At 60.1% G+C, this 271,428-nt stretch overlaps 20 protein-coding genes across 44 annotated transcripts; 12 read left to right on the plus strand and 8 right to left on the minus strand.

Moving 5' to 3' along the window:
* The first annotated feature begins 4,073 nt into the window (after nt 1–4,073).
* LOC146765388 (sodium/potassium-transporting ATPase subunit alpha-2) lies at nt 4,074–31,525 on the plus strand. Of its 2 annotated transcripts, none has more exons than XM_085560662.1 (23): nt 4,074–4,187; nt 7,678–7,782; nt 9,094–9,153; nt 10,023–10,226; nt 10,796–10,909; nt 10,984–11,118; nt 12,430–12,547; nt 13,465–13,733; nt 14,712–14,910; nt 16,548–16,657; nt 16,750–16,884; nt 18,952–19,141; nt 20,090–20,265; nt 20,989–21,125; nt 22,059–22,209; nt 23,367–23,535; nt 24,255–24,409; nt 24,905–25,028; nt 26,153–26,298; nt 28,080–28,210; nt 29,622–29,723; nt 30,567–30,658; nt 31,315–31,525. In XM_085560662.1, the coding sequence occupies exons 1-23, from the start codon at nt 4,176–4,178 to the stop codon at nt 31,341–31,343; spliced, it is 3,063 nt and encodes a 1,020-aa protein (XP_085416788.1). In that variant the 5' UTR covers nt 4,074–4,175; the 3' UTR covers nt 31,344–31,525. The 2 variants fall into 2 exon arrangements, with proteins under 2 accessions (XP_085416788.1, XP_085416789.1); XM_085560663.1 differs by lacking the exon at nt 4,074–4,187 and adding an exon at nt 7,521–7,586.
* Nucleotides 31,526–35,297: 3,772 nt separating this feature from the next.
* On the plus strand, nt 35,298–45,298 carry PEA15 (proliferation and apoptosis adaptor protein 15). The gene is made up of 4 exons (XM_085560675.1): nt 35,298–35,387; nt 40,512–40,685; nt 41,379–41,534; nt 43,421–45,298. The coding sequence occupies exons 2-4, from the start codon at nt 40,514–40,516 to the stop codon at nt 43,483–43,485; spliced, it is 393 nt and encodes a 130-aa protein (XP_085416801.1). The 5' UTR covers nt 35,298–35,387; nt 40,512–40,513; the 3' UTR covers nt 43,486–45,298.
* A 432-nt stretch (nt 45,299–45,730) lies between these two features.
* DCAF8 (DDB1 and CUL4 associated factor 8) lies at nt 45,731–71,749 on the minus strand. Its single transcript, XM_085560674.1, has 15 exons — nt 71,629–71,749; nt 70,619–70,651; nt 68,497–68,566; nt 66,653–67,008; nt 63,409–63,714; nt 62,185–62,325; nt 61,078–61,172; nt 58,184–58,294; nt 57,136–57,208; nt 56,817–56,874; nt 55,613–55,720; nt 53,721–53,851; nt 51,600–51,719; nt 48,519–48,635; nt 45,731–46,855 (listed from the first exon to the last, which is right to left on the minus strand). Exons 3-15 carry the CDS (start codon nt 68,543–68,545, stop codon nt 46,745–46,747), a joined length of 1,776 nt encoding a protein of 591 aa, XP_085416800.1. The 5' UTR covers nt 68,546–68,566; nt 70,619–70,651; nt 71,629–71,749; the 3' UTR covers nt 45,731–46,744.
* A 2,817-nt stretch (nt 71,750–74,566) lies between these two features.
* Nucleotides 74,567–80,245, minus strand: PEX19 (peroxisomal biogenesis factor 19). Of its 3 annotated transcripts, none has more exons than XM_085560678.1 (8): nt 80,166–80,245; nt 79,112–79,197; nt 78,881–79,025; nt 77,655–77,740; nt 77,401–77,559; nt 76,081–76,257; nt 75,362–75,406; nt 74,567–74,818 (listed from the first exon to the last, which is right to left on the minus strand). In XM_085560678.1, the coding sequence occupies exons 1-8, from the start codon at nt 80,224–80,226 to the stop codon at nt 74,762–74,764; spliced, it is 816 nt and encodes a 271-aa protein (XP_085416804.1). In that variant the 5' UTR covers nt 80,227–80,245; the 3' UTR covers nt 74,567–74,761. The 3 variants fall into 3 exon arrangements, with proteins under 3 accessions (XP_085416804.1, XP_085416802.1, XP_085416803.1); XM_085560676.1 differs by having other exon boundaries at nt 78,881–79,046; XM_085560677.1 differs by lacking the exon at nt 74,567–74,818 and adding an exon at nt 74,862–74,954 and having other exon boundaries at nt 78,881–79,046.
* A 3,471-nt stretch (nt 80,246–83,716) lies between these two features.
* Nucleotides 83,717–88,388, minus strand: LOC146765392 (Fc receptor-like protein 2). Its single transcript, XM_085560679.1, has 8 exons — nt 88,278–88,388; nt 86,940–86,960; nt 86,621–86,851; nt 86,123–86,380; nt 85,744–86,022; nt 84,750–85,019; nt 84,358–84,660; nt 83,717–83,863 (listed from the first exon to the last, which is right to left on the minus strand). Exons 1-8 carry the CDS (start codon nt 88,306–88,308, stop codon nt 83,769–83,771), a joined length of 1,488 nt encoding a protein of 495 aa, XP_085416805.1. The 5' UTR covers nt 88,309–88,388; the 3' UTR covers nt 83,717–83,768.
* A 13,327-nt stretch (nt 88,389–101,715) lies between these two features.
* Nucleotides 101,716–111,503, plus strand: VSIG8 (V-set and immunoglobulin domain containing 8). The gene is made up of 7 exons (XM_085560680.1): nt 101,716–101,780; nt 103,512–103,690; nt 106,240–106,438; nt 107,765–107,929; nt 109,003–109,125; nt 109,915–110,068; nt 110,879–111,503. Exons 1-7 carry the CDS (start codon nt 101,732–101,734, stop codon nt 111,048–111,050), a joined length of 1,041 nt encoding a protein of 346 aa, XP_085416806.1. The 5' UTR covers nt 101,716–101,731; the 3' UTR covers nt 111,051–111,503.
* Nucleotides 111,504–115,039: 3,536 nt separating this feature from the next.
* CFAP126 (cilia and flagella associated protein 126) lies at nt 115,040–118,807 on the plus strand. Its single transcript, XM_085560681.1, has 5 exons — nt 115,040–115,085; nt 115,364–115,426; nt 116,219–116,296; nt 116,385–116,555; nt 118,303–118,807. Exons 1-5 carry the CDS (start codon nt 115,074–115,076, stop codon nt 118,585–118,587), a joined length of 609 nt encoding a protein of 202 aa, XP_085416807.1. The 5' UTR covers nt 115,040–115,073; the 3' UTR covers nt 118,588–118,807.
* A 450-nt stretch (nt 118,808–119,257) lies between these two features.
* On the minus strand, nt 119,258–125,505 carry SDHC (succinate dehydrogenase complex subunit C). Of its 2 annotated transcripts, XM_085560683.1 has the most exons (7): nt 125,463–125,505; nt 124,495–124,551; nt 123,643–123,744; nt 122,905–122,966; nt 121,627–121,790; nt 120,226–120,369; nt 119,258–120,161 (listed from the first exon to the last, which is right to left on the minus strand). In XM_085560683.1, exons 1-6 carry the CDS (start codon nt 125,480–125,482, stop codon nt 120,265–120,267), a joined length of 510 nt encoding a protein of 169 aa, XP_085416809.1. In that variant the 5' UTR covers nt 125,483–125,505; the 3' UTR covers nt 119,258–120,161; nt 120,226–120,264. The 2 variants fall into 2 exon arrangements, with proteins under 2 accessions (XP_085416809.1, XP_085416808.1); XM_085560682.1 differs by having other exon boundaries at nt 119,258–120,369.
* A 2,579-nt stretch (nt 125,506–128,084) lies between these two features.
* Nucleotides 128,085–133,995, plus strand: MPZ (myelin protein zero). The gene is made up of 6 exons (XM_085560689.1): nt 128,085–128,224; nt 129,710–129,876; nt 130,451–130,664; nt 132,007–132,142; nt 132,962–133,022; nt 133,116–133,995. Exons 1-6 carry the CDS (start codon nt 128,167–128,169, stop codon nt 133,203–133,205), a joined length of 726 nt encoding a protein of 241 aa, XP_085416815.1. The 5' UTR covers nt 128,085–128,166; the 3' UTR covers nt 133,206–133,995.
* A 1,233-nt stretch (nt 133,996–135,228) lies between these two features.
* PCP4L1 (Purkinje cell protein 4 like 1) lies at nt 135,229–137,097 on the minus strand. Of its 4 annotated transcripts, none has more exons than XM_085560692.1 (3): nt 137,053–137,097; nt 136,580–136,634; nt 135,229–135,907 (listed from the first exon to the last, which is right to left on the minus strand). In XM_085560692.1, the coding sequence occupies exons 1-3, from the start codon at nt 137,059–137,061 to the stop codon at nt 135,759–135,761; spliced, it is 213 nt and encodes a 70-aa protein (XP_085416818.1). In that variant the 5' UTR covers nt 137,062–137,097; the 3' UTR covers nt 135,229–135,758. The 4 variants fall into 4 exon arrangements, with proteins under 4 accessions (XP_085416818.1, XP_085416819.1, XP_085416817.1 ...); XM_085560693.1 differs by having other exon boundaries at nt 136,561–136,634; nt 137,053–137,089; XM_085560691.1 differs by having other exon boundaries at nt 135,229–135,994; nt 136,561–136,634; nt 137,053–137,089.
* A 65-nt stretch (nt 137,098–137,162) lies between these two features.
* NR1I3 (nuclear receptor subfamily 1 group I member 3) lies at nt 137,163–142,429 on the plus strand. Of its 2 annotated transcripts, none has more exons than XM_085560684.1 (9): nt 137,163–138,394; nt 138,574–138,712; nt 139,121–139,251; nt 139,622–139,857; nt 140,528–140,724; nt 140,832–140,977; nt 141,832–141,948; nt 142,029–142,134; nt 142,219–142,429. In XM_085560684.1, the coding sequence occupies exons 1-9, from the start codon at nt 138,268–138,270 to the stop codon at nt 142,346–142,348; spliced, it is 1,329 nt and encodes a 442-aa protein (XP_085416810.1). In that variant the 5' UTR covers nt 137,163–138,267; the 3' UTR covers nt 142,349–142,429. The 2 variants fall into 2 exon arrangements, with proteins under 2 accessions (XP_085416810.1, XP_085416811.1); XM_085560685.1 differs by having other exon boundaries at nt 138,383–138,394; nt 138,656–138,712.
* TOMM40L (translocase of outer mitochondrial membrane 40 like) lies at nt 142,399–149,485 on the minus strand. 3 transcript variants are annotated; one of them, XM_085560686.1, is made up of 9 exons: nt 149,075–149,238; nt 147,950–148,017; nt 147,776–147,868; nt 146,910–147,011; nt 146,445–146,550; nt 145,540–145,662; nt 144,885–144,961; nt 143,756–143,858; nt 142,399–143,677 (listed from the first exon to the last, which is right to left on the minus strand). In XM_085560686.1, the coding sequence occupies exons 1-9, from the start codon at nt 149,151–149,153 to the stop codon at nt 143,538–143,540; spliced, it is 891 nt and encodes a 296-aa protein (XP_085416812.1). In that variant the 5' UTR covers nt 149,154–149,238; the 3' UTR covers nt 142,399–143,537. The 3 variants fall into 3 exon arrangements, with proteins under 3 accessions (XP_085416812.1, XP_085416813.1, XP_085416814.1); XM_085560687.1 differs by having other exon boundaries at nt 147,950–148,093; nt 149,075–149,192; XM_085560688.1 differs by lacking the exons at nt 142,399–143,677; nt 143,756–143,858; nt 144,885–144,961; nt 145,540–145,662 and adding an exon at nt 145,769–145,967 and having other exon boundaries at nt 149,075–149,485.
* A 626-nt stretch (nt 149,486–150,111) lies between these two features.
* On the plus strand, nt 150,112–151,992 carry LOC146765400 (uncharacterized). Its single transcript, XM_085560714.1, has 3 exons — nt 150,112–150,144; nt 150,884–151,100; nt 151,705–151,992. Exons 2-3 carry the CDS (start codon nt 150,886–150,888, stop codon nt 151,829–151,831), a joined length of 342 nt encoding a protein of 113 aa, XP_085416840.1. The 5' UTR covers nt 150,112–150,144; nt 150,884–150,885; the 3' UTR covers nt 151,832–151,992.
* Nucleotides 151,993–152,554: 562 nt separating this feature from the next.
* Nucleotides 152,555–155,100, plus strand: UFC1 (ubiquitin-fold modifier conjugating enzyme 1). The gene is made up of 6 exons (XM_085560712.1): nt 152,555–152,693; nt 152,945–153,012; nt 153,418–153,481; nt 153,571–153,647; nt 154,242–154,332; nt 154,879–155,100. Exons 1-6 carry the CDS (start codon nt 152,571–152,573, stop codon nt 154,948–154,950), a joined length of 495 nt encoding a protein of 164 aa, XP_085416838.1. The 5' UTR covers nt 152,555–152,570; the 3' UTR covers nt 154,951–155,100.
* Nucleotides 155,101–155,269: 169 nt separating this feature from the next.
* Nucleotides 155,270–161,402, plus strand: USP21 (ubiquitin specific peptidase 21). Its single transcript, XM_085560703.1, has 14 exons — nt 155,270–155,365; nt 155,969–156,024; nt 156,130–156,863; nt 158,298–158,357; nt 158,939–159,062; nt 159,150–159,261; nt 159,335–159,472; nt 159,547–159,611; nt 159,701–159,804; nt 160,333–160,419; nt 160,532–160,610; nt 160,711–160,818; nt 160,917–161,031; nt 161,119–161,402. Exons 3-14 carry the CDS (start codon nt 156,138–156,140, stop codon nt 161,207–161,209), a joined length of 1,809 nt encoding a protein of 602 aa, XP_085416829.1. The 5' UTR covers nt 155,270–155,365; nt 155,969–156,024; nt 156,130–156,137; the 3' UTR covers nt 161,210–161,402.
* Nucleotides 161,403–161,678: 276 nt separating this feature from the next.
* Nucleotides 161,679–171,299, plus strand: PPOX (protoporphyrinogen oxidase). Of its 9 annotated transcripts, none has more exons than XM_085560700.1 (12): nt 161,679–161,859; nt 162,282–162,416; nt 162,778–162,893; nt 163,961–164,093; nt 166,309–166,465; nt 166,914–167,104; nt 168,117–168,177; nt 168,253–168,371; nt 169,425–169,550; nt 169,913–170,062; nt 170,374–170,639; nt 170,903–171,299. In XM_085560700.1, the coding sequence occupies exons 1-12, from the start codon at nt 161,773–161,775 to the stop codon at nt 171,273–171,275; spliced, it is 1,914 nt and encodes a 637-aa protein (XP_085416826.1). In that variant the 5' UTR covers nt 161,679–161,772; the 3' UTR covers nt 171,276–171,299. The 9 variants fall into 9 exon arrangements, 8 of the variants coding, with proteins under 8 accessions (XP_085416826.1, XP_085416827.1, XP_085416821.1 ...); XM_085560701.1 differs by having other exon boundaries at nt 170,374–170,416; nt 171,056–171,299; XR_014950088.1 differs by lacking the exon at nt 163,961–164,093 and having other exon boundaries at nt 165,124–166,465; nt 170,374–170,416; nt 171,056–171,299.
* On the minus strand, nt 171,250–176,330 carry B4GALT3 (beta-1,4-galactosyltransferase 3). 7 transcript variants are annotated; one of them, XM_085560705.1, is made up of 7 exons: nt 176,138–176,330; nt 175,373–175,757; nt 173,768–174,003; nt 172,718–172,929; nt 172,525–172,647; nt 171,863–172,025; nt 171,250–171,775 (listed from the first exon to the last, which is right to left on the minus strand). In XM_085560705.1, exons 2-7 carry the CDS (start codon nt 175,644–175,646, stop codon nt 171,272–171,274), a joined length of 1,512 nt encoding a protein of 503 aa, XP_085416831.1. In that variant the 5' UTR covers nt 175,647–175,757; nt 176,138–176,330; the 3' UTR covers nt 171,250–171,271. The 7 variants fall into 7 exon arrangements, with proteins under 7 accessions (XP_085416831.1, XP_085416835.1, XP_085416833.1 ...); XM_085560709.1 differs by having other exon boundaries at nt 171,863–171,967; nt 176,138–176,309; XM_085560707.1 differs by having other exon boundaries at nt 172,718–172,908; nt 176,138–176,292.
* Nucleotides 176,331–177,186: 856 nt separating this feature from the next.
* NDUFS2 (NADH:ubiquinone oxidoreductase core subunit S2) lies at nt 177,187–184,416 on the plus strand. The gene is made up of 14 exons (XM_085560711.1): nt 177,187–177,288; nt 177,364–177,467; nt 178,177–178,367; nt 179,246–179,366; nt 179,449–179,561; nt 179,648–179,722; nt 180,367–180,444; nt 180,753–180,838; nt 180,913–181,032; nt 181,896–182,025; nt 182,649–182,744; nt 183,021–183,104; nt 183,557–183,614; nt 184,286–184,416. Exons 1-14 carry the CDS (start codon nt 177,191–177,193, stop codon nt 184,321–184,323), a joined length of 1,392 nt encoding a protein of 463 aa, XP_085416837.1. The 5' UTR covers nt 177,187–177,190; the 3' UTR covers nt 184,324–184,416.
* A 137-nt stretch (nt 184,417–184,553) lies between these two features.
* Nucleotides 184,554–188,429, plus strand: FCER1G (Fc epsilon receptor Ig). Its single transcript, XM_085560713.1, has 5 exons — nt 184,554–185,174; nt 186,768–186,859; nt 186,990–187,025; nt 187,157–187,180; nt 188,021–188,429. Exons 1-5 carry the CDS (start codon nt 185,090–185,092, stop codon nt 188,075–188,077), a joined length of 294 nt encoding a protein of 97 aa, XP_085416839.1. The 5' UTR covers nt 184,554–185,089; the 3' UTR covers nt 188,078–188,429.
* Nucleotides 188,430–188,487: 58 nt separating this feature from the next.
* On the minus strand, nt 188,488–201,242 carry LOC146765407 (uncharacterized). Its single transcript, XM_085560435.1, is given in 11 exon segments — nt 188,488–190,031; nt 190,554–190,840; nt 191,841–192,740; nt 193,380–193,509; nt 193,996–194,174; nt 194,772–195,274; nt 195,277–195,461; nt 195,704–195,831; nt 196,125–196,256; nt 196,936–197,074; nt 199,756–201,242. Coding segments are annotated over 11 exon segments (3,726 nt in total). The 5' UTR covers nt 199,905–201,242; the 3' UTR covers nt 188,488–189,037.
* Between the last annotated feature and the right edge of the window lie 70,186 nt (nt 201,243–271,428).

Raw genomic sequence — 271,428 nt, forward strand, 5'->3', positions numbered from 1 at the left:
GGACCCCCAGGGTGGGGTTGGGGATCCCTAAAGGACATGGGGACCCCAGGGTGGGGTTGGGGGTCCCCTCAAGGACATGGGGACCCCCAGGGTGGGGTTGGAGGTCCCTCAAGGACCCCCAGGGTGGGTGTGGGGATCCCTCAAGGACATGGGGACCCCAGGGTGGTCGCTGAGGTGGGCGAGGACGCGGAGCCCCCCCCATTGCCCCCCTCCCCTCCCCCAATGTCCCCACGGGATGCCCCCAAAGCGTGGGGGGAGGGGAGGGGGGGGCGCGGGGCCGAGCGGGGCCGAAAGGAGCCGAAAGGAGCCGAAAGGAGCCGAAAGGAGCCGAATGAGGCTGAGCGGGGCCGAACGGATCCGAAAGGAGCCGAAAGGAGCCGAAAGGAGCCGAAAGGAGCCGAAGAAATCCGGGCGGAGCCGAGCCGAGGCTGCCGGACCGAGCGGTTCCGAAAGGAGCCGAGCGGGGCCGAGCGGGGCCGAGCGGTTCCGAAAGGAGCTGAGCGGGGCCGAGCGGTTCCGAGCGGTTCCGAGCGGGGCCGAAAGGAGCCGAGCGGTTCCGAAAGGAGCCGAGCGGGGCCGAGCGCCACCAAAGCCCCGCCCACCCCCGACCCCGCCCCTCCCCCGTCGCGCGTGGGGGTGGGGGAGGGGCTGTGACCCCCCCCCCTCCCCAAAATCTGCGCCCCCCTCCCCCCCCCCCCGTGGGACACGCGTGTTGTCCCCCCCGGGTCCCCCCGTGCCGCATTCCTGCCGCCCACGGCAGCAGCTGCGCGGGGCTGGGGGCACTGGGGGCACTGGGAGGGACTGGGGGGGACTGGGGGGGACTGGAAATGCACTGGGATGGACTGGGATGGACTGGGGGGGAGTGGGGGGGACTGGGGGGGACTGGGAATGGACTGGGGGGGACTGGGATGGACTGGGGGGGGACTGGGAGGGACTGGGGGGGACTGGGATGGACTGGGAGGAACTGGGAGGGACTGGGGGGGAACTGGGATGGACTGGGAATGGACTGGGATGGAACTAGGAGGGACTGGGAGGAACTGGGAGGGACTGGGATGGACTGGGAGGGACTGGGAGGGACTGGGATGGACTGGGGGGACTGGGGTTACTGGGAGGAACTGGGAGGGACTGGGAGGAACTGGGAGGGACTGGGGTTACTGGGAGGAACTGGGGTTACTGGGAGGACTGGGGGCAGGGCCGCGGGCCGGGCCGGGGGGGGCGCGGGGCGGTCCCGGCCCCCCGTGGGGACGGTCCCGGCACGGGGCCCCGGTCCCGCGTCAGCGCTGTTTGTACAGCTGGGGACACGGGTGGGGACACGGGGACACGGGGACACGGGTGGGACACGGGGACACGGGTGGGGACACGGGTGGGGACACGGGGGGACACGGGGGGACACGGGTGGGGACACGGGTGGGGACACGGGTGGGGACACGGGGGGACACGGGGGGACACGGGGGGACACGGGTGGGGACACGGGGACACGGGGGGACACGGGGGGGACACGGGTGGGACACGGGTGGGACACGGGGGGACACGGGGGGGACACGGGGGGACACGGGTGGGGACAGGGGGGGACACGGGTGGGACACGGGGGGACACGGGTGGGACACGGGTGGGACACGGGGGGACACGGAGCAGGGGAATCAGCCAGGGCTACGGGGGACTGGGAGGCACTGGGATGGACTGGGGAAACTGGGATGGACTGGGATGGACCCCGGGGAACTGGAATGGACTGGGAGCACTGGGAAGAATAGCACAGGGGGAACTGGGGGGCGTTGGGACAGACTGGGAGGAACTGGGAAGTGCTGGGATGGACTGGGAGGACTGGGATGGACTGGGATGGACTGGGAGAACTGGGATGGACTGGGAGAACTGGGATGGACTGGGATGGATTGGGAGGTGCTGGGGACAATGGGCAGACTGGGCAGTACTGGGACAAACTGGGAGGCCACTAGGGCAGACTGGGAGGAACTGGGGTGCAGGTTGGGACTGGGGGGACTGGGTTGGACTGGGGTTACTGGTGTGGACTGGGGTTACTGGTTTGGACTGGTGTTACTGGTTTGGACTGGAGTTACTGGTTTGGACTGGGGTTACTGGTCTGCACTGGGATTACTGGTGTGGACTGGGGGAACTGGTTTGGACTGGGGTTACTGGTGTGGACTGGGGTTACTGGTCTGCACCGAGGGTGCAGGGCTGGACGGGGAGTGCCAGGGTCTGTACTGGGAAGATACTGGGAGGACACTGGGCGGCACTGGAGGGCGTGGCCGGCACAGGGAGCAGAGCCGCGGGCTGGGGGAGCTGATAACTGGTGTAGACTGGTGTTACTGGTGTACTGGTGTTACTGGTTCAGACTGGTGTTACTGGTGTACTGGTGTTACTGGTGTACTGGTGTCACTGGTGTACTGGTGTTACTGGTGTACTGGTGTACTGGTGTACTGGTGTTACTGGTGTACTGGTGTCACTGGTGTCACTGGTGTTACTGGTGTACTGGTGTTACTGGTGTACTGGTGTTACTGGTGTCACTGGTGCCACTGGTGTTACTGGTTCAGACTGGTGGTTACTGGTTGTTACTGGTGTCACTGGTGTCACTGGGGGGTTACTGGTGTCACTGGTATCACTGGTGTTACTGGTGTCACTGGTGTTACTGGTTCAGACTGGTGTCACTGGTGTTACTGGTGTCACTGGTGTACTGGTGTACTGGTGTTACTGGTTGTTACTGGTTCAGACTGGTGTTACTGGTGTCACTGGTGCCACTGGTGTACTGGTGTCACTGGTGCCACTGGTGTACTGGTGTACTGGTGTTACTGGTGTACTGGTGTACTGGTGTCACTGGTGCCACTGGTGTACTGGTGTACTGGTGTCACTGGTGTACTGGTGTACTGGTGTTACTGGTTGTTACTGGTTCAGACTGGTGGTTACTGGTTGTTACTGGTGTCACCGGTCCCCCCCCGCTCTGGAGCTGCCCTTGGCGGTTGCCATGGAGACCAAGCCGGGAAGGGGGGGGGTACTGGGAGGACTGGGGACACTGGGGGGGGTGGGAACAGCCGGACACAGGAACAGCCGGAGAGCAGGAACAGCCAGACACTGGGAACAGCCGGACACGGGAACAGCCGGAGTTTGGGGACAAGGGGACACCGGGAACAGCCGGAATTTGGGAACAGCTGGAATTTGGGAACAGCCGGACACCAGGGACTGCCGTGTCTCCTGAACAGCCTCCATGGGCACAACCAGACCCAGGGAACAGCCGGAGCCTGGGAACAGCCGGAGTCCGGGAACAGTCGGAGTCTGGGGACAAGGGGACACCAGGAACAGTCAGATCCTGGTACATCTGGATCCTGGCACAGCCGGATCCTGGCAACAGCTGGATCTAGCCACAGTCGGTCCCTGGGAACAGCCGGATTTCGGGAACATTTGGATTCCTGGGAACAGTCAGAGCCGGGGCACAGCTGGATGCTGGGCACAGCTGGATGCTGGGAACAGCCCAACCCCGGGCACAGTCAGACCCTGGGCACAGCTGGATCCCGGGAACAGTCAGAGCCTGGGAACAGCCGTGTCCGTGGGTACAGCCGCTCCTGGGGCGCCGTGGATCCCCTGGGAACAGCCGGACCCTGGGCACAGCCGATCCCCAGGAACAGTCAGAGCCTGGGCACAGCCCCGGGAACAGCCGGACCCTGGGGACAGCCGGACTCCCGGCACAGCCCCGGGAACAGCCGGACCCTGGGGACAGCCGGACTCCCGGCACAGCCCCCCCGGCTCACCCCCCTCGGTGTCCCCCCGACTCTCTCCGCCATTCCCGGGCTAATTTTAGCCCCCGGCCGCATTCCCGGGCACCTCCCGGTGCCAGGCGGGGTCACACCGGGAGCACCGGGCACCCACGGGCCAGGGGACCCCCCAAAAACCAACCACCACCCCCCAACAAAACAACCACCGCCCCCCAAAACACCCCCGCGCCGTCACCCCCTGCTCCCAGAGCCCGGGGCTGCCGCGGGGGGGTCCCGCTGGATTTGGGGGGGTCAGGAGGGGTCGCCCCCTCCCCCCGCGCCCCCCCGGGACCCCCGAGGGGCGGCGGGGGCGGGGAGGGGGCGGGGGCCGGCCCGGGCGGGGCCCGCCGGGTTTTTCTCGGCCGCCGCCGCCCCCCCCAAAAAGTGTCCCGGGCCGGCGACGGCGACGGCAGCGCCATGGGCAGAGGGGTGAGTAGGGGCGGCCCGGGGCGCCCACGCGGGGCACGGAGCCACGCGGGGCGCGGAGCCACGCGGGGCACCCCAGAAATAAAATAAATGAATAAATAACCCCCCCCACCCCGCTTTCCCCCGAACCCCCGCACCGTGACCACTCACCCCCCCGCACCAGCCGGGCACCCCCACGCGCGGAGCTCGCCCCACGCGGGGCACCCCAAACCCACCCTGGGCTCCCCAAGCGCACTCGCAGCGCCCCAAAACCACGCGGGAACCCCCCCCAGATTGCCCCCCCCACACACACATCGGAAAGCCCCCACGGGACCCCTCCCCACGCGTGACGCCCCCCGCGACGCCCAGAGCACTCTGCGGACACCCCGCAACTCAACCGGGCACCCCCCACGCGGGACCCCCCCGTCCAAAATCACAGAGCCGACCCTCCCCACGCGAGACAGCCCCCCCGCGACTTCCACCCGCGCAGGTGGCACCGCCCCACGCGGGACCCCCGCCCCAAATTCCACCCCGGACCCCCGCGCTGTGCCCGCCAAAACCCCCCGCGGGCCGCGGAACACGCGTGGGGCTCAGGGGGTTCTGTTTCGGGGTTGGGGGGTCCCAAAGTGGCTGGGAGTCGGCAGAGCCCCCCCGTGTCCCCTCCCCGCGTGGCGCGGTGCCCGCGGCTGCCCCGAGCCCCGCTGCCGGTGCCGTGGCAACGCCCGCGGGGGGGCCCCGAGCGCCGCTGGCCCCACGCCCGACCCCCCCCCAAACCCGGGCACCCACCCAAAAAACCGGGGGGACCCCCCCGCGGGGGGGGTTCTCCTCCCCCTCCCCCCCAAACCCCCCCGCGGTGTCCCCAAATTGGGGGAGGGGCGGGGGGGACACGCGCGCGACACCCGACACCCCCCCCCGCCCCTCCCCCAAATTCCGGGGGGGTCCCTCAGGTGGGTCCCCCCCCCCAGTGCCACAGTTGGGGTGCCCCGAATTGGGGGGGTGGGGGCGCCACCCTGTGCCCCCCCCGTGGGTTTGGGGGTGCCCCCCTGTGTCCTCCCCCGTCGGTTTTTTGGGTGGGGTGCCCCCCTGTGCCCCCCCCCCGTGGGTTTTGGGTTTGGGGGTGCCCCCCTCGTGTCCCCCCGTGGGTTTTGGGGTGCCCCCCTCGTGTCCCCCCGTGGGTTTTGGGGTGCCCCCCTGTGTCCTCCCCCGTCGGTTTTTTGGGTGGGGTGCCCCCCTGTGCCCCCCCCCCGTGGGTTTTGGGTTTGGGGGTGCCCCCCTCGTGTCCCCCCCGTGAGTTTTTTGGGTTTGGGGGTGTCCCCCCGTGGGTTTTGGGTTTGGGGGTGCCCCCCTGTGTCCCCCCGGTGGGTTTTTGGGTTTGGGGGTGCCCCCCTGTGTCCCCCCGGTGGGTTTTTGGGTTTGGGGGTGTCCCCCTGTGTCCCCCCGGTGGGTTTTTGGGTTTGGGGGTGTCCCCCTGTGTCCCCCCGGTGGGTTTTTGGGTTTGGGGGTGCCCCCCCGTGGGTTTTTGGGTTTGGGGGTGCCCCCCTGCGCCCCCCCCGTAACCCGAGCCCCCCCGCCCCCCCTCCCGGTGTTGGTTTTGGCTCCCGGAGCTTTTCCATGACACCGGCCCCGCCCCCCCCGCGGGGAGCCCCGGGGACAGAGGGACAGAGGGACAGAGGGACAGGGGGACAGAGGGACAGGGGGACAGGGACAGAGGGACAGGGGGACAGGGGGACAGGGGGACAGGGACAGAGGGACAGGGGGACAGGGGGACAGGGGGACAGGGACAGAGGGACAGGGGGACAGCGGGACAGGGGGACAGGGGGACAGAGGGACAGGGGGACAGGGACAGAGGGACAGGGGGACAGAGGGACAGAGGGACAGGGGGACAGAGGGACAGAGGGACAGGGGGACAGGGGGACAGGGGGACAGGGACAGAGGGACAGGGGGACAGGGGGACAGGGGGACAGGGACAGAGGGACAGGGGGACAGGGGGACAGGGGGACAGGGGGACAGAGGGACAGGGGGACAGGGACAGAGGGACAGGGGGACAGAGGGACAGAGGGACAGGGGGACAGAGGGACAGAGGGACAGAGGGACAGAGGGACAGGGGGACAGAGGGACAGAGGGACAGGGACAGAGGGACAGGGGGACAGGGACAGAGGGACAGGGGGACAGAGGGACAGAGGGACAGAGGGACAGGGGGACAGAGGGACAGAGGGACAGGGACAGGGGGACAGGGGGGACAGAGGGACAGAGGGACAGGGACAGGGGGACAGGGGGGACAGAGGGACAGAGGGACAGAGGGACAGGGGGACAGGGACAGGGACAGGGGGACAGGGGGGACAGGGACAGGGGGACAGGGACAGGGGGACAGGGGGACAGGGGGACAGAGGGACAGAGGGACAGAGGGGGACAGGGGGACAGGGGGACAGTGCCACCCCCCACCCCCCCCGAGGAGTGGGAGGGGCCTGACCACCCCCCACCCAGAGCGTCACGGGGGGTTTTCCTCTGCCCGGCTGGTGGGACCACCCCCCCCAAAAATGGGTGTGGGGACACCCCTGCGGTGACAGGGACACCCCCGCAGTGAGGGTGACACCCCTGCAGTGAGGGTGACACCCCTGTGGTGAGGGTGACACCCCTGTGGTGACAGGGACACCCCCACGGTGAGGGTGACACCCCTGTGGTGACAGTGATACCCCCATGGTGAGGGTGACACCCCCACGGTGACGGTGACATGCCGTCGGTGATGACAACACCCCCCTGGTGACGGTGACACCCCCGTGGCCTCACTGACCACCCCGTGGTCACGGTGCCACCGTGGTGACCACAGTGACCTCTCAGTGACCACAGTGACCCCTTGGTGACCACAGTGACCCCTCAATGACCACAGTGACCCCTTGGTGACCACAATGACCCCTCAATGACCACAGTGACCCCTCAATGGCCACAGTGACCCTCAATGACCACTGTGACCCCTCGGTGACCACAATGACCCTCAATGGCCACAGTGACCCCTGGGTGACCACAGTGACCCCTCAATGACCACAGTGATCCCTCACTGACCACAGTGACCCCTTGGTGACCACAATGACCCTCAATGGCCACAGTGACCCCTGGGTGACCACAGTGACCCCTCAATGACCTCAGTGACCCCTCAATGGCCACAGTGACCCCTTGGTGACCACAATGACCCCTCAATGACCACAATGACCCCTCAATGGCCACAGTGACCCTCACTGACCACAGTGACCCCTCACTGACCACAACCCCCCCCAGTGACCCCGCTGACCCCCCCGCGCCGCGCCCCCACCCCCGCCGTGCCCCCCCGGTGCCCGCCCGGTGCCCGGTGCCCGCCGCCCCCCCCCGCGCCCGACGATGCCGGTGGCCACGGTGACGCCGGTGCTGGCCGTGACCTCCGCGCCCACGGTAATGGCCCGGGGGGGGCGGGGGTGGCACCGGGCCGGGGGGTCCCCGTGCCCACGCGGGGGTCCCCGTGCCCACGCGGGGGTCCCCGCAGGCCGGCCGCGAGTACTCGCCCGCGGCCACCACGTCCGAGAACGGCGGCGGGAAGAGGAAGCAGAAGGAGAAGGAGCTGGACGAGCTCAAGAAGGAGGTGAACCTGGTGAGTGGGGACAGCGGGGACAGCGGGGACAGCGGGGACAGCGGGGAGGAACGGGGACAGTGGGGAGAGCGGGGAGAAACGGGGAGAAACGGGGAGAAATGGGGAGAAATGGGGAGAAACGGGGACACTGGGGACAGCGGGGACAGCGGGGAGGAACGGGGAGAAACGGGGAGAAACGGGGACACTGGGGACAGCGGGGACAGCGGGGAGAAACGGGGACAGCGGGGAGAGCGGGGAGGAACGGGGACAGCGGGGACAGCGGGGACACTGGGGACAGCGGGGACAGCGGGGAGAAACGGGGACAGTGGGGAGAGCGGGGACAGCGGGGAGGAACGGGGAGAAACGGGGAGAAACGGGGACACTGCTGACAGCGGGGACAGCGGGGAGAAACGGGGAGGAACAGGGAGAAACGGGGAGAAACGGGGAGAAACGGGGACACTGGGGACAGTGGGGACAGCGGGGAGGAACGGGGAGAAACGGGGAGAAATGGGGAGAAATGGGGAGAAACGGGGACACTGGGGACAGCGGGGACAGCGAGGACAGCGGGGAGGAACGGGGACAGATGGGGAGAAACAGGGAGAAACAGGGACAGACAGGGACAAATGGGGAGAAACGGGGAGAAACAGGGACAGACGGGGACACGGAGGGGACAGGGGGACACGGAGGGGACAGGGGGACAGAGGACAGAGAGGGGACAGCAAGGGGACAGTGAGGAGACATGGGGACAGAGGGACAGGGACAGAGAGGGGACATGGGACAGAGGGGACAGGGGACAGGAGGACACAGGGACAAGGGACATGAGGGACACTGAGACCATGGGGACATGGGGGACACCGGGGGCACAGGGGACAATGACAGGGACAGGGGACATGGGGAACGTGGGGGACACGGGGGACACGGGGGACAATGGGACAATGGGGACATGGGGGACACAGGGATGGTGGCCCTGTCATTGCATGCCTGGGGACACAGGTGACGTGGGTGATGTGTGGGACATGGGCGACACTGGGACCATGGGGACATGGGTGACATGGGACGCCAGGGACAGCTGGCTGTGCCATCCCATCCAGAGGGACGTGGGTGACATGGGGACATGCCACCCTGCTGGGGTGACTGGGGTGACGGGGACAGCTGTCCCATGTCACCCAGCTGAGGTGACACACGCGGGTGACGTGGGCCGTGTGGAACTCGGGGGACAGCTGGCGTGCCACCCCAGCCAGAGGGACAGGGGTGACATGGGGCCATGGGCACAGTGGCCACACCGCCCTGGCTGGGGTGACACGGGTGACAGGGGTGGCATTTGTCCCTCAGGATGACCACAAACTGTCCCTGGATGAGCTGGGCAGGAAGTACCAGGTGGACCTGTCCCGGGTGAGATGTCCCTTTGTCCCTGTGTCCCACTGTCCCTGTGTCCCATGTCCTGGTGTCCCCGTGTCCCCATGTCCCCATGTCCCCATGTCCCCATGTCCCCATGTCCCCGGTGTCCCAGTGTCACCGTTTCTCGGTGTCCCCATGTCCCGGTGTCCCTGTGTCCCCATATCCCCGTGTCACGGTGTCCCCGGTGTCCTCGTGTCCCAGTGTCACCGTGTCCCGTGTCACGGTGTCCCAGTGTCCTGGTGTCACAGTGTCCCCATATCCCCATGTCCCAGTGTCCCCATGTCCCCGGTATCCCCGGGGTCTTGGTGTCCCTGGTGTCCCCATGTCCCCATGTCCCTGTGTCACAGTGTCCCGGCGTCACCGTGTCCCCATGTCCCTGTGTCCCGGTGTCACCGTGTCCCGTGTCCCCATGTCCCGGTGTTGCAGTGTCCCTATGTCCCGGTGTCCCTCTATCCCCGTGTCACGGTGTCTCCATGTCCCCATGTCCCCATGTCCCTGTGTCCCGGTGTCCCGTGTCCCCATGTCCCGGTGTCACCGTGTCCCGTGTCCCCATGTCCCCGGTGTCGCAGTGTCCCCATGTCCCGGTGTCGCAGTGTCTCCATGTCCCGGTGTCACCGTGTCCGTGTCCCTGTGTCCCAGTGTCCCCTGTGTCCCCATGTCCCCGGTATCCCTGGGGTCCCAGTGTCCCCAGTGTTGTGTCCCATGTCCCCATGTCCCCGGTGTCACAGTGTCCCCGTGTCCCATGTCCCCATGTCCTGGTGTCCCCATGTCCCGGTGTCACCGTGTCACCGTATCCCATGTCCCCATGTCCCCGGTGTCCCATGTCCCCCCGTCCCGGTGTCACCGTGTCCGTGTCCCGGCAGGGCCTGACCAACGCTCGCGCCGCCGAGATCCTGGTGCAGGACGGTCCCAACGCGCTGACGCCGCCGCCCACGACGCCCGAGTGGGTGAAGTTCTGCCGGCAGCTCTTCGGCGGCTTCTCCATCCTGCTCTGGATCGGCGCCATCCTCTGCTTCCTGGCCTACGGCATCCAGGCCGCCATGGAGGACGAGCCCTCCAACGACAACGTGAGGGGACGCGGGGACACCGGGGGCACGGGGCACACGGGGGGGACGGGGGGTATGGGGACACGGGGGACACTGGGGACACTGGGGGCACGGGGGACACGGGGGACACTGGGGGGACCGGGGCCATGGGGACACTGGGGACACTGGGGACACTGGGGACATGGGGACACGGGGGACACGGGGGACACAGGGGGGACCGGGGGTATGGGGACACCGGGGACATTGGGGACACCGGGGGTATGGGGACACTGGGGACATGGGTGACATTGGGGACACTGGGGACACTGGGGACACCGGGGACACTGGGGACACGGGGGGGACCAGGGGTATGGGGACACGGGGGACACTGGGGACATTGGGGACACGGGGGACATGGGGAGGACCGGGGGTATGGGGACACTGGGGACACGGGGGACATGGGGACACGGGGGACATGGGGGACACTGGGGACACGGGTGACATGGGGACACGGGGGACATGGGGGGCACCAGGGGTGTCCCCTCCTTGTCACCCCACCCCGGGGGTCCCACGGTGCCCCCCGGGTGCTGAGGTGCCCCCCCCGGTGCCAGCTGTACCTGGGGGTGGTCCTGGCCGCCGTGGTCATCGTCACCGGCTGCTTCTCCTACTACCAAGAGGCCAAGAGCTCCAAGATCATGGACTCCTTCAAGAACATGGTGCCCCAGGTGGGCAGCGGGGGCACGGCCGGGGGGGTCCCGGGGGGGGTGGGCGCCCCCTGAGGTGCCCGGTGCCCCCCCAGCAAGCGCTGGTGATCCGCGAGGGCGAGAAGATCCAGATCAACGCCGAGAACGTCGTGGTCGGGGACCTGGTGGAGGTGAAGGGCGGGGACAGGGTGCCCGCGGACATGAGGATCATCTCCTCCCACGGCTGCAAGGTGGGCACGGGGGCACGGGGGGCACGGGGGGCACTGGGGGGGCATTGGGGACACTGGGGACACTGGGGACATTGGGGAGACTGGGTGGGGACAGGGTGCCCATGGACATGAGGATCGTCTCCTCCCACGGCTGCAGGGTGGGCACGGGGGCACGGGGGGCACTGGGGGCACTGGGGGGGCATTGGGGACATTGGGGACATTGGGGACACTGGGCGGGGACAGGGTGCCCGCAGACATGAGGATCATCTCCTCCCACGGCTGCAAGGTGGGCACGGGGGCACGGGGGGCACTGGGGGCACTGGGGGGGCATTGGGGACATTGGGGACATTGGGGGGGCATTGGGGACATTGGGGGGGCATTGGGGACATTGGGGACATTGGGGACACTGGGTGGGGACAGGGTGCCCGCGGACATGAGGATCGTCTCCTCCCACGGCTGCAAGGTGGGCACGGGGGCACGGGGGGCACGGGGGGGGCATTGGGGACATTGGAGACATTGGGGGGGCATTGGGGACATTGGGGACACTGGGGACACTGGGCGGGGACAGGGTGCCCGCGGACATGAGGATCATCTCCTCCCACGGCTGCAAGGTGGGCACGGGGGCACTGGGGGCACTGGGGGGGCATTGGGGACATTGGGGACATTGGGGGGGCATTGGGGACATTGGGGACACTGGGGACACTGGGCGGGGACAGGGTGCCCGCGGACATGAGGATCGTCTCCTCCCACGGCTGCAGGGTGGGCAGGGGGCACATCCAAACCCACCCAGCCCCCCCAGTATCCCCCACACCCCCAAACCCCCAATTCCCCTTACCCCAGTCCCCCCAAATCCCCCCCATAACCCAAATCCCCCACAACCCCAAAGCCCCTAAACTCCCCAACCCCCTGTACCTCAAACCCCCAAACCCCAATTCCAAACCCCAAACCCCAAACCCCAATTCCCAAAGACCCAAACCCCAATTCCCGTCCCCCAAACCCCAAATTCCCCCCACAACCCCAAACCCCCAAACCCCCAGCCCATCCCCCAAACCCCAATTCCCAAACCCCCAAACCCCAAACCCCAATTCCCAAAGACCCAAACCCCAATTCCCGAACCCCAAACCCCCCCAAACCCCAAACCCCAAACCTGAAACCCCAAACCTCAATTCCCGAACTCCAAACCCCAATTCCCAAATCCCAAAGCCCCCAAACCCCAATTCCCGAACCCCCAAACCTCAAACCCCAATTCCCAAAGACCCAAACCCCAATTCCCGAACCTCAAACCCCAATTCCCGAACCCCAAACCCCAATTCCCGAGCCCCGAACCCGCAGGTGGACAACTCCTCTCTGACGGGTGAGTCGGAGCCGCAGACGCGCTCGCCGGAGTTCACGCACGAGAACCCGCTGGAGACGCGCAACATCTGCTTCTTCTCCACCAACTGCGTCGAGGGTGGGCCCCTGTCACCCGTGTCACCCGTGCCACCCCTGTCACCTGTCACCCATGTCACCCGTGTGACCCGTCACCCGTGTCACCCGTGTCACCCCTGTCACCTGTCACCCGTGTCATCCCTGTCACCTGTCACCTGTGTCACCTGGGTCACCTGTCACCCATGTCACCCGTGTCACCTGTCACCCGTGTCACCCCTGTCACCTGTCACCCGTGTCACCCGTGTGACCCGTCACCCGTGTCACCCGTGTCACCCCTGTCACCTGTCACCCGTGTCACCCCTGTCACCTGTGTCACCTGGGTCACCTGTCACCTGTCACCCATGTCACCCGTGTCACCTGTCACCTTTGTCCTACCTTCATCCTACCTTCGTGTCACCTGCGTGTCACCTGAGTGTCACCTTCATCCCACATTTGTGTCACCTCCATGTCACCTTCATCCCACCTCCGTGTCACCTTTGTGTCACCTTCATCCCATCTTTGTGTCACCTTCATCCCACCCCTATCCCACCTCCATGTCACCTCCATGTCACCTTCACCCCACCTTCATCCCACCTCCCTGTCACCTTCATCCTGCCTCCGTGTCACCTCCCTGTCACGTTCATCCCACCTTCATCCCACCTTCATCCCACCCCCATGTCACCTTCATCCCACCTTCGTGTCATTTCTGTGTCACCTTCATCCCAGTTTTGTGTCACCTTTGTCCCACCTTCATGTCACCTCCGTGTCACCTTCATCCCACCTCCCTGTCACCTTCATCTCACCTCCATGTCACCTCTATGTCACCCTCATCCCACCTTCATCCCACCTTCGTGTCACTTCTGTGTCACCTTCATCCCAGTTTTGTGTCACCTTCATCCCACCTTCCTGTCACCTTCATCCCAGCCCCGTGTCACCCCCGTGCCACCTCCGTGCCCGCAGGGACGGCGCGGGGCATCGTCATCTCCACGGGCGACCGCACGGTGATGGGCCGCATCGCCTCGCTGGCCTCGGGGCTGGAGGTGGGCCGGACGCCCATCGCCATGGAGATCGAGCACTTCATCCGCCTCATCACCGGCGTCGCCGTCTTCCTCGGCCTCTCCTTCTTCATCCTCTCCCTCATCCTCGGCTACACCTGGCTCGAGGCCGTCATCTTCCTCATCGGCATCATCGTGGCCAACGTGCCCGAGGGGCTGCTGGCCACCGTCACCGTGAGTGGCTGGGGGCAAACTGGGAGGGACTGGGAGGGACTGGGGCAGAGATATTGGGGATTGGGATGCACTGGGAGGGACTGGGAGCGACTGGGGCAGAGATATTGGGGATTGGGATGGACTGGGAGGGACTGGGAGCGACTGGGGCAGAGATATTGGGGATTGGGATGGACTGGGAGGGACTGGGAGCGACTGGGGCAGAGATATTGGGGATTGGGATGGACTGGGAGGGACTGGGAGGGACTGGGAGCAAACTGGGATGGACTGGGATGGATTGGGAGCAAACTGGGAGGGACTGGGAGGGACTGGGGCAGAGATACTGGGGATTGGGATGGACTGGGAGGGACTGGGAGCAAACTGGGAGGGACTGGGAGGGACTGGGGCAGAGATATTGGGGATTGGGATGGACTGGGAGGGACTGGGAGCAAACTGGGATGGACTGGGATGGACTGGGAGCAAACTGGGAGGGACTGGGGCAGAGATATTGGGAATTGGGATGGACTGGGAGGGACTGGGAGCAAACTGGGAGGGACTGGGACAGAGATATGGGGGTGTAAAGGGGCACTGGGAGTGACTGGGATGGACTGGGAGCACTGGGAGGGCTCCACCATCATCTTCCTCATTGGCATCATCATGGCCAACATGCCCAAAGGGCTGCTGGCCACCATCACGGTGAGGGGCTGGGAGCAAACTGGGAGCACTGGGGGCACTGGGAGCACTGCGGGCACTGGGAGCACTGGGAGGACACTGGGAGCACTGGGAGGGCACTGGGAGAACTGGAGTTGGAGCTTCCATCATCCTCTTCCTCATGGGCATCACCGTGGCCAACGTGCCCGAGGGGCTGCTGGCCACCGCCACGCTGGGAAGGGGCACTGGAGGGGGGATGTGGGGCACTGGGATCATTCTGGGGAGCTGGGGAGGGTCTCCAGAGCCCATGGGGGGGGTCCCACCCCCGTGACACCCCGGGGTGCCCCCCAGGTGTGCCTGACGCTGACGGCCAAGCGCATGGCCAGGAAGAACTGCCTGGTGAAGAACCTGGAGGCCGTGGAGACGCTGGGCTCCACCTCCACCATCTGCTCCGACAAGACCGGGACCCTCACCCAGAACCGCATGACCGTGGCCCACATGTGGTTCGACAACCAGATCCACGAGGCCGACACCACCGAGGACCAGTCGGGTGTGTGGGGGGCACCCCAAAACCCACAGCGCCCCCAGCACCCCGATCCCCTGGCACCCCAATGCCCAGGGACCTCGGGACCCAAACCCCAATCCCCTGGAACACTGATCCCCCAGCACCCCAATCCCCCAGCACCCCAATCCCCTGGCACCCCAATGCCCTGGGACCTCGGGACCCAATGCCCTGGCACCTCAATCCCTTGGAACCCCAATGCCCAGGGACCTCAGTACCCAGACTCCAATCCCCTGGAACACTGATCCCCCAAAACCCTGATCCCCTGGCACCCCAATCCTCTGGCACCCCAATCCCCTGGCACCCCAATCCCCTGGCACCCCAATGCCCTGGGACCTTGGGACCCAAACCCCAATCCCCTGGCACCCCAATCCCGTGGAACACAAATCCCCTGGCACCCAAATCCCCTGGGACCTCGGTACCCAAATCCCCTGGAACCCCAATCCCCCAAAACTTGAATGCCCTGGCACCTTGGTACCCAAACCACCTGACACCTCAATCCCTTGGCACCCCAATGCCCTGGGACCTCGGTACCCAAACCCCAATCCTCTGGAACACTGATCCCCCAAAATCCTGATCCCCTGGCACCCCAATGCCCTGGGACCTCGGCACCCAAACCCCTTGGCACCCCAATGCCCTGGAACGCTGATCCCCAAAAAGCCGGATCCCCTGGCACCCCCATCCCCTAAAACCCCAAATCCCTGGAACCTCAATTCCGCAGAACCTCGATCCCCCAAAACCCTGATGCCCTGGCACCTTGGTACCCAAATCCCCTGGCACCATGATCCCCCAAAACCCCGATCCCCTGGCACCCCAATCCCCTGGAACCAGGCTGGTCAGTGGGTGGCACCAGTGGTGGCACTGGTGACACTGGGCTGGTCAGTGGGTGACACCAGGCTGGTCAGTGGGTGGCACCAGTGGTGGCACTGGTGACAGCAGCCTGGTCAGTGGGTGACACCAGTGGTGGCACTGGTGACACTGGGGTGGTCAGTGGGTGACACTGGTGACACCAGCCGTGCCCTCACAGTGCCCCGTGTCCCCAGGTGCCACCTTTGACAAGCGCTCGCCCACTTGGGCGGCTCTGGGGACACCAGTGGGTGGCACTGGTGACACTGGGCTGGTCAGTGGGTGGCACCACGCTGGTCAATGGGTGGCACTGGTGACACCAGGCTGGTCAGTGGGTGACACTGGTGACACCGGCCGTGCCCTCACGGTGCCCCGTGTCCCCAGGTGCCACCTTCGACAAGCGCTCGCCCACCTGGGCAGCCCTGGGGACACCAATGGGTGGCACTGGTGACACCGCGCTGGTCAGTGGGTGACACTGGTGACACCAGGCTGGTCAGTGGGTGGCACCAGTGGTGGCACTGATGACACTGGGCTGGTCAGTGGGTGGAACTGGTGACACCAGCCTGGTCAGTGGGTGACACTGGTGACACCAGCCGTGCCCTGACGGTGCCCCGTGTCCCCAGGTGCCACCTTCGACAAGCGCTCGCCCACCTGGGCAGCCCTGGGGACACCAATGGGTGGCACTGGTGACACTGGGCTGGTCAGTGGGTGACACCGCGCGGGTCAGTGGGTGACACTGGTGACACCAGCTGTGCCCTGACGGTGCCCCGTGTCCCCAGGTGCCACCTTCGACAAGCGCTCGCCCACCTGGGCAGCCCTGGCGCGCATCGCCGGGCTCTGCAACCGCGCCGTCTTCAAGCCGGGCCAGGAGAACGTCTCCATCTCCAAGGTCGGGGGTCCGGGGGCGGCGGGGGCGGGCGCGGCGGCACCCCGGGGTGCAGCGGCACCCAGGGGCGCGGTGCCAGCGCTGTGCCCCCGCAGCGGGACACGGCGGGCGACGCGTCCGAGTCGGCGCTGCTGAAGTGCATCGAGCTGTCGTGCGGCCCCGTGCGCCGGATGCGCGAGCGCAACCCCAAAGTCACCGAGATCCCCTTCAACTCCACCAACAAGTACCAGGTGCTGCCCGGGCGCTGCCGCGGCGCTGGGGGCACTGGGAGGGGGAGCTAGGGGGACTGGGGGCACTGGGATGGGCACTGGGGGCACTGGGATGGGCACTGGGAGCACTGGGATTGGGAACTGGGGGCACTGGGGGCACTGGGATGGACACTGGGGGCACTGGGGGCACTGGGAGGGGGAGCTGGGGGCACTGGGATGGGGCACTGGGATGGGGAACTGGGGGCACTGGGGGCGCTGGGATGGGGCACTGGGGGCACTGGGATGGGCACTGGGGGCACTGGGGGCACTGGGGGCACTGGGGGCACTGGGATGGGCACTGGGAGCACTGGGATGGGCACTGGGAGCACTGGGATTGGCACTGGGGGCACTGGGAGGGGGAGCTGGGGGCACTGGGGGCAACGGGATGGGGAACTGGGGGCACTGGGATGGGCACTGGGAGCACTGGGATTGGGAACTGGGGGCACTGGGGGCACTGGGATGGGCACTGGGGGCACTGGGGGCACTGGGGGCACTGGGATGGGCACTGGGGGCACTGGGAGCACTGGGATGGGCACTGGGGGCACTGGGATTGGGAACTGGGGGCACTGGGATGGGGCACTGTGGCACTGGGGACACTGGGACGGAGAACTGGGGGCACTGGGATGGGGAACTGGGGGCACTGGGGGCACTGGGATGGGGAACTGGGCACTGGGATTGGGAACTGGGGGCACTGGGATGGGGCACTGGGGGCACTGGGGGCACTGGGACAGAGAACTGGGGGCACTGGGATGGGCACTGGGGGCACTGGGGGCACTGGGGGCACTGGGATGGGCACTGGGAGCACTGGGATTGGGAACTGGGGGCACTGGGGGCACTGGGGGCACTGGGGGCACTGGGATGGGCACTGGGAGCACTGGGATTGGGAACTGGGGGCACTGGGGGCACTGGGGGCACTGAGGGCACTGGGAGGGGGAGCTGGGGGCACTGGGGGCACAGGGATGGGGCACTGGGGGCGCTGGGATGGGGAACTGGGGGCACTGGGATGGGGAACTGGGGGCACTGGGGGCGCTGGGATGGGGCACTGGGGGCACTGGGGGCGCTGGGGGCACTGGGGGCACTGGGATGGGGCACTGGGGGCACTGGGGGCGCTGGGATGGGGCACTGGGGGCGCTGGGATGGGGAACTGGGGGCACTGGGATGGGGAACTGGGGGCACTGGGGGCGCTGGGATGGGGCACTGGGGGCGCTGGGATGGGGCACTGGGGGCACTGGGATGGGGAGCTGGGGGCGCTGGGATGGGGAACTGGGGGCACTGGGGGCGCTGGGATGGGGAACTGGGGGCACTGGGGGCGCTGGGGGCACTGGGGGCACTGGGATGGGGCACTGGGGGCACTGGGGGCGCTGGGATGGGGCACTGGGGGCGCTGGGATGGGGAACTGGGGGCACTGGGATGGGGAACTGGGGGCACTGGGGGCACAGGGATGGGGCACTGTGGCACTGGGGGCACTGGGACGGAGAACTGGGGGCACTGGGATGGGGAACTGGGGGCACTGGGATGGGGAACTGGGGGCACTGGGGGCACTGGGATGGGGCACTGGGGGCACTGGGATGGGCACTGGGAGCACTGGGATTGGGAACTGGGGGCACTGGGGGCACTGGGATGGGGCACTTGGGGGCACTGGGGGCACTGGGATGGGACACTGGGGGCACTGGGGGCAACGGGATGGGGAACTGGGGGCACTGGGATGGGCACTGGGGGTACTGGGGGTACTGGGATGGGCACTGGGGGCACTGGGGGCACTGGGATGGGCACTGGGGGCACTGGGATGGGCACTGGGGGCACTGGGGGTACTGGGATGGGCACTGGGATTGGGAACTGGCTCTGGGTGGCCCTGGGGTGGCACTGGTGACCCTGGGGTAGCACTGGGTTGGCTCTGGGTGACCCCGGGGTGACCCTGAGATGGTACTGGGTGACCCTGGGGTGGCACCGGTGACCCTGGGTTGGCTCTGGGTGACCCTGGGGTGACCCCGGTGACCCCGGGGTGACCCCGCCGGGTGACCCCTGTGCCCTGCCCATGCCCGTGTCCAGCTGTCCATCCACGAGCGCGAGGAGGACCCCCAGGGTTACCTGCTGGTGATGAAGGGCGCGCCCGAGCGCATCCTGGACCGCTGCTCCCGCATCCTCCTGCAGGGCCAGGAGCAGCCCCTGGACCAGGAGATGCGCGAGGCCTTCCAGAACGCCTACCTGGAGCTGGGGGGGCTCGGCGAGAGGGTCCTGGGTACGCCCGGGGGGGCCTGGGGGGAGTTTTGGGGTCCTAGAGGGGTCCTGAGGGGGATTTGGGGGTCTCCAAGGGGGTCCTGAGGGGGATTTGGGGGTCTCAGAAGAGATCTGGGGAAGAAAAGTCTGGGTAAGAACATGGAGGAACCTTCCAGAATCCCCACCTGGAGCTGGGGGGGCTCGGGGCTCGGGTCCTGGGTACATCTGGGGGGTCCTGGGAGATTTGGGGGGTCCTAGAGGGGTCCCAGGGGGTCCTGGGGGGATTTGGGGGGTCCTAGAGGGGTCCCAGGGGGGGCCTGGGGGGATTTGGGGGTTCCCGGGAGAGCAGCACCTGGATGAACATGGAGGAGGAACCTTCCACAACATCTACCTGGAGCTGGGGGGGCTTGGGGAGAGGGTCCTGGGTACACCTGGGGGGGCCTGGAGAATTTTTGGGGCCTCAAGGGGGTCCTGAGGAGGTTCTGAGGGGTCCTGGGTACACCCGGGGGGTCCTGGTGGTCCCCGGGGTGCTGCACCCCCAACCTCTCAGTGTCCCCAGGGTTCTGTCACCTTACAGAAGTTCCTGGGGGTGTTTTTGGTGTTCCTCATGGGTTCCTCGGGGTGGTTTTGGTGGTTTTGGGGTCTCAGCATCCCCTCGGTGTCCCCAGGGTTCTGTCACCTTACAGAAGTTCTTGGGGGTGTTTTTGGTGTTCCTCATGGGTTCCTCGGGGTGTTTTTGGTGTTTTTGGGGTCTCACCATCCCCTCGGTGTCCCCAGGGTTCTGCCACCTGTACCTGCCCCCGGACAAGTTCCCGGTGGTGTTTTGGGGGTCTCTCATGGGTTCCTGGGGGTGTTTCTGGTGTTTTTGGGGTCTCTCATGGGTTTCCGGGGGTGTTTTTGGGGTTCCTCATGGGTTCCTTGGGGTGTTTTTGGTGTTTTTGGTGTCTCACCATCCCCTCGGTGTCCCCAGGGTTCTGCCACCTGTACCTGCCCCCGGACAAGTTCCCCCGCGGGTTCCGTTTCGACGCGGACGAGGTGAACTTCCCCACCAGTGACCTTTGCTTCGTGGGGCTCATGTCCATGATCGACCCCCCCCGCGCCGCCGTGCCCGACGCCGTCGGCAAGTGCCGGAGCGCCGGCATCAAGGTGGGACCCCAAAACCCACCGGGACCCCAAAACCCCCGCCTGGGACCCCAAAACCCACCGGGACCCCAAAACCCCCACTCAGGAACCCAAAATCCACCGGGACCCCAAAACCCCCACTCAGGAACCCAAAATCCCCACCTGAATCCCCAAGTCCCCACCTGGACACCAAAACCCCAACCCAGGACCCCAAAACCCGCCCAGGACACCAAAATCCCACCCAGGACACCAAAATCCCACCCAGCACCCCAAAACCTCACCTGGGATCCCAAAACTCCCACCTGGATCCCAGAATCCCCACCTGGATCCCAAAATCCCACCTGGGACCCAAAATCCCCACCTGGGACCCCAAAACTCCCTCTGAGCCCACCCAGAACCCCATTTCCCCTTGTCCCCCCCCCATTCTGGGGTGCCCCAGGTGTCCCCCCAGGTGTCCCCAGGTGTCCCCAGCTGCCCCCAGGTGTCTCCAAGTATCCCCAGGTGTGCCCCAGGTATCCCCAGGTGTGCCCAGGTGTGCCCCAGGTGTGCCCAGGTGTCTCCAAGTGTCCCCCAGGTGTGCCCCAGGTGTCCCCAGGTGTGCCCAGGTGTGCCCCAGGTATCCCCAGGTGTCCCCAGGTGTATGCCCAGGTGTGCCCAGGTGTCCCCAGGTGTCCCCAGGTGTGCCCAGGTGTGCCCAGGTGTCCCCAGGTGTGCCCAGGTGTGCCCAGGCCTGACGGTGCCCCCCAGGTGATCATGGTGACCGGGGACCACCCCATCACGGCCAAGGCCATTGCCAAGGGCGTGGGGATCATCTCCGAGGGCAACGAGACCGTGGAGGACATCGCGGCGCGCCTCAACATCCCCGTCAGCCAGGTGAACCCCAGGTGAGATTTGGGGAACCCCAGGTGAGCTCTAGGTCAGCCAGGTGAACACCAGGGGAGATTTGGGGTACCCCAGGTGAGATTTGGGGAACCCCAGGTGAGCTCTAGGTCAGCCAGGTGAACCCCAGAGGAACCCCAGGGGAACCGCAGGTGAGACAGGTGAACACCAGGTGAGCTCCAGGTGAGCCCCAGAGGAACCCCAGGGGAACCGCAGGGGAACCTCAGGTGAGCTCCAGGTGAGCCCCAGGTGAGCCAGGGAAACCCCAAGTGAGCCAGGTAGGGGAAGTTGAGGGGATTTGGGGGTCCCAGGGGGTTTTCCCAGGAATTTTGGGGTGCTGACCCCACCGTGACCCCCAGGGAGGCCAAGGTGTGTTTGGTTCACGGATCACACCTGAAGGACACGAGCTGGGGTGGGGATTTTGGGGTGATCCTGGGGGTGATCCCAGGGATTTTGGGATCCTGGGGGGGGTTTTCCTGGAAATTTTGGGGTGCCGATTTTGGGTTGCCGATTTTGGGGTGCCGATTTTGGGGTGCTGATTCTGGGGTGCCGATTTTGGGTTGCCGATTCTGGGGTGCCGATTTTGGGGTGCCGATTTTGGGTTGCCGATTTTGGGGTGCCGATTTTGGGGTGCCATTTTTGGGTTGCCGATTTTGGGTTGCCGATTTTGGGTTGCCGATTTTGGGGTGCCATTTTTGGGTTGCCGATTTTGGGTTGCCGATTTTGGGGTGCCATTTTTGGGGTGCTGATTCTGGGGTGCCGATTCTGGGGTGCCGATTTTGGGGTGCCGATTTTGGGGTGCTGATTCTGGGGTGCCGATTTTGGGGTGCCATTTTTGGGGTGCCGATTTTGGGGTGCCATTTTTGGGGTGCTGATTCTGGGGTGCCGATTCTGGGGTGCCGATTTTGGGGTGCTGATTTTGGGGCGCTGACCCCCAGGGAGGCCAAGGCGTGCGTGGTGCACGGCTCGGACCTGAAGGACATGAGCTCGGAGCAGCTGGACGAGATCCTGCGCAACCACACCGAGATCGTCTTCGCCCGCACGTCCCCCCAGCAGAAGCTGATCATCGTCGAGGGCTGCCAGAGACAGGTGACACCACGCTGGCACCCGTGTCACCGTGTCACTGTGTCACCGTGTCACCGTGTCACCCGTGTCACCCGTCCCCTTATCCCCTCATCCCAGTGTCCCCAAAGCCCTCAATACCTCCAATGTCCTCAATATCCCCAAAGCCACCAATGTGTCCAATATCCCCAATGTCCCCAGTGTCCCCAAAGCCACCAATGTCCCCAGTCACCCAATGTCCCCAGTATCCCGTTCCCCATATTCCCAGTGTCCCCAATGTTCCCAAGTGTCCCAAATGTTCCCAATACCTCCAAAGTCCCCAGTGTCCCCAAAGCCACCAATCTTCCCAATATCCTCAATGTCCTCAGCGTCCCCAGTGTCCCCAGTGTCCCCAAAGCCACCAATGTCCCCAATCGCCCCATGTCCCCAGTATCCCGTGTTCCCCATATTCCCAGTGTCCCCAATGTTCCCAAAGCCACCAATGTCCCCAGTGCCACCAATGTCCCCAATATCCTGTGTTCCCCATATTCCCAGTGTCCCCAATGTCCCAAATGACCCCAATGTCCCCAATACTCCCAATGTCCCCAGCGTCCTCAAAGCCACCAATGTTCCCGGTATCCCAAATATCCTCAGTGTCCCCAGTGTCCCCAGTGCCCCAAATATCCTGTGTTCCCCATATTCCCAATGTCCCCAGTGTCCCCAGTGTCCCCATTGTCCCCAGTGTCCCCAAAGCCCCCAGAGCCCCAGTGTCCCCAGTGTCCCCAGTGTCCCCAGTGTCCCCAATGTCCCCAATGTCTCCAATGCCCCCAGTGTCCCCAGTGTCCCCAGTGTCCCCAAAGCACCCAGAGCCCCAGTGTCCCCAGTGTCCCCAGTGTCCCCAGTGTCCCCAGTGTCCCCAAAGCCCCCAAAGCCCCAGTGTCCCCAGTGTCCCCATGTCCCCCAATGTCCCCAATGTCTCCAATGCCCCCAGTGTCCCCAGTGTCCCCAAAGCCCCCAAAGCCCCAGTGTCCCCAGTGTCCCCAAAGCTCCCAAAGCCCCCAAAGCCCCCAGTGTCCCCAGTGTCCCCAATGTCCCCAAAGCCCCCAATGTCCCCAATGTCTCCAATGCCCCCAGTGTCCCCAGTGTCCCCAAAGCCCCCAAAGCCCCAGTGTCCCCAGTGTCCCCAATGTCCCCAACGTCCCCAGGGCGCCATCGTGGCGGTGACGGGTGACGGCGTCAACGACTCGCCGGCGCTGAAGAAGGCCGACATCGGGATCGCCATGGGCATCGCCGGCTCCGACGTGTCCAAGCAGGCGGCCGACATGATCCTGCTGGACGACAACTTCGCCTCCATCGTCACCGGCGTCGAGGAAGGTCGGGGACAGGCGCAGGGGCTTGGGGACATGGGGGACGTGGGGGGTGTTGGGGGGACTGGGGGCATTGGGAGGCATTAGGGACATCGGGGATATTGGGGACATCGGGGACACTTGGGGCATTGGGGGCACTGGGGACATGGGGACACTGGGGATATTTGGGATATTTGGAGCATTGGGGATGTTGGGGACATTGGGGACATTGGGGACATTGGGGACATTGGAGCACTGGGGACATTTGGGACATTGGGGACATTGTGGGTATTTTGGATTTTGGGGTACTGGGGACATAGGGGATGTTGGGGACTTCAAGGTCATTGGGGACATTGGGCACTTTGTGGATATTTGGGACATTGGGGATGTTTGGGACAACTTTGGGGACATTGGGGACATTGAGGATGTTTGGGACATTGGGGATGTTTGGGATTATTGGGGTATTGGGAATGTTGGGGACATTGCAGACATTGGGGTATTGGGGACACTGGGGACATTTGTGGGTGTTTGGGATGTTGGGGTTTTGGGGACATGGAGGACATTTGGGACATTGGAGGGATTGGGAACTGGGGACATTGGGGACATTTTTGGGTGTTTGGGTTATTGGGATACTGGGGACATTTGGGGGCATTGGGAGCCTGGGGACATTGGGGACACTGGGGACACTGGGGACATTTGGGGACACCCTGGGGACATTGGGGACACTGGGGACATGTCCCCTGGCAGGCCGCCTGATCTTCGACAACCTGAAGAAGTCGATCGCCTACACCCTGACCAGCAACATCCCCGAGATCACCCCGTTCCTGCTCTTCATCATCGCCAACATCCCGCTGCCGCTGGGCACCGTCACCATCCTCTGCATCGACCTGGGCACCGACATGGTGAGGGACCCAAAAACCCCAAAATCCATCCAGCAAATCCCAAATCCACCAAAATCCACCCCAAAATCCATCCCAAACCCAAATCCACCAAAATCCACCCCAAAATCCATCCCAAACCCAAATCTCGCTGCTGCTGGGTACCATCACCATCCTCTGCATTGACCTGGGCACTGACATGGTGATGGGCACCCCAAAAACCCCAAAATCCATCCCAAATCCAATCCAAATCCATCCCAAATCCAATCCAAATCCATCCCAAAAATCCCAAATCCATCCCAAATCCACCCAGGGACCCCAGATCCTCCTGGTGATCCCAAATCCACCCCAGAGACCTCAGATCCTCCTGGCCCTGGGCACTGCCACCATCCCAGGATGTGACACCGGGTGACGCCGGGTGACACCGGGTGACACCGGGTGACACCGGGTGACGCCGGGTGACACCGGGTGACACCGGGTGACGCCGGGTGACGCCGGGTGACACCGCTGTCCCCCCAGGTCCCCGCCATCTCCCTGGCCTACGAGGCGGCCGAGAGCGACATCATGAAACGGCAGCCGAGGAACCCGCGCAGCGACAAACTGGTCAACGAGCGGCTCATCAGCATGGCCTACGGCCAGATCGGTCAGTGGGCACTCGGGGTCACTCAGGGGTCACTCAGGGGTCACTCAGGGGTCACTCAGGGGTCACTCAGGGTCACTCATCAGCATGGCCTACGGCCAGATCGGTCAGTGGGCACTCGAGGTCACTCAGGGGTCACTCAGGGGTCACTCAGGGGTCATTCGGGGTCACTCATCAGCATGGCCTACGGCCAGATCGGTCAGTGGGCACTCGGGGTCACTCAGGGGTCACTCAGGAGTCACTCAGGGGTCACTCAGGGTCACTCATCAGCATGGCCTACAGCCAGATCGGTCAGTGGGCACTCGGGGTCACTCAGGGGTCACTCAGGGGTCACTCAGGGGTCACTCAGGGTCACTCAGGGTCACTCAGGGGTCACTCATGAGCATATCGGTCAGTCAGGGGTCCCAACATGATCCCGATCCCATGGCTCTGATCCCAATCCTGATCCCAATCCCAATCCCAATCTTGATCCCAATCCTGATCTCCTGTCTCTGATCCTGATCCCAATCCTGATCCCATGGTTCTGATCCCAATCCTGATCCTGATCCTGATCCTGATCCCAATCCCAATCCCGATCCCAATCCCATGGCTCTGATCCTGATCCTGATTCCAATCCCAATCTTGATCCCAATCCCAATCCCATGGCTCTGATCCCGATCCCGATCCCATGGCTCTGATCCCGATGCCGATCCCATGGATCTCATCCCAATCCCATGGCTCTGATCCCGATCCCAATCCCGATCCCATGGATCCGATCCCGATCCCATGGATCCGATCCCGATCCCATGGCTCTGATCCCGATCCCATGGATCCGATCCCGATCCCATGGATCTGATCCCGATCCCATGGCTCTGATCCCGATCCCATGGCTCTGATCCCGATCCCATGGATCCGATCCCGATCCCATGGATCCGATCCCGATCCCATGGATCCGATCCCGATCCCATGGCTCTGATCCCGATCCCGATCCCATGGCTCTGATCCCGATCCCATGGATCCGATCCCGATCCCATGGATCCGATCCCGATCCCATGGATCCGATCCCGATCCCATGGCTCTGATCCCGATCCCGATCCCATGGATCCGATCCCGATCCCATGGCTCTGATCCCGATGCCGACCCCGCAGGGATGATCCAGGCTCTGGGCGGGTTCTTCACCTACTTCGTGATCCTGGCGGAGAACGGCTTCCTGCCGGGAACGCTGCTGGGGATCCGCCTGGCCTGGGACGACCGCTCCAAGAACGACCTGGAGGACTCCTACGGACAGGAGTGGGTGAGGGACCTACACTGACCCTACACTGACCCTACACACCGGTTACACACAGGTTACACACAGGTTACACACCGGTTACACACCGGTTACACACCCATAACACCCCTGGGACAATCGCTCCAAGAACGACCTGGAGGACTCCTACGGACAGGAGTGGGTGAGGGACCCTAAAACCGACCCTACACTGACCCTACACACGGGTTACACACGGGTTACACACGGGTTACACACGGGTTACACACGGGTTACACACCCATAACACCCCTGGGACAATCGCTCCAAGAACGACCTGGAGGACTCCTACGGACAGGAGTGGGTGAGGGACCTACACTGACCCTACACACCAGTTACACACCAGTTACACACCAGTTACACACCAGTTACACACCAGTTACACGCCAGTTACCCACCAATTCCACAGCTGCTTCCATCCCATTTCCACACCCATTCCCACCCCGTTTCCACCTTTATTTCCGCCCCGTTTCCGCCCCGTTTCTCCCGGTTTCCCATTCAATCCCGTTTCCGTTTCCCCACTCGTTCGCTCCCACTTTCCTCCTGCTTTCCCCCGTTGTTCTCCCCCGATTTCCCGGTTTCTCACTCCAGCTTCCCCTCCGGATTCCCGAATTGTTCCCCCCTAGTTCCCACCCCGGTTTCCTGTTGTTCCCCCCCGGTTTCCTGGTTGTTCACTCCGGTTGCCCCCCGGTTTTCCCGGTTCCCACCGGTTTCCCTTTTCTCACTCCAGTTCCCTCCTGGTTTTCCCCATTGTTCCCCCCCAATTTCCCATTTCTCAACCCGGTTCCCAGTTTCTCACTCCAATTTCCCATTTCTCACCCCAATTTCCCATTTCTCACCCCAATTTCCGGTTTCCCACCCCAATTTCCCGTTTCCCACCCCAATTTCCCGTTTCCCTCCCCAATTTCCCATTTCTCACTCCAATTTCCCGTTCCCCTCCCCAATTTCCCGTTTCTCACCCCGGTTTCCCATTTCTCACCCCAATTTCCCACCCCAATTTCCCATTTCCCACCCCAATTTCCCGTTCCCCTCCCCAATTTCCCATTTCCCACCCCAATTTCCCATTCCCCTCCCCAATTTCCCGTTCCCCTCCCCAATTTCCCATTTCCCACCCCAATTTCCCATTTCTCACCCCAATTTCCCATTCCCCTCCCCAATTTCCCGTTTCCCACCCCAATTTCCCATTTCTCACCCCAATTTCCCATTCCCCTCCCCAATTTCCCGTTCCCCTCCCCAATTTCCCGTTTCCCACCCCAATTTCCCGTTCCTCTCCCCAATTTCCCGTTCCCCTCCCCAATTTCCCATTTCTCACCCCAATTTCCCATTTCCCACCCCAATTTCCCATTCCCCTCCCCAATTTCCCGTTCCCCTCCCCAATTTCCCGTTCCCCACCCCAATTTCCCATTTCCCACCCCAATTTCCCATTTCCCACCCCAATTTCCCGTTCCCCTCCCCAATTTCCCGTTTCTCACCCCGGTTTCCCATTCCCCTCCCCAATTTCCCGTTCCCCTCCCCAATTTCCTGTTTCCCACCCCAATTTCCCGTTCCCCTCCCCAATTTCCCGTTTCCCACCCCAATTTCCTGTTCCCCTCCCCAATTTCCCATTTCCCACTCCGGTTTCCTATTTCTCACCCCAATTTCCCGTTCCTCACCCCAATTTCCCGTTCCCCTCCCCAATTTCCCATTTCTCACCCCAATTTCCCGTTCCCCTCCCCAATTTCCCGTTCCTCACCCCAATTTCCCGTTTCCCTCCCCGGTTCCGTGCCCAGACCTACGAGCAGCGCAAGGTGGTGGAGTTCACGTGCCACACGGCGTTCTTCGCCAGCATCGTCGTGGTGCAGTGGGCGGATCTCATCATCTGCAAGACGCGCCGCAACTCCGTCTTCCAGCAGGGCATGAAGTGCGACACGGCACCCCAAAACCGCCCCAAAATCCCACCCCAAACCGCCCCAAAATCGCCCCAAAATCCCACCCAAAACCGCCCCAAAATCCCACCCCAAAATCCCACCCCAAACGGCCCCAAAACCGCCCCAAAATCCCACCCCAAACCGCCCCAAAACCGCCCCAAAATCCCACCCAAAACCGCCCCAAAATCACCCCAAAATCCCACCCAAAACTACCCCAAAATCCCACCCAAACCCGCCCCAAAATCACCCCAAAATCCCACCCAAAACCGCCCCAAAATCCCACCCAAAACCGCCCCAAAATCACCCCAAAATCCCACCCAAAACCGCCCCAAAATCACCCCAAAATCACCCCAAAATCCCACCCAAAACTACCCCAAAATCCCACCCAAACCCGCCCCAAAATCACCCCAAAATCCCACCCAAAACCGCCCCAAAATCCCACCCCAAACCGCCCCAAAATCACCCCAAAATCCCACCCAAAACCGCCCCAAAATCCCACCCAAAACCGCCCCAAAATCACCCCAAAATCCCACCCAAAACCGCCCCAAAATCACCCCAAAATCTCACCCCAGACGGCCCCAAAATCACCCCAAAATCCCACCCAAAACCATCCTAAAATCCCACCCAAAACCACCCAAAATCACCCCAAAACAACACCAAAACCCATCCAAAAATGTGCCACAACTCCATCTTCCAGCAGGGCCTGAAGTGCGACATGGCACCCCAAAACCACCCCAAAATCACCCCAAAATCCCACCCAAAATCGCCCCGAAATCACCCCAAAATCCCACCCCAAACCGCCCCAAAATCACCCCAAAATCCCACCCAAAACCACCCCAAAATCACCCCAAAAATACCCCCAAATCACCCCAACAATGTGCCACAACTCCATCTTCCAGCAGGACATGAAGTACGACGCAGCACCCCTAAAATGCCCTGAAATCACCCCAAAATCCCACCCCAAAAACACTCCCAAAATCCCACCCAAAAATACCCCAAAATCACCCCAAAAATGTGCCACAACTCCATCTTCCAGCAGGGCATGAAGTGTGACACAGCACCCCAAAACCACCCCAAAAATACCCCAAAATCACCCCAAAACCACCCCAAAATCCCACCCAAAAATGTGCCACAACTCCGTCTTCCAGCAGGGCATAAAGTTCGACAAAACACCCGCAAAACACCCCAAAACCACCCCAAAAATCACCCCAAAATCCTAAAACCTCTCCCACCCCAAAAAAAAACCCCAAAAAATCCCAAATCCCCAAAACCCAACAAACCCTCTCCAAACCCCCTTCCCCCTTCCAAACCCCAAAAAAATCCCCAAACCTCTCCAACCTCCCCCAGAAAACCCCAAGTCTCCCGAAACACCCTAAAAAACCCCAAAATTTCCCAATTTTTTAGGAACAAAATCCTGATTTTCGGGCTGCTGGAGGAGACGGCGCTGGCGGCGTTCCTGTCCTACTGCCCGGGCATGGGGGTGGCGCTGCGCATGTACCCCCTCAAGTGAGGGTCACCCCAAATCCCGGCCCCAAAAATCCCCCCGGGCCCCTCCAAATCCCCCCCAAAATCTTAAAACTGCTCCAAACCCCGAAAAAATCCCGATTTCCCCAAAAATCTCCCCATGCTCCTTCCAAATCACCCCCCAAAAATCTTAAAAATGCTCCAAACCCTAAAAAAATCCGAATTTCCCCAAAAATACCCCCATGCTCCTTCCAAATACCCCCAAAATCCTAGAATTACTCCAAACCCCGAAAAATTCCCAATTTCCCCCAAAATCTCCCCATGCTCCTTCCAAATCTCCCCAAACCTCTCCAAATACCCCAAAAAACCCCAAATACACCAAAAATATCTCCATGCCCCTTCCAAATCTCCCCAAAAATCCTAAAATTGCTCCAAACCCTGAAAAAATCCCGATTTCCCCAAAAATCTCCCCATGCTCCTTCCAAATCTCCCCAAAAATCCTAAAACTGCTCCAAAAACCCCAAATACACCAAAACCCCCCCATGCCCCCTCCAAATCTCCCCAAAAAATCCTAAAACTGTTCCAAACCCTAAAAAAAATCCAATTTCCCCCAAAATCCCCCCACGCTCCTTCCAAATCCCCCCAAAATCCCCAAACCTCTCCAAATACCCCCCAAAAAAATCCCAAATCCCCCCAAATTTCCCCAATTCCCCTCTAAAACCCCATCCAAAAACCCCCAAAACGGCTCCAAACCCGCCAAAAAAAAATTCCAAATCCCCTAAAAATCCCCAATTCCCCTCCAAAAAAAAATCCCCAAACCGCTCAAACTGCCCCAAAAATCCCCAATCCCCCCAAAAATCTCCAATTTTGGGGTTTTTGGGGCAGGGTGACCTGGTGGTTCTGCGCCTTCCCCTATTCCCTGCTGATCTTCGCCTACGACGAGGTGAGGAAACTGATCCTGAGGCGCTACCCCGGAGGTGAGCACCCCAAAAACGGGGGGGACACCCCAAAAACGGGGAGGGAAAACCCAAAAATGGGGGGGGGAACCCAAAAATGGGGGGGGAAAACCCAAAAATGGGGGGGAAGCCCAAAAAAGTGGAGAAAAACAAAAAAAAATGGGGGGGGGAAGCCAAAAAAAATGGGGAGAACGGCAAAAAAAATGGGGGGGAAACCCTAAAAAATTATGGAAGAAGCTGAAAAAATGGGGGGAACACCCCAAAAATGGGGAGAACCCGAAAAAATGGGAGAGAACCCCAGAAAATCGAAAATCCTGGGAGAAATTTCCAAAAAAAACTGGAATCCCAAAAAATGGGAACCCTAAAAGAATGGATTGGGGGATTTTGGGGTTTGGGGTTTTGGGGATTTGGGGTTTTTGGGATTTGGGATTTTGGGGTTTTGGGATTTTGGGATTTGGGGATTTGGGGATTTTGGGATTTGGGGATTTGGGGTTTGGAGATTTGGGGTTTTGGGGATTTGGAGATTTTGGGGGATTTCGGGTTTTGGGGTTTGGAGATTTGGGGTTTTGGGTTTTTGGGGATTTGGGGATTTTGGGATTTGGGGATTTTGGGGATTTTGGGATTTGGGGATTTTGGCAATTTGGGGTCTCCTTGACACCCCCTCCCCTTTTTTGCAGGATGGGTGGAGAAGGAAACCTATTACTGATCCTAATATCGATCCTATTATCGATCCTGTTATCGATCCTGTTATCGATCCCCTCCCCCCACTTTTAGGACCCCCGGAGCGCCCCCCCCGCACCCCAAAACTAACCCGGGGGGGGTCGGGCCCCCAGAATTTGGGGGGCACTCGGACCCCCCCCCGCAGAGCAATAAACCAGTTTAACCCCCCCGTGTACTGGGATGGACTGGGAGGGGAGGGGGTTGAGGGGAGACCCCCAAATTCCCCCATATCCCCCCAGATTTCCACAAGTTCCCACAAAATTCCACAAATTCCCACAAATTCCCACCAAAATCACCCGAATCCCCCCAAATTTCCTCAAATCCCCACAAATTTCCCCAAATTCCCCCAAATTCCCTCAAATTTCCCCAAATTTCCCCAAATCCCCACAAATCCCCAGAAATTCCCACAAGTTCCCACACATCTGCCCCAATTCCCCACAAACTTCCCCAAATTCACCCAAATTCTCAGAAATTCCCCCCAAATTTCCCCAAATTCCCCAAATCCCCACAAATTTCCCCAAATTCCCATAAATTCCCCCAAATTTCCCCAAATTCCCCAAATTTCCCCAAATTCCCATAAATTCCCCCAAATTCCCCAAAATCCCCCCCAAATCCCCCCAAAATCCCCCCCAAATTCCCCCCAAATTCCCCCCAAATTCCCCCCAAATTCCGCCCCCCTCCGTGAACCGCCCAGTGTCCCTCCAACGTTGCCATGGAGGTGGTTATTATGGGATGTGGTTGCCATGGAGATGGTTCCTATGGGGAGATGGTTACTATGGGATGTGGTTGTCATGGGCAATGGTTGCCATGGGTGATGTGGTTGCCATGGCGATCTCCTGGCCATGGTGACCCTGTTCCCATGGTGACCCTGTTCCCATGGTGATCCCATTGCCAAGGAGATCCTGTTGCCATGGTGATCCCGTTGCCACGGGCAATGGTTGCCACGGTGATGTGGTTGCCATGGCGATCCCGTTGCCACGGTGACCCCGTTGCCATGGTGACCCTGTTCCCATGGTGACCCTGTTCCCATGGTGACCATGTTGCCAAGGAGATCCTGTTGCCATGGTGATCCCATTGCCACAGGCAATGGTTGCCATGGTGATGTGGTTGCCATGGTGATCCCGTTGCCACAGGCAGTGGTTGCCATGGGTGATGTGGTTGCCAAGGAGATCCCGTTACCAAGGGGATGTGGTTGCCATGGTGATCCCGTCGCCATGGTGACCCCGTTGCCATGGCGATCCCGTTGCCATGGCGATCCCGTCGCCATGGCGATCCCGTTGCCATGGGAACGGTCGATTTCCCCCCTCCCCTCCCCCCTTCCCCCCGGGGGTGCCCCTCCGCTCCGGGGGGTCCCGGGGTGGGGGAGGGGCGCGGCCGAGCCCCCCCGTGCCGGGCAGGGCGAGAGCCGCGGGTGCTGCTGGGAAATTCCCGGTTTTAATCCCCCCCGGATCATCCCCCCCCCCCGCGGCCTCAATCCCGAGGGACACCGGGGACACCGGGGACCCCCCGGGACCCCCCGGGACCCCCCCGGACCCCCCGGGACCCCCGGGACCCCCCGGGACCCCCCGGGACCCCCCGGGACCCCCCGGACCCCCCGGGACCCCCCGGGACCCCCCGGAACCCCCCGGGACCCCCCCGGGACCCCCCGGGACCCCCCGGGACCCCCGAGCGGCGGCACCGGGGGGGCTCAGCCCCGTCACCCCCTCCCCAGTCCCGGCTGCTCCGGACCCCCAAATTCGGCAGCACGGGGGGGGGGGGAAGCGGTTTTTTGGGGGGGGGTGAAATTTGGGGGCGCCCCTGACCCCCCCAAAACCCCCCCAGGGGAATTCAGAGCTCAGAGCACGGCCGGGGGGGGGGGGGGCTCGGCATCCCCCCCCGGGGACCCCCAAAACTCGGGGACAATCAGGGGACACCCCACGTCATCGTGACCCCCCCCGTGCCACCCCCGTGTCACCCCACAGTGTCCCCAAGTGCCACCCCCGTGTCCCCCCACAGTGTCCCCAAATCCCACCCCCGTGTCACCCCACAGTGTCCCCAAATCCCACCTCCGTGTCACCCCACAGTGTCCCCAAGTGCCACCCCCGTGTCACCCCCACAGTGTCCCCAAGTGCCACCCCTGTGTCCCCCAATGTCCCCCCCGTGTCCCCCCCGTGTCCCCACATGGAGATCGATGATGAAGATGATGACGATGACGACGATGACGATGATGACAACGGTGACAATCCTGGCTGACAATGACGACAATGACGATGATGACAATGATGACAATAATGAGGAAGATGATGGTGGCAGCAATGGTGACAATGGTGACAATGGTGACAACGGTGACAATGGTGACAATGACTGACGATGACAGTTATGGTGACGATGATGAAGATGGCAGCAATGACAACGATGATGACGATGATGATGATGACGATGACAATGATGATGATGATGATAAAACAACGATAACAATGATGACAATGATGATGATGATGAAGATGATGATGACGATGATGATGATGACAATGACAATGATGATGAAATGACAATAACAATGATGACAAGGATGACAATGATGATGATGATGACGACGACGATGATGACAATGATGACGATGATGATGATGAAGATGATGACGATGACAATGACCAGGCCATAAAACCCCCAGAGGACCAGGGAGTGTCTCCAGGGGAACGGGGATCCCTGTGCGAGATCCCAGTTGGGGATCCCAGTTGGGGATCCCTGTGTGAGATCCCAGTTGGGGATCCCGGTTTGGGATCCCAGTACAGAATCCCATTGCCAGATCCCAGAGTGGATCTGGACTGGATCCACTCTGGACATATCCCAGTATGGGATCCCTGCTCTAGGTCCCAGTTAGGGATCCCAGTGCCAGATCCCAGTTTGGGATCCCAGTGCCAGATCCCAGTTTGGGATCCCAATATGAGATCCCAGTTTGGGATCCCAGCACCAAATCCCAGTTTGGGATCCCAGTGCCAGATCCCAGTTTGGGATCCCAGCACCAAATCCCAGTTTGGGATCCCAGTGCCAGATCCCAGTTTGGGATCCCAGTTTGGAATACCATTACGAGATCCCAGTTCCAGATCCCAATACCAGATCCCAGTTTGGAATACCATTACCTGATCCTAGTTTGGGATCCCAGTTTGAGATCCCAGTACCAGATCCCAGTTTGGATCCTGGTACCAAATCCCAGTTTGGGATCCCAGTTTGGAATAACATTACCTGATCCTAGTTTGGGATCCCAGTTTGAGATCCCAGTACCAGATCCCAGTTTTGGATCCCAGTTCCAGATCCCAGTTTGGGATCCCAGTTTGGGATCCCAGTTTGGAATACCATTACCTGATCCCAGTTTTGGATCCCAGTTTTGGATCCCAGTACCAGATCCCAGTTTGGATCCCGGTACCAAATCCCAGTTCCAGATCCCAGTTTGGAGTACCATTACCTGATCCCAGTTCCAGATCCCAGTTTGAGATCCCATTACCAGATCCCAGTTTGGATCCCAGTTCCAGATCCCAGTTTGGATCCCGGTACCAAATCCCAGTTTGGATCCCAGTTCCAGATCCCAGTTTGGGATCCCAGTTTGGAATACCATTACGAGATCCCAGTTCCAGATCCCAGTTTGGGATCCCAATACCAGATCCCAGTTTGGAATACCATTACGAGATCCCAGTTCCAGATCCCAGTTTGGGATCCCAGTTTGGGATCCCCGCCCCCCCCAGGGCCGGCTGTGCTGACGCCCCCCCGTGTCCCGTGTCCCCCCCAGGCCGGGCGGTGACACCGGGGGGTCCCGGGGGGTCCCGGGGGGTCCCGGGGGTCCCGGGGGGTCCCGGGGGGTCCCGGGGGTCCCGGGGGGTCCCGGGGGGTCCCGGGGGTCCCGGGGGGGGGGAGGGGGCGGCTCCTCCCGGCCGGCCCCGCCCCCCGGCCCCGCCCCCGCCGCCCCCACCCCGTTAAGCCCCGCCCCCCCCGCTCGGAGCGGCGGCACCGAGAGCCCGAGCGGCGGCACCGGCACCGGCAGCGCCCGCGGCCGGTAAGTGCGGGCGGTGGGGGGGTCCGGCCCCGCCGAGCGACCCCCGGCCCCGCCGAGCGACCCCCGGCCCCGCCGAGCGACCCCGGCACCGGATGGACCCCGCGGCCGCCGCCTCCATCCGCTCCCGGGGCCGCTCCCGGCGCCGCTCCCGGGGCCGCTCCCGGGGCCGCTCCCGGGGCCCCGCACCGCCGTGACCTCCCCCCGCTCCGCGTGGCCCCCCCACGCCCACCGGAGCATCCCCCCGCTCCGCTGATGCCCCCCGGGCGGGCAGGAAGGGGTTAACGGCGCCGGGGGTCCCGGACAGGCTCCCCCCGGTGCGCCCCCCCCCGCCGTTTCACTTCCCCTTTCGCTGCCGGGGGGGCTCGAACCCGTGACACGCGCGGGGGGGACGCGCGGTGGCTCCCGGTGCCCACGCGGGACGCGGGACCCGCCATCGCCCCGAGTCCCCGGCCGCGGCCCCGTCCCGCTCCCCACGCGGGACGCGCCGCCCTCCCCCCCGTCTCTGCCGCGGGACCCCCACCCCACGCGTGTCCCCCCCCGTGGGTGTCCCGTCCCGTCCCCGCGGTGCCGCCCGGTGCTCCCAGTGCTCCCAGTGCTCCCAGTGCCGCCGCATCCCCCGGGACTGGGGTGACCCCCCCACCCCAAAACACGCCCGGGGACATCTCGGGGCGGGGGGATGGGGGGGTCCCACGCGTGGCCGGGGCGCGTGAGGCGGTCACGCGCCGCCGGCGGGGGCCAAACTGGGGCCAAACTGGTCCCAAACTGGGCCGCGGGCGGCGCCGCTTCCGCATCCCCGCGCGGGACCGGGCGGGGGCCCGGGGAACGGACCGGGGGGGCCGGGACTCATCGCCCCCACCCCACCCGTGCCCCGTCCCACGGAGCTGCCCCGCGTGGGGAAGCTGAGCCACGATGGGCGAAGGGGGGGTTTGGAAGGATCGCGCCCAGCTGCGCCCCAGATGTGCCCCAGATGTGCCCCAGATGTGCCCGGGGATGCTGCGGCCGCCGGGGCAGGGCGGGACCCCCGCGACACGCGTGGGACCCCCGCGACACGGCGGGGCAGGGGGGCGGCGGTGGCCGTGGGGCAGGGCGGGGTCCGGGGGGGACACGCAGGGGCCGGAGTCGTGTCCGTGGGGCTGGACAGTGGGTCAGGGCCGTGTCCGTGGGTCAGGGCCGTGTCCGTGGGTCAAGGCCGTGTCCGTGGGTCAGGGCCGTGTCCGTGGGGCCGGACAGTGGGTCAGGGCCGTGTCCGTGGGTCAGGGCCGTGTCCGTGGGTCAGGGCCGTGTTCGTGGGGCCGGGCCGTGTCCGTGGGTCAGGGCCGTGTCCGTGGGGCCGGACAGTGGGTCAGGGCCGTGTCCGTGGGGCCGGACAGTGGGTCAGGGCCGTGTCCGTGGGGCCGGGGCCGTGTCCGTGGGTCAGGGCCGTGTCCGTGGGTCATGGCTGTGTCCGTGGGGCCGGACAGTGGGGTCGGAGCCGTGTCCGTGGGTCAGGGCCGTGTCCGTGGGTCAGGGCCGTGTCCGTGGGGCTGGACAGTGGGTCAGGGCCGTGTCCGTGGGTCAGGGCCGTGTCCGTGGGGCCGGACAGTGGGTCAGGGCCGTGTCCGTGGGGCCGGGGCCGTGTCCGTGGGTCAGGGCCGTGTCCGTGGGGCCGGACAGTGGGTCAGGGCCGTGTCCGTGGGGCCGGACAGTGGGTCAGGGCCGTGTCCGTGGGGCCGGGGCCGTGTCCGTGGGGCTGGACAGTGGGGTCAGGGCCGTGTCCGTGGGGCTGGACAGTGGGGTCGGAGCCGTGTCCGTGGGTCATGGCTGTGTCCGTGGGTCAGGGCTGTGTCCGTGGGGCTGGACAGTGGGGTCAGGGCCGTGTCCGTGGGTCAGGGCCGTGTCCGTGGGTCAGGGCCGTGTCCGTGGGTCAGGGCTGTGTCCGTGGGTCAGGGCCGTGTCCGTGGGGCCGGGGCCGTGTCCGTGGGGCCGGGCCGTGTCCGTGGGGCCGGGGCCGTGACTCGCATGCCGGGGGGTCCCGGGGGGGCCGGAGCGGCCGCGCCGCTCCCCGAGCCACAAAGGGCCCCTTGTCCCCACGCTGCGTGGGGGGGCTCGTGGGGGACCCTCCCCCCGCGTCCCGCTCTCCCCACCCACCCCAAAAACACGCGGGGGGGGGGGGGGCACAGCGATGGCATCGGCGCCCCCCCAGCCCCCCCACGGGGGACACAAAGGCCGGACGGGACCGTCCCACCCGTGTCCCGCGCCCCCCAACCCCCCCGCGGGGCCACGCCCCTCGTGAATATTCATGAGGCGCTTTGCATGAGAACCGTGAATGGGGCGGGGGGTCCCACGGAGCGCCCGCGACCCCCGCCCCGCGCCCACGCCGCGCCTTTTCCCGCGGATTCCCCGCGGGATCGGGGCACGGGGGGAGGGGCGGGGGTCCCGGTGCCCTCCCCCCCCGGCGGAAGGCGCCGTGTCCGGCCGGGCTGAGTCACGGGAGCCTTAAAGGGGCCGCGCTCGGACACGGGGGGAGGGGCTGCGGGGGGGGAGGGTGTTTTGGGGGGGGGGAGGGGTTGTTGTCGGAGAGGAGCGTGGGGGGGACGCGTCCGTGCGTGGGGGGAGCGTCTGTTCCTGGGGGGAGGGGGAGGGGAGGGGGAGGGGGGGTTGTTTACCAAGTGCGGTCACGAGTGGGGGGTGGGAGGGGTGGGGGGGTTGTTGGTGGTTAGTCACGGCTGGGGGTGGTCGTGTGTGCCCCCCCCACCTCCACGCGTGTCCGTGGGGTCGCCGAGCCCCCCCCCCCCTCCAAGCCCTCCCCCCCCACCCGGGGGTTTTGGGGAGGGGGAGGGGCAGGCGGGTGATGCGTTGCCGTGGCAACCGCATCCCCGCGTGGGCGGCGGCGTCGCCATGGCAACGGGAGCGGCGGGGGGGGGGCACAGGGACCCCCCCCCCAAAAACACACAGAGGGATGAGACCCCCCAAAAGTCCGGCTGGGGGGGCCGGGGGAATGGGGGGCACAGGGAATTTGGGGTGAATTTGGGAATGGGGGGTCAGTGGAATGGGGGCACAGGGAATTTGGGGTGAATTTGGGAAGGGGGGGTCAGTGGAATGGGGGCACAGGGAATTTGGGGTGAATTTGGGAAGGGGGGGTCAGTGGAATGGGATCAGCGGGAATTTGGGGTGAATTTGGGAATGGGGGGTCAGTGGAATGGGATCAGTGGGAATTTGGGGGGGTTAGTGTGAATTTGGGGTGAATTTGGGAAGGGGGGGTCAGTGGAATGGGATCAGCGGGAATTTGGAGAGACTGTGCAAGGGAGGGGTCAATGGGAATTTGGGGTGAATTTGGAAAGGGGGGGTCAGTGGAATGGGATCAGCGGGAATTTGGGGTGTGGAAAGGGGGGGTCAGTGGGAATTTGGGGGGGTGAGTGCAAATTTGGGGTGAGTGTGCAAAGGGGGGTCATTGGGAATGGGGGGGTCACAGAATTTGGGGTGAGCTTGGTGCGAAGGGGGGGTGACAGTGCCACCGGTGTCCCCGTGTCACGAGGGGGGTGACAGTGCCACCGGTGTCCCCGTGTCACGGGGGGGTGACAGTGCCACCGGTGTCCCCGTGTCACGGGGGGGGTCAGGGGGGTCCGTGCCAGCCCCCCCGCACCGGGGAGGGGACGCGGAGCCGCCGCCGGTCCCCGCTCGGTCCCGGCCACATCCCGGGAGCGTCACACGAGTGACGGCCGAGGGCTGGCACCGGCACCGGGGACCGGGGACAGCGGGACCGGGGCTGGGCTGGCACCGGGATCGGCACCGGGGACACGGGGACAGTGGCACCGGGGACCGGGGACAGCGGGACGGGACCGGGGACAGCGGGACCGGAGCTGGGCTGGCACCGGGATCGGCACCGGGGACCGGGGACAGCAGGACCAGGCTGGGGACAGCGGGACCGGAGCTGGGCTGGCACCGGCACCGGGGACCGGGGACAGCGGGACGGCACCGGGGACCGGGGACAGCGGGACCGGGGACACGGGGACAGCGGGACCGGGGCTGGGCTGGCACTGGGACCGGGCTGGGGACACGGGGACAGCGGGGACTGGCACTGGGGACAGTTGTGACACCAAGGACTGAGGCTGGAGACAGTCGTGACTCGAGCAGCTGAGCCTGGGGACACTTGTGACACCAATGGATGAGGCTGGGGACACTGGTGACACTGGGACCGGGGCTGGGGACACTGGTGACACCAGGGACCGGGGCTGGGGACACGGGTGACACCAGGGATCGAGGCTGGGGACACCGGTGACACGCGTGGCTCTGTCCCATGTCACTCATGTCACCCGTGGCAGTGTCCGCTGTCCCTCATGGCACCCCTGCCCCAGTCCCGTGTCCCCTGTGTGAAGGTGTCCCTGATGTCCCATGTGTCCCCTGTCCCCAGCTGTGGCCATGTCCCTCATGTCACTGTCCCCAGCCATGTCCCCCATGTCCCTCATGTCCTTCGTGTCACCCTTGTCCCCAGCACAGCCACGTCCTCCTCCAAGTCCCATGTCCCCCCTGTCCCCAGCCATGGCCATGTCCCCAGTGTCCCCTGATGTCCCCGTGTCCCCAGCCATGGCCATGTCCCCAGTGTCCCCTGATGTCCCCGTGTCCCCAGCCATGGCCGAGTACCGCAGTCTGCTGGAGGAGCTGGCCCAGCACAGCCATGTCCCTGCTGTCCCCTGATGTCCCCCATGTCCCTGATGTCCCTGGTGTCCCCAATGTCCCTGATGTCCCCAGTGTCCCCTGATGTCCCCAGCCATGGCCATGTCCCCAATGTCCCCTGATGTCCCCGTGTCCCCATGTCCCCAGCCATGACCACGTCCCTGATGTTCCCTGGTGTCCCCAATGTCCCTGATGTCCCCAGCCATTTCCATGTCCCTGCTGTCCCCTGATGTCCCCCATGTCCCCTGATGTCCCCGTGTCCCCAGCCATGGCCATGTCCCCAGTGTTCCCTCATGTCCCCGTGTCCCCGTGTCCCCAGCCATGACCACGTCCCTGATGTCCCTGGTGTCCCCTGTGTCCCTGCTGTCCCCTGATGTCCCCGTGTCCCCAGCCATGGCCATGTCCCCAGTGTCCCCCCTGTCCCCAGCCATGGCCATGTCCCCAGTGTCCCTGATGTCCCCGTGTCCCCAGCCATGGCCGAGTACCGCAGTCTGCTGGAGGAGCTGGCCCAGAACATCACGGCCGAGGACCTGGAGCAGCTCAAGTCCGCGTGCCGCGAGGACATCCCCAGCGGGGAGGGCGACGCCATCGCCACCGGCCACCACTGGTTCTCCTTCCTGGAGCGCCACAGCAAGCTGGACCGAGGTGGGAGCCGGGGACAGCCCGTGCCACCGGCACTGTCCCCTCCCTGTGCCACCCGGGGCTGCTCCGGCCCTGGGCTGGCCCCGTCCCTGTCCCCTGAGCCTGTCCTTGTCCCCTGAGCCTGTCCTTGTCCCCATCCCCTATCCCCTGAGCCTGTCCCCATCCCTGTCCCCATCACCTGAGCCCAGTCCCTGTCCCTGTCCCTGTCCCCTGAGCCTGTCCCCATCCCTGTCCCCTGAGCCTGTCCCTGTCCCTGTCCCCTGAGCCTGTCCCCTGAGCCTGTCCCCTGAGCCTGTCCCCATCCCTGTCCTTGTCCCTGTCCCCTGAGCCTGTCCCTGTCCCTGTCCCTGTCCCCATCCCTGTCCCCATTCCTGTCCCCTGAGCCTGTCCCTGTCCCTGTCCCCATCACCTGAGCCCAGTCCCTGTCCCCGTCCCTGTCCCCTGAGCCTGTCCCCATCCCTGTCCCTGTCCCTGTCCCCATTCCTGTCCCCTGAGCCTGTCCTTGTCCCTGTCCCCGTCCCTGTCCCTGTCTCCATCCCTGTCCCTCTCCTGTCCCCATCCCTGTCCCCTCCGGGCCCCCGCGGCCGCAGCGCGGGTGGCCCGAGCCCAGCACGTGTCCCATGTGTGTCCCGTGTGTGTCCCGTGTGTGTCCCGTGTGTGTCCCCGTGCTGTCCCCGCGCTGTCCCCGTGTCACAGACAACCTGTCCTACATCGAGCACATCTTCGAGATCTCGCGCCGGCCCGACCTGCTCACCAAGGTGGTGCAGTACCGCACGCAGGTGCTCAAGATCTCCGAGGAGGACGAGGTGGACACCAAGCTCACGCGCATCCCCAGCGCCAAGAAGTACAAGGGTGAGAGGGGACCCGGGGACAGGGACAGCTGGGACAGGGACAGCAGGGACAGCAGGGACAGGGACAGGGACAGGGACAGCAGGGACAGGGACAGGGACAGCTGGGACAGGGACAGCTGGGACAGGGACAGAGACAGCAGGGACAGGGACAGGGACAGCAGGGACAGGGACAGGGACAGCTGGGACAGGGACAGGGACAGGGACAGGGACAGGGACACCAGGGACAGGGACAGGGACACCAGGGACAGGGACAGCTGGGACAGCAGGGACAGGGACAGGGACACCTGGGACAGGGACAGGGACAGCTGGGACAGGGACAGGGACACCAGGGACAGGGACAGCGGGGACAGCAGGGACAGGGACAGGGACAGGGACAGCTGGGACAGGGACAGCTGGGACACCCGGGACAGGGACAGCTGGGACAGCAGGGACAGGGACAGGGACAGCAGGGACAGGGACAGGGACAGGGACATGCCGCGCTCCCGCCCCGGTTCCCTTTGTCTCAGCCCCGGCTAGCTGTTCTCTGGGGCGAGAGTAGGCGATGGAGGCACCCTCCGCCGCTCCCAGCTGGGGTTTGGAGAGTGCCTTTGTGGGTTCCGGGCAGCGCTAGCAAGCCTCGCGGTGGTAAATGAAGAGCGGATCCTGCTGGGGGCTAAGTCCGAGTTTATTGTAGCCCAACGGGGCCAAATGTCCTAGAACGGTGCCAGCCAACAGGAACAAGCACAAGGTGCTTGCACTGGCTTATAAACTGTAAGGGAGGGGTATCCAACGACCAATGGGGATAGGGATAGGGGGTGGCTCCGGGATGGGGGGATATGGTGGGGTCCAATGGGGGAAGGATATGAGGGGAGTCCCAGGTCCTCGCCCAATCACCCGGTGCCCTGAGTAGAAGCTTCTGGATGGATGGGAAGGGGCACCGAGTGATAGACAAGGCACCCGGGGGGGGTAAAATGCCTCTTCCAGGGTGATGGATAGATACTGGGAAGGCGGGAAGGGAGGACAAGGCGGGAAAACTGGGGATAAACCAAGTTGCACACGGGGGTACAAAGGAATAAACCAATACATAATACAGGGATAATAAAACATATACATAACGCAACTCCACATCGACAGGGACACCAGGGACAGGGACAGCAGGGACACCCGGGACAGGGACAGCTGGGACAGGGACAGGGACAGCTGGGACAGGGACAGCAGGGACAGCTGGGATGGGGACCAGGGACAGCTGGGACAGGGCCAGGGACAGGGACAGGGACAGGGACAGGGACAGGGCCAGGGCCAGCCGGGATGGGGACAGGGACACCGGGGCTGTCATTGTCCCCAGGCAGGGACAGCGACCCCTCCCCGATCTGCCCAGGGCTGGCACAGGGACCCCCCGGGAAAAGTTGGGGACCCCCAGAAAGGGTTGGGGACCCTCAGGAAGGGTTGGGGACCCTCAGGAAGGGTTGGGGAGCCCCAGAAAGGGTTGGGGACCCCCGGGAAAAGTTGGGGACCCTCAGGAAGGGTTGGGGACCCCCCCGGGCAGGGCTGGGGACCCCCGGGCAGATTTGGGGACACCCTGGGTGGGGTGGGGACCCTCAGGCAGATTTGGGGACCCCCGGGCAGATTTGGGGACCCCTGGGTGGGCTGGGCACACCCGAGCAGATTTGGGGACCCCCGGGCAGATTTGGGGACCCCCGGGTGGGCTGGGCACACCCGAGCAGATTTGGGGACCCCCGGGCAGATTTGGGGACCCCCGGGTGGGCTGGGCACACCCGAGCAGATTTGGGGACCCCCAGGAAGGGTTGGGGACCCCCGGGCAGATTTGGGGACCCCCGGGCAGATTTGGGGACCCCCGGGTGGGTGGGGAGCACCCCCAGCCCCCCTGACCCCCCGTGTCCCCCCCAGACATCATCCGGCAGCCCTCGGAGGAGGAGATCATCAAACTGGCCCCCCCCCCGAAAAAGGCCTGAGGAGGAGCCCCCAGAGCCCCCCCAAATCCCCCTCCCCAAATTCCAGCCCTGGGGGGGGGGGGGGGCACCGAGAGCGTCTGAACCCCCCCCCAAAATCGGGGAAATTGGGGGGGGAGGGGGGGGGAATTCCCATGGGACCCCCACCCTAAAAAGGCCTCGATTTTGGGGGGGGGGATGGGGAGGGGTGGGGACCCCCCCCAAATGTGGGGGAGTTGAGGGGGGGCACAAAAAATGGGACCAAACCCCCCCCCAGCCTAATTTGGGGGGTTAAAAGTGTTGGGGACCCCCCCCCACCTTGAATTTTGGGGTCACAGGAACCCCCACCCCAATTCGGGGGGGTCCGAATTATTTAGAAAACCCCCCCGATTAAATTTTGGGGTCACAGGGAGACCCCCACCCCAATTTGGGGGTCTCAGACCCCCCCCCACCCTAAATTTTGGGGTCACAGGGACTCCCCACCGCAATTTGGGGGTGTCAGAATTATTTAGAAAACCCCCCCGATTAAATTTTGGGGTCACAGGGAGACCCCCACCCCAATTTGGGGGTCTCAGCCCCCCCCAACCTTAAATTTTGGGGTCCCCAATTTGAGGGGGGGTCCGTGACAGGGACGGAGACCCCCCCCACACACCCCAAATTTGGGGGGGGTCAGAATTCCTGAGACCCCCCTCACCCCAATTTTGGGGGGTCAGAGGCATCGGGACCCCCGACCCCAATTTTGGGGGGGTCACGAGCACCCCCAAATTTTGGGGGGGGCAGAGGAGGGCAGGGGGAGGTCGGGAGGGCGCCGAGGTCGGAGCGGATTTTGGGGAGGGGTCTGGGACCCCCCCGGGAGGGGCAGGAGGGGACGAGGAGGTGACAAAAAGAGGGGGGACAGCGAGAGGTGACCCCCCAAAATTGGGGGAAAAAACCCAAAATTCCCATTTTTGTGGAAACCCCCAAAATTGGGGGAAAAAACCCCAAAATTCCCATTTTTGGGTGGGCAGGAAGTGGTGACCCCCCAAAATTTGGGGAAAAAACCCCAAAATTCCCATTTTTGGGGGGCACAAAGTGGTGACTCTCCCCAAAATTGGGGAAAAAACCCCAAAATTCCCATTTTTGGGTGGGCAGGAAGTGGTGACACCCCAAAATTGGGGAAAAACTCAAAATTCCCATTTTTGGGGGGCACAAAGTGGTGAGCCCCCCAAAATTTGGGGAAAAAACCCAAAATTCCCATTTTTGGGGGGCACAAAGTGGTGAGCCCCCCAAAATTTGGGGAAAAAACCCAAAATTCCCATTTTTGGGGGGCACGAAGTGGTGATCCACCCCAAAATCCCTTTTTTGGGGGGACAGAAAGTGGTGACCTCTGAAAAGGGAGGAAAAAAAACCCCAAAAATTCCCATTTTTGGGGAGGCAGGAAGTGGTGACCCCCCAAAATTGGGGGAAAACCTCCCAAATTGAGGAAAAAAACCCCAAAATGGAGGAAAAAAAACCCCAAAATTCCCATTTTTGGGGGGGCATAAAGCAGTGACCCCCCCAAAATTGATAAAAAATCCCAAAATGGAGGAAAAAAACCCCCAAAATTCCCATTTTTGGGCGATAGGCAGCAAAAACGACCCCAAAAACTGGGGCAAAACCCCCCAAAATCCCAATTTTTAATGAATTTTTTTTGGGGGGGTTCTCCCAGTACCAAACTGGGCTGGGGGGGGGGAGGGGATTTTTTGGGGTTCAGGTTTAGTTACTAACCCAAGGGGATGGGGGGAGGGGCAGCAGAGTTAATTAAATGTTAATTAATTAATTAATATATTTTATTTAATAAAAGCTAAAACCCGCAGCAGCCGCCGGCTCGTGTGTCCCCAAAACCCCCCAAAATTTATTTTTGTGCCCCCAAAATTTATTTTTGTGCCCCCAAAATTTCTCCCTGTGCCCCCCCCTCCAAAATTTATCCCTTCCCCTCCCCCTTCCTTTATTTATTGTCCCCAAATCTCTGTGAAAAACGCTGGATTTGGTTAAAAATTGATATTTTTGACCCCCCCCAACGTCGGGATGGGTTTTGGGGGTCCCCCCACCCCAAATTCCCTCCCCCACCCCAAATCCCCTCCCCAAATCCCCTCCCCCAGACCGTGCTGACTGTGTATCGATAAAGATGGAAAAAAGCTGCTCTGTGCCAGGGTTTTTGGGGGAAAATCCGGGGAAAACGGGCAAAAAAAAAAAAAATAAAAAGGGGAAGGTTTGGGGGGGGTGGGAGAGAAATTTTGGGGAGTCTGGGGCTCGTTGAGTCATTTTATTGCATTTATATATAATATATATCCCAACTTTTACAGCTCTGCCAGGGAGAACTCCCGGGCCCTTTTGGTTTTTAATACAATATAAAATTAGGCCTCTAAACAGGGAAATTTTGGGGGTTTTCCCCCAAAAAAACCCCCCTGAACCCCTCCCCCGTGAAAAGAAATGGGAAATTAAAGGGGTTTTTGGGGGTTTTGGGGGGTAAAAAGGGGCCAAACCAAGTGCAAATCACGGCTATGTACAGAGGGAGGAAAGCCCCCTGGAAATGGGGGAAAAATGGGGGAAAATGGGAAAAAATGGGGAAAAAAAAGGGTGAAAGTGGGGGGAAATTGGGGGAAATAAGAGGGGGGAAAAAACGGGGGGAAATGGGGGAAAGTGGGGGGAAAAGGGAGAAAATAAAGAGAAAAAAATGGGGGGAAGAGAGGGGGAAAATGGGGAAAAAAGGGGGGAAAATGGAAAAAAGGGGGGAAGAAAAATGGGGAAAAAAGAAAAAGGGGGAAAACGGAGGAAAAAAAGGAGAAAAAAAAGGGGGGAAGGGGAAAAAGTGGGAAAATTGAAGGGAAAAGTGGGGAAAGTGTGGGAAAATTGAGGACAAAATGAGGAAAAAAGGGAAAAATGAGGAAAAAAGGGGGAAAATGAGGAAAAAGGGGTGGGACCCCCCCTTCCCCAAAAAGGGGGTGCTTAAGGGTGGGGGAGGGGTCCCAAAAACACGGGGAGGGGGAGGCAGTAAAGAACCCCCCCCAAATATTCCCCAAATTGAGGGGAAAAAAGGGGGAGGAGACCCCCAAAATGGGGAAAAAAGAGGGAAAAATGGGAAAAAAAGGGGAAAAAATGGGAAAAAAAGGGAAAAAAATGGGAAAAAAGGGGGAGGGGACCCCAAAAAAGGGGGAAACCCGGGAATTTGGGGGGGCTGAACAGGGTCAATACAAAGCTCCGAGTGTTAGTGGGGTGGGCCCCCCGTTTGGGGTTTTTTGGGGGGTTTTGGGGTTTTTGGGGCTCACGAGGGCATGCACTGCACCCGGTCCGGCCCCTCCTCCTCATCGTCCGACGTGTCCGAGGAACTCCCGGAGTCGTCCGAGGGGGACTCGGCCCCGGGGTCCCGGCGGCGCTGGGAGAGGAGCGGGTTTGGGGTGAGAAACGGGGATTTGGGGTGAAAAATGGGGATTTGGGGTCAGGAGAGGGGATTTGGGGTGAAAAATGGGGATTTGGGGTCAGGAGAAACGGGGATTTGGGGTGAGGAGAGAGGGTTTGGGGTGAGAAACGGGGATTTGGGGTGAGAAACGGGGGTTTGGGGTGAGAAACGGGGATTTGGGGTCAGGAGAGGGGTTTGGGGTGAGAAACAGGGATTTGGGGTCAGGAGAGGGGTTTGGGGTGAGAAACGGGGATTTGGGGTCAGGAGAAACGGGGGTTTGGGGTGAGGAACGGGGGTTTGGGGTGAAAAATGGGGATTTGGGGTGAAAAATGGGGATTTGGGGTGAAAAACGGGGATTTGGGGTGAGGAACGGGGATTTGGGGTGAAAAACGGGGATTTGGGGTGAGGAACGGGGATTTGGGGTGAGAAATGGGGATTTGGGGTGAGAAACGGGGATTTGGGGTGAAAAACGGGGATTTGGGGTCAGGAGAAACGGGGGTTTGGGGTCAGGAGAAACGGGGGTTTGGGGTCAGGAGAGGGGGTTTGGGGTGAGAAACGGGGATTTGGGGTGAGAAACGGGGATTTGGGGTCAGGAGAGGGGATTTGGGGTCAGGAGAGGGGATTTGGGGTCAGGAGAGGGGATTTGGGGTGAGAAACGGGGATTTGGGGTGAGGAACGGGGTGAGGAAAAGCAGGAAAAGCAAGAAAAAAGCAGGGAAAACCAGGAAAAAAGCAGGAAAAAGGCAGGAGAAAAAACAGGAAAAATGCGGAAAAAAGCAGGAAAAAGTCACAGCAAAGCAGGACAAAAGCAGGAAAAAAGCAAGAAAAAAGCAGGAAAACGTGGGAAAAATCCAGGAAAAAGGCAGGGGATTTTGGGGAAATCAGGGAAAAGGCAGGGAATTTTGGGGAAATGGAGGAAAAGGCAGGGATTGGGAAATCAGGGAAAAGGCGGGATTGGGATCAGGGAAAAGGCGGGATTGGGATCAGGGAAAAGGCAGGGGATTTTGGGGAAATCAGGGAAAAGGCGGGATTTGGGATTCAGGGAAAAGGCGGGATTGGGATCAGGGAAAAGGCGGGATTTTTGGGATCAGGGAAAAGGCGGATTTGGGGATCAGGGAAAAGGCAGGATTTGGATCAAGGAAAAGGCGGGATTGGGATTCAGAGAAAAGGCGGGATTTGGGATTCAGGGAAAAGGCAGGATTGGGATCAGGGAAAAGGCGGATTTTGGGATCAGGGAAAAGGCGGATTTTGGGATCAGGGAAAAGGCGGATTTTGGGATCAGGGAAAAGGCGGATTTTGGGATCAGGGAAAAGGCAGATTTTGGGATCAGGGAAAAGGCGGATTTTGGGATCAGGGAAAAGGCGGGATTGGGGATCAGGGAAAAGGCGGGATTGGGGATCAGGGAAAAGGCCGGATTTTGGGATCAGGGAAAAGGCCGGATTTTGGGATCAGGGAAAAGGCGGGATTGGGATTCAGGGAAAAGGCAGGATTTGGGATTCAAGGAAAAGGCGGGATTGGGATCAGGGAAAAGGCGGGATTTTGGATCAAGGAAAAGGCCGGATTTTGGGGATCAGGGAAAAGGCCGGATTTTGGGATCAGGGAAAAGGCGGATTTGGGATCAGGGCTGGCAGCGGCCGTACCCGGTGGTGGCGGCGCTGGCGCAGGTGGTGCATGAGGAACCAGAGCATGTGGCTGTCGAACATGTCCGTGTGGTGCAGGCTGTCCTCGTCCCGCTCCGCCTTGTTCTTCTTCATCACCTGCCAGCAGGAAACCGGGAACACTGACCGAAGCCTTCCAGAGAAACCGGGAAAAGCCCAGGGAAAACCGGGAACACTGACCGAAACCTTCCAGAGAAACCGGGAAAAGCCCAGGGAAACCGGGAACACTGACCGAAGCCTTCCAGAGAAACCGGGAAAAGCCCAGGGAAACCAGGAAAAACCGGGAGAATCCCAGGGGAAAACCGGGAACACTGACCGAAGCCTTCCAGAGAAACCGGGAAAAGCCCAGGGAAACCGGGAAAAACCAGGAGAATCCCAGGGGAAAACCGGGAAAATCCCAGGGGAAACCGGGAACACTGACCGAAGCCTTCCAGAGAAACCGGGAAAAGCCCAGGGAAACCGGGAACACTGACCGAAGCCTTCCAGAGAAACCGGGAAAAGCCCAGGGAAACCAGGAAAAACCGGGAGAATCCCAGGGGAAAACCGGGAACACTGACCGAAGCCTTCCAGAGAAACCGGGAAAAGCCCAGGGAAACCGGGAAAAACCAGGAGAATCCCAGGGGAAAACCGGGAAAATCCCAGGGGAAACCGGGAACACTGACCGAAGCCTTCCAGAGAAACCGGGAAAAGCCCAGGGAAACCGGGAAAAACCAGGAGAATCCCAGGGGAAAACCGGGAAAATCCCAGGGGAAACCGGGAACACTGACCGAAGCCTTCCAGAGAAACCGGGAAAAGCCCAGGGAAACCGGGAAAAACCGGGAGAATCCCAGGGGAAAACCGGGAACACTGACCGAAGCCTTCCAGAGAAACCGGGAAAAGCCCAGGGAAAACCGGGAAAAACCGGGAGAATCCCAGGGGAAAACCAGGAAAAACCGGGAAAAGCCCAGGGAAACCGGGAACACTGACCGAAGCCTTCCAGAGAAACCGGGAAAATCCCAGGGGAAAACCGGGAACACTGACCGAAGCCTTCCAGAGAAACCGGGAAAAGCCCAGGGAAAACCGGGAAAAACCGGGAGAATCCCAGGGAAAACCGGGAACACTGACCGAAGCCTTCCAGAGAAACCGGGAAAAGCCCAGGGAAACCGGGAAAAGCCCAGGGAAACCGGGAACACTGACCGAAGCCTTCCAGAGAAACCGGGAAAAGCCCGGGAAAAACCGGGAGAATCCCAGGGGAAACCCGGGAAAAACCGGGAGAATCCCAGGGGAAAACCGGGAAAATCCCAGGGAAAAATCCCAGGGGAAAATCCCAGGGAAAAATCCCAGGGGAAAACCAGGAAAATCCCAGGCAAAAATGGGGAAAATTCCAGGGAAAAACCGGGGAAAACTGCCAGAAGCGTTCCAGAGAAATGGGGAAAAGTCCCAGGGAAAAAGTCCAGGGAAAAACCAGGAAAATCCCAGGCAAAAATCCCAGGGTAAAACCGGGAAAATCCCAGGCAAAAATGGGGAAAATTCCAGGGAAAAACGGGGAAAACTGCAGGGAAGCGTTCCAGAGAAACAGGGAAAAGTCCCAGGGAAAAAGTCCAGGGAAAAACCAGGAAAATCCCAGGCAAAAATGGGGAAAATTCCAGGGAAAAACCAGGAAAAACTGCCAGAAGCGTTCCAGAGAAATGGGGAAAAGTCCCAGGGAAAAAGTCCAGGGAAATGTTCCGGGAAAACCAGGAAATGTTCTGGGGAGAAACAGGGAAACATCCCAGGGAAACATTCCAGGGGAAAAATTCCAGGGGAAACCGGGAATATGGGGCCACGTCCCAGGGAAAAACCGGGAAACATTCCAGGGAAAAATTCCAGGGAAAAACCAGGAAACATCCCAGGGAAAAACTGGAAAACGTTCCAGGGAAAAACCAGGAAACATCCCAGGGAAAAATCGGGAAAATCCCAGGGAAAAATTCCAGGGAAAAACCGGGAAAATTCCAAGGAAATATCCCAGGAAAAAACTTGGAAACATCCCAGGGAAAAACCAGGAAACATCCCAGGGAAAAATCGGGAAAATCCCACGGAAAAATTCCAGAGAAAAACTGGGAGAATTCCAAGGAAAAATTCCAGGGTAAAACCGGGAAAATCCCAGGGAAAAATTCCAGGGAAAATCCCAGGGAAAAACCCAGGGAAAAACGGGGAAAATCCCAGGGAAAACTGGGAAACATTCCAGGGAAAAACCAGGAAACATCCCAGGGAAAAACTGGGAAATGTTCCAGGGAAAAACCGGGAAAATCCCAGGGAAAAACGGGGGAAAATCCCAGGGTAAAACTGGAATAATCCCAGCGAAAAGTTCCAGGGAGAAAGGGGGAAATGTTCCAGGGAAAAACGGGGGAAAATCCCAGGGTAAAACTGGAATAATCCCAGCGAAAAATTCCAGGGAGAAAGGGGGAAATGTTCCAGGGAAAAACCGGGAAAAATCCCAGGGAAAAACGGGGGAAAATCCCAGGGAAAAACTGGAATAATCCCAGCGAAAAATTCCAGGGAGAAAGGGGGAAATGTTCCAGGGAAAAACGGGGGAAAATCCCAGGGTAAAACTGGAATAATCCCAGCGAAAAATTCCAGGGAGAAAGGGGGAAATGTTCCAGGGAAAAACCGGGAAAAATCCCAGGGAAAAACGGGAAAAAATCCCAGGGTAAAACTGGAATAATCCCAGCGAAAAATTCCAGGGAGAAAGGGGGAAATGTTCCAGGGAAAAACGGGGGAAAATCCCAGGGAAAAACGGGGGAAAATCCCAGGGTAAAACTGGAATAATCCCAGCGAAAAATTCCAGGGAGAAAGGGGGAAATGTTCCAGGGAAAAACGGGGAAAAATCCCAGGGTAAAACTGGAATAATCCCAGCGAAAAATTCCAGGGAGAAAGGGGGAAATGTTCCAGGGAAAAACGGGGAAAAATCCCAGGGTAAAACTGGAATAATCCCAGCGAAAAATTCCAGGGAGAAAGGGGGAAATGTTCCAGGGAAAAACGGGGAAATCCCGGGGAAATCCCGGGAAATCCGGGAAATCCGGGAAATGCGGGAAGCGGGCGCACCTCCTTGAGGCCGCGCAGCTCCGTGGGCGCCTCGGCCGTGGGCGCCCAGATCTTGACGTCGTGGTCCAGCCCGCTGGTGGCCAGCAGCGGCAGGTGAGGGTGCGGCTCCAGGCAGTTCACCTGCGGAAACGGGAAATCTGGGAATGGGGAAGGATGGGAAACGGGGGAACGGGAATGGGGAAACGGGAATGGGGAAACGGGGGAAACGGGAATGGGGAAAGGATGGGAAATGGGGGAACGGGAATGGGGAAAGGATGGGAAACGGGGGAACGGGAATGGGGAAAAGGATGGGAAACGGGGGAACCCGGGAATGGGGAAAACGGGGGAAACGGGAAACCCGGGAATGGGGAAAGGACGGGAAACGGGGGGAACGGGAATGGGGAAACAGGGGGAAACGGGGGGGACGGGAATGGGGAAAACGGGGGGAAACGGGAAACCCGGGAATGGGGAAAAGGATGGGAAATGGGGGGAATGGGGGAAACCCGGGAATGGGGAAAACGGGGGGAAACGGGGGAAATCCGGGAATGGGGAAAGGATGGGAAATGGGGGGAATGGGGGAAACGGGAAATGGGGAATGGACGGGAAATGGGGGGAATGGGGGGAAACGGGGAAATGGGAAAAGACGGGAAATGGGGAGAAACGGGGGAAAACGGGAAATGGGGAAAGGACGGGAAAAGGGCAGGGACGGGGGGAACGGGAAATGGGGAAAAAGGACGGGAAATGGGGGGGAACGGGAAATGGGGAAATGGGGAAAGGACGGGAAATGGGGAGAAACGGGGAAATGGGGAAAAAGGACAGAAAATGGGGAGGGACGGGGGAAACGGGGAAATGGGGAAATGGGAAAAGGATGGGAAATGGGGGGAATGGGGGGAACGGGAAATGGGGAAATCCAGGAAATGGGGAGACAGGACGGAAAATGGGCAGGGACAGGGGAAACGGGGGGAAACGGGGGGGGAATGGGGAATAAATGGGGGGAAATGGCGGGAAAATCAGGAAAAATTACAAAAAATGGGGAGAAACGGGGGGGAAATGGGGAGGGATGGGGGAAACGGGGGGAAACAGGGGAAAATCCGGGGGAATGGGGAAAAAGGACGGAGAATGGGGATAGATGGGGGGAAACGGGGGGAAAATGGGGGGAAAATGGGGGAAAAATGGGGAATAAATGGGGAAGAATGGGGGGAAATGGGGGAAAATGAGGAAGAATGGGGGAAATGGGGGGTAAATGAGGGGGAAATGGGGGGAAAATGGGGGATATGGGGGGAAATGGGGAGAAAATGGGGGGAAAATCGGGAAAAATTACAAAAAATGGGGAGAGATGGGGAGAAACAGGGAAATGGGGAAAATGGGGAGAAAATGGGTAAAAATGGGGGGGAAATGGGGGAAAAATGGGGGAGAAAATGGGGGGGAAATGGGGAGAAAATGGGGAAGAATGGGGATAAATGGGGGGAAATTGGGGGAAATTGGGGAAAAATGGGAATTGTGGGGTTGGGAATGGGGGAGATGGTCCTGCAGGTTGTTATCCTGGGGGAAATGGGGAAAAAATGGGAGAAATGGGGAACAAATGGGGAGAAATGGGGGGAAAATGGGGGAGAAATGGGGGGGAAATGGGAATTGTGGGGTTGGGAATGGGATTGGGAATGGGATTGGGAGAGCTGATCCTGCAGGCAGTTCAGCTGGGGAAAACGGGGAAAAAATGGGAAAAAATGGGAATTGTGGGGTTTGAAATGGGGTTGGGAGTGGGGGAGATGCCCTGCAGGCAGTTCAGCTGGGGAAAACGGGGAAAAATGGGAAAAAATGGGGGGGAAATGGGAATTGTGGGGTGGGAAATGGGAATTGTGGGGTGGGGAGTGGGATTGGGAATGGGGGAGCTGATCCTGCAGGCAGCTCAGATGGGAAAAATGGGGAAAAAATTGGGAAAAATGGGAACTGTGGGGGAAAATGGGAATTGTGGGGTGGGGAGTGGGATTGGGAATGGGCGAGCTGATCCTGCAGGCAGCTCAGATGGGAAAAATGGGGGGAAATGTGGGGAGAAAAGGGGAAAAAGGGGGGAAAAAGGGGGAAGAAGGGTGGGGAAAGCGGAAAAGGGAAAAAGGGGGAAAAAAGGGGAATTTTGGGGCTCACCACGCCGCCCTTGTCGCCCTCCATGAACTGCACGATCTGGCAGGAGGATTTCTCCCAGAGGAAAATGTGGCCGCAGTCGCTGCCGCTCACCACGAACTCGCTCTTGGGGCCGTAGAAATTCACCCCTTTCACTGGGAAAAACGGGGAAAAACCAGGGGAATGGGGAAAATCAGGGGAAATGGGGGAAAAACAGAGGGAAATGGGAGAATTCAGGGGGAAATGGGGGAAAATCAGGGGAAATGGGGGAAAATCAGGGGAAATGGGGAAAAATCAGGGGAAAAAAAGGGGAAATGGGGGAAAATCAGGGGAAATGGGGGAAAAACAGAGGGAAATGGGAGAATTCAGGGGAAAATGGGGAAAAAGCAGGGGGAAATGGGGAAAATCAGGGGAAAAAACAGAGGGAAATGGGAGAATTCAGGGGAAAATGGGGAAAAAGCAGGGGGAAATGGGGAAAATCAGGGGAAATGGGGGAAAATCAGGGGAAAAAACAGAGGGAAATGGGAGAATTCAGGGGAAAATGGGGAAAAAACAGGGGGAAATGGGGGAAAAACAGGGGAAAATGTGGGAAAAATCGGGAAAAAACGGGGAAATTGAGAAAATCAGGGGAAATAGGGGGAAAAACAGAGGGAAATGGGAGAATTCAGGGGAAAATGGGGAAAAACGGGAAATGGGGAAAATCAGGGGAAAAACAGAGGGAAATGGGAGAATTCAGGGGAAAATGGGGAAAAAACAGGGGGAAATGGGGGAAAATCAGGGGAAATGGGGGAAAATCAGGGGAAATGGGGGAAAAAACGGAAATGGGAGAATTCAGGGGAAAATGGGGAAAAAACAGGGGGAAATGGGGGAAAATCAGGGAAAATGGGGGGAAATTGGGGGAAAATGTGGGAAAAATCAGGGGAAAAAACAGGGGAAAATGGGGGAAAATCAGGGGAAAAGGGGAAAAAGGAGAGGTTGGGGCTGTCTCCAGTGGAATTCCTGGTTGGGAAGCCAAGGAAATGTTTCCCAAAAGGATTTTTAGGGATCTCCAGGGGGGATTTTTTGGGGGGTTTAGGGGGGGTCTGAGGGAAATGCTGGAGGTGTCAAAAATTTGGGTAATTGTGGGCTTTGTCTGGGGTTTTCTGGGGGTTTCTGGGCTGGTTTTGGGGTGATTTGGGGCTGTTTTAGGGCTGGTTTTGGGGTGATTTGGGGCTGTTCCTGGGCTGGTTTTGGGAGTGTTTTTGGGGCGATTTGAGGCTGTTTTAGGGCTGGTTTTGGGAGTGTTTTTGGGGTGATTTGGGGCTGTTTTAGGGCTGGTTTTGGGGTGATTTGGGGCTGTTTTAGGGCTGGTTTTGGGGCTGGTTTTTGGAGTGGATTTGGGGCTGATTTTGGGGTGATTTGGGGCTGGTTTTGGGGTGATTTGGGGCTATTACTGGGCTGGATTTGTGACCGTTTTTGGGGTGATTTGAGGCTGTTCTAGGGCTGGTTTTGGGGCTGGTTTTTGGGGTGGATTTGGGGTGATTTGGAGCAGTTCCTGGGCTGGTTTTGGGAGTGTTTTTGGGGTGATTTGGGGATGTTTTAGGGCTGGTTTTGGGGCTGGTTTTGGGGTGATTTGGGACAGATTTTGGGGCAGTTTTTTGGGATGGATTTGGGCTGGATTTTGGGGTGATTTGGGCTAGATTTGGGCTGGATTTTGGGGTGATTTGGGCTGGATTTGGGCTGGATTTTGGGGTGATTTGGGACAGATTTTGGGGCAGTTTTTGGGATGGATTTGGGCTGGATTTTGGGGCAGTTTTTGGGATGGATTTGGGCTGGATTTTGGGGTGATTTGGGACGGATTTGGGCTGGATTTTGGGGTGATTTGGGCTGGATTTGGGCTGGATTTTGGGGTGATTTGGGACGGATTTGGGTGTTACCCGTGGCGTTGTTGCGGTGCCCCTTGTAGCGCCGGCTGTACTGCGCGCCGTCGCTGTGCGCCGAGTCGAACAGGTAGATGTCCTCGTCGTTGTACGAGGCCAGCAGCTCTGCAGCGGGAAAAACGGGGAAAAAACATGGGAAAATGGGAAAAAACACGGGAAAACGGGAAAAAACACGGGAAAACGGGGAAAAACACGGGAAAACGGGGAAAAAACACGGGAAAATGGGAAAAAAACACGGGAAAATGGGAAAAAACATGGGAAAATGGGAAAAAAACACGGGAAAACAGGAAAAAAACACGGGAAAACGGGAAAAAAACACGGGAAAACGGGAAAAAACATGGGAAAACGGGAAAAAAAACGGGAAAACAGGAAAAAACATGGGAAAAGGGGGAAAAAACATGGGAAAACGGGAAAAAAACGGGAAAATGGGGAAAAAACACGGGAAAACGGGGAAAAACACAGGAAAACGGGGAAAAAAACACGGGAAAACAGGGAAAAAACACGGGAAAACGGGGAAAAACACGGGAAAACGGGAAAAAACACGGGAAAACGGGAAAAAACAGGAAAATGGGAAAAACACGGGAAAACAGGAAAAAACATGGGAAAACAGGAAAAAACACAGGAAAATGGGAATAAAGGGGGGAAAATGAGAATAAACGGGAATAAATGGGGGGAAAATGAGAAAAACATGGAAATGGGAATAAATAGGGGGAAATGGGAATAAATGGGGAAGGAAATGTTAATAAATGGGGGGAAACGGGAATAAACACAGGGAAATTGGGAAAAAACATAAGGAAATGGGGGAAATGGGGAATAAATGGGGGGAAATCAAGGAAAAGCACCAAGGAAATGGGAAAAACAATGTGAAGATGGGGAAAAACAGCAGGAAAATGGGGAAAAACCAGGAGGAAAATGGGAAAAACCAGGAGGAAAATGTGGAAAAACCAGGAGGAAAATGGGAAAAACCAGGAGGGTCTGGAGCTCAACAGGGTTTTTTTGTGGGGGAAATTATTTTTATTTTGGAAAACATGGAATTTGGTGAGGGGAGGTCAGTTTTTTTGGGTGGAGGAGGTGTTTGTTTGAGGATAAACAGGTGGTTTTTTGGGAAAACGGGTATTTTTTGGGAAAACCTGATTTTTTTTTGGTGGGAAATGAGGGGGTTTGAGGGAGTGGGACCCCCCAGGACTCCCCAAATCCTCACCTGAGCCGTCGTGGCTGTAGACCAGGCAGGTGATGTTGGCTTTGGACTCGCAGTTCACCTGGAAAAGTGGGAAGAAACCTCGGATCCAGCCCCTTTTCCTGGGAATTCTGAGTGTTACAAGTCCCAGAGGAGGATTTAGGGAGGCAGAAAATGGGGTTTGAGGGGAAAAAACCCAAAAAAATAAAGATTTCTGGGAGTTTTTTCCGGCTTTTCCTGAAGGGTTTTCCAGGAAAAGGAGCGGCCGCTTCCCATGGGATTGATCCGGGGTGATCCCAGTGCTCCCAGTTCCCTCCCAGTTCCCTCCCAGTATCCCCAGTACCAAGTGGTGAGGGCAGAACTTCTTCAGGACTCCGTTGTTCTCATTTTCATCGATTTTCCTCTGGTCATAAATCCTGCAGGAAACAGGAAAAAAAAACCCAAAAAAGTAAAAAAAGAAGGTTGGATTTGCTCCAGGGAGGCCTTTTGAACCCCAAAATTCCTGTTCCGGAATCCCAGGGCTCAAAATTCCATCCTAAAATTGCCTGGGATTTTATGTGCCAGGATAGGGGCAGATTTTGGGCGGGAATGATGTTCCCACACAGCCAAAATTCCATCCTAAAATTCCCTGGGGATTTGGGGCAGGAATGATGTTCACACAGCCAAAATTCCATCCTAAAATTCCCTGGGGATTTGGGGCAGGAATGACATTCCCACACCCAAAATTCCCTCAGGATTTGGGGCAGGAATGACGTTCCCACAGCCAAAATTCCATCCTAAAATTCCCTGGGGATTTGGGGCAGAAAAAACATTCCCATGCACCAAATTCCATCCTAAAACTCCCTGGAATTCTGTTCTGGATACACCTGGATTTGGGAGCTCCCAGTGCTCCCAGTTTGGCTTCACCACAAAAACTGGTTCCAGTCCTGGATTTGGGAAGGCAAAACTGGGAATTTAGGAAGGGAAAAGAGGCGAATTTGGGAATTCCTGGATTTGGGAAGGGGAATCCCTGGATTTGGGCTCTCCCAGTGCTCCGTTTGGCCTCACCTCCCAGACTGGTCCCGGCCCCTGATTTGGGACAGGAAACCATGGATTTGGGAAGGGAAAAAGTTGGGATTTGTGAAAGGGAAGTTGGGCAGGGGAAATCATGGATTTGGGATAGGAAAATGCTGGATTTGGGAAGGGGAATCCCTGGATTTGGGCTCTCCCAGTGCTCCGTTTGGCCTCACCTCCCAGACTGGTCCCAGCCCCTGATTTGGGACAGGAAACCATGGATTTGGGAAGGGAATAAATTGGGATTTGTGAAAGGGAAGTTGGGCAGGGGAAATCATGGATTTGGGATGGGAAATCCCAGGATTTTGGCTCTCCCAGTGCTCCCAGTTTGGCCTCACCTCACGAACTGGTCGCGGCCGCCCACAGCGAACTGGGAGGTGTTGGCAGGGTTGACAAAGATGGTGTAGAGCCCGACCTTCTTCTCCTTCTCCTTCGTCACCACCAATTTCCTGGGAAAAACCCTCGGGATCAGCCCCAGTCCCAGCCCAAATTCCGGGAGCGGGAATTCCCAGGGGAGAAAAATCCCAAAACTCAGCAGGATTTGGGCACCGAGGGTGGGGGAATGCTCCCGAGGTGGGGAATTTCCCCCAGGAAAAATCTGCAGGGTTTGGGGTGGACTGGGGGAATTCCCAAAGGGAAAATGGGATTTGGGGGTGTTTTCCCCTAAAAACAGCTGGGATCTGTGGGAATTTGGGCCAGTCCAGGAATAAAATATTCAGGGTTGGCTCTGCCAGGGTGAGAATTCCAAAGGGATCTGGCCCAAAGGATAGGAATTCCCAAGGGAAATGTGATTTCCCAAAAAAAACCCTGATTTTTCCTCAAACTCCACCAGTATACCCCAAATCCTGCCTGTTTCCACCATCAAATTCCTATTTTCCCCAAAAAAAATCCCCATTTTCCTGTCACAATCTTCATTCTCCTGTCCACCACTCCCCATTATTCCCTCCAAAATCCCCATTATTCCCGCCGAGATCCAGATTTTTCCTCCAAAATCCCCATTTCTTCCCAAAAAAAACCCCCATTTTTCAAAACAAATCCCGATTTTCCCCAAAAAAATCTCTGAAGACAGCTGGGATTTGAGGGAATCTGGGCCATTCCAGGAGGGAAAATTCAGGACTGGCTCTGCCAGGGTGAGAATTCCAAAGGGATGCAGCCCAGGGAGGGGGTTGGGATCAGCTCCAGCCGCGGATTCCGGCGGGATCAGGGATTAAAGGGCTCGTCCTGGTTATGAAACCCCGGGATTTGGGCTGGATCAGCCTCCGGAATGACAGCTCAGAGGCTTGGAAAAATACAGAGACAGAAAAACTGTTTTACCCAAAAAAATCCCTGCTTTTCCCACCAAAAAACACAATTTTCCCTTTAAAAATAATCAGGTTCTGCCCAAAATTCCCTGGTTTTCCTCAAAAAACGGTGTTTTTCCCCAAAAAAACAACCTGCTTTCCCCCTCAAAAAATGTTTTCTCACAAAATTATTCTGGTTAAAGGAAAAAAAAAACAAAAAAACTATCTTCCCCTGAAAAATCCCAATTTTCCAAAAAAGCTCTATTTTTTCCTCAAAAATATTCATTTTCCTACAAAATACATCAAATTTTCCTGCAAAGATATCAAATTTCAAAAAACACCCAAGCTGTTTTCCCCACAAAAATAACCTGACTTCCTGAAAAATCCCTGATTTCCCAAAAAAAACCACTTGATTTTTTCCCAAAACCCACCTCTTCCCATTTCCTGCCCAGGATCCTCCATTTCCTGCCCAGAACTCCCACTTTTCCCCTCAGAATTCCCACTTTTCCCCTCAGAATTCCCAATTTTCTGGTCACTCACGAGGCACAGCTGCCGCAGATTGAGGGAATCCCCATTTCCCACCCCAAATCTCCTTTTTTCCCCTCAGAATTCCCACTTTTCCCATCAGAATTCCCATTTTCTCCTTAGAATTCCCAAATTTCCCCTCAGAATTCCCATTTCCCCCTCAGAATTCCCATTTCCCACTTTTCCCCTCAGAATTCCCATTTTCCCCTCAGAATTCTCACTTTTCCCCTCAGAATTCCCATTTTCCCCTCAGAATTCCCACTTTTCCTCTCAGAATTCCCATTTCCCCCTCAGAATTCCCATTTCCCACTTTTCCCCTCAGAATCCCCATTTTCCCCTCAGAATTCCCACTTTTCCTCTCAGAATTCCCATTTTCCCCTCAGAATTCCCATTTTCCCCTCAGAATTCCCGTTTTCCCCACTCACGAGGCGGGCCGGTCCGGCCGCAGGTCGATGGAATCCCCATTTCCCACCCCAAATCTCCTTTTTTCCCCTCAGAATCCCCATTTCCCACCCCAAATTCCCACATTTCCCCTCAGAATTCCCATTTTCCCCTCAGAATTCCCACATTTCCCCACAGAATTCCCATTTTCCCCTCAGAATTCCCGTTTTCCCCTCAGAATTCCCATTTCCCACTTTTCCCCTCAGAATCCTCATTTTCCCCTCAGAATCCCCATTTTCCCCTCAGAATTCCCACTTTTCCCCTCAGAATTCCCATTTTCCCCACTCACGAGGCGGGCCGGTCCTGCCGCAGGTCGATGGAATCCCCATTTCCCACCCCAAATCTCCTTTTTTCCCCTCAGAATCCCCATTTCCCACCCCAAATTCCCACATTTCCCCTCAGAATTCCATTTTCCCCTCAGAATTCCCACTATTCCCCTCAGAATTCCCATTTTCCCCTCAGAATTCCCACTTTTCCCCTCAGAATTCCCATTTTCCCCTCAGAATTCCCACTTTTCCTCACAGAATTCCCATTTTCTCCTTAGAATTCCCAAATTTCCCCTCAGAATTCCCATTTTCCCCTCAGAATCCCCATTTCCCACCCAGAATTCCCACTTTCCCCTCAGAATCCCCATTTCCCACCCAGAATTCCCACTTTCCCCCTCAGAATTCCCATTTCCCCCTCAGAATTCCCACATTTCCCCTCAGAATTCCCACATTTCCCCTCAGAATTCCCACATTTCCCCACAGAATTCCCATTTCCCACCCCAAATTCCCACATTTCCCCTCAGAATTCCCATTTTCCCCACAGAATTCCCATTTTTCCCTCAGAATTCCCGTTTTCCCCACTCACGAGGCGGGCCGGTCCTGCCGCAGGTCGATGGAATCCCCATTTCCCACCCCAAATCTCTTTTTTTCCCCTCAGAATCCCCATTTCCCACCCCAAATTCCCATTTTCCCCTCAGAATTCCCGTTTTCCCCACTCACGAGGCGGGCCGGTCCTGCCGCAGGTCGATGGTGAAGACCACGGCGTCCTCCCCCGCCGACAGGAACGTGCAGGGCGAGTCCGGCTCCAGCGCCAGCTGCGATTTGGGGAGAGGAAAAAAAAAAAAAAAAAGGGAAAAACCAGCGGGAATAGCTCCCAAAAATCCCCAAATCCAGGAAAATCCACCTGGAAAAACCCCGGGTTTGGGGATTCCCGCTATGAACTGCAGTGATGTCATCTGGGTGACATCAAGGGGATGACTGCACAGCCAAGGGTTTGAATTGCGCCCAAAAAGGGGGAAAAATCCCGAAATTCCTGGATTTTAACGGAGCTGAGTGGCTGAACCCGCCGAGGTGACAAGGGCCACATCCAAGCCTTGAAATATTTGGGAATTGATTTCCGCTGCACGCAGAAAGTGGGAAAATCCCTTCCTTTCTCCCCAAAAACCCCTCGGACCTCCGGGAAAAGGAGATCTCCCTCATTCCCAGGCACCACAAATCCCGGGATTTGGAATTCTGGGATCCCCCTCACCTTGTGCTGGGCTCGGTGCTGTGACAGCACCGGGGGTCACCTGGGTGGTGACATCCCCACCCCATTCCCACAGCATTCCCCCATTCCCAGACACCCCAAATCCTGGGATTTACCATTCCCAGGATTTGCCATTCCCAGAATTTGCCATTCCCAGGATTTGCCATTCCTGGGATCCCTCTCACCTTGTGGGAAGCCCCCCTTGTGCAGCACCGGCTGTCAGCTGGGTGGTGACATCCCCACCCCATTCCCACAGCGTTCCCCCATTCCCAGACACCCCAAATCCTGGGATTTGCCATTTCCAGGATTTGCCATTCCCAGGATTTGCCATTCCCAGGATTTGCCATTCCCAGAATTTGCCATTCCCAGGATTTGCCATTCCCAGGATTTGCCATTCCCAGGATTTGCCATTCCCAAATCCCAACTCACCTTGTGGGAAGCCCCCCTTGTGCTGGGCTCGGTGCTGTGACAGCTCTGTCACCTCTGTGGCGACATCCCCTGCTCCCACCCCATTCCCACAGCGTGCCCCCATTCCCAGGCACCCCAAATCCCGGGATTTGGAATTCCGGGATCCCCCTCACCTTGTGGGAAGCGCCCTTGTGCTGGGCCACGCGCTTGGTGCTGCGGCAGCACTGGGTGGCCGAGAGCTCGGCCACGCGCACCTGCCCGTCCCGGGCACACATGGCCAGCGTGGAGTCACCACTGTTGGGCAGGAACTTGGCCTGGAAAACACGGGAATCAGGGAAAAAATGGGAAAAAGGGACAGGGGGAGAGGGGGAAGGAAAGGGGGAATGGCAGAGGAGGTGGGGAGGGGAAAGGGATGGGGGGGATTGCTGGAATTGTTGTGGGAATTGTCCCGGTTTTCTTAGGAATCATCCCAAAATCTCCTGGGATATCATCCCAAGTTCTCTCAGGAACCATCCCAAACTCTCCCCTGGGAATCATCCCGGCTCTCCCAGGAACCCTCCCAGCAATTATCCCAAGGTATCCCAAGAACAGTGCCCGGAATGATCCCAAACTCTCCTGGGAATCATCCCAAACTCTCCCAGTGGATGGGGAAACCCATCCGGATGATGGATCCTGGGGCTCCCCTTTGGGATTCCACCTTAAAATCCACCCAAGCTGCTCCCACATCCTTTCCCAAGCATTCCCTTTCCCAGCTGAGCTTTTCCTGGGACACTCTCCCACCCCAAAAAGAGACCCTCAAGGTGGTGGATTTCAGGGCACAGTCATGGGATTTGGGGACCTGTTCCCAGATCTTTTTCCAAGCATTCCCTGTCTCAGCTGAGCTCTTCCTGGGACCCACTCCCAGCCCAAAGAGGAACCCTTAGAACCACCCCTAAACAAACACCCGGGAACTTTGGGAAACCCATCCAGATGATGGATCCTGGGGCTCCCCTTTGGGATTCCACCCTAAAATCCACCCAACCTGCTCCCACATCCTCAATCCAGTGATACCTCTCCCATTCCCAGCTGAGCTTTTCCTGGGACCCTCTCCCAGCCCAAACAGGAACCTTTAGAACCACCCCTAAACAAACACCCGGGAACTTTGGGAAACCCATCCGGATGACGGACCCTGGGGCTCTCCTTTGGGATTCCACCCAAAACCCACCCAAGCTGCTCCCACATCCTTTCCCAAGCATTCCCTTTTCCCAGCTGAGCTTTTCCTGGGACCCTCTCCCACCCCAAACAGGAACCTTTAGAACCACCCCTAAACAAACACCCGGGAACTTTGGGAAACCCATCCGGATGACGGACCCTGGGCGTCCCCCGTGTGCCCGCAGCCCGGACCCCGCGGCGCCCACCTGGAAGACGTTGCTCTTGTGCCCGCTGTCGAACTGCAGCACGGGCCGGCGCCGCAGCCAGTCCCACACCAGCACCTTGAGGTCGTCGCTGCCGCTGGCCAGGCGCGTGCCGCGCTGGTTGAAGTGCAGCGTGTTGACGCAGCCCGTGTGGCCCTCCAGGCCGTGCTGCAGCCGGAACTTCTGCACGAAGAGCCGGGCGCCGCAGGCCTGCGCCACGAAGCGCGAGCAGCCGCCCAGCTGGCGCTGCCGCAGCGCCGGGATCGCCCGCCAGCGCGGCCGCGGCAGCGCCCACGTCTCCGAGGCCACCTGCGGGCACACGCGGCTGTTGGCAAGGTGTGCGGGCTCTGGCAGCTGCGCAGGTGAGGGGCGGGGGCCTGCCATGTGTACAGGGCTCTGTCACCTGTTACAGGTGAGGGACAGGGGCCTGCCATGTGTACAGGGCTCTGTCACCTGCCACAGGTGATGGACAGGGCTCTGTCACCTGTTACAGGTGAGGGACAGGGCTCTGCCATGTGTACAGGGCTCTGTCACCTGCCACAGGTGATGGACAGGGCTCTGTCACCTGTTACAGGTGAGGGACAGGGCTCTGTCACCTGTTACAGGTGAGGGACAGGGCTCTGTCACGTGTACACGGCTCTGTCACCTGCTGCAGGTGAGGGACAAGAGCCTGTCACCTTCTACAGGAGAGGGACAGGAGCCTGTCACATGTACAGGGCTCTGGCACCTGCTACAGGTGATGGACAGGGTTCTGTCACGTGTACAGGGCTCTGTCACATCTTACAGGTGATGGACAGGGCTCTGTCACATGTACAGGACTCTGTTACCTGTTACAGGTGATGGACAGGGCTCTGTCACATGCTACAGGTGAGGGACAGGGCTCTGTCATGTGTACAGGGCTCTGTCACCTGTTACAGATGATGGACAGGGCTCTGTCATATGTACAGCTCTGTCACATGTACAGAGCTCTGTCACCTGTTGCAGGTCATGTACAGGACTCTGTCACATGTTACAGGTGATGCACAGCTCTGTCACATGTACAGAGCTCTGTCACATGTTACAGGTGATGCACACCTCTGTCACATGTACAGGACTCCGTCACCTGTCACATTTTGCTTTGTGTCTCCCACAATCGCCATGCACTGAGACTAAAAATGGAATGAAATCTTTTAAAACCTAAATAAAATCTTTTAAAACCTCACTTAAAACCTCAGTTAAACCTCATTTAACCCCTCAGCCTCCCTGCTGTAAATGTGGCAGAACCAGCAGCCACCCAGGTTTACATCTCCTGTGCCTCACTATGCACCAAGACTAAGAACGGAATTAAATCTTTTAAAACCTAAATAAAATATTTTAAAACCTCCTCTAAAACCTCATTTAAAACCTCTTTAACCATCTTTTAGAGCCCCTCAGCCTCCCTGCTGTAAATGAGGCAGAACCAACAAGCACCCAGGTTGACATCTCCTGTGCCTCACTATGCACCGAGACTAAAAATGGAATTAAATCTTTTAAAACCTCATTTAAAACCTCAGTTAAAACCTCATTTAAAATCTTATTTAAAACCTATTTAACACCTCTTTCACCATCCTTTAGAACCCCTCAGCCTCCCCCTGCAAGCAGAACCAGCAGTCACCAAGGTTTACATCTCCTGTCTCACTACGCATGGAATGGACCAAGAATGGAATAAAACCTTTTAAAACCTCAGTTAAAACCTCATTTAAAACCTCTTCTAAATCCTCGTTTAAAACTTCATTTAAGACCTCTTTTAACACCTCTTTTAGAATCCCTCAGCCTCCCTGCTGCAATAATGTGGCAGAACCAGCAGCCAGTCAGGTTTACATCTCCTGTGCCTCCCTATGCACCGAGACTAAGAATGGAATTAAATCTTTTAAAACCTCATTTAAAACCTCATTTAAAACCTGTTTAACCATCTTTTAGAACCCCTAAGCCTCCCCCTGCAAGCACAGAACCAGCAGCCAGTCAGGTTCACATCTCCTGTGCCTCACTATGCATGGAGAGAAAAATGAAATTAAATCTTTTCAAACCTCAGTTAACACCTCATTTAAAACCTCAGTTAAAACCTCAGTCAAAACCTCATTTAAAACCTCAGTTAAAACCTATTTAACACCTGTTTAACCAACTTTCAGAACCACTCAGCCTCCCCTCTGCAAACATGAGAGATCCAACAGCCACCAAGGTTTACATCTCCTGCGTCTCACTACGCATGGAGATAAAAAACTAAATTCTTTTCAAACCTCATTTAAAACCTCATTTAAAACCTCATTTAACACCTGTTTCACCATCCCTTAGAACCCCTCAGCCTCCCCCTGCAAGCAGAACCAGCAGCCACCCAGGTTTACATCTCCTGTGCCTCACTATGCATGGAGACGAAAAATGAAATTAAATCTTTTAAAAACCTAAATAAAACCATTTAAAACCTCAGTTAAAACCTCAGTTAAAACCTATTTAACGCCACTTGCACCATCCTTTAGAACCCCTCAGCCTCCCCCTGCAAGCAGAACCAGCAGCCACCAAGGTTTACATCTCCTGTGCCTCACTATGCACCGAGACTAAGAACGGAATTAAATCTTTTAAAACCTAAATAAAATAATTTAAAACCTCATTTAAAACCTATTTAACACCTGTTTAACCATCTTTCAGAGTCCCTGAGCCTCCCCCTGCAAGCAGAACCAGCAGCCGCCCAGGTTTACATCTCCTGTGCCTCACTATGCACGGAGACGAAAAATGAAATTAGATCTTTTAAAAACCTAAATAAAACCATTTAAAACCTCAGTTAAAACCTCAGTTAAAACCTCATTTAAAACCTATTTAACGCCACTTGCACCATCCTTTAGAACCCCTCAGTCTCCCCCTGCAAGCAGAACCAGCAGTCACCAAGGTTTACATCTCCTGTGCCTCACTATGCACGGAGACGAGAAATGAAATTAGATCTTTTAAAAACCTAAATAAAACCGTTTAAAACCTCAGTTAAAACCTCATTTAAAACTTATTTAACACCACTTGCACTATCCTTTAGAACTCCTCAGCCTCCCCCTGCAAGCAGAACCAGCAGCCACCCAGGTTTACATCTCCTGTGCCTCACTATGCACGGAGAGGAGAAATGAAATTAGATCTTTTAAAAACCTAAATAAAATAATTTAAAACCTCATTTAGAACCTATTTAACACCTCTTTCACCATCTTTCAGAACCCCTGAGCCTCCCCCTGCAAGCAGAACCAGCAGCCACCCAGTCCTCCAGCGCCTGCTCCTCGTCGGACGAGTCGCGCTCGTGCGGCGGCCGCCTGCGGGGCGCCCTGCGCCGGGCGCGGGGCTCTTCCTCCTCCTCCTCCTCCTCGTCCTCCTCCTCCTCCTCCTCGTCCTGGCCGTGCCGCGGCTCCTCGGGGATGGAGTAGTGGCCGGTGTCGTCCATGCTGTCGCTGTCCTTGTCCCCGGAGCTGTCGCTGTCGCTGGCGCGGCCCCGCGCGGCCCCGGCGTCGTCGCCCGTCAGGCTCAGGCTGAGGTCGGACGCCTCCACCTCGATCCCCGAGGACGTCTCGCGGCCCTCCTCGGCCGACATGTCCTCGGGGCTGCTGGACAGGCTGCCTGGGGACAGGGACAGCGGTGTCACCGGTGTCACAGTGCCGTGGGGACATGGGGACAGCACGGTGTCACCAGTGTCACAGTGCCGTGGGGACACACAATGACACCAGCCCTCCTCGGCGGACATGTCCTCGGGGCTGCTGGACAGGCTGCCTGGGGACAGGGACAGCGGTGTCACCGGTGTCACAGTGCCGTGGGGACACGGGGACACACAGTGACACCAATGTCACAGTGCCATGGGGACATGGGGACAGCACGGTGTCACCGGTGTCACACTGCCCTGGGGACATGGGGACACACAGTGACACCGGTGTCACAGTGCCGTGGGGACATGGGGACAGCACGGTGTCACCGGTGTCACACTGCCCTGGGGACATGGGGACACACAGTGACACCGGTGTCACAGTGCCGTGGGGACACACAGTGACACCGGTGTCACAGTGCCGTGGGGACACACAGTGACACCAGCCCTCCTCGGCCGACACGTCCTCAGGGCTGCTGGACAGGCTGCCTGGGGACAGGGACAGCGGTGTCACCCTGGGGACAGCACAGTGACACCGGTGTCACAGTGCCGTGGGGACATGGCGACAGCACAGTGACACCATGGGGACAGGGACATAGGGACAGTGTCACCAGTGTCACTGCTGGACAGGCTGCCTGGGGACAGTGTCACCAGTGTCACACTGCCATGGGGACAGGGACAGCAGAGTGTCACCGTGGGGACAGTAGAGTGTCACCAGTGTCATACTGACATGAGGACATGGGGACAGCACAGTGCCACCGTGGGGACAGGGACATAGGGACAGTGTCACCGGTATCACACTGCCATGGGGACAGCAGAGTGTCACCGGTGTCACACCGCCATGGGGACAGCAGAGTGTCACCAGTGTCACACCGCCATGGGGACAGCACAGTGTCACCAGTGTCACACCACCATGAGGACATCACAGTGTCACCAGTGTCACACCACCATGAGGACATCACAGTGTCACCGGTGTCACACTGCCATGGGGACAGGGACATAGGGACAGTGTCACCAGTGTCACACCACCATGAGGACATCACAGTGTCACCGGTGTCACACTGCCATGGGGACAGGGACAGCAGAGTGTCACCAGTGTCACACCACCATGAGGACATCACAGTGTCACCGGTGTCACACTGCCATGGGGACAGCACAGTGTCACCAGTGTCACACTGCCATGGGGACAGGGACAGCAGAGTGTCACCAGTGTCACACTGCCATGGGGACAGCACAGTGTCACCAGTGTCACTGCTGGACAGGCTGCCTGGGGACAGGGGGACATGGGGACAGCGTGGTGGCACCGTGGCTGGCGCCTGCGCTGCCACCCCGCCACCGTCGCTGTCACCACCGCGGTCACTTTGCCACCGTCACTGCCACCCTGCCACCCTCGCTGTCACCGTTCCCTTGTCACCCCGCTCCCGTCACTGTCACCCTGCCACCCCCCTGTCCCCCAGCTGTCCCCTCACCGTTGACAATGTCCGTCCTGCCGTCCATGGTGCCACCCTTGTCCGACATCGGCGCCTCCCGCGGGAATCCCTGAAGGGACAGGGACACGGGGACATGGGGACAACCATGGGGACACAGGGACAACCATGGGGACAGGGACACGGGGACATGGGGACAACCATGGGGACATGGGGACATGGGGACAGGGACACGGGGACAGGGACATGGGGACAGGGACATGGGGACACAGGGACAACCATGGGGACATGGGGACATGGGGACAGGGACATGGGGACAGGGACATGGGGACACAGGGACAACCATGGGGACATGGGGACATGGGGACACAAGGACAGGGGGACAGGGACACGGGGACATGTGGACAGGGACATGGGGACGGGGGACAGGGACATGGGATAGGGACAGGGGGACATGTGGACAGGGACATGGGGACAGGGGACAGGGACATGGGGACACAAGGACAGGGGGACAGGGGACAGGGACACGGGGACACCAAGACACGGAGCTGGAGCGGCCACCACAGGATGTCCCCTTGTCCCCAGCCCACCCCGTCACCGTGAGCGCTCCCAAAATTCCCATTTACCGTGGAAAAAAAAACCTGGGAATGCTCCAGGACCCTCAACATCCTGGGAAAATCCGATCCCGAGGGATTTGTCATCCCAAAACTCTATTTTTGGAACATTCCCACACAAAATTCCCATTTTTCTACCTGCCACAGAGCCCCACCTGGCTGAGTCTGTTCCCAAAATCCCAATTTTCCATGGAAAAACCACCTGGAAATGCTCCAGGACACCCAAGCCTGGTCTGGCTGTTCCCAAAATTCCCATTTTCTGTGGAAAAACCACCTGGGAATACCCCAGGACACCCAAGCCCTGCTCAGCATCCCAGGAAAATCCGATCCCGAGGGATTTGTGATCCCAAAAATCCATCTTTAAACACATTCCCACCAAAAGTTCCCTCTGGAATCTCTCCAGGAGAGCCATGCCTGTCCCCCAGCCTCCCAAAAAACCCCATTTCCGTGGGAATGGGCAGCAGCAGAGCCCTGGAATTCCATGGAATTCCCTGGAATTCTGCTGGAATCCCTCACAACCTCAGGAATTCCCCCTCCCCCTTCAAACCCACCATTTTTTGCCTCCAATCCCAGGAATTTTTTGCTCCCATTCCCAGGTGAGGGATGGGGAAGGAGCTTCCCAATTTTTGGATTCCTGATCCAGAGGAGGGGGTGGGAAATTTGGGAATTGCAGGGAATGCTCCCAAAATCCCGGGATTCCGCGGCTGCCTGAGCGCATCTGGACAGGCTCAGGCTGACGCTGCTGCTCCCAAAAATATCCCAAAAACATCCCGGGGCATTCCAGAGCCTCTGGAAGCGGGATCCGGCCTCCCTGCTGCCCTCCAAACTGGGAGAGACTGGGAGAAACTGGGGAAAAATGGGAGAGAAACTGGGAAAGAATGGGGAAAAATGGGAGAAAAAATGGGAGAGAAACTGGGAGAGAAAATGGGAGAAAAACTAGAAGAGAATGGGGAAAAATGGGAAAGAAACTGGGAGAAAAAATGGGAGAGACTGAGGAAAATGGGAGAGAAAATGGGAGAGACTGGGGGGAAAATGGGAGAAAAAATAGGAGAAAAAATGGGAGAAAAAATGGGAGAAAAAATGGGAGAAATGTGGATGAGAATGGGGAAAAAATGGGAGAAAAAATAGGAGAGAAACTGGGAGAGAATGGGAGCAAAAACTGGGAGAAAATGGGAGAAAATCTGGGAGAGAATGGGGGAAAAATGGGAGAAAACTGGGAGGAAAAACCGGGAGCACAAACTGGGAGGTCCCAAATTCTCAGGGATGGAGCCCCCAAATCCTTTGGGATAAAATTCCCAATCCCGCGGGATAGAGCCCCCAGATCCTCAGGGATAAAATCCCCAAATTTCTCAGGAATGGATCCCCCAAATCCTTTGGATAAAATCCCCAAATTTCTCAGGAATGGATCCAAATCCCTCGGGATGGATCCCCAGGAACATTCCCAGGAGTTTCCCAAACCCTGGAGAAATCCCAAAATATCCCCAAAACCCCAAAATCCCCCAAAATCCTCCCCAAACCCCCCAAAAATCCCCCAAACCCAGCGCACTCACCTGGGCCAGGTGCCGGGGACAGCGGGGCTGGAGCTGGGGGGGAGCGCGGGGTCAAAGGTCAGAGACCCCCAAATTTCGGGACCCCCCCATCCCTGGGGACCCCCCAAATTCCTGGGAAATCCCCCCAGAATTTTGGGAACCCTCACAATTCCTAAAGAACCTCAAATTTTGGGGACCCCTCCCAATCTTTGGGGACCCCCCCTGATCCTTGAGAATTCCCAAATTTTGGGGGACCCCCCCCAAAATCCCCCAAAAAATTCCCTCCGTCCCCGAAGACCCCAAATTTTTGGGGGATTCCAAATTTTTGGGGACCCTCCAATCCCAAAAATCTCAGGGACGTCCCCCCAAAAAATTCCAGAACTTTTCCCCCTTCCAACCTCAGGTGACCCCCAAAAAAAATACTCGGGGACCCCTCCCAAAAGCTTGGGGATCGCCCCAAAAATGCCCCAAAATCTCAAGGACTCCCCAAATTACTCAGGAGCCCCCCAATGGTTCAAAAACTGCTCAAAACCCCCTAAAAAAACCTCAAGGGTCCCCCCAAAACCCTCTCAGGACCCCCAAAAAAAACCAAGGGACCCCCAAAAAACTCAAAGGTCCCCCCAAAAACCCTCTAAGGACCCCCCAAAATCCCCCAGGGTCCCCCAAAACCGCCCCCAGAGCCTCAGGGTCCCCCCCAAAACCCCCTCAGGGTCCCCCCAAAACCCCCTCAGAGCCTCAGGGACCTCCCCAAAGCCCCCCAGGACCCCCCAAAACCCCTCAGGGTCCCCCCAAACCCCCTCAGAGCCTCAGGGACACCCCCAAGTTCCCCGAGGGACCCCCCAAAACCCCTCGGGGTCGCCCCAACCCTCCCCGGCCTCGCTCCGCGGCTCGCCCCGAGCCCCCCCGGCCCCTCGGGGTTCCCCCAAATCTCCCCCCGGGCCCGTCCCGCCCCTCCCGGGATCCCCCCCGGGGCCGGGCCAGGCCCGAGCCCGCGGCGGCCGCGGCCGCAGCGGCGGAGGCCGCGCACCGACCCGAGCGTCAGCGGAGGCTCCCGGCCGGCGCCGGGGGGTGCGGCCGGGCTCAGTGGCGGCCGCCGCGGGTCCCCCCGGCCGCTCCGGCGCCGCTCCCGGGCCCGGGCCCCGCCGCCGCCATCTTGAACGCGCCGCCCCCGCCGCCGCGCTTGGCGGCACCGCCCGACGCTTTTGCGGCACCGCGGGCGACGCTTTACGGCAGCGGCCGTTGCGCGGCAGCGGCGGGGGGCGCCCCCCCCCACGCGGCGTTGCCATGGGAACGGCGCCATTCTCCCCCCCCGGCCCCGGCGTTGCCATGGGAACGGTGCCGTTCCCTCCACCCGCCCCCCCCCGGGACTGTGGGGCCGCTGTGGGGTCCCCATTGGGGTTATGGGGTCACTGTGGGGTCACCATTGGGGTTATGGGGTCACTGTGGGGTTACCATTGGTGTTTATGGGGTCACTGTGGGGTCACCATTGGGGTTATGGGGTCACTGTGGGGTCACCCCAGTGGGGTTATGGGGTCACTGTGGGGTCACCATTGGGGTTATGGGGTCACTGTGGGGTCACCCCAGTGGGGTTATGGGGTCACTGTGGGGTCACCATTGGCGTTATGGGGTCACTGTGGGGTCCCCAGTGGGGTTATGGGGTCACTGTGGGGTCCCCATTGGTGTTTATGGGGTCACTGTGGGGTCACCCCAATGAGGTTATGGGGTCACTGTGGGGTCCCCAGTGGGGTTATGGGGTCACTGTGGGGTCACCATTGGGGTTATGGGGTCACTGTGGGGTCACCCCAATGAGGTTATGGGGTCACTGTGGGGTCACCATTGGCGTTATGGGGTCACTGTGGGGTCACCCCAGTGGGGTTATGGGGTCACTGTGGGGTCACCATTGGGGTTATGGGGTCACTGTGGGGTCCCCAGTGGGGTTATGGGGTCACTGTGGGGTCACCATTGGGGTTATGGGGTCACTGTGGGGTCACCCCAGTGGGGTTATGGGGTCACTGCGGGGTGTCCCCATTGGGGTTATGGGGTCAGCCTGTGTTTAGGGTCACCACAGGGTCACCCGTGCTTAAGGTCACTGTGGGGTCACCCCAACGTTGTTGTAGGGTCACCCCTGTGTAGGGTCACTTCACATCCACCCCAATGCTGTAGGGTGGCCCTGTGACCCTCAGTGTTGTGGGGTCACCCTGGGTTGTTGTGGGGTCACTGTGGGGTCACTCTGTGTTGTTGTAGGGTCACTGTGTGTCCCCTGTGCTGTTGTGGGGTCACTGTGTGTTGTTGTAGGGTCACTGTGTGTCCCCCGTGCTGTTTTAGGGTCACTGTGTGTCCCCTGTGCTGTTTTAGGGTCACTGTGTGTCCCCCGTGCTGTTGTGGGGTCACTGTGGGGTCACTCTGAGTTGTTGTAGGGTCACTGTGGGGTCACCCCGTGCTGTTGTAGGGTCACTGTGGGGTCACTCTGTGTTTTGTAGGGTCACTGTGGGGTCACCCCGTGCTGTTGTAGGGTCACTGTGGGGTCACTCTGTGTTTTGTAGGGTCACTGTGGGGTCACCCCGTGCTGTTGTGGGGTCACTGTGGGGTCACTCTGTGTTTTGTAGGGTCACTGTGGGGTCACCCCGTGCTGTTGTGGGGTCACTGTGGGGTCACTCTGTGTTTTGTAGGGTCACTGTGGGGTCACCCCGTGCTGTTGTGGGGTCACTGTGGGGTCACTCTGTGTTTTGTAGGGTCACTGTGTGTTGTTGTGGGGTCACTGTGTGTCCCCCATGCTGTTGTAGGGTCACTGTGGGGTCACTCTGTGTTTTGTAGGGTCACTGTGTGTCCCCCGTGCTGTTTTAGGGTCACTGTGTGTCCCCCATGCTGTTGTGGGGTCACCCCCGCTAAGGGGCACTCTGGCCACTTCAATGTCCCTGTAGGGTCACCCCATCCCTATAGGACCCCCAATGTCCCTATTGGGCCCCAATGTCACCACAGTGTCCCCAATGTCCCCATAAGGTCCCCCTCGATGTCCCCATAGGGCCCTGGTGTCCCCAGTGTCCCCCCAGGGTTCCCAATGTCCCCCCAGTGTCCCCGATGTCCCCCCAGGGTCCCCAGTGTCCCCACAGGGACCCCCAATATCCCCATAGTGACCCTGATGTCCCCCCAGATGTCCCCCCCAGTGTCCCCAATGTCCCCCCAGTGTCCCTGATGTCCCCAGGGCCCCCCTGATGTCCCCAGTGTCCCCCATGTCCCCAGTGTCCCCGTTGTCCCCAGTGTCCCCAATGTCCCCAGGGTCCCCCATGTCCCCAGGGTCCCCCCAATGTCCCCAGTGTCCCCGATGTCCCCAGTGTCCCCGATGTCCCCAGGGTCCCCCCAATGTCCCCAATGTCCCCAATGTCCCCAGGGTCCCCCATGTCCCCAGGGCCACCCCGATGTCCCCAGTGTCCCCCATGTCCCCAGGGCCACCCCGATGTCCCCAGGGCCCCCCTGATGTCCCCAGGGTCCCCCCAATGTCCCCAGGGTCCCCCCAATGTCCCCAGGGCCCCCCTGATGTCCCCAGGGTCCCCCCAATGTCCCCAGGGTCCCCCCATGTCCCAGGGCCACCCCGATGTCCCCAGTGTCCCCCATGTCCCCAGGGTCCCCCCAATGTCCCCAGTGTCCCCCATGTCCCCAGTGTCCCCGATGTCCCCAGGGCCACCCCGATGTCCCCAGTGTCCCCCATGTCCCCAGTGTCCCCGATGTCCCCAGGGCCACCCCGATGTCCCCAGGGTCCCCCATGTCCCCAGGGTCCCCCCAATGTCCCCAGTGTCCCCAATGTCCCCAGTGTCCCCCATGTCCCCAGGGCCACCCCGATGTCCCCAGTGTCCCCGATGTCCCCAGTGTCCCCCATGTCCCCAGTGTCCCCGATGTCCCCAATGTCCCCAGGGTCCCCAGGGTCCCCCCAATGTCCCCAGTGTCCCCCATGTCCCCAGCGCAGCGCAGCCGTTCCCGTCACCAGCTCTTTATTGGGGTCACGGGGTCGGGGGGGGGGGACACCTCCCTGTTCTGGGGGGTCCCTGCGCCCCCCACCCCCCAAAACCCCCAAGTTGGGGTGCGGGGAGGGTCCCGGGGGTCCCAGCCCCGCCGTGGGGCTCCTCTTCGGCCTCGATCAGGGTCGGACGGGGGCACCCCAAAAGTGCCCTACATGAGGCGGCACTGCTCCCCCGACAGCCCCCCCGGCAGCTCCAGGCCTGCGGGCTGTGGGACCAGAGTCACCCCAAAACCATGGGGACACCCCAAAATGGGGCACCCCAAAAACGGGCACCCCAAAAGTGCCCTACATGAGGCGGCACTGCTCCCCCGACAGCCCCCCCGGCAGCTCCAGGCCTGCGGGCTGTGGGACCAGAGTCACCCCAAAACCATGGGGACACCCCAAAACGGGGTACTCCAAAGCCATGGGGTCACCCCAAAACCGGGTCACCCCAAAAACGGGGAACCCCAAAGCCATGGGGCACCCCAAAACCGGGTCACCCCAAAAACGGGGAACCCCAAAGCCAGGGGGTCATCCCAAAGCCATGGGGCACCCCATAAACTGTGGCACCCCAAAGCTGGGGGGCACCCCAAATTAATTACATCACCCCAAATGTGTGGGGTCAACCCAATTCTATCACTCCAATTCTATGAGGTCACCCCAAAACCTTTGGGGTCCCCTGAATCTATAGAACCACCCCAAACCCTTTGGGGTCCCCCAAATCTATGCGGTCACCCCAAACCCTTTGAGGGGTGTCCCCACACACTCACCGTGTCCCCTGCCAGCTCCTTGGGGGGGTGGCCCAGGTCCTGCAGCTGTGAGGGGACACAAGGAGGGGACACGGGGACATGGGGGGGACAGAGGGACATGGGGGGACAGAGGGACATGGGGGGGATAGAGGGACACGGGGGGACAGAGGGACATGGGGGGGACACGGGGGTAGGACAGAGGGACATGGGGGGACAGAGGGACATGGGGGGACAGAGGGACACAGGGGGGACAGAGGGACATGGGGGGGACACGGGGGTACGACAGAGGGACATGGGGGACAGAGGGACACAGGGGGGATACGGGGGTAGGACAGAGGGACACAGGGGGGACAGAGGGACATGGGGACAGAGGGACACGGGAGGACAGAGGGACACGGGGGTGGGACAGAGGGACACGGGAATGGGACAGAGGGACACAGGGGGGACATGGGGGTAGGACAGAGGGATACAGGGGGGGCGCAGGGGGACACGGGGGGCTCAGAGGGACACGGGGGTGGGACAGAGGGACACAGGAGGGACACGGGGGTAGGACAGAGGGACACGGGGGGCGCAGGGGGACACGGGGGTAGGACAGAGGGACACGGGGGGCGCAGGGGGACACGGGAATGGGACAGAGGGACACAGGGGGGACATGGGGGTAGGACAGAGGGACACGGGGGTGGGACAGAGGGACACGGGGGTCAGGGCGGCCCGGGCCCGCCGCCCCGCCCGGGCCGTACCTGCTGCATCAGGTCCAGCAGGGTCTCGAAGCGCTCGCGGCGCTGCCCCTCGGGCTCCTCCGGCCGCTCCCGCTCCAGCTCGGCGCAGATCCGCAGCATCAGCTCCTGCTGCGCCCCGAAGCGCGCCCGCTGCTCCGGGGACAGGGACCCCTCGTGCTGCCGGAGCCACTCCGGGTACTGGGGACAGCGAGGGGACATCGAGGGGACATCGAGGGGACCCCCAAATCCCCCATGGAACCCCCAAATCCCAGCCAATCCCAGCCCCATCAGCGCCTGCTGCTCCGGGGACAGGGACCCCTCGTGCTGCCGGAGCCACTCCGGGTACTGGGGACATCGAGGGGACATCGAGGGGACATCGAGGGGACATCGAGGGACATCAAGGGGACATTGAGGGACATCGAGGGGACTGCAGGAACCCCCAAATCTCAGGCAATCCCAGCCCCGAGCCACGCCTGCTGCTCCAGGGACAAGGACCCCTCGTGCTGCCGCAGCCACTCCAGGCACTGGGAACATGGAGGGAACCCCCAAATCCACCGTGGAACCCCCAAAATCCCACACAGAGCCCCCAAATCCCCAATGGGACCCCGAAATCCTCCACGGAACCCCCAAATCCTCGGCCCCTAGTGGGCACAGAACCGCTCCCACCGCTCCGGGGACAGGGACCCCTCGTGCTGCCACAGCCACGCCAGGCACTGGGGACAAGCAGGGGACAGGCAGGGGGACATTGTAGGAACCCCAAAATCCCCCGTGGGACCCCCAATATCCTGGAGAAAAGGGTGAAGTGTCCCAGTACGGCCCTGGGGGTGACAGGGACAGACCCCCCAAGGGGTCAGGGGCAGAGCACATCTTGGACAGTAGGGAATGCACCATGTCCCCCAGGGACCCTCCCCAGATTTTTTGGGGTCCCCTCCCGGTTTTTGGGGCTCCTCCTGGACCTTGGGGTGTCACCTTCTCAGTGATCTTCTTTAGGGAGGGGCAGAGCACCTTGGACTGCACCAGGTCCCCTTTGGAGTTTCCCCACACCACAGACAATCCCTCCAGGATTTCAAGGACCCCCACCAAGGTTTGTTGGGGTCCCCTCATGGTTTTTGGGGTGCCCTCCCGGTTTTTGGGGATCCTCCTGGATTTTGGGGTGTCCCCTTCTCAGTGATGTTCTTTAGGGAGGGGCAAAGCACATCCTTGGACAGCAGGGACTGCACCAGGTCCCCTTTGGAGTTTCCCACACCCCAGACAATCCCTCCAGGATTTTAGGGAACCCCCCCAGGTTTTTTGGGGTGCCCTCCCGGTTTTTGGGGTTCCTCCCGGATTTGGGGGTCCCACCTTCTCGGTGATCTCCTTGAGGGAGGGGTAGAGCACGTCCTTGGACAGCAGGGACTCCATGATGCTGCGCATGACGGGCAGGACGCCGTCGCCGCCGCCCTCCTCCAGCCCCAGCCCCTCCAGGGCCTTGGCCAGCTCCTCCTCGGAGCCCGGGGAATTCTGCGGGATCCCGGGAGCCCGTGAGACCCCGGGAGCCCCGGGAGAGCCCCGGGAGAGCCCCGGGAGAGCCCCGGGAGAGCCCCGGGAGGGAGTACCTGGAGGTCATTGGCGTTCTTGGCCAGCCCGCTCAGGGTCTCCTTGAGGCAGGAGGTGAATTCCTGCTGCGAGGCCGCGTCGCTGCCTGCGGGGCGGGAACGGGAATGGGAACGGGAATGGGAACGGGAATGGGAACGGGAATGGGAACGGGGTTTGGGAATGGGAACGGGAATGGGAACGGGAATGGGAACGGGGGTGGGAACGGGAATGGGAACGGGAATGGGAACGGGAATGGGAACGGGGTTTGGGAATGGGAACGGGAATGGGAACGGGAATGGGAACGGGGTTTGGGAATGGGAACGGGAATGGGAACGGGAATGGGAACGGGGGTGGGAACGGGAATGGGAACGGGAATGGGAATGGGGTTTGGGAATGGGAACGGGAATGGGAACGGGGTTTGGGAATGGGAACGGGAATGGGAACGGGAATGGGAATGGGAATGGGAACGGGGTTTGGGAATGGGGGTGGGAATGGGGTTTGGGAATGGGAACAGGAATGGGGTTTGGGAATGGGAATGGGAACGGGGTTTGGGAATGGGAACGGGAATGGGGTTTGGGAATGGGAACGGGAATGGGAACGGGGTTTGGGAATGGGAACGGGAATGGGAAGGGGGTTTGGGAATGGGAATGGGAACGGGAACGGGAATGGGGGTGGGAATGGGATTTGGGAATGGGGGTGGGAATGGGGTTTGGGAATGGGGGTGGGAATGGGGTTTGGGAATGGGGTTTGGGAATGGGGGTGGGAATGGGGTTTGGGAATGGGAACGGGGTTGGGAATGGGGTTTGGGAATGGGGGTGGGAATGGGGTTTGGGAATGGGAACGGGGTTGGGAATGGGGTTTGGGAATGGGGGTGGGAATGGGGTTTGGGAATGGGGGTGAGAATGGGGTTTGGGAATGGGAACAGAGTCGGGAATGGGGTTTGGGAATGGGAACGGGGTTGGGATGGGGTTGAGATGGGGTTGGGAATGGGTTGGGAATGGGGGATAATGGGAATACCTACTAGGAATACCTAGTCCCACTAAGTCACTGCCCCCAAACTGGGGGACAGCTGCAGATGGGATTGGCAATAATGGGAATAGTGGGAACAATGGGAATACCAAGGTGTCCCACTGGGTCGCTGCCCCCCATCCCAAACCGGGCCACATCTCCAGGTGGTCCTGGGACCGGGGCAGGCCCGGGACCCCCATTCCCACCCGGAACTCCCCCCGGCGCCCGCCCCACTGACCGACTTTCCCCGCGGCCTCGGAGAGCTTCTGGAACTGCTGGACCAGCTGGGGCTCCTGGCGGGCCAGCTCCTGCATGGCCTCCTGGAACTCGGCGGCCGCCTGCGCCGCCAGCTCGCCCTCGAAGAGCTCCTGGAAGAACCTCTCCTGCGAGGAGAAGAGCGAGCCCTGCGGCGGGGTCAGCGCGCCCCGGCGCCGCCCGCCGCGCCCCGCGCGGCTTTGGGGGTGCCCACCTCGGAGGAAGGCGGGGAGGGGGCTCGGCAGGAGCTGGCAGGGGGCGGCGGCGCGGGGCGGCTGCGCTCGAAGTCGTCCAGGGCACCTGCGGGGGGTTTTGGGGTGAGGGGAGCCCCGAAACAGGGCGGGGAAAGGGGGGAGGTACCCCCACAGCACCGGCTGGGTGGAGCCGATGTGTGTGTGTGTGTTAGAGCTGAGCCCCGAAGTGCACCCCAATATCACCGCCCCCAAAACTGCACCCCAATGTCACCACCCCCAAAAACTGTGCCCCGAAGTGCACCCCAATATCACCGCCCCCAAAACTTCACCCCAATGTCACCATCCCCAAAAACTGTGCCCCGAAGTGCACCCCAATGTCACCGCCCCCAAAAACTGCGCCCCAAAGTGCACCCCAATAATTCTTACCCCCAAAACTGCACCCCAATAACCCCCAGACCCCTTCACCCCAATAACCCCCAGACCCCAATGACCCCCAGACCCCAATAACCCCAGACCTCCCCCTCACCCCAATAACCCCAGACCCCAATAACCCCAGACCCCCTCACCCCAATAACCCCAGACCCCCCCCCTTCACCCCAATAACCCCCAGACCCCAAAAACCCCAGATCCCCCCTCACCCCAATAACCCCAGACCCCTCCCTCACCCTAATAACCCCCAGACCCCAATAACCCCCAGACCCCAATGACCCCAGACCCCTCCCTCACCCCAATAACCCCAGACCCCAATAACCCCAGACCCCCCCTTCACCCCAATAACCGCCAGACTCCAATGACCCCCAGACTCCCCCTCACCCCAATCCCCCCCCAGGCCCCTCACGACCCCCGGCCCCCCCATGACCCCCATGGCTCCCAACGCCGCGCAGCCGCCCCGCACCGCGGTGCCCCGGTTCCCCCGGTCCCCCCGGAGCCCCCCGGTTCCCCCGGTCCCCCCGGTTCCCCCGGTCCCCCCGGTTCACCCCGGTTCCCCCGGTCCCCCCGGTTCCCCCCGGTTCCCCCGGTCCCCCCGGTTCACCCCGGTCCCCCCGGTGCCCCGGTGCCCCGGTGCCCCCTCACTCTCCAGCAGCTCCTCCAGCTCCGCGTCCGGCCCCGCGCCCGGGCCCGGCTCCGCCGCCATCTTGGCCCGTCCGCCCGCCGCCGCCAGGGGGCGCTGCCGCGGGACACGCCCCCTGGAAAACACGGAACGGAGCCGGAACGGAGCCGGAACGGAGCCGGAACGGAGCCGGAACGGAGCCGGAACGGAGCCGGAACGGAGCCGGAACGGAGCCGGAACGGAGCCGGAACGGGAACGGGAACGGGAACGGGAACGGGAACGGGAACGGGAACGGGAACGGGGAATGGGAAATGGGAATGGGAATGGGAATTGGGAAATGGGAAATGGGAAATGGGAACGGGAACGGGAACGGGAACGGGAACGGGAAATGGGAAATGGGAATGGGAAATGGGAAATGGGAAATGGGAATGGGAATGGGAATGGGAATGGGAATGGGAACGGGAATGGGAACGGGATTGGGAATGGGAATGGGAACGGGAACGGGGACGGGAATGGGAAGGGGAATGGGAATGGGAATGGGAATGGGAACGGGAACGGGAATGGGATTGGGAACGGGAACGGGAAATGGGAAATGGGAATGGGAATGGGAATGGGAATGGGAAATGGGAAATGGGAAATGGGAACGGCAACGGCAACGGCAACGGGAATGGGAAATGGGAATGGGAAGGGGAATGGGAATGGGAATGGGAAATGGGAATGGGAATGGGAAATGGGAAATGGGAACGGGAATGGGAAATGGGAATGGGAACGGGAATGGGAATTGGGAAATGGGGAATGGGAATGGGAATGGGAATGGGAATGGGAATGGGAAATGGGAATGGGAACGGGAACCGGGGTTGGGAGCCGGGAGCGGGGACCAGGAAAGGGGAGCGGGAACAGGGCCCGGGAGCTCTGCACGGACCGGGAGCCATGACTGGGAACCCCATCCCGAATTTTGGGGTGCTGCTCCCTGAGGTCCCCGATTTTTGTGGTCCCAGAGCTTGCCCCTCCCAGTTTTGGGGTCCCAGATTTTGGGGTCCCAGCCCCCACCACCCCAGTGCCACCCCGTGTTCCCAGAAAATCCCTAGAGCGGGACGGGGGGGTTGGCACAGACCCTGGAGCCCCCCAAAACCGCCGGGACCCCCTTGGGAACCCCCCAAAACCGCTGGGACCCCCTTGGGGAACCCCCCAAAACCACCGGGACCCCCTTGGGGAGCCCCCAAAACCACCGGACCCCCTTGGGGAGCCCCCAAAACCACCGGACCCCCTTGGAGAACCCCCCAAAACCACCGGGACCCTCTTGGGGAGCCCCCAAAACCGCCGAGATCCTCTTGGGGAACCCCCCAAAACCACCGGGACCCCCTTGGGGAGCCCCCAAAACCACCGGACCCCCTTGGGAACCCCCCAAAACCACGGGACCCCCTTGGGGAACCCCCCAAAACCACCGGGACCCCCTTGGGGAGCCCCCAAAACCACCGGGACCCCCTTGGGGAGCCCCCCCAGCCCCGGGCCGGGGTCGGGGCAGGGCGGGATCGGTCCCGGGCGGAATTCGGGGCAAATGATGGAATCGATTCTCCGTGAACGCAGAAAATGAGACAGAAATGGAAGTTTAATCCCCCTTCCCCCATCGCCACCCCCGGGGGGCTCTGGGGGGGCGGAGTGTCCCCAAACCCCCCCGGCATGTCCCCAAACCCCCCAGGGATGTCCCCAAACCCTGCCGGGATGTCCCCAAACAGCCCGGGATGTCCCCAAACCCCCCAGGGATGTCCCCAAATTCCCCCGGGACCCCCAGGGATGTCCCCAAACCCACCTGGGTCCCCCAGGGATGTCCCCAAATTCCCCCGGGACCCCCAGGGCTGCCCCCAAACCCCCCAGGGCTGTCCCCAAACCCCCCCGGGGGTCACTCGGGGTCCCTCCGGGCTGATTTTTGGGATTGTCCCAAATTCCTGCGGCTCGGAGGGACAGAGGGACGGTGGCCACGGGGAGGGGACAGGGACGGGGACAGGTCCTGGTGGCCACGGGCAGGGTGGGCACCCACGGGACGAGGGGACACACGTGGCTGGCTGTCCCCAGTGCCACCCCGGTGCCAGCCCAGTGTCACAGCCCGGCCCCGCCGATGTCCCCGCTGTCCCCCGGGTGGCACTTGGGGACCCGGTGCCACCCCCGGTGCCACCCCCGGTGCCACCGCGGTGTCACAGCACGTTCTCGTAGTCCCCGCTGTCCCCCGGGTGCCACCGCGGGCCCGGCAGCTCCGCGTACGTCACCTGGGGGTCCTCGGGGGTGGCACTTGGGGACCCTGCGGGACACACCGGTGCCACCCAGGGGTGCCACGTCCCTGTCCCCGCGCTTCTCCCCTGTCGCCTGGGTGGCGTTTGGGGACACTGGGTGCCACCCGCTGTGCCACACGGTCCCACCCTGTGTCCCCCAGTGGCACCCAGTGTCCCCCAGTGTCACCTGGTGCCATCACAGTGTCCCCCAGTGCCACCCCCAGTGCCACCCAGTGTCCCCCAGTGTCACCTGGTGCCATCCCAGTGCCACCCGGTCTCACCCCCAGTGCCACGCAGTGTCCCCCAGTGTCACCTGGTGCCATCACAGTGTCCCCCAGTGCCACCCAGTGTCCCCCAGTGTCCCCCAGTGTCCCCCAGTGCCAGCCCCCAGTGCCACCCAGTGTCACCCAGTGTCCCCCAGTGCCAGGCCCCAGTGCCACCCAGTGTCACCCAGTGTCTCCCAGTGGCACCCAGTGTCCCCCAGTGTCACCTGGTGCCATCCCAGTGTCCCCCAGTGCCACACAGTGTCCCCCAGTGCCAGGCCCCAGTGCCACCCAGTGTCACCCAGTGTCTCCCAGTGGCACCCAGTGTCACCTGGTGCCATCCCAGTGTCCCTCAGTGCCACACAGTGTCCCCCAGTGCCACCCCCAGTGCCACCCAATGTCCCCCAGTGCCATCCAGTGTCCCCAGGTGTTCCCCAATGCCAGCCCCCAGTGTCCCTCAGTGCCACACAGTGTCACCCAGTGCCACCCAGTGCCATTCCAGTGTCCCCCAGTGCCACCCCCGGTGCCATCCCAATGTCCCCCAGTGTCCCCCAGTGCCACCCCCGGTGCCACCCCGTCCCGCTCACCCTCCGGCCGGGCCGTGGGCACCACACGCGTGTAGAGCACCTCCCCTCCCTCGGGGGGCACCGCGGGGACCCTGCGGGGACAACGGGCACGGTGGGGTGGCACCGGGTGGCACCGGGGGACACGGGGACACCCCCGGGCCCCTCCCCACTCACCTGTCCCGGGGCGTCCTGGGGGCTGCGGGAAAAGGGGGGGGACAGTGGGTGACAAAAAATAAAATAGAAAATAAAAAAATAATTAAAAATAAAATAAAATAAAATAAAATAAAATAAAATAAAATAAAATAAAATAAAATAAAATAAAATAAAATAATATAAAATAAAATAAAATAATATAAAATAAAAATAAAATAAAATAATAAAATAAAATAAAATAAAATAAATAATAAAATATAAAATTCCCCCGACCCCAAAACCCCCAGGACGCCCCAAACCCCTCCTGGGATGGCCCCGGGATGTCCCCAAGCCCCCCAGGGTGTCCCCACGCGGTGTCCCCACGCGGTGTCCCCGTGTCACCCACCCCGGCGGTGGCACCGCTGCCAGCCCACGATGGATCCCGCGAGCAGCGCCAGGGCCAGGAGGGAGCCGCCGACCCCCGCGGCCACTGCTGGAGACAGAGGGGACACCGGGTCACCCGGGGTGCTGCGAGCCCGCGGGGACCCCGGGTGATGCCACCCGCGCCCGGTCACCTCCGTGTCCCCCCCGTGTCACCTCCGTGCCACCACCAGGGACAAACCCGACTGTTCTGGACCCCGCAGTGACCCCGAGTGCTGCCACCCGTGCCCGGTCACCTCCGTGTCACCTCCCTGTCCCCTCCGTGTCACCTCTGTGTCACCATCAGGGACAAACCCACGGGCTGACCCCGAGTGCTGCCACCCGTGCCCTGTCACCTCCCTGTCCCCTCCGTGTCACCTCCGTGTCACCCCCGTGTCACCTCCGTGTCCCCCCCGTGTCACCTCCGTGCCACCACCAGGGACAAACCCGGGGTGCTGAGCCCCCGCGGAGACCCCGGGTGATGCCACCTGTGCTGTCCCCTCTGTGTCACCACCGGGGACAACCCCGGCGCTCCGAGCCCCCCTCAGTGACCCCGAGTGCCATCACCTGCGTCCCCGTGTCCCCACGCTGTCACCTCCAGGGCCAGCTCCATACTGAGAGCATGGAACACGCGGTGCCCGTCCTGTCCCAGCTGGTTGGTGGCCACGCACTGGTAGGTGCCCGAATGTGCCACCTCGACGTCCCCGAGCTCCAGGAGGGGACCCCGGGCCACCTCCTGCCCGTTGAGCAGCCAGGTGAAGGTGACAGGGGCTGAGCCCACCTGCACCGAGCAGCGCAGGGTCACGGTGTCACCTGCGCGCACCTGGTGTGCCAGGGGACCGGGGGTGATGGTGGCATTGGCCACGGGCACTGCGGGGACACAGACAGGGCTGGCACCGGGCGGGGTGGGATGGGGGTGCCATGGGTGGGGTCCGCCCCAGCCCGAGGGTCCCGCTCACCCAGCACGGTGACATTCAGGGGGTCACTCTCGGCCACGCTGTCCCCATCCCTGACCCGGCACCGGTACTGGCCGCTGTCATTGTCCCCAACGTGCCGCAGCTCCAGGCGGGGCCCGGTGCCCAGCGGTGCCCCCGAGCCCTCCCGGTGCCAGGAGAAGGACAGGGGACCTGTCCCCTTGGCCACCGCGCAGCTCAGCACCAGGCGGTCCCCAAGTGCCACCTGTGCCCCGGGGGGCTGCACCGACAGGGACACCCCCGAGGGCGGGACCCCTGCGGGAGGGGGACACCAGGGGACAGTGAGGGACCCAGGGGAGAGGGGCAGGGGGACCCCAGGGAGGGAGAGGGGGGCAGAGATGGGGGGGCTTAGAAAGGAACTCCGAGATTTGGGGAGGGGACACCGGGAGAGGGAGGGGGAGACAGCAGGAAGGGGTGAGGGGACCCAGGGAGGGGATGGGGGAGACCCGCGACAGGGATGGGGGTCCCGGGCAGTAATGGGGAGACACGGAAAAGGTGGTGGGGAAGGATGGGGGTCCCCAGGCAGGGCTGGGGGAGCCGGGAAGGGATGGGGGGACCCAGGGTGGGATCGGAGAAGGGATGGGGGGATCCAGGGTGGGATCGGAGAAGGGATGGGGGGACCCAGGGTGGGATCGGAGAAGGGATGGGGGGACCCAGGGCGGGATTCGAGAAGGGATGGCGGGGCCCGGGACACGGATGGGGAACCCGGGGAAGGATGGAACGAGCCAGGGAGGGACGCGGGCAGTGATGGGGAGAACCGGGGATGGTGTCGGGGAGGGCTGGGGGTCCCCAGACAGGGTTGGGGGACCCGGGAAAGGATGGGGAGATCGGGGAAGGGATGGGAAGAAGGAGCTGGGGAGGGAGGGGGGGACCCGGGAAATGTGTCAGGCAGGGCTGGGGGTCCCAGATGCTGATGGGGGTCCCCAGACAGGGACCCGGGGAGGCCGTGGGGGCTCCCCGTGCCCATCCCCGCACTCACTGCGCACCGTGACGCGGAGCCGGGCGCTGCTCTTCCGCACGGCCCCCCGCTCGGAGCGCACCTCGCAGCTGTAATTCCCCGAGTGGGAGACCCCCACTTTGGGCAGCAGCAGCTGCGGGGACCCCTGCGGGCCCCCCACCACCTGCCCGTCCCGGTAGAACACGTGCAGGAGGGGGGCTCGGGGCCGCAGGGGGCTGGGGGTGCTGAGGCAGCTGAGAGCCAGGGGGGACCCCTCGGTGGGCTCGGGGGGACCCTCCAGCACCGGCACCGAGAAGAGCTCTGGGGAGGAGAGGGGAGGTGAGGACGGTGACTCTGAGTCTGCTGGGGAAATGGCTTTGGGGGTGCCAGGATATTGGAGTTCACGCTGTGGGGGGCTCACCCTGCACTGTCACTGTCACCAGTGCTGACTTCTTCCAACCCCAGTATTCCACCCGGCCCTCGCAGCTGTAGCGGCCGCTGTGGTTCAGCTGCAGAGGGGACAGGGGCAGCTCGGTCTGCTCCTGGAACCACCCCAGTTCCTTCTCCTCATGGTAGAAGGACACCGAGGTGACCTTGTCATCCCACCAGCCCCGGCAGCGCAGTGTCAGCGTGTCCCCCTCCAGCAGCACCCGCGCCGGCACCTGCAGCACCAGCCGGTCTGGGGGACAGAGGGGTCCTGTCACACCCCATGGCACTGGGACCCCCCCATCGGGTCACCCCAGCGCACCAGGGGTCCCCAATTTCAGCATGGGGTCCCCCTCATTGTGTGCTCAGGGATGTCCCTTCAGAGCAGGGGACAGGCTCTGGGCACAGCAGTGAGTGACCCATGGAGCGGAGCCCACCCAGAGCCCTCGGGGTCCCCGCGGTGCCAGGCTGGGGACACCCAAACCCCTCTCACCCTTTGAGACAGTCACGGGGTGGCTGAGCTCGGTGCCGGGTTTGTCACACGTGTAGGTGCCACTCTTGGTGACAGTGACTTGGTCTTGTCCCTGCTGTCCCCATCGCTTCCCGTCCCTGTACCAGGTGGTGGCACCGGTGGTCCCCGAGCCCTGGCAGGTCAGTGTCACCCGGTCCCACAGCACTGCCGGCCTCCAGGGGGGCTCCACGAGGAGCTGGGTGATCTGGGCACCTGTGGGTGACAGGGGACACCAGCCTGCCAGGGCCACCACGGGGCTGGGGACAGCGGGGTGGGGACATGGCATCCCCCGAGGACTCACCAGCGAGGCCGAGGGTCTGGGCTGGAAGGGAGAAGGGACAGGGCTGGGTGGGGGTGGCACCGTGGGGACACAGACCCGGGGGCGGGCTGAGGGGGCTGTCCCCGAGCTGTCCCCGCGGGGACACCGCTTCTTGTGGGAAAGTGCTCGGGGACAGTCCCCAGCAGGTCTGGAGAGGCTCCCAGGGGACAGCTCGGTGTCACAGCCGCCCACGCGCCACGTTGGGGTGGCACGGACACCTCCGCCACGGGGACACTGCAGCCAGGCCGGGCTGGCACAGGGCACCCCGCCGGCCCCACGGCCCTGTCCCCGTGGTCCCGTTCCGGTGGCACCTTGTCCCCACGGCCACCTCCTCATGGTGCTTGTCCCCTTCTGTCCCTGCACCCCCGTGCCCCTGTCCCTGTCCCCGCAGCTGCCCCAGCCCCAAGGTGCCAAACCCCAAATCCCTGTCCCCAAATCCGTGTCCCCCATTGCTGTCCCCCGTCCCCAAATCCGTGTCCCCAAATCCGTGTCCCCAAATCCGTGTCCCCCATTGCTGTCCCCATCCCTGTCCCCAAATCCGTGTCCCCCACCCCTGTCCCCATTGCTGTCCCCAAATCCCTGTCCCCATCCCTGTCCCCAAATCCCTGTCCCCAAACCCCTGTCCCCATCCCTGTCCCCAAATCCCTGTCCCCAAACCCCTGTCCCCATCCCTGTCCCCATCGCTGTCCCCAAATCCGTATCCCCATCGCTGTCCCCAAACCCCGTCCCCAAATCCGTATCCCCATCGCTGTCCCCAAATCCCTGTCCCCAAACCCGTCCCCATCCCTGTCCCCATCCCTGTCCCCAAACCCCTGTCCCCAAACCCCTGTCCCCAAACCCCTGTCCCCAAACCCCTGTCCCCATCGCTGTCCCCAAATCCGTATCCCCATCGCTGTCCCCAAACCCCTGTCCCCAAACCCCTGTCCCCAAACCCCTGTCCCCATCGCTGTCCCCAAATCCGTATCCCCATCCCTGTCCCCAAACCCCTGTCCCCAAACCCCTGTCCCCAAACCCCTGTCCCCATCGCTGTCCCCAAATCCGTATCCCCATCCCTGTCCCCAAACCCCTGTCCCCATCCCTGTCCCCATCCCTGTCCCCAAATCCCTGTCCCCAAACCCCTGTCCCCAAACCCCTGTCCCCATCCCTGTCCCCATCGCTGTCCCCAGGGCCACCCCACAACCCCGCTCACGCTGGGGTGCCACTGGCTGTGTCCCCCACTGGCGCTGGTGGCCTTGGGGACCTCAGGGGACCCCGCAGCCCCCCGTGCCCCCTCCCCAGCAGGGCCCACCCCGGGCTGCCACCCGTGCCCGCGGCACTCACCCCACAGGAGCAGTGCCACCCTCCCGGCCATGCCGGTGTCCCCGGCTGTCCCCGGCCCGGAGGTGAAGGGGAAGGAAGAGAATTTACATCTCGTCCCCAGCGGGGGTGGCCGCGGCGGGGACAGGGCGGGGACACGGTGGGGACAAGGCTGGGTGGCACACGGTGGCACATGGGGTGGGGGGCTCAGGGGGGTTGGGGAGCCAGGGATGGGGTCCTGGGGAATTGGGGGTCCCTGGGGAATGGGGGTCCTGAGGAGGGGGAACCCTGGGGATGGGTGTCCAGGGGAATTGGGGGTCCCTGGGATGGGGTCCTTGGGGAATTGGGGGTCCCAGGAATGGGGGTCCTGAGGAATGGGGGGTTCCAGGGATGGGGGTGCCATGGGAATGGGGGGTCCCAGGGATGGGGTCCTTGGGGAGTGGGGGGTCCCTGCCCTGGGATGGGGATGCCAGGGGAATGGGGGGGGGGGCGGTCCCAGGGATGGGGTCCTTGGGGAACTGGGGGTCCCTGAGATGGGGTCCTGGGGAATGGGGGGGTCCCTGCCCTGGGATGGGGGTGCCAGGGGAATGGGGGGTCCCAGGAGTGGGGGGCTCAGGGGATTTGGGGAGCCAGGGATGGGGGTCCAGGGGAATGGGGGGTCCCAGGAGTGGGGGGCTCAGGGGATTTGGGGAGCCAGGGATGGGGGTCCAGGGGAATGGGGATCCCCTGGGCTGGGGCACTCAGGGATGGGAGTTCCAGGAGTGGGGGGCTCAGGTTTTGGGGTGACCCCGAGCCCAGCACACCCCCCCCCAGGTGCCGGTGGTTTTGGGGGTGACCCCAGCCGGATTCCGAGGGGCTCTGCTCTGTCCCCGCCCCCCCGGGACTTTTTTTTCTTCTCTCATTTCCATTTCCTTCCCTTTTCTCTGCCGCTTTCGCAGCCCCGCGGCTCCTGGGGAAATCCTGGGGGGAGGAAGGGGGTTCTGTTTTGGGGGGGCACATGGGGGGTCCTGCCCCTGTTCTGGGGGGCACATCGGGGGTCCTGTCCCTGTTTTGGGGGGGGCACATCGGGGGTCCTGTCCCTGTTTTGGGGGTCCTGTCCCTGTTTTGGGGGGGCACATCGGGGGTCCTGTCCCTGTTCTGGGGGTCCTGTCCCTGTTTTGGGGGGCACATGGGGGGTCCTGCCCCTGTTTTGGGGGGTTCCTTCCCTGTTTTGGGGGGCACATGGGGGGTCCTGCCCCTGTTCTGGGGGGCACATCGGGGGTCCTGTCCCTGTTTTGGGGGTCCTGTCCCTGTTTTGGGGGTCCTGTCCCTGTCCTGGGGGGCACATGGGGGGTCCTGCCCTGTTTTGGAGGGTTCTGTCCCTGTTTTGGGGGGGCACATCGGGGGTCCTGCCCCTGTTTTGGGGGGTTCTGTCCTTGGGGGCACATTCAGGGGGGTCCTGTCCCTGTTCTGGGGGGCACATCGGGGGTCCTGTTCCTGTTTTGAGGGTCCTGCCCCTGTTCTGGGGGGTTCTGTCCTAGGGGGCACATCGGGGGTCCTGTCCCTGCTTTGGGGGGCACATCGGGGGTTCTGTCCTTGTTTTGGGGGGTTCTGTCCTTGGGGGCACATTCAGGGGGGTCCTGTCCCTGTTTTGGAGGTCCTGTCCTTGTTTTGGGGGGTCCTGTCCCTGTTTTGGGGGGCACATCGGGGGTCCTGTCCCTGTCCTAGGGGGCACATCGGGGGTCCTGTCCCTGTTTTGGGGGTCCTGTCCTTGTTTTGGGGGGCACATGGGAGGGTCCTGTCCCTGTTTTGGGGGGTCCTGTCCCTGTTTTGGGGGTCCTGCCCCTGTTCTGGGGGGTTCTGTCCTTGGGGGCACATCCATGGGGGTCCTGTTCCTATTCCGGGGGTGGCACATCCAGGTGGGTGGCACATCCCGGGGGCACTGGGCGGGGATGGGGGCTTTGGGCACCGGGGGCACCGGGAACACCGGGCAGGGATGGGCACGGGGGCTTTGGGCACCGGGAACACCGGGCACGGTTTGGGCCCCGGGCACGGTTTGGCACCGGGGGTTTTGGGTTTCCCCGCCCCAGCGCGTTTTTAGGGCCCGCCCCGTTCCTGCCTGGCCCCAGATTTGGGATTTGGGCTGGCGGGGCGGGGCTGCCGCGGCACCGGCGCCGCTCGCGGCAAATTCTGGGAGCGGCCGAGCGGCTCCGGATCTCTTATCTCGGAGGCAGCCGGAGGAAAAGCTCCTAATTGGATTCCGGGATTAATTAACCACTTAATTAATCCCAGCAGTTCCGGCTCTCTCACCTCCGGGGGGTGCCGAAGCCGAATCCAGCACAAATCCGAATTTTAGGGAGCTAAAATCCAAATTTTAGAGAGCTAAAATCCAAATTTTGGGAAGGTAAAATCCAAATTTTCGGAAGCTAAAATCCTAATTTTGGGAAGCTAAAATTCAAATTTTAAGGAGATAAAATCCAAATTTTAGGGAGGTAAAATCCAAATTTTGGGAAGCTAAAATCCAAATTTTGGGAAGCTGCCCCGGGATCTGGTGTGGGGAGAGCCAAAATTTGGGAAATTTTTGGGAGCGAGGGTCCAGGGAAAGGCGCAGGGCCGGGAGGTGGCGTCAGAGCCGGGGTTTGGAGCGGGAATCGGAAATCCCGGGAATCAGAATTCAGAAATCCCGGGAAAATAGAAATCCCGGGGGAAATAGAAATTCTGAGAAGATAGAATTCCTGGGAAAATAGAATTCCTGGGATTCAGAAACCCCGGGAATCGGGGACATTTAGGGGAATTTAATGGGATTTATATGGGGTTTGGGGGGATTTAAATGGGATTGGAGGGACTTTTGGGGGTTTTTGGTGGGATTTTGGGGGGATTTTGGGGGGATTTTAGGGTGATTTTTGGCGGATTTTTGGGTGGATTTTTTGTGGGGATTTTTGAGGGGATTTTTGTGGGGATTTTTGGGAGGATTTTTGGGTGGATTTTTTGGGGGGATTTTTGAGGGGATTTTTTGGGGGGATTTTTGAGGGGATTTTTGGGGATTTTTGGGTGGATTTTTTGGGGGGATTTTTGAGGGGATTTTTGGGAGGATTTTGGGGAATTTTTTGGGGGGAATTCTGGGGGTCTCACCCCGCCCTTTCCCGCAGCCCTCGGGCCGAGCCCTGGGGGAATTTGGGGACCCCCGGGGAGGATTTGGGGACCCCCGGGGAGGATTTGGGGACCCGGGGACCAGGGACGGGCCGTGGGGCTGCCAAGTGCAGAACACGGGGAACTGAAGAACCCCCCAAAAAAACCCCAAAAAAAAGCACCTCAAAACCTCATTTTCCAAAAAAAAAAAACCCCAAATTTTGATCCGAATAGGGGGGTTGACCCCCAAAAATCCCCAAATCGCCACGAGAGGCAGCGGAGCCGCGCGTTCGCGCTCCGGGAGCGCGGCTGAACTTTAGGAACCCCGGCCCTAATTAAAAGCGCCTCATTAAGAGCCTCATTAAGGCAAGCTCCTCCAATTTAGCCTCGTTTTGACCTCCCCAAAATTTCCCCTCGGAGCCGCTCGGCTTCGCTTCCTGCTGGCGGCCGGGGTGAGTCAAAGTTTGGGGTTTTGGGGAGACGCGGAGGCCGCCGCGGTTTTGGGGTTGCTCCGATTTTAGGGCAGGTTCGGGTTTTTGGGGTGATTCAGGTTTGGGGTGCGGGTGACTCAGGCTTTGGGGCCGCCGCGCTTTTGGGGTGATTCAGCTTTGGGGCTCGGGCCAGTTTTGGGGTTTGGTCCAATTTTGGGACTGATTCAGTTTTTGGGGCAGGTTCAGGTTTTGGGGTTTGGTCCAATTTTGGGGCAGGTTCAGGTTTGGGGTTTGGTCCAATTTTGGGACTGATTCAGTTTTTGGGGCTGATTCAGGTTTTGGGGTTTGGTCCAATTTTGGGGCAGGTTCAGGATTTGGGGTCTGTTCCAATTTTGGGGCAGGTTCAGGTTTTGGGGTTTGGTCCAATTTTGGGGCAGGTTCAGGTTTGGGGTTTGGTCCAATTTTGGGGCAGGTTCAGGTTTTTAGGGTTGGCTCAGTTTTTGGGGTTCCGATTTTCGGGTTGGTTTTTGGAGCCGATTCAGGTTTTGGGGCTGGTTCAGTTTTTGGGGTTGAGTTTTGGGGTGATTCAGCTTTGGGGTTTGGTCCAATTTTGGGGTCTGTTCCAATTTTGGGGTCGGTTCGGGTTTTGGGGTGATTCAGGTTTGGGGTGCGGCTTTGTCACCAGCTCAGTTTGGGGCCGCCGCAGTTTTGGGGTTGATTCAGGTTTGGGGTTTGTTCCAATTTTGGAGTTTGTTTCAATTTTGGGGCCGGTTCCAATTTTGGGACCGGTTTGGTTTTTGGGGTTGGTTTTTGGGGCTGATTCAGGTTTTGGGGTTTGTTCCAATTTTGGGGTCGATTCAGGTTTTTAGGGTCAGTTCAGTTTTTGGGGTTGGTTTTTGGGGCTGATTCAGGTTTTGGGGTTTGTTCCAATTTTGGGGCCAGTTCAGGATTTGGGGTTGATTCAGGTTTGGGGTTTGTTCCAATTTTGGGGCCGGTTCCAATTTTGGGGCCAGTTCAGAATTTTGGGACCGGGTTGGTTTTTGGGGCTGATTCAGTTTTTGGGGTTTGTTCCAATTTTGGGGTCGATTCAGGTTTTGGGGTTTGGTCCAATTTTGGGGCCAGTTCAGGATTTTGGGGCCGGTTTGGTTTTTGGGGTTGGTTTTTGGGGTTGGTTTTTGGGGCTGATTCAGGTTTTGGGGCTGATTCAGTTTTTGGGGTTTGTTCCAATTTTGGGGTCGATTCAGAATTTTAGGGCCAGTTCGGTTTTTGGGGTTGGTTTTTGGGGCTGATTCAGCTTTTGGGGTTTGTTCCAATTTTGAGTCAGGTTCAGGTTGTGGGGTTTGGTCCAATTTTGGGGCCAGTTCAGGATTTTGGGGCCGGTTTGGTTTTTGGGGTTGGTTTTTGGGGCTGATTCAGGTTTTGGGGCTGATTCAGGTTTGGGGTTTGTTCCAATTTTGGGGCCGGTTCAGGTTTTTAGGGTTGGTTTGGTTTTTGGGGTGGGTTTTTGGGGTTGGTTTTTGGGCCCGATTCAAGTTTTTAGGGTCGGTTCCATTTTTTGAGGCTGGTTCAAGTTTTTAGGGCCAGTTTGGTTTTTAGAGCCAATTCAATTTTTGGGACCAATTTCAATTTCTGGGACCAGTTCAATTTTGGGGACCAATTTCAATTTTGGGGACCAATTTCAATTTTTGGGACCGGTTCAATTTTTGGGACTGGTTCCGTTTTGGGCCTTGCTCCAATTTCAGGCCTGCTCCCTCTTTTGGTGACCATTTCCTTCTCCAGCACCAACTCATCCTCTCCGCTTCAACCCTCCCTTCTCCTATTTTTATTTATTTATTTTTTAAAATTTTAATTGAAATAAAACTTCCAACCCTCCCTCCTCCTGCTGTGTTTTTTTCCCATTTATTTATTTATTTTTAAATTTCATTGAAATAAAACACCCAACCCTCCCTCCTCCTGTTATTTCCCCCCATTTATTTATTATTTTTTACATTTAACCCACACAAAACTCCCAACCTCCTCCATCCCTCCCTCCTCCCGCCGTTTCCCCATTCATTTATCCTTTGAAATTCCATTTCCTTCACCCCCACAGCTGCTCCCAACCATTCCCAGCGCCCCAAATTCCTGAAAATCCAGCCTGGAAAGCGCCGCGGGCCGCCGATAATTACATTTATTCCCTGGCGCGTCCCTCGATCCTCGGCCGTGATGCGGCCGCCCGGGGCTCCGCCGCTGGAATTTTCCTCTCCCATTTTCCAGCCCGACCTCAAAGGTGACACGCGAGGAATTTTGGCGGGCGTGGGTGCCACCCGTGGGTGCCACCCCGGGGTGCCAGCCCTGCCCGCGTCGCCGTGTGTCACCCCCGTGCCAGCGGCGGGGCGCGGCGGCGTTATCCCGATTTTTTCCAGCCGGGAAAAATGGGAATCCCAATTTTCCGACGCGAGTTTTGGGGTGCCGGAGACAAATCCAGCAAGGAAAAAAAATCGGGTTTTAGTCTAAAAATACAGTGGGGATAAAAATAGCGGGTTTTAGTCCCAAGATACATCGGGAAAGAATCGGGTTTTAGTGTAAAAATACAGCGGGGGAAAAATCGTGTTTTATCCCCAAAATACAGTGGGGGGAAAGTGGGTTTTAGTCCCAAGATACAGCGGGAAAAAAATCGGGTTTTAGTGCCAGAATACAACAAGGAAAAATCGGGTTTTAGTCCCAAAATACAGGCGGAAATGTGGATTTTTATCCCAAAATACAGTGGGGGAAAAGCGAGTTTTAGTCCCAAAACTTCAGGCGGAAAAGTGACTTTTTACCCCAGAAACATAGAGGGGGAAAAGTGGGTTTTAGTCCTAAAATGCAGCAGGAAAAAGCGGGTTTTAGTCCCAAAATACAGCGGGGGTGCGGCGCGGGGGCGTTATCCCGATTTTTCCAGCCGGGAAAAATGGAAATCCCAATTTTCCGCCGCGAGTTTCGGGGTGCCGGAGAGAAAACCAGCAAGGAAAAATCGGGGTTTAGTCCCTGAATACAGCCAGGAAAAAAAAAAGCGGATTTTAGTCCCAGAATTCAGGCGGAAATGTGGATTTTTATCCCAAAATACAGTGGGGGAAAAATCGGGGTTTAGTCCGAAAATACCGCAGGAAAAAAGCGGTTTTTATCCCCAAAACACAGTGGGGGGAAAGCGGGTTTTAGTCCCAAAAATTCAGGCGGAAAAGTGGCTTTTTACCCTGAAATATAGTGGGGGGGAAATCGGGTTTTAGTCCCAAAATACAGCAGGAAAAAATCGGGATTTTAGTCCCAAAATACAGATGGAAAAATATCGGGGTTTAGTGCCAGAATAGAGCAAGGAAAAAATCGGGATTCAGTCCCAAAATACAGGCGGAAATGTGGATTTTTATCCCAAAATACAGTGGGGGAAAATCGGGTTTTAGTCCCAAAATACAGCAAGGAAAAATCGGGGTTTTAATCCCAGAATACAGAAGGAAAAAATCGGGTTTTATTCCCAGAATACAGGCGGAAAAGTGGCTTTTTATCCCAAAATACTGTGGGGGAAAAGCGGATTTTAGTCCTAAAATACAGTGGAGAAAAAGTGGCGTTTAGTCCCAAAATAGAGGGAAAAGTGGCTTTTTAACCCAAAACACAGCAAGGAAAAATCGGGTTTTAATCTCAAAATACAGCGGGGGAAAAAGCGATTTTTTTGCCCCAAAATACAGCAGGGAAAAGCGGATTTTAGTCCATAAATGCAGCGAGGAAAAAGCGGATTTTAGTCCCAAAATACAGCGGGAAAAGCGATTTTTTTTTTTTTTGCCCCAAAACACAGTGGGAAAAGCGACTTTTTGTTCCAAAATCCATCGGGGTAAAAAAGCGATTTTTTGCCCCAAAACACAGGGCAGGATGCTCTGGGGACTCCGCTGCCGGCCCAATTTTATCCATGGTTTTAACTCCTTTTTTATGCATTTTTTAAACCTTTTTTCCATGTTTTTAACCTGTTTTTCTCCATGTTTTTAACCCATTTTTTATCCATTTCAACTTGTTTTTTATCCATGTTTTTAACCCATATTTTATCCATTTTAACTTGTTTTTTATCCATGTTTTTAACCCATTTTTATCCATTTTAACCTGGTTTTCTCCATGGTTTTAACGCATGTTTTATCCATGTTACCCATGGTTTTAACCCGGTTTTATCCATGGTTTTAACCCGGTTTTATCCATTTTAACCTGTTTTTATCCATGTTTTTACCCATATTTTATGCATGTTACCCATGGGGTTTTTTGCCATTTTTAACCCGTTTTTATCCATGGTTTTAACCCATTTTTCATCCACTTTAACCCATTTTTTATCCATGTTTTTAACCCATCTTTTATCCATGTTACCCATGGTTTTTTACCCATTTTTAACCCGTTTTTAACCCGTTTTTTATCCATGTTTTATCCATGGTACCCATGGTTTTTTGCCCATTTTTGACCTGTTTTTTATCCATGTTTTTATCCATGTTTTTATCCATGTTTTTATCCATGTTTTTATCCATGTTTTTATCCATGTTTTTATCCATGTTACCCGTGTTTTTTGCTCATTTTTTACCCGTTTTTAACCCGTTTTTAATCCCTGTTTTTATCCATGTTTTTAACCCATCTTTTATCCATGTTACCCATGTTTTTTACCCATTTTTAACCTGTTTTTAACCCGTTTTTAATCCATGTTACCCATGTTTTTTTACCCATTTTTAACCCGTTTTTTATTCATATTTTATCCATGTTACCCATGGGTTTTTTTACCCATTTTTACCCGTTTTTAACCCGTTTTTAACCCGTTTTTTATCCATGTTTTTAACCCATTTCTCGCCCACCTTTCCAACCTGTTTGCAATTAAAGGCCGCTGTTAATTAAGCCACGCTTTGAATTAAATTAATTTCCGTGCCCGTGCTGCTTCTCCATCCTCGGGAGCTGCCCGGGGCTCCTTCTGTCCCCTGTGCCACTCTGTCCCCCCTGTGCCACTCTGTCTCCCTGTGCCACTCTGTCCCCTCCGTGCCACTCTGTCCCCGCGGTGCCACTCTGTCCCCCCGTGCCACTCTGTCCCCTCCGTGCCACTCTGTCCCCTGTGCCACTCTGTCCCCTGTGCCACTCTGTCCCCGCGGTGCCACTCTGTCCCCTGTGCCACTCTGTCCCGCGGTGCCACTCTGTCCCCTGTGCCACTCTGTCCCCGGTGCCACTCTGTCCCCCGGTGCCACTCTGTCTCCCTGTGCCACTCTGTCCCCTCCGTGCCACTCTGTCCCCTGTGCCACTCTGTCCCCTGTGCCACTCTGTCCCCCTGTGCCACTCTGTCCCCTGTGCCACTCTGTCCCCGGTGCCACTCTGTCCCCTCCGTGCCACTCTGTCCCCTGTGCCACTCTGTCCCCGGTGCCACTCTGTCCCCTGTGCCACTCTGTCCCCCGGTGCCACTCTGTCCCCTCTGTGCCACTCTGTCCCCGGTGCCACTCTGTCCCCTGTGCCACTTTGTCCCCCGGTGCCACTCTGTCCCCTGTGCCACTCTGTCCCCTCCGTGCCACTCTGTCCCCTCCGTGCCACTCTGTCCCCGCGGTGCCACTCTGTCCCCTCCGTGCCACTCTGTCCCCTGTGCCACTCTGTCCCCGGTGCCACTCTGTCCCCCCGGTGCCACTCTGTCCCCTGTGCCACTCTGTCCCCGGTGCCACTCTGTCCCCCCGGTGCCACTCTGTCCCCTGTGCCACTCTGTCCCCGGTGCCACTCTGTGCCCTCCGTGCCACTCTGTCCCCCAGTGCCACTCTGCTCTGTCCCCAGCCCTGTCGGTGCCACTCTGTCCCCCGGTGCCACTCTGTCCCCCGGTGCCACCTGTGTCACTCGGGGATGCCGAGGTGGCACCGCAGGGGATGGGGAGGGCAGGAGCGGCTCTGAGTAATGCCAGGGGCAGCTGGCAAACAGCGGGGCTGGGCAGGGCGGGGACAATGAGGGGACAATGAGGGGACAGCGCGGGGACAATGAGGGGACAGCGCGGGGACAATGAGGGGACACTGCGGGGACAATGAGGGGACACTGCGGGGACAGCGTGGGGACACTGCGGGGACAATGAGGGGACAGCGTGGGGACAATGAGGGGACAATGAGGGGACAGCGTGGGGACAGCGTGGGGACACTGCCAGGAGCTGGCCCAGGCCACGGCCTCGCTGTGCCTTGTGGTCCTGGTGTCCATCGCCAGTGGCCATCCCCAGTGTCACCAGCAGCGCCACCAGCAGTGTCACCCCCAGTGTCCATCCCCAGTGCCACCAGCAGTGTCACCCCCAGTGTCACCCCAGTGTCCACACCAATGTCCATCCTCATTTTCCAACCCCAGTGTCCATCCCCAGTGTCCACCCCCAGTGTCACCAGCAGTGTCACCCCAGTGTCACCCCAGTGTCCACGCCGATGTCCATCCTCATTTTCCATCCCCAGTGTCACCCCCAGTGTCCATCCCTATTTTCCATCCCTGTTTTCCATCCCCATTATCCACCCACAGTGTCCAACCTCAATGTCCATCCCCTGTGTCCATCCCCATTTTCCATCCATTTTCCATCCCCATTGTCCACTGCTGTGTCCATCCCCAGTGTCCACCCCAGTGTCCATCCCCAACGTCCACCCCGTTTTCCATCCCCGGTGTCCATCCCCAATGTCCACCCCATTTTCCATCCCTGTTTTCCATCTCCATTTTCCATCCCCATTGTCCACTGCGGTGTCCATCCCCAATGTCCACCCCAATGTCCACCCCATTTTCCATCCCCAATGTCCATCCTCAATGTCCATTCCAATGTCCACCTGTGGTGTCCATCCCCTGTGTCCATCCCCACTTTCCATCCCATTTTCCATCCCCATTGTCCACTGCTGTGTCCATCCCCAATGTCCACCCCGTTTTCCATCCCCGTTTGCCATCTCCATTTTCCATCCCCAATGTCCATCCCCTGCATCCATCCCCAATGTCCACCACAATGTCCACTCCAATGTCCATCCCAGTGTCCATCCCCAATGTTCACCAGTGTCCATCCCTGTTTTGCATCCATTTTCCACCCCCATTTTCCACCCCCATTTTCCATCCCCAATGTCCACCCCAATGTCCATCCCAATTTTCCATCCCCAATTGTCCATCCCCATTTTCTACCCCAATGTCCACCGCAGTGTCCATCCCTGTTTTCCATCCATTTTCCATCCCCATTTTCCACCTCCATTTTCTACCGCAATGTCCACTCCAGTGTCAGCCCCATTTTCCATCCCCATTTTCCACCCCCATTTTCCACCCCAGTGTCCATCCCAATTTTCCATCCCCATTTTCCACCCCAGTGTCCATCCCCAATGTCCCCTCCATTTTCCATCCCCATTTTCCATCCCCAATTTTCCATCCCAATTTTCCATCCCCATTTTCCATCCCCAATTTTCCATCCCCATTTTCCATCCCCATTTTCCATCCCCAATTTTCCATCCCCAATTTTCCATCCCAATTTTCCACCCCCATTTTCCACCCCCATTTTCCACCCCCATTGTCCATCCCCGCTGTCCCCCGCTGTCCCCCGCAGTGTCCCCCACCACGGCCACACTCCGGCCGTGTCCCCCCGGCCCCGGGGCCCCCAGATGACAGACGCGGCTCCGCACGTGCCCGGCCGGGCCCCGTTCCCGGCGGGGCCGGGCCGGGAGCGGGGCCGGGAACTGGAGCAGCGCGTGGCCCCGGGGCCGGGCTTTGGCCCCGCCGGGACAGCGGCAGAGCCGGCCCGGGCGGTCCCGGAGCGGCCGGAAGGGCCGAGCGGGGCCGCGGGGCAGAGCCGGGCCGGGCGGGGCGCGGGGCTGCCACCGGGGCTGGCACCGGGACATGGCACAGAGTGGGGACATGGCACAGAGTGGGGACATGGCACTGAGGGGGGACATGGCACAGAGTGGGGACATGGCACTGAGGGGGGACATGGGACTGAGGGGGGACATGGCACTGAGGGGGGACATGGGACTGAGGGGGGACATGGCACTGAGGGGGGACATGGGACTGAGGGGGACGAGGCACGGAATGGGGACATGGGACTGAGGGGGACGTGGCACTGAGGGGGACATGGCACTGAGGGGGACATGGGACTGAGGGGGACATGGCACTGAGGGGGGACATGGCACTGAGGGGGGATATGGCACTGAGGGGGGACATGGCACAGAATGGGGACATGGCACTGAGGGGGGACATGGCACTGAGGGGGACGTGGGACTGAGGGGGGACATGGGACTGAGGGGGGATATGGCACTGAGGGGGGACATGGGACTGAGGGGGACGTGGGACTGAGGGGGGACATGGGACTGAGGGGGGATATGGCACAGAGTGGGGACATGGCACTGAGGGGGGACGTGGCACTGAGGGGGACGTGGCATGGAATGGGGACATGGCACTGAGGGGGACGTGGCACAGAGAGGGGGTCACACACTGGGGCAAGGTCACTGTCCCGTGGGGGGGACACAGCCCGGGGTGGGGTCACGGCCACCCCAGGACAGGGACAGCCATTCCAGGTGGGCGTGGGCACCCCAGGGGCACATGGGTGACAGCATCTGGGTGTGACCATGTCCCTGTGTCCTCATGTCCCCACGGTCATGGTGTCCATGTGTCCATGTTCCCATATCCCCATCTTCATGGTGTCCATATCCCTGTGTCCCCATGGTCATGGTGTCCATGTGTCCATGTCCCCATGTCCCCATGGTCATGGTGTCAATGTCCCCATGGTCAAGGTGTCCGTGTCTCCATGTCCTTGTGTCCCCATGTCCCCATGGTCATGGTGTCTGTGTCTCCATGTCCCCATGGTCACGGTGTCCATGTCCCTGTGTCCCCATGGTCATAGTGTCCATGTCCCCATAGTCACGGTGTCCATGTCCCCGTGTCCCCATGGTCACGGTGTCCATGTCTCCTGTGTCCCTCAAGGGACACGGGCAGGGACAGGCCCGTGGCATCCTCAGGGTCTTCCCACGGGGTGAACCCCCCTGGTGTCACCCACTGGCACATGTCCCTGTCCCAGCTCCTCCGTCCCTGTCCCCAAGGGTTCCATCCACTGCCATGTCCCTGTCCCCAACACTTCCATCTGGTGCCATGTGTCACTGTCCCAACTCCTCCATCCCTGTCCCCAAAGGTTCCATCCGGTGCCATGTCCCTGTCCCAACTTCTCCATCCATTCCTGTCCCAGCTCCTCCATCCTTGCCACATCCTTGTCCCCATCTCTTCCATCCAGTGCCATGTCCCTGTCCCCAACTCTTCCATCCGGTGCCACGTGTCACCATCCCAGCTCCTCCATCCACTGCCATGTCCCTGTCCCCAACACTGCCATCCAGTGACATTGTCCCTGTCCCCAACTCTTCCATCCCTGCCATGTGTCACCATCCCAGCTCCTCCATCCATCCTGTCCCAGCTGCTCATCCCTGCCACATCCCTGTCCCTGCCATGTCCCTGTCCCTGCCACCCCACCACGTCCCCTCGCAGTGCCCCGGGCCCGGTGGGTGCCCGGTGGGTGCCCGGTAGGTGCCCCCGCTGCCAGCTCGGCCCGCAGGAGGGACCCACCACCTTTAAACCCCCGCTCCAACCGCACCTCCAAACCCAGAACCCTGCGGGACCCTCGGGGCCACCTCCGGCCCCGCTGCCTTTGTCCCGCTGTCCCCACCGCGTGCCCCGCTCTCGGGGTGTCCCCCGGTGTCCCCCGGTGTCCCCCGGTGTCCGGCCGGGGTCCGGCGGGCCGGGCGCTGCCTAATTAGGGGGTAGGAGCGGAGCAGGGCGGCAGCCACGCACAGCTCGGAGCCACTCACTCATCCCGCAGGAATCCTCCCCACGGGGAGGAGCGGCCCCGGCCCAGCGCCTAAAAGGGGCCCGGCACGGGCCGGCTGCCCTCGGAGCCTTCCTGCCTCCTCCTCCTCCTCCTCCTCCTCCTCCTCCTCCTCCTCCTCCTCCTCCTGCTCGTCCGCGGCCATGGCAGGGCACGGTGCCAGCCTGCTCCTGCTGCTCGGGCTTCTGCCAGGTACGATCGCGGCTGCCGCGGATGCTCCGAGCCCCGCGCCGGAGCGCGGGACGCGCCCCCGGGCACGCCCGCGGCTCCCGTGGGCACGGCGGCTGGCACCGAGCCCCGCGGGTGTCGCCGGGGCTGCCAGGGGGTGACAGCACCCAGGGGTGACAGCAGCCAGGGGGTGACAGCACCCAGGGGTGACAGCACCCAGGGGTGACAGCAGCCAGGGGGTGACAGCACCCAGGGCACCGCGACCCACCCGGGACATCCCCGCGGGCGCACGGGGCGGGAGATGCGACTCGCGGCGGGGGGATGCACGCGTGGGGTTTTGGGGATCCAGGTGTGGGGTTTTGGGGGCTGCAGGTGTGGGGTTTTGGGGATCCAGGTGTGGGGTCGGGGGATGCAGGTGTGGGGTTTTGGGGATCCAGGTGTGGGGTTTTGGGGATGCAGGTGTGGGGTTTTGGGGCTGCCAGGTGTGGGGTTTTGGGGCTGCCAGGTGTGGGGTTTTTGGGGCTGCCAGGTGTGGGGTTTTGGGGATCCAGGTGTGGTTTTTTGAGGATCCAGGTGTGGGGTTTTTGGGGCTGCCAGGTTTGGGGGTTTTGGGGATCCAGGTTTGGAGTTTTGGGGCTGCCAAGTGTGGGGTTTTGGGGGATCCAGGTGTGGTTTTTTGAGGATCCAGGTGTGGGGTTTTTGGGGCTGCCAGGTTTGGGGTTTTTGGGGCTGCCAGGTTTGGGGGTTTTGGGGATCCAGGTTTAGAGTTCTGGGGCTGCCAAGTGTGGGGTCAGGAGCTGCAGGTGTGGGGTTTTGGGGATCCAGGTGTGGGGGTTTTGGGGATGCAGGTGTGGGGTTTTGGGGGCCGCAGGTGTGTCAGGGAACAGGTGTGGGGTTCTTGTGCTGCAGGTGTGGGGTCAGGGGTCTCGGGGCACAGCTTTGGGGTGCCATGGGTGTGGCACACCTGCCCCTGCACCCCAGATTTTGGGTTCTGCCAGGTGTGGGGTTCAAGGTGTGCCAGGGCACAGGTTTGGGGTACGCTGGCTCCCTGCGCCCCACTGGTGAGGCACTGCCAGGTGTGGGGTCAGGGGGTGTCGGGGCACGGCTTTGGGGGGCGATGGGTCCCCCTGGCCTGGCCCTGCTCCCCACTCCTGGTGGCGCCCCCTGACCCCGGTTTGGGGGCTGCAGGTGTGGGGTTTTGGGGCTGCCAGGTTTGGGGTTTTGGGGCTGCCAGGTTTGGGGTTTTGGGGGCTGCAGGTGTGGGGTCAGGGGTGTCGGGGCACGGATTTGGGGTCCCTGTGCCCCACCCTGTGCCATGGGTGTGGGGCTGTGGAGAGCCCTGAGTGCCGTTTCGGGGGTGACAGTGACGTTTTGGGGGGGTGACAATGCCATTTCGCGGGGTGACAATGCCATTTCGCGGGGTGACAATGCCATTTCAAGGTGTGAAAATGCCATTTTGGGGGGTGACAGTGCCATTTCGGGGGGTGACGATGCCATTTCGGGGGGTGATGGTGACATTTTAGGGGGTGACAATGCCATTTCAAGGTGCGATAATGTAATTTAGGGGGGTGGCAGTTCCATTTCAGAGTGTGACAGTGCCATTTGAAGGGGTGACAATGCCATCTCGGAGGTGACAATGCTATTCTGGGGGGTGACAATGCCATTTCAGTGAGTGATAATGTCATTTTGGGGGTGGCAGTGCCATCTCGGGGGTGACAATGCCATCTCGGAGGTGACAATGCCCCTCTCCCCCAGCTCTCCTGGTGGCCGTCAGGATCAATGGCCACCAGGGCCGCGAGGTCCTGTACCTGGCCAAGGGCGACTCGGTCAAGCTGGGCTGTCCCTACGTGCTGGAGCCCGAGGACGTGGGGCCGCAGGGCGTGGGCATCGAGTGGATCCAGATCACGCCCGAGAGACCCGGCCCCGAGAACGTGGTGAGGGCCGGGGGGCGCGGGGGGGACAGAGGGACAGACAGGGACAGACGGACAGAGAGGGACAGGGAGGGACACGCAGGACAGGAAGGGACACGCGGGACAGATAAGGACAGGGAGGGACACGCGGGACAGGGAGGGACACGCGGGACAGGCGGGACAGGGAAGGTTGGCAAGGGCAAGGAAGGACCAGACAGGGTCTGGAAGTGCTGGGCAGGACAGGGACAGGAAGGGACAGGCAGGGACAAAGAGGAACAGGCAGGACAGGGAAGACAGGGAATGTTGGGATGGGCAGGGAAGGTCTGGAAGGGCAGGGAAGGAGCAGACAGGGTCTGGAAGTGCTGGGATGGGCAGGATAAAGTGGGACAGGCAGGGACAAAAAGGGACAGGCAGGACAGGCAGAACAAAGAGGGACAGGCAGGGAAGGACCAGACAGGGTCTGGAAATGCTGGGATGGGCAGGATAAAGTGGGACAGGCAGGACAGGCAGGGAAGGACCAGACAGGGACTAAAAGTGCTGGGCAGGACAGGGACAGGCAGGACAGGCAGGACAAGGTGGGATGGGATGGGATGGGATGGGATGGGATGGGATGGGATGGGATGGGATGGGATGGGATGGGATGGGATGGGATGGGATGGGATGGGATGGGATGGGATGGGATGGGATGGGATGGGATGGGATGGGATGGGATGGGATGGGATGGCATGGGATGGGATGGGATGGGATGGGATGGAGCCCAGCTGAACAGGCTGGACAGGCAGGATGTGGCAGGGCAGGAAGGGACAGGCAGGGACAAAGAGGGACAGAGAGGGAGAGAGAAGGTTGGGAAGGGCAGGGAAGCACCGGACAGGGTCTGGAAGTGCTGGGATGGGCAGGATAAAGTGGGACAGGCAGGGACAGGCAGGACAAAGAGGGACAGGCAGGACAAGGTGGGATGGGATGGATGAGATGGAGCCCAGCTGAACAGGCTGGACAGGCAGGACAGGGAAGGTCTGGATGGGCAGGGAAGGGACAGGCAGGGACAGGCAGGGACTGGCAGGGACACGTCAGAGACACAGGCAGGGCCAGGCAGTGTCTGCCAGCGTCTGGGAGTGCCAGACTGGGCTGGGCTGGGCTGGGCTGGGCTGGGGCACAGGGACAGGCAGGGACAGGCAGGGAAAGGGACAATCGGGGACAGGCAGGGACAGGGACAGGCAGGGACAGGCAGGGACACAGGGACAGGCAGGGACAGGCAGGGACAATCAGGGACAGGCAGTGTCTGCCAGCGTCTGGGAGCGCCAGACTGGGCTGGGCTGGGCTGGGCTGGGCTGGGCTGGGGCACAGGGACAGGCAGGGAAAGGGACAATCGGGGACAGGCAGGGACAATCAGGGACAGGCAGGGACAGGGACAGGCAGGGACACAGGGGACAGGAAAGGACCAGGCAGGGACAGGAAGGGACAATCAGGGACAATCAGGGACAATCAGGGACACAGGGGACAGGAAAGGACCAGGCAGGGACAGGAAGGGACACAGAGGTCCAAGGGGAGCAGGGAAAGAGCAGGACAGGGAAGGGTGAGCAGGGAGAGGCAGGAAAGGAGCAGGCCCAGAGCTGAGCCTAACCCTAACCAAAACCCAACCTAAACCCTAACCCTAACCCTAATCCTAACCCTAACCAAAAACCCAACCCAAACCCTAAACCTAACCAAAAACCCAACCCAAAACCTAAACCTAACCAAAACCCAACCTAAACCCTAACCAAAACCCTAACCTAAACCCTAACCCTAACCCTAACCAAAAGCCAACCAACCCTAACCCAAACCCTAACCAACCCTAAACCCAACCCAGCTCCTAACTCTAACCACTCTTAACCCTAACCTAAACCCAACCCAACCAATCTTAACCCAACCTTAACCCCAACCCCTCACCCAAACCTAACCAACCCTAAACCCAACTCCAAACCCAAACCCAGCCAACCTTAACCCCAACCCAACCCTAACCCCAACGGAACCCCAACCCCAACCCAACCCCAACCCAACTCCAAACCCAACCCCAACCAACCCCAACCCAACTCCAAACCCAAACCCAACCCAACCCCAACCCAACTCCAAACCCAAACCCAACCAACCCTAACCCCAACCCAACTCCAAACCCAACCCAACCCTAACCCCAACTCCAAACCCAAACCCAACCAACCCTAACCCCAACCCAACTCCAAACCCAACCCAATCCTAACCCCAACTCCAAACCCAAACCCAACCAACCCTAACCCCAACCCAACTCCAAACCCAACCAACCCCAACCCCAACCCAACTCCAAACCCAACCAACCCCAACCCAACTCCAAACCCAACCAACCCCAACCCAACTCCAAACCCAACCCAACCCTAACCCCAACCCAACTCTAAACCCAAACCCAACCCTAACCCCAACCCAACTCTAAACCCAAACCCAACCAACCCCAACCCCAACCCAACTCCAAACCCAACCCAACCCCAACCCAACTCCCAACCCAACCCATCCCCTCGCCCGGCCCCGTCGCCGGGGCGGCGCTGACGCCATCCCCGTGTCCCCAGTTCCTGTCCTACCACGACCACCACGTGAACTACGGCAGCTCGGGGCTGCAGGACCGCGTGGCCTTCGTGCAGACGGACCCGGGCCAGCGCGACGCCTCCATCCGCGTGGCCGACCTGCAGGAGAGCGACACCGGCACCTACCAGTGCCGCGTCAAGAAGAACACGGTGGCCGTGCACGAGGTCATCGTCACCGTGCAAGGTGAGCGCGCTCCCGCTGTGGCACTGGTGTGGCATCGCTGTGACCCGGTGTGGCCCCAGTGTGACCCGGTGTGGCCTCAGTGTCACCTGTCCCCTCCCCGTCCTGTGCCGAGGTGGCCTTGGTTCCTTGCAGTCATGTTTTGTATGTTGGTGGTACCAGTGGTGTCCCCTGTGCCCCTCTCGTGTGGCACTGATGGTGTCCTCTGTGCCACTCCCAAGTCCCCATCCTAGGTGGACCCTGGTGGCATTGACAGTGTCCCTGTCCCCGTCGCTGTCCCCGCTGTCCCTGACGTGTCCCCATCCCAGCAGAGAAGCTGCTGTCCCCGCTGTCCCCTGTCCCTATCCCTGTCCCCGCTGTCCCTGTCCCAGCAGAGAAGCCACTGTCCCCTGTCCCCGTCCCTGTCCCTGTCCCTGTCCCCGCTGTCCCTGTCGCTGTCCCCTGTCCCCTGTCCCTGTCACTGTCCCCGCTGTCCCTGTTGCTGTCCCTGTCCCTGTCCCCGTCCCTGACGTGTCCCTGCTGTCCCAGCAGAGAAGCCGCTGTCCCCTGTCCCCGTCCCTGTCCCCTGTCCCCGTCCCTGTCCCTGTCCCTGTCCCTGTCCCTGTCCCTGTCCCTGTCCCCGCTGGCCCTGACGTGTCCCCGCTGTCCCAGCAGAGAAGCCGCTGTCCCTGTCCCCGCTGTCCCTGTCCCCTGTCCCTGTCCCCGCTGTCCCCTGTCCCTGTCCCCGTCCCTGTCCCTGTCCCTGTCCCTGTCCCCGCTGTCCCTGTCCCCTGTCCCTGTCCCCGTCCCTGACGTGTCCCCGCTGTCCCAGCAGAGAAGCCGCTGTCCCTGTCCCCGCTGTCCCTGTCCCTGTCCCCGCTGTCCCTGTCCCTGTCCCCGTCCCTGTCCCTGTCCCCGTCCCTGTCCCTGTCCCTGTCCCTGTCCCTGTCCCTGCTGTCCCTGTCCCCGTCCCTGTCCCTGTCCCCGTCCCCGTCCCTGACGTGTCCCCGCTGTCCCAGCAGAGAAGCCGCTGTCCCTGTCCCCGCTGTCCCTGTCCCCTGTCCCCGTCCCCGTCCCTGTCCCCGTCCCTGTCCCCGTCCCTGACGTGTCCCTGCTGTCCCTGTCCCTGTCCCTGTCCCCGCTGTCCCCGCTGTCCCTGTCCCTGTCCCCGTCCCTGACGTGTCCCCGCTGTCCCAGCAGAGAAGCCGCTGTCCCTGTCCCCGCTGTCCCTGTCCCCTGTCCCCGTCCCCGTCCCTGTCCCCGTCCCTGTCCCTGTCCCTGTCCCTGTCCTCGCTGTCCCTGTCCCCTGTCCCTGTCCCCGTCCCTGACGTGTCCCCGCTGTCCCAGCAGAGAAGCCGGCGGCCCCGCAGTGCTGGAGCGAGGGGGAGCTGCTCGAGGGGGGCTCGGTGCTGCTGCGCTGCTTCAGCCGCGGCGGGGCCGCGCCGCTCTCCTACCAGTGGGCAAAGCTGGCAGAGGGCTACGGCGGGGGGCGCCTGCCCGCGGGCACCCTGCAAGGTGGGTCAGGGCCTTGGGGGGCACAGAGGGGCTTTGGGGGCACAGAGGGGCTTGGGGGGTTCAGAGGGCCTTGGGGGGCACAGAGGGGCTTGGGGGGCACAGAGGGGCTTTGGGGGGCACAGAGAGGGGCTTTGGGGGGTTCAGAGGGTGTTCCTGCCCGCGGGCACCCTGCAAGGTGGGTCAGGGCTTTGGGGGGCACAGAGGGGCTTGGGGGGGCACAGAGAGGGGCTTTGGGGGGCACAGAGGGGCTTTGGGGGGCACAGAGAGGGGCTTTGGGGGGCACAGAGAGGTTTTGGGAGCTCCCTGCCCGCGGGCACCCTGCAAGGTGGGTCAGGGCCTTGGGGGCACAGAGGGGCTTGGGGGGCACAGAGAGGGCTTGGGGGGTTCAGGGGGGCTTTGGGGGGCACAGAGAGGGGCTTTGGGGGGTTCAGGGGGTGTTCCTGCCCGCGGGCACCCTGCAAGGTGGGTCAGGGCTTTGGGGGGCACAGAGGGGCTTTGGGGGCATCCCTGCCCGTGGGCACCCTGCAAGGTGGGCACAGAAGGATTTTGGGGTGTTCCTGCCCGCGGGCACCCTGCAAGGTGGGCACAGAAGGATTTTGGGGTGTTTCTGCCCGTGGGCACCCTGCAAGGTGGGCACAGAGGGGGTCTGGGGGGCACAGAGGGGGTCTGGGGGTTTGTGTGTGTGTCCCTGTGTCCTTGTCCCCGTGTCCCTGTCTATGTGTCCCTGTGTGTCCCCATGTCCCTGTGTGTCTGTGTGTGTCCATGTCCGTGTGTCCATGTCCGTGTGTCTGTGTCCGTGTCCACGGGTGCCCATGTCCCCATCCCTGTGCCCCCATGTCCCCATCCCTGTGTCCCCGTGTCCCTGCCCCCGTGTCCCCCTGTGTCCCCATGTCCCCGTGTCTGTGTGTCCCTGTGTCCCCCTGTGTCCCCGTGTCCCCGTGTCCCCGTGTGTCCCTTTCCCCGTGTCCCCGTGTCCCCCCGTGTGTCCCTGTCCCCGTGTCCCCGTGTCCCCGCTCCCCTCTCCGCGGGGCGCGGGTGGCACCTTGGTGACAGTGCCACCCGTGCCGTGCCAGGCCGTGCTCCGGGTGACCTGGTGATCCGCAGCCTGACCGTGGCACACGCTGGCACCTACCAGTGCCGGGTCAGCAACCGCGTGGGCTACTCGGTGTGCCAGCTGAGCCTGAACCCCGGGCCCCGTGAGTGACACGGGGACATTGGGGACACTGGGGACACTGGGGACACTGGGGACACTGGGGACATCATTGGGGACATTGGGGACACTGGGGACATTGGGGACACTGGGGACACTGGGGACACCGGGGTGTGCCAGCTGAGCCTGAACCTCGGGCCCCATGAGTGACACGGGGACATGGGGACACCGGGGACATCACTGGGGACACTGGGGACACCCCTGGGGACATTGGGGACATTGGGGTGACACAGGGTGGCACCAGGACGCAGAGGGACACTGGGGACACCAGGGTGGCACCAGGATGTCTCAGGTGCCAAGGTGTCCCCAGGGATGGCTCTGGGTGGCACCGCGGTGTCCCTGGGCTCCAGGCTGGCTCTGGGGTGGCTCTGGGGTGGCTCTGAGGTGGCACCGGTGGCTCTGGGTGGCTCTGGGTGGCACCGCGGTGTCCCTGGGCTCCAGGCTGGCACTGGGGTGGCACCAGTTGGCACTGGTGGCCCTGGGTGGCTCTGGGTGGCACTGCGGTGTCCCTGGGCTCCAGGCTGGCACTGGGGTGGCTCTGGGTTGGCACCGGTGGCCCTGGGTGGCTCTGGGTGGCACCGCGGTGTCCCTGGGCTCCAGGCTGGCACTGGGGTGGCACCAGTTGGCACTGGTGGCCCTGGGTGGCTCTGGGTGGCACCGCGGTGTCCCTGGGCTCCAGGCTGGCACTGGGGTGGCTCTGGGTGTCCCTGGGCTGGCAGCGGGTGGCACGGGTGCCCCGGGGTGCCCGGGCAGCCGGCGAGGCCGGCGGTGACAGGCCGCTTCCCCACGGCAGGCGGGCGCCAGGCTGGCATCATCGTGGGCTCCATCCTGGGCTCCCTGCTCCTGCTCAGCCTCCTGGGGCTGCTGATCTGGGCACTGATCGCCCGCTACCAGCGCAAGGAGTGCCAGCGCGCCTGCAGCGACTGCAGGTGGGCACGGGGGCACGGGGGGCACTGGGAGGGGCTGGGGTGGACTGGGATGGACTGGGGTGGACTGGGCACCATGGGGCATGGGGGCACAGGGGGCACTGGGAGGGGCTGGGAGGGGCTGGGATGGACTGGGATGGACTGGGCACCATGGGGCATGGGGGCACGGGGGGCACTGGGATGGACTGGGCTGTGCTGGGCACCAGTACTGGCACTGGGTTGTACTGGGCTGTGCTGGGCTGTACTGGGCACCAGTGACTGGCACTGGGCTGTACTGGGCACCACTGGGGACAAACGGGCACCACTGGGTGACACTGGGTGGGTGCCACCAAGCACAGGGGTGGCACAGGGTCCCCGAGGGGCACAGGGGTGGCACAGGGTCCCCAAGGGGCACCAATGGGTGTCACCAAGCACAAGGGTGGCACAGGGTCCCCGAGGGGCACCAATGGGTGTCACCAAGGCACAGGGGTGGCACAGGGTCCCCAAGAGATGTCAGTGAGTGCCACCAGGCACAGGGGTGGCACAGGGCACTGATGGTCACCAAGAGGTGCTACCAAGGACAGAAGGTGGCACAGGGTCCCAAGGGGCACCAATGGGTGTCACCAAGCACAGGGGTGGCACAGGGTCCCCAAGGGTCCTGCTGGGTGTCACCAAGCACAAGGGTGGCACAGGTTCCCCGAGGGGCACCAATGGGTGTCACCAAGCACAGGGGTGGCACAGGGTCCCCACGGGGCACCCGTGGGTGCCACCAGGCGGCCCCGTGCCCGGTGCCAGCTGACGCGGTGTCGCGGGGCCGTCCCCGCTGTGTGGCAGGAGCAGCACGGGTGGCACCATGCCCCGGCCCTGCGCCGCCTGTGCCCACCACTCCTACTCGCCGCATGGCATCAGCTACCTGCAGTGCCAGCACGGCGACGGCGACGAGCGCGGGGCCGCGCTGCTCTGCAACGACGGCATGCGACACCAGGTCCCCTGTCCCGCGCTGTGACACCGCGGGGACACCGCGGGGACAGCGACGGGGACAGTGACAGCGACAGCGACAGCGACGGGGACAGTGACAGCGACAGCGACAGCGACGGGGACAGTGACAGCGACAGCGACAGCCAGAGCCAGCCCCCAAAGGTGACAGCAGGAGGGGCTCAAAGTGCTCAAAAAACCCGAAAAATCTTCAAAAGCCTAAAGAATTCCGCACAAAATCCTATTAAAAAAAAAAAAATCCCTCCGAAACGGCAGAAAATCCCCAAAAATCCCCAAAAATTCCCTCCCCGGAGCTCTCTCGTGCAGTCACCGCAGCGACAGGGACAGCGACAGCGACAGCGACAGAGACGGGGACAACGACAGCCAGAGCCAGCCCCCAAAGGTGACAGCAGGAGGGGCTCAAAGTGCTCAAAAAACCCGAAAAATCTTCAAAAGCCTAAAGAATTCCGCACAAAATCCTATTAAAAAAAAAAAAAATCCCTCCGAAATGGCTCAAAATCCCCCAAAATCCCCAAAAATTCCCTCCCCGGAGCTCTCTCGTGGAGTCACCGCGGCGACAGTGACAGCGACAGCGACAGACAGTCTCCAAAGGTGATGGCAGGAGCAGCTCAAAGCGCTCAAAAAAGCTTCAAATTCCCACAAAATTCCTCACAAAACGGCAGAAAATCCCACAAAATCCCCAAAAATTCCCTCCCCGGAGCTCCCTCGTGGAGTCACCGCGGCGACAGCGACAGCGACAGCGACAGCGACAGCGACAGCCAGAGCCAGCCCCAAAGGTGACGGCAGGAGCGGCTCAAAGTGCTCAAAAATCCCGGAAAAGCTTCAAAAGCCTAAAGAATTCCGCACAAAACGGCACAAAGTCCTACAAAAGCCTAAAGAATTCCGCCCAAAATCCTATAAAATCCAAAAAATTTCCTCACAAAATCCCAAAATATTCCCTCCCCGGAGCTCCCTCGCGGAGCCACCGCGGTGACAGCGCCAGCGCCAGTCTGCAAAGGTGATGGTAGGAACGGTTCAAACCGCAAAAAGATTCAAAATCCTACAAAATTCCTCTCGAAATGGCACAAAATCCCCAAAATTTCCATGCCCAGAGCTCCCTCTCGGAGCCACCGCGGCGACAGTGACAGTGACAGTGACAGTGACAGCGACAGCGACAGCGACAGCGACAGCGACAGCCACAGCCAGAGCCAGCAGAAGGGACGTCAGGAGCGGCTCGCACCGCCCAAAAAACCCTAAAAAGCCTCAAAATCCCATAAAATGCCCCAAAAGTCCCTCCCCGCCCCGCTCTGCCCCGGTTTTATTGCGGTTTTTTGGTCCTTTTTTTACAGACCCCCCCAATTCCCAATCCCAGTCCCCATTACCAGTTTCCCCAGTCCCCATTCCCAGTCCCCATTCCCAGTTTCCCCAGTCCCATTCCCAGTTTCCCCACTTCCCATTCCCAGTTCCCATTCCCAGTTTCCCCAGTCCCATTCCCAGTTTCCCCAGTCCCCATTCCCAGTTCCCATTCCCAGTTTCCCCAGTCCCATTCCCAGTCCCCATTCCCAGTTTCCCCAGTCCCCAATCCCAGTCCCCATTCCCAGTTTCCCCAGTCCCATTCCCAGTCCCCATTCCCAGTTTCCCCAGTCCCATTCCCAGTCCCCATTCCCAATTTCCCCAGTCCCATTCCCAGTCCCCATTCCCAGTTTCCCCAGTTCCCATTCCCAGTCCCCATTCCCAATTTCCCCAGTCCCATTCCCAGTCCCCATTCCCAGTTTCCCCAGTCCCATTCCCAGTCCCCATTCCCAATTTCCCCAGTCCCATTCCCAGTCCCCATTCCCAGTTTCCCCAGTTCCCATTCCCAGTCCCCATTCCCAATTTCCCCAGTCCCATTCCCAGTCCCCATTCCCAATTTCCCCAGTCCCCATTCCCAGTTCCCATTCCCAGTTTCTCCAGTCCCCATTCCCAGTTTCCCCACTTCCCATTCCCAGTTCCCATTCCCAGTTTCCCCAGTCCCCATTCGCAGCCCCCCCGCTGTCATTGTCACTCGCTGTCACCCGCCCCGCCCCAAAAGTGGCTCCGCCCCCAATTTGGGGATTTTTTGGGGTTTTTGGGGCCGGGAATTGCGGTTGGGAACGAAAAGAAAGAAAAACGAACCCAAAACAAGGGAAAAAAAAACGGGAAAAAAGGAAAAAGGAAAAAAAGGCAAAAGGAAACGGAATAAAATTGAGCGAATTGAGAGCGGAGTGGCGTGACACGGGGACAGAGGGGACAGAGGGGACAGAGGGGACATTGGGGACAGAGGGGACAGAGGGGACAGGAGGGGACAGAGGGGACAGAGGGGACATTGGGGACAGAGGGGACAGGAGGGGACAGGAGGGGACAGAGGGGACAGAGGGGACAGAGGGGACAGGAGGGGACAGGAGGGGACAGAGGGGACAGAGGGGACAGAGGGGACAGGAGGGGACAGAGGGGACAGAGGGGACAGGGAGGGGACAGAGGGGACATTGGGGACAGAGGGGACAGAGGGGACAGAGGGGACAGGGAGGGGACAGAGGGGACAGAGGGGACAGGGAGGGGACAGAGGGGACAGGAGGGGACAGGGAGGGGACAGAGGGGACATTGGGGACAGAGGGGACAGAGGGGACAGTGGGGACAGGGAGGGGACAGAGGGGACAGAGGGGACAGGGAGGGGACAGAGGGGACAGGAGGGGACAGGAGGGGACAGAGGGGACAGAGGGGACAGGATTGGGAAAATGGATGCAATAAAAATGGGGACAGGGAAGAGTGATGGGGACAGGGAGGGGACAGGGATGGGGACAGGGAGGGGACAGGAGGGGACAGAGGGGACAGGGAGGGGACAGGGGATGGGGACAGAGGCGACAGAAATGGCGAAAGGGATGGGGACAAGGATGGGGACAGATGCCTGCTGTCCCTGTCCCTTTGTGTCCCCTCCTGTCCCTGTCCCTTTGTGTCCCCTCCTGTCCCTGTCCCTGTCCCTGTCCCTGTCCCTGTCCCTGTCCCCTCCTGTCCCTGTCCCTGTCCCTGTCCCTGTCCCCGTCCCTGTCCCTGTCCCTGTCCCCTCCTGTCCCTGTCCCTGTTCCTGTCCCTGTCCCTGTCCCTGTCCCTGTCCCTGTCCCTGTCCCCTCCTGTCCCCGTCCTGTCCTCTCCTGTCCCTGTCCCTGTCCCTGTCCCTGTCCCCTCCTGTCCCTGTCCCTGTCCCTGTCCCTGTCCCTGTCCCTGTCCCCTCCTGTCCCTGTCCCTGTCCCTGTCCCTGTCCCTGTCCCTGTCCCCTCCTGTCCCTGTCCCATCCCTGTCCCTGTCCCTGTCCCTGTCCCTGTCCCTGTCCCCTCCTGTCCCTGTCCCTGTCCCTGTCCCTGTCCCTGTCCCTGTCCCTGTCCCTGTCCCCTCCTGTCCCTGTCCCTGTCCCTGTCCCTGTCCCATCCCTGTCCCTGTCCCTGTCCCTGTCCCCTCCTGTCCCCTCCTGTCCCATCCCTGTCCCATCCCTGTCCCCGTCCCTGTCCCTGTCCCTGTCCCCTCCTGTCCCTGTCCCTGTCCCTGTCCCCGTCCCTGTCCCTGTCCCCTCCTGTCCCTGTCCCTGTCCCTGTCCCTGTCCCTGTCCCTGTCCCCTCCTGTCCCATCCCTGTCCCCGTCCCTGTCCCTGTCCCTGTCCCCTCCTGTCCCTGTCCCTGTCCCTGTCCCCGTCCCTGTCCCCTCCTGTCCCCTCCTGTCCCTGTCCCCTCCTGTCCCTGTCCCATCCCTGTCCCCGTCCCTGTCCCCTCCTGTCCCTGTCCCTGTCCCCTCCTGTCCCTGTCCCTGTCCCTGTCCCTGTCCCTGTCCCTGTCCCTGTCCCTGTCCCCTCCTGTCCCTGTCCCTGTCCCTGTCCCTGTCCCTGTCCCTGTCCCTGTCCCTGTCCCTGTCCCGGGACCCGCCCGGGAGGGGGCGGAGCCACAGAGGGGGCGTGGTCAGAGGAGGGGCGTGGCTTCTCCAAAATGACGTCATTCCTCTGCCCGTTCCGGCCGCCAGGGGGCGCGCGGCGGTTGCCGGGCAACCGAACATGGCGGGGCAGGTGGGGAGGGGAAAACGGGGGAAAAAAGGGGAAAAAAGGGGGGAAAAAGTGGGGAAAGATGTGGGAAAAGGGGAGAAACGAGGCGGGGAAAGGGGGAACAAAGCGGGGGAAGAGGTGGGAGGAAAGAGGGGGCGAAACGGAGGCGGGGGAAAGGGGGAACAAAGGGGGGATGCGGGAGAAAAGGGGTTAAAATGGGGGGACAAGGGGACAAAAGGGGACAGGGGGGGACACCAGGCCCGAGGGGGTCCCGCCTCCCAGCGGGGTCTCCCCCTCCCCAGTACGACGACGCCTTCAGCCCCCCCCGCCTGCAGTGCTGGACCGTGCCCCGCCCCCCCCCCAAGGTACCCCCGACCTTCGCCTGGACCCCCAAAACCCCAACGGGGGTGGGGGGGGCTTGACACCCCCCCCCGACCCTGACCGGGACCCCCAAACGTGGCCTGGATCCCCAAACCCCTCCCGGAGCCACCAGGACCCCCCAGCTCGATCGTGATCCCCCCAAACCCCACCCCAGCACCCCCCAGTCCCATTCCAGGACCCCCAAACCCCACCCCAGGACCCCCAAACCTCACCCCAGCACCCCCCAGTCCCATTCCAGGACCCCCAAACCCCTCCCAGGGCCACCAAGACCCTCACAGCCCAGTCCTAACGCCGTAATCCTCGTCTCAGAACCCCCAAACCTCACCCCAGGCCCCCAAACCCCACCCCAGGCCCCCAAACCCCACCCCAGGACCCTCAAAACCCCTCCCGGGACCACCAGCGAGCCCCAAGCCCAGTCCTGACCCTCCCCAGGCCCCCGAAACCCCACCCCAGGACCCCCAAACCCCTCCCGGGACCCCCAAACCCCACCCCAGGACCCTCAAACCCCACTCCAGGACCCCCAAACCCCTCCCGGGACCCCCAAACCCCACCCCAGGACCCCCAAATCCCACCCCAGGACCCCCAAACCCCACCCCCAGGACCCCCCAAGCCCCACCCCAGGACCCCCCAAACCCCACCCCAGCCCCCCCAAACCCCACCCCAGACCCCCAAATCCCATTCCACGTCCCCCAAACCCCACCCCAGGACCCCCCAAACCCCTCCCGGGACCCCCAAGCCCCCCAGGCCGGCCGTGACCCCCCTCCCCACGCCCCCAGCTGCCCACCCCGAGCCCCCCGACCCCGTTCATCGCCGACGCCCGCGGCCACCTCCTGCCGGGGGTGCCGCGCTCCCAGGTGAGCCCCGCGGGGATTTTTGGGGGTACCCCCATCCCGGGAGGGGGGGCTCCGGCACCGGGGCCACCCCCGCGCCGTGGCCGCGCAGGTGTCGCCGTGGGGGACGTTCCTGGGGACGTGGGACATGCCGGCCCGCATCCCCCCGGCCCGCTGGGACCGCAGCGCCCGCTCGGCCGCCGCCGCCGCCCGCCTGGCCCGGTACCGGCACCGCGAGCTGCGGGCGGCCTGCAACGGCGTCCGGACACGGGTCACCGGCAAGGTGACGCAGCTGGGACACGGGGACACGGCTGGGACACGGGGACACGGCTGGGACACGGCTGGGACACGGGGACACGGCTGGGGACACGGGGACACGGCTGGGACACGGGGACACGGCTGGGACATGGGGACACACATAGGGACAGCTGGGGACACAGCTGGGACACGGCTGGGACATGGGGACACGGCTGGGACACAGGGACACGGCTGGGACACGGCTGGGACACGGGGACACGGCTGGGACATGGGGACACGGCTGGGACACGGGGACACGGCTGGGACACAGGGACACGGCTGGGACACGGCTGGGACATGGGGACACGGCTGGGACACGGGGACACGGCTGGGACACGGGGACACCGCTGGGACACGGGGACACGGCTGGGACACGGGGACACGGCTGGGACACAGGGACACGGCTGGGACATGGGGACACGGCTGGGACACGGGGACACACATAGGGACAGCTGGGGACACGGGGACACACACAGGGACATGGGGACACACACAGGGACAGCCCCGGGAGCTGTGGGCGGCCTGCAACGGCATCCGGACACGGGTCACCGGCAAGGTGACATGGCTGGGAACGGCTGGGACATGGGGACACGGCTGGGGACATGGGGACACGGCTGGGACACGGGGACACGGCTGGGACACGGGGACACAGCTGGGGACACGGGGACACACACAGGGACAGCCCCGGGAGCTGTGGGCGGCCTGCAACGGCGTCCGGACACGGGTCACCGGCAAGGTGACACGGCTGGGACACGGGGACACGGCTGGGACACGGGGACACACATAGGGACAGCTGGGGACACGGCTGGGACACGGCTGGGACATGGGGACACGGCTGGGGACACGGGGACACACACAGGGACAGCCCCGGGAGCTGTGGGCGGCCTGCAACGGCGTCTGGACACGGGTCACCGGCAAGGTGACACGGCTGGGACACAGCTGGGACATGGGGACACGGCTGGGGGACACAGCTGGGACAGACCTGGGGACACGGGGACAGACCTGGGACACACCTGGGGACACCAGGCACACCTGGGGACACTAGGCACACCTGGGGACACTGGGACACACCTGGGGCATGGGGACACCCCCGGGACACCCCCGGGGCTCGGTGGGGGGGGCAGGGGGTGGCACAGAACAGACGGGAGAGGGGACACGGGGACACGGATGGGGGACACGAGGATAAAGGGGGGATGCAGATATTGGGGGTGTGGGGATAAAGGGGGACACAGGGGGACAGGGATGTGGGGACAGGAATGGAGGATTTGGGGACACGGGGACAGGGATGGAGACACGAGGATAAAGAGGGGATGCAGATATTGGGGGTGTGGGGATAAAGGGGGACACAGGGACATGGGGACAGGGGGGACAGGGATGTGGGGACAGGGATGGGGGATATGGGGACAAAGGGGACACAGGAATGGGGGATTTAGGGACACAGGAATGGGGGATATGGGGACAGGGATGTGGACATAAAGGGGGGGACAGGGACATGGGGACAGGGATGTGGGGATCAAAGGGACACAGGGATGGGGACATAAAGGGGGGACACAAATTTGGGGGTGTTCCCACAAGCACGCAGCTCCCGCCCATCCCAAAGCCAGCCCTGGCTCTGGTCGGGGTGGTGGGGGGGATCCAGACCCCAAATGGAGGAGCTCCCCCCTTTTTGAGGGGTCCCCACCCCATTTCCCCGCCCTGGGGACCCCCCTGACCCCCCTCCCTCCACCCCACAGCTGCAGAAACCCTGGGACACGGAACCTTCCGGAAAGGAGCCGGGGGGTCCCAGCGGGGGCTCCCCCCACAGCCCTGAGACCCCAGACCCTGGGGACATCCCCGAGGGGGGACCCTGTCCCCAAAATCTCTCCGAGTGGGGACCCTGTCCCCTAAATACCCCCGAGTGGGGACCCTGTCCCCTAAATCCCCCTGAGGGGGGACCCTGTCCCCAAAATCTCTCTGAGTGGGGACCCTGTCCCCTAAATCCCCCCAAAATCCCCCCGGGCGGGGACCCTGTCCCCTAAATCCCCCCAAAATCCCCCCGGGCGGGGACCCTGTCCCCAAAATCCCCCCTGCTCCAGGGCCCCCCCAGCCCCTGAGCCCCTGGAGGCGGCTCTGCTGTCATTGTCCCCTCCCCTGGGGACAATCCCCCCCCCCAATCCCACCTTTCCCTCCCCTCAGGGGGGCTCAGGAGGGGCTGGGCACCCCCAAAAAGGGAGAATAAAGGCTGGGAGATGCTTGGAATGAGCCCAAATCCATTCGGGGTTTAGGGTTCGGCCCTGCTCCCTCCTCCTCCTCCTGCTCCTCCCTGGTCACAGGGGAGGGTTCTTAATTGGGAAATTGGGGATGGGATTGGGATGGGATCAACCTCCCCCACGCCAAAATCCCACCCAGATGATTTTCTCCCAAAAAATCCTGGATTTTTACCACCAGGATTCCTCCCCACACGGAGCTGGGGCAGGGACTCGGGATGGGGTGGGAACCCAAAACCAACAAACCCTAAACCCACCCAAAAAAACCTCTAAATCTACCCCAAACCCTTTTCCAAAGCTTCAAAATCCCCTAAACCCGACCCCAACCCCCCCTGCTCATCCCTGCTCCTCCAGGAGCTGCAAATGTTGGGTTTTTTTCACTTTTCCCACGCTCGGGGGAGCAGCAATCCCCCAAATCCCAGAGAAAAATCCCACTGGTGGCTGGAGGGTCAGAGCTGCTGTTTTATTCCTCAGGGGACGGGTGACAACAACACCTGGGGTGCCAAAGCGGGAAAAGCCGGGGGATTTCCCCCAAAATTGGGGCTGAATCGTGGAACCGCGGCGGGACGGTGGCAGCGGGGTGGCAGCGGGGTGGCAGCGGGGTGGCAGCGCTGTCACCTGGCACCGCCCCCGTGGGGCGCTGCCTCAATGGAGCTCCTTGTCCCGCCGGGATCCCACTCGTGGGGACACAGATCCCGCATTGTCCCGGCCCGGGGACACCGGGGACACCGGGGACACCGGGGACACGGAGCGCTGCTGGCGCCGGGGCTGGGGCAGCACGGGCAGCTCTGCTCATCCCGGGATTTTGGGGATTTTGGGGAGGGGGGGAAGAGTCACCTTCCCCACGAGTGGGTGGGAATGGGCGGAATTCTGGGCATTGTCACGCGGAATTCCTGTTGGCGTTGTCTCCCGGAATTCCTGGCGCTGTCACCCGGAATTCCCAGCGTTGTCAGCCAGAATTCCCGGCGTCACCCGGAGTTCTGGTGTTGTCACCCCGAGTTCCCGGCGCCATCACCCTGAGTCCCAGTGTTGTCACCCGGAGTTCCCAGTGGTGTTGTCACCCAGAATTCCCAGTGGCGCTGTCACCCTGAATTCCCAGCTTTGTCACCCGGAATTCCCGGCGCTGTCACCCGGAATTTCTGGCGCCATCACCCAGAATTCCTGGCGCTGTCACCCAGAGTCCCGGTGTTGTCACCCGGAGTCCCGGTGCCGTCACCCGGAGTTCCCGGTGTTGTCACCCTGAGTCCCGGTGCTGTCACCCGGAATTCCCGGCGCTGTCACCCTGAGTCCCGGCGCTGTCACCCAGAGTTCCCGGTGTTGTCACCCGGAGTCCCGGCGCTGTCACCCTGAGTCCCGGTGTTGTCACCCGGAGTTCCCGGTGTTGTCACCCGGAGTTCCCGGCGCTGTCACCCGGAGTTCCCGGTGTTGTCACCCGGAGTCCCGGTGTTGTCACAGGGCGGCCAGCGCGGCGGAGGACAGCAGGGTCAGGGCCAGCACCAGCAGCCCCGACTGCGTCACCTGCGGCAGGCGCAGCCCCTTGCCCAGGTCCCAGGCCTGCGGGGACACGGGGACGGCGGTGACCCCGAGCGCCCGCAGCTCCCTCGCCCTTCTTCCTGTCCCCTCGCCCCATTTCTTCCATCCCCTCCCCTTTCCCACTTCCATCCCCTGCTCCCATCCCTTTTTTCCCGCTTCCTCTCCCCTTTCCCATCCCCTTTCCCATTTCTCATTCCCGCTCCCCTTTCCCACTTCCATCCCCTGTTCCCTCTCCCATCCCTGATCCCTGTTCCCATCCCTTTTCCCATCCCCTCTCCCCATTTTTCCCATCCCCTCTCCCCTTTCCCATCCCCTCCCCATTTTTCCCATCTCCCCTCCCCCTTTTTCCCATCCCCTCTCCCCTTTCCCATTCCCATCCAGTTCCCATCCCCCTTTTCCCATTTCCTCTCCCCTTTCCCGTCCCAGTTTGTCCCCACTGTCCCCGTTTCTCCCTGTTTGTCCCTGCTGTCCCCATTTGTCCCCTCTGTCCCGCCATCCCCACTGTCCCTGTTTGTCCCTGCTGTCCCACTGTCCCCGCTGTCCCACTGTCCCCACTGTCCCTCTGTCCTGCTGTCCCCCTGTCCCACTGTCCCCTCTGTCCCCATTTGTCCCCTCTGTCCCCATTTGTCCCCTCTGTCCCCGTTTGTCCCTCTGTCCCTGCTGTCCCTCTGTCCCCATTTGTCCCCCCGTCCCCGTTTGTCCCTCTGTCCTGCTGTCCCTCTGTCCCACTGTCCCCTCTGTCCCCATTTGTCCCCTCTGTCCCTGTTTGTCCCCGTTTGTCCCCTTTGTCCCCATTTGTCCCCTGTCCCCGTTTGTCCCCCTGTCCCTCTGTCCCCATTTGTCCCTCTGTCCCTGTCCCCCCTGTCCCCATTTGTCCCCTTTGTCCCTCTGTCCCCGTTTGTCCCCTCTGTCCCTGCTGTCCCTCTGTCCCCATTTGTCCCCCCTGTCCCCGTTTGTCCCTCTGTCCTGCTGTCCCTCTGTCCCCTCTGTCCCCATTTGTCCCCTCTGTCCCCGTTTGTCCCCCCTGTCCCTGTTGTCCCCATTTGTCCCCTGTCCCCATTTGTCCCCGCTGTCCCTCTGTCCCCATTTGTCCCTGCTGTCCCCTCTGTCCCCATTTGTCCCCCCTGTCCCTCTGTCCCCATTTGTCCCCTGTCCCCATTTGTCCCTGCTGTCCCCTCTGTCCCCATTTGTCCCCCCTGTCCCTCTGTCCCCATTTGTCCCCTGTCCCCATTTGTCCCTGCTGTCCCCCCTGTCCCTCTGTCCCCCTGTCCCGCTGACCAGGTGCCGCACGCCGTTCCAGCTGTGGTAGCACAGGGGCAGGGCCAGCAGGAACTTGGCCGAGCAGAGCAGGGCGGGGCCCAGGCTCAGCGCCCGCACCTGCGCCAGGTAATGCGGGAAGGACTCCGGGAGCAGCAGCGCGGCCACCGAGAACAGCGACACACCTGGGACACGGGGACACGGCTGGGACACGGCTGGGACACGGCTGGGGCACGGCTGGGACACGGCTGGGACACGGGGACACGGCTGGGACACGGCTGGGACACGGGGACACGGCTGGGACACGGCTGGGGCACGGGGACATGGCTGGGACACGGCTGGGACACAGCTGGGACACGGCTGGGACACAGCTGGGACACGGCTGGGGCACGGCTGGGACACGGCTGGGACACAGCTGGGACACGGCTGGGGCACGGCTGGGACACGGCTGGGACACGGCTGGGACACGGCTGGGACACAGGGACACGGCTGGGGCACAGCTGGGACATGGAGACACAGCTGAGACACGGCTGGGACACGGCTGGGACACGGCTGGGACACGGGGACACGGCTGGGGCATGGGGACACGGCTGAGACACGGCTTGGACACGGCTGGGACACGGGGACACGGTTGGGACACAGCTGGGACACGGCTGGGACACGGCTGGGACATGGCTGGGACACGGCTGGGACAGCTGGGATATGGGGACACAGATGTAATGGGGACAGGGATACACCTGGAAAAGGGATCCAGGAAAACAGGGATCCACCTGGGATGGGATGGAACACACCAGGGAGAACACAGGAAAAACTCAGGGATGGGGAAAACCTCAGGCGTGGAAAAATTCCAATGGAAAAAACTCAGGGAAAAAACAGATGGGAAACACAGGGGTGGGAAAAACGGGTGGAAAAACAGGGATGGGGAAAACAGGGGTGGGAAAAACAGGGATGGGGAGATTTTGTGGGGGATTTTAGAGAGGATTTTGGGGAGGATTTGGGTGGACTTGGGGGACATCTTGCAGAGAGTTTGGGTGAATTTGGGGAGGATTTTGGGGGGATTTGGGGAAGAGTTTGAGGTGAGTTTTGGGTGGATTTGGAGGGGATTTTGCAGGGATTTTGGGTGAATTTGGGGGGATTTTGGGGGGGAATTGGAGGTGAATTTTGGGGGGATTTTGCAGGGATTTTGGGGGGGATTTTGGGGGGCTGGGGAAGGCAGAGCAGAGGTTTCCCAGGAAACCCCCCAGGTGTGAACCCAGGGCTGTCCCCAAATGTCCCCAGGTGTCCCCAAGTGCCACCCACCGAGGCTGAGGGCGACGCCGGTGCCGCGGTGGCTGATGGACATGGCCATGGGCAGCGACCACCTGCAAAAGAAATTTGGGCTGAATTTGGGGGATTTTGGGGTCCTGGGGTGATTTTGGGAGTTCCCTGACTGGTTTTGGGGTGCTTTGGGCCAGTTTTGGGGTGATTAGGGTCAGTTTATGGCAGTTTTGGGGTGATTTGGGCTGTTTTAGGAGTGGTTTTTGTGGTTTCCTGGCTGGTTTTGAGGTCTTTGGGGGCAGTTTGGGGGTGATTTGAGGTTCCCTGGCTGATTTTGGGGTGCTTTGGGTGTGGTTTTGGATTCCCTGGCTGGTTTTGGGGTGCTTTGGTGTGTTTTAGGGCTGATTTTGGGGTTCCCTGGCTGGTTTTTGGGAGCTTTGGGGTTCCCTGGCTGGTTTTGGTGTGGTTTGGGCCAGTTTTGGGGTGATTAGGGCTGTTTTTGGGGTGCTTTGGGATGTTTTGGGGGTGGTTTTGGGGTTCCCTGGCTGGTTTTGGGGTGCTTTGTGGTGTTTTTGAGGTGATTTGCAGTTCCCTGGCTGGTTTTGGGGTGTTTTGGGGTTCCCTGGCTGGTTTTGGTGTGGTTTGGGTGTGATTTGGGGTTCCCTGGCTGGTTTTGGTGTGGTTTGGGTGTGATTTGGGGCTCCCTGGTTGGTTTTGGGGTTCCCTGGCTGGTTCTGGGGTGCTTTGGGCCGGTTTTGGGGTGCTTTGGGGGTCACTCACTTGTAGATGCTGACGTGGGGGGACACGGGCCGCCCCGAGCGCGAGTTCCTCTCCCAGAACCTCCTCATCTCCTCCTGCGCCGTCGTCGCCATCGGGATCGTCCTGGGGACAGGCAGGGCCTGAGCCCCGACCCCAAAAACACCCCAAAAACACCCCAAGCCACCCCAAAAATACCCCAAACCACCCCAAGAACACCCCAAGCCACCCCAAAAATACCCCAAACCAGCCCAGAACCCAGGAGATACTCCAAACCCACCCTAAACCCACCCCTAAAAACCTAAACCCATCCCAAAACCCAGAAAAATAACCCCAAACCCACCCCAAAATCCAGGAAATATCTTAAACCCACCCTAAAACCCCAAACACACCCCAAAACCCAAAAAAACCCAAAATCCCCCCAAAAAAAAACCCTAAACCACCCCAAAATCCAGGAAACACCCTAAACCCACCCTAAAACCCAGAAAAGTAACCCTAAAACCACCCTACTACCCAAAAAAAACCCCAAAATCCACCCCCCAAAAACACCCTAAAATCACCCCAAAACCCAAAAAAACCCTCAAAATCCACCCCAAAAAAACCCTAAACCCACCCTAACACCCAAAAACCCCAAAACCCACCCTAAAACCCAAAAAAAACCTCTTAAACTCACACCTAAAACCCTAAACCCACCCTAAAACAAAAAAAAAAACCCTCTAAAATTCACCCCAAAACTCAAAACCAGCCCAAAATCCATCCCCAAAACACCACAAAATCCACCCCAAAACCCCCAAAAAACCTCTCAGAATGCCCCTAAAATCCCAAAAAATCCCCAAAACCGCCCCAAAATTCCCAAATTCCCTCCCAGGCTCTCACTGGTGCAGGGCGGGGCCAGGCCCCAGCCGGGCCAGGAGGCAGCGCCGGCCCAAACCCCTGGAAAGAGAGAAAAAATGGGGAAAATGGGAAAAAAGACAACAAAAAATTGGGGAAAATGGGGGGAAATGGGGAATATTGGAAAAAATGGGGATACAATGGGAAAAACAGGATAAAATGGGAAAAACGGGGGAAATGGGAAAAAAAATACAACAAAAATTGGGAAAAAATGGAAAAAATAGTGTGGAAAATGAGGAAAATTGGGGGAAATGGGAAAAATTGGGGAAATACGACCAAAATAATGAAAAATGGGGAAAATACGGAAAAATGGGAAAAATACACCAAAAAATTGGGGAAAACTGGGGAAAAGATGGGAAAATGGGGAAAAATAAAAAATGCGGGGGAAATGGGAAAAAATACAACAAAACTTGGAAAAATGAGAAAAATGGGGGGAAATGGGAAAAAATGGGAAACAATGGCGGAAAACGGGAAAAATGGAAAAAAATAAAACAAAAAACTGGAAAAATGGGAAAAACGGTAAGAAATGAGAAAAAATGGGAAAAAATACCAAAAAAAATTGGGAAAAGCGGGGGAAAATGGGAGGGAAATGTGAGGGAATGGGGGGAAAATGGGACACAGGGTGACACTGAGGGACACTGAGGGACACTGAGGGACACCGAGGGACACTGAGGGACACCGAGGGACACCGAGGGACACCGAGGGACACTGAGGGACACTGAGGGGACACTGAGGGACACTGAGGGACACGGAGGACACGGAGGACACGGAGGACACGCAGCCATGGCTGGCCCGGGCCAGCCCCGGAGCGCGGCGGGACGCCGAGAAATGGCCTCAGGCCCGGCCCGCCCCCGCCGCGCCGTCCCCTGGGTGTCCCCAGTGTCCCCTGGGTGCCCCCAATGTCCCCAATGTCCCCCCGGTGTCCCCGGCCCGGCCCCGGGCCCCGGAGTCACCTCAGCGCCAGCGCCGCCATCTTGGAGCCGCCGCGACGGAAGTGGCCGTGACGCACTTCCGGTGGGGAGGGAGCGCGCGGGGAGGGCGGGAATCGATAACGGAGATCGATAACGGAGATCGATAACGGAGATCGATAACCGGGATCGATAACCGGAATCGATAACGGAGATCGATAACCGGGATCGATAACGGAGATCGATAACCGGGATCGATAACCGGGATCGATAACGGAGATAACCGGGATCGATAACGGAGATCGATAACCGGGATCGATAACCGGGATCGATAACGGAGATCGATAACGGAGATAGATAACCGGGATCGATAACAGAGATCGATAACGGAGATCGATAACGGAGATGGATAACCGGAATCGATAACGGAGATCGATAACCGGGATCGATAACGGAGATCGATAACGGAGATAGATAACCGGGATTGATAACGGAGATCGATAACCGGGATCGATAACGGAGATCGATAACCGGGATCGATAACGGACATAACCGGGATCGATAACGGAGATCGATAACCGGGATCGATAACCGGGATCGATAACCGGGATCGATAACAGAGATCGATAACCGGGATTGATAACCGGGATCGATAACGGAGATCGATAACCGGGATCGATAACCGGAATCGATAACGGAGATAACCGGGATTCATAATGGAGATCGATAACCGGGATCGGTAACCGGAATCGATAACGGATTTCGATAACCGGGATTGATAACGGAGATCGATAACCGGGATCGATAACGGAGATCGATAACCGGGATCGATCCCTGTTATCAATTCAATTATTGATCCCTGGGATCGATCCCTGATATCGCATCCGTTATCGATTCCGGTTATCAATTCCGTTATTGATCCCCGTTATCACCCCCGAGCAAACCCCTCTTTGCAATTTCCCCCCAAAATCCCCCAAACCCCCCAAAAACCTCCCCAAAAACCCCAAACCCGCCCCCAAAAAAACCCAACCCCGCAAAAACCTCCCCAAAATCCCCTAAAAACCTCCCCAAAAACCCCCGAAAATCCTCCAAAATCCCCCCAAAACCCCCCAAACCTGCCCCAAGAAACCCCAAACCCCTCAAAAAAAACTCCCCAAAATCCCCTAAAAGACTCCTACAACCCTCCCAAAACCCCCAAAAATCCCCCAAATCCCCCTCGCCCAACCACGAGCACCGCGTGCCCCCAAGGCCTCCCCCAAAACCCCCCAAAAATCCCCCAAAATCCCCAATCTCAAAAATCCCCTCCAAAAATCCCCCAAAACCTCCCAAATTCCCCTGAAAATGTCCCAAATCCCCCTAAAATCCCCCCAGAATCCCCCCAAAACCTCCCCAAAACCCACCCCAATAAAAACCCCAAACCCTCCAAAGCCCCCCAAAATCCCCTAAAATCCCCCTAAAACCTTCCCAACCCCCAATTTCCCCTAAAACCTCCCCAAACTCCCTCAAACCCCCCAAATAAAACCCCAAAACCCCCCCAAAACCCTTCCAAAAACATCCCCCAAACCCCCTAAAAACCCCCCAAAAACATCCCCCAAACCCCTCATGTCCCTCCTTGTCACCATCACGTCCCCCAATGTCCCACGTGTCCCCCCCATGTCCCCAATGTCCCCCCGTGTCCCCCAATGTCCCCCTTGTCTGTCCTCCAGTGTCCCCCCTTGTCCCCAATGTCCCCCCGTGTCCTCCCATGTCACTTCATGTCCCCCCGCTGTCCCCATCATGTCCCCCCCTGTCCCTCCCTATGTCCCCCATCCCGGTGTCCCCCCAGTGTCCCCCCTCTGTCCCTTCGTGTCCCTCCCGTGTCCCCCAATGTCCCCCCGTGTCCCCCCATCATGTCCCCCCATGTCCCTCCCTGTGCCCCTCCCGGTGTCCCCCCAATGTCCCCCCCATGCCACTCCCCGTGTCCCCCCTCCTGTCCCTCCGTGTCCCCCCCCGTGTCCCCAATGTCCCCCGTGTCCCCATCATGTCCCCCCATGCCCCCACCGGTGATCCCCCCAATGTCCCCCCTCTGTCCCCTCGTGTCCCTCCCGTGTCCCCTCGTGTCCCCCCAATGTCCCCCCTCTGTCCCCTCGTGTCCCCCCAATGTCCCCCCCATGTCCCTCCCTGTGTCCCCCACAATGTCCTCCCTCTGTCCCCGCTGTCTCTCTATGTCCCTTCATGTCCCATCATGTCCCCCAATGTCCCCATCATGTCCCCCCATGTCCCCCAATGTCCCCATCATGTCCCCCCATGTCCCCCCAATGTCCCCATCATGTCCCCCCAATGTCCCCATCATGTCCCCCCATGTCCCCCCAATGCCCCCATCATGTCCCCCCATGTCCCCCCAATGTCCCCATCATGTCCCCTCATGTCCCCCCAATGCCCCCATCATGTCCCCCAATGTCCCCCCAATGTCCCCCCTCTGTCCCCGCTGTCCCCTCCGGCCACATTCCTCGTCCCCCGCCCCCGCGGCGCTCGGGAATGCGGCCGGACAAAGGCCACCAGTGTCCCCGTCCCCCTCGCCACCCTCGGTGTCCCTCGGTGTCCCTCAATGTCCCCTTTGAGCGGGGACCCCGCGGGCCGGGCCCCCCCCGCGCCCGGCGCCCATTGGCCGGGATTTGGGGGTGCAGCGCTGCCCGGGCCACCCTAAAACCGCGGCGCCACCGCTGTCCCCTCGGGCCACCGCCGCTGTCCCCTCCGTGCCACCACCGCCATGTCCCCGAGGGCCACCCGCCGCCTCCTGCTCGCGGCCGGGCTGCTGGCGGCGCTGGGTGAGCTTGGGGACAAGGGACAGGTCCCCAAAAAGGGGGTGGGGGAGTGGGGGGGGGGGGTTTGGGGGTGGCCGTGGGGCTGGCGGGCACCCACGCGCTGCGTGGGGACTGTCACCGCGGCTGGCGTGCGACAGCAGAGCTGGCACTGCCGGGGGACAGGGGCGGGTGGCGGCCAGGAGGGTCCCAGAGCTGTCACCTCCTTGGGGACAGGGGCGGGTGGCGGCCAGGAGGGTCCCAGAGCTGTCACCTCCTTGGGGACAGGGGCGGGTGGCGGCCAGGAGGGTCCCAGAGCTGTCACCTCCTTGGGGACACGGGCGGGTGGTGTCCAGGAGGGTCCCAGAGCTGTCACCTCCCTGGGGACAGGGGCGGGTGGCAGCCAGGAGAGCCCCAGAGCTGTCACCAACCTGATGACAGGGGCGGGTGGCGGCCAGGAGAGCCCCAGAGCTGTCACCTCCCTGGGGACAGGGGCGGGTGGCAGCCAGGAGAGCCCCAGAGCTGTCACCAACCTGATGACAGGGGCGGGTGGCGGCCAGGAGGGTCCCAGAGCTGTCACCTCCTTGGGGACAGGGGCGGGTGGTGGCCAGGAGGGTCCCAGAGCTGTCACCAACCTGATGACAGGGGCGGGTGGCGGCCAGGAGGGTCCCAGAGCTGTCACCTCCCTGGGGACAGGGGCGGGTGGTGGCCAGGAGGGTCCCAGAGCTGTCACCTCCTTGGGGACAGGGGCGGGTGGCAGCCAGGAGGGTCCCAGAGCTGTCACCAACCTGGGGACAGGGGCGGGTGGCGGCCAGGAGGGTCCCGGTCATTGTCACCTCCCTGGGGACAGGGGCGGGTGGCGGCCAGGAGGGTCCCAGAGCTGTCACCTCCTTGGGGACAGGGGCGGGTGGCGGCCAGGAGGGTCCAAGAGCTGTCACCTCCCTGGGGACAGGGGCGGGTGACAGCCAGGAGGGTCCCAGAGCTGTCACCTCCCTGGGGACAGGGGCGGGTGGTGGCCAGGAGGGTCCCAGAGCTGTCACCTCCCTGGGGACAGGGGCAGGTGGCAGCCAGGAGAGCCCCAGAGCTGTCACCAACCTGGGGACAGGGGCGGGTGGCGGCCAGGAGAGCCCCAGAGCTGTCACCTCCCTGGGGACAGGGGCGGGTGGCAGCCAGGAGAGCCCCAGAGCTGTCACCTCCCTGGGGACAGGGGCGGGTGGCAGCCAGGAGGGTCCCAGAGCTGTCACCTCCTTGGGGACAGGGGCGGGGGTGCCACACCCAGCCCTGCTGGTGTCACCGGCGGACACCGAGGGTCCCATTGTCACCTCCCCGCGGGCGCTGGCTGCCACCCCCGCCCGTGTCACCGGGCACCGGGACACTGTCCCCTCCGAGCCACCCCTGGGGGCGGCGGTGCCACCACCCCTCTGTCCCCTCGGCGCCCTTTGGTGGCAGCTCGGGGACAGCGGCGGGGGCGGTCCCCGCGCGGGGGTGGCGCTGACGGCTCCGTGTCGCCAGGAGTGTCGCCGGTGTCCCCAATCCACGTGTACACGCCGCGCGAGGTCTATGGCACCGTGGGCTCGCGTGTCACCCTGTCGTGCAGCTTCTGGTCCAGCGAGTGGATCTCGGAGGACATTTCCATCACCTGGCACTTCCAGGCCGAGGGCTCCCGCGACAGCATCTCCGTCAGTGTCCCCAGTGTCCCCTCGGTGTCCCCAGCGCGTCCCCACCGCGCCCCCAGCCCCGGTGTCCCTTTGTCGCAGCGGCAGCGCGACAGAGCCTTCCCTGAGGGTGGCACTTGGCGTGTCCCCGTGGTGTCACCAGTGCCTGCCGGGTCCACCCCCGGCAGTGTCCCCTTGCCCCGTGGTGGCACTGGGGTGTCCCCAAGGTGTCCCCAGCCCTGCCGCCCCTTGGGTTCCAGCCCCGGCAGTGTCCCTTTGCCCTGCGGTGTCCCCAAGGTCTCCCCAGCCCTGCCGCCCCTTGGGTTCCAGCCCCGGCAGTGTCCCCTTGCCCCATGGTGACACCTGGGTGTCCCCACGGTGTCCCCGTGCCAGCCTCAGCAGGTGGGCACATCGCTGTCCCCGCGGTGTCCCCGTGTCCCCTCCCACCGCGGTGTCCCCGTGTCCCCGTGCCCACAGACACCCCGGGGCCACCTCCATCACGCTGTCCCCTCTGTCCCCGCCCGCCCCGCGGCTGGCTGTCACCCCGCCGAGCCCGGGGGCCACCTCGGTGACCGCGGTGTCGCCGCCGCTGTCGCAGATCTTCCACTACGCCAAGGGCCAGCCCTACATCGACGACGTGGGGACATTCAAGGAGCGCATGGAGTGGGCGGGGAACCCGCGGCGCCGCGACGGCTCCATCGTCATCCACAGCCTGGAGCCCAGCGACAACGGCACCTTCACGTGCGACGTCAAGAACCCGCCCGACATCGTGGGCAAGTCCTCGCAGGTCACCCTCTACGTGCTGGAGAAAGGTGCGCGACACGGTGGCACCGCCCCGACCCCGCTGCTGGCCGCTGTCACCTCCCGATCCCTGCTGGTGATGGTGACATAGGGCCGGTGTCACCTCCTGATCCCTGGTGGTGGCAGGGACACCGGGCCAGTGTCACCTCCCTGATCCCTGCTGGTGATGGTGACACAGGGCCAGTGTCACCTCCTGATCCCTGGTGGTGTCACCTCCCTGATCCCTGCTGGTGATGGTGACACAGGGCTGGTGTCACCTCCTGATCCCTGGTGGTGGTGTCACCTCCCTGATCCCTGTTGGTGATGATGACACAGGGCCAGTGTCACCTCTTGATCGCCGGTGGTGGCGGGGACACCAGGCCGGTGTCACCTCCCTGATCCCCGGTGGTGGTGGTGACACAGGGCCGGTGTCACCTCCTGATCGCCGGTGGTGGCAGGGACACCGGGCCGGTGTCACCTCCCTGATCCCCAGTGGTGGTGGTGACACAGGGCCCGTGTCACCTCCCTGATCCCTGCTGGTGCTGGTGACACCGGCCCGGTGTCACCTCCTGATCGCCAATGGTGGTGGGGTCACTGGACTGGTGTCACCTCCCTGATCCCCAGTGGTGGTGGTGACACAGGGCCAGTGTCACCTCCTGATCCCTGGTGGTGGTGTCACCTCCCTGATCCCTGCTGGTAATGGTGACACAGGGCCAGTGTCACCTCTTGATCGCCGGTGGTGGCGGGGACACCGGGCCGGTGTCACCTCCCTGATCCGCAGTGGTGGTGGTGACACAGGGCCGGTGTCACCTCCCTGATCCCTGCTGGTGCTGGTGACACCGGCCCGGTGTCACCTCCTGATCGCCAATGGTGGTGGGGTCACTGGACTGGTGTCACCTCCCTGATCCCCAGTGGTGGTGGTGACACAGGGCCAGTGTCACCTCCTGATCCCTGGTGGTGGTGTCACCTCCCTGATCCCTGTTGGTGATGGTGACACAGAGCCAGTGTCACCTCCCTGATCCCTGCTGGTGATGGTGACACAGGGCCAGTGTCACCTCCTGATCCCTGGTGGTGTCACCTCCCTGATCCGCAGTGGTGGTGGTGACACAGGGCTGGTGTCACCTCCTGATCCCTGGTGGTGGTGTCACCTCCTTGATCCCTGCTGGTGCTGGTGACACCGGCCCGGTGTCACCTCTTGATCGCCAATGGTGGTGGGGTCACTGGACCCGTGTCACCTCCCTGATCCCCACTGGTGGAGGTGACACGGTGCCACTGTCCCCGCAGTGCCACCCACCCAGGGGGGGTGACACGGTGCCACTGTCCCCGCAGTGCCACCCACCGAGGGGGGGTGACACGGTGCCACTGTCCCCGCAGTGCCCACCCGCTACGGCGTCGTGCTGGGCTCTGTCATCGGCGGGGTCCTGCTGCTGGTGGCCGTGCTGGTGGCCCTGGTTTATGTCACCCGCTACTGCTGGCGGCGGCGCCAGGCGGTTCTGCAGCGGCGGCTGAGGTGAGCGGGACCCCCCCCAAACCGAGACCCCTCCCATAACCGGGACCCTCCCCAAACCGGGACCCTTCCCTAAACCGGGACCTTCCCCAAACCGAGACCCCTCCCCAAACCGGGACCTTCCCAAACCGGGACCCTCCCCTAAACCGGGACCTTCCCCAAACCGGGACCCTTCCTCAAACCGGGACCCTCCCTAAACCGGGACCCTCCCCAAACCGGGACCCTCCCCAAACCGGGACCTTCCCCAAACCGGGACCTTCCCCAAACTGAGACCTTCCCCAAACGGGGACCTTCCCCAAACCGGGACCCTCCCCAAACCGGGACCCTCCCCAAACCGGGACCCCTCCCTAAACCGGGACCCTCCCCAAACCGGGACCTTCCCAAACCGGGACCCTCCCCAAACCGGGACCCTCCCTAAACCGGGACCCTCCCCAAACCGGGACCTTCCCAAACCGGGACCCTCCCCAAACCGGGACCTTCCCAAACCGGGACCCTCCCCAAACCGGGACCCTCCCCAAACCGGGACCATTGGGGCTGTAATTTCTGCGCCGCCTCCCCAAAACGGGACCCCTCCCCAAACCGGGACCTTCCCCAAACCGGGACCTTCCCCAAACTGGGACCCTTCTCCAAACCGGGACCCTCCCCAAACCGGGACCACAATTTCCGCGCCCCCTCCCCAAACCGGGACCCTCCCCAAACTGGGACCCTCCCCAAACCGGGACCACAATTTCCGCGCCCCCTCCCCAAACCGGGCCCCTCCGCGCCCCGGCGGCGCCGGCCCCGCCGCCCCGAGCCGCTCTTTTCCCGTTGCCCCGGTGCCAGCGCCATGGAGAAGGGGAAGCTGCAGCGCTCGGCCAAGGACGGCTCCAAGCGCAGCCGGCAGGTGAGCGCCCAGCGGGGCGGTCCCCCGGTGCCCCCGGTGCCCCCGGTGCCCCCGGTGCCCCCGGCGGCAGCTGAAGCCCCGGTGTCCCCGCAGGCCCCGGTGCTCTACGCCATGCTGGACCACGGCCGCAGCGCCAAGAAAGCCAAGGGCGGCGCGGGGGACTCGCGCAAGGATAGGAAATAGCGGTTAGCGGGCAGGGAGCGACCCCCGGGGGCTGGCGGGGCCGCGGGGGACCCCCGGCCCCCCAAAGTCATCATGACCATCGAGATGGAGCTGCGGGGGGAGCCCCAGGCCGCGCCCCCGCCCGCCGCCCGCTCCCCGAGCCGGGGCAGCCTCAAGAGCGCCCTGCTGAGCATCATCAAACCCAACTCGGGGGGCTCCTGACGGACCCCCGGGCCCGGGACCCGGCGAGGAGCGGGGTGTGGTCCTCGCCTCGGGTCCCCCGGCCTCGAGGACGGCGCTGGGGACAACCTGGGCTCCCCCCCGGCGCCGCTCGGTCGCTCCCTGCCCAGCCCCGGGTGGAATTTCTCCTCCGGAACGCAGACCCGGCGGATTCGGGGTCGGTGTCCCCCTCCCCGGGGAGCCGCGGGGTCCCGGTGGGGCCGTGTCGCCGCCGCGTGTCCCCTCCCCGAGCTCGGGGGGGTTTCCGTGCCCCCCGGTTCTGCTCCTTTTTGGCCGTTTTCTCGTCTCTGCCCGCGACCGACCCCAAATGACGTCGCGGGGCGGCCCCCGCACCCCATCCCCTTTGTCCCCCTCCTGTCCCCCCCATTAACCCCCGCACCCCGTAACCGCCGGGACCCCCCCAAAACCGGCCGGAGCCCCCCTGGGTGGGGGGGAGCGAGGCTGCGGCCGGCCTGGGGGAGCCGCCCGTGCCCCCCGACACGTTTTGTCCCCCCTGTCCCTGTCCCCTCCCTGTCCCCGTGTTGCCATTAATAAAACTGACATCTCCGGGAGCCCCGTGTCCCCCCCGCTCCGTCACTGTCACTGTCACTGTCATTGTCGCTGTCCCCACTCCGGGGCTGGGGGTGACGTCGCTGTCACCCTCAGCGGGGAGGTGACACTTTGGAGGGTGACCTGGTGGCACCCCGAAGTCCCCCCTCAGCCGCGAGCGATGCCACCACCCCAGGGCCACCTCCCCGCCACCCGCCGTTAATTAAAGCTCGCTGTAATTAACACAGGCCAAGGCTCAGGGGGTGGGCACGGGGGGACAGTGGCCATTGTCGCCGCAGGGGTGGGTGGCTGTCACCTCCTCCTGGGAGGGAGGGGGGAAAGACCCCAGCCCCAGCCCTGGGGGGCACTTGGGGCACGGAGCAGCGCGGGAATGGGGGAGGGAGCGCCCCGGTGCCCCCCCGGTGCCCCCCCGGTGTCCCCCGGTGTCCCCCGGGACCGTTGTCCTTTCCCTAATAAGTCTGCGCAGCCCGACCCCGCCGCGTCCCCCGGGGCCGCCGCCGCTGTTTTTCTTTCCGAGGAGCTATTTCTGCCCCGGATCGCGGCACTCCCGGGCCCTCCGAGCCCCCCCGAGCCCCCCCAAATCCGGCTGCAAACCCCCCCGAAATCCAGCTCTGAACCCCCACAAAATCCTGCTGCGAACTCCCCAAATCCGGCTGCAAACCCCCCCGAAATCCAGCTCTGAACCCCCCCAAAATCGTGCTGCAAACTCCCCAAATCCTGCTGTGAATCCTCTCGAAATCCTCCTGTGAACCCCCCCAAAAACCCACCTGCAAACCCCCAAAATCCTGCTGTGAACTCCCCAAATCCTGCTGTGAATCCTCTCGAAATCCTACTGTGAACCCCCCCAAAAACCCACCTGCAACCCCCCCAAAATTCGCCTGTTAACCCCCCCCAAATCCGGCTGCGAGTCCTCCAAAATCCTCCTGCGAGCCCCCCCCAAATCTCCTTGATTTTATCCCCCAACCTCCAAAGTACTTTTAGGGCGCCTGAGCCGCAGTGGGTGAGAAAATTCCGGGAATTTCACTGGGAATTCTTCAAATCCCAGAGGGGAAACCTGGTGGGGCTGGAGCCCGACCCCCCCCTAATTCCTGGGGCCACCCCTGTCCCCACCCCAGCAGGGACAACCCCGGGACCCCCGGCGCTGATTTAAGGGGGGGGGAGGTCCATACACCCCCCCACCAAAAAAGGGGGACTCGGGGTTCTCTCCCAGTGGGATCCCCCTCCCCAAATTGCCCCGAACCCCCGGCTCAGCCTCCTCTTCCTCACGTTTTATTCTTTGCACGGGCCAAAAGTTCCCGCGGGGGGGGTGACAGTGACAGGGACAGGAGGGTGGGGAGGGGGCGGTGAGGGTGACAGGGGGGTGGGGAGGGGGCGGTGAGGGTGACAGGGGGGTGGGGACGGGGCTGTGACAGTGACGGGGGGTGGGGAACCCCGATTTCCTGGGCCGGGGGCTGCAGCAGGATCCGCCCCCCTCCCCGGCCCGGGTGACACGGGCGTGTCCCCCCCACGCGTGTCCCCAGCGCCACCACAGGACAGGGAAATGGGGGATTCCCAGGAAAATGGGGATTCCCAGGAAAAACGGGGGGCTCCACGCCACCCCCTCTCACGAATGCCACCTCCCCTGAGGGGACACCCGGCCCCCCAAAATCCCCCCGGTGACACTCGGGGCAGGGAAGGGCCGAGCACCCCCACCCCGGGACGTGCCCGCGGGGTCCCCACGGGGATCGGGGGGTCCCCGCGGGGATCGGGGGGTCCCCACGGGGATCGGGGGGTCCCGGGACCCCCTCAGGGTCGCGGCTCCTTCTTGCGCTGCCGGGACTTGCGGAACCTGCCCTGGATGGCGAGCGCCGCCCGCTCCGTCTCGGGCGCGCTCAGGTCGATGTCGATCTCCTCCTCCTCCTCCTCTTCCTCCTTCTTGGGGTCACCGGCCTTGGCTGCCGAGGGGGACACGGGACGGGGACAGGCTTGGGGACCGCCAGATTCACGGCGGGGACAGCCAGGGGGACACCCTGCCACCATTCCTGGGGATAAGGGACAGCCTGGCACCCCCAGACTCACCCAGGGGACACCCTGCCACCATTCCTGGGGATAAGGGACACCCTGCCACCATTCCTGGGGATAAGGGACAGCCTGGCACCCCCAGACTCACCCAGGGGACACCCTGCCACCATCCCTGGGGACAAGGGATAGCCTGGCACCCCCAGACTCACCCAGGGGACACCCTGCCACCATCCCTGGGGACAAGGGACAGCCTGGCACCCCCAGACTCACCCAGGGGACACCCAGGGGACACCCAGGGGGACACCCTGCCACTCCCCCGAGACGACCCCATCACCCCCCACCCCTCAGGGGACAATCTGCACCCCAGAGCATCCCCGAAGTCCCCGGGGGGGACACCGCGACCCCTCCCAGGGGGACACCCCGGCACCTCCGAGGGTTCGGAGGAAGGACAGAGCGGGTCCCCAAACCCGCCCAGGTGCCACCCCCGCAAGGACGGGGACAATATGGGGACCCTGGGGTCTGCGGGGACAGAGGGGTCGCGGGAGGGGACAGAGGGGACAGAGGGGACAGCGAAGCCGTGTCCCACCTGTGCCGGGGGTCCTCACCTTGCTGCTGCCCACCGGGGACCTCCGCCGCGGACAGGGGGTCATGGGGGCTGCGCTGCGGAGAGAGGGGACCCGGGCGGTGACACAGGGGCTCCGCTGTCCCCGGGGTCTCCCCATTGTCCCCAGAGTTCCCCCATTGTCCCAGGGGGTCCCCAAAACCTCCAGCCAGAGTGGGGCTCTTGGGGGCTGCGCTGAGAAGACGGAAGGGCCCGGGGGGACAGGGGAGGTGACAGGGGAGGTGACAGAGGAGGTGACAGGGGAGGTGACACCGGAGTCCCCAAAGTGTCCCCGCGGTCCCCCCACCCTGCAGCCCCCCCCTCCCCGGGGCGCGGCGTCCTCCCCCCATTCCCGCTCCCAGCGCCCGGCTCGGCGCTGAAAGCCACGGGAAAAGGGGGGAACTCCTTTTTCCGGTCTGTTCCGGTGGCTCGGGCCCCCCGGTGGCTCGGGCCCCCCGGTGTCCCCGGTGTCCCCACCTCGCTCATCCCGCCCGCTGCCGCCACCGCTCCCGACGGCGGGACCGGCGCTGCCGCCGCTTTTATAGGGGCGGGTTTGAGTGACAGCCGCGAGCAGCCAATGGGGAGAGGGGGGTGGGCCCGAAAGGACACGCCCACAAGAGTGGCTTCTTCCCCCCCCGCTCCAGGAGCGACGGACCCGGGGGGACACGGGGGACATTGGGGGGGACATTTGGGGATATCGGGGACATTGGGGACACTGGGGGGAACAGGGGACATTGGGGACACTGGGGACACTGGGGACACTGGGGACATTGGGGACACAGGGGACACGGGACACTGGGGACACTGGGAGACATTGGGGACATGGGGGACACTGGGGGACATTGGGGACACTGAGGGCACAGGGGACATTGGGGACACTGGGGACATTGGGGACACTGGGGACACGGGACACTGGGGACACTGGGAGACATGGGGACATGGGGGACACTGGGGGACATTGGGGACACTGGGGACACGGGGGACATTGGGTACATTGGGGACACTGAGGGCACAGGGGACATTGGGGACACTGGGGACATTGGGGACACTGGGGGACATGGGGACACTGGGGGACACAGGGGACATTGGGGACACTGGGGACACGGGGGACATTAGGGACATTGGGGACATTGGGGACACTGGGGGACATGGGGACACGAAGGAGACACTGGGGTACAGAGGGGACACTAGGGACATGGGGGACATTGGGGACTTCGGGGACTTTGGGGGACACTAGGGACATTGGGGACACGGGGGACATGGGGGACACTAAGGACGTGAGGGACATGGGAGGTGGGACGGGGGACACGAGGTGACACCTCGGAGTCACCGGGGTGACCGTGAGCCACCCGATGCCACCGTCCTGCTGAGGGTGACACTTGGGGACAGGGCACAGGCGCTGCGGGGGCGTCCCGGGATGGCGACACTGCCAGCACCCCCCCACGGGGCTGGTGACAGGGACCTTCCTGAGGGGACGGCGGTGGCAGGACGGCCACCGGCGTGTCCCCTCCGGGGTGCCACCCTCCGCAGTGACATCCCGGCTGTCCCTGTCCCCGTGTCCCCGTGTCCCGCCCCGGGTGCCACCTGTCCCCTCCGCCCCGCGCTGTCCCCGCCTGGCACAGCCCCAAGTTCAAGGTTCAAACTCCACGCGGCCCTTCCGGGGACCGCGGCGACACGCGGGGACACGCGGGGATGGAGGGGACACGCGGAGACCTCCGGGGACACGCGGGGACCGCCGGCGACACGCGGGGAGCCGATGTCCCCTCACTGCGTGGGGACAATTCCCCGTCACCGACCGCACCGGGGGACACCGGCTCAGGTACCGCCGGCCACGGGGACCGGAGGGGACACGCGGGGACCGGAGGGGACACGCGGGGACCGGAGGGGACACGCGGGGGGAGGGACACCGCGGGTTCAGGTGGGTGGCACCGTGGGGTCCGTCGAGGGGACGGGACCGGTGCCAGCTGTGTGCCACCCCCGCTGTCCCCGTGTCCCCAGCCGTGTCCCTGCCGAGCCCCCGGGACCCCGTTGGGGACACGGAGCGCGACGAGGACAAAGTGTGCGCCGTGTGCGGGGACAGGGCCAGCGGGTACCACTTCCACGTCATGAGCTGCGAGGGCTGCAAGGGCTTCTTCAGGTGGGGACAGCTGGGGACAGCGGGGGGACACTGCGGGGACAGCTGGGGATAATGCGGGGACAGCTGGGGACAGCGGGCAATAGCTGGGGACACCGTGGGGACACTGCGGGGACAGCTGGGGACAGGGCGGGATGGGAAGGGACAAGGGGACAGGGCGGGGTGGGACAAGGGGACAGCGTGAGGGGACAAGATGGGACGCGGTGACACGACGGGACAGGACAGTAGGGATGGGATGGGATGGGATGGGATGGGGTGGGATGGGATGGGATGGGATGGGATGGGATGGGGTGGGATGGGATGGGGCGGGGTGGCAGCCGATGGTCCCAGCGACGGGGACAGCGCTAGCACCCCGAGCGCGGGCCCTGGCCTGGCTTGGGGACACGCGGGGACAGTGGCCGTGTCCCCCAGGCGCTCCATCATCAAACGCGCCCGCTTCACGTGTCCCCTGGCGCGGCGCTGCCCTGTCACCAAGACCAGGCGGCGACAGTGCCAGGCCTGCCGCCTCCAGAGGTGCCTGGACGTGGGCATGAGGAGGGACAGTGAGTGACACGGGGGGCACGGGGGACACGGGGGACACGGGGGAAACGGGGGAAACGGGGGGCACGGGGGACACGAGGTGCACGGGGGACATTGGAGACACGGGGGACACGGGGGGATATGGGGCACGGGGGACACGGGGGACACGGGGGACACGGGGGACATGGGGGACACGGGGGAACACCTGGGTGGGATGGAGGGGACAAGGGACAGGGAGAAGCGGCCTGGGTGGGGACAGCAAGGGACAGGGCACAGAGGTGGCGGCAGGGAGCGTGGCACGGAGGGGACAGCGGGGAGGGACGTGGCGGTGTCCCCGCTCGCTGTGGCCGCGGTGACAGCGGTGACAGCGGTGACACCGGGCCGGGGTGGCAGTGATCATGTCGGAGGAGGCGCTGCGGCGGCGGCGGGAGCTGCGGGGCCGGCGGGGCCAGCCCGGGGGCCAGCGGGGACAGGAGGGACAGCGCGGGGGACAGCCCGGGGGACAGCCCGGGGGACAGCCCGGGGGACAGCCCGGACTGACGGCCGAGCAGCAGGAGCTGATCGCGCTCCTCATCGCCGCCCACCAGCGAACCTTCGACTCCAGCTTCTCGCAGTTCATGCACTGCTGGGTGAGCTGGGGACACCCCTGTCCCCAAAAGGACACCCCCGTTCCCCAAGGGGACACCCCTGTCCCTGCGGTTGCCCCAGCTGTCCTCCGCACTGTCCCCATTGTCCCCACACTGTCCCCTGGCTGTCCCCAGCGTCCCCTCTCTGTCCCCACTGTTCCTAGCTGTCCCCAGCTGTCCCCTCTCTATCTCCAGCTGTCCCCAGCTGTCCCCTCTCTGTCCCCACTGTCCCCTCTCTATCTCCAGCTGTCCCCAGCTGTCCCCACTGTCCCCTCTCTGTTCCCACTGTCCCCTCTCTGTCCCCTGGCTGTGTCCCCAGCTGTCCCCTCTCTGTCCCCACTGTCCCCTGGCTGTCCCCACTGTTCCCTGCACTGTCCCCTCTCTGTCCCCTCTATCTCCAGCTGTCCCCACTGTCCCCTGCACTGTCCCCTCTGTGTCCCCAGCTGTCCCCTCTCTGTCCCCACTGTCCCCTGCACTGTCCCCTCTCTGTCCCCACTGTCCCCTCTATCTCCAGCTGTCCCCAGCTGTCCCCTGCACTGTCCCCACTGTCCCCTCTCTATCTCCAGCTGTCCCCTGCACTGTCCCCTGCACTGTCCCCTCTCTGTCCCCACTGTCCCCACTGTCCCCTGCACTGTCCCCACTGTCCCCTGCACTGTCCCCTCTCTGTCCCCAGCCCGCCGCGCGCCTGCTGCTGCCCGGCCCGCGGGGCGCGGGTGTGGCCGCGGGGATGTCGCCGTCGCTGTCGCCGTCGCTGTCGCCGTCTTTGTCGCCGTGTGAGGCGGCGCTGTCGCTGCTGCCGCAGTTCGCCGAGCTGAGCACCTTCATGATCCAGCAGGTGATCCAGTTCGCCAAGGAGATCCCGCTCTTCAGGTGCGCGGGGGCAGCGCGGGCCACCGCGGCTGGCTCGGTGCCACCTCCTGAGTGACCCGTGTCCCCTCCTCTGTCCCCTGTGTCCCCTGTGTCCCCTGTCCCGGCAGGAGTTTGCCGCTGGACGCCCAAATCTCGCTGCTGAAAGGGGCCACGCTGGGGATCTGCCAGATCCGCTACAACACCGTCTTCAACCCCAGCACCAAAGCCTGGGAGTGCGGCCAGCGCTGCTACACCGTCCGCGACGGGGCCCTGGGTACCCACGGACACGCGGGGACACGCGGGGACACGCGGGGACACCGCCCTGCGCCGCCCAGGCGGGGCAGCCCAAGGACAGGAGGGGGACAGGATGAAGAGCGGGGTCCCGTGTTGTCACAAGGACCCCCGGGGTGGGGACCCAGAGGGACCAGGGGGACAGCCTGGCACCCCCAGATTGACCGAGGGGACAGCCAGGGGGACACCCTGCCACCATCCCTGGGGACAAGGGACAGCCTGGCACCCCCAGACTCACCCAGGGGACAGAGGGACACCCTGCCACCATCCCTGGGGACAAGGGACAGCCTGGCACCCCCAGATTGACCGAGGGGACAGCCAGGGGGACACCCTGCCACCATCCCTGGGGACAAGGGACAGCCTGGCACCCCCAGACTCACCCAGGGGACAGCCAGGGGGACACCCTGCCACCATCCTTGGGGACAAGGGACAGCCTGGCACCCCCAGATTGACCATGGGGACAGCCAGGGGGACACCCTGCCACCATCCTTGGGGACAAGGGACAGCCTGGCACCCCCAGATTGACCATGGGGACAGCCAGGGGGACACCCTGCCACCATCCCTGGGGACAAGGGACAGCCTGGCACCCCCAGATTGACCATGGGGACAGCCAGGGGGACACCCTGCCACTCCCCCAGGACAACCAGGGAAGGCTCAGGGTGGAAATTTGGGGAAATTCTTCCTGGAAAAGGGAAAAGGCCCTGAAAGGGCTGTCTGGGGAGGTTGGGAGCGGCCACCCCGGAGGCGCCCGAGGCGGTGGCACTTGGTGACACGGGGGGGACGGATCCCAAAGGTGCTGCCTGCCCTCACGCCGGGATTTTGGGGGGCTCCCCCCAGCCGGCTTCCAGCAGGTGTACCTGGAGCCGCTGCTCAAGTTCCACGAGAGCCTGCGGCGCCTGCGGCTGCACGAGGCCGAGTACGCCCTGCTGCAGGCCATGCTGCTCTTCTCGCCAGGTGAGCCCCACGCTGGGGGGACGCGGGGACACCCCCCTGTCCCCAAGGGCACGCTGAGGTCACCCCACGTTCCCCCCCAGACCACGCCGGCATCGCCCAGCGCGAGGCCATCGACCGCTTCCAGGAGAAGGTGGCCCTGACCCTGCAGAGCTACATCGAGCACCAGCACCCCCCCAGCGAGGGCAGGTCAGCCCCACGGGTGGGTGGCAGCGTCCCCAAGGGGGTTGGGGATGGCCACCAGGCCCAGCTGGATGTCCCCGTGTCCCCAAGGTTCCTGTACGCCAAGCTGCTGCTGCTGCTGACGGAGCTGCAGACGCTGAAGGTGGAGAACACGCGGCAGATCCTGCACATCCAGGACCTGTCGGCCATGACGCCGCTGCTCTCCGAGATCATCAGCTGAGCCCCGTGTCACCCCCCGGTCCCCGAGCGTCACCCCCGGCCGCCACCGGGCACCGAGTAAAGCTCCTTTATTTATCCGGGCTCCCGGCTGCATCACCGCAGGGAAACTGAGGCACGGCCACCACGGCACTGGGTTCAACAGGGACCCCCAGTGGCAGCAGCCACCCCCAGGAGGTGGCACTGGTGACAGTGGGGACCCCCAGCCCCCCATGGCCGCCACCCCCCGAGGGTGGCATTGGCGACAGTGGGGACCCCCAGCCCCCTGTGGCGCTGTCACTCGCTGTCCCCAGCCCGCCGTGTCCCCGCGGGTCCTGGTGGCACCTGCACGGCCCCGCCTGGCAGCTCCCTGAGCAGGACAGTGCCACTCGCGCGCTGTCCCCGCTGTCCTGTCCCTGTCCTGTCCCCTCTGTCCTGTCCCCGCTGTCCTGTCCCCGCTGTCCCCTCTGTCCCATCCCGTCCATGTACCGCTGTCCCCTCTGTCTTCCGTCCCGTGTCCGTGTTCTGTGTCCCACTGTCCTGTCCCTGCTGTCTCCTGCTGTCCCATGTCCGTGTCCCTGCTGTCCCATGTCGCGTGTCCCTGCTGTCCCGTGTCCTGTGTCTGTGTCCCTTGTCCTGTTTTCCCGTGTCCCCGCTGTCCCATGTCCCCTCTGTCCCATGTCCGTGTCCCGTGTCCATGTCCTGTGTCTGTGTCCCGTGTCCCGCTGTCCCGTGTCTGTGTCCATGCCCGTGTCCATGTCCCATGTCCGTGTCCTGTGTCCCGTGTCCGTGTCTGTTTCCATGTCTGTGTCCTGCTGTCCCATGTCTAGTGTCCGTGTCCCATGTCTGTGTCTGTGTCCCGTGTCCGTGCCCCGTGTCCCCTGTCCCATGTTTGTGTCCGTGTCCCATGTCCATGTCCCGTGTCCGTGTCCCTGTCTGTGTCCATGTCCCCTGTCCGTGTCCATGTCCCGTGTCTGTGTCTGTGTCCATGTCCCATGTCCCCTGTCCCGTGTCCGTGTCCTGTGCCCATGCCCGTGTCCCGTGTCCGTGTCCATGTCCCGTGTCCGTGTCCATGTCCCGTGTCTGTGTCCGTGTCCATGTCCCGTGTCCGTGTCCATGTCCCGTGTCCGTGTCTGTGTCCGTGTCTGTGTCCGTGTCTGTGTCCGTGTCCCGTGTCCCCTGTCCCGTGTCCGTGTCCGTGCCCGTGTCCCGGCTCACGCCACGGTGAGGCCGAAGCCGCAGTGGAAGCGGTTCCTGCGGTGGTTCAGGAAGGCGCCCAGCGCCAGCGTCACGGGCAGGGGCGGCAGCCGCTTCTCCAGGACCCCCCCCACGCTCCAGCTGCTGTCCAGGAGCCCTGCGGGGACAGCGGGGACACCTGAGCGCCACCTCCGCCGCCGGCGGGGACAAAGGCCACCTGGGGGGGGGGACGCACCTCTGAACACGGCGTTGGCCCGCGGCAGGTTGAGCTGGTAGCCAAAGGCGAAGGAGCTCTCCTGCAGGCGCGGGTTGGCCTCCAGCTCCACCCCCACCTGCACCTGCGGGCACACCGTCAGGGGACACGGGGACCGTGTGGGACACACGGTCAGGGGACACGGGGACACGGGGACAGAGGGACAGAGGGACAGAGGGACAGAGGGGACAGTGTGGGACACGGGGACAGTGTGGGACACACGGTCAGGGGACACGGGGACACAGGGACAGAGGGACAGAGGGGACAGAGGGGACAGAGCGGGGGACAGCGGGGACACGGGAACAGAGGGGACAGAGGGGACAGAGCAGGGGACAGCGGGGACAGAGGGGACAGCGGGGGACAGCGGGGACACAGCGGGGGACAGCGGGGACACGGGAACAGAGGGGACAGAGGGGGGGACAGCGGGGACAGAGGGGACAGAGCGGGGGACAGCAGGGACACAGTGGGGGACAGCAGGGACAGAGGGGACAGTGTGGGACACACGGTCAGGGGACACAGGGACATGGGGACAAGGGGACAGAGGGACAGAGGGGACAGCGGGGACACAGCGGGGGACAGCGGGGGACAGAGGGGACAGTGTGGGACACACGGTCAGGGGACACGGGGACACGGGGACAGCGGGGACAGAGTGGGGGACAGCAGGGGACACAGCGGGGACACAGCGGGGGACAATGAGGACACAGCGGGGGACAGTGGGGACACAGCGAGGACAGTGTGGGGGGACACAGCGGGGGACAATGGGGACACAGTGCGGGACAATGAGGACACAGCGGGGGACAGTGGGGACACAGCGGGGACAGTGTGGGGGGACACAGCAGGGGACAATGGGGACACAACGGGGGCAATGGGGACACAGCAGGTGACACAGCGGGCGACAGCAGGGGACAATGGGGACACAGCGGGGGACAATGGGGACAGAGCAGGGACAGCAGGGACAGTGTGGGGGGACACAGTGGGGGCAATGGGGACACAGTAGGGGACAATGAGGACACAGCAGGGGACAGCAGGGGACAATGGGGACACAGCGGGGGCAATGGGGACACAGCGGTGACATAGCGGGGGACAACGGGGACACCTTGGGGACACCCACCTGCTCGTTGGCCCGGTGGTAGTAGCTGGCGTGGGCCCCCCCGTAGCCCACGTTCAGCGTTGCCTCCCAGTTCGGGGCTGCGACAGAGAGCCACCGTCCCCACGTGTCCCCAAGGTGTCCCCATGTGTCCCCAGGTGTCCCCAAGGTGTCCCCACATGTCCCTAAGGTGTCCCCAAGGCATCCCCATGTGTCTCTGAGCTGCCCACAGGCATCCCCAGGTGTCTCCAAGGTGTCCCCAGATATTCCCGAGGTGTCCCCAAGTGTCCCCAAGGCATCCCCAGCTGTCCTCTGGCATCCCCAGGTGTTCCCGAGGTGTCCTTGGCTGTCTCCAAGATGTCCCCAAGGTGTCCGCAGACATCCCCCAGGTGTCCCCAAGGTGTCCCCAAGGCATCCCCAGATGTCTCTGAGGTGTCCCCAAGTGTGCCCAGGCATCTTCAGCTATCCCCAGCTGTCCCCATTGTCCCCAGTGTCCCCAGTGTCCCGGTGTCCCCATTGTCCCTGTTGTCCCCAGTGTCCCCACTGTCCCCGGTGTCCCCGGTGTACCCAGTGTCCCCATTGTCCCCAGTGTCCCCATTGTCCCTGGTGTCCCCATTGTCCCCGTTGTCCCCGTTGTCCCCATTGTCCCCGGTGTCCCCGCTGTCCCCGGTGTCCCCACCCGAGTACTTTCCGGCCAGGGTGAGGATGGCTCCCTCCTCTCCGGGCCGCCGGTGGTACACCAGCTCCGCACCCAGCACCAGCCGGGCCGTGACGCTCTGCAGGAAATGGGCCACCAGGATCCCTGTGGGGACAGCACGGTGTCACCGGGGCCACCGGGGCCACCAGGATCCCTGCGGGGACAGCATGGTGCCACCGGGGCCACCAGGGCCACCAGGATCCCTGCGGGGCCACCAGGATCCCTGTGGGAACAGTGCGGTATCACTGGGGCCACCAGGGCCACCAGGATCCCTGTGGGGACAGCGCGGTGTCACCGGGGCCACCAGGGCCACCAGGATCCCTGCGGGGCCACCAGGATCCCTGCAGGTACAGCGCGGTGTCACTGGGGCCACCAGGGCCACCAGGATCCCTGCGGGGCCACCAGGATCCCTGTGGGGACAGTGGGGTGTCACCGTGTCACCATGCCACCACATCACTGTGTCCCCTGTGTCACCATGTCACCATGTCCCCTGTGTTCCCGTGTCACCATGTCCCCTGTGTCACCGTGTCCCGTGTCACCACGTCCACCGTGTCCCGTGTCACCACGTCCCCTGTGTCCCCGTGTCCCGTGTCACCACGTCACCCGTGTCCCGTGTCCCCTGTGTCACCGTGTCCCGTGTCACCACGTCACCCATGTCACCGTGTCACCACGTCCCCCGTGTCCCCTGTGTCACCATGTCCCATGTCACCATGTCCCCTGTGTCACCGTGTCCCATGTCACCACATCCCCTGTGTCACTGTGTCCTGTGTCCCGTGTCCCGTGTCCCATGTCCCCTGTGTCACCATGTCCCGTGTCACCATGTCCCCCGTGTCCCGTGTCCCGTGTCACCACGTCCCCCGTGTCCCGTGTCCCGTGTCCGTGCTCACCGGAGCCGGCCAGCAGGTCGGGGTTGCCCAGCGTCAGCGCCGCCGTGCTCTCGTCCCCCCGGTACTCGGCGTCGAACTGCCACGTCACGAAGCGGGAGCGCTGCGTCTGCGCACACGCCGCCGTGGGACACGGGACACGGGGGTGACACAGGGTGACATGGGACACCGGACACGGGCACAGGGCTGACGCACGGACACGGGGACACGGGACACCGGACACGGGGCACATGGGGTGACACAGGGACATGGGGATGGGGACAACGGACACGGGGACACACAGCAGGTGACACAGGGCGGGTGACACAGGAGGGACAGGGGTGGCACACAGGGAGTGACACGGGTGATAGGGATGGCACACAGGGGATGACACACAGCAGGTGACACAGGGGGTGAAACAGGGGGTGACATGGGTGACACAGGGGTGACACGGGTGACACACAGGGGGTGACAGGGTGACAGGCGCACCTGGAACACGGCCTTGGCGCGGAGCCGCTCCCCCAGCAGCTGCAGCGCCTGCGCGTTCAGGCTGCCCGCGCTGTCCATGTCCCCGAGCAGCGTGGGGAACACCTGGGGACAGCACCGGGACATGGGGACACCCCGGGGACACCTGGGGACATGGGGACACCCAGGGGACATGGGGACACCCCAGGGACACTCACGGGAACACCTGGGGACAGCACCGGGACATGGGGACACCCCGGGGACACCTGGGGACATGGGGACACCCCAGGGACACCCACGGGAACACCTGGGGACAGCACGGGGACATGGGGACACCCAGGGGACACCCAGGGGACACCCAGGGGACATGGGGACAGCCCCAGGGACACCCACGGGAACACCTGGGGACAGCACGGGGACATGGGGACACCCCAGGGACACCCACGGGAACACCTGGGGACAGCACGGGGACATGGGGACACCCAGGGGACACCTGGGGACATGGGGACACCCAGGGGACACCCAGGGGACATGGGGACAGCCCCAGGGACACCCACGGGAACACCTGGGGACAGCACAGGGACATGGGGACACCCAGGGGACATGGGGACACTCAGGGGACTCCCGGGGGACACCCAGGGGGCAGCAAGGCCACCAATGTCCCCAAGCCACCAATGTCCCCAAGGCCGCTGGTGACCCCAAGCCACAAATGTCCCCAGGGCCACCAACAACCCCAAGGCCACCAATGTCCCCAAGGCCACCGACCACCCCGAGGCCACCAACGTCCCCCACAGGGCCCCCCCAGGGTGCCCGCAAGGCTCTGGCGGCGGTGCCACCCGCGGTGCCACCCCGCCCGGCAGTGTCACCCGCAGTGCCACCCGCGGTGTCACCTCGGCGGGCCCGAGCTGGCGGTCCCCCAGGAAGGTGGCGTTGAAGCGGTAGCCGGAGGGGCCCAGGGCGCTCAGGTGCACCGTGTGTGTCACCTGCGGGGACACCGGCGTCACGGGGCACGGGGACGGCGCCGGGGCCACCCCCCGGGTGTCCCCAAGTGTCCCCTGCCCCACCTGGAAGTGGCTGCTCAGGGTCTTGGTGACGATCAGCTTCACCCCCTCCATCTGCGGCGGGAACACCTCTGGGGGGACACGGCTGTCACCGCTGGGGACACGGCTGTCACCCCCAGACACGGCTGTCACCCACTGGGGACACGGCTGTCACCCCCAGACACGGCTGTCACCCCCAGGAATGTCTGTCACCCCCAGACACGGCTGTCACCCACTGGGGACACGGCTGTCACCCCCAGGAATGGCTGTCACCCCCTTGGGGACACGGCTGTCACCCCCAGACACGGCTGTCACCCCCAGGAATGGCTGTCACCGCTGGGGACACGGCTGTCACCCCCAGGAATGTCTGTCACCCCCAGACACGGCTGTCACCCCCAGACACGCCTGTCACCCCTTGGGGACACCCGCCACCTCTTTTTGGGGACAGCACTGTCCCCCCCGCTCCACCCCCGCCCAGGGGACACAGCTGCCACCCCCGCTGTCCCCACAGCCCCACTGTCCCCTCGTCACCCCGGTGTCCCCAGCCCCGGGGCTCCCGGTATCCCCATCGCCGGTGTCCCCATCCCCGGTATCCCCATCCATCCCCGGTGTCCCGAGCCCCGGTGCTCCCGGTATCCCCATCCCCGGTGTCCCCATCCCCGGTATCCCCATCCCGGTGTCCCCATCCCCGGTGTCCCGAGCCCCGGTGCTCCCGGTATCCCCATCCCCGCTGTCCCCATCCCCGGTATCCCCATCCATCCCCGGTGTCCCCATCCCCGGTATCTCCATCCCCGGTGTCCCCATCCCAGTGTCCCCAAACCCCGGTGTCCCGAGCCCCGGTGCTCCCGGTATCCCCATCCCCGCTGTCCCCATCCCCGGTATCCCCATCCATCCCCGGTGCCCCCATCCCCGGTATCCCCATCCATCCCCGGTGCCCCCATCCCCGGTATCCCCATCCATCCCCGGTGCCCCCATCCCCGGTATCCCCATCCATCCCCGGTGCCCCCATCCCCGGTATCCCCATCCATCCCCGCTGTCCCCATCCATCCCCGGTGTCCCCATCCCCGGTGTCCCCATCCCAGTGTCCCCAAACCCCGGTGTCCCCAGCCCCGGGGCTCCCGGTGCCCCCATGCCCCCGGTGCCCCGCACCTTTGCAGCTCCGGTGCAGCCCGTCGAAGCTGCCGGGGTTGCCGCGGGCCCGGCCCCGCCGCGGGGCTCGGCTGCCCATGGCCCCTACGGGCCGCCGCCGGCCGCCGCCATCGCGGGCGGCGCCGCCCGGGCCGCCTTCACGGGGAGCGCCGCCGCCATCTTGGCTACGGGCAAACGCGCGCCGCCCATTGGCTGAGAGGGGCGGGCGGGGCCGCGCCGGAATGCGACCCCTCCGGACCTCCGCACCCGAGAGGAGACGTTCCGCGGCACCCTCCTGTGCCCCGCATTTGGGGACAATTTGGCTCATTGTCCCCAAATCCCCGCGCGTGTCCCACATCCCCGCGTGTCCCGTCACCTCCACGTCCCCCTAGCATCCCTGGACTCCCCCCAGCCCATCTTCCCTTTCATGTCACCCCCCCCGCGTGTCCCCTGTCGTGTCCCCCCCGTGTCCCCATGTGTCCCACCCATGTCCCCCCGTGTCCCCTCCCATGTCCCCCCCGTGTACCCCCGTCCCCCCCGTGTCCCTCGGTATCCCCCCGTGTCCCCTCCCATGTCCCACCCGTGTCCCCCTGTGTGCCCTCGGTGTCCCCCCGTGTGCCCGCTGTCCCCCCGTGTCCCCATCCCCCGGTGACCGGGGGGACTCCGACCTTTTGTCGCCAGCGCCACCCGCGCCCTTTGTCCCCGTGTCCCCAGCGCCACCCCCCCTGTCCCCTCCTGTCCCCTCCCGCCGGGGGCCGAGGGTCGCGGACAGCGCGGGCGACAACCCTGGGGACACGGGGGGGACATGGAGGGGACGGGAGGGGGACACGGGGGACAGCGAGGGGGACACAGAGGGACACGGGGGGGGACACAGAGAGGACACAGAGGGGACAAGGGAGGGACACGGGGGGACACGGGGGACAGGGAGGGGACACGGGGGAGGCGACACGGGGGACACGCGGCCCCCCCGCGCCGCCCCTCGGCCCCGCCGTGTTTGCCGTGGGGGGGGGGGGGGGGGGGGGGGGGCGGGACTGGGATAAAAACGGGGCCGGGGGAGGGGGGACCCCAAAACTGCAGCGGCACCGGGGCAGGTGAGGGGGACCGGGACGGGGATCGGGGGTGGGGCTGGGATTGGGGGTCGGGATTTGGATTGGGGGTTGGGGTTGGGATTTAGGATTGGGATTTGGGGTTGGGATTGGGGCTGGGATTTGGGATTGGGGCTGAGGTTGGGATTTAGGATTGGGATTTGGGGTTGGGATTTGGGATCCGGGTTGGGATTTGGGGCTGGGATTTGGATTTGGGGATGGGGTTGGGATTTAGGATTGGGATTTGGGGTTGGGATTTGGAATTGGGATTTGGGATCAGGATTGGGATTTGGGGCTGGGTTGGGATTTGGGGCTGGGGTTGGGATTTGGATTTGGGATTCGGGTTGGGATTTGGGATCCGGGTTGGGATTTCGGGCTGGGATTTGGATTTGGGGCTGGGTTGGGATTTAGGATTGGGGGTTAGGATTTAGGATCAGGATTGGGATTTGGGAATTTGGATTGGGATTTGGGGCTGGGATTTGGGGCTGGAGTTGGGATTTGGGGCTGGGGTTGGGATTTGGGGCTGGGGTTGGGATTTAGAATCAGGATTGGGATTTAGGGCTGGAAGTTTTTATGGGGCTGGAACAGGATGAGGATGGGCTGGAAGCCCCCGTGGGGCTGCGGCCGCGGGGACACGAGTGGCACATGTCCCCACGCTGTCCCCGCGGTGTCCCCACGCTGTCCCCTCATTGTCCCCACGCTGTCCCCTCATTGTCCCCACGCTGTCCCCACGCTGTCCCCGCAGCCATGAGGCTCCCGCTGGCCGCGCTGCTGCTCCTGCTCGCCGCCGCCCGCCCCGGGGCCGCGCTGGAGCGGCGGGAGGCGGCGGGCGAGGGGGTCCCGGGGGTCCCGGGGGTCCCGGAGCCCCCGCCCAGCGAGGATTTCTTCAGCCGCCACCTGCAGAGCCTGACCGAGCTGCTGGCCCGGGAGCTGCGGCCCCAGGAGCTGCGCGGCCAGGCCGAGTACGGGGGGCGGGGACCCCTCCCCTCCCACCCGGGACCCCCCCCCACCTACCCGGGACCCCTCCCCACTCGGGACACCTCTCCACCCACCCGGAACCCCTCCCCACCCACCCGTGACCCCTCCTCACCCGGGACCCCTCCCCTCCCACCCGGGACCCCTCCTCACCCGGGACCCCTCCCCTCCCACCCGTGACCCCTCCTCACCCGGGACCCCTCCCCTCCCACTCGTGACCCCTCCCCACTCGGGACACCTCTCCATTCACCCGGGACCCCTCCCCTCCCACCCGTGACCCCTCCTCACCCGGGGCCCCTCCCCAGCCCCCTCCTCTCCTTTCCCGGGACCCCTCCCCTCCTCGGGACCTCTATCCAGGACCCCTCCCCACTCGGGCCCCCTCCCCAGCCCCCTCCCCCCTCGGGACCCCTCCCCAGCCCCCTCCCCCCTCGAGACACCTCCCCACCCCCTCCCCTCCCTTCCCCAGCCCCCTTCCCCCTCGGGACCCCTCCCCACCCCCTCGGGCCCCCTCCCCAGCCCCCTCCCCCCTAGGGCCCCCTCCCCAGCCCCCTCCGCCCCAGCCCGGACCCCACCAGGCTCTGTCCCCCCCAGGCTGTTCCTGGGCCGGGCTCAGGCGCAGCTGGAGCCGCTGGCGCGGGAGCTGCAGAGCGGCGCCATGGGGCTGCTCTCGTCCCTGCTGCGCCGGGGGACCCCCGGCACCCCCGAGGAGACCCCCTGAGACCCTGAGACCTCCGAGGAGACCCCCGAGGAGACCCCCGAGGAGACAGCCCCGAGGAGACCCCCTGAGACCCCCGAGGAGACCCCCTGAGAGACCCCGAGACCCCCGAGGAGACCCCCCGAGACCCCCTCCATGGATCCCAAATAAAGCCCTGAAACCCCCCCCGCGCGTCCTTAAATTGGGGCTGGGGGAGTCCCTGTGCCTGTATGTGGGGATCCTCGGTGTTCTGGGGGGTCCCTGGGGCTGTGGGAGGGTCCCTGTGGGGGAGGGGGGGGTCCCTGTCAGTGTTTTGGGGGGGGGGGTCCCTGTCGTTGTTGGGGGTAGGGGTCCCTGGGGAGGGGGGGTCCCTGGAATGGGTGGGGGGGTCTCTGGGGTGTGGGGGGTCCCTGTCGGTGTTTTGGTGGGGGTCTCTGGGGTGTGGGGGGTCCCTATCGGTGTTTTGGGGGGGGGGGGTCTCTGGATAGGGGACGGTCCCTGGGGGGGGCGGAGCCTCCCCACCCAAACCCCGCCCACCTCCCTCATCACCTCGCTGCCCTCACCCAAGATGGCGGCAGCGCGGCGGCCTCACCCGCCGGCCGTGCCCTCATCCAAGATGGCGACGGCGAGCCGGCCGTGCCCTCACCCAAGATGGCGGCAGCACCGTCACCTCTATCGCCACGCCCGTAGGAAAGATGGCGGCCCCGGGCGGCGGCGGCGGCGCCACGTCACTTCCGGCGGGGCGGCATGGCGGGGCCGGGCCATGGCGGAGGCGGCGGCGCGGCGGGCGGTGGCGGAGCTGCCGCTGCTGCGGGCACCGGCGGGGCCGCGGGACCGTGAGGGCTGGGCCGAGCGGCTGCGGGAGGAGTACCGGGCGCTCATCCAGGTGCGGCGTGTCCCCTGGTACCGGAGACCCACCCTCTCCGGTACCGCTGAACCCTCCTCCGGTACCGGTGACCCCCCTCCGGTACCGGTGACCCCCCCCGGTCCCGGTGACCCGCTCCCGGTCCCGGTGACCGACCCTCCCCCGGTCCCGGTGACCCGGTCCCGGTGACCTCTTCCCGGTACCGGTGACCGACCCTCCTCCGGTAACGGTGATCCCCCTCCGGTCCCGGTGACCCGCCGGTGTCCCCGTAGTACGTGGAGAACAACAAACGCGCCGACACCGACTGGTTCCGCCTGGAGTCCAACCCCGAGGGCACCCGGTGAGGGGGGACGGGGGCTCCGGGACCCCCGGGACGGGCACACCGGGACCCCCGGGATGGGCACAACGGGACCCCCGGGCGGTCCCTGATGGATTTTGGGGGGTCCCTGAGGTGTTTCGGGGGTCCCTGAGCAGCTTGGGGGGGTCCCTGATGGATTTTGGGGAGTCCCTGATGGGTTTTGGATGTCCCTCATCGGTTTTTGGGGGGTCCCTGAGAGATTTTGGGGTCCCTGAGCAGTTTTTGGGGGGATCCCTGAGAGATTTGGGGGTTTTGGGAGGTCCCTGAGGTATTTTTGGGGGTCCCTGATTGGTTTTTGGGGGGTCCCTGATGGATTTTGGGGTCCCTGATGGATTTTGGGGGTCCCTGATGGATTTTGGGGTCCCTGATGGATTTTGGGGTCCCCAGCTGGCATGGGCGCTGCTGGTACATCCACGAGCTGCTGCGCTACGAGTTCAACATCGAGTTTGAGGTGAGCTGGGGGGGCTCGGGGGAGCTTGGGGGGGGTTCGGGGATTTTTGGGGGGTCCCGAGGGGGTCCTGACGCCCCCGGCCCCCCCAGATCCCGGTGACGTACCCGGGCACCGCCCCCGAGATCGCCATCCCCGAGCTGGACGGGAAAACCGCCAAGATGTACCGGTGGGCTGGGGGCCAGGGGGCTTGGGGGGTCCCGGGGGGCTTGGGGGGTCCTGGGGGGTTTGGGGGGTCCTGGGGGGGGTTCACTGGGGGTTTTGGGGGTCCCTGGGGGGTTTGGGGGGCCCTGGGGGGTTTGGGGGGCCCTGGGGGGGGTTTGGGGGTCCTTGGGGGTGTTTGGGGTCCCTGGGGGTCCCGGGGGCTCTGCCGGGGGCTCCCTCGGGGGTTTGGGGGGTCCGGGTTTTGGGGGTCCCTGGGGAACTCTGACTGGGGGGTCCCTGGGGGTGTTCTGGGGGTCCCGGGGGGCTCTGACGGGGGGTTCCTGGGGTTCCCTCGGGTGTTTTGGGAGTCCCTGGGGGTGTTTTGGGGGTCCACGTTTTGGGGGGGCTCTGACAGGGGGGATCCCTGGGGAGTCCCTCGGGTGTTTTGGGGGTCCCTGGGGAGCTCTGACTGGGGGGTCCCTGGGGGTGTTTTGGGGGTCTCAGGGGGCTCTGATGGGGGGGTCCCTGGGGTTCCCTCGGGTGTTTTGGGGGTCCCTGGGGGGTCCCTCGGGTGTTTTGGGGGTCTGGGTTTTGGGGGGCTCTGACGGGGGTCCCGCAGGGGGGGCCGGATCTGCCTCAGTGAGCACTTCCAGCCGCTGTGGGCCAGGAACGCGCCCAAGTTCGGGCTGGCGCACCTGATGGCCCTGGGGGTGAGCGGGGACAGGGACAGGGGACATTGGGGACATTGGGGACATTGGGGGGGTTGGGGACATTGGGGGGTTTGGAGACATTGGGGACATTGGGGACATTGGGGACATTGGGGACATTGGGGGTTGGGGACATTGGGGGGGTTGGGGACATTGGGGGACATTGGGGACAGGGGACAGGGGAGGGGACACAGAGCAGGGACACCAGGGGGGCACCAGGACAGGACACGGGGGGTGACACTGGGAACATCGGGAGGTCACCCATGGGGGGGTGACACATTCTGGGGGTGACACCGAGGGGGGGTGACACATTTTGGGGTGTGACACATTTTGGGGTGTGACACCGAAGGGGGGGTGACAACAAGGGGGGTGTGACACATTCTGGGGGTGACACCGAGGTGGGGGTGACACATTTTGGGGTGTGACACATTTTGGGGTGTGACACCGAAGGGGGGGTGACAACAAGGGGGGTGTGACACATTCTGGGGGTGACACCGAGGTGGGGGTGACACATTTTGGGGGTGACACGTCCCGGGGGTATCCCCCCAGCTTGGTCCCTGGCTGGCCGTGGAGATCCCGGACCTGATCTCCAAAGGTCTCATCCAACACAAGGACAAGTGACCAACGGGGGGTGGGGAGGGGACTTTGGGGGTCCCCTCCCCCTCCCCTTGGGGGTCCCCCCACCTTGGGGGGGTCCCACCCTTCCCCTCCCAGCTGCTGCCGCCCCTCCCCACCGCTTGGCTGCCGCTCGCCAATAAACGCTGAACCTCTTTTTGGTGGCGCTTTGTTATTTTGGGGGGGGGGATTTGTCCCCAAAACCCCCCGGTTTAACCCCCCCGCCCCCCCAAAACCCGCGCGGGTCGCGGCCCCTTTAAGACGCCGCGCGGTTTCCATGGCGACGCGAGGGGGCGTGGCCTAGCGGGAGCGGCGCATGCGCAGAGCCGGCGGTGAAGCCGGCGGGGGCGGGGCCGGCGGCGGGAGGAGCAAAGATGGCGGCGGGTGCGGCGGGAGTCGTTGCCATGGCGGCCCGCGGGAGGTGCGGGGGGACCGCGGGGCGACCCCGCCGAGGGGCGAGGGGGGGCCCGGGGGGCGGCACTCGGGGCTGGGGGGGCTCGGGGACAGCGGACACCCCCCCAAGGGCGGCCGCGGGGCCGGCCGGGGGGTGCGGGACAGGGCCCCGGGGGGGCGGGGGGTACCGGGGTGATGGGGGGGGCAGCGGGGGGAGCACCGGGGCGGGGGGGGGGGGACCGGTATGGCGGAGGGGGGGGGTAGGGGATACCCCCGGGCTGGGAGAGGGGGGCGGGGCCCGGGGTGATGGGGGGCACCGGGGTGGGCTGCGGAACCCCTTTTGGGGGGGGGTCCGGGGGCTTTTCCAGCCAAGCCTCGGGGCGACCCCCGCCCCAACCCCGGGGGTACCGGGGCTTTGTCCTCCGCCCCTCCGGGACCACCCACCCCGTCCCCGGGAAGCAGGACCCCGCTTGGGTGGGTGGGTGGGGTGGGTGGGGGGCACACACTCCCGGTGCTCCCCGCCCCGCCGGGACTCCCCGCGAGGCCGCCACGGAGCCGGGGGTCCCGCGGAGCGTTCGGGCATCCCGCCGAGGTTTCGGGGACCCCCCCCGGTGCCACCGTGTCCCCGCAGGGCCCCCGCCGACGGGACGCCGTGTCCGGCCGCCGGGCGCGGGGGGCTGTGAGCAGGTGGGTGCCCGTCCCGCGTGGGCTGGCGCCGCCGTCCCCGCGGCGGTGCCACCCCCGTTGTCCCCGAGCTGCCGCCTTGTCACCGAGCTGCCGCTGTCCCCGCAGGCCCCGCCATGCCCCAGGCCTCGGAGCACCGCCTGGCTCGCCCCAGGGACCCCGGCGGCGCCGTGCTGAGCGCGCAGCCCCGGGCGGGCTCCCGCCTGCCCAGCGGGCACCGAGCGCTGAGCCAGGAGCGCCATGCGGCGCCCAGCGGGCTCTCCCCGGCCCCCAAGCTGCGCCTGCTGCCCCCGCGGCCCCCGCCCGACGACCCCCGCCCCAAGAAGCTGGAGCTGGAGCGGGGCCGGGCGGCCAAACGGGGCGACCCCGCTCCCCGCGGGCCGGGGGCTCGCCGGGGGCCGCTCAAAGCCGATCACGGCGTCAGGGTGCCCGGCGGTGCCCCGCAGGTGCCCGGCAGCGCTTCCTTCTCGCTGCCCAGCGCGGCCGAGCGGCGCCGGAGCAACCTGGCCCGCTCCAAATCCATCAGCATCGGCGACCTGAGCCAGGGAGGCGGCGGCGGCGGCGGCGTGCCCGGTGGTGTCCCCGGGGTGCCCGGGCGCGCCGAGGACGTGGCGGTGGCGCTGAGCCGCCTGGTGCTCCGGGACTGCGGGCACCCGCTGGGCGCGCTGGCGCTCCGCAGGAGCTCCTCGCTGCGCAGGGTCGCGGTGGCCGCCGGGCCCGACGGCAAAGCCGCCCCGCCGCTGCTCTCCGTGCGCCCCGAGGGCGGCCCCCGCGCCCGCTCCGAGCCCCCGTTCGGCCCCGGCAGCCCCGCGCCCGGCCGCACCGAGGACAAGGCGGCCGCCGTAAGAGCCCCGGGCGGCGGGCGGGGGGTGGCGGGGGCCCCGCGGCGTCCCCGGCCTCGGGGATGGGTGTGAGCCCTGCGGTGTCCCCAGATTTGGGAACACTTTGAGACCCTCATGCTGTCCCCTTTTGGAACCCTTTGTGACCCCCATGCTGTCCCCAACTTTGGGGACACTTTGAGACCCCCACGCTGTCCCCAGCTTTGGGGACATTTTGTGTCCCCCACATTGTCCCCAGCCTTGGGGACACTTTGAGACCCCCACATTGTCCCCAGCTCTGGGAACCCTTTGTGACCCCCACGCTGTCCCCAGCTCTGGGAACCCTTTGTGACCCCCACGCTGTCCCCAACTTTGGGGACACTTTGAGACCCCCACATTGTCCCCAGCTCTGGGAACCCTTTGTGACCCCCACGCTGTCCCCAGCTCTGGGAACCCTTTGTGACCCCCACGCTGTCCCCAACTTTGGGGACACTTTGAGACCCCCACATTGTCCCCCGCCTTGGGGACACTTTGAGACCCCCACAGCTGGGGACACTTTGTGCCCCCCACGCTGTCCCCGCTCTCGGGCTCGGTGACATCGCCAGGGTGGCACAGTGGTGGCCGTCTCACCTGTCCCCTGCTCCTGTTTTGGGGACCCCCACAGTGGTGGTGGGGAGGGGGTCGCTGCTGTCCCCCAGAGCTCCGTGGGGCTGGGGGCTGCCGGTGCCATCCCGGGGCAGCTCCGGGGTGACCACGGGTGGCACTCGGGTGGCACTCGGGTGGCACTCGGGTGGCACTGAGGTGGCCGCCGCCCCCTCCCCGTTTCCGCATCCGCCACCCCCCCCGCCCATCCCGCACCTGCCCGGCCACGTGTGGGGGGATCGTAATCCCCAAAAGCCCACCCGGGCACGGCCGCCCGGCCTCGTCCCCCCTCGGGATGTCCCCAGCGCTGCCCCGGGGGTCCCGCAGCCCCGCCGAGCCCCCCAAACCCCTCGGGGGGGGGAAGCGGGGAGAGCTTTTTTGGGGGGCGTTTACCTCGGGCTCTCGCTGTCCCCCGGGGCAGCTCCGGCTAATTAATCCCCCGGGATGAGCGCGGCCCAGAATAGCCGGGGGAATCGGATCAGCTAATGAGCTGAGGGGGAGGAGAGCCGCCGGTGACCGGCCGCGGTGCCCCCGGTCCCGCGGGCGCCCGGTGCCACCGAGGCGGTGGCGGCATGCCGGGGCTGCAGGGAGCCCCGCTGGCGGAGCTGCCGCGGAAGCTGCAGCGCTCGCTGCTGAGCCGCCGGGAGCTCCAGGGCCGGGCCACCGACATCTCCGAGTCCGTGGTGCACACGGCGGTCATGGGGCTGCTGCTGCTCACCGGCGAGGTGAAGCCACCGGCGCCGGGGCACGGCCGGGGGGCACGGCCGGGGGGCCGGGGCGCGGCTCACCGGGTGTCCCCCCGCTGTCCCCCCGCAGACCCACCACACGCTGCTGCTGGGCTCGGGCCACGTCGGCCTCAGGAATTTGGGCAACACGGTAAAGTGGAACCCTGCCGGGGTTCCGTTCTGGGAGGGGGGGCGGGAGGGATTTGGGGTCCCCTCGGGGTCACCTCGGGGTCCCCCATGCTCGGGAGCCGTGTCCCACCCTCCCGGCCTGCTGGGATGTCACATTGCCAGAGCTCCCCCGGCGCTGTCCCCAGCGCTGCTGTGCCTCTGTCCTGGGTGTGGGAGGGATTTGGGGTCCTTCTGGTGTCCCTTAGGGTCCCTTGGTGTCCTTAAGGGTCCCTTCGGTGTTCTTTAGGGTCCCTTGGTGTCCTTAAGGGTCTCTTGGTGTCCCTTTGGTGTCCTTTAGGGTCCCTCTGGTGTCCTCAAGGGTCCCTTTGGTGTCCCTTAGGGTCCCTCTGGTGTCCTCAAGGGTCCCTTTGGTGTCCTCAAGGGTCCTTTGGTGTCACCTGGGTGTCACCTCAGTGTCCCCGAGCCTCTTTGTGACCATCCCACCACACTCCCACCCACTGGGAACCCACGGGGACCCCCCCCAGCCACACGGGGTGGAGGGGACACCGCGAGGGTCCACCGGTGAGGGTGGCACACACCCCGATGTCCCCGTGTCCCCGGCAGTGCTTCATGAACGCCGTGCTGCAGTGCCTGAGCAGCACCAAACCCCTGCGGGACTACTGCCTGCGCCGGGACTTCCAGCAGGAGCAGCCCCCCGGCCCCCGCGCCCCCCAGGAGCTCACCGAAGGTGGGACAGACCCCCCAAAACTCCCGCAGACCCCCAGAGCCTCACGGGACCCTCCTGTGGGGACCTGAGGCCGCCGCGTCCCCGCAGCCTTCGCCGATGTCATCGCCGCCCTCTGGCACCCCGACTCCTCCGAGGCCGTCAACCCCGGGCGCTTCAAGGCCGTGTTCCAAAAATACGTGCCCTCCTTCACGGGCTACAGGTGAGACCCCCCCCCAAAAACCCTTTTGGGGTGCCCCCCGAGGCCGGGCGGGCACCGAGCGTGGTCCCTGCAGCCAGCAGGACGCGCAGGAATTCCTCAAGTTCTTCATGGACCGGCTGCACGTGGAGATCAACAGGAAGGGCCGGCGCACCCCCAGCATCCTGTCGGACACGCGGAGACCCCCGGCCCTGGAGGACCCCGAAACGCTCAGGTGAGGATGGGGGGGGGGGGAAAGGGGGAACCCCCAAATTTTTTGGGGGCCAGCTGACCCCAGCCCACCCGCAGCGACGAGGAACGCGCCAACCAGATGTGGAAGCGCTACCTGGAGAGGGAAGACAGCAAGATCGTGGGTGAGCCTTGGCGATGGGGGTGTGCCCCTGCTCCCCGGCACCCCAAAACTTGTGGGGGGGCCCCCCTGAGCCTTCCCTTTGCCCCCCAGATCTCTTCGTGGGGCAGCTGAAGAGCTGCCTCAAGTGCCAGGCCTGCGGCTACCGCTCCACCACCTTTGAGGTGTTCTGCGACCTCTCGCTGCCCATCCCAAAGGTGGGGCTGGGGTGACCCCCAAAATCTTGTCAGACCTCCCAAAATCCTTCAGACCCCTCCAAAACCTCTCAGGCCACCCCAAAAACCTTTCAGATCCCCCAAAAAACCCCTTCAGACTACCTCAAAATACCTTCATACTCTCCCAAAACCCCTTCTACTCCCCAAATGTCTTTCAGACCTCTCAAAAACCCTTCAAACCCCTCCAAAAATCCCTCAGACCCCCCAAAACCCCCTCAGAACCCCCCAAAACCCATTCAGACCCCCCAAAGCCCCCTCAGACCCCCCCAAAACCCCTTCAGATTCCTCCAAAAACTCCACAGACCCCCCCAAATCCCATCAGATCCCTCCAAAACCCCTCAGACCCCCCCAAAACCCTCTCAGACTCCCCAAAAACCCCTTCAGATCCCCCCAAAACCCCCTCAGATCCCCCAAAAACCACTTCAACCCCCCGCAAAGCCCCCTCCGACCCCCCCTCCGACCCCCTCAAACCCCCCAAAAACTCCCCCCCCTGACCTGGTGGCCCCCCAGAAAAGCTTTGCCGGGGGGAAGGTCTCGCTCCACGACTGCTTCAGCCTCTTCACCAAGGAGGAGGAGCTGGACTCGGAGAACGCCCCGGTGAGAGGACGGACCCCCCCCACCCCCCAGCCCCCCAAAAACCCCGGTGACCCCCTCCCCAGCCCCCCAATTTGTCCCCCCAGCCCCTCCCTGAGCGTCCCCCGGCCCTCAGGTGTGCGACAAGTGCCGGCAGCGCACGCGCAGCACCAAGAAGTTGACGATCCAGCGCTTCCCACGCATCCTGGTGCTCCGTATCCTTTGGGAATCGCCCCTTCGGGACTCCCCCCCAAAATTTTTCGGGGGGTTCGGGGAGGGGGCACGAGGTTCCCTTGTGGCCTTGACCCTGGGCAGACCTGAACCGGTTCTCCACCACGCGTTACTCCATCAAGAAGTGCTCGGTGTTCGTGGACTTCCCGCTGCAGCAGCTCAACCTGCGCGAGTTCGCCAGCGAGAAGGCGGGTGAGGAGAGCTGCGGGCGGGTTGTTTTTTGGGGGGCTGGGTGGGGAGGGGGGTTTTGGGGCGACCCTCACCTCCCACCTTCCTCCTCGCCGCTGCAGGCAGCCCCGTCTACAGCCTGTACGCGCTGTGCAACCACTCGGGCAGCGTGCACTACGGGCACTACACGGCTTTCTGCCGCGACCCCGCCGGCTGGCGCGTCTACAACGACTCCCGGTCAGTGCCCCCCGCCCCGCCCGCGCCCCCCGCCCCGCCCGGGAGACCCCCGAGCGCCCGCCGCGGGTGCTGAGGGTGTCCCCGCAGCGTCTCGCCCATCAGCGAGAACCAGGTGCCGTCCAGCGAGGGCTACGTGCTGTTCTACGAGCTGGAGGAGCCCCCCGGCCGCAGAGCCTGAGACCCCCGGGACCCCCGAGACCCCCGCCCGGAGCCGCCCGGGGGTCGGGGCTGGGCTGGGGGGGTGAACCCCTGGTGCCCCCGGCCCGGGAGCCCCCCGGACCCCGCGGAGAGGGGGGTGCGGGGGGTGCGGCGGCGGCCGGCGCGGCCCCGGGGGGTTTTGTGAATAAATTTATTAAAAAAAGCCCCAAAAATCGCCGAGTTTTGGGGCTGGGGGTCGTGGCTCGGATGAGGGGGCGTGACTTGGGTTTGATTGACAGCCACGAATGGGCGTGGCTTTATGGGGGCGTGGCTCGTGGGCTCGGGATGATTGATTAGCAATGGGCGTGGTCGCCGTGGCGTGACGCGCACGGCGATTGGCTGGCGGCGAGATGGGCGTGGCTTATTGCCGCGGCGCGCTGTCAATCACCGCGCTGCGCGTTCCCATTGGTCCGGCCATCGCAGCCCCGCCCCTTTTAGCGCTGAGCGGCGCAGGGGGCGTGGCCAGCGCGGCGGCCGCGGCTCCGGTTCGGGGGTCCCGGGGGTCCCGGCGGCTCCGTGCCCGCCGCCGCCGCCGCTGCCGCCATGCCGCCCACCGTGGCCGTGGTGGGCGGCGGCATCAGCGGCCTGGCCGCCTGTTTCCACCTGCTGCGCGCCCCCCGCCCGCCCAAGGTGAGCGTGCGACCCCCGCGGGACCCCCGGGTGTCCCCCCCGCTCCGTCCCGGGACCCCCGACTCCCCCTTCCCTCCCGGGGTCCGGCGCTCCGCTCTGCCGGGTCATCCAGCGCACCTCCGGGAAACCCGTTCCCTTTTCCCTCCCGGGACCCCAATTCCCCCTGACCCCCAATTCCCCCTGACCCCAAATTCCCCCGGGGTTCCCTTTTCCCTCCCGGGACCCCCCAATTCCCCGGAACCCCAAATCCCCAGGACCCGAATTCCCGGTACCCCCATTCCGGCGGGATCCCGGGGTTGATTTGGGGGTCCCGGGGGTGACCGGGGGTGCCGGCGCTGATTTGGGGGTCCCGGGGGTCCCGGCGGTGATTTGAGGGTCCCGACGGTGACCGGGGGTGCCGGCGCTGATTTGGGGGTCCCCAGGTGGTGCTGCTGGAGGCCAGCGGCCGTTTCGGGGGGTGGCTGCAGAGCTCGCGGACCCCCGAGGGCGCCGTGTTCGAGCACGGCCCGAGGGGCGTCCGGCCCGCCGGGCCCGCGGGGACCGAGACCCTGCTCATGGTACGGGGTACGGGGGGGATGGGGGGGCTGGGGGGGTCCTGGGGGGTCCATGGGGCTGGGGGTTCCAGGGGGCACTGAGGGGTCCGGGGGCTGGGGGGGCTGGGGGGTCCGGGGGCGCTGGGGGGGGGGTCCCTGGGTCTGGGTTTGGGGTACCAGAGGGGTCCTGGGGGGTGGATTTGGGGGCACAGAGGAGTCCTCGGGCTGGATTTGGGGTGACAAATAGGTCCCTGGATGAATTTTGGGGGTCCCCAGGTGAATTTTGGGGGTCCCCAGATGGATTTTGGGGTCCCTGGGTGAATTTTGGGGTCCCCAGATGGATTTTGGGGTCCCCGGTGGCAGCGCCGTGCCCGTGTCCCCGCAGGTGTCGGAGCTGGGGCTGGCCAGTGACGTCTTGGCTGTCCCCAAGGGCCACCCGGCGTCCCAAAATCGCTTCCTGTACCTGCGGGGGGCCCTGCACCCCCTGCCCTCGGGGCTGCGGTGGGTGTCCCCCTGTCCCCGTGTCCGTGTCCCCCTGTCCCCCTGTTCCCGTGTCCCCCTGTCCCTGTGTCCCCCTGTCCCTGTGTCCCCCTGTCCCTGTGTCACCCGGGCCACCTCCCCGTGTCCCCTGTCCCTGTGCCACCCCTATCCCCACTGCCACCTCCTGTCCCTGGTGCCACCCCTGCTGTCCCCAGGTTGTGTCCCCCTGCCCCTAGTACCACCTCATGTGTCCCCACTGTCCCCAGGGGCTGTTCTGGGCAGTGTCCCCCTGTCCCCAGTGCCATCCCCCACATCCCCTGTGCCACCCCTGTGTCCCCGGTGCTGTCCCTGTGTCCCCGGTGCTGTCCCTGTGTCCCCAGTGCCACCATTGTCCCCGTGTCCCCAGTGCCACCACTGTCCCCGTGTCCCCAGTGCCACCCCCGTGTCCCCAGTGCCACCACTGTCCCCAGTGCCACCATTGTCCCCGGTGCCACCATTGTCCCCAGTGCCACCACTGTCCCTGTGTCCCCAGTGCCACCATTGTCCCCAGTGCCACCACTGTCCCCATGTCCCCAGTGCCACCATTGATCCCAGTGCCATCCCCCGTGTCCCTGTGTCCCCAGTGCCACCACTATCCCCGTGTCCCCAATGCCACCCCCGTGTCCCCAGTGCCACCATTGTCCCCGGTGCCACCATTGTCCCTGTGTCCCCAGTGCCACCATTGTCCCCAGTGCCACCACTGTCCCCGTGTCCCCAATGCCACCCCCGTGTCCCCAGTGCCACCACTGTCCCCAGTGCCACCATTGTCCCCGGTGCCACCATTGTCCCCGGTGCCACCATTGTCCCCAGTGCCACCACTGTCCCTGTGTCCCCAGTGCCACCATTGTCCCCAGTGCCACCATTGTCCCCGTGTCCCCAATGCCACCCCCGTGTCCCCAGTGCCACCCTGTCCCCGTGTCCCCAATGCCACCCCCGTGTCCCCAGTGCCACCATTGTCCCCGGTGCCACCATTGTCCCCAGTGCCACCACTGTCCCCATGTCCCCAGTGCCACCCTGTCCCCAGTGCCACCCTGTCCCCGTGTCCCCAGGTCACTGTTCCGGGCGGTGCCGCCGTTCTCGCGGCCGCTGCTCGGGGCGGCGCTCCGGGATCTGCTGACGCCCGCGGGCACCGGCCCCGACGAGAGCGCCCACGCCTTCGCCCGCCGCCGCTTCGGGCCCGAGGTGGGACCCCGAAACCCGCCGGGCCCCCCGAGCCCCCCGGGGCGGTGGCACGGCCTCAAAATGCCCTGAACCCCAAAACCCTCGGAACCACCCAAAAATCCCATTGACAGCCCCAAAAATCATCTGAATCCCAAAACCCTCGGAACTGCCCCAAAAATCCCATTGACAGCCTTAAAAATCACCTGAACCCCAAAATCCTCGGAACCGCCCCAAAAATCCCACTGACAGCCCCAAAAATCACCTGAACCCCAAAACCCTTGGAACCACCCCAAAAATTCCCATAGACACCCCGAAAAATCACCTGAATCCCAAACCCCTCAGAACCACCCAAAAAAATCCCATTGGCACCCCTAAAATCACCTGAACCCCTAAAACATCATTACACCCCTAAAAAGACCACATAAACACCCCCAAAACACCATCATCCCCCCAAAATTCCCATAAACACCCGTGAAACCCTCCAAACCCCCCAAAAATCCTGATGAACACCTCCAAAACCCCCAAAATCCCCATAACTGAACCCAAAACCAGCCCAGAGCTGATAATGCCCCAAAACCCTGATAAGGCCCCAGAGCCGCACCCCAAAACCCCACCCGGCCTTATCGGGGCCTGCCCGGGACGGGTGGGGACTCTGTGTCATTGTCCTGTGTCACTGTCACTGTGTCATTGTCACTGTGTCATTGTCCTGTGTCACTGTCACTGTGTCACTGTCCCTGTGTCACTGTCACTGTGTCATTGTCCTGTGTCATTGTCCTGTGTCACTGTCACTGTGTCACTGTCCCTGTGTCACTGTCGCTGTCCCTGTGTCATTGTCACTGTGTCATTGTCCTGTGTCACTGTCACTGTGTCATTGTCCTGTGTCATTGTCCTGTGTCACTGTCACTGTGTCACTGTCCCTGTGTCACTGTCGCTGTCCCTGTGTCATTGTCACTGTGTCATTGTCCTGTGTCACTGTCACTGTGTCATTGTCACTGTGTCATTGTCCCTGTGTCACTGTCCCTGTGTCACTGTCGCTGTCCCTGTCCCACAGGTGGCGGATCTGGCTGTGGACAGCCTGTGCCGGGGGGTGTTTGCTGGGGACAGTCGGGCTCTGTGTCACTGTGTCACTGTGTCACTGTCACTGTGTCACTGTCCCTGTGTCACTGTCACTGTCCCTGTCCCTCAGGTGGCGGATCTGGCTGTGGACAGCCTGTGCCGGGGGGTGTTTGCCGGGGACAGTCGGGCTCTGTGTCACTGTGTCACTGTGTCACTGTCCCTGTGTCACTGTCCCTGTGTCACTGTCGCTGTCCCTGTGTCATTGTCCCTGTGTCACTGTCCCACAGGTGGCGGATCTGGCTGTGGACAGCCTGTGCCGGGGGGTGTTTGCCGGGGACAGTCGGGCTCTGTGTCACTGTGTCACTGTCACTGTCCCTGTGTCACTGTCCCTGTGTCACTGTCACTGTCCCTGTCCCACAGGTGGCGGATCTGGCTGTGGACAGCCTGTGCCGGGGGGTGTTTGCCGGGAACAGTCGGGCTCTGTGTCACTGTGTCACTGTGTCACTGTCACTGTGTCACTGTCCCTGTGTCACTGTCACTGTCCCTGTCCCACAGGTGGCGGATCTGGCTGTGGACAGCCTGTGCCGGGGGGTGTTTGCCGGGGACAGTCGGGCTCTGTGTCACTGTGTCACTGTCACTGTCACTGTGTCACTGTGTCACTGTCACTGTGTCACTGTCCCTGTGTCACTGTCACTGTCCCTGTCCCACAGGTGGCGGATCTGGCTGTGGACAGCCTGTGCCGGGGGGTGTTTGCCGGGGACAGTCGGGCTCTGTGTCACTGTCACTGTGTCATTGTCACTGTGTCATTGTCCTGTGTCACTGTCACTGTGTCATTGTCCTGTGTCATTGTCCTGTGTCACTGTCCCTGTGTCACTGTCCCTGTGTCACTGTCCCTCAGGTGGCGGATCTGGCTGTGGACAGCCTGTGCCGGGGGGTGTTTGCCGGGGACAGTCGGGCTCTGTGTCACTGTGTCACTGTCACTGTCCCTGTGTCACTGTCACTGTCCCTGTCCCTCAGGTGGCGGATCTGGCTGTGGACAGCCTGTGCCGGGGGGTGTTTGCTGGGGACAGTCGGGCTCTGTGTCACTGTGTCACTGTCACTGTCACTGTCACTGTGTCACTGTGTCACTGTCACTGTGTCACTGTCACTGTGTCACTGTCCCTGTGTCACTGTCCCACAGGTGGCGGATCTGGCTGTGGACAGCCTGTGCCGGGGGGTGTTTGCCGGGGACAGTCGGGCTCTCAGCGTGCGCAGCTGCTTCCCCGCGCTCTTCCAGGCCGAGCGACGGCGCGGCTCCGTCCTGCTGGGGCTGGCACTGCCATCGTCACCGTCACACGGTGGGGACACAGGGGACACTGCTGGGGCTGGCACTGCCAGCTCCGTCCTCCTGGGGCTGGCACTGCCACCATCACTGTCACATGGTGGGGACACTGGGGACACTGCTGGGGACACTGCTGGCTCCGTCCTGCTGGGGTTGGCACTGCCACCGCCACTGCCACACGGTGGGGACACTGCTGGGGACACTGGGGACACTGCTGGGGACACTGCTGGGCTGGCGCTGGCACCTGGTGGCCACAGGGACAGGGCGATATTGTGAAGACACCCGGGGGCTGGGGACAGGGGACACCCCAGGGCTGGTGACATTGTGGGAACACCCTGGGGTTGGGAATACAGCGGGAACACCCCGGGGATGGGGGCAGGTGACACTGCCGGGACACTGCGGGGTTGGGGACAGTGCGGGCCCCTCCCGGTGCGTTGTCACCGTTGTCACCGGTGTCCCCGCAGGTGTCCCCGCGGGCGCGGACCCGGCGGGGCTGGCGCGGCGGGCGCGGGCCGAGCGCTGGAGCCAGTGGTCGCTGCGCGGGGGGATGGAGGCCCTGCCACGAGCCCTGGTGGCCTTCGTGTCCCCACGCGGGGCCGAGCTGCGCTGCCACGCGCCCCTGGCACGCCTGTGTCACCGCCGTGGCCGCTGGCAGGTGGGGACGCGCCCGGTGCCACCCCCCGGTGCCACCCTCCGGTGTCACCCTCCCATGTTACCCTCCCGTGTCACCCCCCGGTGTCACCCCGGGTCCCCTTCCCACTCTCCATCCCCCCCAGCCCATGTCCTCCAGTGCTCTGTCCCTTCCCAGTGTCCCCGGCCACCCGGGCCAGTCCCCAGTGTCCCCTCCCCAGTGTCCCCAGTGTTCCCAGTCACCCCGGCCCAGTGTCCCCAGTGTCCCCTCCCCAGTGTCCCCAGTGTCCCCAGTGACCTGGGCCCAGTGTCCCCAGTGTCCCCTCCCCAGTGTCCCCATTGTCCCCAGTGTGCCCTCCCCAGTGTCCCCGTTGTCCCCAGTGTCCCCAGTGCTGTCCCTGCTCCCTTCCCCAGTGTCCCCACCATGTCCCCCTGTGTCCCCAGTACTGTCCCCAGTGTCCCCAGTCCCCTCCCCAGTGTCCCCAGTGCCCCCAGCACTGTCCCCAGTATCCCCATTGTCCCCAGTGTCCCCACTCCCTTCCCCAGTGTCCCCACCATGTCCCCCTGTGTCCCCAGTACTGTCCCCAGTGTCCCCAGTCCCCTCCCCAGTGTCCCCACTCCCTTCCCCAGTGTCCCCACCAAGTCCCCCTGTGTCCCGAGTCCCCTCCCCAGTGTCCCCAGTGCCCCCAGCATTGTCCCCAGTGTCCCCATTGTCCCCACTCCCTTCCCCAGTGTCCCCACCATGTCCCCCTGTGTCCCCAGTACTGTCCCCAGTGCTGTCCCCAGTCCCCTCCCCAGTGTCCCCACCAAGTCCCCCTGTGTCCCCAGTCCCCTCCCCAGTGTCCCCAGTGCCCCCAGCACTGTCCCCATTGTCCCCAGTGTCCCCATTGTCCCCACTCCCTTCCCCAGTGTCCCCACCATATCCCCCTGCGTCCCCAGTACTGTCCCCAGTGCCCCCAGTCCCCTCCCCAGTGCTGTCCCCAGTCCCCTCCCCAGTGTCCCCGCCGTGTCCCCACCGTGTCCCCCCGTGTCCCCAGCTGTCGCTGCCCGATGCCACCATCACGGCCGATCACGTTGTCAGCGCCATCCCTGCCGCAGGTACGGCCGCGCCCGGGGCGGGGCGGGCGGGTCCCGCCGTGTCCCCCGTGTCACTGATGTCCCCGCTGTCCCCAGCCCTGGCCCGGGCGCTGCCGCCCGAGGCGGAGCCGCTGGCGAGGGAGCTCCGGGCGATCCCGGCCGCCTCCGTGGCCGTGGTCAACCTGCAGTACGAGGGGGCCGCGCTGCCGGTCACGGTGAGAGCGTCCCCGCCGTGTCCCCAAACCCCGCCGTGTCCCCAAACACCGCCATGTCCCCAAACCCCCCAGTGTCCCCAAACCCCCCGGTGTCCCCAAACCCCCTGGTGTCCCCAAACCCTGTGGTGTCCCCAAACCCCGCCGTGTCCCCAAACCCCGCCATGTCCCCAAACCCCCCAGTGTCCCCAAACCCCCCGGTGTCCCCAAACCCCCCGGTGTCCCCAAACCCCCTGGTGTCCCCAAACCCCCCAGTGTCCCCAAACCCCCCGGTGTCCCCAAACCCCCTGGTGTCCCCAAACCCCCTGGTGTCCCCAAACCCTGTGGTGTCCCCAAACCCCCAGTGTCCCCAAACCCCCGGTGTCCCCAAACCCCCGGTGTCCCTGAGCCCTGCGGTGTCCCCAAACTTCCCGGTGTCCCCAAACCCCGCCGTGTCCCCAAACCCCCCAGTGTCCCCAAACCCCGCCATGTCCCCAAACCCCCCAGTGTCCCCAAACCCCCCGGTGTCCCCAAACCCCCCGGTGTCCCCAAACCCCCCAGTGTCCCCAAACCCCCGGTGTCCCCAAACCCCCGGTGTCCCTGAGCCCTGCGGTGTCCCCAAACTTCCCGGTGTCCCCAAACCCCGCCGTGTCCCCAAACCCCGCCATGTCCCCAAACCCCCCAGTGTCCCCAAACCCCCCGGTGTCCCCAAACCCCCGGTGTCCCTGAGCCCTGCGGTGTCCCCAAACCTCCCAGTGTTCCCAAGCCCTGTGGTGTCTCCAAACCCCCGGTGTCCCCAAACCCTGTGGTCTCCCCAAACCCCCCGGTGTCCCCCCAAATCCCCCAGTGTCCCCAAACCCCGCGGTGTCCCCAAACCCCCCGGTGTCCCCAAACCCCGCCGTGTCCCCAAACTCCGCGGTGTCCCTGAGCCCTGCAGTGTCCCCAAATCCCCCAGTGTCCCCAAACCCCGCGGTGTCCCCAAACCCCCCGGTGTCCCCCCAAATCCCCCAGTGACCCCAAACCCCATGGTGTCCCCAAACCCCGCGGTGACCCCAGCCCGCCCCCGCCCCCTGGCAGGGTTTTGGCCACCTGGTGCCATCCTCGGAGGACCCGGCGCTCCTGGGCATCGTCTACGACTCGGTGGCGTTCCCGGAGCACGACGGGACCCCCGTGACCCCCGGGAAACCCCCACTGCGGCTGACGGTGGGGACACCGCCGGGACACTGGGGACATCATGGGGGGACACTGGGGACACCAGCGGGGGACAGTGGGAACATCATGGGGGGACACTGGGGGCAGTGACAGGAGTGATTTGGGGGGCTCATGGTGGGCACACAGAGGGGGGACACTGGGTGGGACACCGGGGACACTGGGGGGTGGCACTGGGGACATCGCGGGGGGGGCACTGGGGGGTGGCACTGGGACACCGAGAGTGGGGTGACACAGGTGATTTTGGGGCCCTGGCACTGAGTGACCCTGGGGACACCGTGGGTGTCACAGGGGTGACCCTGGGGACACCGAGGGTGGCACAGGGGTGACTTTGGGGGTCTGGCCGTGTCCCCCAGGTGATGCTGGGCGGGGCCTGGTTCCGGCAGAGTTTTGGGGACCCCGCCCTGGTGGCCCCCGAGCTGCTGCTGCGCCGGGCACGGGCGGCTGTGAGCGACCACCTGGGGCTGGCCGGGACCCCCACCCACGCCATCGTCAGGGTGCAGCAGGTGGGGGACACCGGGGGGCTCTGGGGGGTGACATCGGGGGGAGTGACATTTTGGGGGGCTCTGGGTGGGTGACATCGGGGAGAGTGACAGTTTGGGGGGCTCTGGGGGGGTGACATCGGGGGGAACGACAGTTTGGGGGGCTCTGGGTGGGTGACACTTTGCGAGGGGTGGTTTTGGGTGGGCGACATTCCAGGGAGGTTGGCACTTGGTGGGTGGGTGACACTCTGAGTGGGTGGCACTTGGGGGGGTGACACATTGGGGGGGCTCTGAGGGGCTCACCCGTGTCCCCCCCCACCCCTTTTTTCCCCCAGGACTGCATCCCCCAGTACACGCTGGGACACTGGGAGCGCCTGGGTGAGCGGGGCAGGGGTGGCTGTGTCCCCTGTCCCCAGGGTGGCCCTGCTGTCCCCAGGGGTGACCCTGCTGTCCCCGTGGGGATCCTGCTGTCCCCGGGGGTGGCCCTACCATCCCCAGGGGTGACCCTGCTGTCCCTGGGGTGGCCCTGCTGTCCCCGGGGGTGGCCCTGCTGCCCCGGGGGGATCCTGCTGTCCCCAGGGTGGCCCTGCTGTCCCCGGGGGTGGCCCTGCCGTCCCCGTGGGGATCCTGCTGTCCCCAGGGTGGCCCTGCTGTCCCCGGGGGTGGCCCTGCTGTCCCCTGGGGTGGCCCTACCATCCCCAGGGGTGGTCCTGCTGTCCCTGGGGTGGCCCTGCTGTCCTTGGGGTGACCCTGCTGTCCTTGGGGGTGACCCTGCTGTCCCCGTGGGGATCCTGCTGTCCCTGGGGTGGCCCTGCCGTCCCTGGGGTGGCCCTGCCGTCCCCGTGGGGATCCTGCTGTCCCCAGGGTGACCCTGCTGTCCCTGGGGTGGCCCTGCTGTCCCCGGGGGTGGCCCTGCTGCCCCGGGGGGATCCTGCTGTCCTTGGGGGTGGCCCTGCTGTCCCCGGGGGTGGCCCTGCTGTCCCCAGCGTGTCCCCAGCTGCCGTGGTGTCCCCCCAGAGCGGATCCAGCGCTTCCTGAAGGAGCAGCAGCTGCCCCTGAGCCTGATCGGCGCCTCCTACTCCGGGGTCTCCGTCAACGACTGCATCGCCAGCGCCAAGGCGGCCGTGGGGCGGATTTTGGGGTCCCCCCCGTGAGCCCGGCGATGCCCCCCCACTTCCTGCAGCCCCGGGGGTCCCTCTCAGCCGCTGGCGTAGGACAAAATGATTTTTTTTTTTAATTGAAAAAAAACCCTTTAGAAAGGTCCAGGGAGCGGCTCATAAATAGAATAAATACCCGCGCGCCCGAGCCGGGGACCCAGGGGCAGGGCTGGGCGAGCGCCGTGTCCCCTCGGGGGGTGTCCCCTGTCCCTCCTGGGGGCGTCCCCTGTCCCCCCGGGGCCGGCTGCCCCCCACGCCGGCCTCGGGGGTGGCGGTTCAGGGCGGGGGTGCCAGGCTGTGGTTGCCCCGCGGCGCCGCGGCCGCGCTGGCGTTGCGGGCGGGCGGCAGCGCGGGTGGCAGCGGTGGCAGGTCCCCGCGGGGGGACTTGCGCAGCATCTCCTGGCGGAAGCGGCTGGCGCCGCCGGCCTGGGGGGCGCGGGGCCGGGCGCGGGGGTCGCAGCCGATGTCGGCCGTCAGGTTGGTGTAGAGCGGGCGCAGCTCCCGCGCCAGCAGCGCGTAGCTCAGCGAGTTCATCCCGTCCTGCGTCCACGTCCGCTGCGTCCGCACCAGCAGGTCGAACCTGGGGCGTCACCGCGATGTCACCGCGCCGTCACCGATGTCACCCGGCCCCGCCGTCCCCCCCCGAGCCACCCCCGCAGCCCCGGACCTGTGCGGGTTCTCCTCGTTGCCTTTGTCGCTCTTGTGCTTCACCATCTTGTAGTGGCCGATGGAGACGGGCGGGCGGGAGATCTTCATCCCGGCCAGCCGCACCCTGCGGGGACAGCGGGGACGTGGCACCGGGGACAGTGACACCGGGGACAGCCACAGCCCTGGGACAGTGGGGACAGTGGGGACATGGCACCGGGGACAGTGACACCGGGGACAATGGCACTGGGGACAGCGGGGACAGTGACACCGGGGACAGCCACAGCCCTGGGACAGTGGGGACAGTGGGGACATGGCAGCGGGGACAGCAGGGACAGTGGGGACAGCGGGGACAGTGACACCGGGGACAGCGGGGATGTGGCACCAGGGACAGTGGAGACAGTGGGGACGTGGCATTGGGGACAGCTGTGTCCCCCCCAAGGTGACAGGACACCCCCAATGTTCCCCCCAGGGCACTGTCACACCCCTTGTGTCCCCCCCAAGGTGACAGGACACCCCCAATGTTCCCCCCAGGGCATTGTCACACCCGTTGTGTCCCCCCAAGGTGACAGAACCCCCCCTGTGTCCCCCCCCAGCTCGGTGGGCACACCCTCCCCTGCTGCCACCCCCTGAGTGCCACCCCCCCGTGCCGTGGCAGTGTCCCCTGGCTGTCCCCAGCCCTACCTGGTGGCGATGTCATCGTCCTCGCCCCCCCAGCCCCAGTACTCGTTGGGGAACCCGTTGATCTTCATGTACTGGTCGGGGGTCAGCGCTGAGACCCCCCCGAAATACTGCGGGTAGGGCAGGCTGGGGACACGGGGACAGTGAGCCAGCTGTCCCCAGGGTGTCCCCAGGGTGTCCCCAGGGCGGGGCTCACCTGTAACCGAATTTGTTCATGGCCACCGAGGCGTGTTTGGGGTTCCAGGGGTCGCAGGTGTAGAGGTTGTGGTCGTTCTCGGGGATCAGGTCCACGTCGTGCAGGAACAGGCAGTCCCAGTCCTCGTCCTTCAGAGCCTCCTTCACGCCCACGTTCAGCAGCTTGGCCCGGTTAAACGTGCAGTTCCCGGCCTGGGGACACCCCAAAATCTCCTGGGGTCACCCCAAAATCCCCTGGGGTCATCCCAAACCATCCCCTCAAAACCATCCCTTCACGCCCAAGTTCAGCAGCTTGGCCTGGTTAAACGTGCAGTTCCCGGCCTGGGGACACCCCGAAAGGTCTTGAGGACCCCCCAAACCACCTCAAACCACCCCGAGGACCCCCCAAACCACCCTGAGGACCCCCAGTGCACCCTGAAAAACCCCCAAACCACCGTGGGGACCCCCCAAACCACATCAGAGCACCCTGAAGACCCCCCAAACTACCCTGAAAAACCCCCAAACCACCCTGGGGACCCCCAAAACCACCCTGAGGACCCCCCAAACCACCCTGGGGACCCCTCAAACCACCTCAAGTCTACCTTAGGACCCCCCAAACCATCTCAAACCACCCTGGGGACCCCCCCAAACCACCCTGAGAATCCCCAGAGCACCCTGAGGAGCCCCCAAACCACCTCAAACCACCCTGAGGACCCCCAAAACCACCCTGAGGAGCCCCCAAGCCATCCTGAGGACCCCCAAAACCACCCTGAGGACCCCCCAAACCGCCCTGAGGTCCCCCCAAATCACCCTGAGGATGTCCCAAACCACCTCAAATCACCCTGGGGTCCCCCCAAACCACCCTGAGGACCCCCCAAACCGCCCTGAGGACCCCCCAAATCACCCTGAGGAAGTCCCAAACCACCTCAAATCACCCTGGGGTCCCCCCAAACCACCCTGAGGACCCCCCAAACCGCCCTGAGGACCCCCCAGATCACCCTGAGGATGTCCAAACCACCCTGAGGACCCCCCAAACCGCCCTGAGGCCCCCCCAGATCACCCCCCTGCCCACCTGGTGCACGACGTAGATGCCGTAGGCGAGCTGCTGGCGCTGCAGGAAGGGGTGCAGGTAGTAGAGCAGGTGGCCCAGGTGCGCCTCGCGGTTGCGGTGCGGGACGATGAGCGCCGTGCGGGAGCGGGGCTCGCAGCGGGGCGGCCGGTACCGGCCCCCCGCCCGCACCGCCGGGTTCTTGGCCTGGATCTGCTCCAGCGACGGCACCCGGGCGAAGGACACGGCCAGCGGGCCCACTGCGGGGACAGGGGTGTGTCCCTAAACCCCAAACTGGGATGGGCTTGTGTCACCAGTCCCAAACTGGGCTGGGGTTTGTCCCCAAACTGGGCTGGGTTTGAACCCAAACTGGGCTGGGGGTGTCCCCAAACTGGGATGAGTGTGTCCCTAAACCCCAAACTGGGATGGGCTTGTGTCACCAGTCCCAAACTGGGCTGGGGTTGTGTCCCCAAACTGGGATGGGCTTGTGTCATCAAACTGGGACGGGGTTGTGTCCCCAAACTGAGATGGGCTTGTCCCCAAACTGGGATGGGTTTGTTCCCAAACTGGGATGGGGGTGTGTCCCCAAACTGGGATAGGCTTGTCCCCAAACTGGGATGGGTTTGTCCCCAAACTGGGATGGGGATGTGTCCCTAAACTGGGAGGAGGTTGTGTCCCTAAACCCCAAACTGGGATGGGTTTGTCCCCAAACTGGGATGGGGGTGTCCTCAAACTGGGATGGGGTGTGTCCCTAAACTGGGATGGGGTTGTGTCCCTAAACCCCAAACTGGGATGGGTTTATGTCACCAGTCCCAAACTGGAATGGGAGTGTCCCTAAGCTGGGCTAGATTTGTCCCCAAACTGGGCTGGGTTTGTCCCCAAACTGGGCTGGGGGTGTCCCCAAACTGGGCTGGGTTTGTCCCCAAACTGGGCTGGGGGTGTCCCCAAACTGGGCTGGGTTTGTCCCCAAACTGGGCTGGGGGTGTCCCCAAACTGGGATGGGTTTGTCCCCAAACTGGGCTGGGGGTGTCCCCAAACTGGGATGAGTGTGTCCCTAAACCCCAAACTGGGCTGGGTTTGTCCCCAAACTGGGCTGGGGGTGTCCCCAAACTGGGATGGGTGTGTCCCTAAACCCCAAACTGGGATGGGTATGTCCCCAAACTGGGCCGGGTTTGTCCCTCCCGGTCCCAGCCCGGCCAGCCCCGCCCCGATTTCCTGTCCCGGGGGGAGGGGAGGGAACCGGTTCGACCGGTTCTTCCTCCCGGGGCAGGCTCGGGAGCGGCGGGAACCGGATCGGTCCCGGGGGCAGGACCGGAACCGGTTCATTACCATGGGCGAAGGACCGGAACCGGTTCTTTACCGGGGGCAGGACCGGAACCGGTTTCTCCGCCCCGGGGAGGGGTCACTCCTCGCTCCTTCCCTCCCGGGTGGTCCCCGGTTCTTTCCCCCTCCGGTTCCTCCCCTTGCGTTCTCTACCCGGTGCTCCCGTTCCCGTGCCGGTTCCTCCCCCCGGGACTCTCCGTTCTCTGCCCGGTTCCCTCCCCGTTCCCTCCCGGTTCCCGTCCCGTTCTCTCCCCGCTCCCTCCCGGTTCCCGTCCCGTTCTCTCCCGGTTCCCCCGCCGCTCTCACCGAGGAACGGCGATCTTTCCGGGCAGAACGGCAGCGGCCTGGCGGGGTCCGGCGGCGCGTCGGGGCCGTTCCCAGTGCCGCCGCCGGTAGCCACGCGGCTCAGGTTGGCGTACACGTCGTGGGTCCGGGAATAATCCACGGCGGGACCGGCGGCTCGACCGAACAGCGCCGTGAGGTTCCGGAACCCGCCCAGCGAGAAATACGCCACGAAGGCGAACTGGCACCCGACCAGCAGCGCCAGCGAGCACGGTCGCTCCAGCAGCCGCCGCAGCATCGCGGGGCCGCCCGGTGTTACCGGGGAGCCGCCCGGTGTTACCGGAGACCCGCCCGGTGTTACCGGAGAGCCGCCCAAGCGGCTCGGGGCAGCATGGCGGGGGCACCGGGGCTGCCGGACAGAGAGGACACGGCTCGGCTCGGTGGCGGGGGATGGATCGGTGCCGTTCCGGTACCGGGAACGGTCCGGTTCAGTCCCCGCCAGTCTCCGGTGCCGGTCCCGCCTCAGCCCAATCCGGCCCCGGTACTGCCTCCCCCACCGAGTCCCGCCGGTCCCGGTACGGCCTAACTCCGGTACTACCCGGCTCCTCCCGGTCCCGGTGCAGGCCTGAGGCCGGTTCTGCCCTGCCTGGCCCCGGTGCTGCTCCCCTCTCCGCTTCCAGCCCCGGTCCCGGTCCTGCCCTCCCGGTTCCGGTACCGCCCCGGTACCACCGGGCCGGGCTCAGCGCTCCGGGCAGTCCCCGCGGGTCACCCCCGGTCCCGTCCCGGTACCTGCCCGGGCCCGGCTCAGCCCCGCCCGGCCGCTGCCATCTTGGAGCGGAGGGCGCGGCGTGATGACGTCACGGGGCGGGCGCGCGGCGGGGTCACGCTCCGGCCGCACCGGGCGGGACCGGGGAGCACCGGGGGGGTCCCGAGGGGTCGCCGGTGGCGCTCGGTGACCCCAGGGAAGGGCGCGGGGCCCGCAAGGCCCCGGTAATGCCCCGAGAGGCTGAGGGGGCGTGGTTTATATGAGCCCCGCCCCGAGTGGGCGTGGCCACGGTGGGCGACGTTGCCCTGGCAACCGCGCCCGGCCGCGCTTGTGCCCCCGCCCACTCGTGACGTCACGAAGTGCGCGCGCTGTGATTGGGCGCGGGGTGGGCGGGGCGAGCGCGCGCGCCACGTGTGGCACCCCCCCCCCCATCCCGTGTCCCCCCCGTCCCCGGGGTGTCCCCGCAAAGAGGAGACCCCAATAAAAGCCCGTTCTGGGTCAAGCTGGGGATGTTTTTGGGAGACAGCGCGGTGTCACTCCCGGGAAGCGCCAGGTCAGGGAGGGGACCAGGTCATGTCGGGCAGGGACAGGGAGGGGACAGGAGGAAGGGAGTCACCGGCACCCGGCATCCCCGTGTCACCACGGGCACCTCCGGCCGCGGCCGTCCTGTCTCCGTCCCTGTCCCCATCCCTGTCCCCTCTGTCCCCGTCCCTCTGCCCGTAACAAAGATGGCGCCGCCCTCAACCCTCACGTTACCAAACATAGTAGCGACCTTGCCCTCACCTACAATGCCGGCGCTCCAGCCATGGCGTCTCTACGCATGCGCAAAACTTCTGCCCGCACCCGTCATGGCGGCGCTCGCATCTGCCTTTGCCCTTCCCAGCCACGGCCAAGCCCACGATGGCGGCACGTCTGCCCACACCCAGCAAAGAGCCGCTCATTGCCTCTGCCCTTCCCGCCCGCGGCGCCCACACCAACATGCGCATTGCAAATAGGATGATAGCGGGAGCTCTGCCCGTACCCAACATGGCGCTCTGCACGGCTTCTGCCTTTCCCCGCCACAACGCCCCCCGCGCATGCGCAGCTCCAAGGGCACGATGGCGGCGCTGCGGGCGCTGTGGCGGCTCCGCAGCCCCTCAGGGCTGAGGGCTCGGCTGGGCCCGGCCCCGGCCCGGTGAGCCCGGGGGGACACGGCGGGGGTGGGGGGGAGGCTGAGGGGATGGCCCCGCTCACCTCCCGGGCCCCGCAGGTGCCGCCAGTGGCAGCCCGACATGGAGTGGGCGCAGCAGTTCGCCGGGGCCATCATGTACCCCAGCAAGGCCACCGAAAAGTGGGTGCCGCCACCCTGGAACGGTGAGGGGACAGCGGGGACCCTCTGGGAGGAGGGGGGGAGGGGGCTTTGGGGGACCCTGAGGCCTTTGGGGGGGCTCAGGAGGGGTATCAGGGTCTCTGGGGGGGTTTTAGGGGTGTCCTGAGGGCTTTGGGGGGGCCCAGGAGGGGTCTCAGAGCCTTTGGGGGGGCTCTAAGGGTGTCCTGAGGGCTTTGGGGGGCTCCAGGAGGGGTATCAGGTCTTTGGGGGGCCCAGGAGGGGTCTCAGGGGCTTCGGGATGGTCTTGGAGGGATGCTAAGATCCTAAGTAGGGCTTAGGGAGGGTTTTTGGGAGCTGTGGGGTCGTTTGGAGGTCACTCAGAGCAGCTTGGGGTCACTTAGGGCAGTTTTGGGGTCCCTCAGATGTGTTTTGGGGTCCCTCAGATCAGTTTGGGGTCCCTCAGATCAGTTTTGGGGTCACTTGGAGAACTTTGGGGTCACTCAGGGCACTCAGGCTCCCCACAGATCCTCAAGCAGGTGCCGCTCCCTCCCTGCCCCCAGCATTTGGGGGGTTCTGTGCCCTCCCTGGGGGGCTGTCCCCGTGTCCCTGACCCCTCTTGGGGGGATGTCCCTGTGTCCCTGACCTCTGTCCCTGACCCCTGGCCCTGTCCCTGACCTCTGTCCCTGACCCCTGGCACTGTCCCTGTCCCCTGTCCCTGTTCCCTGTCCCCTGACCCTGTCCCTGTGTCCCCAGACAAGGACCCGGTGGCTCACAAGAAGGTCGCCAGCCTGACCATCAACTTTGGGCCGCAGCACCCGGCGGCTCACGGGGTCCTGCGGCTGGTGCTGGAGCTCAGCGGGGAGACGGTGAAACGCTGCGACCCCCACGTGGGGCTGCTGCACCGCGGCACCGAGAAACTCATCGAGTACAAGACCTACCTGCAGGTGATCCATGGGGTCCCGAATTCCATGGGATCCCTGAGATCCCCATCCCTGACATCCCATTTCCCTGCAATCCCATTTCCCTTAAACCCCATTCCCATGGGATCCCCACGTGGGGCTGCTGCACCGCAGCACCGAGAAACTCATCGAGTACAAGACCTACCTGCAGGTGATCCTGGGGTCCCGAATTCCATGGGATCCCTGAGATCCCTGACATCCCATTTCCCTGCAATCCCATTTCCCTTAAACCTCATTCCCATGGGATCCCCACGTGGGGCTGCTGCACCGCAGCACCGAGAAACTCATCGAGTACAAGACCTACCTGCAGGTGATCCATGGGGTCCCGAATTCCATGGGATCCCTGTCCCTCTGTCCCTGAAATCCCAAATTCCATGGGATCCCCGTCCCTGAGATCCCCATCCCTGAGATCCTGTTTCCCTGAAATCCTCATTCCCATGGGATCCCCACGTGGGGCTGCTGCACCGCGGCACCGAGAAACTCATCGAGTACAAGACCCACCTGCAGGTGATCCATGGGGTCCCAAATTCCAGCCCTCCATCACTCCCAGCCCTCCCAGTATTTCCAGTATTCCCAGTACTTTCAGCACTCACAGTCCTCCCAGCAGTCCCAGTATTCACATCACTCCCAGCCCTCCCAGTATTCCCAGTTCTCTTGGTATTCGCAGCACTCGCAGTATTCCCATCACTCCCAATATTCCCAGTATTCCCAGTCCTCGTGGTATTTCCAGTGCTCCCAATATTCCCAGTATTCCCAGTCCTCCCGGTATTCCCATCTCTCCCAGCGCTCCCATCACTCCCAGTATTCCCATCCCTCCCAGCCCTCCCAGTGCTCCCAGTATTCCCAGTTCGGGGTTCCCGCAGGCGCTGCCCTATTTTGACCGCCTGGACTACGTGTCCATGATGTGCAACGAGCAGGCCTACTCGCTGGCCGTGGAGAAACTGCTCAACATCCGGCCCCCTCCGCGGGCCCAGTGGATCCGAGGTGAGGCTCCCCCTGGCATTCCCGGCTCCCTGCACCCCCCGGGATTTTTGGGATCACCCCCCCCTTTCCCCCGTTTTCCCAGTTCTCTTCGCCGAGATCACGCGGCTGCTCAACCACATCATGGCGGTGACCACGCACGCGCTGGACATCGGCGCCATGACGCCGTTCTTCTGGATGTTCGAGGAGAGGGAGAAGGTTCGGGGGGTTCGGGGGGTGGGCTTTGGGGGCGTGGGGGTGCCGGGGGGGCTGAGCAGCAGCGGGGTCCCCTCTGTCCCCCCCAGATGTTCGAGTTCTACGAGCGCGTGTCGGGGGCGCGGATGCACGCGGCCTACGTGCGGCCCGGCGGCGTGCACCAGGTGAGGGGCCGGGCCGGCTCCCCTTCCGTGGGATCCCCATTCCCTGGGGAACCCCATCCCTGGGATCCCCATTCCCACAGGAACCCCATCCCTGGGAACCCCATTCCCACAGGAACCCCATCCCTGGGATCCCCATTCCCACAGGAACCCCATCCCTGGGAACCCCATTCCCTGGGGAACCCCATTCTCATGGAACCCCATCCCTGGGATCCCCATTCCCTGGGGAACCCCATTCCCACAGGAACCCCATTCCCTGGGGACCCCCATTCCCATGGGAACCCCATTCTCATGGAACCCCCCTCCCTGGCACCCCATTCCCATGGGATCACCTGTCCTGTGTGTGCCTCCAGTCCCACCTGTCCCAATCCCACCTGTCCCTTGGGTCTCACCTGTCCCACCAATCCCATCAATCCCAACCCCTCCAATCCAACCTGTCCCACCCATCCCAACCCTATCAATCCCATCTGTGTCACCTGTCCCTTGGTTCCTATTTGTCCCACCTGCCCCACCAATCCCACCTGTCCCACCTGTCCCACCAATCCCACCTGTCTCACCTGTCCCACCAATCCCATCAATCCTACCTGTCTCTTGGATCCTATTTGTCCCACCAATCCCACCTGTCCCTTGGGTCCCACCTGTGCCAGGACCTGCCCCTGGGGCTCATGGATGACATCTACGAGTTCGTGAAGAACTTCTCCATCCGGATCGACGAGGTGGAGGAGGTGAGGGGGGACCTGGGGACACGGGGAGGGGACAGCCGGGGGCTGGCACCTGGCACCTGGGAGGGGCAGGGCCACCCATGGTGGGGTGAGGGGACAAAGATTGGGGTGGAGGGGGACAGGGACAGGTGAGGGGTGCCAGGGACAGGTGAGGGGTGTGAGGGATACACAGGTGATGATGGCAGGGACAAGTTTTGGAGCGAGGGGGACAAGGAACAGGTGCCAGCAGAGGGCCAGGTGGCAGTGCCAGGGCAGGTGCCAGGTGTGCCAGGGCAGGTGCCAGGTGTGCCAGGCATTCCTGCCGTCCCCAGATGCTGACCAACAACCGCATCTGGAAGAACCGCACCGTGGACATCGGCGTCATCACGGCCGAGGAGGCGCTCAACTACGGCTTCAGGTGAGCCGGGGGGGCCCCGGGTGCGCCCCGGCCCGCGGGGCCCAGCCTCAGGTGCCATTTTTGGGGTGTCCCAGCGGGGTGATGCTGCGGGGCTCCGGGATCAAGTGGGACCTGCGCAAGACGCAGCCCTACGACGTCTACGACCAGGTGGAGTTCGACGTGCCCATCGGCTCCCGCGGCGACTGCTACGACAGGTACGGCCTCACCTGCCCAGGGGGGCGTGGGGGGCATGGGGGGTGCCCCCCATCCCCCCTGGGGCTGCCAGTCCTGGGATTGATGGGCCAGGGGTCGCTGGGTCCCCAGCAGCAGGACCCCCATCCCATGGGAACCCATCCCATGGACCCCATCCCAGGGACCCCCAGGACCCCCATCCCACGGGAACCCATCCCATGGACCCCCATCCCACGGGAACCCATCCCATGGACCCCCATCCTATGGAACCCATCCCTGTGACTCCCATCCCATGGGTACCCCATCCCTAAGACCCTATCCCCCTATCCCAGGGATCTCCATCCCATGGAACCCATCCCATGGCACCCCATTCCCATGGGAACCCCATCCACTTTTGGGGTGCAGGTACCTGTGCCGTGTGGAGGAGATCCCCTGTGCCTTTTTTGGGGTTCAGGGGATCCCCACACCCCGTTTTCGGGGCGCAGGTACCTGTGCCGCGTGGAGGAGATGCCCTGTCCCGTTTTTGGAGCTCAGGGGATCCCCTGTCCCGTTTTTGGCGTTCAGGGGATCCCCACACCTCGTTTTTGGGACTCAGGGGATCCCCACAACCTGTTTTTGGGGCTCAGGGGATCCCCACACCCCGTTTTCGGGGTTCAGGGGATCCTCTGTCCTGTTTTGGGGTTCAGGGGATCCCCACACCCCGTTTTCGGGGCGCAGGTACCTGTGCCGCGTGGAGGAAATGCCCTGTCCCATTTTTGGGGTTCAGGGGATCCCTGTGCCTTTTTTGGGGTTCAGGGGATCCCCACACCCCGTTTTCGGGGTTCAGGGGATCCCCTGTCCCGTTTTGGGGTTCAGGGGATCCCCACACCCCGTTTTCGGGGCGCAGGTACCTGTGCCGCGTGGAGGAGATGCGGCAGTCGCTGCGGATCATCCTGCAGTGCCTCAACAAGATGCCGCCCGGCGAGATCAAGGTGGACGACGCCAAAGTGTCACCCCCGAAACGCGCCGAGATGAAGGTGACGTGTCCCCAACGCCGCGGCTGGCGTGGCACCGGGGCGGGTGGTACCAAAGGTTGGTGGCACCCAGGGCAGGTGGCACCAAAGGTTGGTGGCACCCAGGGCAGGTGACATCAAAGATTGGTGGCACCAAAGATTGGTGACACCCAGGGCAGGTGACACACAGCACAGGTGACACCAAAGGTTGGTGGCACCAAAGATTGGTGGCAGTGAGGGCAGCTGGCACCCAACACAGGTGACACCAAAGGTTGGTGGCATCCAGGGCAGGTGGCACCAAAGGCTGGTGACACCCAGGGCAGGTGGCACCAAAGGTTGGTGGCACCAAAGGTTGGTGGCACCAAAGTTTGGTGGCACCAAAGATTGGTGGCACCGAGGGCAGGTGGCACCCAGGGCAGGTGGCACCCAGGGCAGGTGGCACCCAGCATATGTGACACCAAAGGTTGGTGGCACCCAGGGCAGGTGGCACCCAAACACAGATGACACCAAAGGTTGGTGACACTCAGGGCAGGTGGCACCGAGGGCAGGTGACACCCAGCACAAGTGACACCCAGGGCTGGTGGCACCAAAGGTTGGTGACACTCAGGGCAGGTGCCAGCCCTGCAGTGCCACCTCTGTCCCCACAGACGTCCATGGAGTCCCTGATCCATCACTTCAAGCTCTACACCGAGGGCTACCAGGTGCCACCCGGGGCCACCTACACGGCCATCGAGGCCCCTAAGGTGACACTTCTCACCCGGTTTGTCCCTGGCACCGGCTCCATGCCAGCCCTGCCCCGTGTCCCCAACCCTGTCCCAATCATGTCCCCAACCCTGCCCCTTTGTCCCCAGCCATGTCCCCAGCCTTGTCATGCTGTCCTTGTGTCCCCAACCCCATCCCCAGCTGTGTCCCCACTGTCCCTATTGTCCCCATGTCCCCATTGTCCCCAATCCTGTCCCCATGTCCCCATGTCCCCATTGTCCCCATTGTCCCCAATCCTGGCCCCATTGTCCCCACAGGGGGAGTTTGGGGTGTACCTGGTGTCCGATGGCAGCAGCCGTCCCTATCGCTGCAAGATCAAAGCGCCCGGCTTCGCCCACCTGGTACGGCCTGGGCACACCTGGGCACACCTGGGGAACATCTGGGCACACCTGGGATACAGCTGGGCACACCTGGGATACACCTGGGCACACCTGGGCACACTTGGGAACATCTGAGCACATCTGGGCTACACCTGGGGAACATCTGGGGACACCTGGGGGAATATCTGGGGACACCTGGGGACACCTACAGACACCTGGGGAACATCTGGGCACACCTGGGCACACTTGGGAACACCTGGGGAACATCTGGGCACACCTGGGATACACCTGGGCACACCTTGGGGAACATCTGGGGACACCGAGGGCTCACTGGACATGGGGACAGGGAACATTGGAGGGTCCCTGTGGGGATTATTGAGGGTAATTAACACCTGTGGGTTAATTGCGGTCCCTGTGGGCCATTAATTGGCTGTTAATTGGCCATTAATTGGCTGTTAATTGCGGTTCCCCAGGCCGGGCTGGACAGGATGTCCCAGGGCCACATGCTGGCAGACGTGGTGGCCATCATTGGTACGTCCCCCTCCTCTTTTTTGGGGCTCCCTTCCCCATTTTTGGGGTCACCCTCCCATTTTTTGGGGTTCCCTTCCCCATTTTGGGAGTCCCTCTCCACTTTTGGGGTCCCTTCCCCATTTTTGGGGGGCTCTTTTCCTATTTTGGGACTTTCTTCCTCATTTTTCAGGTTTCTTTTCATTCTCTGTTTTTTTTTTTCTCTGTTTCAGGGCCTCCTTCCTTATTTGTGGGATTTCTTCCCTTTTTAGGTTTTCCCCTCATTTTGGGGGGGCTCTTCCTCAGTTTTCCCCTATTGGAATCCTCCTTCCCTTTTTTTGGGGGAGCTCCTTCCAGTTTGAAGGGGCTCCTTCTCCAATTTGGGGGGGTTCTTGCCCAATTTGGGGTCTCCTTCCCCTATTTGGGGTCCCCTTCCCCAGTTGGGGGGGTTCTTGCCCAGTTTGAGGTCCCTTCCCCAGTTTTGGGGGTCCCTTCTCCGTTTTGGGAGTCCCTCTCCCCTTTTGGGGTCCCCTTCCCCATTTTTGGGGAGTTCCTCTCTTTTTAGGGTCTCCCTCTCTTTTCTGGGTGCCCCTTCCAGTTTTGGGGTCTCCTTCCCCATCCCAACATCTCTTTCCAGGTTTGGGGGGGTCTCCCCCCAATTTTGGGGTGCCCTGACCCTCCTTTTCCCCCTGCAGGCACCCAGGACATCGTTTTTGGGGAGGTGGATCGATGAGGAGGGGTCCCCACCCCTCTCCGTGTGCTGCTGCAGTTTGGGGGTGCCCCGGCCCCCCGTTTCGAGTCAAATAAAGCCAAAATCGGCTCCGGAGCCTCCCTGTGCCCTTTGCCACCCCTTTGTCACCGCTGTCACCTCCTTCCCAGTTTGGGGGGGGCTCTTGCCCAGTTTAGGGGGTCTCTTACCCAGTTTGGAGTCCCTTTCCCCATTTGGGATCTCTGTCCCAAATTTGGGGGGGCTCTTGCCCAGTTTGGGGTCTCTCTCCCAGTTTGGGGAGCTGCTTCCCCAGTTTGGGTGGGCTCCTTCCCCAGTTTGGGAGGGCTCTTGTCCAGTTTGGGGGGTTTCTTTCCCAGTTTGGGGGGGTCCTTTTCCCTTTTGGGGGGGCTCCTTTCCCCTTTTGGGATCTCTTTCCCCTTTTGGGGTCTCTCTTCCAGGTGAGGGGGGGCTCCTTCCCCAGTTTTGGGGGGCTCCTTCCCCAGTTTTGGGGGTCTCCTTTCCCCTTTTGGGGTCCCTTCCCCTTTTGGGGCCTCTCTCCCACTTTGGGGGCGGAAGGAGCCCCCCAAAAAAGGGGGAAGGGCTTTCCCCAGAGCTCCCCCGTCCCGCGGGGATTTTTGGGGGGCTCTGCCGGCTCCGGGGGAGCGGCCGGACGTTGGTGGTGGCCGCGGGTGACACTTGGGGACAGCGGAAGGGAGGGAGGGAGGTGGCACTGGGGAAGTGGGGGAGGGGCCGTGGTCACTGCTGGCGGCGAGGGGACAGCGAGGGGACAATGGGGACACTGGGGACACTGGGGACAGCGGGGCCGCGCTGCCTGCTCGGCCTCGTCCTGCTGGGGGCGCCCGGCCTGGCCGCAGGTGGGCACGGGGGGGTTTGGGGTGTCCGGGGGGTTTGGGGTGTTTGGGGAGGTTTAGGGGATTTGGGGTGTCCGGGGGTTTGAGGGGTGTCGGGGGGGTTCAGAGGGTTTGGGGGTATTTAGGGGACTTGGGGTGTCCCGGGGGTTTTGGGGCGGTTTAGGGGATCTGGGGTGTCGGGGAGGTTTGGGGTGGTTTAGGGGATTTGGGGTGTCGGGGGTATTTGGGGTGTCCGGGGGTTTTGGGGGGGTTTAGGGGATTTGGGGTGTCGGGGGGATTTGGGGTGTCCGGGGGTTTGGGGGAGTTTGGGGGATTTGGGGTGTCGGGGGAGTTCAGGGGGTTTGGGGGTATTTAGGGGATCTGGGGTGTCCGGGGAGTCTGGGGGGGTTTAGGGTGTCCGGGGATTTTGGGGGTGTTTGGGGTGTCTGGGGAATTTGGAGGATTTGGGGTGTCGGGGGGATTTGGGGGGGTTTGGGGTGTCCGGGGGGTTTGGGGTGTTTGGGGAGGTTTAGGGGATTTGGGGTGTCCGGGTGGTCTGGGGGGGTTTAGGGGATTTGGGGTGTCGGGGGGGGTTTAGGGGATTTGGGGTGTCGGGGGTATTTGGGGTGTCCGGGGATTTTGGGGGGGTTTAGGGGATTTGGGGTGTCGGGGGCGTTTGGGGTGGTTTAGGGGATTTGGGGTGTCCCGGGGCTTTGAGGGGTGTCGGGGGGGTTCAGGGGGTTTGGGGGTATTTAGGGGATCTGGGGTGTCCGGGGAGTCTGGGGGGGTTTAGGGTGTCCGGGGATTTTGGGGGTGTTTGGGGCGTCTGGGGAATTTGGAGGATTTGGGGTGTCGGGGGGATTTGGGGAGGTTTAGGGGATTTGGGGTGTCCAGGGGTTTTGGGGGGATTTGGGGTGTCCGGGGGTTTTGGGGGGGTTTGGGGTGTCCGGGGGGTTTGGGGTGTTTGGGGAGGTTTAGGGGATTTGGGGTGTCGGGGGGGTCTGGGGGGGTTTAGGGGATTTGGGGTGTCCGAGGGGAACAGGGGGACTTTGGGGGGATTTAGGGGGTTTGGGGAGGATTTAGGGGAATCCAGAGGGACCCACGGAGGGATGGGGGGTCCTGGGGATTTGGGGTCCCAGAGATTTGGGGTCACAGGGATTGGGGTCACGGGGATTTGGGGTCGCAGGAATTTGGGGTCCTGGTGATGCGCCACATCCCCTTCCCCGCTCCCTTGACTTTTGGGGTGCCCCAGGGACCCCTGAGGTGCTCCTGGGTTTGGGGGGGCACCCGGGGGGGGTCCCGGGGGGCTCCAGGACCGACCCCAACCCCCCCAGACCTCAGGCACGGGGGGGGCTCTGGTGCCACCCAAGGCGCCATCGGTGCCACCTGCGGGGGGACACACGGAGCCGGGGGGTCCCCAAAATTCCATAATCCCATAATTCCCCATAAACCCCCCAAAATTCCCCCCAAAACCCCGCAAAATCTCCCCAAATCGCTCCAAAACCCCCCAAAATCGCTGCAAGATCACCCCAAAAGCCCCCCAAATCGCTCCAGACTCTTTCAAAATCCCCCCAAAATCGCCCCAAAATGCCCCAAAATCACCCCAAAACCCCGCAGGGGCGCTGGCCGAGCCCGAAATCTGCTACGTGCTGGACGCGGTGCTCTTCCTCTACAGCCTCATCCTCACCGGCCTCTACATCCGCCTCAGGGTGAGCCCCCCGAACCCCCTTTTTTTTTGGGGGGGGGGGTCCCCAAACCTCCCCTCCCCCCTCCCCCACTTGTTTTTACCCATTTTCCCCTTTTTTCCCCTCATTTTTGGTTTTCTCTCCCCTTCCCCAGTTCATGACTTGGCGGCTGCAGAGAGCGGCTGAGCAGGTAAAGGGGGGGAGAGATTTTGGGGGGATTTTGGGGGGTTTTGGGGTGCGGGGGGGTGTGGGGGATGGGGGTGTCCGGCTGTGCCCCCCCCCAGCCCCCCAAAATCCACTTTCACTTTCTGTTCCCGGCAGAAGGAGGAAGAGGCCGTTTATGCCGTGAGTCACGCGGGGGGGCGGGGAGGATTTTGGGGACACCCCCAAATTGTTTTGGGGGGTGCGGGGGCTGTGCTGGGGAGGGGGAAAATCCCTGAGGTTTGGGGGTGACCCGTGGATATTGATGGGCTGGGATTTGGGGTGTCCCCCTCCATTAATGGGGCTGGGATTTGGGGTGTCCCCCCCATTTATGGGTGTCAGATTTGGGGTGTCCCCCTCCATTAATGGGGCTGGGATTTGGGGTTTCCCCTTCCATTTATGGGTGTCAGATTTGGGGTGTCCCCCTCCATTAATGGGGCTGGGATTTGGGGTGTCCCCCCCCATTTATGGGTGTCAGATTTGGGGTGTCCCCCCCAACAATGGGGCTGAGATTTGGGGTGTCCCCCTCATTGATGGGGTGAGATTTGGGGTGTTTGGGATTTGGGGTGTTTGGGATTTGGGGTGCTCCCCCTCCACTAAAGAATGACTGAGGGGGTGACAATGTGGGGGTGACACTGGGAAGGTGACAATGTGGGGGTGACAATCGGTGGGGATGGCACTGGAGGTGACACTGTGGGGGTGACAATATGGGGGTGACACTGAGGAGGTGACAACGTGGGGGTGACAACGTGGGGGTGACAATTCAGGTGACAATGGAGGTGACAATGTTGGGGTGAATCCGTGGGAGTGACAATGTGAGGGTGACACTGTGGGGATGACACTGGGGAGGTGACAATGTTGGGGTGACAACGTGAGGGTGACAATCGGTGGGGGTGACAATGGAGGTGACAACATGGGGGTGACAATCGGTGGGGGTGGCACAGCCCCCCTGGACACCCCAAAACGCCCCCGGCCCCCCCGCAGGGTCTCAGCTCCGACCCCCAGGAGACCTACGAGACCCTGCAGATGAAGAGCTCCTGACCCCCGAGAAAACCGGGAATTTCCCCTGGAAATGGGAAAATTCCGGTTTTTTACACCTGGAAATGGAAAAATTGGGGTTTTTTTACCCCTGGAAATGGAAAATTTAGGATATTTTTTTCCCTGAAAATGGAGAATTGAGGTTTATTTTTCCTGGAAAATGGAAAATTTGGAATTTTTTTTTCCCTGAAAATGGAGAATTGGGATTTATCTTTCCCTGGAAATGGAAATTTTGAATTTTTTTTCCCCTGGAAATGGAAAATATGGATTTTTTTTTTCCCCCTGGAAATGGAAAATTGGGATTTTTTTTCCTCTCTCCCTGGAAATGGAAAAATTAAAACATAAAAAAATCCGATATTAAATGGGGTTTTAAGGGTTAAAAACTGGGGGTAAACATTGAGATCTTCTGGGTTAAAATCGGGATTAAAATGGTTAAAAATAGGGATTCAAAAAGGTTAAAATTGGGGTAAAATCGATCAAAAATGGGTCCAAAAATGTTAAAAATGGGCAAAAAGGAGAAATGCCCCCCAGATCCCTGGAGAACAGCAGCTGGCATCGGGAGGTGGCATCAGGAGGTGACAGGGTGGCACCAGGGTGGCATCAGGAGGTGACAGGGTGGCACCAGGGTGGCATCAGGAGGTGACAGGGTGGCATCAGGAGGTGACAGGGTGGCACCAGGGTGGCATCAGGAGGTGGCAGGGTGGCATCAGGAGGTGACAGGGTGGCATCAGGAGGTGACAGGGTGGCATCAGCAGGTGGCACCAAGGTGGCAGCAGGAGGTCACAGGGTGGCACCAGGGTGGCATCAGGAGGTGGCAGCGCTGGCCGTGCCCCAGGCTCTCTTCTCCACCAGGGCACAGAACCTGTCGGGCACCCCGGAGTCCCTGCGGGGACAGAGCGGCACGGGGGGGACATCAGCGGTGCCAGGGGTGCCAGGAGGGAACAGGAGGGGACAGAAGAAGTCTCAAGAGGTGGCAGGAAGTGGCAGTAGTGACACAGGAGGTGGCACAGGGGTTGACACAGGGGGTGGCACAGGAGGTGGCAGGAAGTGGCACAGGAGGGGACAGGAGGTGCCAGGGGTGCCAGGAGTGACAGAAGAGGTTGCAGGAAGCAGCAGTAAGTGGCAGAGGTGGCACAGGGGGTGGCACAGGGGTTGACACACGGGGTGGCACAGGCGGTGGCACAAGGGTGACCCAGGCGGTGGCACAGGGGTTGGCACAGGTGGCAGTGGTGGCACAGGGGGTGGCACAGGCGGTGGTACAGGGGGTGGCACAGGTGGCACAGAGGTGGCACAGGAGGTGGCAGGAAGTGGTACAGGTGACATGGGGTGACACAGGGGTGGCAGGGGTGGCACGGGGGTGGCACAGGGGGTGGCAGGAACTGGTACAGGTGACACAGGAGGTGGTACAGGAGGTGGCACAGGGGGTGACACAGGGAGTGGCAGTGGTGACACAGGGGTTGGCACAGAGGTGGCACAGCGGGTGACCCCCGGCCCGCACCTGAGGCGCTGCAGTTTCTGCTGCCCCGCGCGTGCCAGGCGCTCTGCCCGCTGCCGTGCCCGCGCCAGCTCCCGCTGCCCCTCCTCGATGGCCGCGGCTCGGTCGCGCTGTCGCCGCTGCCGCGACTCCCGGATCTGCTCCCGCAGCGCCTCGGCGTGGGCGCGCTGTGCCCGCTGCCGTGCCAGCTGCTGCTGCTGCTGCCGTGCCAGCTGCTCCTGCTGGGCACTGGGGACATTGTGACACTGTGACACTGGCACTGTGCCCACTGCTGCTGCTGGGCACTGGGGACACGGGGACATTGTGACATTGGCACTGTGACATGGACACTGTGCCTGCTGCCGTGCCAGCTGCTGCTGCTGGGCACTGGGGACACGGGGACATTGTGACATTGGCACTGTGACATTGGCACTGTGACATGGACACTGTGCCTGCTGCCGTGCCAGCTGCTGTTGCTGGGCACTGGGGACACGGGGACACCACTGTGACATTGGCACTGTGACACTGTGACATTGGCACTGTGGCACTGTGACACTGGCACTATGACACTGTGACACTGGCACTGTGTCCACTGCCGTGCCAGCTGCTCCTGCTGGGCACTGGGGACATTGTGACACTGTGACACTGGCACTGTGACACTGGCACTGTGCCCGCTGCCATGCCAGCTGCTCCTGCTGGGCACTGGGGACATCACTCTGACACTGGGGCACTGGCACTGTGACACAGGCACAACCCCTGGGGTGACACGGGGACGCTGCCACCATCCCCTGGGGACAACTGGGGTGGCTCAGGGACACCAACACTGTCCCCTGGGCATGGCTGGCACAGCGCCTGGGGTGATACTGGTGTCCCCAGAGCCAGCAGGGTGGCACAGGGACCTTGTCACACCTGGGTGACACTGGTGTCCCCGGAGCCAGCAGGGTGGCACAGGGACCTTGTCACACCTGGGTGACACTGGTGTCCCCGGAGCCAGCAGGGTGGCACAGGGACACGGCCACACCTGGCACTGCCCGTGGGGCGACACCGACGTGTCCCCAACGCCCCGGCTGTCGCCGTGCCAGCCGCGGTGCCACCCACCTGAGCAGGGTGAGGAAGTCGCGGCGCTCCTGCTGCAGCGCCAGCGCCAGCTGCTGTCGCCGCTGTGTCACCTGCTCGCGGCGGCCCCGCTGCAGCTCCTGCAGCTGCTCCGCGCGGCGCCGCTCCCGCTGCAGCTCCCGCTGCCGCCAGGCCCGCTCCGCTGCCTCCTGGCTGCGCCTGCAGCGCACAGCCTCCTGCGGGGACAGCGGGGGCATTGGGGACACTGGGGACATTGGGGACACTGGGGGCACTGGGGACATTGGGGGCTTTGGGGACATTGGGGATACTGGGGACATTGGGGACATTGGGGGCACTGGGGACACTGGGGGCATTGGGGACTCTGGGGACACTGGGGACATTGGGGACATTGGGGACACTGGGGACACTGGAGGCTTTGGGGACATTGAGGACATTGGGGACTCTGGGGACACTGGGGACATTGGGGACACTGGGGGCATTGGGGACTGGGGACACTGAGGGCATTGGGGACACTGGGGACTCTGGGGACACTGGGGCATTGGGGACACTGGAGACATTGGGGACATTGAGGACTCTGGGGACACTGGGGACACTGGGGGCATTGGGGACTCTGGGGACACTGGGGGCATTGGGGACACTGGGGGCATTGAGGACACTGGGGACTCTGGGGACACTGGGACTCTGGGGACACTGGGGCATTGGGGACACTGGGGACACTGGAGACATTGGGGACATTGAGGACTCTGGGGACAGTGGAGACATTTGGGGCATTGGGGAGTTTCAGGGGCACTGGGGACTCTGGGGGCATTGGGGGGTTTCATGGACATTGGGGACACTGGGGATATTGGGGACATCGGGGATATTGGGGGTGCTGGGGACATTGGGGACTCTGTGGGCTTTGGGGACATAGGTGACACTGGAGACACTGGGGACAGTGGAGACATCAGGGACATTGGGGACACAGGGGATATTGGGGACATTGAGGACTCTGGGAGCACTGGGGGCATTGGGGACACTGGGGGTTCTGGGGATATTGGGGACACAGGGGATATTGGGGACACTGGGAGCTCTGGGGACAGGGACAGGTCCCGGTGCCACCAGTCCCACTGTGCCACCTCTTGGCTGCGCTCGGAGTGCAGAGCCCCTGGGTGGTGACAGCACCCTGGGGAGGGGACAGAGCCCCAGGGAGGGGACAAGGGTGGCAGTGCCACCCACCCGCGCCTCCTGCCAGTCCCGCTCGTGCTCCTGCATGGCCTTGACCCGGTCCAGCTCCCGCTGCCGCTCCCGCCGCAGCCGCGCCCGCTCCGTCTCCAGCGCCGCGTCCCGCTCCTGGGGACAGCGACATGGGGACAGCGGCACCAGGACAGGGACATGGCTGGGACAGGGACACCGGGACAGGGACACAGACAGAGCTGGGACAGGGACGTGGCTGGGACAGCGGCACCGGGACAGGGTCATGGGGACAGGGACACCGGGACAGCAACATGGGGATAGCGACACCGGGACAGGGTCATGGGGACAGGGACACCGGGACAGCAACATGGGGATAGCGACACCGGGACAGGGTCATGGGGACAGGGACACTGGGAGAGCAACATGGGGACAGCGACACCGGGACAGCGACACCAGGACACAGGGGGAGACAGGGACACCGGGACAGCGACACCGGGACAGCAACATGGCTGGGACAGGGACACCGGGACAGCGACACAGACAGAGCTGGGACAGGGACGTGGCTGGGACAGGGACACTGGGACAGGGACACGGCTGGGGACAAGGACATTGGGACAGGGACAGGGACAGAGGGACAGGGGGACAGGGACATCGGCTGAAGACAGAGCCACGGGGCAGGGACAAGGACTGGGCAGGGGACAGTGTCACAAGGTGGGACAGAGCCCTGGGAAGGTGACAGAGCCCTGGGGAGGTGACAAAACTCTGGAAGGTGACAGCCCCTGCCAGCCCCCTGACCCCCTGCTGGCGCTGCTCCTCCAGGGCCCGCAGCTCGGCGCGCCGCTCGCGCTCGCTGTTGCGCTGCCGCAGCCGCTGGTTCTCCGCATCCACCGCCTTCATGTCGGCCAGGAGCTGCCGCTTGCGCTGCTGCTGCTGCTGCCAGGCCTGCCCGCCCCGCGGGGACACCGCGGGGACACCGCGGGGACACCGAGCCCGTCACCGCACAGCCCCGCAAACCCCCCTTCCCATGGGGATCCCCATTCCCTGGGACCCGCATGACCCGGGATCCCAAATCCATGGGATCCCCATTCCCTGAAATACCCATTCCCCGGGATCCCAAACCTTGGGATCCCCATTCCCTGAAATCCCCATTCCCTGGGATCCCAAACCTTCGGATCCCCATTCCCTAGGATTCCCCTGCTATAGATCCCAAATCCCTGGGATCTCAAACCCCTGGGATTCCCCTGCTGTAGATCCCAATTCCATGGGATCCCAAACATCTGGGATCCCCCTCATGAGGACCCCCATTCCCTGAAATTCCCATTCCCTTAAATCCCCATTCCCTGAAATCCCCATCCCCTGGGGTCTCCCACTCCTTGGGACCCCAAATCCCTGGGATTCCCCTCCTCAGCCCCCCCCCCCCCCCATTCCATGAAATCCCCATTCCCTGGGATCCACAGCAGCTCCGTGTCCCCTCCCGCTGATGCCACCACATCCCCAAGGCCACCAGAGCCACGATCCCGTCCCGTGCTGCCCCGAGACCCAAATTCCCAAATTCCCGAATTCCCGCTGGGAATCTCAGACCTCGCGATCCTCCCTCCTCATCTGCTCCAGGTGCTCCAGGAACCTCTGGCCCTCCTGGAATTTCTGCTCGGCCCTCAGCGCCCGCTGCTCCTGGCGCTGCTCTATCTGCTGGAGCACCTCCCGCTTGGCGCTGGGAATTCGGGAATAATTCGGGAGTTATTTGGGAATTCGGGAATCATTTGGGAATTTGGGAATGGAAAAGTTCCAGTCCACTTCCAGAAGTGTGGAGTGCATGGGGTGGGTGGAGAAGGGGAAAGGAAGGGAAAGGAGAAAAAAGGGGGAAGGGGAAATGGGAGTAGGAAAAAAGAAGGGAAAAGGGAAAGAGGGAGAAAGGGAAATGGAAAAGGGGCAAAGGAAAGGGGGAAAAGAGGGAAAAGAGGGAAAAAAGGGGAAGGGAAAAGAGGGAGAAAAGGGGAAATGGAGAGAGGGAAAAGGAGGGAAAAGAAGGGGAATGGGGAAAGGGAAAAGGCAAAAAAAGGGAAGGAGAGGAAAAGGGAAAAAGGAAAAGGAGAAAGAGGAAAGTGAAGAGGAAAAAAAGAATGGGGGAAGGGAGAAGAGATTAGGAGAAAGGGATAAGGGAAAAGGGAAGAGGGAAAGGAAAAGGGAATGGCAGGACCTGATGAGCTCCTGCTTCCTGCGGCGCTCCAGCTCCTCCTGCAGCTGCAGCTCCTTCTCCCGCTGGCTGTCCATGAGCCGCGCCAGGCGCTGCTCCTCCGCCCGCAGCTCCCCCTGCACCTGCCGCTTCTCCGCCAGCTGCCTGTCCAGGATGGAGCTGCAGCGGGCGCTGAGCAGGAGCTGCGGGAATGGGAAATAGGGAATGGGAAATGGGAATGGGAAACGGGAATTCTGGATCTGGCACTTCCTGCCTGTCCAGGATGGAGCTGCAGCGGGCGCTGAGCAGGAGCTGCAGGAATGGGAAATGGAATGGGAAATGGGAAATAGGGAATGGGAAATGGGGAATGGGAATTCTGGGTCTGGCACTTCCTGCCTGTCCAGGATGGAGCTGCAGCGGGCGCTGAGCAGGAGCTGCGGGAATGGGAATGGGAAATGGGAAATAGGGAATGGGAAATGGGAATTCTGGATCTGGCACTTCCTGCCTGTCCAGGATGGAGCTGCAGCGGGCGCTGAGCAGGAGCTGCAGGAATGGGAAATGGAATGGGAAATGGGAAATAGGGAATGGGAAATGGGGAATGGGAATTCTGGGTCTGGCACTTCCTGCCTGTCCAGGATGGAGCTGCAGCGGGCGCTGAGCAGGAGCTGCGGGAATGGGAATGGGAAATGGGAAAAGGAAAGGAAAGGGAAGGGAAGGGAAGGGAAGGGAAGGGAAGGGAAGGGAAGGGAAGGGAAGGGAAGGGAAGGGAAGGGAAGGGAAGGGAAGGGTTCCGCCTGTACCGAGTTCAGATGCCGCATCTCATCCTCCTGCTCCATCCTCATCCCGGCCGCGCGCTCCAGCAGCTCCCGCCGCTCCCTCTCCTGCTCCTGCTCCAGCTCCGAGCGGGCCTGAGCTTCCCGCAGCTCCTCCTGCCGCTGCTCCGCTCTGCGGGCCCGGCTGCGCTCCTCCTGCGGGACAGGGACACTGCTGGGGACATTCCCAGCGTCCTGGGGGACATTCCCAGGGTCCAGGGGGACATTCCCAGGGCCTCCTGCAGGGACAGGCCCGGGACATCCTGGGACCCTGGGGGATATTCCCAAGGCATTCCTGGGGGACATTCTCGGGGTCTTGGGGGCATTGCCAGGAACATTCCTTGGGGACATTCCCAGGGCCTCCTGCGGGGAGAGTCCTGGGAGGTTCCAGGGACCCTGGCACGAGGGGATGAGGAAATTTGGGAAAGGGAAATTCGGGCTCAGGAAATTCTGGATCAGGAAAAGCAGGATTGGGAAAATCAGGATTAGGGAAGATCGGGAGCGGGAAATTCGGGCTCAGGAAATCGGGAGATGCCCACGAAAGCTGCGTCCTGGCGGGATTTGAGGATCCGCAGCCGATCCGCGAGCTCCCGGCGCGGAGCCCGAGCCTCCTCCTGGATCCGCTGGAATTCCTCGGTGCCGATGATGAGCGAGGCCGGGAGCCGATCCCTGGGAACTCTGTGGGACACGGACCGGGATCAGGGGCACGGGGACAGCTCCTGGTGTCCCCTGTGTCCCCATATCCCACCTGGGTTCCCAAATCCTCTCTGAGTCCCCACTTACCCCACTGAGTCCTCAAATTCCCTGGAGTTCTCAAAATCCCTCAGGGTCCCCAAATCCCCCCTGAGTTCCCAAATCCTTTCTGATTCCTGGGGGTCCCCAGACCCCCTATGGGGTCCCCAAATCCCCATGAGTCTCACATGAGCTCCCGAACCACGTCCTTGGTGAAGACCCGGATGGTTTTGGGTTTGTCCCGGGATGAGGGCACCGTGCCCGGGGCGCTCCTCACGTCCCGGAGCTGCACGATGGCGCTGGAGGGACCTGAAATCTGTGGGAAAGGATGGGGTGAGACCCCAAAATCCCCCCCAAAATCGTCCCACAAACCCACCCTCAAAATCCCCAACGAAATCCCATAAAAACCATTACAAAATCCTCCTGAAATCCCATAAAAACCGTTACAAAATCCTCCCGAAATCCCATGTGTCATCCCAAAATCACCTCAAAATCCCTCCCAAAAATCCCCTAAATCTCCTTGAAATCCCCCACAAAATCCACCAAATTTTAGGGTGAGATTTTGGCCCAAGAGACTCCCAAATTCCCACAAAATGGCTCCATCCTCACCTTCCTCGCCCCCTCCACCTCTTCCTCCTTGTCCGTGTCCTTGTCCCTGTCCCTGTCCGTGTCCTTGTCCGTGTCCCTGTCCCGCTGCTCGTCCCTGCCCAGCTCCGCGCTCCGCACCCGCCGCAGCTGCTCCTGTGGGGACAGGGGACACCACGGGGACATCATAGGGACATTCGGGGGGTACATTCCCGAGGATATCCTGGGGACATCGTGGGGACATCCCAGGGGATATCCCGGGGACATTTCCAGGGACATCCTGGGGAATTCCCAGGAGCAGGAAAATCAGGAGCAGGAAAAAACGGAATGGGGAAAAGCGAGGCCCAGAAAAGAGGGATTAGGAAAAGTGGGATTAGGAAAATCGGGGTAAAAAAAAAAAATATATATATATATAAAAAAAAGGGATTGGGAAAAGGGGGATTGGGAAAAGTGAGTGGGAAATTCGGGATCAGGAAAGTTGGGATCAGGAAAATTGGGATGGGAAAAGGCGGGATCAGAAAAAGGAGGGGTGGGAAGATCAGAAAATTCGGGATTAGGGGAGATCAGGATCAGGAAATTCGGGCTCAGGAAATTCTGTATCAGGAAATTTGGGATGAGGGAAAACAGGATTGGGAAATTTGGGATTAGGGATGATCAGGATCAGGAAAAGCAGGAACAGGAAATTCAGAATTAGGGAAGATCAGGATCGGGAAATTTGCGAAAAGGAAATTCTGGATCAGGAAATTTGGGATCAGGGAAAGCAGGATTGGGAAAATCAGGATTAGGGAAGATCAGGAGCAGGAAATTCGGGCTCAGGAAATCGGGAGATGCCCACGAAAGCCGCGTCCTGGCGGGATTTGAGGATCCGCAGCCGATCCGCGAGCTCCCGGCGCGGAGCCCGAGCCTCCTCCTGGATCCGCTGGAATTCCTCAGTGCCGATGATGAGTGAGGCCTGGGGACGATCCCTGGGAATTCTGTGGGACACAAACTGGGATCAGGGGCACGGGGAAAAAATATCCCGCATTTTGGAGGAAAAATCCTGGATTTTAGGGAAAAAAAACCCTGAATTTTGGGGGAAGAATTTTCAAATTCTGGGGGAAATTATCCCGGATTGAGGGGGAAATAACCCTAAAGCTTGGGGGTAATAAATCCTGAATTTTGGGGAAAATATCCCCGATGTGGGAGGGGAAGCCACCAGATTTTTAGCCAAAAAAATATATTTTTTTTATTTTTTAAACTGAAATTTTGGCGAAAAAATCCAGAATTTTGGGTGAAATAATCCAGGATTTTATGGGGGAAAAAAAAATCACGGATTATTGGGGGGAAAAAGGCAGATTTGGGGAGCCTCACATGAGCTCCCGGATCAGGTCCCTGGTGATGACCCGGATGGTTTCGGGTTTGTCTCGGAGCGCGGGCGGCGCTCGGGGGGCGGCCGTGACATCGTGGAGCAGCACGATGGGGCTGGAGGGGCGCGAGGGCTGAGGGAAAGGACGGCGTGAGACCCCCAAATCCCCCCCAAAATCTGCCTCAAAAATCCCTCCAGAAATCCCATAAACAATCCCCCGAAAATCCACAAAATCAACCCAAAATCCCCTCCAAATCACCCCAAAACTCTTCTAAGTTATTCCAACCTCCCCAAATCACCCCCAAATCTCTCCAAATCCCCTTCAATCACCCCAAAGTCCTCCCAAAATCCCTACCCCAGAACTCCCCCAGATGATCCCTAAATCCCCCAAAAATATCCCCTAAATCCCCCCCAAATCACCTCTAAATCCCCCCCAATCACCCGAATTCACCCCAAAATGCTGCCAAATCCCTCGATTTCCCCAAATTCCCCCCGTGTCACCCCAAATCACCTCAGAGTGCCACCAAAAATCCCCCACATCCCCCGAAAGTCCCCCCAGATCCCCTCAAAATACCCCCAGCTGCCCAAATCCCTCACCCGGTGCCTCCCGGTTCCCCTCCCGCTGCCCAAATCTTTCACCCGGTTCCCCCTCGGTGCCCAAATCCCATGCCCGGTGCCCAAACCCCCCCGTCCCCAGCCCTGCCAGGTGCCCTCCAGTGTCCCCCGGTGTCCCCGGTTCCCATTCCCGGTGCTCCCGGTGCCCAAATCCCCTCTCCCCAGCCCTGCCAGATTCTTCCCGGTGTCCCCGGTGTCCAAATTCCCGCCCCCCCCCCCCCCCCCCCAGCCCTGCCAGATTCTTCCCGGTGCCCCCGGTGCCCCCCGGTGCCCCTCCCCGGTGCCTAAATTCCCCCTCCCCAGCCCTGCCAGATTCCTCCCGGTATACCCCGGTGTCCCCGGTTCCCCTCCCCGGTGCCCCCCGGTGCCCAAATCCCCCCTCCCCAGCCCTGCCAGGTACCCCCGGTGCCCCTCCCCGGTGCTCCCGGTGCCCAAATCCCCTCTCCCCAGCCCTGCCAGGTTCCCCCCGGTTCCCCTCCCCGGTGCTCCCGGTGCCCCACCCCGCACCCGCTGCTCCCCGGGCGGGCTCCGAGCCCCGGAGCTGCTGCGGAGCCTCCGCCGAGCCCGGGGGGGACGGGAGGGACCGGGGGGCTCTGGGGGGACACCGGGAGGGCTGTGGGGGACACGGGACCCCGGGGTGACCCCAGGAGGGTTTTGGGGGACACCGGACCCGGGGGATTTGGGGACACGGGACCCCGGGGTGTCCCCAGGAGGGTTTTGGGGGACACCGGACCCGGGGGATTTGGGGACACGGGACCCCGGGGTGTCCCCAGGAGGGTTTTGGGGGACACCGGACCCGGGGGATTTGGGGACACGGGACCCCGGGGTGTCCTCGGGGTGGCGGGAGGCGGATCCCGGGCAGGGGCGGCTGTCGAGTGTCGCCATTGGGGGATGAGGATGTCGCGATTGTCGCCAGGTGTCCCCAACCGGCCCCGGCGCGAGCGGCGCTGTCCCCAACGTCCCCAACAGCCGCGGGGGGATGGAGGATCGGGGGGGCCTGGAAAGGGCGGGGTGGACCCCAAAATCCCCCCAAAAATCCCACTAAAAACACCCCAAATCCACTCCAAAATGATATAAAAATCCCCCCCAAGCCATCAAAATCCCAAACCCCAAAACTCCCTCCACAATTCGCTGCAAATTCCCCCAGTTCATGAATTATTATTTCCTTCACATAGAAAACATTTTCTTACATTGTTAAAAGTTTTCGGTATTTTCATTGATATGCACAACTTACATTTCTGTGCGCGATTTAACCACAACCATTTCACCGGTCCCCGAAATCACAGCCTTCCGACCAGCAGCGTGGTACCACTGCCCCTCCACTGGTACCTTCCCAAATCATCCCACTGCTATCCCATAATACTCCGCATTTCCAGCGGGCATCCTGTCTGACCCTAAAAATGCACCGAGGAATTCAAAAATGGCCATTGGGAAAGCGTAACAACACCCTAAAAGACACCAGAAAAGTCCTAAAAAGCCTTCAAAAATCCCCTAAATATTCCTAATAGTCCTAAAAAAAACCCCTCAAAAAAACCCCAAACAAAACAAAACAAAAAAACCCCCCAAAACCAAAAGAACCAACCCAAACAAACAACCAACCAACCAAAAAAAAAACCCCCAAAAAAACCTCAAGGAAGCCTGCTCAGCCTCCAAACCCCTTCCTGTCGCTCTCTAGCCCACAGATGTCATCCCTACCTTTTTGCAGCGGGTCCTGTTGTCCTCTGCGGGTTCTGTGCTGTCCTGGTGCGAGGGTCGCTGCTCTGTCCCGGGGAGGGTTCTGGTGTGGTCTTGTTATGAACAAAACAGCCTGGCTGGGACACTTGGCTCCAATTAAGTACTGACATTGAAATGTTAATTAGCTAATTGCTCCTGGGAATCACCTACCCCCACCCAAACTAGGACTGGGATGCAAAATAATCCAGTGGAATCATGGGAGGGGGTTTTGGGGATGAAAAACATGGAGACCCCAGGGACAGACCCTGCATGGAGACCCCAGGGACGGACTCTGCCACCTTCTCACCCTTCGGCTACCGGGAAAAAGCTACACCACCCCCCTGCCGAGCTGACTTTTTAATAAAGAGCTGAACACTAATAAAGGCATAGACCCTGCTCATTTCAGTCTCGCTGTCAGGCTTGCTGTGCTGTGCTGCTGTTGTTGGGGGTGAAAAGGGAAAAGGCTGCTTAGGGTGAGGTACGGGTGGCGTGAGGGGTGCCGCACCTGTACCCTAACTTGCCTCCTAAGCTGTACCCTGTAGCCCTGATCCCCACTGGACTGTCCAGCGCTCAGACCCTCTCCCTTCACCCCTGACCCCTCCCTCAGCCCCCCAGCCCTCAGGCTCTGGCTGTCACCCTCGAACCCCCCTTTGCCCCTCAAGCCCCCTCTCAGCTGCCCCTCAGCCCCTGTGTGCCACCCTTAATCCCTCTCCTCTGCCCCTCAGCCCCCAGCTTCTCTGTGTCACCCTCCAGCTGCCCCTGCCCCCCTCAGCATCTCTCTGTGTCACCCACTGTCCTCTCCCCTGTTCCTCCCTCAGCTCCCAGCCTCTGTCACCCTCAAGCCCACACAGTGCCCCTCAAGCTGCCCCTCAGCCTCTATGCCATGAAAAGACCCTAAAAAAACATAAAAATGCCCTAAAAAACCCTCATCATCAAAATGTGGGGTTAAAGGTGGTGGGAGGACTGGTTCACCTGTAACCCTCAGGCTCCCCCAACTTTGTCCCTCAAGGCACCCCCAGCCTTTCAACCTCCTTGTGTCACCCTCCATTCCCCCACGGCAGACTCTCAGCATCTCTAAGCCCCTGTTTTTACCCCTAAATACACATTCTGTCCCTCAGCCTCCATGTGTCACCCTCCAGCTCCCCACCGCAGCCTCTCAGGGTCTCTGAGCCCCCCTTTTTACTTCTACAGACCCCTGCTGCCTCTCAGCTACCCCCACCCTCTGTACCACCCTCAAGCCCTCAGCCATCGGAGCCAGGTCCCTTCGTGACACGGTCTGGGAGTCCAGAGAATCCCTCTGGCTGCGTGCGTAGGTCGGAACCCTCGAAGGCCATCAGGAACCCCCCATACAAAGCCAGAGAGACACTGTCTCTGATCTCTGTACAGCCCTACAAACTGACATCAGGAACCTGGACTGCTGAGTTTTCTTTCCCAGCGAAAATGCCCAAAGCATGTACCCAGGGGCTCCTGGCCCTGGACTGGTACCTGACTGTAAAGAATCCATGTATCAAAGGATGGAGCCCACACCGAAGTTGTCCCCACCTCAAACTTGTGCTGCCCTGATAGACCCAAGGGAGCCCTACAAACTGACATCAGGAACCTGGACAGCTGAGTTTTCTTTCCCAGGGAAAATGGAAAAAGGATGTGCCCAGGGGCCCCCGGCCCTGATTGCCAAAAATCCCTATATCGAAGGATGCACCCCACACCGAAGTTTTCCCCACCTCAAACTTGTCCTGCCCTGATAGACCCAAGGGAGCCCTACAAACTGACATCAGGAACCTGGACTGCTGAGTTTTCTTTCCCAGGGAAAATGGAAAAAGGATGTGCCCAGGGGCCAGTTGACCTGACTGCAAAGAATCCTTATATCGAAGGATGGAGCCCAGATCGAAGTTGTCCCAACCTCAAACTTGTGCTGCCCTGATAGACCCAAGGGAGCCCTACAAACTGACATCAGGAACCTGGACTGCTGAGTTTTCTTTCCCGGGAGAAATGGAAAAAGGATGTGCCCAGGGGCCCCTTGACCTGACTGCAAAGAATCCTTCTATCGAAGGATGGAGCCCAGACCGAAGTTGTCCCCACCTCAAACTTGTGCTGCCCTGATAGACCCAAGGGAGCCCTACAAACTGACATCAGGAACCTGGACTGCTGAGTTTTCTTTCCCAGGGAAAATGGAAAAAGGATGTGCCCAGGGGCCCCAGGCCCTGGGCTGGGACCGGACTGCAAAGAATCCTTATATCGAAGGATGGACCCTAGACCGAAGTTGTCCCCACCTCAAACTTGTGCTGCCCTGATAGACCCAAGGGAGCCCTACAAACTGACATCAGGAACCTGGACTGCTGAGTTTTCTTTCCCAGGGAAAATGGAAAAAGGATGTGCCCATGGGCCCCTGGCCCTGACTGCCAAAAATCCTTATATCGAAGGATGGAGCCCAGACCGAAGTTGTCCCCACCTCAAACTTGTGCTGCCCTGATAGACCCAAGGGAGCCCTACAAACTGACATCAGGAACCTGGACTGCTGAGTTTTCTTTCCCAGGGAAAATGGAAAAAGGATGTGCCCAGGGGCCCCTGGCCCTGGGCTGGGCCTGACTGCAAAGAATCCTTATATCAAAGGATGGAGCCCAGACCGAAGTTGTCCCCACCTTAAATTTGTGCTGCCCTGATAGACCCAAGGGAGCCCTACAAACTGACATCAGGAACCTGGACTGCTGAGTTTTCTTTCCCAGGGAAAATGGAAAAAGGATGTGCCATTGGGCCCCTGGCCCTGGGCTGGGCCCTGACTGCAAAGAATCCTTATATCGAAGGATTAAGCCCAGACCGAAGTTGTCCCCACCTCAAACTTGTGCTGCCCTGATAGACCCAAGGGAGCCCTACAAACTGACATCAGGAACCTGGACTGCTGAGTTTTCTTTCCCAGGGAAAATGGAAAAAGAATGTGCCCAGGGACCCCTGGCCCTGGGCTGCACCTGACTGTAAAGAATCCTTATATCGAAGGATGCACCCCACACCGAAGTTGTCCCCACCTCAAACTTGTGCAGCCCTGATAGACCCAAGGGAGCCCTACAAACTGACATCAGGAACCTGGACTGCTGAGTTTTCTTTCCCAGGGAAAATGGAAAAAGGATGTGCCCAGGGGCCCCTGGCCCTGGGCTGGGCCCTGACTGCAAAGAATCCTTATATCGAAGGATTGAGCCCAGACCGAAGTTGTCCCCACCTCAAACTTGTGCTGCCCTGATAGACCCAAGGGAGCCCTACAAACTGACATCAGGAACCTGGACTGCTGAGTTTTCTTTCCCAGGGAAAATGGAAAAAGGATGTGCCCAGGGGCTCCTGGCCCTGGGCTGGGCCCTGACTGCAAAGAATCCTTATATCGAAGGATGGACCCGAGACCGAAGTTGTCCCCTCCTCAAACTTGTGCTGCCCTGATAGACCCAAGGGAGCCCTACAAACTGACATCAGGAACCTGGACTGCTGAGTTTTCTTTCCCAGGGAAAATGGAAAAAGGATGTGCCCAGGGGCCCCTGGCCCTGGGCTGGGACGTGACTGCAAAGAATCCTTATATCGAAGGATTGAGCCCAGACCGAAGTTGTCCCCACCTCAAACTTGTGCTGCCCTGATAGACCCAAGGGAGCCCTACAAACTGACATCAGGAACCTGGACTGCTGAGTTTTCTTTCCCAGGGAAAATGGAAAAAGGATGTGCCCAGGGGCCCCCGGCCCTGATTGCCAAAAATCCCTATATCGAAGGATGCACCCCACACCGAAGTTTTCCCCACCTCAAACTTGTCCTGCCCTGATAGACCCAAGGGAGCCCTACAAACTGACATCAGGAACCTGGACTGCTGAGTTTTCTTTCCCAGGGAAAATGGAAAAAGGATGTGCCCAGGGGCCAGTTGACCTGACTGCAAAGAATCCTTATATCGAAGGATGGAGCCCAGATCGAAGTTGTCCCAACCTCAAACTTGTGCTGCCCTGATAGACCCAAGGGAGCCCTACAAACTGACATCAGGAACCTGGACTGCTGAGTTTTCTTTCCCGGGAGAAATGGAAAAAGGATGTGCCCAGGGGCCCCTTGACCTGACTGCAAAGAATCCTTCTATCGAAGGATGGAGCCCAGACCGAAGTTGTCCCCACCTCAAACTTGTGCTGCCCTGATAGACCCAAGGGAGCCCTACAAACTGACATCAGGAACCTGGACTGCTGAGTTTTCTTTCCCAGGGAAAATGGAAAAAGGATGTGCCCATGGGCCCCTGGCCCTGACTGCCAAAAATCCTTATATCGAAGGATGGAGCCCAGACCGAAGTTGTCCCCACCTCAAACTTGTGCTGCCCTGATAGACCCAAGGGAGCCCTACAAACTGACATCAGGAACCTGGACTGCTGAGTTTTCTTTCCCAGGGAAAATGGCCAAAGGATGTGCCCAGGGGCCCCTGGCCCAGGGCTGGGCCTGACTGCAAAGAATCCTTATATCGAAGGATTGAGCCCAGACCGAAGTTGTCCCCACCTCAAACTTGTGCTGCCCTGATAGACCCAAGGGAGCCCTACAAACTGACATCAGGAACCTGGACTGCTGAGTTTTCTTTCCCAGGGAAAATGGAAAAAGGATGTGCCCAGGGGCCCCTGGCCCTGACTGCAAAGAATCCTTATATCGAAGAATGGAGCCCAGACCGAAGTTGTCCCCACCTCAAACTTGTGCTGCGCTGATAGACCCAAGGGAGCCCTACAAACTGACATCAGGAACCTGGACTGCTGAGTTTTCTTTCCCAGGGAAAATGGCCAAAGGATGTGCCCAGGGGCCCCTGGCCCTGGGCTGGGTCCTGACTGCAAAGTATCCTTATATCGAAGGATTGAGCCCAGACCGAAGTTGTCCCCACCTCAAACTTGTGCTGCCCTGATAGACCCAAGGGAGCCCTACAAACTGACATCAGGAACCTGGACTGCTGAGTTTTCTTTCCCAGGGAAAATGGAAAAAGGATGTGCCCAGGGGCCCCTGGCCCTGACTGCAAAGAATCCTTCTATCGAAGGATGGAGCCCACACCGAAGTTGTCCCCACCTCAAACTTGTGCTGCCCTGATAGACCCAAGGGAGCCCTACAAACTGACATCAGGAACCTGGACTGCTGAGTTTTCTTTCCCAGGGAAAATGGAAAAAGAATGTGCCCAGGGACCCCTGGCCCTGGGCTGGGCCTGACTGCAAAGAATCCTTATATCTAAGGATGGACCCGAGACCGAAGATGTCCCCACCTCAAACTTGTGCTGCCCTGATAGACCCCAGGGAACCCTACAAACTGACATCAGGAACCTGGACTGCTGAGTTTTCTTTCCCAGGAAAAATGGAAAAAGGATGTGCCCAGGGGCCCCTTGACCTGACTGCAAAGAATCCTTATATCGAAGGATGGAGCCCAGACCGAAGTTGTCCCCACCTCAAACTTGTGCTGCCCTGATAGACCCATGGGAGCCCTACAAACTGACATCAGGAACCTGGACTGCTGAGTTTTCTTTCCCAGGGAAAATGGAAAAAGGATGTGCCCAGGGGCCCCTGGCCCTGGGCTGGCCCTGACTGCAAAGAATCCTTATATCGAAGGATTGAGCCCAGACCGAAGTTGTCCCCACCTCAAACTTGTGCTGCCCTGATAGACCCATGGGAGCCCTACAAACTGACATCAGGAACCTGGACTGCTGAGTTTTCTTTCCCAGGGAAAATGGAAAAAGGATGTGCCCAGGGGGCCCTGGCCCTGACTGCAAAGAATCCTTATATCGAAGGATGGAGCCCAGACCAAAGTTGTCCCCACCTCAAACTTGTGCTGCCCTGATAGACCCAAGGGAGCCCTACAAACTGACATCAGGAACCTGGACTGCTGAGTTTTCTTTCCCAGGGAAAATGGAAAAAGGATGTGCCCAGGGGCCCCTGGGCCTGATTGCACAGAATCCTTATATCGAAGGATGGAGCCCAGACCGAAGTTGTCCCCACCTCAAACTTGTGCTGCCCTGATAGACCCAAGGGAGCCCTACAAACTGACATCAGGAACCTGGACTGCTGAGTTTTCTTTCCCAGGAAAAATGGAAAAAGGATGTGCACAGGGGCCCCTTGAACTGACTGCAAAGAATCCTTATATCGAAGGATGGAGCCCAGACCGAAGTTGTCCCCACCTCAAACTTGTGCTGCCCTGATAGACCCAAGGGAGCCCTACAAACTGACATCAGGAACCTGGACTGCTGAGTTTTCTTTCCCAGGGAAAATGGCCAAAGGATGTGCCCAGGGGCCCCTGGCCCAGGGCTGGGCCTGACTGCAAAGAATCCTTATATCGAAGGATTGAGCCCAGACCGAAGTTGTCCCCACCTCAAACTTGTGCTGCCCTGATAGACCCAAGGGAGCCCTACAAACTGACATCAGGAACCTGGACTGCTGAGCTTTCTTTCCCAGGGAAAATGGAAAAAGGATGTGCCCAGGGGCCCCTGGCCCTGGGCTGGGCCTGACTGCAAAGAATCCTTATATCAAAGGATGGAGCCCAGACCGAAGTTGTCCCCACCTTAAATTTGTGCTGCCCTGATAGACCCAAGGGAGCCCTACAAACTGACATCAGGAACCTGGACTGCTGAGTTTTCTTTCCCAGGGAAAATGGAAAAAGGATGTGCCATGGGGCCCCTGGCCCTGGGCTGGGCCCTGACTGCAAAGAATCCTTATATCGAAGGATGGAGCCCAGACCGAAGTTGTCCCCACCTCAAACTTGTGCTGCCCTGATAGACCCAAGGGAGCCCTACAAACTGACATCAGGAACCTGGACTGCTGAGTTTTCTTTCCCAGGGAAAATGGCCAAAGGATGTGCCCAGGGTCCCCTGGGCCTGGGCTGCACCTGACTGTAAAGAATCCTTATATCGAAGGATGCACCCCACACCGAAGTTGTCCCCACCTCAAACTTGTGCTGCCCTGATAGACCCAAGGGAGCCCTACAAACTGACATCAGGAACCTGGACTGCTGAGTTTTCTTTCCCAGGGAAAATGGAAAAAGGATGTGCCCAGGGGCTCCTGGCCCTGGGCTGGGCCCTGACTGCAAAGAATCCTTATATCGAAGGATGGACCCGAGACCGAAGTTGTCCCCACCTCAAACTTGTGCTGCCCTGATAGACCCAAGGGAGCCCTACAAACTGACATCAGGAACCTGGACTGCTGAGTTTTCTTTCCCAGGAAAAATGGCCAAAGGATGTGCCCAGGGTCCCCTGGGCCTGGGCTGCACCTGACTGTAAAGAATCCTTATATCGAAGGATGCACCCCACACCGAAGTTGTCCCCACCTCAAACTTGTGCAGCCCTGATAGACCCAAGGGAGCCCTACAAACTGACATCAGGAACCTGGACTGCTGAGTTTTCTTTCCCAGGGAAAATGGAAAAAGGTTGTGCCCAGGGGCCCCTGGCCCTGACTGCAAAAAATCCTTATATCGAAGGATGGAGCCCAGACCGAAGTTGTCCCCACCTCAAACTTGTGCTGCCCTGATAGACCCAAGGGAGCCCTACAAACTGACATCAGGAACCTGGACTGCTGAGTTTTCTTTCCCAGGGAAAATGGAAAAAGGATGTGCCCAGGGGCCCCTGGCCCTGACTGCAAAGAATCCTTATATCAAAGAATGGAGCCCAGACCGAAGTTGTCCCCACCTCAAACTTGTGCTGCGCTGATAGACCCAAGGGAGCCCTACAAACTGACATCAGGAACCTGGACTGCTGAGTTTTCTTTCCCAGGGAAAATGGAAAAAGGATGTGCCCAGGGGCCCCTGGCCCTGGGCTGGCCCTGACTGCAAAGAATCCTTATATCGAAGGATTGAGCCCATACCGAAGTTGTCCCCACCTCAAACTTGTGCTGCCCTGATAGACCCATGGGAGCCCTACAAACTGACATCAGGAACCTGGACTGCTGAGTTTTCTTTCCCAGGGAAAATGGAAAAAGGATGTGCCCAGGGGGCCCTGGCCCTGACTGCAAAGAATCCTTATATCGAAGGATGGAGCCCAGACCAAAGTTGTCCCCACCTCAAACTTGTGCTGCCCTGATAGACCCAAGGGAGCCCTACAAACTGACATCAGGAACCTGGACTGCTGAGTTTTCTTTCCCAGGGAAAATGGAAAAAGGATGTGCCCAGGGGCCCCTGGGCCTGATTGCACAGAATCCTTATATCGAAGGATGGAGCCCAGACCGAAGTTGTCCCCTCCTCAAACTTGTGCTGCCCTGATAGACCCAAGGGAGCCCTACAAACTGACATCAGGAACCTGGACTGCTGAGTTTTCTTTCCCAGGAAAAATGGAAAAAGGATGTGCACAGGGGCCCCTTGAACTGACTGGAAAGAATCCTTATATCGAAGGATGGAGCCCAGACCGAAGTTGTCCCCACCTCAAACTTGTGCTGCCCTGATAGACCCAAGGGAGCCCTACAAACTGACATCAGGAACCTGGACTGCTGAGCTTTCTTTCCCAGGGAAAATGGAAAAAGGATGTGCCCAGGGGCCCCTGGCCCTGGGCTGGGCCTGACTGCAAAGAATCCTTATATCAAAGGATGGAGCCCAGACCGAAGTTGTCCCCACCTTAAATTTGTGCTGCCCTGATAGACCCAAGGGAGCCCTACAAACTGACATCAGGAACCTGGACTGCTGAGTTTTCTTTCCCAGGGAAAATGGAAAAAGGATGTGCCATGGGGCCCCTGGCCCTGGGCTGGGCCCTGACTGCAAAGAATCCTTATATCGAAGGATGGAGCCCAGACCGAAGTTGTCCCCACCTCAAACTTGTGCTGCCCTGATAGACCCAAGGGAGCCCTACAAACTGACATCAGGAACCTGGACTGCTGAGTTTTCTTTCCCAGGGAAAATGGCCAAAGGATGTGCCCAGGGTCCCCTGGGCCTGGGCTGCACCTGACTGCAAAGAATCCTTATATCGAAGGATGCACCCCACACCGAAGTTGTCCCCACCTCAAACTTGTGCTGCCCTGATAGACCCAAGGGAGCCCTACAAACTGACATCAGGAACCTGGACTGCTGAGTTTTCTTTCCCAGGGAAAATGGAAAAAGGATGTGCCCAGGGGCTCCTGGCCCTGGGCTGGGCCCTGACTGCAAAGAATCCTTATATCGAAGGATGGACCCGAGACCGAAGTTGTCCCCACCTCAAACTTGTGCTGCCCTGATAGACCCAAGGGAGCCCTACAAACTGACATCAGGAACCTGGACTGCTGAGTTTTCTTTCCCAGGAAAAATGGCCAAAGGATGTGCCCAGGGGCCCATGGCCCTGGGCTGGGCCTGACTGCAAAGAATCCTTATATCGAAGGATGCACCCCACACCGAAGTTGTCCCCACCTCAAACTTGTGCAGCCCTGATAGACCCAAGGGAGCCCTACAAACTGACATCAGGAACCTGGACTGCTGAGTTTTCTTTCCCAGGGAAAATGGAAAAAGGATGTGCCCAGGGGCTCCTGGCCCTGGGCTGGGCCCTGACTGCAAAGAATCCTTATATCGAAGGATGGACCCGAGACCGAAGTTGTCCCCTCCTCAAACTTGTGCTGCCCTGATAGACCCAAGGGAGCCCTACAAACTGACATCAGGAACCTGGACTGCTGAGTTTTCTTTCCCAGGGAAAATGGAAAAAGGTTGTGCCCAGGGGCCCCTGGCCCTGACTGCAAAAAATCCTTATATCGAAGGATGGAGCCCAGACCGAAGTTGTCCCCACCTCAAACTTGTGCTGCCCTGATAGACCCAAGGGAGCCCTACAAACTGACATCAGGAACCTGGACTGCTGAGTTTTCTTTCCCAGGGAAAATGGAAAAAGGATGTGCCCAGGGGCCCCTGGCCCTGACTGCAAAGAATCCTTATATCAAAGAATGGAGCCCAGACCGAAGTTGTCCCCACCTCAAACTTGTGCTGCGCTGATAGACCCAAGGGAGCCCTACAAACTGACATCAGGAACCTGGACTGCTGAGTTTTCTTTCCCAGGGAAAATGGAAAAAGGATGTGCCCAGGGGCCCCTGGCCCTGGGCTGGGTCCTGACTGCAAAGTATCCTTATATCGAAGGATTGAGCCCAGACCGAAGTTGTCCCCACCTCAAACTTGTGCTGCCCTGATAGACCCAAGGGAGCCCTACAAACTGACATCAGGAACCTGGACTGCTGAGTTTTCTTTCCCAGGGAAAATGGAAAAAGAATGTGCCCAGGGACCCCTGGCCCTGGGCTGGGCCTGACTGCAAAGAATCCTTATATCTAAGGATGGACCCGAGACCGAAGATGTCCCCACCTCAAACTGGTGCTGCCCTGATAGACCCCAGGGAACCCTACAAACTGACATCAGGAACCTGGACTGCTGAGTTTTCTTTCCCAGGAAAAATGGAAAAAGGATGTGCACAGGGGCCCCTTGAACTGACTGCAAAGAATCCTTATATCGAAGGATGGAGCCCAGACCGAAGTTGTCCCCACCTCAAACTTGTGCTGCCCTGATAGACCCAAGGGAGCCCTACAAACTGACATCAGGAACCTGGACTGCTGAGTTTTCTTTCCCAGGGAAAATGGCCAAAGGATGTGCCCAGGGGCCCCTGGCCCAGGGCTGGGCCTGACTGCAAAGAATCCTTATATCGAAGGATTGAGCCCAGACCGAAGTTGTCCCCACCTCAAACTTGTGCTGCCCTGATAGACCCAAGGGAGCCCTACAAACTGACATCAGGAACCTGGACTGCTGAGTTTTCTTTCCCAGGGAAAATGGAAAAAGGATGTGCCCAGGGGCCCCTGGCCCTGGGCTGGGTCCTGACTGCAAAGAATCCTTATATCGAAGGATTGAGCACAGACCGAAGTTGTCCCCACCTCAAACTTGTGCTGCCCTGATAGACCCAAGGGAGCCCTACAAACTGACATCAGGAACCTGGACTGCTGAGTTTTCTTTCCCAGGGAAAATGGAAAAAGGATGTGCCCAGGGGCCCCTGGCCCTGACTGCAAAGAATCCTTATATCGAAGGATGGAGCCCAGACCGAAGTTGTCCCCACCTCAAACTTGTGCTGCGCTGATAGACCCAAGGGAGCCCTACAAACTGACATCAGGAACCTGGACTGCTGAGTTTTCTTTCCCAGGGAAAATGGCCAAAGGATGTGCCCAGGGGCCCCTGGCCCTGGGCTGGGTCCTGACTGCAAAGTATCCTTATATCGAAGGATTGAGCCCAGACCGAAGTTGTCCCCACCTCAAACTTGTGCTGCCCTGATAGACCCAAGGGAGCCCTACAAACTGACAACAGGAACCTGGACTGCTGAGTTTTCTTTTCCAGGGAAAATGGAAAAAGGATGTGCCCAGGGACCCCTGGCCCTGGGCTGGGCCTGACTGCAAAGAATCCTTATATCTAAGGATGGACCCGAGACCGAAGATGTCCCCACCTCAAACTTGTGCTGCCCTGATAGACCCCAGGGAACCCTACAAACTGACATCAGGAACCTGGACTGCTGAGTTTTCTTTCCCAGGAAAAATGGAAAAAGGATGTGCCCAGGGGCCCCTTGACCTGACTGCAAAGAATCCTTATATCGAAGGATGGAGCCCAGACCGAAGTTGTCCCCACCTCAAACTTGTGCTGCCCTGATAGACCCATGGGAGCCCTACAAACTGACATCAGGAACCTGGACTGCTGAGTTTTCTTTCCCAGGGAAAATGGAAAAAGGATGTGCCCAGGGGCCCCTGGCCCTGGGCTGGCCCTGACTGCAAAGAATCCTTATATCGAAGGATTGAGCCCAGACCGAAGTTGTCCCCACCTCAAACTTGTGCTGCCCTGATAGACCCATGGGAGCCCTACAAACTGACATCAGGAACCTGGACTGCTGAGTTTTCTTTCCCAGGGAAAATGGAAAAAGGATGTGCCCAGGGGGCCCTGGCCCTGACTGCAAAGAATCCTTATATCGAAGGATGGAGCCCAGACCAAAGTTGTCCCCACCTCAAACTTGTGCTGCCCTGATAGACCCAAGGGAGCCCTACAAACTGACATCAGGAACCTGGACTGCTGAGTTTTCTTTCCCAGGGAAAATGGAAAAAGGATGTGCCCAGGGGCCCCTGGGCCTGATTGCACAGAATCCTTATATCGAAGGATGGAGCCCAGACCGAAGTTGTCCCCACCTCAAACTTGTGCTGCCCTGATAGACCCAAGGGAGCCCTACAAACTGACATCAGGAACCTGGACTGCTGAGTTTTCTTTCCCAGGAAAAATGGAAAAAGGATGTGCACAGGGGCCCCTTGAACTGACTGCAAAGAATCCTTATATCGAAGGATGGAGCCCAGACCGAAGTTGTCCCCACCTCAAACTTGTGCTGCCCTGATAGACCCAAGGGAGCCCTACAAACTGACATCAGGAACCTGGACTGCTGAGTTTTCTTTCCCAGGGAAAATGGCCAAAGGATGTGCCCAGGGGCCCCTGGCCCAGGGCTGGGCCTGACTGCAAAGAATCCTTATATCGAAGGATTGAGCCCAGACCGAAGTTGTCCCCACCTCAAACTTGTGCTGCCCTGATAGACCCAAGGGAGCCCTACAAACTGACATCAGGAACCTGGACTGCTGAGCTTTCTTTCCCAGGGAAAATGGAAAAAGGATGTGCCCAGGGGCCCCTGGCCCTGGGCTGGGCCTGACTGCAAAGAATCCTTATATCAAAGGATGGAGCCCAGACCGAAGTTGTCCCCACCTTAAATTTGTGCTGCCCTGATAGACCCAAGGGAGCCCTACAAACTGACATCAGGAACCTGGACTGCTGAGTTTTCTTTCCCAGGGAAAATGGAAAAAGGATGTGCCATGGGGCCCCTGGCCCTGGGCTGGGCCCTGACTGCAAAGAATCCTTATATCGAAGGATGGAGCCCAGACCGAAGTTGTCCCCACCTCAAACTTGTGCTGCCCTGATAGACCCAAGGGAGCCCTACAAACTGACATCAGGAACCTGGACTGCTGAGTTTTCTTTCCCAGGGAAAATGGCCAAAGGATGTGCCCAGGGTCCCCTGGGCCTGGGCTGCACCTGACTGTAAAGAATCCTTATATCGAAGGATGCACCCCACACCGAAGTTGTCCCCACCTCAAACTTGTGCTGCCCTGATAGACCCAAGGGAGCCCTACAAACTGACATCAGGAACCTGGACTGCTGAGTTTTCTTTCCCAGGGAAAATGGAAAAAGGATGTGCCCAGGGGCTCCTGGCCCTGGGCTGGGCCCTGACTGCAAAGAATCCTTATATCGAAGGATGGACCCGAGACCGAAGTTGTCCCCACCTCAAACTTGTGCTGCCCTGATAGACCCAAGGGAGCCCTACAAACTGACATCAGGAACCTGGACTGCTGAGTTTTCTTTCCCAGGAAAAATGGCCAAAGGATGTGCCCAGGGTCCCCTGGGCCTGGGCTGCACCTGACTGTAAAGAATCCTTATATCGAAGGATGCACCCCACACCGAAGTTGTCCCCACCTCAAACTTGTGCAGCCCTGATAGACCCAAGGGAGCCCTACAAACTGACATCAGGAACCTGGACTGCTGAGTTTTCTTTCCCAGGGAAAATGGAAAAAGGTTGTGCCCAGGGGCCCCTGGCCCTGACTGCAAAAAATCCTTATATCGAAGGATGGAGCCCAGACCGAAGTTGTCCCCACCTCAAACTTGTGCTGCCCTGATAGACCCAAGGGAGCCCTACAAACTGACATCAGGAACCTGGACTGCTGAGTTTTCTTTCCCAGGGAAAATGGAAAAAGGATGTGCCCAGGGGCCCCTGGCCCTGACTGCAAAGAATCCTTATATCAAAGAATGGAGCCCAGACCGAAGTTGTCCCCACCTCAAACTTGTGCTGCGCTGATAGACCCAAGGGAGCCCTACAAACTGACATCAGGAACCTGGACTGCTGAGTTTTCTTTCCCAGGGAAAATGGAAAAAGGATGTGCCCAGGGGCCCCTGGCCCTGGGCTGGCCCTGACTGCAAAGAATCCTTATATCGAAGGATTGAGCCCAGACCGAAGTTGTCCCCACCTCAAACTTGTGCTGCCCTGATAGACCCATGGGAGCCCTACAAACTGACATCAGGAACCTGGACTGCTGAGTTTTCTTTCCCAGGGAAAATGGAAAAAGGATGTGCCCAGGGGGCCCTGGCCCTGACTGCAAAGAATCCTTATATCGAAGGATGGAGCCCAGACCAAAGTTGTCCCCACCTCAAACTTGTGCTGCCCTGATAGACCCAAGGGAGCCCTACAAACTGACATCAGGAACCTGGACTGCTGAGTTTTCTTTCCCAGGGAAAATGGAAAAAGGATGTGCCCAGGGGCCCCTGGGCCTGATTGCACAGAATCCTTATATCGAAGGATGGAGCCCAGACCGAAGTTGTCCCCTCCTCAAACTTGTGCTGCCCTGATAGACCCAAGGGAGCCCTACAAACTGACATCAGGAACCTGGACTGCTGAGTTTTCTTTCCCAGGAAAAATGGAAAAAGGATGTGCACAGGGGCCCCTTGAACTGACTGGAAAGAATCCTTATATCGAAGGATGGAGCCCAGACCGAAGTTGTCCCCACCTCAAACTTGTGCTGCCCTGATAGACCCAAGGGAGCCCTACAAACTGACATCAGGAACCTGGACTGCTGAGTTTTCTTTCCCAGGGAAAATGGAAAAAGGATGTGCCATGGGGCCCCTGGCCCTGGGCTGGGCCCTGACTGCAAAGAATCCTTATATCGAAGGATGGAGCCCAGACCGAAGTTGTCCCCACCTCAAACTTGTGCTGCCCTGATAGACCCAAGGGAGCCCTACAAACTGACATCAGGAACCTGGACTGCTGAGTTTTCTTTCCCAGGGAAAATGGCCAAAGGATGTGCCCAGGGTCCCCTGGGCCTGGGCTGCACCTGACTGCAAAGAATCCTTATATCGAAGGATGCACCCCACACCGAAGTTGTCCCCACCTCAAACTTGTGCTGCCCTGATAGACCCAAGGGAGCCCTACAAACTGACATCAGGAACCTGGACTGCTGAGTTTTCTTTCCCAGGGAAAATGGAAAAAGGATGTGCCCAGGGGCCCCTGGCCCTGGGCTGGGCCCTGACTGCAAAGAATCCTTATATCGAAGGATGGACCCGAGACCGAAGTTGTCCCCACCTCAAACTTGTGCTGCCCTGATAGACCCAAGGGAGCCCTACAAACTGACATCAGGAACCTGGACTGCTGAGTTTTCTTTCCCAGGAAAAATGGCCAAAGGATGTGCCCAGGGGCCCATGGCCCTGGGCTGGGCCTGACTGCAAAGAATCCTTATATCGAAGGATGCACCCCACACCGAAGTTGTCCCCACCTCAAACTTGTGCAGCCCTGATAGACCCAAGGGAGCCCTACAAACTGACATCAGGAACCTGGACTGCTGAGTTTTCTTTCCCAGGGAAAATGGAAAAAGGATGTGCCCAGGGGCTCCTGGCCCTGGGCTGGGCCCTGACTGCAAAGAATCCTTATATCGAAGGATGGACCCGAGACCGAAGTTGTCCCCTCCTCAAACTTGTGCTGCCCTGATAGACCCAAGGGAGCCCTACAAACTGACATCAGGAACCTGGACTGCTGAGTTTTCTTTCCCAGGGAAAATGGAAAAAGGTTGTGCCCAGGGGCCCCTGGCCCTGACTGCAAAAAATCCTTATATCGAAGGATGGAGCCCAGACCGAAGTTGTCCCCACCTCAAACTTGTGCTGCCCTGATAGACCCAAGGGAGCCCTACAAACTGACATCAGGAACCTGGACTGCTGAGTTTTCTTTCCCAGGGAAAATGGAAAAAGGATGTGCCCAGGGGCCCCTGGCCCTGACTGCAAAGAATCCTTATATCAAAGAATGGAGCCCAGACCGAAGTTGTCCCCACCTCAAACTTGTGCTGCGCTGATAGACCCAAGGGAGCCCTACAAACTGACATCAGGAACCTGGACTGCTGAGTTTTCTTTCCCAGGGAAAATGGAAAAAGGATGTGCCCAGGGGCCCCTGGCCCTGGGCTGGGTCCTGACTGCAAAGTATCCTTATATCGAAGGATTGAGCCCAGACCGAAGTTGTCCCCACCTCAAACTTGTGCTGCCCTGATAGACCCAAGGGAGCCCTACAAACTGACATCAGGAACCTGGACTGCTGAGTTTTCTTTCCCAGGGAAAATGGAAAAAGAATGTGCCCAGGGACCCCTGGCCCTGGGCTGGGCCTGACTGCAAAGAATCCTTATATCTAAGGATGGACCCGAGACCGAAGATGTCCCCACCTCAAACTGGTGCTGCCCTGATAGACCCCAGGGAACCCTACAAACTGACATCAGGAACCTGGACTGCTGAGTTTTCTTTCCCAGGAAAAATGGAAAAAGGATGTGCACAGGGGCCCCTTGAACTGACTGCAAAGAATCCTTATATCGAAGGATGGAGCCCAGACCGAAGTTGTCCCCACCTCAAACTTGTGCTGCCCTGATAGACCCAAGGGAGCCCTACAAACTGACATCAGGAACCTGGACTGCTGAGTTTTCTTTCCCAGGGAAAATGGCCAAAGGATGTGCCCAGGGGCCCCTGGCCCAGGGCTGGGCCTGACTGCAAAGAATCCTTATATCGAAGGATTGAGCCCAGACCGAAGTTGTCCCCACCTCAAACTTGTGCTGCCCTGATAGACCCAAGGGAGCCCTACAAACTGACATCAGGAACCTGGACTGCTGAGTTTTCTTTCCCAGGGAAAATGGAAAAAGGATGTGCCCAGGGGCCCCTGGCCCTGGGCTGGGTCCTGACTGCAAAGAATCCTTATATCGAAGGATTGAGCACAGACCGAAGTTGTCCCCACCTCAAACTTGTGCTGCCCTGATAGACCCAAGGGAGCCCTACAAACTGACATCAGGAACCTGGACTGCTGAGTTTTCTTTCCCAGGGAAAATGGAAAAAGGATGTGCCCAGGGGCCCCTGGCCCTGACTGCAAAGAATCCTTATATCGAAGGATGGAGCCCAGACCGAAGTTGTCCCCACCTCAAACTTGTGCTGCGCTGATAGACCCAAGGGAGCCCTACAAACTGACATCAGGAACCTGGACTGCTGAGTTTTCTTTCCCAGGGAAAATGGCCAAAGGATGTGCCCAGGGGCCCCTGGCCCTGGGCTGGGTCCTGACTGCAAAGTATCCTTATATCGAAGGATTGAGCCCAGACCGAAGTTGTCCCCACCTCAAACTTGTGCTGCCCTGATAGACCCAAGGGAGCCCTACAAACTGACAACAGGAACCTGGACTGCTGAGTTTTCTTTTCCAGGGAAAATGGAAAAAGGATGTGCCCAGGGGCCCCTGGCCCTGACTGCAAAGAATCCTTCTATCGAAGGATGGAGCCCACACCGAAGTTGTCCCCACCTCAAACTTGTGCTGCCCTGATAGACCCAAGGGAGCCCTACAAACTGACATCAGGAACCTGGACTGCTGAGTTTTCTTTCCCAGGGAAAATGGAAAAAGAATGTGCCCAGGGACCCCTGGCCCTGGGCTGGGCCTGACTGCAAAGAATCCTTATATCTAAGGATGGATCCGAGACCGAAGATGTCCCCACCTCAAACTTGTGCTGCCCTGATAGACCCCAGGGAACCCTACAAACTGACATCAGGAACCTGGACTGCTGAGTTTTCTTTCCCAGGAAAAATGGAAAAAGGATGTGCCCAGGGGCCCCTTGACCTGACTGCAAAGAATCCTTATATCGAAGGATGGAGCCCAGACCGAAGTTGTCCCCACCTCAAACTTGTGCTGCGCTGATAGACCCAAGGGAGCCCTACAAACTGACATCAGGAACCTGGACTGCTGAGTTTTCTTTCCCAGGGAAAATGGAAAAAGGATGTGCCCAGGGGCCCCTGGCCCTGGGCTGGCCCTGACTGCAAAGAATCCTTATATCGAAGGATTGAGCCCAGACCGAAGTTGTCCCCACCTCAAACTTGTGCTGCCCTGATAGACCCAAGGGAGCCCTACAAACTGACATCAGGAACCTGGACTGCTGAGTTTTCTTTCCCAGGGAAAATGGAAAAAGGATGTGCCCAGGGGCCCCTGGGCCTGATTGCACAGAATCCTTATATCGAAGGATGGAGCCCAGACCGAAGTTGTCCCCACCTCAAACTTGTGCTGCCCTGATAGACCCAAGGGAGCCCTACAAACTGACATCAGGAACCTGGACTGCTGAGTTTTCTTTCCCAGGAAAAATGGAAAAAGGATGTGCACAGGGGCCCCTTGAACTGACTGCAAAGAATCCTTATATCGAAGGATGGAGCCCAGACCGAAGTTGTCCCCACCTCAAACTTGTGCTGCCCTGATAGACCCAAGGGAGCCCTACAAACTGACATCAGGAACCTGGACTGCTGAGTTTTCTTTCCCAGGGAAAATGGCCAAAGGATGTGCCCAGGGGCCCCTGGCCCAGGGCTGGGCCTGACTGCAAAGAATCCTTATATCGAAGGATTGAGCCCAGACCGAAGTTGTCCCCACCTCAAACTTGTGCTGCCCTGATAGACCCAAGGGAGCCCTACAAACTGACATCAGGAACCTGGACTGCTGAGTTTTCTTTCCCAGGGAAAATGGAAAAAGGATGTGCCCAGGGGCCCCTGGCTCTGGGCTGGGACGTGACTGCAAAGAATCCTTATATCTAAGGATGGACCCGAGACCGAAGTTGTCCCCTCCTCAAACTTGTGCTGCCCTGATAGACCCAAGGGAGCCCTACAAACTGACATCAGGAACCTGGACTGCTGAGTTTTCTTTCCCAGGGAAAATGGAAAAAGGATGTGCCCAGGGGCCCCTGGCCCTGGGCTGGCCCTGACTGCAAAGAATCCTTATATCGAAGGATTGAGCCCAGACTGACTTTGTCCCCACCTCAAACTTGTGCTGCCCTGATAGACCCAAGGGAGCCCTACAAACTGACATCAGGAACCTGGACTGCTGAGTTTTCTTTCCCAGGGAAAATGGAAAAAGGATGTGCCCAGGGGCCCCTGGGCCTGATTGCAAAGAATCCTTATATCGAAGGATGGAGCCCAGACCGAAGTTGTCCCCACCTCAAACTTGTGCTGCCCTGATAGACCCAAGGGAGCCCTACAAACTGACATCAGGAACCTGGACTGCTGAGTTTTCTTTCCCAGGAAAAATGGAAAAAGGTTGTGCACAGGGGCCCCTTGAACTGACTGCAAAAAATCCTTATATCGAAGGATGGAGCCCAGACCGAAGTTTTCCCCACCTCAAACTTGTGCTGCCCTGATAGACCCAAGGGAGCCCTACAAACTGACATCAGGAACCTGGACTGCTGAGTTTTCTTTCCCAGGGAAAATGGCCAAAGGATGTGCCCAGGGGCCCCTGGCCCTGACTGCAAAGAATCCTTATATCGAAGGATGGAGCCCAGACCGAAGTTGTCCCCACCTCAAACTTGTGCTGCCCTGATAGACCCAAGGGAGCCCTAGAAACTGACATCAGGAACCTGGACTGCTGAGTTTTCTTTCCCAGGGAAAATGGCCAAAGGATGTGCCCAGGGTCCCCTGGGCCTGGGCTGCACCTGACTGTAAAGAATCCTTATATCGAAGGATGCACCCCACACCGAAGTTGTCCCCACCTCAAACTTGTGCTGCCCTGATAGACCCAAGGGAGCCCTACAAACTGACATCAGGAACCTGGACTGCTGAGTTTTCTTTCCCAGGGAAAATGGAAAAAGGATGTGCCCAGGGGCCCCTGGCCCTGGGCTGGGACGTGACTGCAAAGAATCCTTATATCGAAGGATTGAGCCCAGACCGAAGTTGTCCCCACCTCAAACTTGTGCTGCCCTGATAGACCCAAGGGAGCCCTACAAACTGACATCAGGAACCTGGACTGCTGAGTTTTCTTTCCCAGGGAAAATGGAAAAAGGATGTGCCCAGGGGCTCCTGGCCCTGGGCTGGGCCCTGACTGCAAAGAATCCTTATATCGAAGGATGGACCCGAGACCGAAGTTGTCCCCTCCTCAAACTTGTGCTGCCCTGATAGACCCAAGGGAGCCCTACAAACTGACATCAGGAACCTGGACTGCTGAGTTTTCTTTCCCAGGGAAAATGGAAAAAGGATGTGCCCAGGGGCCCCTGGCCCTGACTGCAAAAAATCCTTATATCGAAGGATGGAGCCCAGACCGAAGTTGTCCCCACCTCAAACTTGTGCAGCCCTGATAGACCCAAGGGAGCCCTACAAACTGACATCAGGAACCTGGACTGCTGAGTTTTCTTTCCCAGGAAAAATGGCCAAAGGATGTGCCCAGGGGCCCCTGGCCCTGGGCTGGCCCGTGAATGCAAAGAATCCTTATATCTAAGGATGGACCCGAGACCGAAGATGTCCCCACCTCAAACTTGTGCTGCCCTGATAGACCCCAGGGAACCCTACAAACTGACATCAGGAACCTGGACTGCTGAGTTTTCTTTCCCAGGGAAAATGGAAAAAGGATGTGCCCAGGGGCCCCTGGCCCTGGGCTGGCCCTGACTGCAAAGAATCCTTATATCGAAGGATGGAGCCCAGACCAAAGTTGTCCCCACCTCAAACTTATGCTGCCCTGATAGACCCAAGGGAGCCCTACAAACTGACATCAGGAACCTGGACTGCTGAGTTTTCTTTCCCAGGAAAAATGGAAAAAGGATGTGCACAGGGGCCCCTTGAACTGACTGCAAAGAATCCTTATATCGAAGGATGGAGCCCAGACCGAAGTTGTCCCCACCTCAAACTTGTGCTGCCCTGATAGACCCAAGGGAGCCCTACAAACTGACATCAGGAACCTGGACTGCTGAGTTTTCTTTCCCAGGGAAAATGGAAAAAGGATGTGCCCAGGGGCCCCTGGCTCTGGGCTGGGACGTGACTGCAAAGAATCCTTATATCTAAGGATGGACCCGAGACCGAAGTTGTCCCCTCCTCAAACTTGTGCTGCCCTGATAGACCCAAGGGAGCCCTACAAACTGACATCAGGAACCTGGACTGCTGAGTTTTCTTTCCCAGGGAAAATGGAAAAAGGATGTGCCCAGGGGCCCCTGGCCCTGGGCTGGCCCTGACTGCAAAAAATCCTTATATCGAAGGATTGAGCCCAGACTGACTTTGTCCCCACCTCAAACTTGTGCTGCCCTGATAGACCCAAGGGAGCCCTACAAACTGACATCAGGAACCTGGACTGCTGAGTTTTCTTTCCCAGGGAAAATGGAAAAAGGATGTGCCCAGGGGCCCCTGGGCCTGATTGCAAAGAATCCTTATATCGAAGGATGGAGCCCAGACCGAAGTTGTCCCCACCTCAAACTTGTGCTGCCCTGATAGACCCAAGGGAGCCCTACAAACTGACATCAGGAACCTGGACTGCTGAGTTTTCTTTCCCAGGAAAAATGGAAAAAGGTTGTGCACAGGGGCCCCTTGAACTGACTGCAAAAAATCCTTATATCGAAGGATGGAGCCCAGACCGAAGTTTTCCCCACCTCAAACTTGTGCTGCCCTGATAGACCCAAGGGAGCCCTACAAACTGACATCAGGAACCTGGACTGCTGAGTTTTCTTTCCCAGGGAAAATGGCCAAAGGATGTGCCCAGGGGCCCCTGGCCCTGACTGCAAAGAATCCTTATATCGAAGGATGGAGCCCAGACCGAAGTTGTCCCCACCTCAAACTTGTGCTGCCCTGATAGACCCAAGGGAGCCCTACAAACTGACATCAGGAACCTGGACTGCTGAGTTTTCTTTCCCAGGGAAAATGGCCAAAGGATGTGCCCAGGGTCCCCTGGGCCTGGGCTGCACCTGACTGTAAAGAATCCTTATATCGAAGGATGCACCCCACACCGAAGTTGTCCCCACCTCAAACTTGTGCAGCCCTGATAGACCCAAGGGAGCCCTACAAACTGACATCAGGAACCTGGACTGCTGAGTTTTCTTTCCCAGGGAAAATGGAAAAAGGATGTGCCCAGGGGCCCCTGGCCCTGGGCTGGGCCCTGACTGCAAAGAATCCTTATATCGAAGGATTGAGCCCAGACCGAAGTTGTCCCCACCTCAAACTTGTGCTGCCCTGATAGACCCAAGGGAGCCCTACAAACTGACATCAGGAACCTGGACTGCTGAGTTTTCTTTCCCAGGGAAAATGGAAAAAGGATGTGCCCAGGGGCTCCTGGCCCTGGGCTGGGCCCTGACTGCAAAGAATCCTTATATCGAAGGATGGACCCGAGACCGAAGTTGTCCCCTCCTCAAACTTGTGCTGCCCTGATAGACCCAAGGGAGCCCTACAAACTGACATCAGGAACCTGGACTGCTGAGTTTTCTTTCCCAGGGAAAATGGAAAAAGGATGTGCCCAGGGGCCCCTGGCCCTGACTGCAAAAAATCCTTATATCGAAGGATGGAGCCCAGACCGAAGTTGTCCCCACCTCAAACTTGTGCAGCCCTGATAGACCCAAGGGAGCCCTACAAACTGACATCAGGAACCTGGACTGCTGAGTTTTCTTTCCCAGGAAAAATGGCCAAAGGATGTGCCCAGGGGCCCCTGGCCCTGGGCTGGCCCGTGAATGCAAAGAATCCTTATATCTAAGGATGGACCCGAGACCGAAGATGTCCCCACCTCAAACTTGTGCTGCCCTGATAGACCCCAGGGAACCCTACAAACTGACATCAGGAACCTGGACTGCTGAGTTTTCTTTCCCAGGGAAAATGGAAAAAGGATGTGCCCAGGGGCCCCTGGCCCTGGGCTGGCCCTGACTGCAAAGAATCCTTATATCGAAGGATGGAGCCCAGACCAAAGTTGTCCCCACCTCAAACTTATGCTGCCCTGATAGACCCAAGGGAGCCCTACAAACTGACATCAGGAACCTGGACTGCTGAGTTTTCTTTCCCAGGAAAAATGGAAAAAGGATGTGCACAGGGGCCCCTTGAACTGACTGCAAAGAATCCTTATATCGAAGGATGGAGCCCAGACCGAAGTTGTCCCCACCTCAAACTTGTGCTGCCCTGATAGACCCAAGGGAGCCCTACAAACTGACATCAGGAACCTGGACTGCTGAGTTTTCTTTCCCAGGGAAAATGGCCAAAGGATGTGCCCAGGGGCCCCTGGCCCAGGGCTGGGCCTGACTGCAAAGAATCCTTATATCGAAGGATGGAGCCCAGACCGAAGTTGTCCCCACCTCAAACTTGTGCAGCCCTGATAGACCCAAGGGAGCCCTACAAACTGACATCAGGAACCTGGACTGCTGAGTTTTCTTTCCCAGGGAAAATGGAAAAAGGATGTGCCCAGGATCCCCTGGCCCTGACTGCAAAGAATCCTTATATCGAAGGATGGAGCCCAGACCGAAGTTGTCCCCACCTCAAACTTGTGCTGCCCTGATAGACCCAAGGGAGCCCTACAAACTGACATCAGGAACCTGGACTGCTGAGTTTTCTTTCCCAGGGAAAATGGAAAAAGGATGTGCCCAGGGGCCCCTGGCCCTGGGCTGGCCCTGACTGCAAAGAATCCTTATATCGAAGGATTGAGCCCAGACTGACTTTGTCCCCACCTCAAACTTGTGCTGCCCTGATAGACCCAAGGGAGCCCTACAAACTGACATCAGGAACCTGGACTGCTGAGTTTTCTTTCCCAGGGAAAATGGAAAAAGGATGTGCCCAGGGGCCCCTGGGCCTGACTGCAAAGAATCCTTATATCGAAGGATGGAGCCCAGACCGAAGTTGTCCCCACCTCAAACTTGTGCTGCCCTGATAGACCCAAGGGAGCCCTACAAACTGACATCAGGAACCTGGACTGCTGAGTTTTCTTTCCCAGGGAAAATGGCCAAAGGATGTGCCCAGGGGCCCCTGGCCCAGGGCTGGGCCCTGAATGCAAAGAATCCTTATATCGAAGGATGGAGCCCAGACCGAAGTTGTCCCCACCTCAAACTTGTGCTGCCCTGATAGACCCAAGGGAGCCCTACAAACTGACATCAGGAACCTGGACTGCTGAGTTTTCTTTCCCAGGGAAAATGGCCAAAGGATGTGCCCAGGGTCCCCTGGGCCTGGGCTGCACCTGACTGTAAAGAATCCTTATATCGAAGGATGCACCCCACACCAAAGTTGTCCCCACCTCAAACTTGTGCAGCCCTGATAGACCCAAGGGAGCCCTACAAACTGACATCAGGAACCTGGACTGCTGAGTTTTCTTTCCCAGGGAAAATGGAAAAAGGATGTGCCCAGGGGCCCCTGGCTCTGGGCCGGGCCCTGAATGCAAAGAATCCTTATATCGAAGGATTGAGCCCAGACCGAAGTTGTCCCCACCTCAAACTTGTGCAGCCCTGATAGACCCAAGGGAGCCCTACAAACTGACATCAGGAACCTGGACTGCTGAGTTTTCTTTCCCAGGGAAAATGGAAAAAGGTTGTGCCCAGGGGCCCCTGGCCCTGACTGCAAAAAATCCTTATATCGAAGGATGGAGCCCAGACCGAAGTTGTCCCCACCTCAAACTTGTGCAGCCCTGATAGACCCAAGGGAGCCCTACAAACTGACATCAGGAACCTGGACTGCTGAGTTTTCTTTCCCAGGAAAAATGGCCAAAGGATGTGCCCAGGGGCCCCTGGCCCTGGGCTGGCCCGTGAATGCAAAGAATCCTTATATCGAAGGATGCACCCCACACCGAAGTTGTCCCCACCTCAAACTTGTGCAGCCCTGATAGACCCAAGGGAGCCCTACAAACTGACATCAGGAACCTGGACTGCTGAGTTTTCTTTTTCGGGGGAAATGGAAAAAGTATGTGCCCAGGGGCCCCTGGCCCTGACTGCAAAGAATCCTTATATCGAAGAATGAAACGCAGACCGAAGTTGTCCCCACCTCAAACTTGTGCTGCCCTGATAGACCCAAGGGAGCCCTACAAACTGACATCAGGAACCTGGACTGCTGAGTTTTCTTTTCCAGGGAAAATGGAAAAAGGATGTGCCCAGGGGCCCCTGGCCCTGACTGCAAAGAATCCTTATATCGAAGGATGGAGCCCAGACCGAAGTTGTCCCCACCTCAAACTTGTGCTGCCCTGATAGACCCCAGGGAACCCTACAAACTGACATCAGGAACCTGGACTGCTGAGTTTTCTTTCCCAGGGAAAATGGAAAAAGGATGTGCCCAGGGGCTCCTGGCCCTGGGCTGGGCCCTGACTGCAAAGAATCCTTATATCGAAGGATGGACCCGAGACCGAAGTTGTCCCCTCCTCAAACTTGTGCTGCCCTGATAGACCCAAGGGAGCCCTACAAACTGACATCAGGAAACTGGACTGCTGAGTTTTCTTTCCCAGGGAAAATGGAAAAAGGATGTGCCCAGGGGCCCCTGGCCCTGGGCTGGCCCTGACTGCAAAGAATCCTTATATCGAAGGATTGAGCCCAGACTGACTTTGTCCCCACCTCAAACTTGTGCTGCCCTGATAGACCCAAGGGAGCCCTACAAACTGACATCAGGAACCTGGACTGCTGAGTTTTCTTTCCCAGGGAAAATGGAAAAAGGATGTGCCCAGGGGCCCCTGGGCCTGACTGAAAAGAATCCTTATATCGAAGGATGGAGCCCAGACCGAAGTTGTCCCCACCTCAAACTTCTGCTGCCCTGATAGACCCAAGGGAGCCCTACAAACTGACATCAGGAACCTGGACTGCTGAGTTTTCTTTCCCAGGGAAAATGGCCAAAGGATGTGCCCAGGGGCCCCTGGCCCAGGGCTGGGCCTGACTGCAAAGATTCCTTATATCGAAGGATGGAGCCCAGACCGAAGTTGTCCCCACCTCAAACTTGTGCAGCCCTGATAGACCCAAGGGAGCCCTACAAACTGACATCAGGAACCTGGACTGCTGAGTTTTCTTTCCCAGGGAAAATGGAAAAAGGATGTGCCCAGGGTCCCCTGGCCCTGACTGCAAAGAATCCTTATATCGAAGGATGGAGCCCAGACCGAAGTTGTCCCCACCTCAAACTTGTGCTGCCCTGATAGACCCAAGGGAGCCCTACAAACTGACATCAGGAACCTGGACTGCTGAGTTTTCTTTCCCAGGGAAAATGGCCAAAGGATGTGCCCAGGGTCCCCTGGGCCTGGGCTGCACCTGACTGTAAAGAATCCTTATATCGAAGGATGCACCCCACACCGAAGTTGTCCCCACCTCAAACTTGTGCAGCCCTGATAGACCCAAGGGAGCCCTACAAACTGACATCAGGAACCTGGACTGCTGAGTTTTCTTTCCCAGGGAAAATGGAAAAAGGATGTGCCCAGGGGCCCCTGGCCCTGGGCCGGGCCCTGAATGCAAAGAATCCTTATATCGAAGGATTGAGCCCAGACCGAAGTTGTCCCCACCTCAAACTTGTGCTGCCCTGATAGACCCAAGGGAGCCCTACAAACTGACATCAGGAACCTGGACTGCTGAGTTTTCTTTCCCAGGGAAAATGGAAAAAGGATGTGCCCAGGGGCTCCTGGCCCTGGGCTGGGCCCTGACTGCAAAGAATCCTTATAACGAAGGATGGACCCGAGACCGAAGTTGTCCCCTCCTCAAACTTGTGCTGCCCTGATAGACCCAAGGGAGCCCTACAAACTGACATCAGGAACCTGGACTGCTGAGTTTTCTTTCCCAGGGAAAATGGAAAAAGGTTGTGCCCAGGGGCCCCTGGCCCTGACTGCAAAAAATCCTTATATCGAAGGATGGAGCCCAGACCGAAGTTGTCCCCACCTCAAACTTGTGCAGCCCTGATAGACCCAAGGGAGCCCTACAAACTGACATCAGGAACCTGGACTGCTGAGTTTTCTTTCCCAGGAAAAATGGCCAAAGGATGTGCCCAGGGGCCCCTGGCCCTGGGCTGGCCCGTGAATGCAAAGAATCCTTATATCGAAGGATGGAGCCCAGACCGAAGTTGTCCCCACCTCAAACTTGTGCAGCCCTGATAGACCCAAGGGAGCCCTACAAACTGACATCAGGAACCTGGACTGCTGAGTTTTCTTTTTCGGGGGAAATGGAAAAAGTATGTGCCCAGGGGCCCCTGGCCCTGACTGCAAAGAATCCTTATATCGAAGAATGAAACGCAGACCGAAGTTGTCCCCACCTCAAACTTGTGCTGCCCTGATAGACCCAAGGGAGCCCTACAAACTGACATCAGGAACCTGGACTGCTGAGTTTTCTTTTCCAGGGAAAATGGAAAAAGGATGTGCCCAGGGGCCCCTGGCCCTGACTGCAAAGAATCCTTATATCGAAGGATGGAGCCCAGACCGAAGTTGTCCCCACCTCAAACTTGTGCTGCCCTGATAGACCCAAGGGAGCCCTACAAACTGACATCAGGAACCTGGACTGCTGAGTTTTCTTTCCCAGGGAAAATGGAAAAAGAATGTGCCCAGGGACCCTGGCCCTGGGCTGGGCCTGACTGCAAAGAATCCTTATATCTAAGGATGGACCCGAGACCGAAGATGTCCCCACCTCAAACTTGTGCTGCCCTGATAGACCCCAGGGAACCCTACAAACTGACATCAGGAACCTGGACTGCTGAGTTTTCTTTCCCAGGGAAAATGGAAAAAGGATGTGCCTAGGGGCTCCTGGCCCTGGGCTGGGCCCTGACTGCAAAGAATCCTTATATCGAAGGATGGACCCGAGACCGAAGTTGTCCCCTCCTCAAACTTGTGCTGCCCTGATAGACCCAAGGGAGCCCTACAAACTGACATCAGGAACCTGGACTGCTGAGTTTTCTTTCCCAGGGAAAATGGAAAAAGGATGTGCCCAGGGGCCCCTGGCCCTGGGCTGGGTCCTGACTGCAAAGTATCCTTATATTGAAGGATTGAGCCCAGACCGAAGTTGTCCCCACCTCAAACTTGTGCTGCCCTGATAGACCCAAGGGAGCCCTACAAACTGACATCAGGAACCTGGACTGCTGAGTTTTCTTTCCCAGGGAAAATGGAAAAAGGATGTGCCCAGGGTCCCCTGGCCCTGACTGCAAAGAATCCTTATATCGAAGGATTGAGCCCAGACCGAAGTTGTCCCCACCTCAAACTTGTGCTGCCCTGATAGACCCAAGGGAGCCCTACAAACTGACATCAGGAACCTGGACTGCTGAGTTTTCTTTCCCAGGGAAAATGGCCAAAGGATGTGCCCAGGGTCCCCTGGGCCTGGGCTGCACCTGACTGTAAAGAATCCTTATATCGAAGGATGCACCCCACACCGAAGTTGTCCCCACCTCAAACTTGTGCAGCCCTGATAGACCCAAGGGAGCCCTACAAACTGACATCAGGAACCTGGACTGCTGAGTTTTCTTTCCCAGGGAAAATGGAAAAAGGATGTGCCCAGGGGCCCCTGGCCCTGGGCCGGGCCCTGAATGCAAAGAATCCTTATATCGAAGGATTGAGCCCAGACCGAAGTTGTCCCCACCTCAAACTTGTGCTGCCCTGATAGACCCAAGGGAGCCCTACAAACTGACATCAGGAACCTGGACTGCTGAGTTTTCTTTCCCAGGGAAAATGGAAAAAGGATGTGCCCAGGGGCTCCTGGCCCTGGGCTGGGCCCTGACTGCAAAGAATCCTTATATCGAAGGATGGACCCGAGACCGAAGTTGTCCCCTCCTCAAACTTGTGCTGCCCTGATAGACCCAAGGGAGCCCTACAAACTGACATCAGGAACCTGGACTGCTGAGTTTTCTTTCCCAGGGAAAATGGAAAAAGGTTGTGCCCAGGGGCCCCTGGCCCTGACTGCAAAAAATCCTTATATCGAAGGATGGAGCCCAGACCGAAGTTGTCCCCACCTCAAACTTGTGCAGCCCTGATAGACCCAAGGGAGCCCTACAAACTGACATCAGGAACCTGGACTGCTGAGTTTTCTTTCCCAGGAAAAATGGCCAAAGGATGTGCCCAGGGGCCCCTGGCCCTGGGCTGGCCCGTGAATGCAAAGAATCCTTATATCGAAGGATGCACCCCACACCGAAGTTGTCCCCACCTCAAACTTGTGCTGCCCTGATAGACCCAAGGGAGCCCTACAAACTGACATCAGGAACCTGGACTGCTGAGTTTTCTTTTTCGGGGGAAATGGAAAAAGTATGTGCCCAGGGGCCCCTGGCCCTGACTGCAAAGAATCTTTATATCGAAGAATGAAACGCAGACCGAAGTTGTCCCCACCTCAAACTTGTGCTGCCCTGATAGACCCAAGGGAGCCCTACAAACTGACATCAGGAACCTGGACTGCTGAGTTTTCTTTTCCAGGGAAAATGGAAAAAGGATGTGCCCAGGGGCCCCTGGCCCTGACTGCAAAGAATCCTTCTATCGAAGGATGGAGCCCAGACCGAAGTTGTCCCTACCTCAAACTTGTGCTGCCCTGATAGACCCAAGGGAGCCCTACAAACTGACATCAGGAACCTGGACTGCTGAGTTTTCTTTCCCAGGGAAAATGGAAAAAGGATGTGCCCAGGGGCCCCTGGCCCTGACTGCAAAGAATCCTTCTATCGAAGGATGGAGCCCACACCGAAGTTGTCCCCACCTCAAACTTGTGCTGCCCTGATAGACCCAAGGGAGCCCTACAAACTGACATCAGGAACCTGGACTGCTGAGTTTTCTTTCCCAGGGAAAATGGAAAAAGGATGTGCCCAGGGGCCCCTGGCCCTGGGCTGGCCCTGACTGCAAAGAATCCTTATATCGAAGGATGGAGCCCAGACCAAAGTTGTCCCCACCTCAAACTTATGCTGCCCTGATAGACCCAAGGGAGCCCTACAAACTGACATCAGGAACCTGGACTGCTGAGTTTTCTTTCCCAGGAAAAATGGAAAAAGGATGTGCACAGGGGCCCCTTGAACTGACTGCAAAGAATCCTTATATCGAAGGATGGAGCCCAGACCGAAGTTGTCCCCACCTCAAACTTGTGCTGCCCTGATAGACCCAAGGGAGCCCTACAAACTGACATCAGGAACCTGGACTGCTGAGTTTTCTTTCCCAGGGAAAATGGCCAAAGGATGTGCCCAGGGGCCCCTGGCCCAGGGCTGGGCCTGACTGCAAAGAATCCTTATATCGAAGGATGGAGCCCAGACCGAAGTTGTCCCCACCTCAAACTTGTGCAGCCCTGATAGACCCAAGGGAGCCCTACAAACTGACATCAGGAACCTGGACTGCTGAGTTTTCTTTCCCAGGGAAAATGGAAAAAGGATGTGCCCAGGATCCCCTGGCCCTGACTGCAAAGAATCCTTATATCGAAGGATGGAGCCCAGACCGAAGTTGTCCCCACCTCAAACTTGTGCTGCCCTGATAGACCCAAGGGAGCCCTACAAACTGACATCAGGAACCTGGACTGCTGAGTTTTCTTTTCCAGGGAAAATGGCCAAAGGATGTGCCCAGGGTCCCCTGGCCCTGACTGCAAAGAATCCTTATATCGAAGGATGGAGCCCAGACCGAAGTTGTCCCCACCTCAAACTTGTGCTGCCCTGATAGACCCAAGGGAGCCCTACAAACTGACATCAGGAACCTGGACTGCTGAGTTTTCTTTCCCAGGGAAAATGGAAAAAGAATGTGCCCAGGGACCCTGGCCCTGGGCTGGGCCTGACTGCAAAGAATCCTTATATCTAAGGATGGACCCGAGACCGAAGATGTCCCCACCTCAAACTTGTGCTGCCCTGATAGACCCCAGGGAACCCTACAAACTGACATCAGGAACCTGGACTGCTGAGTTTTCTTTCCCAGGGAAAATGGAAAAAGGATGTGCCTAGGGGCTCCTGGCCCTGGGCTGGGCCCTGACTGCAAAGAATCCTTATATCGAAGGATGGACCCGAGACCGAAGTTGTCCCCTCCTCAAACTTGTGCTGCCCTGATAGACCCAAGGGAGCCCTACAAACTGACATCAGGAACCTGGACTGCTGAGTTTTCTTTCCCAGGGAAAATGGAAAAAGGATGTGCCCAGGGGCCCCTGGCCCTGGGCTGGGTCCTGACTGCAAAGTATCCTTATATTGAAGGATTGAGCCCAGACCGAAGTTGTCCCCACCTCAAACTTGTGCTGCCCTGATAGACCCAAGGGAGCCCTACAAACTGACATCAGGAACCTGGACTGCTGAGTTTTCTTTCCCAGGGAAAATGGAAAAAGGATGTGCCCAGGGGCCCCTGGCCCTGGGCTGGCCCTGACTGCAAAGAATCCTTATATCGAAGGATTGAGCCCAGACTGACTTTGTCCCCACCTCAAACTTGTGCTGCCCTGATAGACCCAAGGGAGCCCTACAAACTGACATCAGGAACCTGGACTGCTGAGTTTTCTTTCCCAGGGAAAATGGAAAAAGGATGTGCCCAGGGGCCCCTGGCCCTGACTGCAAAGAATCCTTCTATCGAAGGATGGAGCCCAGACCGAAGTTGTCCCTACCTCAAACTTGTGCTGCCCTGATAGACCCAAGGGAGCCCTACAAACTGACATCAGGAACCTGGACTGCTGAGTTTTCTTTCCCAGGGAAAATGGAAAAAGGATGTGCCCAGGGGCCCCTGGCCCTGACTGCAAAGAATCCTTCTATCGAAGGATGGAGCCCACACCGAAGTTGTCCCCACCTCAAACTTGTGCTGCCCTGATAGACCCAAGGGAGCCCTACAAACTGACATCAGGAACCTGGACTGCTGAGTTTTCTTTCCCAGGGAAAATGGAAAAAGGATGTGCCCAGGGGCCCCTGGCCCTGGGCTGGCCCTGACTGCAAAGAATCCTTATATCGAAGGATGGAGCCCAGACCAAAGTTGTCCCCACCTCAAACTTATGCTGCCCTGATAGACCCAAGGGAGCCCTACAAACTGACATCAGGAACCTGGACTGCTGAGTTTTCTTTCCCAGGAAAAATGGAAAAAGGATGTGCACAGGGGCCCCTTGAACTGACTGCAAAGAATCCTTATATCGAAGGATGGAGCCCAGACCGAAGTTGTCCCCACCTCAAACTTGTGCTGCCCTGATAGACCCAAGGGAGCCCTACAAACTGACATCAGGAACCTGGACTGCTGAGTTTTCTTTCCCAGGGAAAATGGCCAAAGGATGTGCCCAGGGGCCCCTGGCCCAGGGCTGGGCCTGACTGCAAAGAATCCTTATATCGAAGGATGGAGCCCAGACCGAAGTTGTCCCCACCTCAAACTTGTGCAGCCCTGATAGACCCAAGGGAGCCCTACAAACTGACATCAGGAACCTGGACTGCTGAGTTTTCTTTCCCAGGGAAAATGGAAAAAGGATGTGCCCAGGATCCCCTGGCCCTGACTGCAAAGAATCCTTATATCGAAGGATGGAGCCCAGACCGAAGTTGTCCCCACCTCAAACTTGTGCTGCCCTGATAGACCCAAGGGAGCCCTACAAACTGACATCAGGAACCTGGACTGCTGAGTTTTCTTTTCCAGGGAAAATGGAAAAAGGATGTGCCCAGGGGCCCCTGGCCCTGACTGCAAAGAATCCTTATATCGAAGGATGGAGCCCAGACCGAAGTTGTCCCCACCTCAAACTTGTGCTGCCCTGATAGACCCAAGGGAGCCCTACAAACTGACATCAGGAACCTGGACTGCTGAGTTTTCTTTCCCAGGGAAAATGGAAAAAGAATGTGCCCAGGGACCCTGGCCCTGGGCTGGGCCTGACTGCAAAGAATCCTTATATCTAAGGATGGACCCGAGACCGAAGATGTCCCCACCTCAAACTTGTGCTGCCCTGATAGACCCAAGGGAGCCCTACAAACTGACATCAGGAACCTGGACTGCTGAGTTTTCTTTCCCAGGGAAAATGGAAAAAGGATGTGCCCAGGGGCTCCTGGCCCTGGGCTGGGCCCTGACTGCAAAGAATCCTTATATCGAAGGATGGACCCGAGACCGAAGTTGTCCCCTCCTCAAACTTGTGCAGCCCTGATAGACCCAAGGGAGCCCTACAAACTGACATCAGGAACCTGGACTGCTGAGTTTTCTTTCCCAGGGAAAATGGAAAAAGGATGTGCCCAGGGGCCCCTGGCCCTGGGCTGGGTCCTGACTGCAAAGTATCCTTATATCGAAGGATTGAGCCCAGACCGAAGTTGTCCCCACCTCAAACTTGTGCTGCCCTGATAGACCCAAGGGAGCCCTACAAACTGACATCAGGAACCTGGACTGCTGAGTTTTCTTTCCCAGGGAAAATGGAAAAAGGATGTGCCCAGGGGCCCCTGGCCCTGGGCTGGCCCTGACTGCAAAGAATCCTTATATCGAAGGATTGAGCCCAGACTGACTTTGTCCCCACCTCAAACTTGTGCTGCCCTGATAGACCCAAGGGAGCCCTACAAACTGACATCAGGAACCTGGACTGCTGAGTTTTCTTTCCCAGGGAAAATGGAAAAAGGATGTGCCCAGGGGCCCCTGGGCCTGACTGCAAAGAATCCTTATATCGAAGGATGGAGCCCAGACCGAAGTTGTCCCCACCTCAAACTTGTGCTGCCCTGATAGACCCAAGGGAGCCCTACAAACTGACATCAGGAACCTGGACTGCTGAGTTTTCTTTCCCAGGGAAAATGGCCAAAGGATGTGCCCAGGGGCCCCTGGCCCAGGGCTGGGCCTGACTGCAAAGAATCCTTATATCGAAGGATGGAGCCCAGACCGAAGTTGTCCCCACCTCAAACTTGTGCAGCCCTGATAGACCCAAGGGAGCCCTACAAACTGACATCAGGAACCTGGACTGCTGAGTTTTCTTTCCCAGGGAAAATGGAAAAAGGATGTGCCCAGGATCCCCTGGCCCTGACTGCAAAGAATCCTTATATCGAAGGATGGAGCCCAGACCGAAGTTGTCCCCACCTCAAACTTGTGCTGCCCTGATAGACCCAAGGGAGCCCTACAAACTGACATCAGGAACCTGGACTGCTGAGTTTTCTTTCCCAGGGAAAATGGAAAAAGAATGTGCCCAGGGACCCCTGGCCCTGGGCTGGGACGTGACTGCAAAGAATCCTTATATCTAAGGATGGACCCGAGACCGAAGATGTCCCCACCTCAAACTTGTGCTGCCCTGATAGACCCCAGGGAACCCTACAAACTGACATCAGGAACCTGGACTGCTGAGTTTTCTTTCCCAGGAAAAATGGAAAAAGGATGTGCCCAGGGGCCCCTTGACCTGACTGCAAAGAATCCTTATATCGAAGGATGGAGCCCAGACCGAAGTTGTCCCCACCTCAAACTTGTGCTGCCCTGATAGACCCAAGGGAGCCCTACAAACTGACATCAGGAACCTGGACTGCTGAGTTTTCTTTCCCAGGAAAAATGGAAAAAGGATGTGCCCAGGGGCCCCTGGCCCTGGGCTGGCCCTGACTGCAAAGAATCCTTATATCGAAGGATTGAGCCCAGACCGAAGTTGTCCCCACCTCAAACTTGTGCTGCCCTGATAGACCCAAGGGAGCCCTACAAACTGACATCAGGAACCTGGACTGCTGAGTTTTCTTTCCCAGGGAAAATGGAAAAAGGATGTGCCCAGGGGCCCCTGGCCCTGACTGCAAAGAATCCTTATATCGAAGGATGGAGCCCAGACCAAAGTTGTCCCCACCTCAAACTTATGCTGCCCTGATAGACCCAAGGGAGCCCTACAAACTGACATCAGGAACCTGGACTGCTGAGTTTTCTTTCCCAGGGAAAATGGAAAAAGGATATGCACAGGGGCCCCTGGCCCTGGGCTGGCCCTGACTGCAAAGAATCCTTATATCGAAGGATGGAGCCCAGACTGACTTTGTCCCCACCTCAAACTTGTGCTGCCCTGATAGACCCAAGGGAGCCCTACAAACTGACATCAGGAACCTGGACTGCTGAGTTTTCTTTCCCAGGGAAAATGGAAAAAGGATGTGCCCAGGATCCCCTGGCCCTGACTGCAAAGAATCCTTATATCGAAGGATGGAGCCCAGACCGAAGTTGTCCCCACCTCAAACTTGTGCTGCCCTGATAGACCCAAGGGAGCCCTACAAACTGACATCAGGAACCTGGACTGCTGAGTTTTCTTTCCCAGGGAAAATGGAAAAAGGATGTGCCCAGGGGCCCCTGGCCCTGGGCTGGGTCCTGACTGCAAAGTATCCTTATATCGAAGGATTGAGCCCAGACCGAAGTTGTCCCCACCTCAAACTTGTGCTGCCCTGATAGACCCAAGGGAGCCCTACAAACTGACATCAGGAACCTGGACTGCTGAGTTTTCTTTCCCAGGGAAAATGGAAAAAGGATGTGCCCAGGGGCCCCTGGGCCTGACTGCAAAGAATCCTTATATCGAAGGATGGAGCCCAGACCGAAGTTGTCCCCACCTCAAACTTGTGCTGCCCTGATAGACCCAAGGGAGCCCTACAAACTGACATCAGGAACCTGGACTGCTGAGTTTTCTTTCCCAGGGAAAATGGCCAAAGGATGTGCCCAGGGGCCCCTGGCCCAGGGCTGGGCCTGACTGCAAAGAATCCTTATATCGAAGGATGGAGCCCAGACCGAAGTTGTCCCCACCTCAAACTTGTGCAGCCCTGATAGACCCAAGGGAGCCCTACAAACTGACATCAGGAACCTGGACTGCTGAGTTTTCTTTCCCAGGGAAAATGGAAAAAGGATGTGCCCAGGGTCCCCTGGCCCTGACTGCAAAGAATCCTTATATCGAAGGATGGAGCCCAGACCGAAGTTGTCCCCACCTCAAACTTGTGCTGCCCTGATAGACCCAAGGGAGCCCTACAAACTGACATCAGGAACCTGGACTGCTGAGTTTTCTTTCCCAGGGAAAATGGCCAAAGGATGTGCCCAGGGTCCCCTGGGCCTGGGCTGCACCTGACTGTAAAGAATCCTTATATCGAAGGATGCACCCCACACCGAAGTTGTCCCCACCTCAAACTTGTGCAGCCCTGATAGACCCAAGGGAGCCCTACAAACTGACATCAGGAACCTGGACTGCTGAGTTTTCTTTCCCAGGGAAAATGGAAAAAGTATGTGCCCAGGGGCCCCTGGCCCTGGGCTGGGCCTGACTGCAAAGAATCCTTATATCGAAGGATTGAGCCCAGACCGAAGTTGTCCCCACCTCAAACTTGTGCTGCCCTGATAGACCCAAGGGAGCCCTACAAACTGACATCAGGAACCTGGACTGCTGAGTTTTCTTTCCCAGGGAAAATGGAAAAAGGATGTGCCCAGGGGCTCCTGGCCCTGGGCTGGGCCCTGACTGCAAAGAATCCTTATATCGAAGGATGGACCCGAGACCGAAGTTGTCCCCTCCTCAAACTTGTGCTACCCTGATAGACCCAAGGGAGCCCTACAAACTGACATCAGGAACCTGGACTGCTGAGTTTTCTTTCCCAGGGAAAATGGAAAAAGGTTGTGCCCAGGGGCCCCTGGCCCTGACTGCAAAAAATCCTTATATCGAAGAATGGAGCCCAGACCAAAGTTGTCCCCACCTCAAACTTGTGCTGCCCTGATAGACCCAAGGGAGCCCTACAAACTGACATCAGGAACCTGGACTGCTGAGTTTTCTTTTTCGGGGGAAATGGAAAAAGTATGTGCCCAGGGGCCCCTGGCCCTGACTGCAAAGAATCCTTATATCGAAGGATGGAGCCCAGACCGAAGTTGTCCCCACCTCAAACTTGTGCTGCCCTGATAGACCCAAGGGAGCCCTACAAACTGACATCAGGAACCTGGACTGCTGAGTTTTCTTTCCCAGGGAAAATGGAAAAAGGATGTGCCCAGGGTCCCCTGGCCATGACTGCAAAGAATCCTTATATCGAAGGATGGAGCCCAGACCGAAGTTGTCCCCACCTCAAACTTGTGCTGCCCTGATAGACCCAAGGGAGCCCTACAAACTGACATCAGGAACCTGGACTGCTGAGTTTTCTTTCCCAGGGAAAATGGCCAAAGGATGTGCCCAGGGTCCCCTGGGCCTGGGCTGCACCTGACTGTAAAGAATCCTTATATCGAAGGATGCACCCCACACCGAAGTTGTCCCCACCTCAAACTTGTGCAGCCCTGATAGACCCAAGGGAGCCCTACAAACTGACATCAGGAACCTGGACTGCTGAGTTTTCTTTCCCAGGGAAAATGGAAAAAATATGTGCCCAGGGGCCCCTGGCCCTGGGCTGGGACCTGAATGCAAAGAATCCTTATATCGAAGGATTGAGCCCAGACCGAAGTTGTCCCCACCTCAAACTTGTGCTGCCCTGATAGACCCAAGGGAGCCCTACAAACTGACATCAGGAACCTGGACTGCTGAGTTTTCTTTCCCAGGGAAAATGGAAAAAGGATGTGCCCAGGGGCTCCTGGCCCTGGGCTGGGCCCTGACTGCAAAGAATCCTTATATCGAAGGATGGACCCGAGACCGAAGTTGTCCCCTCCTCAAACTTGTGCTACCCTGATAGACCCAAGGGAGCCCTACAAACTGACATCAGGAACCTGGACTGCTGAGTTTTCTTTCCCAGGGAAAATGGAAAAAGGTTGTGCCCAGGGGCCCCTGGCCCTGACTGCAAAAAATCCTTATATCGAAGAATGGAGCCCAGACCAAAGTTGTCCCCACCTCAAACTTGTGCTGCCCTGATAGACCCAAGGGAGCCCTACAAACTGACATCAGGAACCTGGACTGCTGAGTTTTCTTTTTCGGGGGAAATGGAAAAAGTATGTGCCCAGGGGCCCCTGGCCCTGACTGCAAAGAATCCTTATATCGAAGAATGAAACGCAGACCGAAGTTGTCCCCACCTCAAACTTGTGCTGCCCTGATAGACCCAAGGGAGCCCTACAAACTGACATCAGGAACCTGGACTGCTGAGTTTTCTTTCCCAGGGAAAATGGAAAAAGAATGTGCCCAGGGACCCCTGGCCCTGGGCTGGGCCTGACTGCAAAGAATCCTTATATCTAAGGATGGACCTGAGACCGAAGATGTCCCCACCTCAAACTTGTGCTGCCCTGATAGACCCCAGGGAGCCCTACAAACTGACATCAGGAACCTGGACTGCTGAGTTTTCTTTCCCAGGAAAAATGGAAAAAGGATGTGCCCAGGGGCCCCTTGACCTGACTGCAAAGAATCCTTATATCGAAGGATGGAGCCCAGACCGAGGTTGTCCCCACCTCAAACTTGTGCTGCCCTGATAGACCCAAGGGAGCCCTACAAACTGACATCAGGAACCTGGACTGCTGAGTTTTCTTTCCCAGGAAAAATGGAAAAAGGATGTGCACAGGGGCCCCTGGCCCTGGGCTGGGCCTGACTGCAAAGAATCCTTATATCGAAGGATGGAGCCCAGACCGAAGTTGTCCCCACCTCAAACTTGTGCTGCCCTGATAGACCCAAGGGAGCCCTACAAACTGACATCAGGAACCTGGACTGCTGAGTTTTCTTTCCCAGGAAAAATGGAAAAAGGATGTGCCCAGTGGCCCCTGGCCCAGGGCTGGGCCTGACTGCAAAGAATCCTTATATCGAAGGATGGAGCCCAGACCAAAGTTGTCCCCACCTCAAACTTGTGCTGCCCTGATAGACCCAAGGGAGCCCTACAAACTGACATCAGGAACCTGGACTGCTGAGTTTTCTTTCCCAGGGAAAATGGAAAAAGGATGTGCCCAGGGGCCCCTGGCCCTGACTGCAAAGAATCCTTATATCGAAGGATGGAGCCCAGACCGAAGTTGTCCCCACCTCAAACTTGTGCTGCCCTGATAGACCCAAGGGAGCCCTACAAACTGACATCAGGAACCTGGACTGCTGAGTTTTCTTTCCCAGGGAAAATGGCCAAAGGATGTGCCCAGGGGCCCCTGGCCCTGGGCTGAGCCTGACTGCAAAGAATCCTTATATCGAAGGATGCACCCCACACCGAAGTTGTCCCCACCTCAAACTTGTGCTGCCCTGATAGACCCAAGGGAGCCCTACAAACTGACATCAGGAACCTGGACTGCTGAGTTTTCTTTCCCGGGGAAAATGGGAAAAGGATGTGCTCAGGGGCCCCTGGCCCTGACTGCAAAGAATCCTTATATCGAAGGATGGAGCCCAGACCGAAGTTGTCCCCACCTCAAACTTGTGCTGCCCTGATAGACCCAAGGGAGCCCTACAAACTGACATCAGGAACCTGGACTGCTGAGTTTTCTTTCCCAGGGAAAATGGAAAAAGGATGTGCCCAGGGGCCCCTGGCCCTGGGCTGGGCCTGACTGCAAAGAATCCTTATATCTAAGGATGGACCCGAGACCGAAGATGTCCCCACCTCAAACTTGTGCTGCCCTGATAGACCCAAGGGAGCCCTACAAATTGACATCAGGACCCTGGACTGCTGAGTTTTCTTCCCCAGGAAAAATGGAAAAAGGATGTGCACAGGGGCCCCTTGAACTGACTGCAAAAAATCCTTATATCGAAGGATGGAGCCCAGACCGAAGTTGTCCCCACCTCAAACTTGTGCTGCCCTGATAGACCCAAGGGAGCCCTACAAACTGACATCAGGAGCCTGGACTGCTGAGTTTTCTTTCCCAGGGAAAATGGCCAAAGGATGTGCCCAGGGTCCCCTGGGCCTGGGCTGCACCTGACTGTAAAGAATCCTTATATCGAAGGATGCACCCCACACCGAAGTTGTCCCCACCTCAAACTTGTGCAGCCCTGATAGACCCAAGGGAGCCCTACAAACTGACATCAGTAACCTGGACTGCTGAGTTTTCTTTCCCAGGGAAAATGGAAAAAGGATGTGCCCAGGGGCCCCTGGCCCTGGGCTGGGCCCTGACTGCAAAGAATCCTTATATCGAAGTATTGAGCCCAGACCGAAGTTGTCCCCACCTCAAACTTGTGCTGCCCTGATAGACCCAAGGGAGCCCTACAAACTGACATCAGGAACCTGGACTGCTGAGTTTTCTTTCCCAGGGAAAATGGAAAAAGGATGTGCCCAGGGGCTCCTGGCCCTGGGCTGGGCCCTGACTGCAAAGAATCCTTATATCGAAGGATGGACCCGAGACCGAAGTTGTCCCCTCCTCAAACTTGTGCTGCCCTGATAGACCCAAGGGAGCCCTACAAACTGACATCAGGAACCTGGACTGCTGAGTTTTCTTTTTCGGGGGAAATGGAAAAAGGATGTGCCCAGGGGCCCCTGGCCCTGACTGCAAAGAATCCTTATATCGAAGAATGAAACCCAGACCGAAGTTGTCCCCACCTCAAACTTGTGCTGCCCTGATAGACCCAAGGGAGCCCTACAAACTGACATCAGGAACCTGGACTGCTGAGTTTTCTTTCCCAGGGAAAATGGAAAAAGGATGTGCCCAGGGGCCCCTGGCCCTGACTGCAAAGAATCCTTATATCGAAGGATTGAGCCCAGACCGAAGTTGTCCCCACCTCAAACTTGTGCTGCCCTGATAGACCCAAGGGAGCCCTACAAACTGACATCAGGAACCTGGACAGCTGAGTTTTCTCTCCCAGGGAAAATGGAAAAAGGATGTGCCCAGGGGCCCCTGGCCCTGGGCTGGTTCCTGACTGCAAAGAATCCTTATATCGAAGGATTGAGCCCAGACCAAAGTTGTCCCCACCTCAAACTTGTGCTGCCCTGATAGACCCAAGGGAGCCCTACAAACTGACATCAGGAACCTGGACTGCTGAGTTTTCTTTCCCAGGGAAAATGGAAAAAGGGTGTGCCCAGGGGCCCCTGGCCCTGGGCTGGGCCTGACTGTAAAGAATCCTTATATCTAAGGATGGAGCCCAGACCAAAGTTGTCCCCACCTCAAACTTGTGCTGCCCTGATAGACCCAAGGGAGCCCTACAAACTGACATCAGGAACCTGGACTGCTGAGTTTTCTTTCCCAGGGAAAATGGAAAAAGGTTGTGCCCAGGGGCCCCTGGCCCTGACTGCAAAAAATCCTTATATCGAAGGATGGAGCCCAGACCGAAGTTGTCCCCACCTCAAACTTGTGCTGCCCTGATAGACCCAAGGGAGCCCTACAAACTGACATCAGGAACCTGGACTGCTGAGTTTTCTTTTTCGGGGGAAATGGAAAAAGTATGTGCCCAGGGGCCCCTGGCCCTGACTGCAAAGAATCCTTATATCGAAGAATGAAACCCAGACCGAAGTTGTCCCCACCTCAAACTTGTGCTGCCCTGATAGACCCAAGGGAGCCCTACAAACTGACATCAGGAACCTGGACTGCTGAGTTTTCTTTCCCAGGGAAAATGGAAAAAGGATGTGCCCAGGGGCCCCTGGCCCTGGGCTGGTTCCTGACTGCAAAGAATCCTTATATCGAAGGATTGAGCCCAGACCGAAGTTGTCCCCACCTCAAACTTGTGCTGCCCTGATAGACCCAAGGGAGCCCTACAAACTGACATCAGGAACCTGGACTGCTGAGTTTTCTTTCCCAGGGAAAATGGAAAAAGGGTGTGCCCAGGGGCCCCTGGCCCTGGGCTGGGCCTGACTGCAAAGAATCCTTATATCGAAGGATGGAGCCCAGACCAAAGTTGTCCCCACCTCAAACTTGTGCTGCCCTGATAGACCCAAGGGAGCCCTACAAACTGACATCAGGAACCTGGACTGCTGAGTTTTCTTTCCCAGGGAAAATGGAAAAAGAATGTGCCCAGGGACCCCTGGCCCTGGGCTGGGGCCTGACTGCAAAGAATCCTTATATCTAAGGATGGACCCGAGACCGAAGATGTCCCCACCTCAAACTTGTGCTGCCCTGATAGACCCCAGGGAGCCCTACAAACTGACATCAGGAACCTGGACTGCTGAGTTTTCTTTCCCAGGAAAAATGGAAAAAGGATGTGCCCAGGGGCCCCTTGACCTGACTGCAAAGAATCCTTATATCGAAGGATGGAGCCCAGACCAAAGTTGTCCCCACCTCAAACTTGTGCTGCCCTGATAGACCCATGGGAGCCCTACAAACTGACATCAGGAACCTGGACTGCTGAGTTTTCTTTCCCAGGGAAAATGGAAAAAGGATGTGCCCAGGGGCCCCTGGCCCTGGGCTGGGACGTGACTGCAAAGAATCCTTATATCGAAGCATGGACCCGAGACCGAAGTTGTCCCCTCCTCAAACTTGTGCTGCCCTGATAGACCCAAGGGAGCCCTACAAACTGACATCAGGAACCTGGACTGCTGAGTTTTCTTTTTCGGGGGAAATGGAAAAAGTATGTGCCCAGGGGCCCCTGGCCCTGACTGCAAAGAATCCTTATATCGAAGAATGAAACCCAGACCGAAGTTCTCCCCACCTCAAACTTGTGCTGCCCTGATAGACCCAAGGGAGCCCTACAAACTGACATCAGGAACCTGGACTGCTGAGTTTTCTTTCCCAGGGAAAATGGAAAAAGGATGTGCCCAGGGGCCCCTGGCCCTGACTGCAAAGAATCCTTATATCGAAGGATTGAGCCCAGACCGAAGTTGTCCCCACCTCCAACTTGTGCTGCCCTGATAGACCCAAGGGAGCCCTACAAACTGACATCAGGAACCTGGACTGCTGAGTTTTCTTTCCCAGGGAAAATGGAAAAAGGGTGTGCCCAGGGGCCCCTGGCACTGGGCTGGGCCTGACTGCAAAGAATCCTTATATCGAAGGATGGAGCCCAGACCAAAGTTGTCCCCACCTCAAACTTGTGCTGCCCTGATAGACCCAAGGGAGCCCTACAAACTGACATCAGGAACCTGGACTGCTGAGTTTTCTTTCCCAGGGAAAATGGAAAAAGAATGTGCCCAGGGACCCCTGGCCCTGGGCTGGGGCCTGACTGCAAAGAATCCTTATATCTAAGGATGGACCCGAGACCGAAGATGTCCCCACCTCAAACTTGTGCTGCCCTGATAGACCCAAGGGAGCCCTACAAACTGACATCAGGAACCTGGACTGCTGAGTTTTCTTTCCCAGGGAAAATGGAAAAAGGATGTGCCCAGGGGCCCCTGGCCCTGGGCTGGCCCTGACTGCAAAGAATCCTTATATCGAAGGATTGAGCCCAGACTGACTTTGTCCCCACCTCAAACTTGTGCTGCCCTGATAGACCCAAGGGAGCCCTACAAACTGACATCAGGAACCTGGACTGCTGAGTTTTCTTTCCCAGGGAAAATGGAAAAAGGATGTGCCCAGGGGCCCCTGGGCCTGATTGCAAAGAATCCTTATATCGAAGGATGGAGCCCAGACCGAAGTTGTCCCCACCTCAAACTTGTGCTGCCCTGATAGACCCAAGGGAGCCCTACAAACTGACATCAGGAACCTGGACTGCTGAGTTTTCTTTCCCAGGAAAAATGGAAAAAGGATGTGCACAGGGGCCCCTTGAACTGACTGCAAAGAATCCTTATATCGAAGGATGGAGCCCAGACCGAAGTTGTCCCCACCTCAAACTTGTGCTGCCCTGATAGACCCAAGGGAGCCCTACAAACTGACATCAGGAACCTGGACTGCTGAGTTTTCTTTCCCAGGGAAAATGGCCAAAGGATGTGCCCAGGGGCCCCTGGCCCAGGGCTGGGCCTGACTGCAAAGAATCCTTATATCGAAGGATGGAGCCCAGACCGAAGTTGTCCCCACCTCAAACTTGTGCAGCCCTGATAGACCCAAGGGAGCCCTACAAACTGACATCAGGAACCTGGACTGCTGAGTTTTCTTTCCCAGGGAAAATGGAAAAAGGATGTGCCCAGGATCCCCTGGCCCTGACTGCAAAGAATCCTTATATCGAAGGATGGAGCCCAGACCGAAGTTGTCCCCACCTCAAACTTGTGCTGCCCTGATAGACCCAAGGGAGCCCTACAAACTGACATCAGGAACCTGGACTGCTGAGTTTTCTTTCCCAGGGAAAATGGCCAAAGGATGTGCCCAGGGTCCCCTGGGCCTGGGCTGCACCTGACTGTAAAGAATCCTTATATCGAAGGATGCACCCCACACCGAAGTTGTCCCCACCTCAAACTTGTGCAGCCCTGATAGACCCAAGGGAGCCCTACAAACTGACATCAGGAACCTGGACTGCTGAGTTTTCTTTCCCAGGGAAAATGGAAAAAGGATGTGCCCAGGGGCCCCTGGCCCTGGGCTGGGCCTGACTGCAAAGAATCCTTATATCGAAGGATTGAGCCCAGACCGAAGTTGTCCCCACCTCAAACTTGTGCTGCCCTGATAGACCCAAGGGAGCCCTACAAACTGACATCAGGAACCTGTACTGCTGAGTTTTCTTTCCCAGGGAAAATGGAAAAAGGATGTGCCCAGGGGCTCCTGGCCCTGGGCTGGGCCCTGACTGCAAAGAATCCTTATATCGAAGGATGGACCCGAGACCGAAGTTGTCCCCTCCTCAAACTTGTGCTGCCCTGATAGACCCAAGGGAGCCCTACAAACTGACATCAGGAACCTGGACTGCTGAGTTTTCTTTCCCAGGGAAAATGGAAAAAGGATGTGCCCAGGGGCCCCTGGCCCTGGGCTGGGTCCTGACTGCAAAGTATCCTTATATCGAAGGATTGAGCCCAGACCGAAGTTGTCCCCACCTCAAACTTGTGCTGCCCTGATAGACCCAAGGGAGCCCTACAAACTGACATCAGGAACCTGGACTGCTGAGTTTTCTTTCCCAGGGAAAATGGAAAAAGGATGTGCCCAGGGGCCCCTGGCCCTGGGCTGGCCCTGACTGCAAATAATCCTTATATCGAAGGATTGAGCCCAGACTGACTTTGTCCCCACCTCAAACTTGTGCTGCCCTGATAGACCCAAGGGAGCCCTACAAACTGACATCAGGAACCTGGACTGCTGAGTTTTCTTTCCCAGGGAAAATGGAAAAAGGATGTGCCCAGGGGCCCCTGGGCCTGACTGCAAAGAATCCTTATATCGAGCGATGCAGCCCAGACCGAAGTTGTCCCCACCTCAAACTTGTGCTGCCCTGATAGACCCAAGGGAGCCCTACAAACTGACATCAGGAACCTGGACTGCTGAGTTTTCTTTCCCAGGGAAAATGGAAAAAGGATGTGCCCAGGGTCCCCTGGCCCTGACTGCAAAGAATCCTTATATCGAAGGATGGAGCCCAGACCGAAGTTGTCCCCACCTCAAACTTGTGCTGCCCTGATAGACCCAAGGGAGCCCTACAAACTGACATCAGGAACCTGGACTGCTGAGTTTTCTTTCCCAGGGAAAATGGAAAAAGAATGTGCCCAGGGACCCCTGGCCCTGGGCTGGGCCTGACTGCAAAGAATCCTTATATCTAAGGATGGACCCGAGACCGAAGATGTCCCCACCTCAAACTTGTGCTGCCCTGATAGACCCCAAAGAACCCTACAAACTGACATCAGGAACCTGGACTGCTGAGTTTTCTTTCCCAGGAAAAATGGAAAAAGGATGTGCCCAGGGGCCCCTTGACCTGACTGCAAAGAATCCTTATATCGAAGGATGGAGCCCAGACCGAAGTTGTCCCCACCTCAAACTTGTGCTGCCCTGATAGACCCAAGGGAGCCCTACAAACTGACATCAGGAACCTGGACTGCTGAGTTTTCTTTCCCAGGGAAAATGGAAAAAGGATGTGCCCAGGGGCCCCTGGCCCTGGGCTGGCCCTGACTGCAAAGAATCCTTATATCGAAGGATTGAGCCCAGACCGAAGTTGTCCCCACCTCAAACTTGTGCTGCCCTGATAGACCCATGGGAGCCCTACAAACTGACATCAGGAACCTGGACTGCTGAGTTTTCTTTCCCAGGGAAAATGGAAAAAGGATGTGCCCAGGGGCCCCTGGCCCTGACTGCAAAGAATCCTTATATCGAAGGATGGAGCCCAGACCAAAGTTGTCCCCACCTCAAACTTATGCTGCCCTGATAGACCCAAGGGAGCCCTACAAACTGACATCAGGAACCTGGACTGCTGAGTTTTCTTTCCCAGGGAAAATGGAAAAAGGATGTGCCCAGGGGCCCCTGGCCCTGGGCTGGCCCTGACTGCAAAGAATCCTTATATCGAAGGATTGAGCCCAGACTGACTTTGTCCCCACCTCAAACTTGTGCTGCCCTGATAGACCCAAGGGAGCCCTACAAACTGACATCAGGAACCTGGACTGCTGAGTTTTCTTTCCCAGGGAAAATGGCCAAAGGATGTGCCCAGGGGCCCCTGGCCCAGGGCTGGGCCTGACTGCAAAGAATCCTTATATCGAAGGATGGAGCCCAGACCGAAGTTGTCCCCACCTCAAACTTGTGCAGCCCTGATAGACCCAAGGGAGCCCTACAAACTGACATCAGGAACCTGGACTGCTGAGTTTTCTTTCCCAGGGAAAATGGAAAAAGGATGTGCCCAGGATCCCCTGGCCCTGACTGCAAAGAATCCTTATATCGAAGGATGGAGCCCAGACCGAAGTTGTCCCCACCTCAAACTTGTGCTGCCCTGATAGACCCAAGGGAGCCCTACAAACTGACATCAGGAACCTGGACTGCTGAGTTTTCTTTCCCAGGGAAAATGGAAAAAGAATGTGCCCAGGGACCCCTGGCCCTGGGCTGGGGCCTGACTGCAAAGAATCCTTATATCTAAGGATGGACCCGAGACCGAAGATGTCCCCACCTCAAACTTGTGCTGCCCTGATAGACCCCAGGGAACCCTACAAACTGACATCAGGAACCTGGACTGCTGAGTTTTCTTTCCCAGGGAAAATGGAAAAAGGATGTGCCCAGGGGCCCCTTGACCTGACTGCAAAGAATCCTTATATCGAAGGATGGAGCCCAGACCGAAGTTGTCCCCACCTCAAACTTGTGCTGCCCTGATAGACCCAAGGGAGCCCTACAAACTGACATCAGGAACCTGGACTGCTGAGTTTTCTTTCCCAGGAAAATGGAAAAAGGATGTGCCCAGGGGCCCCTGGCCCTGGGATGGCCCTGACTGCAAAGAATCCTTATATCGAAGGATTGAGCCCAGACCGAAGTTGTCCCCACCTCAAACTTGTGCTGCCCTGATAGACCCATGGGAGCCCTACAAACTGACATCAGGAACCTGGACTGCTGAGTTTTCTTTCCCAGGGAAAATGGAAAAAGGATGTGCCCAGGGGCCCCTGGCCCTGACTGCAAAGAATCCTTATATCGAAGGATGGAGCCCAGACCAAAGTTGTCCCCACCTCAAACTTATGCTGCCCTGATAGACCCAAGGGAGCCCTACAAACTGACATCAGGAACCTGGACTGCTGAGTTTTCTTTCCCAGGGAAAATGGAAAAAGGATGTGCCCAGGGGCCCCTGGCCCTGGGCTGGCCCTGACTGCAAAGAATCCTTATATCGAAGGATGGAGCCCAGACTGACTTTGTCCCCACCTCAAACTTGTGCTGCCCTGATAGACCCAAGGGAGCCCTACAAACTGACATCAGGAACCTGGACTGCTGAGTTTTCTTTCCCAGGGAAAATGGAAAAAGGATGTGCCCAGGGGCCCCTGGCCCTGACTGCAAAGAATCCTTATATCGAAGGATGGAGCCCAGACCGAAGTTGTCCCCACCTCAAACTTGTGCTGCCCTGATAGACCCAAGGGAGCCCTACAAACTGACATCAGGAACCTGGACTGCTGAGTTTTCTTTCCCAGGGAAAATGGAAAAAGGATGTGCCCAGGGGCCCCTGGGCCTGACTGCAAAGAATCCTTATATCGAAGGATGGAGCCCAGACCGAAGTTGTCCCCACCTGAAACTTGTGCTGCCCTGATAGACCCAAGGGAGCCCTACAAACTGACATCAGGAACCTGGACTGCTGAGTTTTCTTTCCCAGGGAAAATGGCCAAAGGATGTGCCCAGGGGCCCCTGGCCCAGGGCTGGGCCTGACTGCAAAGAATCCTTATATCGAAGGATGGAGCCCAGACCGAAGTTGTCCCCACCTCAAACTTGTGCAGCCCTGATAGACCCAAGGGAGCCCTACAAACTGACATCAGGAACCTGGACTGCTGAGTTTTCTTTCCCAGGGAAAATGGAAAAAGGATGTGCCCAGGGTCCCCTGGCCCTGACTGCAAAGAATCCTTATATCGAAGTATTGAGCCCAGACCGAAGTTGTCCCCACCTCAAACTTGTGCTGCCCTGATAGACCCAAGGGAGCCCTACAAACTGACATCAGGAACCTGGACTGCTGAGTTTTCTTTCCCAGGGAAAATGGCCAAAGGATGTGCCCAGGGTCCCCTGGGCCTGGGCTGCACCTGACTCTAAAGAATCCTTATATCGAAGGATGCACCCCAGACCGAAGTTGTCCCCACCTCAAACTTGTGCTGCCCTGATAGACCCAAGGGAGCCCTACAAACTGACATCAGGAACCTGGACTGCTGAGTTTTCTTTTTCGGGGGAAATGGAAAAAGTATGTGCCCAGGGGCCCCTGGCCCTGACTGCAAAGAATCCTTATATCGAAGAATGAAACGCAGACCGAAGTTGTCCCCACCTCAAACTTGTGCTGCCCTGATAGACCCAAGGGAGCCCTACAAACTGACATCAGGAACCTGGACTGCTGAGTTTTCTTTCCCAGGGAAAATGGAAAAAGGATGTGCCCAGGGGCCCCTGGCCCTGACTGCAAAGAATCCTTATATCGAAGAATGGAGCCCAGACCGAAGTTGTCCCCACCTCAAACTTGTGCTGCGCTGATAGACCCAAGGGAGCCCTACAAACTGACATCAGGAACCTGGACTGCTGAGTTTTCTTTCCCAGGGAAAATGGAAAAAGGATGTGCCCAGGGGCCCCTGGCCCTGGGCTGGGCCCTGAATGCAAAGTATCCTTATATCGAAGGATTGAGCCCAGACCGAAGTTGTCCCCACCTCAAACTTGTGCTGCCCTGATAGACCCAAGGGAGCCCTACAAACTGACATCAGGAACCTGGACTGCTGAGTTTTCTTTTCCAGGGAAAATGGAAAAAGGATGTGCCCAGGGGCCCCTGGCCCTGACTGCAAAGAATCCTTCTATCGAAGGATGGAGCCCACACCGAAGTTGTCCCCACCTCAAACTTGTGCTGCCCTGATAGACCCAAGGGAGCCCTACAAACTGACATCAGGAACCTGGACTGCTGAGTTTTCTTTCCCAGGGAAAATGGAAAAAGAATGTGCCCAGGGACCCCTGGCCCTGGGCTGGGCCTGACTGCAAAGAATCCTTATATCTAAGGATGGACCCGAGACCGAAGATGTCCCCACCTCAAACTTGTGCTGCCCTGATAGACCCCAGGGAGCCCTACAAACTGACATCAGGAACCTGGACTGCTGAGTTTTCTTTCCCAGGAAAAATGGAAAAAGGATGTGCCCAGGGGCCCCTTGACCTGACTGCAAAGAATCCTTATATCGAAGGATGGAGCCCAGACCGAGGTTGTCCCCACCTCAAACTTGTGCTGCCCTGATAGACCCAAGGGAGCCCTACAAACTGACATCAGGAACCTGGACTGCTGAGTTTTCTTTCCCAGGAAAAATGGAAAAAGGATGTGCACAGGGGCCCCTGGCCCTGGGCTGGGCCTGACTGCAAAGAATCCTTATATCGAAGGATTGAGCCCAGACCGAAGTTGTCCCCACCTCAAACTTGTGCTGCCCTGATAGACCCAAGGGAGCCCTACAAACTGACATCAGGAACCTGGACTGCTGAGTTTTCTTTCCCAGGAAAAATGGAAAAAGGATGTGCCCAGGGGCCCCTGGCCCTGGGCTGGGCCTGACTGCAAAGAATCCTTATATCGAAGGATGGAGCCCAGACCGAAGTTGTCCCCACCTCAAACTTGTGCTGCCCTGATAGACCCAAGGGAGCCCTACAAACTGACATCAGGAACCTGGACTGCTGAGTTTTCTTTCCCAGGAAAAATGGAAAAAGGATGTGCACAGGGGCCCCTGGCCCTGGGCTGGGCCTGACTGCAAAGAATCCTTATATCGAAGGATTGAGCCCAGACCGAAGTTGTCCCCACCTCAAACTTGTGCTGCCCTGATAGACCCAAGGGAGCCCTACAAACTGACATCAGGAACCTGGACTGCTGAGTTTTCTTTCCCAGGAAAAATGGAAAAAGGATGTGCCCAGGGGCCCCTGGCCCTGGGCTGGGCCTGACTGCAAAGAATCCTTATATCGAAGGATGGAGCCCAGACCAAAGTTGTCCCCACCTCAAACTTGTGCTGCCCTGATAGACCCAAGGGAGCCCTACAAACTGACATCAGGAACCTGGACTGCTGAGTTTTCTTTCCCAGGGAAAATGGAAAAAGGATGTGCCCAGGGGCCCCTGGCCCTGACTGCAAAGAATCCTTATATCGAAGGATGGAGCCCAGACCGAAGTTGTCCCCACCTCAAACTTGTGCTGCCCTGATAGACCCAAGGGAGCCCTACAAACTGACATCAGGAACCTGGACTGCTGAGTTTTCTTTCCCAGGGAAAATGGCCAAAGGATGTGCCCAGGGGCCCCTGACCCTGGGCTGAGCCTGACTGCAAAGAATCCTTATATCGAAGGATGCACCCCACACCGAAGTTGTCCCCACCTCAAACTTGTGCTGCCCTGATAGACCCAAGGGAGCCCTACAAACTGACATCAGGAACCTGGACTGCTGAGTTTTCTTTCCCGGGGAAAATGGGAAAAGGATGTGCTCAGGGGCCCCTGGCCCTGACTGCAAAGAATCCTTATATCGAAGGATGGAGCCCAGACCGAAGTTGTCCCCACCTCAAACTTGTGCTGCCCTGATAGACCCAAGGGAGCCCTACAAACTGACATCAGGAACCTGGACTGCTGAATTTTCTTTCCCAGGGAAAATGGAAAAAGGATGTGCCCAGGGGCCCCTGGCCCTGGGCTGGGCCTGACTGCAAAGAATCCTTATATCTAAGGATGGACCCGAGACCGAAGATGTCCCCACCTCAAACTTGTGCTGCCCTGATAGACCCAAGGGAGCCCTACAAATTGACATCAGGAACCTGGACTGCTGAGTTTTCTTCCCCAGGAAAAATGGAAAAAGGATGTGCACAGGGGCCCCTTGAACTGACTGCAAAAAATCCTTATATCGAAGGATGGAGCCCAGACCGAAGTTGTCCCCACCTCAAACTTGTGCTGCCCTGATAGACCCAAGGGAGCCCTACAAACTGACATCAGGAGCCTGGACTGCTGAGTTTTCTTTCCCAGGGAAAATGGCCAAAGGATGTGCCCAGGGTCCCCTGGGCCTGGGCTGCACCTGACTGTAAAGAATCCTTATATCGAAGGATGCACCCCACACCGAAGTTGTCCCCACCTCAAACTTGTGCAGCCCTGATAGACCCAAGGGAGCCCTACAAACTGACATCAGGAACCTGGACTGCTGAGTTTTCTTTCCCAGGGAAAATGGAAAAAGGATGTGCCCAGGGGCCCCTGGCCCTGGGCTGGGACGTGACTGCAAAGAATCCTTATATCGAAGGATTGAGCCCAGACCGAAGTTGTCCCCACCTCAAACTTGTGCTGCCCTGATAGACCCAAGGGAGCCCTACAAACTGACATCAGGAACCTGGACTGCTGAGTTTTCTTTCCCAGGGAAAATGGAAAAAGGATGTGCCCAGGGGCTCCTGGCCCTGGGCTGGGCCCTGACTGCAAAGAATCCTTATATCGAAGGATGGACCCGAGACCGAAGTTGTCCCCTCCTCAAACTTGTGCTGCCCTGATAGACCCAAGGGAGCCCTACAAACTGACATCAGGAACCTGGACTGCTGAGTTTTCTTTTTCGGGGGAAATGGAAAAAGTATGTGCCCAGGGGCCCCTGGCCCTGACTGCAAAGAATCCTTATATCGAAGAATGAAACCCAGACCGAAGTTGTCCCCACCTCAAACTTGTGCTGCCCTGATAGACCCAAGGGAGCCCTACAAACTGACATCAGGAACCTGGACTGCTGAGTTTTCTTTCCCAGGGAAAATGGAAAAAGGGTGTGCCCAGGGGCCCCTGGCCCTGGGCTGGGCCTGACTGCAAAGAATCCTTATATCTAAGGATGGAGCCCAGACCAAAGTTGTCCCCACCTCAAACTTGTGCTGCCCTGATAGACCGAAGGGAGACCTACAAACTGACATCAGGAACCTGGACTGCTGAGTTTTCTTTTTCGGGGGAAATGGGAAAAGGATGTGCCCAGGGGCCCCTGGGCCTGACTGCAAAGAATCCTTATATTGAAGAATGGAGCCCAGACCAAAGTTGTCCCCACCTCAAACTTGTGCTGCCCTGATAGACCCAAGGGAGCCCTACAAACTGACATCAGGAACCTGGACTGCTGAGTTTTCTTTCCCAGGGAGAATGGAAAAAGGATGTGCCAAGGGGCCCCTGGCCCTGGGCTGGGCCCTGAATGCAAAAAATCCTTATATCGAAGGATGCACCCCACACCGAAGTTGTCCCCACCTCAAACTTGTGCTGCCCTGATAGACCCAAGGGAGCCCTACAAACTGACATCAGGAACCTGGACTGCTGAGTTTTCTTTCCCGGGGAAAATGGGAAAAGGATGTGCTCAGGGGCCCCTGGCCCTGACTGCAAAGAATCCTTATATCGAAGGATGGAGCCCAGACCGAAGTTGTCCCCACCTCAAACTTGTGCTGCCCTGATAGACCCAAGGGAGCCCTACAAACTGACATCAGGAACCTGGACTGCTGAGTTTTCTTTCCCAGGGAAAATGGAAAAAGGATGTGCCCAGGGGCCCCTGGCCCTGGGCTGGGCCTGACTGCAAAGAATCCTTATATCGAAGGATGGACCCGAGACCGAAGATGTCCCCACCTCAAACTTGTGCTGCCCTGATAGACCCAAGGGAGCCCTACAAACTGACATCAGGAACCTGGACTGCTGAGTTTTCTTTCCCAGGGAAAATGGAAAAAGGATGTGCCCAGGGGCCCCTTGACCTGACTGCAAAGAATCCTTATATCGAAGGATGGAGCCCAGACCGAAGTTGTCCCCACCTCAAACTTGTGCTGCCCTGATAGACCCAAGGGAGCCCTACAAACTGACATCAGGAACCTGGACTGCTGAGTTTTCTTTCCCAGGGAAAATGGAAAAAGGATGTGCCATGGGGCCCCTGGGCCTGACTGCAAAAAATCCTTATATCGAAGGATGGAGCCCAGACCGAAGTTGTCCCCACCTCAAACTTGTGCTGCCCTGATAGACCCAAGGGAGCCCTACAAACTGACATCAGGAACCTGGACTGCTGAGTTTTCTTTCCCAGGGAAAATGGCCAAAGGATGTTCCCAGGGTCCCCTGGGCCTGGGCTGCACCTGACTGTAAAGAATCCTTATATCGAAGGATGCACCCCACACCGAAGTTGTCCCCACCTCAAACTTGTGCAGCCCTGATAGACCCAAGGGAGCCCTACAAACTGACATCAGGAACCTGGACTGCTGAGTTTTCTTTCCCAGGGAAAATGGAAAAAGGATGTGCCCAGGGGCCCCTGGCCCTGGGCTGGGCCCTGAATGCAAAGAATCCTTATATCGAAGGATTGAGCCCAGACCGAAGTTGTCCCCACCTCAAACTTGTGCTGCCCTGATAGACCCAAGGGAGCCCTACAAACTGACATCAGGAACCTGGACTGCTGAGTTTTCTTTCCCAGGGAGAATGGAAAAAGGATGTGCCAAGGGGCCCCTGGCCCTGGGCTGGGCCCTGAATGCAAAAAATCCTTATATCGAAGGATGCACCCCACACCGAAGTTGTCCCCACCTCAAACTTGTGCTGCCCTGATAGACCCAAGGGAGCCCTACAAACTGACATCAGGAACCTGGACTGCTGAGTTTTCTTTCCCGGGGAAAATGGGAAAAGGATGTGCTCAGGGGCCCCTGGCCCTGACTGCAAAGAATCCTTATATCGAAGGATGGAGCCCAGACCGAAGTTGTCCCCACCTCAAACTTGTGCTGCCCTGATAGACCCAAGGGAGCCCTACAAACTGACATCAGGAACCTGGACTGCTGAGTTTTCTTTCCCAGGCAAAATGGAAAAAGGATGTGCCCAGGGGCCCCTGGCCCTGGGCTGGGCCTGACTGCAAAGAATCCTTATATCGAAGGATGGACCCGAGACCGAAGATGTCCCCACCTCAAACTTGTGCTGCCCTGATAGACCCAAGGGAGCCCTACAAACTGACATCAGGAACCTGGACTGCTGAGTTTTCTTTCCCAGGGAAAATGGAAAAAGGATGTGCCCAGGGGCCCCTTGACCTGACTGCAAAGAATCCTTATATCGAAGGATGGAGCCCAGACCGAAGTTGTCCCCACCTCAAACTTGTGCTGCCCTGATAGACCCAAGGGAGCCCTACAAACTGACATCAGGAACCTGGACTGCTGAGTTTTCTTTCCCAGGGAAAATGGAAAAAGGATGTGCCATGGGGCCCCTGGGCCTGACTGCAAAAAATCCTTATATCGAAGGATGGAGCCCAGACCGAAGTTGTCCCCACCTCAAACTTGTGCTGCCCTGATAGACCCAAGGGAGCCCTACAAACTGACATCAGGAACCTGGACTGCTGAGTTTTCTTTCCCAGGGAAAATGGCCAAAGGATGTTCCCAGGGTCCCCTGGGCCTGGGCTGCACCTGACTGTAAAGAATCCTTATATCGAAGGATGCACCCCACACCGAAGTTGTCCCCACCTCAAACTTGTGCAGCCCTGATAGACCCAAGGGAGCCCTACAAACTGACATCAGGAACCTGGACTGCTGAGTTTTCTTTCCCAGGGAAAATGGAAAAAGGATGTGCCCAGGGGCCCCTGGCCCTGGGCTGGGCCCTGAATGCAAAGAATCCTTATATCGAAGGATTGAGCCCAGACCGAAGTTGTCCCCACCTCAAACTTGTGCTGCCCTGATAGACCCAAGGGAGCCCTACAAACTGACATCAGGAACCTGGACTGCTGAGTTTTCTTTCCCAGGGAAAATGGAAAAAGGATGTGCCCAGGGGCTCCTGGCCCTGGGCTGGGCCCTGACTGCAAAGAATCCTTATATCGAAGGATGGACCCGAGACCGAAGTTGTCCCCACCTCAAACTTGTGCTGCCCTGATAGACCCAAGGGAGCCCTACAAACTGACATCAGGAACCTGGACTGCTGAGTTTTCTTTCCCAGGGAAAATGGAAAAAGGTTGTGCCCAGGGGCCCCTGGCCCTGACTGCAAAAAATCCTTATATCGAAGGATGGAGCCCAGACCGAAGTTGTCCCCACCTCAAACTTGTGCTGCCCTGATAGACCCAAGGGAGCCCTACAAACTGACATCAGGAACCTGGACTGCTGAGTTTTCTTTTTCGGGGGAAATGGAAAAAGTATGTGCCCAGGGGCCCCTGGCCCTGACTGCAAAGAATCCTTATATCGAAGAATGAAACCCAGACCGAAGTTGTCCCCACCTCAAACTTGTGCTGCCCTGATAGACCCAAGGGAGCCCTACAAACTGACATCAGGAACCTGGACTGCTGAGTTTTCTTTCCCAGGGAAAATGGAAAAAGGATGTGCCCAGGGGCCCCTGGCCCTGGGCTGGTTCCTGACTGCAAAGAATCCTTATATCGAAGGATTGAGCCCAGACCGAAGTTGTCCCCACCTCAAACTTGTGCTGCCCTGATAGACCCAAGGGAGCCCTACAAACTGACATCAGGAACCTGGACTGCTGAGTTTTCTTTCCCAGGGAAAATGGAAAAAGGGTGTGCCCAGGGGCCCCTGGCCCTGGGCTGGGCCTGACTGCAAAGAATCCTTATATCGAAGGATGGAGCCCAGACCAAAGTTGTCCCCACCTCAAACTTGTGCTGCCCTGATAGACCCAAGGGAGCCCTACAAACTGACATCAGGAACCTGGACTGCTGAGTTTTCTTTCCCAGGGAAAATGGAAAAAGAATGTGCCCAGGGACCCCTGGCCCTGGGCTGGGCTGCACCTGACTGCAAAGAATCCTTATATCTAAGGATGGACCCGAGACCGAAGATGTCCCCACCTCAAACTTGTGCTGCCCTGATAGACCCCAGGGAGCCCTACAAACTGACATCAGGAACCTGGACTGCTGAGTTTTCTTTCCCAGGAAAAATGGAAAAAGGATGTGCCCAGGGGCCCCTTGACCTGACTGCAAAGAATCCTTATATCGAAGGATGGAGCCCAGACCGAAGTTGTCCCCACCTCAAACTTGTGCTGCCCTGATAGACCCATGGGAGCCCTACAAACTGACATCAGGAACCTGGACTGCTGAGTTTTCTTTCCCAGGGAAAATGGAAAAAGGATGTGCCCAGGGGCCCCTGGCCCTGGGCTGGGACGTGACTGCAAAGAATCCTTATATCGAAGCATGGACCCGAGACCGAAGTTGTCCCCTCCTCAAACTTGTGCTGCCCTGATAGACCCAAGGGAGCCCTACAAACTGACATCAGGAACCTGGACTGCTGAGTTTTCTTTTTCGGGGGAAATGGAAAAAGGATGTGCCCAGGGGCCCCTGGCCCTGACTGCAAAGAATCCTTATATCGAAGAATGAAACCCAGACCGAAGTTGTCCCCACCTCAAACTTGTGCTGCCCTGATAGACCCAAGGGAGCCCTACAAACTGACATCAGGAACCTGGACTGCTCAGTTTTCTTTCCCAGGGAAAATGGAAAAAGGATGTGCCCAGGGGCCCCTGGCCCTGACTGCAAAGAATCCTTATATCGAAGGATTGAGCCCAGACCGAAGTTGTCCCCACCTCAAACTTGTGCTGCCCTGATAGACCCAAGGGAGCCCTACAAACTGACATCAGGAACCTGGAAAGCTGAGTTTTCTCTCCCAGGGAAAATGGAAAAAGGATGTGCCCAGGGGCCCCTGGCCCTGGGCTGGTTCCTGACTGCAAAGAATCCTTATATCGAAGGATTGAGCCCAGACCAAAGTTGTCCCCACCTCAAACTTGTGCTGCCCTGATAGACCCAAGGGAGCCCTACAAACTGACATCAGGAACCTGGACTGCTGAGTTTTCTTTCCCAGGGAAAATGGAAAAAGGGTGTGCCCAGGGGCCCCTGTCCCTGGGCTGGGCCTGACTGCAAAGAATCCTTATATCTAAGGATGGAGCCCAGACCAAAGTTGTCCCCACCTCAAACTTGTGCTGCCCTGATAGACCGAAGGGAGACCTACAAACTGACGTCAGGAACCTGGACTGCTGAGTTTTCTTTTTCGGGGGAAATGGGAAAAGGATGTGCCCAGGGGCCCCTGGCCCTGACTGCAAAGAATCCTTATATCGAAGAATGGAGCCCAGACCAAAGTTGTCCCCACCTCAAACTTGTGCTGCCCTGATAGACCCAAGGGAGCCCTACAAACTGACATCAGGAACCTGGACTGCTGAGTTTTCTTTCCCAGGGAAAATGGAAAAAGGATGTGCCAAGGGGCCCCTGGCCCTGGGCTGGGCCCTGAATGCAAAAAATCCTTATATCGAAGGATGCACCCCACACCGAAGTTGTCCCCACCTCAAACTTGTGCTGCCCTGATAGACCCAAGGGAGCCCTACAAACTGACATCAGGAACCTGGACTGCTGAGTTTTCTTTCCCGGGGAAAATGGGAAAAGGATGTGCTCAGGGGCCCCTGGCCCTGACTGCAAAGAATCCTTATATCGAAGGATGGAGCCCAGACCGAAGTTGTCCCCACCTCAAACTTGTGCTGCCCTGATAGACCCAAGGGAGCCCTACAAACTGACATCAGGAACCTGGACTGCTGAGTTTTCTTTCCCAGGGAAAATGGAAAAAGGATGTGCCCAGGGGCCCCTGGCCCTGGGCTGGCCCTGACTGCAAAGAATCCTTATATCGAAGGATGGACCCGAGACCGAAGATGTCCCCACCTCAAACTTGTGCTGCCCTGATAGACCCAAGGGAGCCCTACAAACTGACATCAGGAACCTGGACTGCTGAGTTTTCTTTCCCAGGGAAAATGGAAAAAGGATGTGCCCAGGGGCCCCTTGACCTGACTGCAAAGAATCCTTATATCGAAGGATGGAGCCCAGACCGAAGTTGTCCCCACCTCAAACTTGTGCTGCCCTGATAGACCCAAGGGAGCCCTACAAACTGACATCAGGAACCTGGACTGCTGAGTTTTCTTTCCCAGGGAAAATGGAAAAAGGATGTGCCCAGGGGCCCCTGGCCCTGACTGCAAAGAATCCTTATATCGAAGAATGAAACCCAGACCGAAGTTGTCCCCACCTCAAACTTGTGCTGCCCTGATAGACCCAAGGGAGCCCTACAAACTGACATCAGGAACCTGGACTGCTGAGTTTTCTTTCCCAGGAAAAATGGAAAAAGGATGTGCCCAGGGGCCCCTTGACCTGACTGCAAAGAATCCTTATATCCAAGGATGGAGCCCAGACCGAAGTTGTCCCCACCTCAAACTTGTGCTGCCCTGATAGACCCAAGGGAGCCCTACAAACTGACATCAGGAACCTGGACTGCTGAGTTTTCTTTCCCAGGGAAAATGGAAAAAGGATGTGACCAGGGGCCCCTGGCCCTGACTGCAAAGAATCCTTATATCTAAGGATGGAGCCCAGACCAAAGTTGTCCCCACCTCAAACTTGTGCTGCCCTGATAGACCCAAGGGAGCCCTACAAACTGACATCAGGAACCTGGACTGCTGAGTTTTCTTTCCCAGGAAAAATGGAAAAAGGATGTGCCCAGGGGCCCCTGGCCCTGGGCTGGGCCTGACTGCAAAGAATCCTTATATCGAAGGATGGAGCCCAGACCAAAGTTGTCCCCACCTCAAACTTGTGCTGCCCTGATAGACCCAAGGGAGCCCTACAAACTGACATCAGGAACCTGGACTGCTGAGTTTTCTTTCCCAGGGAAAATGGAAAAAGGATGTGCCCAGGGGCCCCTGGCCCTGACTGCAAAGAATCCTTATATCGAAGGATTGAGCCCAGACCGAAGTTGTCCCCACCTCAAACTTGTGCTGCCCTGATAGACCCAAGGGAGCCCTACAAACTGACATCAGGAACCTGGACTGCTGAGTTTTCTTTCCCAGGGAAAATGGAAAAAGTATGTGCCCAGGGGCCCCTCGCCCTGGGCTGGGCCTGACTGCAAAGAATCCTTATATCGAAGGATTGAGCCCAGACCAAGGTTGTCCCCACCTCAAACTTGTGCTGCCCTGATAGACCCAAGGGAGCCCTACAAACTGACATCAGGAACCTGGACTGCTGAGTTTTCTTTCCCAAGGAAAATGGAAAAAGGATGTGCCCAGGGGCCCCTGGCCCTGGGCTGGGCCTGACTGCAAAGAATCCTTATATCTAAGGATGGATTCGAGACCGAAGATGTCCCCACCTCAAACTTGTGCTGCCCTGATAGACCCAAGGGAGCCCTACAAACTGACATCAGGAACCTGGACTGCTGAGTTTTCTTTCCCAGGGAAAATGGAAAAAGGATGTGCCCAGGGGCCCCTTGACCTGACTGCAAAGAATCCTTATATCGAAGGATGGAGCCCAGACCGAAGTTGTCCCCCCCTCAAACTTGTGCTGCCCTGATAGACCCAAGGGAGCCCTACAAACTGACATCAGGAACCTGGACTGCTGAGTTTTCTTTCCCAGGGAAAATGGCCAAAGGATGTGCCCAGGGGCTCCTGGCCCTGGGCTGGGCCCTGAATGCAAAGAATCGTTATATCGAAGGATGCACCCCACACCGAAGTTGTCCCCACCTCAAACTTGTGCTGCCCTGATAGACCCAAGGGAGCCCTACAAACTGACATCAGGAACCTGGACTGCTGAGTTTTCTTTCCCGGGGAAAATGGGAAAAGGATGTGCCCAGGGACCCCTGGCCCTGACTGCAAAGAATCCTTATATCGAAGAATGGAGCCCAGACCAAAGTTGTCCCCACCTCAAACTTGTGCTGCCCTGATAGACCCAAGGGAGCCCTACAAACTGACATCAGGAACCTGGACTGCTGAGTTTTCTTTCCCAGGGAAAATGGAAAAAGGATGTGCCCAGGGGCCCCTGGCCCTGGGCCGGGCCCTGACTGCAAAGAATCCTTATATCGAAGGATGGACCCGAGACCAAAGTTGTCCCCTCCAAAAACTTGTGCTGCCCTGATAGACCCAAGGGAGCCCTACAAACTGACATCAGGAACCTGGACTGCTGAGTTTTCTTTCCCAGGAAAAATGGAAAAAGGATGTGCCCAGGGGCCCCTTGACCTGACTGCAAAGAATCCTTATATCGAAGGATGGAGCCCAGACCGAAGTTGTCCCCACCTCAAACTTGTCCTGCCCTGATAGACCCAAGGGAGCCCTACAAACTGACATCAGGAACCTGGACTGCTGAGTTGTCTTTCCCAGGGAAAATGGCCAAAGGATGTGCCCAGGGGCCCCTGGCCCAGGGCTGGGCCCTGAATGCAAAGAATCCTTATATCGAAGGATGCACCCCACACCGAAGTTGTCCCCACCTCAAACTTGTGCTGCCCTGATAGACCCAAGGGAGCCCTACAAACTGACATCAGGAACCTGGACTGCTGAGTTTTCTTTTTCGGGGGAAATGGAAAAAGTATGTGCCCAGGGGCCCCTGGCCCTGACTGCAAAGAATCCTTATATCGAAGAATAAAACCCAGACCGAAGTTGTCCCCACCTCAAACTTGTGCTGCCCTGATAGACCCAAGGGAGCCCTACAAACTGACATCAGGAACCTGGACTGCTGAGTTTTCTTTCCCAGGGAAAATGGAAAAAGGATGTGCCCAGGGGCTCCTGGCCCTGGGCTGGGCCCTGACTGCAAAGAATCCTTATATCGAAGGATGGACCCGAGACCGAAGTAGTCCCCTCCTCAAACTTGTGCTGCCCTGATAGACCCAAGGGAGCCCTACAAACTGACATCAGGAACCTGGACTGCTGAGTTTTCTTTCCCAGGAAAAATGGCCAAAGGATGTGCCCAGGGGCCCCTGGCCCTGGGCTGGGCCCTGAATGCAAAGAATCCTTATATCGAAGGATGCACCCCACACCGAAGTTGTCCCCACCTCAAACTTGTGCTGCCCTGATAGACCCAAGGGAGCCCTACAAACTGACATCAGGAACCTGGACTGCTGAGTTTTCTTTTTCGGGGGAAATGGCCAAAGGATGTGCCCAGGGGCCCCTGGCCCTGACTGCAAAGAATCCTTATATCGAAGAATGAAACCCAGACCGAAGTTGGCCCCACCTCAAACTTGTGCTGCCCTGATAGACCCAAGGGAGCCCTACAAACTGACATCAGGAACCTGGACTGCTGAGTTTTCTTTCCCAGGGAAAATGGAAAAAGGATGTGCCCAGGGGCCCCTGGCCCTGACTGCAAAGAATCCTTATATCGAAGGATGGAGCCCAGACAGAAGTTGTCCCCACCTCAAACTTGTGCTGCCCTGATAGACCCAAGGGAGCCCTACAAACTGACATCAGGAACCTGGACTGCTGAGTTTTCTTTCCCAGGGAAAATGGAAAAAGGGTGTGCCCAGGGGCCCCTGGCCCTGGGCTGGGCCTGACTGCAAAGAATCCTTATATCGAAGGATGGAGCCCAGACCAAAGTTGTCCCCACCTCAAACTTGTGCTGCCCTGATAGACCGAAGGGAGCCCTACAAACTGACGTCAGGAACCTGGACTGCTGAGTTTTCTTTCCCAGGGAAAATGGCAAAGGATGTGCCCAGGGGCCCCTGGCCCTGACTGCAAAGAATCCTTATATCGAAGAATGGAGCCCAGACCGAAGTTGTCCCCACCTCAAACTTGTGCTGCCCTGATAGACCCAAGGGAGCCCTACAAACTGACATCAGGAACCTGGACTGCTGAGTTTTCTTTCCCAGGGAAAATGGAAAAAGGATGTGCCCAGGGGCCCCTGGCCCTGGGCTGGGCCCTGAATGCAAAGAATCCTTATATCGAAGGATGGACCCGAGACCGAAGATGTCCCCACCTCAAACTTGTGCTGCCCTGATAGACCCCAGGGAGCCCTACAAACTGACATCAGGAACCTGGACTGCTGAGTTTTCTTTCCCAGGAAAAATGGAAAAAGGATGTGCCCAGGGGCCCCTTGACCTGACTGCAAAGAATCCTTATATTGAAGGATGGAGCCCAGACCGAAGTTGTCCCCACCTCAAACTTGTGCTGCGCTGATAGACCCAAGGGAGCCCTACAAACTGACATCAGGAACCTGGACTGCTGAGTTTTCTTTCCCAGGGAAAATGGAAAAAGGATGTGCCCAGGGGCCCCTGGCCCTGGGCTGGGCCCTGAATGCAAAGAATCCTTCTATCGAAGGATGGACCCGAGACCGAAGATGTCCCCACCTCAAACTTGTGCTGCCCTGATAGACCCCAGGGAGCCCTACAAACTGACATCAGGAACCTGGACTGCTGAGTTTTCTTTCCCAGGAAAAATGGAAAAAGGATGTGCCCAGGGGCCCCTTGACCTGACTGCAAAGAATCCTTATATCGAAGGATGGAGCCCAGACCGAAGTTGTCCCCACCTCAAACTTGTGCTGCCCTGATAGACCCAAGGGAGCCCTACAAACTGACATCAGGAACCTGGACTGCTGAGTTTTCTTTCCCAGGGAAAATGGCCAAAGTATGTGCCCAGGGGCCCCTGGCCCTGGGCTGGGCCCTGAATGCAAAGAATCCTTATATCGAAGGATGCACCCCACACCGAAGTTGTCCCCACCTCAAACTTGTGCTGCCCTGATAGACCCAAGGGAGCCCTACAAACTGACATCAGGAACCTGGACTGCTGAGTTTTCTTTTTCGGGGGAAACGGAAAAAGTATGTGCCCAGGGGCCCCTGGCCCTGACTGCAAAGAATCCTTATATCGAAGAATAAAACCCAGACCGAAGTTGTCCCCACATCAAACTTGTGCTGCCCTGATAGACCCAAGGGAGCCCTACAAACTGACATCAGGAACCTGGACTGCTGAGTTTTCTTTCCCAGGGAAAATGGAAAAAGGATGTGCCCAGGGGACCCTGGCCCTGACTGCAAAGAATCCTTATATCGAACGATTGAGCCCAGACCGAAGTTGTCCCCACCTCAAACTTGTGCTGCCCTGATAGACCCAAGGGAGCCCTACAAACTGACATCAGAAACCTGGACTGCTGAGTTTTCTTTCCCAGGGAAAATGGAAAAAGGATGTGCCCAGGGGCCCCTGGCCCTGGGCTGGGCCCTGAATGCAAAGAATCCTTATATCGAAGGATGCACCCCACACCGAATTTGTCCCCACCTCAAACTTGTGCTGCCCTGATAGACCCAAGGGAGCCCTACAAACTGACATCAGGAACCTGGACTGCTGAGTTTTCTTTCCCAGGGAAAACGGAAAAAGGATGTGCCCAGGGGCCCCTGGCCCTGGGCTGGGCCTGACTGCAAAGAATCCTTATATCTAAGGATGGATTCGAGACCGAAGATGTCCCCACCTCAAACTTGTGCTGCCCTGATAGACCCAAGGGAGCCCTACAAACTGACATCAGGAACCTGGACTGCTGAGTTTTCTTTCCCAGGAAAAATGGAAAAAGGATGTGCCCAGGGGCCCCTTGACCTGACTGCAAAGAATCCTTATATCGAAGGATGGAGCCCAGACCGAAGTTGTCCCCACCTCAAACTTGTGCTGCCCTGATAGACCCAAGGGAGCCCTACAAACTGACATCAGGAACCTGGACTGCTGAGTTTTCTTTCCCAGGGAAAATGGCCAAAGGATGTGCCCAGGGACTCCTGGCCCTAGGCTGGGCCCTGAATGCAAAGAATCCTTATATCGAAGGATGCAGCCCACACCGAAGTTGTCCCCACCTCAAACTTGTGCTGCCCTGATAGACCCAAGGGAGCCCTACAAACTGACATCAGGAACCTGGACTGCTGAGTTTTCTTTCCCAGGGAAAATGGGAAAAGGATGTGCCCAGGGGCCCCTGGCCCTGGGCCGGGCCCTGACTGCAAAGAATCCTTATATCGAAGGATGGACCCCACACCGAAGTTGTCCCCTCCAAAAACTTGTGCTGCCCTGATAGACCCAAGGGAGCCCTACAAACTGACATCAGGAACCTGGACTGCTGAGTTTTCTTTCCCAGGAAAAATGGAAAAAGGATGTGCCCAGGGGCCCCTTGACCTGACTGCAAAGAATCCTTATATCGAAGGATGGAGCCCAGACCGAAGTTGTCCCCACCTCAAACTTGTCCTGCCCTGATAGACCCAAGGGAGCCCTACAAACTGACATCAGGAACCTGGACTGCTGAGTTTTCTTTCCCAGGGAAAATGGAAAAAGGATGTGCCCAGGGGCCCCTGGCCCTGGGCTGGGCCCTGAATGCAAAGAATCCTTATATCGAAGGATGCACCCCACACCGAATTTGTCCCCACCTCAAACTTGTGCTGCCCTGATAGACCCAAGGGAGCCCTACAAACTGACATCAGGAACCTGGACTGCTGAGTTTTCTTTCCCAGGGAAAATGGAAAAAGGATGTGCCCAGGGGCCCCTGGCCCTGGGCTGGGCCTGACTGCAAAGAATCCTTATATCTAAGGATGGATTCGAGACTGAAGATGTCCCCACCTCAAACTTGTGCTGCCCTGATAGACCCAAGGGAGCCCTACAAACTGACATCAGGAACCTGGACTGCTGAGTTTTCTTTCCCAGGAAAAATGGAAAAAGGATGTGCCCAGGGGCCCCTTGACCTGACTGCAAAGAATCCTTATATCGAAGGATGGAGCCCAGACCGAAGTTGTCCCCACCTCAAACTTGTGCTGCCCTGATAGACCCAAGGGAGCCCTACAAACTGACATCAGGAACCTGGACTGCTGAGTTTTCTTTCCCAGGGAAAATGGCCAAAGGATGTGCCCAGGGGCTCCTGGCCCTGGGCTGGGCCCTGAATGCAAAGAATCCTTATATCGAAGGATGCACCCCACACCGAAGTTGTCCCCACCTCAAACTTGTGCTGCCCTGATAGACCCAAGGGAGCCCTACAAACTGACATCAGGAACCTGGACTGCTGAGTTTTCTTTCCCGGGGAAAATGGGAAAAGGATGTGCCCAGGGTCCCCTGGCCCTGAATGCAAAGAATCCTTATATCGAAGAATGGAGCCCAGACCGAAGTTGTCCCCACCTCAAACTTGTGCTGCCCTGATAGACCCAAGGGAGCCCTACAAACTGACATCAGGAACCTGGACTGCTGAGTTTTCTTTCCCAGGAAAAATGGAAAAAGGATGTGCCCAGGGGCCCCTTCACCTGACTGCAAAGAATCCTTATATCGAAGGATGGAGCCCAGACCGAAGTTGTCCCCACCTCAAACTTGTGCTGCCCTGATAGACCCAAGGGAGCCCTACAAACTGACATCAGGAACCTGGACTGCTGAGTTTTCTTTCCCAGGGAAAATGGAAAAAGGCTGTGCCCAGGGGCTCCTGGCCCTGGGCTGGGCCCTGACTGCAAAGAATCCTTATATCGAAGGATGGACCCGAGACCGAAGTTGTCCCCTCCTCAAACTTGTGCTGCCCTGATAGACCCAAGGGAGCCCTACAAACTGACATCAGGAACCTGGACTGCTGAGTTTTCTTTCCCAGGGAAAATGGAAAAAGGATGTGCCCAGGGGCCCCTGGCCCTGACTGCAAAGAATCCTTATATCGAAGGATGGAGCCCACACCGAAGTTGTCCCCACCTCAAACTTGTGCTGCCCTGATAGACCCAAGGGAGCCCTACAAACTGACATCAGGAACCTGGACTGCTGAGTTTTCTTTCCCAGGAAAAATGGAAAAAGGGTGTGCCCAGGGGCCCCTGGCCCTGGGCTGGGTCCTGACTGCAAAGAATCCTTAAATCGAAGGATTGAGCCCAGACCGAATTTGTCCCCACCTCAAACTTGTGCTGCCCTGATAGACCCAAGGGAGCCCTACAAACTGACATCAGGAACCTGGACTGCTGAGTTTTCTTTTCCAGGGAAAATGGAAAAAGGATGTGCCCAGGGGCCCCTGGCCCTGACTGCAAAGAATCCTTATATCGAAGGATGGAGCCCAGACCGAAGTTGTCCCCACCTCAAACTTGTGCTGCCCTGATAGACCCAAGGGAGCCCTACAAACTGACATCAGGAACCTGGACTGCTGAGTTTTCTTTCCCAGGGAAAATGGCCAAAGGATGTGCCCAGGGGCCCCTGGCCCTGGGCTGGGCCCTGAATGCAAAGAATCCTTATATCGAAGGATGCACCCCACACCGAAGTTGTCCCCACCTCAAACTTGTGCTGCCCTGATAGACCCAAGGGAGCCCTACAAACTGACATCAGGAACCTGGACTGCTGAGTTTTCTTTTTCGGGGGAAATGGAAAAAGTATGTGCCCAGGGGCCCCTGGCCCTGACTGCAAAGGATCCTTATATTGAACAATGGAGCCCAGACCGAAGTTGTCCCCACCTCAAACTTGTGCTGCCCTGATAGACCCAAGGGAGCCCTACAAACTGACATCAGGAACCTGGACTGCTGAGTTTTCTTTCCCAGGGAAAATGGGAAAAGGATGTGCCCAGGGGCCCCTGGCCCTGACTGCAAAGAATCCTTATATCGAAGGATTGAGCCCAGACCGAAGTTGTCCCCACCTCAAACTTGTGCTGCCCTGATAGACCCAAGGGAGCCCTACAAACTGACATCAGGAACCTGGATTGCTGAGTTTTCTTTCGCAGGGAAAATGGAAAAAGGATGTGCCCAGGGGCCCCTGGCCCTGGGCTGGGCCCTGACTGCAAAGAATCCTTATATCGAAGGATTGAGCCCAGACCGAAGTTGTCCCCACCTCAAACTTGTGCTGCCCTGATAGACCCAAGGGAGCCCTACAAACTGACATCAGGAACCTGGACTGCTGAGTTTTCTTTCCCAGGGAAAATGGAAAAAGGATGTGCCCAGGGGCCCCTGGCCCTGGGCTGGGTCCTGACTGCAAAGAATCCTTATATCGAAGGATTGAGCCCAGACCGAAGTTGTCCCCACCTCAAACTTGTGCTGCCCTGATAGACCCAAGGGAGCCCTACAAACTGACATCAGGAACCTGGACTGCTGAGTTTTCTTTCCCAGGGAAAATGGAAAAAGGATGTGCCCAGGGGCTCCTGGCCCTGGGCTGGGTCCTGACTGCAAAGAATCCTTATATCGAACGATGGACCCGAGACCGAAGTTGTCCCCTCCTCAAACTTGTGCTGCCCTGATAGACCCAAGGGAGCCCTACAAACTGACATCAGGAACCTGGACTGCTGAGTTTTCTTTCCCAGGGAAAATGGAAAAAGGATGTGCCCAGGGGCCCCTGGCCCTGACTGCAAAGAATCCTTATATCGAAGGATGGAGCCCACACCGAAGTTGTCCCCACCTCAAACTTGTGCTGCCCTGATAGACCCAAGGGAGCCCTACAAACTGACATCAGGAACCTGGACTGCTGAGTTTTCTTTCCCAGGGAAAATGGAAAAAGGATGTGCCCAGGGGCCCCTGGCCCTGGGCTGGGCCCTGAATGCAAAGAATCCTTATATCGAAGGATGCACCCCACACCGAATTTGTCCCCACCTCAAACTTGTGCTGCCCTGATAGACCCAAGGGAGCCCTACAAACTGACATCAGGAACCTGGACTGCTGAGTTTTCTTTCCCAGGGAAAATGGAAAAAGGATGTGCCCAGGGGCCCATGGCCCTGGGCTGGGCCTGACTGCAAAGAATCCTTATATCGAAGGATGGATTCGAGACTGAAGATGTCCCCACCTCAAACTTGTGCTGCCCTGATAGACCCAAGGGAGCCCTACAAACTGACATCAGGAACCTGGACTGCTGAGTTTTCTTTCCCAGGAAAAATGGAAAAAGGATGTGCCCAGGGGCCCCTTGACCTGACTGCAAAAAATCCTTATATCGAAGGATGGAGCCCAGACCGAAGTTGTCCCCACCTCAAACTTGTGCTGCTCTGATAGACCCAAGGGAGCCCTACAAACTGACATCAGGAACCTGGACTGCTGAGTTTTCTTTCCCAGGGAAAATGGCCAAAGGATGTGCCCAGGGGCTCCTGGCCCTGGGCTGGGCCCTGAATGCAAAGAATCCTTATATCGAAGGATGCACCCCACACCGAAGTTGTCCCCACCTCAAACTTGTGCTGCCCTGATAGACCCAAGGGAGCCCTACAAACTGACATCAGGAACCTGGACTGCTGAGTTTTCTTTCCCGGGGAAAATGGGAAAAGGATGTGCCCAGGGTCCCCTGGCCCTGAATGCAAAGAATCCTTATATCGAAGAATGGAGCCCAGACCGAAGTTGTCCCCACCTCAAACTTGTGCTGCCCTGATAGACCCAAGGGAGCCCTACAAACTGACATCAGGAACCTGGACTGCTGAGTTTTCTTTCCCAGGGAAAATGGAAAAAGGATGTGCCCAGGGGCCCCTGGCCCTGGGCCGGGCCCTGACTGCAAAGAATCCTTATATCGAAGGATGGACCCGAGACCAAAGTTGTCCCCTCCAAAAACTTGTGCTGCCCTGATAGACCCAAGGGAGCCCTACAAACTGACATCAGGAACCTGGACTGCTGAGTTTTCTTTCCCAGGGAAAATGGAAAAAGGATGTGCCCAGGGGCCCCTTGACCTGACTGCAAAGAATCCTTATATCAAAGGATGGAGCCCAGACCGAAGTTGTCCCCACCTCAAACTTGTCCTGCCCTGATAGACCCAAGGGAGCCCTACAAACTGACATCAGGAACCTGGACTGCTGAGTTTTCTTTCCCAGGGAAAATGGAAAAAGGATGTGCCCAGGGGCCCCCGGCCCTGGGCTGGGCCCTGAATGCAAAGAATCCTTATATCGAAGGATGCACCCCACACCGAAGTTGTCCCCACCTCAAACTTGTGCTGCCCTGATAGACCCAAGGGAGCCCTACAAACTGACATCAGGAACCTGGACTGCTGAGTTTTCTTTTTCGGGGGAAATGGAAAAAGTATGTGCCCAGGGGCCCCTGGCCCTGACTGCAAAGAATCCTTATATCGAAGAATAAAACCCAGACCGAAGTTGTCCCCACATCAAACTTGTGCTGCCCTGATAGACCCAAGGGAGCCCTACAAACTGACATCAGGAACCTGGACTGCTGAGTTTTCTTTCCCAGGGAAAATGGAAAAAGGATGTGCCCAGGGGCTCCTGGCCCTGACTGCAAAGAATCCTTATATCGAAGGATTGAGCCCAGACCGAAGTTGTCCCCACCTCAAACTTGTGCTGCCCTGATAGACCCAAGGGAGCCCTACAAACTGACATCAGGAACCTGGACTGCTGAGTTTTCTTTCCCAGGGAAAATGGAAAAAGGATGTGCCAAGGGGCCCCTGGCCCTGGGCTGGGCCCTGAATGCAAAAAATCCTTATATCGAAGGATGCACCCCACACCGAAGTTGTCCCCACCTCAAACTTGTGCTGCCCTGATAGACCCAAGGGAGCCCTACAAACTGACATCAGGAACCTGGACTGCTGAGTTTTCTTTCCCGGGGAAAATGGGAAAAGGATGTGCTCAGGGGCCCCTGGCCCTGACTGCAAAGAATCCTTATATCGAAGGATGGAGCCCAGACCGAAGTTGTCCCCACCTCAAACTTGTGCTGCCCTGATAGACCCAAGGGAGCCCTACAAACTGACATCAGGAACCTGGACTGCTGAGTTTTCTTTCCCAGGGAAAATGGAAAAAGGATGTGCCCAGGGGCCCCTGGCCCTGGGCTGGCCCTGACTGCAAAGAATCCTTATATCGAAGGATGGACCCGAGACCGAAGATGTCCCCACCTCAAACTTGTGCTGCCCTGATAGACCCAAGGGAGCCCTACAAACTGACATCAGGAACCTGGACTGCTGAGTTTTCTTTCCCAGGGAAAATGGAAAAAGGATGTGCCCAGGGGCCCCTTGACCTGACTGCAAAGAATCCTTATATCGAAGGATGGAGCCCAGACCGAAGTTGTCCCCACCTCAAACTTGTGCTGCCCTGATAGACCCAAGGGAGCCCTACAAACTGACATCAGGAACCTGGACTGCTGAGTTTTCTTTCCCAGGGAAAATGGAAAAAGGATGTGCCCAGGGGCCCCTGGCCCTGACTGCAAAGAATCCTTATATCGAAGAATGAAACCCAGACCGAAGTTGTCCCCACCTCAAACTTGTGCTGCCCTGATAGACCCAAGGGAGCCCTACAAACTGACATCAGGAACCTGGACTGCTGAGTTTTCTTTCCCAGGAAAAATGGAAAAAGGATGTGCCCAGGGGCCCCTTGACCTGACTGCAAAGAATCCTTATATCCAAGGATGGAGCCCAGACCGAAGTTGTCCCCACCTCAAACTTGTGCTGCCCTGATAGACCCAAGGGAGCCCTACAAACTGACATCAGGAACCTGGACTGCTGAGTTTTCTTTCCCAGGGAAAATGGAAAAAGGATGTGACCAGGGGCCCCTGGCCCTGACTGCAAAGAATCCTTATATCTAAGGATGGAGCCCAGACCAAAGTTGTCCCCACCTCAAACTTGTGCTGCCCTGATAGACCCAAGGGAGCCCTACAAACTGACATCAGGAACCTGGACTGCTGAGTTTTCTTTCCCAGGAAAAATGGAAAAAGGATGTGCCCAGGGGCCCCTGGCCCTGGGCTGGGCCTGACTGCAAAGAATCCTTATATCGAAGGATGGAGCCCAGACCAAAGTTGTCCCCACCTCAAACTTGTGCTGCCCTGATAGACCCAAGGGAGCCCTACAAACTGACATCAGGAACCTGGACTGCTGAGTTTTCTTTCCCAGGGAAAATGGAAAAAGGATGTGCCCAGGGGCCCCTGGCCCTGACTGCAAAGAATCCTTATATCGAAGGATTGAGCCCAGACCGAAGTTGTCCCCACCTCAAACTTGTGCTGCCCTGATAGACCCAAGGGAGCCCTACAAACTGACATCAGGAACCTGGACTGCTGAGTTTTCTTTCCCAGGGAAAATGGAAAAAGTATGTGCCCAGGGGCCCCTCGCCCTGGGCTGGGCCTGACTGCAAAGAATCCTTATATCGAAGGATTGAGCCCAGACCAAGGTTGTCCCCACCTCAAACTTGTGCTGCCCTGATAGACCCAAGGGAGCCCTACAAACTGACATCAGGAACCTGGACTGCTGAGTTTTCTTTCCCAAGGAAAATGGAAAAAGGATGTGCCCAGGGGCCCCTGGCCCTGGGCTGGGCCTGACTGCAAAGAATCCTTATATCTAAGGATGGATTCGAGACCGAAGATGTCCCCACCTCAAACTTGTGCTGCCCTGATAGACCCAAGGGAGCCCTACAAACTGACATCAGGAACCTGGACTGCTGAGTTTTCTTTCCCAGGGAAAATGGAAAAAGGATGTGCCCAGGGGCCCCTTGACCTGACTGCAAAGAATCCTTATATCGAAGGATGGAGCCCAGACCGAAGTTGTCCCCCCCTCAAACTTGTGCTGCCCTGATAGACCCAAGGGAGCCCTACAAACTGACATCAGGAACCTGGACTGCTGAGTTTTCTTTCCCAGGGAAAATGGCCAAAGGATGTGCCCAGGGGCTCCTGGCCCTGGGCTGGGCCCTGAATGCAAAGAATCGTTATATCGAAGGATGCACCCCACACCGAAGTTGTCCCCACCTCAAACTTGTGCTGCCCTGATAGACCCAAGGGAGCCCTACAAACTGACATCAGGAACCTGGACTGCTGAGTTTTCTTTCCCGGGGAAAATGGGAAAAGGATGTGCCCAGGGACCCCTGGCCCTGACTGCAAAGAATCCTTATATCGAAGAATGGAGCCCAGACCAAAGTTGTCCCCACCTCAAACTTGTGCTGCCCTGATAGACCCAAGGGAGCCCTACAAACTGACATCAGGAACCTGGACTGCTGAGTTTTCTTTCCCAGGGAAAATGGAAAAAGGATGTGCCCAGGGGCCCCTGGCCCTGGGCCGGGCCCTGACTGCAAAGAATCCTTATATCGAAGGATGGACCCGAGACCAAAGTTGTCCCCTCCAAAAACTTGTGCTGCCCTGATAGACCCAAGGGAGCCCTACAAACTGACATCAGGAACCTGGACTGCTGAGTTTTCTTTCCCAGGAAAAATGGAAAAAGGATGTGCCCAGGGGCCCCTTGACCTGACTGCAAAGAATCCTTATATCGAAGGATGGAGCCCAGACCGAAGTTGTCCCCACCTCAAACTTGTCCTGCCCTGATAGACCCAAGGGAGCCCTACAAACTGACATCAGGAACCTGGACTGCTGAGTTGT

The sequence above is a fragment of the Lonchura striata genome, chromosome 25 (assembly GCF_050655825.1).
Source record: "Lonchura striata isolate lonStrDom1 chromosome 25, ASM5065582v1, whole genome shotgun sequence".
Taxonomy (NCBI): domain Eukaryota; kingdom Metazoa; phylum Chordata; class Aves; order Passeriformes; family Estrildidae; genus Lonchura; species Lonchura striata.

Coding starts and splice junctions, on each gene's coding strand:
- FCER1G (XM_085560713.1), top strand. CDS start 185,090: ATGGGGACACTGGGGACACTGGGGACAGCGGGGCCGCGCTGCCTGCTC. Junction 187,026..187,156: donor TGCAGAGAGCGGCTGAGCAG/GTAAAGGGGGGG, acceptor TGTTCCCGGCAG/AAGGAGGAAGAGGCCGTTTA. Junction 187,181..188,020: donor AGGAAGAGGCCGTTTATGCC/GTGAGTCACGCG, acceptor GCCCCCCCGCAG/GGTCTCAGCTCCGACCCCCA.
- NR1I3 (XM_085560684.1), top strand. CDS start 138,268: ATGGAGGGGACACGCGGAGACCTCCGGGGACACGCGGGGACCGCCGGC. Junction 139,252..139,621: donor CGTGGGCATGAGGAGGGACA/GTGAGTGACACG, acceptor CCGGGGTGGCAG/TGATCATGTCGGAGGAGGCG. Junction 140,725..140,831: donor AAGGAGATCCCGCTCTTCAG/GTGCGCGGGGGC, acceptor CTGTCCCGGCAG/GAGTTTGCCGCTGGACGCCC.
- LOC146765388 (XM_085560663.1), top strand. CDS start 7,536: ATGCCGGTGGCCACGGTGACGCCGGTGCTGGCCGTGACCTCCGCGCCC. Junction 7,783..9,093: donor TCAAGAAGGAGGTGAACCTG/GTGAGTGGGGAC, acceptor TTTGTCCCTCAG/GATGACCACAAACTGTCCCT. Junction 26,299..28,079: donor ACTCCTACGGACAGGAGTGG/GTGAGGGACCTA, acceptor TTCCGTGCCCAG/ACCTACGAGCAGCGCAAGGT.
- VSIG8 (XM_085560680.1), top strand. CDS start 101,732: ATGGCAGGGCACGGTGCCAGCCTGCTCCTGCTGCTCGGGCTTCTGCCA. Junction 106,439..107,764: donor GGTCATCGTCACCGTGCAAG/GTGAGCGCGCTC, acceptor CTGTCCCAGCAG/AGAAGCCGGCGGCCCCGCAG. Junction 107,930..109,002: donor GCCCGCGGGCACCCTGCAAG/GTGGGTCAGGGC, acceptor GTGCCGTGCCAG/GCCGTGCTCCGGGTGACCTG.
- TOMM40L (XM_085560686.1), bottom strand. CDS start 149,153: ATGGGCAGCCGAGCCCCGCGGCGGGGCCGGGCCCGCGGCAACCCCGGC. Junction 146,551..146,909: donor GCGCCAAGGCCGTGTTCCAG/GTGCGCCTGTCA, acceptor GCGTGTGCGCAG/ACGCAGCGCTCCCGCTTCGT. Junction 145,663..146,444: donor CGACCTGCTGGCCGGCTCCG/GTGAGCACGGAC, acceptor CTGTCCCCACAG/GGATCCTGGTGGCCCATTTC.
- PEA15 (XM_085560675.1), top strand. CDS start 40,514: ATGGCCGAGTACCGCAGTCTGCTGGAGGAGCTGGCCCAGAACATCACG. Junction 40,686..41,378: donor CCACAGCAAGCTGGACCGAG/GTGGGAGCCGGG, acceptor CCCGTGTCACAG/ACAACCTGTCCTACATCGAG. Junction 41,535..43,420: donor CAGCGCCAAGAAGTACAAGG/GTGAGAGGGGAC, acceptor TGTCCCCCCCAG/ACATCATCCGGCAGCCCTCG.
- MPZ (XM_085560689.1), top strand. CDS start 128,167: ATGTCCCCGAGGGCCACCCGCCGCCTCCTGCTCGCGGCCGGGCTGCTG. Junction 130,665..132,006: donor CCTCTACGTGCTGGAGAAAG/GTGCGCGACACG, acceptor CTGTCCCCGCAG/TGCCCACCCGCTACGGCGTC. Junction 133,023..133,115: donor GCTCCAAGCGCAGCCGGCAG/GTGAGCGCCCAG, acceptor GTGTCCCCGCAG/GCCCCGGTGCTCTACGCCAT.
- SDHC (XM_085560683.1), bottom strand. CDS start 125,482: ATGGCGGCGCTGGCGCTGAG. Junction 122,967..123,642: donor CCCCACGTCAGCATCTACAA/GTGAGTGACCCC, acceptor TTTCTTTTGCAG/GTGGTCGCTGCCCATGGCCA. Junction 120,370..121,626: donor GGAACGGCGTGCGGCACCTG/GTCAGCGGGACA, acceptor GTGTCCCCGCAG/GCCTGGGACCTGGGCAAGGG.
- B4GALT3 (XM_085560705.1), bottom strand. CDS start 175,646: ATGCTGCGGCGGCTGCTGGAGCGACCGTGCTCGCTGGCGCTGCTGGTC. Junction 172,930..173,767: donor GCATCTACGTCGTGCACCAG/GTGGGCAGGGGG, acceptor GGGTGACCCCAG/GAGATTTTGGGGTGTCCCCA. Junction 171,776..171,862: donor AACGAGGAGAACCCGCACAG/GTCCGGGGCTGC, acceptor GTGACGCCCCAG/GTTCGACCTGCTGGTGCGGA.
- PPOX (XM_085560694.1), top strand. CDS start 164,575: ATGAACACCTCCAAAACCCCCAAAATCCCCATAACTGAACCCAAAACC. Junction 168,178..168,252: donor CAGCGCCATCCCTGCCGCAG/GTACGGCCGCGC, acceptor CGCTGTCCCCAG/CCCTGGCCCGGGCGCTGCCG. Junction 168,372..169,424: donor GGGCCGCGCTGCCGGTCACG/GTGAGAGCGTCC, acceptor GCCCCCTGGCAG/GGTTTTGGCCACCTGGTGCC.
- DCAF8 (XM_085560674.1), bottom strand. CDS start 68,545: ATGTCGGACAAGGGTGGCACCATGGACGGCAGGACGGACATTGTCAAC. Junction 63,715..66,652: donor AGCAGGCGCTGGAGGACTGG/GTGGCTGCTGGT, acceptor GTGTGCCCGCAG/GTGGCCTCGGAGACGTGGGC. Junction 51,720..53,720: donor AGGGCGACAAGGGCGGCGTG/GTGAGCCCCAAA, acceptor CCGTTTCCGCAG/GTGAACTGCCTGGAGCCGCA.
- PCP4L1 (XM_085560691.1), bottom strand. CDS start 136,624: ATGACCCCCTGTCCGCGGCGGAGGTCCCCGGTGGGCAGCAGCAAGGTG. Junction 135,995..136,560: donor GGTGAGGACCCCCGGCACAG/GTGGGACACGGC, acceptor CCTTATCCCCAG/GAATGGTGGCAGGGTGTCCC.
- PEX19 (XM_085560676.1), bottom strand. CDS start 80,226: ATGGCGGCGGAGCCGGGCCCGGGCGCGGGGCCGGACGCGGAGCTGGAG. Junction 79,198..80,165: donor GCTGGAGGAGCTGCTGGAGA/GTGAGGGGGCAC, acceptor AACCCCCCGCAG/GTGCCCTGGACGACTTCGAG. Junction 76,258..77,400: donor TCAAGGAGATCACCGAGAAG/GTGGGACCCCCA, acceptor CGCTGTCCCCAG/TACCCGGAGTGGCTCCGGCA.
- LOC146765392 (XM_085560679.1), bottom strand. CDS start 88,308: ATGGCCGGGAGGGTGGCACTGCTCCTGTGGG. Junction 86,852..86,939: donor CCAGACCCTCGGCCTCGCTG/GTGAGTCCTCGG, acceptor TGTCACCCACAG/GTGCCCAGATCACCCAGCTC. Junction 83,864..84,357: donor GTGGGGACACGGGGACGCAG/GTGATGGCACTC, acceptor CTCTGTCTCCAG/CAGTGGCCGCGGGGGTCGGC.
- UFC1 (XM_085560712.1), top strand. CDS start 152,571: ATGGCGGAGGCGGCGGCGCGGCGGGCGGTGGCGGAGCTGCCGCTGCTG. Junction 152,694..152,944: donor AGTACCGGGCGCTCATCCAG/GTGCGGCGTGTC, acceptor GTGTCCCCGTAG/TACGTGGAGAACAACAAACG. Junction 153,648..154,241: donor AAAACCGCCAAGATGTACCG/GTGGGCTGGGGG, acceptor GGGGTCCCGCAG/GGGGGGCCGGATCTGCCTCA.
- CFAP126 (XM_085560681.1), top strand. Junction 115,427..116,218: donor TGCCCCGCCCCCCCCCCAAG/GTACCCCCGACC, acceptor CCACGCCCCCAG/CTGCCCACCCCGAGCCCCCC. Junction 116,297..116,384: donor CGGGGGTGCCGCGCTCCCAG/GTGAGCCCCGCG, acceptor GTGGCCGCGCAG/GTGTCGCCGTGGGGGACGTT.
- USP21 (XM_085560703.1), top strand. CDS start 156,138: ATGCCCCAGGCCTCGGAGCACCGCCTGGCTCGCCCCAGGGACCCCGGC. Junction 159,473..159,546: donor GAGGACCCCGAAACGCTCAG/GTGAGGATGGGG, acceptor GCCCACCCGCAG/CGACGAGGAACGCGCCAACC. Junction 159,805..160,332: donor TCTCGCTGCCCATCCCAAAG/GTGGGGCTGGGG, acceptor GTGGCCCCCCAG/AAAAGCTTTGCCGGGGGGAA.
- LOC146765400 (XM_085560714.1), top strand. CDS start 150,886: ATGAGGCTCCCGCTGGCCGCGCTGCTGCTCCTGCTCGCCGCCGCCCGC. Junction 151,101..151,704: donor GAGCTGCGCGGCCAGGCCGA/GTACGGGGGGCG, acceptor TGTCCCCCCCAG/GCTGTTCCTGGGCCGGGCTC.
- NDUFS2 (XM_085560711.1), top strand. CDS start 177,191: ATGCGCAGCTCCAAGGGCACGATGGCGGCGCTGCGGGCGCTGTGGCGG. Junction 183,105..183,556: donor CGCCCGGCTTCGCCCACCTG/GTACGGCCTGGG, acceptor GCGGTTCCCCAG/GCCGGGCTGGACAGGATGTC. Junction 183,615..184,285: donor AGACGTGGTGGCCATCATTG/GTACGTCCCCCT, acceptor TTCCCCCTGCAG/GCACCCAGGACATCGTTTTT.